The sequence below is a fragment of the Malaclemys terrapin genome, chromosome 18 (genome assembly GCF_027887155.1).
Source record: "Malaclemys terrapin pileata isolate rMalTer1 chromosome 18, rMalTer1.hap1, whole genome shotgun sequence".
NCBI classification, from domain to species: Eukaryota; Metazoa; Chordata; order Testudines; family Emydidae; genus Malaclemys; species Malaclemys terrapin.
This window is the reverse complement of record NC_071522.1, coordinates 9,456,383-9,744,740: the sequence shown is the minus strand read 5'-3', so window position 1 is coordinate 9,744,740 and position 288,358 is coordinate 9,456,383. Positions and strand designations below refer to the sequence as shown.

General features: G+C 45.7%; 5 protein-coding genes across 6 annotated transcripts; 1 reads left to right on the top strand and 4 right to left on the bottom strand.

The window, feature by feature from the left end:
• Nucleotides 1–52,148: 52,148 nt before the first annotated feature.
• NOS2 (nitric oxide synthase 2) lies at nucleotides 52,149–74,790 on the top strand. Its single transcript, XM_054008392.1, has 26 exons — nucleotides 52,149–52,270; nucleotides 53,483–53,564; nucleotides 54,266–54,388; nucleotides 54,468–54,616; nucleotides 57,696–57,858; nucleotides 58,305–58,396; nucleotides 58,742–58,883; nucleotides 59,493–59,632; nucleotides 61,044–61,218; nucleotides 62,160–62,261; nucleotides 62,970–63,164; nucleotides 63,708–63,790; nucleotides 64,145–64,289; nucleotides 65,244–65,348; nucleotides 65,496–65,545; nucleotides 65,661–65,835; nucleotides 66,514–66,646; nucleotides 67,166–67,244; nucleotides 67,998–68,176; nucleotides 69,031–69,194; nucleotides 70,082–70,292; nucleotides 70,652–70,739; nucleotides 71,214–71,335; nucleotides 72,113–72,261; nucleotides 73,119–73,313; nucleotides 74,002–74,790. The coding sequence occupies exons 1-26, from the start codon at nucleotides 52,164–52,166 to the stop codon at nucleotides 74,116–74,118; spliced, it is 3,465 nt and encodes a 1,154-aa protein (XP_053864367.1). The 5' UTR covers nucleotides 52,149–52,163; the 3' UTR covers nucleotides 74,119–74,790.
• Nucleotides 74,791–83,823: 9,033 nt separating this feature from the next.
• LOC128825605 (galectin-9-like) lies at nucleotides 83,824–101,327 on the bottom strand. Its single transcript, XM_054008246.1, has 7 exons — nucleotides 101,075–101,327; nucleotides 99,352–99,440; nucleotides 93,666–93,870; nucleotides 92,981–93,100; nucleotides 88,751–88,786; nucleotides 87,197–87,241; nucleotides 83,824–84,356 (listed from the first exon to the last, which is right to left on the bottom strand). The coding sequence occupies exons 1-6, from the start codon at nucleotides 101,111–101,113 to the stop codon at nucleotides 87,212–87,214; spliced, it is 519 nt and encodes a 172-aa protein (XP_053864221.1). The 5' UTR covers nucleotides 101,114–101,327; the 3' UTR covers nucleotides 83,824–84,356; nucleotides 87,197–87,211.
• Nucleotides 101,328–108,591: 7,264 nt separating this feature from the next.
• On the bottom strand, nucleotides 108,592–125,079 carry LOC128825604 (galectin-9-like). Its single transcript, XM_054008245.1, has 10 exons — nucleotides 124,946–125,079; nucleotides 122,377–122,465; nucleotides 121,265–121,469; nucleotides 120,521–120,640; nucleotides 116,959–116,994; nucleotides 115,831–115,881; nucleotides 114,790–114,834; nucleotides 112,785–112,873; nucleotides 111,172–111,334; nucleotides 108,592–110,074 (listed from the first exon to the last, which is right to left on the bottom strand). Exons 1-10 carry the CDS (start codon nucleotides 124,985–124,987, stop codon nucleotides 109,928–109,930), a joined length of 987 nt encoding a protein of 328 aa, XP_053864220.1. The 5' UTR covers nucleotides 124,988–125,079; the 3' UTR covers nucleotides 108,592–109,927.
• A 6,320-nt stretch (nucleotides 125,080–131,399) lies between these two features.
• On the bottom strand, nucleotides 131,400–146,880 carry LOC128825606 (galectin-9-like). The gene is made up of 9 exons (XM_054008247.1): nucleotides 146,791–146,880; nucleotides 142,510–142,598; nucleotides 140,598–140,808; nucleotides 139,852–139,971; nucleotides 138,016–138,050; nucleotides 136,445–136,490; nucleotides 134,378–134,466; nucleotides 132,765–132,927; nucleotides 131,400–131,869 (listed from the first exon to the last, which is right to left on the bottom strand). Exons 1-9 carry the CDS (start codon nucleotides 146,827–146,829, stop codon nucleotides 131,723–131,725), a joined length of 939 nt encoding a protein of 312 aa, XP_053864222.1. The 5' UTR covers nucleotides 146,830–146,880; the 3' UTR covers nucleotides 131,400–131,722.
• A 17,978-nt stretch (nucleotides 146,881–164,858) lies between these two features.
• KSR1 (kinase suppressor of ras 1) lies at nucleotides 164,859–284,885 on the bottom strand. Of its 2 annotated transcripts, XM_054008244.1 has the most exons (20): nucleotides 284,559–284,885; nucleotides 224,617–224,757; nucleotides 202,477–202,624; nucleotides 198,445–198,916; nucleotides 196,394–196,398; nucleotides 192,641–192,701; nucleotides 191,210–191,293; nucleotides 190,579–190,640; nucleotides 190,373–190,479; nucleotides 188,256–188,424; nucleotides 185,751–185,792; nucleotides 183,803–183,857; nucleotides 180,717–180,765; nucleotides 179,009–179,388; nucleotides 178,010–178,106; nucleotides 175,045–175,178; nucleotides 174,251–174,382; nucleotides 173,718–173,853; nucleotides 172,329–172,462; nucleotides 164,859–165,542 (listed from the first exon to the last, which is right to left on the bottom strand). In XM_054008244.1, the coding sequence occupies exons 1-20, from the start codon at nucleotides 284,796–284,798 to the stop codon at nucleotides 165,464–165,466; spliced, it is 2,727 nt and encodes a 908-aa protein (XP_053864219.1). In that variant the 5' UTR covers nucleotides 284,799–284,885; the 3' UTR covers nucleotides 164,859–165,463. The 2 variants fall into 2 exon arrangements, with proteins under 2 accessions (XP_053864219.1, XP_053864218.1); XM_054008243.1 differs by lacking the exons at nucleotides 196,394–196,398; nucleotides 202,477–202,624; nucleotides 224,617–224,757; nucleotides 284,559–284,885 and having other exon boundaries at nucleotides 198,445–198,464.
• Nucleotides 284,886–288,358: the final 3,473 nt, after the last annotated feature.

The window sequence follows — 288,358 nt, the reverse complement described above, 5'->3', positions numbered from 1 at the left end:
AGCACCTGCTTAACTGGAGCACAAGTTTCAGTGCTTTGCTGAACAGGAAGGGACTTCAGCATTGCTTAGATGGTGGGCTAAGTCTCACATTAAACATGTGCTTAGCAGAATACAGATGGACTGCGGTGTCACAATCATACACAGAAATGCAAATAGCTGTGCTAACAAAAAACCCCCAACAACCTGATAAGGCTATTTTAATGTGTTAAGAATGTGCACAATGTGCCTTCATTTTGTTACAACCCTTCCTCCTGTTAAGAGGCAGGACATTTCTTCTTGATTAGCAGCCAGCTGGCACCCCTTTCGACTTTCCTATTATTGGATTTAATTTATCTTCTCCTTCGATCCAGCATGGTTTTATGAAATAGTGTTAACTGAAATACACCCTACTCATCAAGTGCTCCTTTCAGCTTGTATTTAATCAGCACAGGCATCCCAACTCTTTGTTTTACTGGTTCTTTGAGGCATATTTGCTGTGTTCTTAGTAGTTGTTTTTGCTATTGCTTGGGAAGTTCATAACCAGAGAGGCATCTGCCATTTTTAGCTGCAGAGGTCCCCAATCCTGAGTCATCCCATAGAAAGGAGGATCCCAGGTACAATGGTTAGAACTCTACTCTGGGGCTCGGTAGACCCAGGGTCAATGCTCTGCTCCATCACAGACGTCCTGCGTGACCTTGGACAAGTTGTTTAGGGCTCATCTACACATGAAAGTTTTCAGATTAATTTGATTTTTTTGGGTGGGATAAGCTGCTTTGTGTCCACACACAGAAAGGTGTCCCCTAGTTGTTTGGCGTCTCATTTGACATTAGTTAATCCACTTTGGAAGTGGATTCACACCATTTTGGAATAAGCTAACCCTGGATAAGGTTTGTGTGGATGCCTACTCATGTCAAATTAACTATTCCCTTCTGGCATTCCTCCCACTGCTATCCCACAGTGAACTGCTGCATAGCTGAATCAATCTGTGTACCTTCTACTGCTCTGAGATCAGCATGACGGGACGGCACATTCCCATGGGCAGCTAGGTGTGCCCCTTTGAAATTTCAGCTCCTGGTGAGTTCACACACCCATTCTAGCACCTATGCCCTGGGTTTCCCCCATGCACAGGTCTGGACTTCCTTGGTCCTTGAGGAGAGGAGCGTGTCCAGTCCCATGTTAACAGCAGGCACCAGAATACATGAGCAGATATAGAATATTAGGGTTAGAAGAGACCTCAGGAGGTCATCTAGTCCAATCCCTTGCTCAAATCAGGACCAAACACCAACTAACTATATATCTGAGTGAGTGAAGGAGAGGGGGGCACTCCCGGAACATGGCCCAGTGCAGCAACGAAGCAGAGAGGCTCCAGGAGAATTATAAAGCCACCAAGGTCAACAGCAACTCAGTAATGGTTCCTGGGTCTGCTCTCACAAGCAGAATGGAGTTTTGCTAGGGAGGTCACCACTGAACCCTAGTGTGTTCTGTAAAGTTCTCATGGTAACAGATGCCCACAGACCCCAATCGGGAGCGTAAATATTGCCATGGACAGCCAGGAATTCTTGGGTATGCAAACCCCTGAGGCAGGAGACCCCTGAAACCTAGGTTGAAAGCCAACCTAATAGTGCAGGGGAGGGGACCTCTTCTGGTAAGTATCATGGGCTATCTTGTGATATGCTTACATGTACTTGTGACCCCATCTGCACAAACACTTCTGCACTTTAGGCATGTCTGCCACCGTTCCAGTGGTTTTTAGTTTGCAGTGTTGTGTTCAATAAAAGGTTATTATTTACAAACTTGGTATAAAAAAAAAGTTACACAAAGCATAACAAAATCCTTGCACACAGTATATAGATTTTTCACCACTATGCCCTAGCCTCAAAGTATGAGCACAATGCATCTCCAATCCTGCGTGCCTTACTAGACAAGGCCTAGTCAGAACATCTGTCCATCTCTACCTCTCACCCGTCGCTGAGGTTTGGTGCCTTGCTTTCACAGACGTTGTGCAAAACGCAGCAAGTAGCTATCACATGAGGCAATATTTCTCAGCAGCCTCCAGCTTAGTCATGAGGCATCCCTGTGATCCAAAAAACCCTTAGTGCCACATGGCAAGGAGGTAAGAATATCCTGATTCTGGTATTTATATCCTGAGTCATATAAAAAAAATAAACCCAGCAGTGTCACACTAGTTATATCACATCACTGTAAAATGTATGCACGGCTACTATCTAAGGAGTTATGTACATATACACTGGAAATACGTTCTTGTATCAAAGTGTTAATCCCCAGCAGAGATGAAAAAACTTGTTTCCTGCCAGACCAGAGATGTTTATCCCCCTATTTATCTGTTGAAATGTAAATTGAATATTGTCTAATTCACAATCACCAGTCTGAGCTAAGTTGAGCTATTTAACAGGAAGAGAAGAACAGGTGGAGAAAACCTCTTATCTGGGGATCCGCTTCAAAGATGTACTGGACTAGAACTGGGGGGACTAGGAAAGCACCCTGTTATCCCTGCACCTAGGGAGTAAATGGAGAACATTTATGTTCATGAAAACGGGATCTCAGCCAGGCTCAGCTGAAAATGCTGCAGAAGACATTTGTGGTGAGAAACTTATTTAGACTGGAGATTAGCCTGTTAAGTTTAGTCTTTAAAAAGGATTATAGTTTGGTTTTTTATGCAACTCTTCTGTTTCCATTATCTTTACTCACTTCCTCTAAAATCTTGATCTTTATGAAGCAATTTATGATTTGTCACTATAAATATATCTCAGTGCTGTGATATTACGTGTTGATCCTGAGCTGACTCATACAAGCTGGTGCGTACGCTGCCCTTTTGGGGACAGCAGCCAATGACAGGGGCTGGCAGTCACAGAATGCTTCAGGGGGGCTGAGAGATTGGGGTTCACTTATTGTTAACCCTTACTTTGCCCTGCAGGTTGATTAACAGGCAGAGGATGTCAAGGAGCGGATACCCTGGTAAGCACCAGTAAATCTCCCTCACGCTGGAGGCAGGAGAGGGACAAGGTGACTCTCAGTCCTTGGTACTAATTGTGGTTTTATCCTATATAAGCTCCCGTATTTTATCTGTCAGGGGGGTTCAGCTGTCTTGGCTGACTCCCCCACGCATGCATGTTTGATCGGTCAATAAAGGAGCCTCAGGCTGTCTGATCCAAAAATCAACCGTGTGGTCAATTTTCCACAACACCCGAGAACCATCACAAGCTCCACCTTCCCAATGCACTCCATTGGCATTGTGTAGATACTCAGGATATAGCTAAACAGTTCCTGGGCACTTGGACAGGAGAGAGGAGAAGGCTTCAGAAGCCAAGGAAGCAGAGGGCACGCTGGGTGTCCTAGAGTGACAGGAGTAATGGTGCGGTGATTCATGTCCACAGTGGTCCTGGGAGCAAGAGTTCCCTGTTGTCATGTTCATGACACACACACACACACACACACACACACACACACACACACAGATAAATTGGATAGAAACATACAGTGCTCTTGCTGGAAGGTTGTAGTGTCCCACTGCTTAGCCTTTAGACCACCACCACACGAACAGGGAGACAAAACATGCTGCTTCCTAGAACAGCCAGGTGCTACTCCACCCTACTCTAGCCTGGCTGTAGATTGCACACTTCCCTACAGATGCCCCTAGCCTACCAGCAGGACCAGGAAAAAACCCGGCAATTTAAAGGGACAACCTATATTTTTTAATACAGCACACATTTCTCATTGCAGAGAACAGGCTTGAGTGGCTGAAGGTCCTAGCACCTTTCTAGACCACACCTCAGATTAATATTGGTGACTCCCATGTCCCTGGTGAGGGACTAGCTAAGCCTCTGGTAATGAATTCAGGGATATTAGGCTCATGACACTTATGCAATATTGCTACTCCTTTGTTTTTCATTTCTATGTAACTAGGATATAGGTCCAGCTGGTTTTCCCCATGCATCACCCTAAGAGAGTCCCTTGGCTGGAGTCCAATCGACCCTCCCTTCAGACATTCTGGCTTTCCCAGATGTGGACTTGCCTTTCAGTTGCCTCAGTGGGTGGGGCAACTTGTTGGGGCCTGCAGCAAAGGGGGACAGCCCCAGTAGCGAGGGAGGGAGACCCTTGCTGAGGGACACCAGGTATCTCCCCCACCCCCTTTGACTCAATGGAGGCCAGAGACTCCGAGGGAGTGGAGAGGCTCTGATTGGCCTGCATCCCCCAGCTACAGGGATATAATCCGGAGTATGGGCCATGTTAAGCCTCTTTTGGCACCATTCCACCAGCAAAAGGTGGATAGGGGAATTGTACAGTCAGTAGTTAATGTATGACTCACTGTCCCTGGTGATGCAGTGCTCTAAAGCAAATCAGGGTTTTCCCTAAAGATTAGTCCTGAAAGCCACTTCAATTTGCGTTTTCACTGTTTATTTACTGGGAATCTGTCTGGGGCAGTAAAAATCTCTCTAACAGATGGCATGATTGTTTACTAGACAGTAACCCCAACGCCTATTAGTCATTTGGCTTTGGAAGGTGCTTGGCGAACGTAAAAGCACCAGTTGCTCAAGTTTGGCGTTCCTTAAAATAAATCAAAACACAAAACATTTGCATCTGGAAATGGAACGCATTGAATTTTAAACATTAAAGGGACAGACCCACATAGGGTTGAATTTATAACTGTGAAACTGTTCAGCCCTGAGTGTTAAAGGAGGCAGACCACCACCACCACCACCACCCTCTTTACACCAGATCATGCAATGGAGTCTTTAAAACTAATCTCATTAAAGCCTTCCTACAACACTGTGCCATTTGTATCCCTGTTACTGCAAAGTCTCCGGAGTATGCACTCTGCAAGCAAAGGTACTTAAGTTTAGGTTATCAAGTGAAGCTCTCTCCTTTCTTGTTCATAAGTAGGCGAAAACATCACAGGTCCTGCTGCTCCTCTTCTCTGCAGTTCATTAATCCCTAGTACATGGATTTTTATCACAGTAAGGAAGACGGTTTTGTGGGATCTCATTGTTACAGCCTTGGCAACATGTCACTGCCCAGTGTGCACATATATATAGAAGTCTGAAAGTTGAAATAAGCTTTTTCCAGTATAGTGGTACACTAGAGAGAAGAGCCATGTGTCAAATTCAATCTCGTACCCACCTCTCCCTAAGAAAGAGGAACCACAGGGAGGAAGCTCAATGGTATAGCTAAAAAAAGGTCTTGGAGCTACCACTCCTATTCCTGAGCAGGAAGTTGGACCAACCAAGGATCCAGATTTCACACTGAGCCCAGGGCAAGCTGGGACAGGACATGGGGCTGAGATACTCTAGCTGCCTAAGGGTATGGGTGCCCAGCTCTGGAAATCTCAGCCCAATTGTTTAGGGCTGTGTGAATGCTCATACAGGGCTTGACCCTGTGCCACTGAAGTCTGTGGGAGCAGGCCCAGGTCCACAGTGAAGGTTTGAGGCCAGATTCTTGGTGCACACTGGGTGTGGAGCTCTTTGGGGGAGGTGTGGTTGGCGGAGACATCGGTCCTTTAGAATCTTATGGAAGCTGTGATGTGCTGCCCAGGCACATTTGAAGATTCGGCCCTCGGTTAGGTGCCCAAATGAAATCTAAGCACTTTGGAAAACCTGGCCCATGATCAGTAAAGCTTGCAGTTACGTCATTCAATAGAATCCCAGAATGTGATTGGTGGAGCTACCAATGCCACTTATGACCACTCAGAAAGTCTGACCAAAAAAACAGCACATACACAAAGTTGACACAAGCCAAGAACACAACTCCCAAGCAATTTCTGGCCCTTTATAACCCCAAACATACAGCATCAGTTCAGCTATTGGCTTTTATATATATAAAAATAAAAGAAGGACACCATTTCTGCCTGCCCTGGAAAGACTTTTTGGTCAGAATTCCCCATGCTCATGTAGGGAACAAATGTTCCAAGCAATCCATGTTGATAAATACTGATCCAGGACCTGCTGCTGAAACCCACAATGCAGTTTTGCAGATGGAAACTGGTAGTTTGAGATGGAGGGCTCTGGAGGGAGTGGGGTGGGGCTGCGCTTTGCTCCTTAAAGGAGCAGAATGCAGCTAGGCAGGGCATTCATTCTTTAAATGGCTTTAACAGCACAATACAGATGCTAACAAACTTAAAGTCTTTAAGTTTATCATCATATATGTTGTGCTGTTACATTGGTCAGGAGTCCTCAAGAGGGGAGGCGTGGCAGGGAGAGAAGATGTTTAAACAGTGTTTTTGATTCTGTTTCTCCCCATTGGTCTGAATTCTCCATGACATACATACTGCATCACATCAAGTCCAAATCATTAGAGGAATGCCTCTACTTGCACTGACCAGAGGATGTTTGGATTCTGATGTCAGCCCAGTTCTGCAGCCTGATGGGAATCAGGTGTTGTCCCCAGCGTACCTAGAATTCTTCTTTTCAGCCAAACTAGTCTAACATGCATTTTGTTAACTGGAACTAGAGCAGCAAAACAAAACAAAACAAAACAACAAATGCCTCATTTTCCAGCTTTGTGGGTGAAAGAACTAAGTGAAGATTATAATACCGGACACGGACGGCCTTAAACCAGCTGCCTCAGGAATCTGCCAAGAACTTTGCTGAAAATATGTTCGTCATCTTAGCAACGGAGCTAAGACTTATCACACATCTGCCCACCTTTATTCAAATGAAGCTCCTTCGGATCTGACAGCTCAGGCATTGTCAGTTTCATCCAGAACAAATTTACAAACTTGGAACCTAATCTTGTAAACCCGTAATCATTTGATCAGTCCCATTAAAGACAATGGTACCATTTGCATGACTATGGACCACTTTTGTGGACTGGTAAGCGTTTCAGGAGTCTGTTTCTATAAAGGAAGTTGAATCTGCCATTGAAATGCAATGTTTGGGTATGATACAATAAAGCAGTTTAGGCTCCAGTTCTACTTAAAGTTTGTCTTTTAATAAGTCATACATATGCTGAAATGGCTCTTCACCCAACTCCCATATTCCATATAAACAGACTGAATACTACATATTTGGGGGGAAAGTGAGTAGTTAAGCATGTTGAGGTTTGTATATACAAAGGGGGGTGTCGGAGTGGACAGAGAGAGCGTGGGGGCAGGGAGGAGTCACATGGGGAGGTCACATGCCCCCCCTTGTGTCCCTCCCATGAGGGCAGTACCATCAAGAAATGATTTCTATTTGCACCACTGACAACAGCTAACCCCTACGATTGACCAGGAAATGGGCATCTCAGTTACTTTCTCTATTCAGTAACAAAGATTTCTGTTACCCAGCAATCAGGAGTCATTTAAAACTTGTGCTTTACAGGAAAAGAGTCTGACTTCCAAGAAAGTGAAAGTAATCTCCCCTGGAGCCAGCCAACTGACGCGTACATGGTATGAGACCAGGAAAGCCACAAGGTTTCAAAACAAACACTAGCAATGCCCCTTTGCCATGTACATTGGCCAAACCAGACAGTCTCTACACAAAAGAATAAATGGACACAAATCAGCCATTAAGAATTATAACAATCAAAAGACAGTCGGAGAACACTTCAACCTCCCTGGACACTCAATAACAGACTTAAAAGTGGCAATTCTTCAACTTCAAAAACAGACTCCAATGAGAAACTGCAGAACTGGAGTTAATTTGCAAACTAGACACCATCACATTAGGCCTGAATAAAGACTGGGAGTGGATGGGTCACTACAAAAACTAATTTCCCCATGCTAATTCCCCCCTACTGTTACTAACACCTTCTTGTCAACTGTTTGAAATGGGCCATCCTGATTACCACTACAAAAGTGATTTTTCCTCCTGTTTCTAATGTGACAATTCAATTAAAGTGGGCGGAGCTCCCACTTGGTAAGGCAACTCATCTTTTCATGTACTCTGTGTGTGTGTGTGTGTGTGTGTGTGTGTGTGTGTACACACACACACACACTCATACACACACAGACACACCTACTCTGATACAATGCAACCTGATATAACATGAATTCTGATATAATGTGGTAAAGCAGTGCTCCGGGGGGGGGGGGCTGCGCAGTCTGGTTGATCAAAGCAAGTTCAATATAACGCGGTTTCACCTATAACACGGTAAGATTTTTTGGCTCCCGAGGACAGCGTTATCTCGAGGTAGAGGTATATATCTTCCTACTGTATTTTCCACTCCATGCATCTGATGAAGTGGGTTTTAGCCCAGGAAAGCTTATGCCCAAATAAATCTGTTAGTCTCTAACAAGCCACAAGTACTCCTTGTTGTTTTTGCTGATACAGACGAACACGGCTACCACTCTGATACTAGTCAGACAGCCTGGAAAACATTATATCAGGGTCTGACAGAGCTAAGCCTATTTTTTGGGGGGGATGGGGGAAGGAGGAGAAGTTCCTCCCAGCTTCTCACTTAGGTGCAGAAAGGCAACTCCTCCGAGGAGTAAGTTTTTTGCAGTTGTGCAATTGCCAGTCTTGCTTTCTCAATGGTTTTTGCTTTTGGAATGGTGTCTGTCATTCAATGCTGCAGTTAATCGCATTTCCAGTACAGAACTCAGATTCTGCGGAGTCCATTTCTACCTGACCTGCAAGGAAGGAGGAGTGTCTTTGAGGAACTCAGTGGAATTTATCCTTCAGGGCAGGAAATCCCACACCGGACAGGTGGAATTTTAAGACTCAGAGCCAAGATTTTCCAGGAGTGCTTGTGGGTGTTGTCCATTATTAAATGCCCATCGGGAGTACCATAAAAGGAGCTGTTTTTTAGAGGATAAGTGCTCAATGCTATCTGAGCATCAGGAGACAGTATGTCCTAATGGAGAACGCCTTGGAGTAGGAGTCAGGAGACCTGGTGTAGTCCTGCTTCTATCACTGATCTGCCACGTGAACTTGGGCAAGTCACTTCACCACTCTGTGCCTCTGTTTCCATTGGTCAGTCTTGTTTATTTAGATTGTAAGCCCCTGCCCTGAAGATCTCCCTCTCACTATGTGTACAATGCAGCTCTGGACTGGTTAGGGAACTCCAGGCACGACAAAGGATCACAAGTTGGACACCCAAGAATTGTGATACTCTAAATCACCAGCTGCTTTTGAAAGTCTGGGCTTGGAATTATTTTACATAGAGCAATGAATAGCTTGCACTCAGAAAGCAGCTACGCTAGCTCAATGCCAATGGAGTTACTCCTTCTTTATAAGAGAGAAAGAGAGAGAGAATCAAGCACAAAGACCATTAAGCAAACACCTACATATGGCACCATGAAAGATCTATCCAAGGTCACACAAGTTTCCTCCAGAACAGAATACTCCGTATTGATCTTCAAAGGGTTGCCCAGACATTAACTAGTTACGCCTCTTGACACACCTGCCCCATAGCTAGATTGTTGTTCCTATTTTATGCAGGGGGAAAACTGAGACCTAGCGTGATCTGCATAGAATGCCTCAACAGGTTCTGTAGTTTCGGATTCCCAGATATGGTAGTGAGCTCTGTGCACCAGCTCACCTGGCCTGTTGTTCTAGGAGGATGTGGATATCCCTAATTGCAGGCTTGCATGGGCCTAGGGCCAGGGTGGTTTTGTTCCAGCAGGTCATCTCTATTTATAGCTTATTATGTTTCTGTTTAACCAGTTTACAGACTTGGACTCTGCTGCTTTCTGTCCACATTTACCCCACTGTCCTCCAAGCCTTTTGGGTATTATAAAATAGTAATCCCTAGTTAGGGGTGGGCATAAGCCAAAGCCCTGGCTCCAAACAATGGGGAACTTAGAATTTCAAGCCTATCATAACTCAGGAACAGGCCAAACCAAAAATCCCAAATAGAAACACCTCCAGAACTTTGCTTTATTTGGTGTCTGGAACAAAGATCGGCAGCTTGGGCTCATCTATGGTTCAGATAAAGCCAATGACTCTTTCCTTCCAAGGAGGTCAGATTGTGTACAAAACATGCACCTCTTCCTGGTTTTCATTGAAACCAGGACGTTTCCCAATGCTCCCACATTAACATAGTGACAAAAGAGGTGGGCGAGATCCTGGCCCTACTGAACTCAATGGCTGAACGGTCACTGATTCCAGTGGGGTCCAGATTTCACCTATGGTCTTTATCCCAGGGCTGCCCGGGGGCGGGGGAGAGGGAGAGGGCAAGTGGGGCAATTTGCCCCAGGCCCCACAGGGGCCCCCATGAGAACTTTTTTTTAATGGAAGGAGCCCCCAAAATTGCTTTGCCCCAGGCCCCCTGAATCCTCTGGGCAGCCCTGATTTGTCCAACATTTGCAGTACATAGAACTTGATCACATGTTGTACCCTGATCACATGGACTTTACACTGCAAATTCATTTTAAGTTTGGTTTCCCTATACAAGATATGATCATCAGCTTTTACTTAAGGAGCCTAAAGGGGATTAAAAATAATCTCATCCATGCCAATCTTTAAAAAGAAATTGCAACTGATGAGGAGGATTTTGATGCAAGAGTCACGTTAGAGAGTAAATTAGTTATTTCCTCTCCAATTTCTTAACTGGGGAAAGCACCATCTCCCTGCTGATTTCTGTGCACAGAACAGCTCTTTTCCGGGAAATCGCTGAGACGCTGCAGCCCCACCCATGGCTAGAAAGATCTTGACATGGAGATCACCACATTGAAATTATTTTAGAAGCACCGTTTTAAAACGTGTACAGCTCCGAATTCTGCTCTTTGTGCTTTCATCCAAAATGGCTGCCGTGCTGCCAATTTAGGGGAGGTAGCAGCTTAATCCATTAGTATTTCCATTGAAGGTCAATGGAGCTACTTCTGGGTTCAGGTGATATTCCACAATAATAAAGAGGTCTGGCCCAAAAGAATTACTCTGGTTTGACACCAGTGTAACACAACAGAATTTTAGCTCATATTCTTTTCCCTTTGGTCCCAGTATTTGTTTAAAGAAGAACAGGAGTACTTGTGGCACCTTAGAGACTAACAAATTTATTAGAGCATAAGCTTTCGTGGACTACAGCCCACTTCTTCGGATGCATAGAAGTGGGCTGTAGTCCACGAAAGCTTATGCTCTAATAAATTTGTTAGTCTCTAAGGTGCCACAAGTACTCCTGTTCTTCTTTTTGCGGATACAGACTAACACGGCTGTTACTCTGAAACTTGTCAGTATTTGTTTATTCATCCAAGTTATTAAAACTAATCCTGATCATTTATTTAAGAGTCTGGTCAAACAATTGTGCCATGCACAATCGACTAGGTTAAGGCCAGAACGGACCATTAGATAATGTAGTCTGATATCCAGTGTATCTAGTTATGCCTGTACTGAGTCCATAAACTTGTGTTTGACTAAAGTGTATCTTCCAGGAAAGCATCCAGTCTTGATTTGAAGACTTTGAGAAATGGAGAATCCCTCATTCTCTTTGGTAGCTTGTTCCACTAGTTAACCACTCTCACAGTTCATTCAGAAGCGAAGGTTTGTGTCTTTGGAGTATTGCAACAGGGAAAGGCATATGCAGATATACGATACGGTGGGAAAACAACAAAACAAAAAAAACAAAAACAAAACACTTTGACTTGGAGGAAATTCATGTGTAGCCTTGAGGAACTTGCAAACAATCATCCAACAAAACAAGAATTTGTAAAGATATCCATCTACTCATGCTGAATAAAGCGGTTTAACTGTAAAGCACTGACATTGCGCTATAGGGGTTTATGATTTTCTGTTTAATATGCCAAAACTATAGTCAGTTATACAACGCTAAGAAAGTCATGAGTCACGGTGGGGCATTTTCATGCGGCAGCTCTTCCAAAGGAAACACCCGCACTAAACACGATGAACGGTGGGAGCCAACTAAGCATCCCTGAAACGCAGAAAAAGCCTTGCGGAAATAAATGAAAGGATCATTAGATGAGCAGAGTATTTTTCTCATCTAGTGCTGCCCCAGTCTAGGAGAGCCAAAGCCTTCTTCACAACCGTTGGCGCTTCCTGCTATTCTACACCACAAGGAGCCCGAGCCAAAACTACTGAATTCTATGGGAAAAGAGTCTCAGGGATTTCAGTGGGCACTGGATCAAGCCCTATGTCACTCCTCACTGCCCCCCTCATTGTTTAGAGGCACGTATCTCATCTCATCATGTTTGCAAGAATCAGTAACCACCATCATCAGATGGACACAAGAAAGCCCCATCCTCACTCTTACCCACACACCCGTTCGTAACTACCCTCCTAACAACGGACCTTCAGACAAACAACCACACTGTGCAGGCCTCTCTTGCACCATCTCTCAAAGGCTGCAGAGCTTGGTCTGTAGTGCAGCATGGAGACCTCCACTGAGTATACACTTGCCCTGAAGAGTTCAGTCCTGGAGGCTGGGTGCAAAAGCTTTCTGGCTGATCACAATTGCTGTGTAAGGCATGGGGAAGGGAGAAGTCATTTCTGAAGTTGACACTGTCAAGCTGCTCTGTTTTGACGCCCCAAGCCCACCAGTCTTCTGGAGAAAGGGGATGCAGCAAGGTCTCTCCATCTCTCATTCTCTCCTTTAACCTCTTCACTCTGTTCAGAATGCAGCCAACTGGTTGCAGACCAGTGGTCCAAGCTTGGCTCACTCATGTAAACACTGGCCTGGAAGGTCCATCTTTAAGGCTGAGAAGGGGTCCTGGCCCATTCATTTCTGGGCCTCTCCCACCACCATAACTGGCACATTTAGGGATTGTGGATATCTGTCCCAAAGGGAACTGGACTGAGATGAGCAACTCATGTCACACAGGCCACCAAGTGCATGCATAGGCTACGACCTCTTGTTTTATTGCCAAAGGCCACGAGACAGTATGTGAGCAGCACTGGATGGATATTTCATTATCTATTTAGTTGTTCATGCAGAGGTTCTGAAAGCCACCTCAGCTGATTTCAATAGGGCTTTTCTACCAGGCCACTGTCAACTTTAAAGATTTACCCATACCACCCATGGTAGACAGCTATGTGTCATCTCTCCAGGCATCTTTCTTTTCTCACATGTATCTGACATGTACTGCTCTTCCACTGACCAGATTAATTTGAAAGTGAATGAGTTTGGAAAGTAAAGCATGTAGAACCTCACATGCATGAAAGGACAGTCTTAGATTGTTCTCAAGCCATTCTGTTTACTGCTCATTTCTGGAACAGTCTTCCAAGAGGAGCAGTGGGGGGGGGGGGGGCGCAAAAAAACCTAGCTGGCTTCAAGACTGAGCTTGATAAGTTTATGGAAGGGATGGTATGAGGAGAGTCGCTACAGTGCATGTAGCCAATCTCCAATGGCCAGTGATGGGACACTAGATGAGGAAGATAGAATTCTCTTGTAGTAACTCATTCTCCAGCGTCTGGTTGGGGAGTGGGTCTTGCCCACATGCTCAGGATCTAACGGATTTCCTTCCTGGCCCCAAATATGGTCTTTTCCCCAGGGTCAGATGGGCAGAGACCTTTGAGGGTCTTCCACCTTCCTCTGCAGTAGAGGGCACGGGGTCACTTGCATGTTTAAAGTAGTGTAAAGAGTGAATTCTCTGTAACTTGAAGTCCTTAAATCAGGATTTGAGGACTTCAGTAACTCAGCCAGAGGTTAGGGGTCTATTACAGGAGCGGTGGGTGAGGTTCTGTGGCCTGCAATATGCAGGAGGTCAGACTGGATGATATGAATGGTCCCTTCTCACCTTAAAGTCTGAGTCATTAGGTCACTTAGCTTTGTTCCTGGCTCTCTTTTGGCCACATTAAAAGCATGGCCTGGCAGGAGGCATGTGGCCACATTTTAGCAGTAAGTATGAGCTACCTCAGCATGTAGCAACCGCGTAATACAAAGTCTGATATCGGAATGTACTGCAAGTGAGAACAACCCATTCTTCCCAACGCTAAATTGATCGCCAAGCACTCCCCGTTGGTGCCGGAGGATAGGAAGTAACATGCAAATTTTTGCTCAGCGTTGGTCACAGAGCTGCCTCCTGCTGCACTAAGTCTATGGGTTATGTTAGGAACCCGCTGGAAATTCCCTCATTCAGTCCTACCATCGTCCTTCAGAAGCTTTATGCTAAAGCGAGTCACTGTGAAAACAGAATGACTCAAGGAGAACTGGTTATGCCATCAACTCTGATCCTCAGAGGTTGAAAGGCTCCTGTAATTAGTGAGGAACATACTTCTCTGCCAGCTCCGTTTGCTTTGGATGGCTGTGATCCAGATATTCAGTGTGCAGCAGCTAGATGGAATATTTATCTGGTGTAGTTCTACACCTTACTCCTTTTTGAATGGATATGCATAGTAATGAACAATAACAACTAATAATTAATACAGAACACTACGTGAATATTATTATGGGACAAATCCTAAAGTCCTTGCCCATTTTTAACTCTGTAGTCCCTTGGGCAAAACTCCCACTGACTTTGTCCCACTAATTCAGGTAGAATTCAAAGCTTGCCGCTTCTTTCTCTATAATTTTTCCAGGCTGTGACCGCTTTCCTTCAGGTCCCTGTTATTTCCCATCTTTACTATTGGCCTCCAATGCCCACGTGGTCTTAGGGGCTGCATTTTGAATGGGACAATCTTCCCTTCCCCATCACTCTGATCACATCAAGGTTCCTTTACCTGGTCTACTTGTCTGCCCTTGTCCCTTATTGCAGTGGTTCTCAACCAGGAGTCTGGGGGCCCCTAGAGCAGGTTTCATGGGGGCCTCCAAGCAGGGCCAGCATTAGACTCGCTGGGGCCCGGGGCAGAAAGCTGAAGCCCCACCACATGGGTGTTTATGATTTTCTGTTTAATATGCCAAAATTATAGTCAGTTATACAACGCTAAGAAAGTCATGAGTCATCGTAGGACATTTTCATGCGGGAGCTCTTCCAAAGGAAACACCCGCACTAAACATGATGAACCGTGGGAGCCAACTAAGCATCCCTGAAACGCAGAAAAAGTCTTGCGGCAATAAATAAAACGATCATTAGATGAGCCTCGCCACCCGGGGCTGAAGCTAAAGCCTGAGCAATGTAGCTTCACAGAGGCTCCTGTGGCGTGGGGCCCCAGGCAACTGCCTTGCTTGCTACCCCCTAACAGCAGCCCTGGCTTTTATATGCAGAAAACCAAATTATTGTGGCTCAGGTGGGCCATGGAGTTTTTATAGCATTTTGGAGAAGGGGAGTACAGCAGGGGTCACTCACCAGCCAGTACACCCCCTCACGGGCAGGCTTGGTCCAGCCCCCTTCTGAGATCCCTTCCAAGCCTGCGGTAGCTTGCCCCTTCTCACAACTCCTCCCTCCAGCCATACATAGGCCCACCCCATCCAGGATCACAGAGTCCAAACAAACAGACAAACAAACAGACTAATAACTTTATGTGGTCTTCAGGACCTCAGGACTCTTTCACATCCCCTTTCCTGGTGGCAAATAGAGAATCCAGGCTCTCCCTCTACTCTGAGTTTTCCACCCCAGGGACCCAATAGTACCTCGCTCAGGACTGCTACCTCAGAATCACTGTTACTTCTTTGACTGCCTACCTGTAGCCACCTCCAGTCCCCTTTTACAGGACAGCTCCTTCCAGCACCTGCTCCCAGGAGGTTCCAACTGCTTGTAGCTGCTACAGAGTCCTCTCAGGCTCCCCAAGGGCCTCTTTCCACCAGCTCTGCAGGCACTTATCCCACCTCTGCAGGCACTTAACTCAGCTGTGGATGGTCCCCTCAATTAGCCACAGCTGAGGAGGCATCTACTCTGTCTCTTAACCCCTTAGTGGCAGGCTGGAGTTTACACATTCCCTCATAGGGAGTTAGGCCCAGATCCTGAGATGTGTTAGGCGCTTTTCAATGGAAGTTAGGAGACAATGGGGGCCTTGGGCACTAAACTCCTTCCAGCAGGAGCTGGGTACCTCGCTGCCCTTTGTGATGTTGAATATCTCCCCCACAATATAATTAAAAGCTATATAGATAGAGAGAGAGAGATTTTGTTGTTTTCTTTCATCTGCTTGTCTTCTTAGGCTGTCCACTTTCTGGGGCAGGGACGATGTCTTCCTGTGTGTGTCCAGACAGTGCTAGGCCTGGAGTAAAGGCTTCAGGGTTATAATGCAGCTCCTTTCCTATAGGGATCTCAAAGAGCCTTGCAAACATTATCTAATCCATTCTCAGAAAACTCCTACTGACGAGACACATATTATTATACCCAATGAGCCAAAGCCCTCCTGACTGTAACTCCAAAGACTCCAATCGAATAACACCAGAGATAGATTTGCCACGTTGCGTTCAAGGATCAGAGAGCTAAAGTGACGTGCCCAAATGTTTTGCTTAGTGGCAAAGCCAGAAATAGAACCCAGGAAATTCGCTGCATCTTAGACCCTACTCGTCATCAAGCCAAGGCTGAAAGTGTCCCTTGTTCTGAAAGTTGATGCCATCCTAGCTTTGGAAGACTCCTCCCAAAAAGAGAGTGCTGTATTAATAATGCTCCCAGCTAGGCCTTGTCTACATGGGAGAAACTGACCGCACAGCTATTCTGGAATAACAATTCTGCTATAGCTATTCCAGAATAGCGCCTCTGTGTGGACACTTTATTCCAGAATAAAGGTTAGTCTACACTACCCACCCGGATTGGCGTGTAGAAATTGATCTCTCGGGGATCGATTTATCGCATCTCAACTAGACGGATAAATCAATCCCCGAATCGACGCACTTACTCCCACCTCTTCAGAAGGAGTAAGCGCTGTCGACGGGGGGGCTGTGGCGGTCAATTTGCTGCCATCCTCACAGCGGGGTAAGTCGAATAGGATACGTCAAATTCAGCTACGCTATTCGTGTAGCTGAATTTACGTATCTTAAATCGATCCCCCCCAGTGTAGACCTAGCCTAAAAGTGACTTTATTTCAGAACAATTACTCCAATTCCAAGGCAGAGTAATTTGTCCAGAATAGAGTTACTTTGACTTCAGAACATGGGAGTTACAGTGTTCCACACTAACACATGTGGAATAGTTATTCTGGAAGAGTTTGTCAACACAGACCAGCGCTAAGTGGCAGAACAAGGAAAAGCAGCTTCTGAGCTTCTGTCTCCATACTCTGACCACTAGACTGTACCTATTCTTTGTAACCACACTGACTTACGATGATCTGGGACACAAATCTCTTTACTGATTTTTTTTCAGTTATAGTGGGAGACATGCTACAGAAAACCAAAACACTCTGTTTATGATGATGTAATCCACCAACTACCTGAATCAAATTCACCCACACCTCAGTAACAACAATTGTGCCACCACCACTAAGGAGGTAGATGTCCCAATAAATGTATGCTGCACCTGAGGTGAGAATTTGCACAAGTATAATCTGTTTATGAACAAATTTATAGGAGGCGCCATTTATATGCAGTGAAGTGACTCGGTGTTTGGGATTTAATTAAGCATTATATTGCATAACCCTTAATTTATAGGGGAATTTGCAAGTCGATAAAATCAGTGCCTGCCTCCAGCTGGATTGAATGGGAAGAGGCCCCAGGACTATTATGAGAAGATAAGGTGATGTTTTATGAGAAGATATAGCCACTGCATGAGGAGGAAACAAACAGGAGGGGAACGTAAAGACATTATTTCACACCAAAGAGTTTATATGTAGACTTATAGCAATGGAACTGATTCTATGAAGGTTACTCCATGAAGTCAAAGGATGAATGGAGCTATGGGAATTCACATCAGCCGAAGTTCTGGCTTGCTTGGATTTAGTCTAAAATCCCCTAGTGAATAAAGGCCCTCAGTTTAAAATACAAACAGGGAACATATACTTTGTTTATTCCTACAGATGTGTTTAAAACAATTTTTTATCACAGTAGCACACTGTCCCCAACCCCTCCCCCATTTAAATTTATTGCCACCTCTGCAAATCTTAAAGCTTGGTTATGCTCATTGACTTCAATGGGACTGCTCATGCACTAAGTTAAGCATCTGCTTAAGTGCTTTGCTGAATCATAGCTGCCCATTGCAGCCCACACAGATAGAGACCAAGTCAGATTCTGTCTCATGCATCGATAATGTAATTGTCAGCTAGATCCTAATTGCCGAGCTTTACATATTGGGGATTATGTAATAGGCAGAAAAGGCCTGGTTTGATATTCAGTCTCAGGGTGAGTTGCAGCAGTTAAACAAAAATCCACTTATTTTGTTAATTGACAGAGAGGCAACACAAGAATTTCATCTTTATGGAGGCACTTTTCAGAGTTCTTCAATGTTCAGTAAACCAGAAAAAAGCTACAAATCATCCTAGGAGCTCTTGGATGTTTTTTTCCCCCAAGGGCCATGGGTGTCATCTCAAACCAAAATTTCATCATTGCCAATTTCAACCAATGAGCTGCTACCTACAGTCAGATGGGACTGCCTCTCCTGATCACTTTTTGGCAGCAGGAGACAGCCCATGACTGTGTGACCAAAAATGCTAGCAGCATATTGCTAAAGCAGTGCTCGCACGTGAATTCCAAATGGCTGTTGCGTTCAGCCCCATTCCAACCCTTTGTTATTTGATATTTGCAAGCATCTACATGAATTGCTTTTTCTTGGCATGAATGTTCGGGACATGCCTGTTCTTCATAGGCATCTCTGCATTCCAGCCAAACAAGAGTATTGCCACATGAACAAGAGCTTTTGCTATTCTTCAGACAGTATTCGCTGAACCACATTGGTTAATTGCCTGTTTTAGAGGTTTCCATCCTCTAACCAAGGAGCAGAAAGAGCAGGTGACTTACACGACCAATGACATACCTACCATGCATCACAAATCATTAATGCAAACACTTGGTAAACAACCCACCCCACCCACTTTGAAATTTATTCACCAACCTTTTGGCAAACACTTGCAAAAAACTTGCAATACCTGGACAGGCACCAGGATGGGTGACTGGGGATGGATCACTTGATGGTTACCTGTTCTGTTCATTCCCTCTGGGGCCACTGTCAGAAGACAGGATACTGGGCTAGATGGACCTTTGGTCTGACCCAGTATGTCCGCTCTTATGTTCTTATGATTTGACACCAGAGAAAAGCGCTACAATTTTCAGCTAGTTTGTTCTCAATGAATAAGGCCTAGAGAGGGTTGACACTGGGAGCACTGGTATAACTATATTGTTACACTATACTGGCAAAGTGCTCCTAACATGGTCACCACTACACTGATGAAACAGCATTTTTACCAGTACAGCTCATTCCACCACCCTGGAATGAAACTAGCTATAGTGGTAAAAGCAGTTTTGCCAGCGTAGTGGATCTTCCTCCAGCACAGCTGTGTGAGTCAGAGATCATACCTCTTCACTCCCCTGTGCCAGAAGATGCATATAGTGTTGACCGGGTAGCGTTGACCGTCTCCATTTGAAAGTTTGCCATTTGAGTATAGTTAAACCCCTGCTAGCGTAGACAGAGTTAAATCAGTACAAAGAGGCTCATAGCAGTATAGTTTATACCCATTCCCTGACTAGCATAAGTTATAGCATTATAAGCACTTTTATACAGATATAACTGCATCTACACTAGGGTTTTTACTGGCCGAGCTCTGTTGACAAAAGATCACACCCCTCACTGATACAGCAACATTTCCCAGTGTAAACAACCCTACAATAGGTACCAGTGGAGAAAAATCAGTCTGCGGTGGAAATTCAGTGGATGATCGTGCCTAGTGTGACACTGTAATCATAAAAGCCATGCTTAAAAACCTACTGTACCAGAGTAGTAAGGTATAATGAGGTGAGGTGCTTGAGTTCTGGTAAGAGCTTTCTATTAGATAACATCTATTTTTTTAGGCTCTTCCTTATTATGTAGTTTTGCTTCCTTGTTTCTGAAATGATATTTAGTTACCGTTTTGAAGCAGGCTGTTGGTAACTCATCATGACAAATACACAATTTGACTGAGGAGCATGACAGATGACTGGGTGGCTAAAATGTGAATGGGGAGGAAGGAGGATATTCTCAGAATAGAACACTTTCATTTTCAATCTTAAATTGAGGGCACTTACAGGACGTGCATGCTTCCTGTATCTGTTGTATGGTCATTTCACTGATATTGAAGCAAGGCAGGTAAGTATTTTCCCCTGCTGCCACCACATTAAGGACCACCAGTGGGGAAAGAAACCTAACACGGATAAGAAACAATGTGAGGACAAGAGAACAGGACGGAGTGGCATAGCCATCGGCCATTGAGAAGCCATCCAGCTATAATTATCTGCAACCAATGCCGTTGAACCAACAGCTCTGGCATCTGGAAGCTAGTGCACTGGCCAGTGTTGCCCTAGAGGTTAGGAAACCTGAAAAGGTTTAGCCTTTGGTAGATCCATACAGCGCCTCTGCTTTTGCTGTCCAGATTGGAGGTGGTCCCTGAATTTCTCTTCTAACTTGAAGCAAGCCCAATAATAAGACATGGCAAACGTAATAAGAGTAAGAGAGAGAAAAACTGATGAACAAGCATTGAAGCTGGAGGGGGGGAAATGTTGAAATAAGCCCTCACCCACCACAAGGTCCAATGATTGCATGGCTATAGAAGGGTGTGGTGCTAACAACCATTGCTTGTTCCAAGGGTCTCTTCTACATGCAGCGAATCCGTGAATGCATAATGAACACTAACTCGTTCTCCTTTTGGGTGGCAGGTTCAGAAAAATCCCTGGTCTCATTCAAACCAAAGTTGAATCTTACCCTCGTCAACAGTGGACAACTGCCTGGCCTTTAACCTCTGAAACACCTTGGACTGAATCCTTAGAGTACACACCATAGACCAAATGCTCATCTTTGTTACACTGGTGGGATAATGGCATTGAATCATTGTACCATGGGATAATGTGTCCCACCTACCGTTCTTCCAGTTCCCTAACTAAACTGCAGTTGAAAGCCTTCTCGTGTTTGCTAGAGAGGAGCCGAAGCTGAAATATTCCTTTTAACCTTCCCCCCCACCAAGCTTTTTTCTTTTGCATAAAAAGGAGCCTGGATCCAAACCACTGAGATCTGAGGGGTTATTGAGATGAACCCTGAAGTCTTGAAAATCAAACTTCAAACTCAGCCGGCCCAGTCCATTTCTATTTGCTTATTTAAACCAGAATTACAGCCACAGAAGGGGACTCAGTTACAACGCAGAGGAATCCCAGCCTGATTAAAACATGGATGCATTTTGTAGCATAGATGACAATTAACAGTTTCTGGACTATAGCCCTGAACCATAGTAAAGCTTGAACATGTCCTAGTCTACACTGAGTTTCTTAGACTGTAAGCATTGCACGTCACAGGCTTTGTCTTCCTATGTGCATCACCTAGCACGAAGAGACCTCGATTCTGATTGGGTCCCCTGGGCATTTCTACATTATAAATACTGTGGTTGGGTCCCGCTACCGCTGTGGTTCTAGGATAAATGGACCCTAACATACAGAGACTTAAACTTCACAAAGTCTTCAGTTTGATGACTCTCTGAAAACATTTGCCAAGGAGAGCAGAATTGGGCGAGTTTCCCATCAATCAGAGATGCAAGTGACCACCTGTAAAAGCCTCCAGATTGGAAAGGGTGGGTCATGAGGGGAGAGAGAGAGAGGCGGTGGCTCCCGTCCAGCTGCAGGTGCAACATAACAGTGCGCTTGTTCACTGACTGTGTTGTGCACGTGTCTCTTTTTGCTCAGTGTTCATCTCTGCCAAAATCTCTGCAATTTCAAGAAGCATTCCATAAATGCGCATTTCTCCCCCAGCCCTTTGATCTCCACCTCTTGTTCCCAAGGGCTTGGCCAGTTGTCACTGTTTGCTTTCTGCCCGTGTTTGCTGGGCACGATGGGAGGTGAAGAAAAGCACCTCTGTGCATTTACAAGAGATCCACTGAGCGGAACAAACCACCTTTTTCACAAGAATGGCTCATTACCCTGACAAATTTAAAACAAAGCGAAAAAGGAAAATTCATTAGACTGTCAGGATTCACGTGCATGACAATCACATTGATATGTCTCATGTCTCAGGCCATTTGGAATCAAACTAACACTGCAAAGGCTTAGATAGTTGGATATGTCAGAGATCTCTCTGAGCCCTTATTTCAGATGAATGCAGGCTACTGCGGGCATGCACATATTCCGTATGCTACTAGTGTTTACTTCTGTGCTGCATTTTAATACTCTGCTTCTGTTCTGCCCAAATACTGCTTATCTGTCTTATAGGCTCATAAAGTTTACGAGTGCACCCATTGCTCCGTCGTTAAAAAGTACCCACGACAGAAATGCTTCGGTTTTTACAAGCGACGAAGATCTCCTGGCTAAAGGCTGGGTCTAGAAATCGGGTATTAATGGACCCTGAGGATCCATACTTCCTACTGAGCCAAGTCCTTACTTAGCAACTCCCTTCCCCCCCCCCCCCGCCCTGAGGTGCCCCCCCCCCCATGGCAGCTCTCCCCCCCGGGGAGCCATGCAGCAGCTCCCCACCCCAGCTTGCCTCTGCTCCGCCTCCTCCCCGAGCACGCTGCCCCCGCTCTAATTCTCCTCCCCTCCCAGGCTTGCGGCGCCAAACAGCTGATTGGCGCTGCAAGCCTGGGAGGCGGGAGAAGTGGAGCAGCGACCGCGCACTCGGGGAGGGGGCGTAGGAACAATGTAAAAAAACTGCTTTTTGGCGCTCCCAAATCTTGGCGCCCTAGGCACCCGCCTAGTTTGCCTAAATGGTAGCACCGGTCCTGGCGGTAGCACCACGGTTAGGCCATAGGTGCATTAAAGGGGCCTTGCTCTGGAGCGACAGTTGTGTGGAGGGTGGGAGGGCCCTCCCTCAAACTGTGGCACAGAGAGCTAATCCTATGCTAAGGATGACCGGGAACCAGCCTGAGAGGCAAGCGTCTTCTATGCGTGTTTATGTTTGGATTAAGCTGATTGTATTACATCCTGGCAATAAAAGGCATTTCATCTTTAAATGGTTTTATGGGTCAATTTTAAGAGCAGATGTGGAGGCTTCCCAACAATTTCTTTGAGGAAGAAGCAATACACCAATCCCCTTCTTAGATACTTTTACAGGAAGTGGAAAATTTTATATATTAACTTTTTATTTCCTTATGTAGGAGGGAGGCATCGACTACTGTTTGATCATCTTCTATGGCCTGTAAGACTTGTAATTAAATCCCTGCTCTTCCTGTAATTCCATTGGGCTGTGGTAAAACAGTCGATTATTGTTTGGACTTTACTTTTATCTCCAGCTGTGAGGTTAGAATTTTTTTTATGAAAAGAAATTGACGTGGCTCATGTAATCGATCATCTTTTTAGGCAATGACCTGCCCTAATAGCGAGGCATCTGAAGGGACATCCAAGAGGTGCAGCTTCTCCCTTGTGGTCATATGTCACGAGGAAAGAAGGGAATGTAATTGTGCATCTTAACAGAAACAAGGGCAGCTTGGAAAGCAAAAGTTGCAGAAGGAAATCATAGCAAGGAGGTCTCTCATATTCACAATTGTTCATATACTATAACCAAATTCCACTGTCAGATAGTCATCTCCCATTGAAGTCTCTGGTACTTCCTATTCAAAACCTTTCATCCATCGTGTCTGCTTAGACCTCGGTCCTGCAAAATCTTAGCAGTATGGATTCTTTTTATTTGCCTGTTGGTTTTTGAGACTTTAGGGTGCCCTTGATTCACATTTTCCAGCTTTTCTCTTCAAACATAGAATCATAGAACCGGAAGGGACCTCGAGAGGTCATCTAGTCCAGTCCCCTGCACTCAAGGCAGGACCAAATACTGTCCAGACCATCCCTGACAGGTGTTTGTCCAACCTGCTCTTAAAAATCCCCAATGATGGAGATTCCACAACCTGCCTAGGCAATTTATTCCAGTGCTTAACCACCCTGACAGTTAGGAACTTTTTCCTAATGTCCAACCTAAACCGCCCTTGCTGCAATTTAAGCTCATTGCTTCTTGTTCTATCCTCAGAGGTTAAGAAGAACATTTTTTCTGCCTCCTCCTTGTAACAACCTTTTATGTACTTGAAAACTGTTATCATGTCTCCCCTCAGTCTTTTCTTCTCCAGACTAACCAAACCCAATTTTATCAATCTTCCCTCATACATCTTGTTTTCTAGACCTTTAATCATTTTTGTTGCTCTTCTCTGGACTTTCTCCAATTTGTCCACCTTTCCTGAAACGTGGCACCCAGAACTGGACACAATACTCCAGTTGAGGCCTGATCAGTGCAGAGTAGAGTGGAAGAATTACTTCTCGTGTCTTGCTTACAATACTCCTGCTAATACATCCCAGAATGATGTTTGCTCTTTTTGCAACAGTGTAACACTGTTGATTCATATTTAGCTTGTGATCCACTATGACCCCCAGCTCCCTTTCTGCAGTACTCCTTCCTAGGCAGTCATTTCCCATTTTGTATGTGTGCAACTGATTGTTCCTTCCTAAGTAGAGTACTTTACACTTGTCCTTATTGAATTTCATCCTCTTTACTTCAGACCATTTCTCCAGTTTGTCCAGATCATTTTGAATTTTAATCCTATCCTCCAAAGCACTTCCAACCCCTCCCAGCTTGGTATCATCCGCAAACTTTATAAGTGTACTCTCTTTGCCATTATCTAAATTATTGATGAAGATATTGAACAGAACCAGACCCAGAACATGAGAATGAGCAACTTCTTTAAAAAAAAATAATTAAAAAAAAAATAAAAACCGAAAGCTGCGGTTTTTATGCCATCTATGGATTCCAGGAACTAGGCGTTAAGAAATGCAGCAAGAAGTGATAACTCAATAAAAACCACAAGAGTTGGCAATGCTGTTTATGCATATGCTTAACTTTATGCAGTGTCAGCACTGCCACTCAACAGGACCTTTTACAGGACATAAAGTTAACCATGTGCACAAGTCTTTTCAGTACCATTGCCTGAGGTTGTAATCCCTTTGGGACAGGGACGGTCTCTGGCTGTGTGTGTGTGTGAGAGAGATATATATATAGTAGCCAGCACAATAGGAATCTGAGTCCGGGGACTCTAAACACTAACAAATAATAATAATAATAATAATAATGAGGAACTCGTTTGCCCCACTGCATCCTACAACTATATAAAACCATTTAAAAGAGCAAATACGGTTATCCATCCGAAATATTAATATAATTCATATTAAATATGCACATTTACATTTATGAAAAAGCCCCCTGAAGTGTAATCGTCTTCTATAGCATTATTAAGCCCACTACAGAATTGTTTAGCACAGATATTCTTCTTTATTAGGGCTAGATTTTCACTCACACTACTAGAAATCAGGAGTAATTCCATTGAAACCAATGATATTTCACCAGTATAAACCTGCTTTAAGAGGTGAATAGGCCCTTAAATTCAACAGGATGATATATAAATTCTTTAAAAGGCACAGCCTCCCATATTGGCAGTGTTGCCTAATGGATAGCGCACTGGACTGGATGCAGGAGACCTGGGTTCCATTCCCAGCTCTGCCACTGACCTGCTGGGTGCCCTTAGGCAAGTTATTTCCGCCTGTCTGTGCCTTAGTTTCCCCATCAGTAAAATGGGGATAATGATACTGACCTCCTTTGTAAAAAGTGCTTTGAGATCTACTGAGGAAAAGTGCTATGTAAGTTAGGTATTATTATTATTATTGAATTCTGTAGGATTTCAGAGTAATCTATATTAGTTTAGTTGCTATTAGGGTCCATAGGATTTACTTATAAAATGGAGATGGATTTAAAGTCCTAAAAGTTTCAAGGCTCATATACGCAAAATGTTCTCTGTGACTCAGAATACCAAATCTCAGCCTTCTGAAGCTGAAGCATGAGACTGAGATTTTCAGAGCCTAGGTGAGTTAGGTGCTTAACTCTCTGAGGCCTTTAACAAAACAACAACAACAGTATAAATTCTCAAGACCTTTAAGTCAATTTCTTCTGAGCTGTATCACAAACACAAAAAGCTGATCTGATTCTCCCTGGATGCTATTAGAAGCATTTTGATGATTCATTTGGATTCCAAAAGCAAAATCCTGATTACAGTGCATGTTTTGGACATCAGGAATGTAATTTGAAAAATATATTGCACACAGATGTACTGTTCCTTATCCTTTAAATAGAAAACAAGCTGCATATCTGAGAAACTAGAAACCATGTCACACGGGTGTAACGAAGTAACACAGTGAAGAATGCATATGTGGGTCTAACAACGACTAAACCTTTGCTGTATTACTTTCTCACTCTAAATTTGATGAGCCAGATCACCAGCTGTTTTAAATTGGCATAGCTCCATTGACTTCAATTCAACTATGCCATTTTTACACCAGCTGAGGATCTGACCAGATAAATATTTTAAGTGACAATTAAAGAGCTGCCCCAAACCAGTGCTGCCTTTTTCTGCCAAATTCCACAGACTCCAAGGGTCAGAGCTTCATGACTCTGCACGTGCAAAAAATTGTCCATTCATTTGCATGCTTAATTTGCACGAGCAAATTCAGCGAATACACGAATGACGAGATACACGTCTGATTTTCTGCATGTGTCTCGTTTCTCCAGAAGCCCTTCGGGTTTTCAGGGGAAAGAAAATAAAAGATAAGAAGAATGCACTGAGTTTTTTTTAAAAAAAAGCAGAATACATGTTTAATTGCTTGAGGGCTCTCTTTCTCTCAAAGAATTACTCCTGCTAGTCAAGTAGCTGCTACAGCACATGATACATAGCGCAGACAGCTCAGCCATGGGAGGCTACAGGTTTGCTGCTGAGTTAAAGCATGCCGTGGGAGTTTGAGTTGGTATTTTTCCGCAAGCCAGTATAAAACGGATTTGTCTGGGGGAAGGAAATGACCCACAAATGTCTCACACAGACAGCTTGTGGTTCACTGACCCTAAAAGAAAAAGACTCCCTACAAAACATAGCACAGTTGCTGGACTAGAGGTGCATACTCTTACTTTCACTCTTGGATGCTGAGTCACCTTCACACTCAATCTTGACCCTCTCTGGAAGAGACTGGACTAGATGCACCTTCACACGGACATGAGCCTCTGCAGGTGATACTTACGCCATGTTCTTTAAGGACTGGAATTTGCAGAAGGCACCTACAATTTGTGTCTCAATGGGAGCTGCCCATTTTTGGAAACGGGGCCCTTATTTAGCTGCCTGGGTGGGAGCGGAACTGGGCTGAAAATCCAGCTTCAGTTGTGGGTGCTGAGGACTTGGCCATCGGGCCCGCAGCTGTAATGAAAAGTTGGTCTTAGACATCCTCTTCCTTATAGCACATTTAGCTCGTCACTGAGGCTTTGCTCCTGCCAGGTGCTGAGTGCCCTCTGCTCCCAGTGAAGTGAAAGGAGACAAGCACCTTGGCAGGATCGCACCGTCAATGGGGAAGAGAAGCAAAGGAGGGGCAGTGGGCTACTGGCTTTGTTTAGTAGAGTCACTGCTTTTGGAACATTATTTTGAATGCGTTTCTGTTTCTGGCTTGGCTTGTAGATATCTGCCCCTTTCTGCTAGCCCTAGTAAAATACCCCTTCACTTAGCTATGTGTCCAAGCGATTAGTGGGACCCACCAGGGCTTCCAACTATAGGGCCTAGCAGCTGAAAGACATTCAGCACTTGCCTCTGAGCCCTGGTATCCTTGGAGCCCTCCCAGAACCTTAAAGGTCTGATATGACCCAGCATGAGTGGCCATAATAATTACAATATTCTACCTGACAAATGTTAATGAATCTGTGTCACCATGGCTAGCTGGGGTGAGTGGTCTTCAGATGAGCCAGCAGCACATTTCCCCTGGGTTTTCTGTTTTCTCTGCACTTTTGGGGTGGTCCCTACCAGGAGCGGCAGCTTCTTCTCTCTCCATGTGAGCAAGTGGATTCCCCGATCCTAGTCTACAGCAATGGATCCAGGGTCATTCCCATCCTGTGCTTTGGCTTTACTTTCATAAAGAAACTCAAAACGAAGCACAAAAGCCAGGTCCAGCTTTCCTGCTTGGTTACCGACTCCCCTCCCTGAGACATGCTCAGCCCAACGGTTATATAGCTAGGGGTGGTATAATGAGCTATCTGAACCAATGAGTCAAAAAACTCACCTCGTGTTTTTCTGCTGGAGTTTCACCCATCATAAGGGTGGGGGTTAGGCAAATAGTCCTGCAGAACTTATTAGGGTTTGAACCAACATGGCTGTAGTGCAGCTACTCTACAAATCGATCAAGTGTCATAGGTAATGAGAGCCTTCCTAGGGATTAGCAGAATCCCACAGAAGGGAAACATTTGTCTATCATCTTGGCAGCTGGTGGGACTCTGTAGTTACTGGGGCATTAAATGTTTCAATTTGACGGGCCATAGTTCACTTTTTTTTTTTAAATGAAAAAGAGGAAATTACTGTCGGTGGGTCAATGAATTTTTAAAGCCATTCTGGGCAATGACAAAGACACCTGGGCTGAGATATAAATGCACACCCCCCCCCATGCCAATTGCTGAATCAGCTCCTCTTTTCAGGTAAACGAAGGACCACACACACATTTACACCAAATTTGTGACCTCAGCTCAGCACCTCAGACGTGATACCAGCGTGGCCCCTTTCTCAACAATTTGGGGCAAATTAGGATAAAAGGCATTGTCCCCCTAATTCTAGAGAGCTATGCCAAGGAAGATGGCACAAATCTGGAGTTTCAGCACATGGTATCCCCCCGCTTCAGCCCAGAGGCTCAGCTGTAGGTTACCTCACAAGCTTTTGGTGTGTGGACCGATGAGGGGCCAGAAAGGAAACTGGAACATGAAGGGATGTCACATTTCATCTAAAAAACCCATACTACCTCCGGGAACAGCTGTTAACCCACAACTGACCTGTATTTACCATTATAGCCCCGGGACTGATATTGGGTGTTACTAGTGGCCCCCCAGAGCTCCTTCGCCATTTTATAAAATGGCAGGAGATTATTTGGAGTGCTGCCTGGGTGTTGCTTTTATCCAGGTCTCTGATGAGATTTAAGTCCAATTCATTTTAGCATAGATCTTTCCAGTTCTCCCCAACCTTAGGAAAGGCACCGTCGGTTTGTCAGGATCAGCGGCAAAAGGGACAGCTCCCACTATTCTAAAGAAGATGATGAAATATCAAGTTTCATCCTATGACCCTTCAAGTGCGCCGCGCCCTCTGGGACACCAATTTGGCTCAAGGACAAAATCTGATCTTTGCAAGGATCCAGGTCAGCATTCTGCCAGCCGGTAACTGCTATCTTTGCATATGTACTGGAGTGTCATTTTTCATTGGTGTCCCAAACTAGCAGGACCCACCCACGCTCCTCTTCCACAAGGATGAAAAGATTCCTATCTATAAACTATCCGATGTTTCATGACTTGAATCCTTTACAGACATCCTCAATAATAGGTTGTGTCAATTTTAATCAAATCCTACCTCTAATAAATGGAACTAACATTCACAAGTAGCTTTCCTTGAACGGATGCCAGTCTCCACCATGGAGGTCGAGATTTCCAAGAATTACCCTCTCTCTCCACATGCAAGTGGGTTTTTTGCCACTACTCTGCTTTTTGGGGGGCCAAAATTAGGAAAAAATTATAATTTTCCCCCACTTTATATTTTGATTCTATTTATAAATGGTTTATATAAGATTAATAAATGTTTAATAGATATTAGAAGTAGTATTGAGTGAATAATTTATTTTTCAGTTCAGTCACCTTAATGTGACCAAGCTGGGTTCAACATCTGACTGAAAACTTTTCTCTCACTCCATTTCAGCAATCAGCTGGTAACGTTTCCATTTATGGGAAATAGAATTTAGTTAACCTAGAGAAGACTTCTGACTGAGGATTTCTGTAAAAGATAAAGTAATTAAACATCTGGTAGTTTAGACATTGCAATCCTTCTGTCCTCTCTCGAAAAGGGTATACATTGGACCTACTCATCTGGAAAATGAAAGAAGTGGTTTGTCTCAAGGTCATCTTGAAAGAGATCTTGGAGTTATTGTGGATAGTTCTCTGAAAACAGCCACTCAGTGCACTGCGGCAGTCAAAAAAGCAAACAGAATGTTGGGAATCATTAAGAAAGGGACAGATAAGACAGAAAATATCATATTGCCTCTATATAATTCCATGGTATGCCCCTGTCAAGGCTGCTTCCCCACTCTGAACTTTAGGGTACAAATGTGGGGGCCTGCATGAAAACGTCTAAGCTTAACTACCAGCTTAGATCTGGTCCGCTGCCACCATTCCCAAAGCTAGTTCCCTTCCCTGGGAAGCCTTGAGAAACTCTTCACCAATTCCCTGGTGAATACAGATCCAAACCCCTTGGATCTTAAAACAAGGAGAAATTAACCAACCCCCCTCTTTCCTCCCACCAACTCCTGGTGGATCAAGATCCAAAACCCTTGGATCTAAAAACAAGGAAAAATCAATCAGGTTCTTAAAAAGAAAGCTTTTAATTAAAGAAAAAAGGTAAAAATCATCTCTGTAAAATCAGTATGGAAAATAACTTTACAGGGTAATCAAACTTAAAGAGCTCAGAGGACCCCCCTCTAGCCTCAGGTTCAAAGTACAGCAAACAGAGATAAACACTCTAGTAAAAGGTACATTTACAAGTTGAGAAAACAAAGTAAAACTAAGACGCCTTGCCTGGCTTTTTACTTACAAGTTTGAAATATGAGAGACTTGTTTAGAAAGATGTGGAGAACCTGGATTGATGTCTGGTCCCTCTCAGTCCCAAGAGCGAACCACTTCCCAAACAAAGAGCACAAACAAAAGCCTTCCCCCCACCAAGATTTGAAAGTATCTTGTCCCCTTATTGGTCCTTTGGGTCAGATGCCAGCCAGGTTACCTGAGCTTCTTAACCCTTTACAGGGAAAAGGATTTTGGAGTCTCTGGCCAGGAGGGATTTTATAGTACTGTACACAGGACAGCTGTTACCCTTCCCTTTATAGTTATGACAGCCCCCATCTTGAATACTGCGTGCAGATGTGGTCGCCCCATGTCAAAAAAAGATTTATTGGACTTGGAAAAGGTTCAGAAAAGAGCAACAAAAATGATTAGGGGTATGGAATGGTTTCTGTATGAGGAGAGATTATAAGATTGGGACTTTTCAGCTTGAAAAAGAGACAACTAAGGGGAGATATGATTGAGGTCTATAGAATCATGACTGGTGTGGCAAAAGAGTAAATAACACTTCCTTGTTTACTTTTTCATAACACAAGGACTAGGGGTCACCAAATGAAATTAATAGGCAGCAGTTTAAAACAAAAAAAGGGAAGTATTTTTTCCGCACAATGCAGTCAGTCAGTCTCTGGAACTCCTGACCAGAGGATGTTGTGAAGGCCAAGACTATAACAGGGTTCAAAAAAGAACTAGATAAGTTCATGGAGGATAGGTCCAGCAATGGCTATTAGCCAGGATGGGCAGGGATGGTATCCCTAGCCTCTGTTTGCCAGAAGCTGGGAATGGGCGACAAGGGATGGCTCACTTGATGATTACCTGTTCTGTTCATTCCCTTTGAGGCACCTGGCATGGGCCACTTCTGGAAGACAGGATGGCTGTTATGTTCTTATCTGCAAAGTTAGCAGCTATAGACTGAGAAAATGTTAACTTGTAGCCTTTCAGAGATCCGATTTGATCATGAGCCAAGATGGTGTCACCAAGGCCATGGACAAAGGTGATACTTTGATCACCTTCTTAAGAGCATTGTGAGCAGTTGCCTTTGGTGATGCTAAGTTCTGCACTCCCAGCTGAACATGGCTGGGGGCCAATTGTGCACCCCCCTAAGTGTGGCAAGTTTAGAGCGCATGAGATGTCCAGAGGATAGTGACTCTAGTTTAAATCCCACCAGAAACTCAATGTAGCCAACCCCAGGGCAGTTAGCCGCCTACCATTTTGTAAAAAGAAGAACAGGAGTACTTGTTGCCATTTTGTAGGATAGTGAAGCAGCTCAGGATGGCTGCTACTGAGTCCCGTCGCTCCTGCGCCAGGTCAGGCATTCATAGGCGAAGCTGTAACATTAAGGACTTTGCTGCTGCTGAAGCGTGAGATCTGCTAATATTCTGATTTCCCAGCTAGTCCAGATGATCCTCAGTGCACCAGGAAATTGTAAGGTCATAGCTGAGGCCACCGAGTCAGGAAATAAGGACTATGTAGACATAGTTTAAATGGGCTTGGGTTACTTTATAAGTAGGGGCTGGAGGTTTTGGGGGGTTTGGCTAGAAACCTCCTTGCCTCCATTAGAGAACCTGTTAAGTGGAGAAGGAGCTGCAGACAGTGAGTAGGAGAGGAGCGGTCAGTCATGGAGACAAGTCAGCTGAGTTCCCAGCAATGCCAGTGCAGGAGAAGCGCAGGGAAAGTACACACAGCAGGAAGGTGTTGTGCAAAGGCTGGCCAGGAGGAGCCATGCCTCAGCAAATGGAACATGTCAGCAAGTTGCTCTTGGTTCCCGGGGGAATAGCACGACCCACAGGAGGGAAGTCACCTGGACTGTTTCCTTTGCCTGCGCTCCAGTGCTAAACGACAGTGGGGTGATGGTGAAAACACACACACTAATTCTCTCTGGAGAAACAAGAGCCATTGCCGTGAAAGCATCCTTGTGAGAGATGCCGCTGCTTGTTCTTCCAACCAGGTCTAGATCTTCCCGAGCTGTTCCTGGCATGCATCTTAGTTCCCTGTTTCCCTTTTCAGTGTTGCGCAGCAAATCATGGTTTTTCAACATTTCTTATAACTGACACCACTTCTAAATCATGACTTGTACTGGTTAACCAGCCTGTGGCAGGAAGTGGAAGCACATGTTGAAAAATCCAGATTTGTTGTTGGAATTTCTTGGCATGGCTCTCTGTAGTTATAGCCAACAGGGTATTTATCCATCTCCATGAAACCTTGGCGATGGCAACATTTGTGTTTCATCCAAAGCAATAATCTGTGGGGACTGCAAATGTGGGGTAAACGTGGGCAGTCATTTGTTTAGAATAGGGATCCGAAAGAAGAAACAAATGGCCAAATTTCAGATATCCGTGTTGGAGGAACATTTCTTCCTTAACCTCAGGTCTCTTTTCATTGCCCAGAATATCTTTAATAATTCAATGAGACCTCACATAGCAGTTTTCACTTCACATTCTCCCCACCACCACCACCTCAAAAATTCATGTGGTGTGAACTACAAAGGTTTTCTGAAATACTATGGTGTCCTAGTCAGCCTCCATGATAAGAGAATTATATACTTGCTATAGCATTCCATAGGATGGTAAACCAACCTCCAGAAAACCTTTCATTCCCTATTAAACTTTACAGGGTTTGGAGCAGTTGTTATAGAATTGGTTTCAACCCTATTCAATTTTAATAGGATTTTTCTGATCGGGGGGAGAGTCACTGGTTACCAGTATTTTTTTTTTTTTGTACATACTAATGGAGTGGGGGTTGTATTGTGGGGCTAAAACCATTACTTTTGTTTTGAAATCTTTGGGTAGAAAGCATTATAGAAACGCAAAGCATAATGGAAGTGTTTAAGGTTGAAATTCAGCTTCTATTCTAACCCCTCTTTTCACAGACACTTATGTCATTCCTGAACCTAAATTACCTATGTGCTAGGATATTCCATTTTGGTGTAAGGGGTATCATTTTTGAAAGTATGATTAAAATCTGTTGAGTCAGATTTGACACCCTCTCCGATGAGAAATTCTGCTCATCATGTCAAACTTAAGAAGTGTTCCGTGACCGCTGACTCAGTGCAGGGTGCCTTATTCATTTTACATCTTTACTCCACAGGGAGTACGTCTGCGAACTTTCTAAGCCACCATCTGTGGGAAAAGTTCCCTTCTTACTCATGGGGCCCTGGTGATAGCTTCCTTCACAATACAGCTGTCGTACAGCTTGAATTTCAGAAAATTTCTGAGGGCAGGCGGGAAAATGTGTCAGCATAGAGAATGTTCTCTGTCCCAAACAGCATCATGAATGAGACACTAGGCAATTATTTTTTTCCTAATGACTGGGTCCAAAGTCTGAGGGGGCAAAAAGCAGATTACATAATGGAGCATGTAGACCTAGGAAATCTCTGGGTGTGTGTGGGGTAAACCACTCGGGGGACGGTGGAGGGTGGAACCAGGTCTGAGGGGAAGCAACTGCCCCCATTGCCCATAACAAATGGCTCCCCAAACATGGAAAGCAGCCTCATTTTGTATGTGTTCTCTAGCCCATGCCAGTTTTCCTCATACTCCAGACAGAGAAATCCTAAGCAGACATCTCCTTGACAGGCTAAATGTGATGAAACCGTGTCAAGGAGCATAGGGTGGTGATCTGCAGCCAAGCACACACAAACACCACAAGCAATTCCTGGCACAAACGGCGCACAGGTTAGCCTTGCCTAGATTGAAACTGACCGCTCATTTACCTCTTGGCACTATACTGCTGCTATTAAGTCTTATCTGTAGCTGATGGATGGAGATAGCCAAGCCACAGTGAGTCAGTGCATTTCCCAATGCACTTGTGCATGGAGGAGACGCCTGCCCAGATCATCAATCGTGCGGTTGCCTTTTTCCATCAGTTACTTCTGCATTTGTGCCTGCAATGTACGCAGATGGGAATTCCAACCTTGCCGGCTGGCGGAGGGATTTTATGTTATTGCTGCATCTCTGAACACAGCCTGCGTTTTAGAACTTGCTGACAGGAATGGAAAAGCTTCAAAAGTTCTAGAGGACACAATATCCTCTCACCCTGGAATCAGAGCATTCCTTTTTTGCTTCACAACCTTCATTTTCACTCACAGCTCTTCATTTTGGGGGATTTCCTGGTCATCTGTCACAATCTGATGTGGCGCATTATACCAGCTGGCTCTGGGGATGAGCAATGGCAGAGTGCACCTTTAACCTCTAAACTGCTGCTTCTAATCCCACCTGCTTTGGCAGGGATTGTTTTTTTTTTTTTTTTAAATTTTCGAATGCCAACCCCCCCCCACCAATTTTCAGGTGTCGGTTTTTGTCTGATTTTTCCAGAATACTGGAACGTTTTGAATCAACCAAAAAAAACATAAATTAGAAAATGTTCATTGAAAATACAGGCCATTTTTCATTGAGGGGAAAAAATTTGAATTTTTTACCAGCTCTACTACTCTCAGAGATAGAGATGTCAAAAGAAGATGCAGTGGAACGAACTTAGAAATTGAAGAACACCACATTTCAGCTCCAGACCCCATTGAGTCAATGGAAAGAGACTCATTGACTTCAGTGGGTTTTGGATCAGGCCCCAGTCACAGCCCATATGGTATACGTGCAAGAATTCTGAAGGGACTTCAACATGAAGTGGCTGAACTGCTAACAAATATATGTGATCTCTCATTAAAAATAGCGCTCTACAAAAGGATTGGAGAGTAGCAAATTGGCACATGTATTTTTCAAAGGCTGTGTGAGAGAGCCAGAAAATTATAGACTTGTGGAAAACTGGCTGAAGCAATGATTAAATATAGCATTATAAAACACATGAGAGGATAGCACAGCTTCTGCACAGGAAAATTGTGCCTCGCTAATCTATTAGAATGTGTCAATAGACTAGTGGATCAAAGTGAAGCGTTTGATGTAATTTAATTGCACTTTCAAAAAGCCTTCGAGAAAGTCCCTCACAAGAGGCTACTAAGGAAACTTAGGGCAGGTTTACACTTAAAACGCTGCATCAGTGCAGGTGCACTGCTGTTATGCTTTTACAAAGAGATTTTCAACCTTTCTGAGCTCTCTCCTTCCCCCCACCCCCAACATGCTATAAAAACTCCATGGCCCACCTGTGCCACAACAACTGTTTTTCTGCATATAAAAACCATGGCTGGCATTAGGGGGTAGCAAGCAGGGCAATTGCCTAGGGCCCCACACCCCAGGGGGCACCACATAGCTAATCTGCTCAGGCTTCAGCTTCAGGCTCGTGGAGGTGGGGCTTTGGCTTTCTGCCCTGAGCTGCAGTGAGTCTAATGCTGGCCCTGCTTGGTGGACCCCCTGAAACCTGCTAGCAGCTCACCATGGGGCCTCAGACCCCTGGTTGAGAACTGCTGCTCTATGCCAATGGGAGCGAGCTCTCCCACTGGCATACATTAATCCACCTCCGCTAGAGTTAGTAGCTACATTGCATAGTGCTGTGTACACGGCACTTAGGTTGGTATAACTAAGTCACTCCGGGATGGAGATTTTTCACACCCTTGTGTGACGTAGTTATACTGAAGTAATTCTGTAGCCCTCATGGCATGAGAAGCAAAGTGCCGTCATGGATCAGAAACTCTCTAAGGGCTTGTCTACACAGCGACATCCAGGAAAAATTAAACTGGATTGGCTAAAGGTGTCAATTTGAAGTGGATTAGTTAAACCACATTAAATTCCTGTGTGGACGGAAAACAAAGAATAGGAATGAATGGTCAATTTTCATCATGGCAAAAGGTTAACAGTGGGATGCTACAGGGCTATGTATCAGGATTGGTATTGTAGAATATCTGCGCTGATCTGGAAAAGGGAATGAGAAGTAAGGTGGCAGCATTTGCAAATGCCACAAAATTATTGAGATTTTTCAAGACTAGGGAAGACTACGGGGAGCTTCAGGGGAATCTCACCCAACTAGATGAATGGACAACATGCTGGCAAATGAAACGCAGTGGTGACAACTGCCACTTCCTGTGAACAAACTAGGAAATACCAACGTTCAACTCATAAACGATAGGGGAAGATGAGCAACAGGGTCATTGTTACAATTTTTAAATTGAACAAAACTAAAAAGTTTATGAAAACAGCACACGAATCAAACCACAAAACCTCAAGGGCCTCTTAAATCCAATGGAGACCACCAGGCTCAAACATGGGCATTCCAACAATGCTTGAAGACCAGGGCTGCCCAGAGGATTCAGGGGGCCTGGGGCAAAGCAATTTCGGGGGCCCCTTCCATAAAAAAAGTTGCAATACTATAGAATACTATATTCTCGTGGGGGCCCCTGCGGGGCCTGGGGCAAATTGCCTCCCACTCCTGCCCCCCGGGAGGCCCTGTTGAAGACTTAAATCTGGGAATGTACAGCCTACTGTACATTTCAAAGAGGGAGCACAAAACAGCATCCCCCCATTAAACACATGAATAAAGCAGTGTCGCACACAATTCTCAAGCCAGAATTAGCATAAACCCAAGTCCATCCTTCTTATGTAAGTATAGTTTTAGAAGGGCAGTCTAGTGGTTAGAGCAGGGGACTGGGAGTCAGGATTCCAGGGATGACCTAGCCACTGACGAGCGGCATGGCATTGGGCAAGTCACTTCAGTTCTCTGTGCCTCACTTTACGTAGTCACAGTAGTGGTTTTACGGTCGTGTTGGTCCCAGGATATTAGAGACACACAGTGGGTGAGGTGAGGTTATTGGACCAACCTCTGCAGGTGAAAGCTCTGGAACTTATACAAGCATCTCCCCCGTTCCTCAACAGATGTTGGTCCAATAAAAGTATTCCCTTCCCCACCATGTCTCTCTATGTGCATGTAGGCAGAATACATAGATGTTCAGGGTTGAAGGAATCATTAGGATCATCCTGTCTGCCCTCCTGCTCAGCACAGCCCACAGAATTTCATCGAGGGGTCCCTGCAGTGGAGGGAATTATTCTCCTCAGAGCGTTGTGAGGCTTCTTTTCTTTCCCCTGTGAATTTCTGAGCTCCTCAGATGCAATGGACTGGGACTGCAGAAAGAGTCATAATATTACAATAGACCAATATAAGCAAACCTTAAGAACACCAGACTACACTAGACAACAGCCACTCAACAAATAAAGCAAACGGGTAATTAATGTAGCCAGACATATTTCCCTTCAGATTAGAGGGCTGACTCATGTAGCCAAGTCCTGCAGGAATCTGATTCTTTCCTTAGTTAACAGCGAAGGGCCAGATTTGGGCACCTAAAGATGCAGCTAGGTGGCAAGTGGAATTTACAAAAAAGACCTTCTCCCCCTGCAAATGAGCACGAGGCCAGAATATAGCCAGATCCCATTCTCACCTTAATGAGATATTGCAGGGGCAGACACATAATCTCCCCCCGTCCCAGTTTTCCATTGCAGGGGTGCAAGTCCTGCCTGCCCACCTGGTTGCACCACCCCAGCACGAAAACAGGTGTAAAGCCAAGAGAGGGAGAAGGAGACAAAAGTAGCAGTGTTGAGAGAGGAATGTAAGGTGTAAATTGGGGAGTAGGAGGAAATGAGACCAGAAATGGAGACAGGAAATGATTTCAACAGCACATTAAAAAAAAACAAAACAAGCCAAGTTGTTCTTTGTACCCTGAAGACACTCCCAGTCCAGTGACTGATGTGTGTACTGAAGCAATTCTTTGAAATGCCCCAGCCCAAGGGTGTGATCCACTGAGTATCAAGCTTCTTTACTCCTATGCACTCCATGGGTATTAAACAATCGGCTAATATTTTTTCCCAGTAGCTTTTCATCTGTTCCAAACCTGCCCCAAGCCATTCATGGGCTTAGATATAAATCCTTCCCAAGCTACTTCTGGTTAAATTCCCAAGAGCAACTGGTCCCCCCCAAAAAGAATTTCTATCTTCCATCGCTGAGCTGCTGGTGCCACCTTTCTCCAGAGCTAACACGGAGACACCACTACAGCGCAGGCAGTAAACTTAGCTACATGCACCACAGCTATCATCTTCTCATTGGGTCGCAAAGCTGGGCCGAAGCTGCCGCCGTGCAGGGCTGCGCTGCACTCCTTGGATTGCAAGGCAGGCTCAAGATTTTGCAGCTCTCTGCAGCTTCATTCGCTTCTAAAGAGGTTCTTCACCTCCTAATGGTGGCGCAGCATAGCGGGAAACGTAAGATCGAGTCGATCTGCAAAGTGAGAGAGACCAGTTCGGTCAAATGATCTTCCTTTTGGCCTTTAACACCATGGAAGAACAATAAAGAGAAGGAAATCCATATTTACGGTAAATGTTTTCCCCAATAAGGAAACAGGATGTATTATTTCTTTAGCACTAGTTATCAAGCTTAGAGAGGCTAAGTCAACTTAGTCCTAAGTAAAACTGGCGTTGACCTCTCAGGATTAATGATAGTTGAACATTAAATAGAGATGACAATAATTCAGTTCAACATCCCTGGGGAGATTGCACAGTAACATTACATTTTAAAACAGGGAATTTCCAAACAAGGAGGAAGTTAGTCAAGAAAGCCCTAAAAATCAAGAGTAAAGAAGTGAATCTATTGATTTGGCATGGATACTTTTGAAAGATACAGGACGAGATTTCCCAGCAGGCATGCACACCTTTAAAGAAAGGAAGATAAGAAATAAACCACATGGCTAAGTGGCAAACAAACTCAAGAGTTTCTGAGCCAAAGAAATATCCTTCAGAAGATGAAAATCCAAGCCACTAAAAAGGAACACAAAGGAGAACAGGCAATAGGTAAGAAAGATGTTAGGAAGGCCAAGATGGCATTTAAAGAGCAATTAGCTAAAGGTATAAAAAACGAATGCCACTATAGCCCTTCTACTCCTGCATTATGGCCACAATGCTGTAGTTGAGAGGATCTGCTTGAGACAACACTCAAAGTCCATCAACGCTGCTCCATTATATCCTTGCTTAGTGGATAGGTCTTTATATCCAAGTGAAGAGCCAGAGCCAGCAGTGAGATATAGAAACTAAGCTTCACTGATCAACTTTTGCAGTGTAAGGGTATCCACACAGCCTCCACAATGCTCCCAAACTCCTGCCATTGCCTGCTCGCAACTCAGTGTAAAACCAAGTATGGGTTCTCCTGGGAAAATGTCATCTTTGGCAGTTCCAAGGTCATCGTCAAGAGTGCAGAGGGGTGTCTCAAGAAGGGTTACGTGCTCCTTGATCAGCTAAAAGGGCCGTCTGGGGGTGACGTGTAGCCCCTCCAATTCACAGCATTCCCACCCTGTGCAGCAAGGGACACTAGACTGGAAATCAAACCCGTGTTTCTTCCCTTGGCTGGTAGAGCTCCTTGACTAACCTCTGAACTGAGAAGCAGACCAGACCATTGCAAACCTGATTGTGTGTTTTTTAAAATACGTATTATCTGAATCAAATACCGACACACATACAATGGTAACAGCACAGAGTGGCACACAAACATTTTCACCAGCCACATTCAAGTCAATCTAGGGAGAATCAGGCCAACAAGAGGCAAGAGAGTTAGAGAAGAAGGGATAGATGGATAAACCAACTTGATGGACAGAAGAATGCTGATCTCCAGAAGAAACACAAGTGGGATTGAGATCCTACAGAGACGTCAGTGGCTGGATTTTCAGAGCTGCTGAGCTCCTGGCATTCCCATTGACATACAGGGTCACTTTGATTTTCATGACTCTACCTTGCAACAAACCTCACCTCGCTTAAGGATAAAGGACAAAGCAAGCAGAGACTTTTTCCCTGATATTTCTCTCCTATATGTATTTTAATAAGCAACTGCTCAGGGCAGCCACCCCTTTACTGTACTCGCTAGTATCCTTCCGCAACACAGGGAAGCAGGCAGAGTCATCTCTGGTGGGTTTCTGGAACACAGCGAGGTTTACGTGACCAAAGAGCAAAAGTTATTCTGAAAGGTTAAAGTCAAAACTAAAACCTTGGCTGAAGCCTTTTTACAAGCTGGACTTTCGATATCGCTTCTGGAGTCTGGTAAAGTCCATAAAAGGTGACTGTGCTTGATGGTTTAAAGGAAAAAGCCAATAAATTGCATTAGACAGGCAATCCAGATCTCTTGCACGGCAGTGTGGCGTGCCGCCAGTTGGACTACTGATCTGGCCGTATTTCCCTTACTTCTGTTGCTAGGGAATTAGCTTCTTTTATTCCAAGCCTTTCCACCATGGCTTCTTCTGCTCCTACTGTCACCCCCTTAAAATGGCACTTCCCATCATCGCCGAACTCAGGCGATCACCCAAGGGATATCATTATTGCATATCCACGGCTGATAATGCCACAGAAAATAGGATTTCCACCTTCTGAAAGGATATGAAGCCATATTGTCCAGGGTACACCTGTCTCTCTAGTACACCCTGTGACACTGGCAGACCAGGTGCCCCACTGAACACTGACAAATGCACAGCTGGAAACCTGTCTGGCTCACCCGTGGGCTAGAGTAGTTAAAATAGATAGTGTTATAAGAACATGTTTAGAATTTATGAAATGTCTCTTGGATGCTGCATGTATTAATCCAACTTATAATATTTGTATCCCAGGGCATAAAGTTGGGCTGTGTGTTGGCATTGTAAAGCTCTAATTGTGTAACTCCCCAAACAGGAAAAGCAGCATTAATTAACGTAGAGTGCTTGTCCTGCACACAAGATGGCCCATTGAAGGCATACGAGGCATTGTGTTGCATTAAAGGACTGAGACCTTGTTGATTGCATTCCTAACTCGAGGAAGGGGAAACCTGTGCATGAACTCATCCCATCAGCCTGGATTCTGGTGTGAAAGGAGTAAAAAAATGCCTGACCAGAAGGAACTGAGGTCTCTTTATGCTGTCTAGATGGTATGGGGAAAAGATTCCTAAACATAAACAAGAGATTCCCTATGCTGCTTGGCATGGGTCAGACCCTAAAGGACATATAGAACTACTTATTCTAGACATTTACCTTTTCAAATCTTAGACTGTAACTCATATGTGTGGGTGTGTTTCCGGTTAACCTGGTAAATAACTCATTTCTTTTCTCTGTTAATACATCTTTAGTTAGTTTGTTACAGGATTGGCTGCTGGTGTTGTCTTGGGTTCGAATTCTGAGTCCAATGCACCTGGGGTAAGTGACTGGTCCCTTGAGACTGGGTGTAACCTGAATATTGTTGTGATTTTTGCTGCAAAGTGACCATCTATCACAGAGTCATGCTTGCCTGGGTGGCAAGACAGATCGGAATGCCCACGAGGACGGTCTGGGACTCCATCTTCAGGCTTAATAGTAAGGGGGGAGTTTCAGAGTAACAGCCGTGTTAGTCTGTATCCGCAAAAAGAAGAACAGGAGTACTTGTGGCACCTTAGAGACTAACAAATTTATTAGAGCATAAGCTTTCGTGGACTACAGCCCACTTCTTCGGATGCATATGCATCCGAAGAAGTGGGCTGTAGTCCACGAAAGCTTATGCTCTAATAAATTTGTTAGTCTCTAAGGTGCCACAAGTACTCCTGTTCTTCTTTTTTTAGTAAGGGGGAGTTTACACTCATTATTCGGCTGGTGAAATCTAAGTATAGAACACACAGCCAGTTTGGGGTTTCTGCCCTGCTTCTTAACAGTCTGCCCTGAGGTTGGTATTCTCACTCATGAGCCACTCCAGACCGCGAGATACACCCTCACTCAGTTACTGCTTCCCTCGGGAAACCATAAACCAGGGATTACTACTGTGACGGGAATCCCACATACCGTCATTCACAAATAGCTCCTGTCAGCCGCGCTGCCTACTTAGCCTTTGCACCCATCACCATATAAAGAGCAACATGAGATCAACGTGCAGGTTTACTGGACACTCCTGACGTCAGAGCAGGGTTCGGGTTCAACCGGGATTCAGCAGGGCTATATACCAGCTTCTCGCTCAAGCTGCTGTTCTGTTCTCCAGACGCTCGGCTTTTGTTTTTAAGAAAAATGAGCTTCCAGCTATTGTGGTCACAAAGAACACCTCTAAAAAAGTGAGCCAAGGGTAACCCACGAGAGGCGTCTTCAGGGAGCCTGGAACTATAGCATGAGGAGGTGTAAATGGCCCCCTTCATCTGAGTGAGGGCTTAGGTCAGACGCCCAGTGATGGTAACTCAGCACTGTCAGTGGTTTCTTTCCTCATGTGGAAAAAAAAAAGGAGGGTCACAGAGCACATCTCATTCTGGTGCCAAAGATAGGAGGCATTTGGATCACTACTTTTGTTTTTTTTTTTAACCCAAGATGGAGCCCCGCTCAAGGAACCTAGGCAGTATGCAGGATTATATTTGAAACTTCCGCACAGACTAATGGGAGTGGCATCTCATTTTCATGACTTACATGGGCAGAAGTTGTTTGTGGTCAGGACATGAGGAAGTACCAGTTCCTTTTCCTCCCAATCTAAGACCTCTGATGGAGGACACGGTTAGAGGAGGCTGAAAAAACCTGCATCAGGAGAATGGGAGGTGGTTCAGATGGGGTTTTGGTGCATCCTCTGGGCATGGTCCACTCTAGTTGAGAATTGATGCCCTAAATTAGCTGCTTACATGCGAATTTTTAAAAAGTGAAATCACAGCTTTGCTCTGTGCTGGTCGCCTCCAAAGAAAAAAAAATAGTAATAATCAGACAATTTCATTTTTCTGGGGGTCGATTGCTGAAGCATGTGAACCTGTTGCCAAACCTGGGTCATGTTCTGAGTCCATCTAGGGGCAATTTGGGTGGAAACCATGTGAGTGCCTTCAACAGGCATTGAGTTTGTGGCACACATCTTTGGGACAGAAAGTAACAGTCAGCGAGCTTTCCAGCAAACATATTTCCGTCAGAAAATTCTGATTCAATGAAATCAGAGTGTTGATTTCATTAACATTTTTCAACAAGAATCATCAAAACAAATTGTTTCGATAAGGCTGGAAGATTTCATTTTGGCTTTATTGGTTCAACTTTGAGTACGACACGGGCGGGAGTGGTTTACAATAAGGCACAAGCACTTTTTTCACCCTCCATGAGCAAGAAACATGTCACAACCACTCCCACACAGAACGAGCCAAAGATGCTGCCTGTACAGTACCACTCCTGGTGCCAGCATAGGGCTGGGGAAAGATGAGACCAAGAAACCACACCTGGGCGTATCACCCGATACAGCAGAGTACTCGTCACAGGGTTTCCAAACTGTCCAAACATTTGTTTGGTTGGCTATTTCCTGCATTGCCGGTGCTGTCCTCGAGGCTTTTCAGTGGGCAGATTTGTGGGCCGAGCTTTCTTTTCCTGGAAAAGTCACAATGCTGCCAGGTGACTTGTGTGGATGGAAAGACATAGTGGCTGTAAGTGGCCTCCCTAGGCGCTATCGCAATACAAATGATGAGTGATCGTAATAAGGCACCTAAGCTTTCTACACAATCGCACAACATTTACTGCTTGCATTGCAGTGGTGTGAAGGGGCCCCAGTCAGGGATCAGGGCCCCATTGCGCCAGGCACAGTAGGGACAGACCAAAAGATCAGTACTTACCCCAAAGACCTTATTAAATGTGATACATGACACTGAGGTGCCGGGTGGAGGATATCTCCTCTCCAGTCAGGTAGCAGCTGGCTTAAAACCAGGAATGAACATCCATACCAAATGAATCTAACGGAGCTAAGATTTCCCCAATGGAGTAGATGGATGGTCTTAAAAGAACAAGTGAACCAAAAAGAAGAACAGGAGTACTTGTGGCACCTTAGAGACTAACAAATTGTGCCACAAGTACTCCTGTTCTTCTTTTTGCGGATACAGACTAACACGGCGGTTACTCTGAAAAGTGAACCAAAGTTATACCCTTTGCGCCCTCTAGTGCTCAGTTCACCAAAGTAAAGTGCAATCCTGCACAATGTGAGCATCCAAAAGGTTGAACCAAGTTGCCTTGTATGATCCTACTTTCTTCCGAATGATTATATTGTTCCTTAGGGTACTACTAAGTGACAACACTTTAGGTTGCTAGGCAGCTGGTGCACGGAGATGACCGCCCGTCATGCTGACCAGTATGGTCTCACTGTTTCCTTGTTCTTCCCATCTGTTGTCTCTTGTCCTATACTTAGATAAGATCCTTGGAGCAGGGATCATCTCTTTTGTCTGTGTTTGTACAGCACCTAGCACAAAGGGGTTACTGGTCCATCACTGGGGTTCCTAAGCCCTACCACAAAACAAATGACCATCCATAATAATTTTGGATGCAACCAGCTATGATTCTGGTACTATATGGACCAAATTCTATTCTCGGTCAATGGTGTTAATTACACTGTGGGTAACTGGGAACAGAATTTGTCCCCATGTCTCCTCATGAAATGGAAATGCACAATGAAGAAGAGAACAATTATTTTACACATGTGTAGATAATACACAACACCCAGCCTCGGCACTGCGACAGCATGTGAACTCTGGCCAAGGTTTTCCCAAGTGACTTGAGATTTTAGGTGCCTCCGTTTTGGGGCCCCCAATTTGAGGCATTTTAAAGGGTCTGGTTTTCAGAAGGTGGGTGCTCAGCACTTTCTGAAAATTAGGCCCCTTTAAGACATCTCAAGTTGCCCAACTAAAAACTGAGGTACCCCAAATTACCCATCACTTGGGAAAAAATCTTGGCTTGTACAACTGAAAGCTGTGTTTCAGCTGGTGTTGCTAAATACATTTCTTAACGTATATAAACTTTGCATCTAGGCTGGAAATCTCTATCTGGTATTTCTCCTACAACTCAAGGTTGCCTTCTCCGTTGGGAACAGTTACCCAATGCAGCTTATTTTAGTAATTTCTATTGCTGCTATTGTCTTGGCTTCCAATTGCTGCGATCCGAAGCATTATAAACATACAGCGTAGCACTGCTTGAACGAGGCAACACAAAAGTCTGCTGCTAAGACTGCAAACCATCACATTTCCAGGAGCAAAACAAAAGCAAAATTTAACCAAACAATTGCAGAGTTCTCTGAAGGCTGCTGAACGGAGCACATTGCAATGGCAAAGGGTGCTTTGCAGAGAAAGTTCTGCAAGTGGCTCCATGGCATTCATCCTTGTTGATCTTCCCTGTTGAAGTGGTGTTTACAGAGTTTACTGGTTGGCAGTACATGCTGGATACACCCCACCCTCCTATTAAGAGATTCAGTGAGGCAAGTAGCCCCTGGATATAAGGAAGAAAGGTATGGCTGACTGGGAAGAGAGAATCTAGTATGTGGGCTAAGCACCCAAGGAACCGTAGGAGCAGGCAAGGCCTGGGAGGAAGTTTGTGCTGAATTTTGTTTTATTGTTCCTGCACCCAAACACTAGGAAAAGAATGAGGCTTGGCTTTATATGGTGGGGCAATATGAGACTTTGCACAGTAAGTTTGTTTTAGAGCAGAGTGTCTGATATGATGCAGGACCTCAGACTAACTGGTAAATGGTCGAAGGGCTTGCTCTGGTTCCATTAAAGTCAAGGGAGTTTTGCCATTGGTGTTACTGAGTGCAGCCACAGGTCGTATCTGATAAACGTGGGCTGAATTCAGAATTATGAATAAAGCACCAAACCAGGGAGAGTATTTCACGCAGCCTTTTAAACAATGCTGAAGGTTTGAGTTTACCATCAGGCTAGGGAGCAGGTGTTTCCCCTCTTCCATTGCACCCAAGCTGAACTCTCACTTCCAATCCCCACAGATCCTATATGTGTAGCCAATTTTCCCTTTTTTCCACTTCTTTCCCCCCTGCCACCCGTTGTCTGTCTGCCAATGTGCTTCTTGCAGCATCAGACTTGCTGGAATGCAGCCAGTCTACCAGCACTTCTGTACAAGCCAACACTGCTACCCTAGGGACAAGATATTTCAGCACTGCTCAGGCATGGGAGAATAAAAAGGCTGGATAAGGAAAGTCGCTTGTTGCTCAGAGAGCGCTGGATCGTATTGGAGTTGGGTTCTATTTTATAGCCCTTAACGTTTCTCCATGTATTGCAGGATGGGGAGGGTCATATTGTACAGAAAATCAATGTTATTCCACCCTGAAATTCACCCTGCAGGGAAAGAAACCCGCTGGAAGGCAGATGGAATTGTAAGGCAAAAGAATATAGCTAAATCCAGTACTGGGTGAGCCTGTTTCTTGCATTCAAAGCTCTCCCTGACTTGAGTGCTTAAGAAATGCAGGCTCTGACCCAGGATATATGTGTAGACTTGGCAGAATTTGATTTTTCTGTAATTTTGACGGACAATGTTGATGTTTATGCTTTTTTTATTTGTATCCATTTAAATTCGTGGGAAATTATGGGGGAGAGGGGATTAAAACATTATTTAGTGCCAGCAGATGGTGAGATTCAAACAGTTAAAGCTTTAATCATTAAAACACAAACTGTCAACCTCACATGTCAAAGTATACAAAGTAAATAACCTTACATCAAACGGAGTTTTCAAGCAGCATTTTTGTTTATCTGTAAATTTCCATGATTATCATTGGAAATATTGTGTCATCGATGTGTGTGTACACAGTGAAATTGACCAATGAAAAACTAATCCTTCCAAGCCCATTTATGTGGTGTTGCTTTCCAACCCAAGTAACTACTCCAAACCTTCTGAATCTAGAGTGAAATCTTGCTGTTATGGGTAGGAGCCAAGGTAGAATGGTGCAGGCTACACAGCTCAGGGCAAAAAGAGCCTTGGATGGCATCCATACCACGTTGTCTGGCACATGTGCTAAGTAGGGTTGCAACAAGCTGCAGGTAATAGCATGTATGGCTTCTTGTATCTGACCCCAGATAAGCAGACCTTCGGGGGACACAGCCCACAGTCCAGCATGGTAACCGGTTCCCCAACCTAGTGACGAGATCAGAATCCTGGCTCGCCCTCTTCCCTCTCTAGAGCAGTCCTGCAGAACAGGGCACAGTTTAGTCACCAGTCTGTGATGCTGGGGAAAAGCATTATCTGAAGACCTACCAGGCAAACCTATTGGAGCAGGCATTGTGCATTAGAGGAACACTGGGGGGAATTTAGTAAGGGGGTGAAAAGTAAAAAAAAAGCCAGGGGAGCAAGTCTACCCTCGGCAGCTCATGCAGCCCCACTGGGGAAAGAGGCTGGGAGGGAGAATCTGCCCCATATGAACTTAGAATGGCCTTTTTCTTGTCTCACAAAACTGGCTTATCTGTTGGCACTAAATGACACCTATTTTGCTGAGCCTTTCATTAGGAAACCTAGTGGATAGAGCACTAGACTGGAACTCTGAAGACCCGGCTCAGCCATGGGCCTTCTGGGTGATCTTGGGAAGTCATTTCATCCTCCCGTGCCTCAGTTTCCCCACTTGTAAAATGGGGATCCTTCACTTTGAAAGAGCTAGCCGTGGAATCTCCCCATTCCCATAGCAATATGGGCATTGAGTGGGCAGCCATTCTGCAAACATCCAGGCATTAATGTCCACAAACAACAACAGAAAAGGAGCATGAAAATGGTTCATCAACCAGATGTGTGATCGGTCTAAACATACATACATTTTTTGGAGTTGCATGAGGTTTAGGTCTGGTTACATTTGAGGGGAAATCTGACTACATAAATAATCCTACTTCACGCACACAGTTTTCGTTTTTAGGTCTCATACTGCTTTATGTAGTCAGCAAAGCTGCACTAGCCCCATTTTACAGATGGGAAAAATGAGGCACAGACAGGGAATGTGACTCACCCAAGATGACCCAAATGAGACAGGGACAGATGCAAAATTGAAACCGATGTTGTGACAGCCAGCCCGGTGCGCCACCCTCTGCTCCACAGATAAACACTCATAAATCTCTCTTGTAGAATCGGATTAATGCTTTTGGCAGCTATATTACTCAGAAGATTTAAGGCATGGCTTGTCTATAACTTGAAAAAAATCTAAAACATTAACTCCTTTAAAAATCATGTTATTCAGTCATACCTCATTTTTATGAAACAGTAACTCCAGCCAAAATCCCTGAGTCTTTACAGGCATAGCAGTGTTCCCGATTCTGGCTGCCGGAGCCTGCCAAAAACCTTTTTACTGCATGCCACTGGGTTTGCTCTGTTATTCCTACTGGCTTTACAGTTCAGGTAGAAATTTTTTGTGTGCGCTTGTTTTGATTACATGTCTGAAATTCACCGGTTGTACAATAAAACCCCATACGGTCTCTTAATCGTCCCCCTGCCTTTCACAAATATTGCTGTGCGCCGGCAATACGAAGTCGGTGAGATACAAAGAGTTCCTCTATTGTGTTTCTCACGCCTTGGGCATGAGCATAGGGGCAACGCTCAAAAAACAACAGAGGCAGCAGGAACTAAAGCATCTGGAAGGGATAATTTTAAAAAGCTTATTAACTTCAATAGGAACTCAGACCCTGATTCAGCAAGGCTCTTAAGCACAGAGTCTTAGGGACTAACTACATGCTTAAGTGCTTTGCTGAATCAGGGCCTATGCCTGGGGCCGCCGAGAGCGGGTTCGGGGCCCCCAGCAAGGGCGGACGGGCTAAACAGGGCCGACAAGGGGGGGGGGGGAAGCCGGGCCCCCTTCTGGACCGCCGGGCCCCGGTAAGGCGATGAGAGGGGAGGAAAGCCAGACCCCGGGCCCCCTTCCGGACCGCCGGGCCCCGGTAATTTGTACCGGCGTTCCCCCTCCCCTCCCTTGTCAGCCCTGCCTATGTCAATAGGGTTCTATAAAAATTAAAAGCTTCCTCTAGAAATTATTCCTAAAAGCTATGGAGAAGGATTTCCTTTCCTCAGAATTTTTAAATTATCCTAGAACATTTCAGAGAGAATTCGGTGTCCCTGGTTTAAAGATTCAATAGACGGATGATCGGTCTCTATCAGAGTCCCTAGGTGGCCAACCTGTAGCCCCGGAGCCACATGCGGCTCTTCAGAAGTTAATATGCGGCTCCTTGTGTAGGCACCGACTCCGGGGCTGGAGCTACAGGCGCCAACTTTCCAGTAGGCCAGGGGGTGCTCACTGCTCAACCCCTGGCTCTGCCACAGGCCCTGTCCCCACTCCACCCCTTCCCGCCCCCTCCCCTGAGCCTGCCGTGCCCTCGCTCCTCGAGCCTCCTGCATGCCACGAAACAGCTGATCGGGAGGTGCAGGGAGGGAGCGGGAGGTGCTGATCAGCAGGGCTGCCGGTGGGTGGGAGGCGCTGGGAGCAGGGTGGGGGAGTTGATGGTTGGCTGCTGACGTATTACTGTGGCTCTTTGGCAATGTACATTGAGAAGGAGCCAGAATTTACCAGGCTCCGGGTGGCCACCCCTGCTCTAGAGCTTTTCCTGTAAAAGGGCTGGTTATAGCACAGGAAATTATATCACATTAAAGCGATTACCAAAGCAGACAGCCAACCAGCCAGTGGAGGAGGGGATGCTCATATGTTTTAGAATTGATGAAATATCAGGAACTGTGGATGCATTGTTAGCTAACACTCTGTGACACCATGCATTAGCCACTCCCTTTTGATCTGAAAAATAGCCCAGGTTCAGGGATTTCCCTTTGCAATGTTGTCCATGTATTATCGTCCTTCTGCTTTGCATACTGAACCCCAGCAGAGTATAAAATGAGTTTGCCTTGCAACAGGGATACAGTACCTCGACGGTTAAAGGAAAGAAACTTTGGCAGAGAAAACTATTTCCCAGCACACTTGGAGAAACCTCTCTTAGAAGCAAGGTAAGGCAACTTTATGTTTAACTGAGCAGCTGGCCAAGCAGTTATATCTGCTTGCAAGTGGAATAGTTTTATTGCTGTTTGTATGTTTTTTCTCTCCTTAAAAAAACTGTGCTTGTTTAGTAATTGGTTCCCTGTAATGCTGCCTTGAAACCTTTATCCTCCTTGCTACAAGGAAGAGCAGTGCCACAAATATTCTTTGAATTAACCCTGTTGAAAAGGATCTAAGGAAACAAGGGACTTATTTTGATCATCAATGAATGGAAAAGAGAAATTAAGAAAGAGCACACTTAGACAGGCTGCGCTGAGATAGGGTGACAAGATTTCCTACAACTTTTCAGTATAAGCGGCTGTTCACGGGTCTCCTAAGCAAAATCCCAGGATAGCTCTGCTGTTCTAAGACCGATCCACAACAACTATACCATCAGAAGATTTAAAAAAAAAATTCTGATTAACCTAAAAGCCCAGATGCTTTTAATGAATGACAGGGTGAGTTTAGTTTTGTATCGCATTGTAATGTGCTCGCGTTGTTTCCAGTTTGGTAACTCTGCAGATATTTTTGTTACACACCCATCTCTTCCTCTTCTTTTTACCTTTATTAAGGGCCAGAATCTAACACCCCTACATTGAGTAGTACCTCACAGCACAAGTAGTTGCATTCTTTTCAGGGCGGTTACTCACTGTGAATAGGGGTATCAAAATCTGGCTCTGAATTCTTACACTGAACTACTTAGATTGTGAGCTTTTTGGGGTCAGGACTGTCTTTGTTTTTTGATGTGTACAGCACCTAACACAGAGGCCACAACTGGGGCTTGTAAGTGTTACCACAATAAAAAAAAAAAAAAAAGAAAAGAAAAAAAAGAGTAAACAATTTATAACAGAAAAAAGAAAGTTTTTTTTTCTTTCTTTCCTTATCTTTTGACCTTCTTGGCTACAGCTCAGTCTTTGATTTGTCTTATACAGAAAACTTAAACAATGTAATAGCTTCACTTTTACCCATCAAGCTGCTGTCTTCCCAAGGAGGAAAACTTCACTTTAGGGTCAAAGATGAGCAGAAAAGCCCAAATCCAAAAGGACAGCAAGACAAAATCAGGATCAGCCTGTGACAATTAATGGAGCATCATCCTAAACTCTGACTAGTTTGCTACATGGGTATAGATATGCTATAATATTATTTACAAAAATCTAGTACCCATGGAAGATTCCTCGGTTCCACATTTAGAACAGAACCTGGAATCCATAAACTTCACATTCCATTTGGCTCTGGCAGTCTCTAAGGTGCTGCAAGTTGTTTTTTGGTTTCATTCCCTGGGGAAGAATAACTTTCAGCTGGGAAGCTTTGTTGTGTGAATGACGCAGGCCAGGTTTTGCCTCGTTTTCCCGCAAAACATAGAGGTTCAAATAAAGAAAAATATTTTTGTGACACCCAAACCTTCGAGAAACAAAACTTTAGAGCCCTTTTTTTTTTAAGTGGGTATTTCTGCTAAACTTGGAACACTCATGTGTTTTCCAGACCCTAATTATGCTCTGAATTTCATTTGATCTGAGCATTTTGGATCCTCATTGCAAACATTTGTTTTATCTGTGGTGTCCTAGGAATAGGCAGCCGGTGTAGAATAAAACAGGTCTACAGCTTCTGATTGGCATGGAGAACCCCTAGTTTATTTGGTGTGTATTTACGACAGGATTTGGACCCTGATTTAGCAAAGCACTGAACTAGGGAGTCCTAGGGTGTTTGCTTAGTCAGGACCTTAGTAGGCAGTTTAGCTTTCAATCATAGGATATTAACTACAGCAGGTCCATAAACCTGTGGCGTTCCCTCATCTTATCACAGAGGGAGGTTGTATAACTGTATAACCAGTGCTTAATATGTGCCCTGATGCCTCTAGGCTTGGCAGTTCATAGCCCCGGCACCTCTGGCCTTGGTGCATCAATTCTGAATGTTAAAAAAAAAAAAAAAAAAAAAAAAGTGACTTGAGCCCCAGCACCTCTTTCATTACAAATTAAGCACCGTGTATAACCTCCTTTTATTTCCTTCCTTAGGAGAATCCCCTCATTACCTAAACCAGGATTTCAGGGCTAGGAAACAGCAGGCTAATTAAAAGACCGAAAATGATGTGCCCTTGGCAGTTCCTATTCAGGCCCCAAACAGGTCGGAACACATCCCCCAAAGAGGATATCAACAATAATGTGGAAAAAGCAGTCCTGAAGGTTCACAGGTAAGATTGATCTCCTCTCAATTTCACCCTTCCTGCTTTCCTACACTCTCCCTCCTTTAAGAAGGAAAGATCATAGACGTTTCAGAGGTACAAGTAAAGAATTGCCAAAGCAATCATTTTAAAGGAGAAAGTTTGAGGGATAACTTTTCCTACAGGCCACTTGACTGCAAATTGACATAGGTGAGGTAAATTTTAGTTTTCCCTTATGAGACCTACTCACATCACTGTGACATAAAACATCCTGCCTTAAACTTTCTCTCTTTTTTTTTTTACATTGTCTCTGCTTTCTGTAATGTATATAATGGTGCAAGCGATGGATGGCGAGATCCACTCGTGTGTGTGTTGTGAACTTCGGCAAAGTTATTTATTAACCTTGTAATTGTACTAATTAGCTCCATAAAGTATTTTGGGATACATCTTGCGTGAAAGACGGTGCACGCTTCTCAAATGTCCCTCATTTCAAAGGATTTCACTCATTTTGGTGCCTACGGTCCACCAAAATTTGGTGCCTTCCCCCCTCCCAGGCTCTCCATTTTTCACTATTATCAGGGAAAGTTATTTACACCAGAAATAAAGAATCCTGAACCTGACTCCCACTGGAGTCACGGCTCACCAGTCAGAGCAAAGAACACACAATCTGGCCCTAAGATGTACATTAGCTAAAGGCCATCGCCGCCAGTCAAAAGCAGACTTTTTTGCTCCAGGATTGTCAGGCTAGCTCTCATCTTCTCAAATCTTGCATCCAAATTAAAAAAGGAAGAACAGAGTTCAAAAGTCAGGCCTTTTGCATGGACTTCCTTCGTTTCCTGTATAAGAAAGCAAGCCGTTTGCTTAATGCACCGTGAGGTTGGACCTATTTGAAAGGTTCATGCAGCTATTCCCTGAAGAAAACAAAATCTTCAACATTTTCCTTCTCTTTGTCGGTTTCCTATGACTAGTTCATAGTTGTAGCTTCTTGATGCATTTCCTTTGTTTAGTTTATAGCAGTGGTTCTCAGCCTTTTATATTCTAGGGCACAGCAATATGGAAACGGTGGCCACAACCCCGCTACCTGTTTCCAGTTCCCTTGAGTCGGGAACACATGGCTTATTGAGTTGGTATTGTTTTCAGAAGCGGTGTTAGGAATCTCCCTACTCACCCCACAAGTAAACGGTAATGGGTTAAAAACTGAGCCTCTTGTACTAAATCAGATTCTGCTTATTTATTTCAAAGCTTCATGAAAGAAGAAGCCACCAAGCTAAATGATCCGAGCAACAAACAGGATGAGATGCCGCGCATCATAACTGCAGGAGAGGTCAGTGAGAGGAGACAATCTATTTCTAACTTCGGTACTGGATGCTAAGAGGTCGCAGTGACAGCTGAGTGAAATTTTTCAGCTGAATTTTTGTGTGTCCCCCCTCTCCCCTGAGGGAGGTGGGGGGAACAGATTCAGTGACACCAAAACGTTTTGCGAATTCATGTCAATGTCACCAAATTGTTCATTTTGTGCAACCCAAAACTTTAATGTGCCTAAGGGAGTTAGATGCCCAACTCATATTCCAGTGGGATTTGAGTGCCTAACTCCCTTAGTCTCCTTTGAAAATCCCAGTGTTTATTTACAAGCGTGTCTTATTTCTAAGACCATCCAGTTCATTGTTTCCCTTGGACCACCACAATTAACACACAGAGAAATCCCAGTGAAATCTCTGGGACTACTTGCAGAGTAAGGTATTGCTCAAACAGGGAGCGTGTGAAAAATCTGACTCCTTGTTCATTTAGGATCAGATATGTGGGTAATTTCACACTCACATGCATAAGTGCTCACTTGGGTGAATAAAGTTTCCACAATCTGTCCCTTAAATCCTAATTAACTGCTTAGCAAGCAGAATGGGCCAAAGTCTTCCCTGATGAAACTCCGTTGATTGGCACTTACACCAGGGATAAATTTAGTCGAATGTTTTAATGTTACATGATGAATTCAAAGTTTATTTGTATTTTCATTTTCTCTTTGCTCAGAAACCTCCGCAGAATGGCATCCAACCCAGGAGCCAAATATCTGGGTGTCCGAGACATTTAAAAATTAAAAACTGGGAAAATGGAACCAGCTTTCACGACACGTTGCACCAGACGGCAAAGGGGGTAAGACCATGAAACTTTAATGGATAACTTTTCCTGACGGGGTGCCATTGTCATTTTTAACATTTCCCTGTCTTTGCAGGTTCTCAACTGCAAGGCCAAGGCCTGCCAGGGGGCCCTCATGAACCCCAAAGGCTTGGTGAAAGGCCCCCGAGACAGTCCAGTCCCACCGGAAGAGATTTTACCCCAGGCAATAGAATTCATCAATCAATACTACAATTCATTTAAAGAGTAAGGCCATTTTAACTTCATTCTTGAATTAATTGCTCTATCTATGGGATGTGAATGCCTCTTAGTATTCTTTCATCCTGAGCTGCAAACTCCCCTACCACACACCATCTGGTCAAACAAAAGGAACAAGAATTATGGGCTGTTAGTGAGTTAGTTGTACTAATAATATGCTGAAATGGTACATGCTATTTTTACCTGTAGGTCCCCACCCTCCTCAGTGAATATAGGAACGGACTTTATTGAGTGCTTAGTTGTGCAATCTGGTTTTGACTGTCTCAACCCTCCTGAGGCAGATGCAGCTTAGATAAGACTCTTTTTAAAAACAGTGTTACCATCCATGTATAAACAAGTCTTTCCAGGTCTGGTTTCTCACCAGGGAAAGGTAACACAGCGCTAGAGTGGAGTAACGCCCATTGAGACCAGCCTTATAATGCGGATACGGCTTTTACTTTGGCGTTGTTTTCAATGCACTCTCTCCGTGTTCTGGCACCCTTTGCTCAAGGGCGGTACATGTTATGTCAACATTTCCCATGGTTTAGGACTCCTTATAAAGTTGCTGGCCTTCTAGGCAACTCGCTGCCATCCAGCATGGCAGAGTCCTCTCATTCTCTCCCCATCAGCATGCTCAGGGGACTTTCCTAGCATCATAGAAGACGCTGTATTCTATAGTTCTCCGGATGGAGAAGGGGGGTGAGTTTACCGCTTTGGGTGAACACGTGGGAAACGCTGGAACATTTGAGTCCATCTCAAGTTCCACCATTTCAAGGCCTTAGGGATTAGTAAATACAAGTTTGATCCTACAAGATACTGAGCGACTCCTGAAGCCAGTGGGAATTAAAGCTGCTCAACACATCCAGGACTAACTCAGCACTTAACAGGATCAGGCACGAGGTCTCCTAGTTAGCTACTTTGGTGACTCAGATGCTCTTGAATTTAACACACTATTTATTTTAAATTGGCCCACATTAACTTTTATGAAAGGAGACTCTGATTTGCAGATCATTGTATAGCTGCTTCCTTTCCTCTTTTTACGCTGCCCAGACAGCAATTTTATGACTTCTAAAGTTCTGCTTTCATGGTGACGTTATGATAATAAGAAACTACTCTTTGTAGTAATCAAGGGCTTATGAAATCTCATCACATTAAACAACTTGCAATTGCTTCATCTCATGATTAGAAACAAGCACTTTCAGGAATTCCTGGCATCTTAGTTAATTTCTAAATCACTTTCTTCTTAGTCACACTCTCTTGGTCGGGTCATTGACTCAGTTTGAGTCTGGTCTTGTGTTTGATTCAGATGCAGCAAACACTTAGGCACATGCTTACTTTAACTCCCATGAGTAATCCCATTGAAATCAAGGGAATAACTCATGGGAGTAAAGCTCAATGTCTGCATACATGTTTTCAGAATCACAATCTTTGTCAACTAATAATGCAGTAAAATGTACATTTGTTACCGATGACAAATTCCCACACTAGCAGCACAAACACATGAGAGTATGGGCCAACTTTACCCCTGGTGTCATTTACATCAAAGGGAGTTGATCCCACTGCCAGATGCTGAACTCGATCCTCTGGTCCTGATTCCTTTCTCATCACACCAGTGTAAGTAACACCGCTGAAGTCACACTGACATGTGAGAGGGTGATCCAGTCCTAGGAGGCTGAAGGCCACATTTTCAGAAGAGCTCAGTGACCAGATTTTCAAAGCAGCTCAAGGCTCCTGGTAAAATCTGGCTTCATTCCGAGACCTGAGCCCTTCTGAAAACCACAGTCTCAGGTACAAACAGCTTTCACGGTCAGAAATATCCAATTGGCAAAATCTCCCTGTAGCCACTCAGAGGTGACCTCACTACTTGGCTATTTGATCTCACAGATTTACACTGTCTCACGCGCTGCCCTTGATCTTTCATCCTGGTGAAACTCGACATGTGCTCTCAGACGGAGCAGGCTATTTTCATCCTATTTATCAGCCGGCAAACCAGTTTGTCTGTGCCACGATAAATATTTCCCCAATATTGTGTCTTCATTTTCTGTGTTATCAACATAAAGAATTTGAGAGGTTAGCTTCTCTGGCCAAGAGAACTACCCAGCACCTCCTCCCTGGTGTGGCGTTTTCTACACATTTTGCTCTAAAGAAATATTTCTGTATTAAAATAATAGAACTCAGAGAAGAGATACCATTAGGCCACCTCCACCCTCCTTCTGCCAAAGCAGGATTTTTCCCACCCATGGATTTCCAGTGCTTTCATCATACAAACCTGGAAAGTCCACATCTTCCTAAACAAGTTAACGTGGGAAGCTAGGCAAAAAAAGGCAGCCTACGTTAATGTATGAAGCATCATGGAGATGGGAGCTGCACCAAGGTTAAAACATTACAGCTTAGCCTTTCCAGCACTGTTTGCTCCTGAATAAGTTAATTAATCTGCCATTCACACTCAACAAGGACAGCTCAGAGATTTGGAGGCCAGAAGGAACTAGGATGATCTGACCGCAGTTGTTATAGCAGTGGCCCTGTCTCCCCCACACTCATGCCCTGCACTTAGATAATCCATTTCTTTCCATTGCTTAAAAATACCAAGTAGTCGATCGTAACAATAGAGAAATATGGCACTTTGGGGAGAGGCGTGAGATGCAGCAGAAGGGAGATGGGACGCATGGTGGCACTTTCCTCTAGGACGCAGAGGTCTGTGAGAGGTGGCAAATATTTTCACTGTTGATGGTGTATTTTGGATAGATCTATTTCATTTCCAGGTGTTGAACTATGAGGCCAGCCCATCTATGGATATTCTCTTGCAACATCCATATGTGCCAAATAACGACTTGCACAGGCGCCTAAGTGAATCCTATGAAGCACTCTCTCTCTCTATTCTGTGGCAAAAGTTAACCCCATCTGTCTAAATCCTCTGCTTAATGGAGGAGTTCCTTATAATCAGAGTGCTTAAATTCTGCCCTCAGTTACATCCATCCACCCTCTTGACCCACAACACAATATTTCGGCAATCACCTTTGTGAACAAAATTAGTTCTGCCTAAAGCACAGCTCATTGCGTCTCTTGATGATTGTTTCCTATTCTACAGGCCACAACCAGAAGAACACCAGCAGCGAATGCAATCAGTAACCGAAGAGATAGAAACAACAGGAACCTACCAGCTGACAAAAGAGGAACTCATTTTTGCAACCAAACAGGCCTGGAGAAATGCTCCAAGATGCATCGGGAGAATACAATGGTCCAACCTACAGGTGACTGACTGATTATAGAAATCTAGGGGCAAGCAGGTCAGCAGCTTCTGTAAATCAGCATCGCGACATTGGCTTCAACAGGCCTACGCCAAGTTACACCAGCTGAGGATACGGTCTGTATTTCAGACAATGCAAACTGCTTCCTCATTCCAGAGCCAAATCAAATAATTGTATATGGTTCAAAACATCTTAAAAATCTGCTAAGCAACAGGAGGAAATGCATCTCCTGATATTACAGCAAAGCACAAATATGTTTATTGGACCCATATCGAAAGATTAAGATTAACCCTTGTTAGATGAGCTAAAAGTGAAATCCTATATCCAGATACTAGTCTAAGCCATTGCACCTTAACCTTAAATTATGATAATGAACTTCATTAGAAAAATAATTCTAAATCATCATTCCTAAATCAATTTTTTCACGTATTTCTTCTGGGAATATATAGGTGTTTGATGCACGTAACTGTACTACAGCCAAGGAAATGTTTGAACACATCTGTCGTCATCTTGAATACGCCACAAACAATGGAAACATCAGGTATGTGCTCTTTTATTCCAACTTTGGTATTCCAAACACCAACCTTTGGATCCAGATCTGGGTTTACATTCAACCCCCCCCCTCCCTCTGCCCCTACAAAAACTCTGGAGTGTCTAGAAGTTTTGGTCCCCTGTCTCCATCCTTAATTCCCCCCTTTATCCTGTATCATCATTTCTTGAAGGTTTGTAAGTTGCACAGTCCCTGGAAAATGAGGTTTTTTTAGGTTTTTGTTGGGTTTTTAATTTGTTTACAAAATGTAAATTAGCTAGTAGCGAGAACAATTTAAAAAATAATCCAGAAGCATAGGACTTGCTGTGTTTTAATGGGAGTTAATCTCTCTGGTAGATCGGCCATCACGGTCTTCCCTCAGAGGACTGATGGGAAACATGATTTCCGTTTGTGGAACAGCCAACTCATCCGATATGCTGGGTACCAAATGCCAGATGGCTCCATCTTGGGAGACCCAGCTACTGTGGAGTTTACACAGGTAAGCGTTCAAACAGAACTCAAATAACCATCCCTCTTATCTAGCTCATCTATTGGATTTTAGATATTTGTCTATCTATTCGATGTAGGTACCTTGTTATGTGGCCCTCTATATTCTATTGGTCAAAAATATTCCACAGATCTGATCAAACTCCCATTAAGGTCAATGGAAGACTTTCATTGTGCTTTGTGGACACCTTTTGTTCTGTACCTTTCTGGAGCAGGAGGGAGGAATGAGGGTGGGCGAAAGGAATGGGTGGAGCCTTGGCTCCAATGCACCAACCAGCACATCTTACCTAGCATGGGGGGAAAGGAGGGTGAAATTTATTGCTATTATAGTCCTGCAGCAAATTACTCCCTCCGTCCCAGAGCAAGGTAGGGTTGTCTCTGAGGCATCCGCCTAGGCCTACCTCTGGGATGAGGCAATTTATGTACTACCCCTTGATCAGGGAATACAATGGAGCCCTACGCGAACACAGCATGGCTTTATTGGAACAGGGGAATGTAGTCTTTAACATTAGACAGCATGTAAAGAGTTAACATGCTTTTGTCTTCAAACCCATGGGAGAAAAAAAAAACCCAACACAAAACCCACTTTCTTCACTTACAGTTGTGCATCGAGCTTGGGTGGAAGCCCAAATATGGTCGCTTTGATGTCGTTCCACTGGTTCTCCAAGCAAACGGCCAAGACCCGGAAATATTTGAACTGCCGCCAGAACTTGTCCTTGAAGTGTCAATGGAACATCCAAAGTAAGCATGCTGGATTTAGATAATCGTTTCTGTGCCGTAGCTTGACTACTAGGCTATTGTTCGGCCCAGTTTATTAGCTTGTGACCTGTGGCGGGTTCCTTTATTAGTTCTTCGTTCAGGTGAAATGATGTTAAATTAACCCAAGAGATAAAAACGTAGGTTATAGCAGCTAAGTTACATTGAAATGAATGTAGGAGAATAGCATTTTTGCAGTAAGTACTTGGGAGTTCTCATCTCTGTTTTAGTCACAGTCAGTCAAAAGTCCATTGCTTTTAAATAGTGTACAGTAGAGAGTGCTATTGTAATACACTTGTAGGGTGTGGGTCTTCTTGCACTCAACAAGCCACTGATTCACCCAAGCATTTAAGCAAGACCAACATTGTTCAGCAAAGCATTTGCATCCTGATTCAGGAAAGCACTGCTAGTCGGGACAGCCTTTAAGCATGTGCTTATGTTGGGGGAGGGATAGCTCAGTGGTTTGAGCATTGGCCGGCTAAACCCAGGATTGTGAGTTCAATCCTTGAAGGGGCCACTTAGGGATCTGGGGCAAAATCAGTACTTGGTCCTGCTAGTGAAGGCAGGGGGCTGGACTCTATGACCTTTCAGGGTCCCTTCCAGTTCTATGAGATAGGTCTATCTCCATATATTAAAGTCATGTCCAACTCAAGTGAATGGGACTTATGCACATGAAAGTTCAGGACGGGCCTGAATTGGGGCCTTAATATTAAACATGCAAGGAGTCCTACTGAAAAACACATGCTTGAGCTGGAGGGACAAGTGCTTTGCTGAATCATTGAGGACAGCAATCTACCTACGACAGCTACCAGCCAATAGACTTATTCCTTAAAATCTAGTGGTACAGGTCTGTGCTTTGGGATTGAAGGTTGAAACCCTGCTGATGACTCATGAGAGGGGCCATTATATAGAGCCAGATCCTCAGTTGTTATAAATCAACGTTACGCTGCTGCCTTCAGTGGAGTTATGCTGATTTGCACCAGCTGAAGAGCTGGTTATTGTAGGTTTCATTTCCTGGTCTACCCTCTTGCTCTCTCTGTATAATTCCTGTACTGTGTTACCTACTGTAGCATTTGCCAAATAGTTTACAGAGATTAGAGAGGAGCAACTAATTTATTCAGTTTCTCTCTATTATTGTTCTTGTCTTGTCTATTTTGTGAAGAGACTGCAAAGAGCTCAAAAATTCTTTGATGTTATGCACCAGTTTCTTCAGCAAGGAATTCTTGATTTTCACATGGCTAGTGAAAAGTTTGTGGTGAACATTTGCAAGCCTGTGTTGCATTGCCGAGTTACAGACAGGACTGTTCCTGTCTATTCCCTGATTGGCATTGGTTGTGCTCAGAAGGAGAGACAGCGAAGATTCTTAACTAACAGTTCAAAATGTTTCTTTAAAAAGGTATGAATGGTTTAAGGAGCTCGATTTGAAGTGGTACGCGCTGCCTGCTGTCGCCAACATGCTGCTTGAAGTGGGGGGCCTGGAATTTACAGCTTGCCCTTTTAACGGCTGGTACATGGGGACAGAGATAGGCGTGCGAGACTTCTGTGATGTACAGCGCTACAATATCCTGAAGGTAATCTTCAAGAGGGTTTTTAATGCACCTGTGTAGAAGAGGCAAGGAAGAGCACCAGATTTTACACTGAGCCCCGGGCAGGTTGGGCCTGGCCTCTACCAAGCGCTTTCTTAACGGTCTCACTGTTGCTAGTTCAGCTCCACTGGGGACAGCAATGGTGGGAGAACTAGCGTAGAGCCGAAAGAAATGCAAATTGATTAGGAAAGAGATGTTCATGGCAAAAAGCAAATTTAAAAACTCTTTCTGCTTTACTACACTCGTGTTATTAGTATCCCATGTGAAGGGGCGGTTGTTTTTTAAAATTGTAAGCTTTTTGGGGGGGGGGGGTCGTCTTTGTACAGCACCTAGCACCGGGGCCGTCATTACCCATACGCAAAGTACACAGCTGCGTAGGGTACCAGGAAATCCTGCGCAGCTGTGTGCTGCTCCAGCCCCTGCTCCACCTCTTCCCCATAGCCTCTGCCCCAGCCCTGCTTCTTCCTGCCTCCGCTCTGCCCCAGCCCCACCCTTACTCTACCTCTCCCAAATCCTCCCGCCCCTGCTCCGCCCCGCCTCTTCCCGCATCTGCCCCAGCCCCCATTCCACTGAGGACTGCAGCGGGGCTGGGCCTGCGCTCACTGGCAGCAGGAAGTGGAGCGACCCAGCCCCAGCCGCTGGGGTGGTTCCCTCCTGCCCCGCAAGCCAGCCCCCCCGCCCGCGTAGGGGGACTGCGTAGGGCCCCAGAATAGCCCTACCTAGCACACTGGGTTCCTGGTCCATGCCTGGAGCTTCCATATGCAATGATACAAATAATAATAGGGGACAGCTCCCCTTTAATCCCATATAACCCAGTGGGAAACCCCCTCCCCTGTCTCTGAACATCCCTCCCACACACAAATTTTGACTCAGATCTTTGTCCTGAGTATTAAATTTGTTTTTTCCTCTTTTTTTTCCACATGTAGGAAGTAGGCAGAAGGATGGGTCTGGAAACCAACAAACTTTCCTCATTATGGAAAGATCGAGCGGTGATCGAGATTAATGTTGCTGTGCTTCATAGTTTCCAAGTAAGTCAGTGACAGATACACGAAGAGACATCAAACACCCTGGGCCTGAGTCTCCTCTCCCTTGCAACAGTTTTACAGCAACCAGCCTCCAGTGGAATTGCTGTTTTACACTAGGCCCTTTATTTTCATCCCATGAATGCAGCGTATAAGGGGTAGCCATTCTTCCCCTGGGTGCCAGTTAAAAATGGGACGGGGTGGGACGTTGTGGAAAAAGTTCAATCATCCCATTCTGACTTCCTAGTGAGGTGCTAAAAGGCACCCTTTGATTAACAGCTTTGTTTCCAACGCCACTTGTTTAAGCCAAAACAAGTCAAAAGGTGGGCAAATGAATTAGAGGCATTGGTTAACTTGCTCGCCCGATGCTGGGGCAATAAACCGCAGGGGGGAAAACACTGATCTTCAGGACTATAAAGCGAGCTGCAGCAGAGCAAGTCAAGGAGCCGTCTAGTGCAGTGCCAGTCTCTAATGATTGTTAGCAATGGATGCTTCTGAGTAAGGCATAAGGTCCCCTTAATACATATTCCACCAGGGAAAAGCCTTCTATATATAACCAGTGCAGGGAGAAAAGCAGAAGGTACCATAAAGCCCACTTGGGAAGCACTGTGATGGACATGACATAAACCCCTTAGATAGTTATTGCACCTATTTGTGAAGATCCGTGACCCGGGGCACAATCAGCTTATGGACTTCTCTATACAACTCTTTTAGAAACAGAACGTCACCATCATGGATCACCACTCCGCGGCGGAGTCTTTCATGAAATACATGCAGAACGAGTACCGCCTTCGAGGAGGGTGCCCAGCCGACTGGGTCTGGCTCGTGCCTCCGATATCAGGCAGCATCACCCCAGTGTTTCACCAGGAGATGCTCAACTACGTCCTCACACCTTTCTACTATTACCAGGTAAGGGCCACCAAATGATCTCAGCAGACAACTTAAAAAACACAAAAGGTCCGTTCTATCCAGGGGTCATACGGTACTTCACACAATGGGGTCCTTGTCTGTTACTGGGGCTCCTACACATGACGATAATGCAAATAACTAAATAAGTAATATGCTGCCGGACCTAAAAACACTGTCATTCACATTAACTGCCAGTCATAGTGCCTGTGAAGTAAAATTAACTGATGGCTACATACCCTCATTGTAGGGTTTCTAATATTTTGCGGGGGGTGGGGAGGGAAGAGAAAGGCCAGTAGTTCCTGTTAAGAATATATCATTAGGAGTATACTCCCAAACGGTCATGAAAATGCACTTGGACACAACTTAGAGGCTGATCCTGCATTTCTGAAGTAGATGGGAGCAGGCTTGGGCTTGCAGAATGGATCATAGATGTAGATTCCCAAAATAATTTGACCTTTTCAAGGAATGACTCGATCTGTGTAAAACAAATTGTGTATGTATTCTTTTTAAGATCTCAAACCTGTATCTTATGTCTCTTTCCAGGTGGATGCTTGGAAAACACATGTCTGGCACGATGAGAAACGCAGGCCAAAGAAAAGGGAGATCAAGTTTAGAGTTTTGACGAAGTAAGTTGCCCTGATAAAAAGCCTAAATATTATATGTGTGGGCTTGAACCATGAAGATCCATTCCATCCCATCCAAAAGTTTGGGTGGAGGCACTCCAGTTCCAGGTTTTTGGTTTGGCTCATTACAGCAACCAGGGCCAATTGAATCATTTGGATCTGGACCCAGATGACCCACAATTTGATGCTGTTCACATCTGAAATGTTTGTTTAGGCTAATCTCAACTATATTCCCCTGGAGAATCCCCCAAGTGAATGCCCCAGGCCATCCTCCAAGTCAGCCTTTCCCCATATTTTTGTAAATCAGGTCAGAATGTTTTGGTGAATAAATGACAAGCTGCATATGACTTTTCCCAGGGCTGCGTTCTTTGCATCTACATTGATGCGGAAAACGATGGCGGCCAGGACCAAGGCAACAGTGATCTATGCAACGGAGACTGGGAAATCTGAAACGCTGGCCAACAACCTGTGTGCCTTGTTCAATTGCGCCTTCAACACCAAAGTAAGAGTCTATCCCTCTCCCTGAAACCTCCCTTGCACATCTATGCAGTGTGGAGAGAAATCTTTACCCACTAGAAAACAAGAGTTAGAAAACTCAGCACTACCAGCATCTACAAGATGTCGCAAACATTCCCTGGAGATTTTACATGCCCAAGGAATGCAAGCTCTGGCCAGAATGTGTATTTTCGGTGTACCTTGCAACTCATTCTTGGTTAGTCACAGACTATTGTTTCAATAGGAAACACTATTTTCCATCCTCTGACACCCATTTAATGGCAGTCAGTCAGTGAAATATCCTGATCCTACAACTGCAGCATGAATTCCTATCTAACACATGAAGTCATACAATTTGGATAAATGACAAATTCTCACAGTGGAGGATGACATTTATTGCATCCGTTCCTACCTGCGTCAGAGAGCTCTATGCTAACTTAGAAAGCTTCACACTTCACCTTCAACCAGGTCATTGCTGCTGTGGGGGAAAAAATAGCAGTAATTGCAGACAGATCTGAGGACCACAGTGAGGATTTATTGCTATATGTACAGCTCAGAGGCCACAGCTGAGAGGGGGGCCCCATATTGGTAGATGCTACACACGTACAAACACAGAGTCCCTTCCCTGAGAACTCAGGCCCAGATCTCAAAAAGGTACCTAGGTACCGAACGTCCATTGATTTCAATGGGAGGGAGGTGCCTAAATACAGCCGAGGATCTAGGCCTCACAGTCTAAATAGAAAAAGACAGACATGGGGTGGGAAGGGAAACTGAGGCAAAGTGACTTGAACAAAGTCACACAGTGGCAGGGCAACCAACAGAACTCATGCCCGCTGCTCTGTGAGCGAGCTCACACCACCACCCAGGTTGGGTCAGCAGTGACCTGAAAATACCGTAGCTCTCTAAAGCCGGTCCTCATTTATGCCCCATAACAATCTCTTATGAACTTGATCTCTTCCAGGTCCTCTGCATGGATGAATACAAGCTCAGTGACCTGGAAAAAGAAACCCTCCTTCTAGTCGTGACCAGCACTTTCGGAAATGGTGACTCTCCAGGCAACGGAAAGGTAACATTTAACTGAGAAATCGGTGTTAGAGCCTGATCCGAAGCCCATTAAACCCAATGGGGAAATCTTTGGATCTGGCCTGCCCCTAGAGATAATGTAAAATAAAAGTATTTGTGCAACATGAAACATTTTATTTATTTTATACAGAAATTGAAGAATGCCCTGTTCACTCTGAAAAAGATGAGCAAAAAATTCAGGTAATAGATCCTCTAATTTGCATCTGATCATATCGATTGCCTTTAATGGATCATGCTGTTCAATGAGGAGCACGAACTCGATCCTCCCAAGACTCATTGATGTCTCTTTGTGCAGATATGCTGTATTTGGCCTGGGGTCAACCATGTATCCAGAGTTTTGTGCCTTCGCTCATGCCGTTGACCAAAAACTTGCACAGTTAGGCGCCTCTCCGCTCACCCAAACAGGTGAAGGGGACGAACTCAATGGGCAGGAAGAAGCCTTTCGCACCTGGGCAGTGAATGCATTCAAGGTAACTACAGTATATAACAGCTGTCCCGAGACCTACTGCATCTATTTTTTCCTGGCTCTTCACTAGCTAAATTGTCCCTGTAAAGAAACTTGTGCGGAAAAAGCTACAACACACAATTACTACTAATGATAGGACCCAACTGCCCATTTCAGATCTGGATTTCAATGCCACACAATGTTGGGGATGTCGCTTTGCATCCAGCGTTTCGGTTCCATTCATTATAATGACAGGAACTATTTGCAAGAATGAAGATCTGCATCTAGGTTTGGATTTTGAGCTCCCCAAAGTTCAGGCGTGATTTGGGACACTGTCTTCTTTCAAAGAGCCCAGTTCTGCCACCTGGCGTATAGTTCCATTTCAATGGGATTACTTGTGTGGTAGGATACGCAGGGGGGCAGGAATCAGCCCTAACAGTTTTTCTAACCAGATCCTAGCTCAGTTAGACTGGTGCGGACTGGCAGCAATCCCACTGAAGTCAGTGAAGAAATCTAGTCACGTTAGGAATAAGTGAAATCAAAATCTGATCCGTGTACTCTACTTGATATAATGACCATGACTATTCTTAATTTGTATTGTTTGAGATGGATGCTGCACAATATTATCAGTGAACACTAAAAAAAATGGCAAATTTTAACATGAATAATCTTCAGATTTTTTTTTTTTTTTTTTTTTTTTAAGACTGCCTGTGAGACTTTTGACATCCGTGGAAAAAATAGTATTCAGTTACCCAAGGTTTACACCACAAATGAAACCTGGAATCCCAAGAATTACAGGATAGCACATGACTCCCAGCCTTTGGACTTGAGTAAAGGTACCTTCTTTTTCTCTCTCTCACTCTGCCTATTCTGCATCTCATATGCCCAGGCTTTAAGGAGGATTTAGGAATGAGATCAGCTCTGACCATGCGGGATGATCGCTTTGATGTTCTACCAAGTTGGTAGAAGCAGCAAGGCCCTGATTGAGATGGGATAATTCATTGTCTCTCTTATTTTAAGTTCTATAAGACATCACAAAAAACACCACAACTGGCAGCCATGTTGTCAGCCTCGGAAGAAAGGCCAAGGATTGAATGATCTGTTTTCTGTCATAGAAGGAGCACAAACAGTGGTGCAGTGTGTTCTCTAAATACGTTTGTTTATATAGGGTCTCATACTTGCTCATCACCATAGCATTTATCTTCATCATAGGGCAATTAACTACTCATAAAGCTGGAGATGCCTTGGGTCAAAAACAGCTCAGGACTTTTCCACAATTACATGAGGACATCTAAAATAAATTGAATCAATAAAACTTGGATTAACCATGGCCTCTTTTCCCCTCCCACCCACAGCACTTGGAAACATACACGCAAAAGATGTGATTCCCATGAAGCTCAAGTTCAGGCAGAATCTGCAAAGTTTAAAATCCAGGTATGGCACCTAGATCTTTTAGGTATTTTAATATTTGCTTTTGCTAGAAGTTTAAAATAAATCCTGAGATCCAAGCATTGCTGTCCTTGTAGGCGTTTGAGAAGGAGGTTTGAATTTCAGACCGAACAGGCAAACACCACAAAGCATTTTGACGCTAAACGTGGAATCTGACAGAAACCTTCTCCCTGATTAATTCACCAAATCCAATGTGAATTGCTAGTTAATTCAGAAAAATGTGTCCCCTTGGAGAAAAAGGAATGGAAAAAACATAACTCAAATAACTAGTTTGTAATCTTACTATAATGCAAACTGAGCCATAACAATGCACAAACAAGCTCAAAAGGATGAGTTGCAAGCATTTCCAACAACAATATTCGTGTTAGAAATAGAATCCTTAAAAGACTTCCCAGTATCCTCAAATAAGTCCCTTTCTTCCTCATTCTAAATACAGTCTTCGTACAGGAAGCCATCTGGCTTAGTGATGCAAACCATTCAGCCTTCACTGGTGCAACATGACCTTTCCAGTGGTTCATCTATTTGGGTTCATGCATGCTGATCAGAGATCTTGAAGACCTTACTCATTTTGATTAAGACGCTTAGCTTAACCAGACTGTAGTTTGATGAAGTCTCCATAAATTAACACAAACCAACGCTTGCCGATTGCCACTTTGAAGGTGTATAATTCTGCACTGTCAAAGGGAAATCCTGCCAACATAACCGTGACTCATCTGATCTCGTCTTCTTATATTTCAGTCGTGTTACCATCCTACTTAAGCTTTCCTGTGAGACTAATCAGGAAGTGCACTATCTGCCTGGAGAACATGTTGGGATTTTCCCAGGCAACCAGCCAGAATTAGTCAGTGGCATCATTGAGCACGTTAAGGATGCACCACCAACTGATCAGATCATCAGACTGGAAACCTGCAATGATGGTAAGTTGGCGGTACCGCAGCTACAGGGCAATGGATATTTTACAGATATTTTCCATAATCCACCGCAAGAGTTTTCTTTTAAAGCAAAGGAAAAAAAAACCCACCTCACTGAAATGCATTAAATCAAAATATATATTCATTGGGTTCTTCTGTTATCTTCCGAGTCAGTTCTTAGGCAAGAAGTGGTGGCTGCTAAGGGTTTTACTCTATAAACTCCTAATTTTTAGTTATTTTTCTGATGATAGGTTCTGATTTCAGTTGCACTGAAGAAAATCCACAGTAACGTCACGAGGGCTAATGGAGTGATCCTGGATTGACACAGTAACTGAGATCAGAACCTGGCTAGTGACTGCAATTACGCTATTGATACAGGGTGTTCATTGCTACATAACATATAATCAGTCTCCTAAAAGAGGTTTCCATGTCTCTCCCTGCTCTGGAGCAGAGGCTTGCTAAATGATAGACTTTTTTGCAGAGAGATGGTAGTTTAAGCAGTTCCCTTTGTTTAAAAGGAGCGTTCTATCATCATCATCTGTGATTCAGTGCATATACAGAAGGCCAGATCCTCAGCTGGTGTAAATCAACCTAGCTCCATTACAGCCTTTAACAAGCAAATTCCTCTAGGAACACCTCGCACTGCTATCCCATAGCTTTTGGTGTTGATCACCTACAACATTATCTTTCACTAGGCTTGTTTCCTTAGTAGACACTCCTCTCAACTGAAGTCTGTGTTCTAGATGTGATACATGGTTAACTGCAGGCAGCCTCCTTTCAACTGCACGGAGATGTGCACAGCACTTCCAGCTGACAGACTCCTTGGAAAAAGTGTTCTCAAGCGTTCCTTACATTTCCAGGTGGCTACTGGACCAGTGACAAGAAAATTCCGCCCTGCACGCTTTCCCAAGCCCTGACGTATTTCCTGGATATCACTACACCACCCTCCCAACATCTGCTAAAAAAATTCTCCCAGCTCGCAACAGAGGAAGGAGACAAACACAGACTGGAAGTCTTATGTCATGTGAGTGTTAGGACTTGACTTAGGCATTGAAGGGTCAGTGCCCCTCCACTGCTGTGATGAAGGCTATAGAAATGCATGGAATAATGAAGAATAGCTGTTTTCCATTTGCTGTATAAGATGCATTATTCCAAGACCATCCTTGATAATAGGAAGGATGGTCTTGTGGCTAAAGCCCAGGAGTGGGAATCAGGAAATAGTGTATGAAAGACTTCCCACAGTAGGAGATTTCCTGAGTGATTCTGGGCAGGTCACGTAGCCTGTCTGTGCCTGTGTTCAAAGGGTATAATAATACTACTTCCTTGTCCCCCAAGGGGGGTGGTGAGAATTAATTCAATTAAGGATTTTGAAGTCATCAAGTGGAAGATGTTATCCAAGGGCACTGGCAGACAGTTTGGTAAAGCAAAGAGAAGGGATTTCTGAATTTCCAACGTAGAAATAACCAGCTGAAAGTTCAAGGTCCAGATGAGTGTCTGTTGAGTTCAACAGCTGCTCAGTAGCTTTTAGGATCAGAGCACATATGCCTATGTGGATGTCTGGCAAGATAGGGCTTAAAAAAAAAAACAAAAAAATAGGCTCCCTCTTCACTTCCACATCCAGGCCCAGTCAGCCAGACGGGGAGAACAACCTCTGGGAGGTATTTCAGAGCTTCTAATTCCAGATGTTAAATTAAAAAATCCCAATGTTTCCAAACCACTCAGTCTAAGTCGAGTTTTAGAGTGGACTAAGGTTTGAGTTAGCTTCCTTTTATCCGAAGGATACCTATAATTAGTTTAACTTACCGCAAGCCTGAAACTTATTCCACAAGTGACCTTTCCAATCTCCCTGCTCCTAACCCCAATGAGACTCAAAGTTCCTTGTTCACATTTGGGGCTATGTTTGGCTTTCAGAGTTCAGAGGAGTACAACAAGTGGAAGTTTTTCAACAGCCCCACCATTCTGGAGGTACTGAAAGAGTTTCCCTCCACCCAAGTCTCCACGTCTTTTTTACTAACGCAGCTGCCTCTGCTGAAACCCCGGTACTATTCCATTAGCTCTTCACGGGACATGACGCCCAAAGAGATCCATTTGACAGTTGCAGTGGTCAACTACAGGAAAAGGGGTAATTATTATTTGCATTTATTCTTTAGTTTGATGCAATTTAGGGGACAATGATTAAGTAAACTGGATCCACCATATGGTATAAAACATACCATTTTAGCTAAGAGTTTATTTTATGTTCCTGCTCTATCAGTTGATACATGCAGAATATAAATGGATAATGAAAATCTGAAGTCTAAATAGGGAACACTACTGTTGGACTGGTAAAAAACAAAGATTAGCTGCAGGATATTAAGTTAGTAGACACCAATTTCTTTACACACCAATTTTGTTTTGATATCAGTTTAATGTCTAAAAAAAGTAGTTGAAATTTTTTGGGGGGGAAATATTCATAGATGCATTTTCCATTCCTCCTGTTAGATGGCCAAGGTCCTTTGCACCATGGTGTGTGCAGCACATGGCTGAATACGATAGCTCTTAAGGAGACGGTCCCATGCTTTGTGCGCAGGTGAGTGTACATGTCTTATAGAACGCCAATGGGAAAATATCAGTACTTAGTTCAGCTCCATTATATAACAATATCTCTAATAATAATAATATCCATACATATTGCAAGGCCACATGGTCTAATGGATTGATCGGGGACTGGGAGCCAAACACTCCTGACTTCTAACCCAACATTTTGTGATTTGACCCTATGTGTGCGCTTCTGCAAAACGGGGGTAATAACACTTCCCTACGTCAGAGGGGAATGGACAGGATTAGCGTTTTCACCATGCCTTGAAAATAGAGGGCCCGATTCTCCATCCTCTAACCACCAGATTTACCCTGGTGTAACTCTGTTGATTGCAGTGTAACAGAGTGGAAATTCAGGCCCCTCGTGATAGATAGTTGGTAAGCATTATTCAGGGAGCTTGGTGGGAATGGATTTACTCCATATGATGTTTTTCCTAACCACAGTCTCACCTTTTATTGACATTAGTGCTAGCGGATTCCAGCTTCCGAAGGACCCCGCCAAGCCCTGCATTCTGATTGGCCCGGGAACAGGAATCGCTCCATTCAGAAGTTTCTGGCAGCAGCGCCTCTCTGACTTAGAAAAGAAAGGTACAGTGGGAATTACCCCCATGAGGAGCCCTGTCCCCCCAGGGACGTCATGCATCCAGAAATGTCCATTGCATGATGCTGTTGTCACTAACTTGACATACAAGCAGCATGTAATTCATCCTCATAGCTCAGCAACATGGGGCGCTGAGGGTGGACGTGAAAGAGCTTGATATGAGAGGTGGGAGGGGGAAAAAAAGTACAAATGCTGTAAAAAGGTTTGCCTGGAAGTGCTAGCCCTGAGCAAGGAGCATTGCAGACATTCACCAACCCAGGAAGAGCTTTGAGAAGGATTTCACACACACACACACACACACACACACACACACACACACACACACACACGAGATTCAATAGCCCTGCCTCCTTCCCACCCTCTTTGGGATGCCTGATACCTTCAGTTGCACTAGCAGGTAGCAGAACACGAACGTCTCTGCCTCTTACACAAGGGCTCGTCGCGGAGAGAGAAGGTTCTTTGTGATCTTACAACCCACTTCAACAAGCAACTGGAATTTTGCGGTGTCCCTGCCTGTTCATATAAAATGAGTTGAGCTTCTCCCAGTGACATTTTGTAGAGTTAAATTATGCTGCGTGTACTTAAAGCAGAACCTCGCTCTCTCTCTCTCTCTCTCTCTCATACACACATGGTTGGAAAATAGCCTCCTGTCCTTGCATTGCATGACTAGCTGCTGAGACAACGGGGCCCTCTGTTGCCACTGTAATTGCAGATAATTGGGCTAACATTAAAAGACTAAAACAACTTTCCAATGTTGGTTTCAGGAATTAAAGGCAGCGGCATGACATTGTTGTTTGGCTGCCGGCAGCCAGACATGGATCATCTCTACAGAGAAGAAACTCAAGAAATGAAAAGAAAAGGAGTGCTGAAAGAGGTCTACACAGCCTACTCACGGCAACCCGGCCAAGCTAAAGTAAGCTTCATTCCTCTGCCCTCTAGAAAGGGGGATACAGATCCCCTCCTCCCCCACGCTAAGGGCCGAGCACTGTTTAAAGTTCGCCTTTGAAAGGGTTCAATGTTGTGTTTCTACGTGTCGTCCCTGAGTGAAGAATGCCATTTTCTTCAAAGGAGTGGAGCCAGTCTGCTCCTACTGAAATCAAGGGCAAAGCTGTATCTATCTAAGCTTTACATTATTGGCCCGTAGAAGGAAGATAACAGGAGTATCCAAATTCAAGCTTCAGATGGAAAATTGTCTGTGAAGCTAGAACTCAGTCAAAACCCCAGCCCTAAACGCCCAGGACAAGTTCAGACCTGCACATTGTACCTCTTGGGGCAGATGTTGGCTCTAATCACTTTGCCATGGTCACTGAAATGGTGCAGCCAGAAAACCAGCAGAGCAGGCGCTCTGGGAATTCCCCCTCCTGAGGAGAATCCTTGGATGGCAATAACCTGTGACACCTAAGCCACCCTCTCTCCAACTGTGGCTATAGGAGTGTGTGCCTGGCATGTCCCTATGCCCTGACAATCCCCAGCTATCTGAATGGTTTATTGGGGCTGTGGACAGCTGGGTGCAAATTAGAGCAGCCTTTGGGCTGCTCTAACTTATGTAAGGGACTGGCCCAGCCACAAGATCAGGGTAGTATAAAAGGTGGCTTAACGCCATTTCTCCTCTCTGCTCTTGGACAGACTATAGTTTGACTAGACTGAGGGAGTCAGAGCCTTAATGTGAAATTATGGGGTTGTGTAAGTCTGCTCCAAATCTAGATAACCCATGATCTCAGACAGCATTAAGTGGACTTTATTTGACTTCTCCCCCCTTCTCCTCTTAAGGTCTACGTTCAAGACATTCTTCAAAGCAAGCTGGAGGCAGAAGTGCACCAAGTCTTACATGAAGATGAAGGTCATTTGTATGTCTGCGGGGACGTGCGCATGGCTAGGGACGTTGCCCAGACGTTGAAGGAAATGTTCACAAAGAAACTGAAGCTGACAGAGGAACAGGCTGAAGACTATATCTTCCAGCTGAAGGTAGGTGTAGAAGCCAGATGTGCATGCTCACGTGCTCACTGTAGTCAGGGTTCAAGCTAAAGAGTCCCTGCGTGAGTTAAACCAGACTTCAGTGTAGTGATCGAGATGCAATGGACAGGGCAACAATTATAGGAAACAATAAATGTAAGTGTGTACATTTGTCAGACATTCTGAATTAGAATGCAAGGCCGGGTGATTTATTTCCATTTATATAAATGCACCTGTTGCGAATGCTCAGGGTGCATGTACTGATTACAGTATTCTACCCCTAAACTGATTCGCAATATCCTGCCCCACTTTGACACTGGACATTCAAAGGGGCAGGATTTGCCCACAAATAGCTATGATCGGCTTTGCAACATGACTTGAACCTCAACATTTGCAGGCTCTGTTCACCCAGAGAGGACGGGCGGTGAATTTGAGAAGGGAAGGAACACTGCACATAGATACTAGACCTGGCTGGCTGCCTTGTGTTTTTGGAATGGTGCCCAGTGACAAGAGCTACGAAGTTCAGCTTATCCTAGAGCTCTTAGGAATACATCCTTCAAAGCAAAGTATTCCTACCACCAAAAGTTCACCATCACTAGTCAGTAGAACAAACCTAAAGGAACTGAAAAATGAGCCGCCAATTTGTTAAATAATGGGAAGCCAGACTGATGTTTTTGTTCTGTCTCTCTGATTTTTACAGAGCCAAAAGCGATACCACGAGGACATATTTGGGGCTATGGTTCCACATGAGGGCAAGAGAAATGCAAGCACTTTGAAACCCACCAGCCCAAGAACCACTCAACAGTTAATGTTTTAGCCAACATTTGAACGTGTGTGATCATTTTCAAACAGCAAAGGGTCAAATTCTCCTTCCAATGCATGTCAAGGCACGCGCATACATTTGCTGGCAGAATTTGACCCTTAAAAGCTTAGCCTTAAAGAAAAAGCGACTTTTTAATGTAATTAAGCCTTTATTACTATTTATTTGTGACTTCTTTTTAATGTCTATTTTATTATAACCTTGATAATAGGTCAGGTGCAACTGATTTTTTAATGTGTGTTAGGAGAGGGTAAATGCCTGTAGTTTTTATTTAAATACAGAATAAGAGCTGCTCAAAAGGGAAATTCAGATTTTTATAAGTGATTTAGAACAATATTTTTGTGCAATGGATTGTTTATATGTGTATGTATTTATACGGATTTGTTTTAGTGTATATAATACCCCTTTAACTTGATGGTTGTGTTGCTTTTAAATGCTGGTCATGCTGATGATTTCCATTTGTAGCAAACTTCACACCAAGTAATGTAATCATTCTAAAGTTGGAATATTTGTTGCCTGCAAACTAAGAAGATGCAGTCGCAAATCCTGCTTCATAGGATGGCACTCAGATATGTCTTGCTGCTGTTACAGAGCACGTGTCAACGAGGCTCAAAAATACATAAGCACTTTGTATGTTTTGAATTCTGTATTCCCCTTTGACCGACACTGTGTTATAATAAATGATGCCTTTACAGTGAGAACACTGTGTGCTTGTGGACTAGATTTGAGTGTGTAACATACTATTGACTCAAGCTTGCAAAGAGATCTGTGCGGATGACCCACTGGACTTCAGCGGGAGCAGAATTGGGCCCCAACGAGTTTAGGGAACCCCATCACCCACGCAGAATGCTCGCCTACATGACATACATACTTGGCTCACCGTTAGAACATTCATGGTATTGTGAACCCCAAACATTTTTTAAAATATCATGTGCCAGGCCCCAAAATCATGAGCCTGTCTTCTAAAAAAAATCTACAACACAGTTCTTTAAAAAAAAAAAAAAATCTTATTTGCCTTCTGGTTTTTAACCCTCTTGGGTACCTTCAGGTCCCATTTCCAAGCTTTCTCCAAACCCATGAGAGCTATAAACTAAAAAAAAAAAAAAAAAAAAAAAAAATTAAAGCTTAAAGTGAGATTTTCATGTTACTGCTTGCCTCAAGGAGCTAGGACTTTCTGAAAACACACCAAATATTGTGAGAGTCAGCAACTATGCATTTAGCATGTACACTACAGCAGGAGACATTTAATTACTAGGTCAGAAAGCATGGGACTGCCGAGAGATTAAAGACCGACAGTACAGGCACAGCATATCAGACAGAGGGCAAACGGGGTAACAATTGCAAGTACACCTCTACCCCGATATAACACGACCCAATATAACACGAATTTGGATATAACGCGGTAAAGCAGTGCTCCGGGGGGGGCGGGGCTGCACACTCCGGTGGATCATAGCAAGTTTGATATAGGGCGGTTTCACCTATAACACAGTAAGATTTTTTGGCTCCCGAGGACAGCGTTATATCGGGGTAGAGGTGTATTGGGTCCAGCTGGTTACCAAATACACACATGACCATCAGTATAAATTCAGAATGCTTCACCCAGCAGGACACAAGTTGTCCACTCAGTCTTTTTAAAGAGACCCTCTTCCCCTCATATTTATTCTATGGAGGTTATCAGTCACATTTGAGGCAGGGCAGGGTCATTTTTCCCCCTGCAGAACTCGCTTTCAGGCAACAAAGTTCTCCCTCAGAATCCAAATTCCATTCTCAGCGACACCTGAGCATCAGCTGAGTCAGACGGGCATGAAGAACAGGAAAACATGGGAGTAGGCCACTGAGCTCTGGCATATTCCCTGTCCTGAGAGGACCAACATGGAGGTCAGCCTGAACCCAACCCTTTCTCCATGCCCCTGAGGAGGTGGTGGGTCTCTCTCTACAATCCCTTCTCGTCTCCCTACCTTAAAGCTTTAGTCACAGCTTTTGTGTGTGTGTGTGTGTACAACCACCATTCTACACCAACATATCATAATCCTTTGATTTGCTTTTTAAATGCTTACGTTTACTGCTGTAGTTTAGAGAGCGTCATATTCCACTCATTCAGTGTACATCCCTGAACAACTCTATGATGGCATTTACATCACTTTGAGAGCACAAGGTAGTGCTGTAACTGAAGTCAATGTCCTGCAGGTGCGACAAATTATTGACAGATTCCTCCTATGGGAACGTGAACAACTGCGCCCTCCTGTGCCTTTGTTAAACTAGATTAAGAGGCACACTTGTTTCTGTTTCTGCTTCAGCACAGTGGTTGCAGGATTTTCGCCTGCTGACCTGGTCAGGCAGTTTTAATGTGGGACTTTCCCCCCTGCATCTTAATTTCACCGTTCCAGGAACTTCCCATTAACAGGAAGAGGAAACAGGGCGATTATAGGAAGGGATTAGAAGCAGCAGAGATCTGTTCTAATCCATTGTGAATTTGCTCCTTATATCAACTGGTCCTGTCTGTAAATGAAGTCCCAGCGGTGGTGACTGATCTGAAGCCTTTCATAATTGCTTTCAGTACAGGAATAAATGTAGGGTTACCATTCGTCCGGATTTACCCGGACATGTCCTCCTTTTTGTGCTAAAAATAGCGTCCGGGGGGAATTTGTAAAGCACTCACAATGTCCGGGATTTCCCCCCTCCCCCGGAGCGGCTGGGAGGACTGCAGGAAAGTCCCGGGCTGGACTCCGGAGCAGCTGGAGAGGAGCTCCGCCCTGCATTCTGAGCAAGTGTCTCAGCACAAAGTGCAGCCCTCCCCTTTTGCAACTGGGAGCGGTTACTGCCATGCAGCGTAGCAAAACGGGAGCGAGAGCACTTTGTGCTGATACAAGGGCAGCTCTCCCCTGCAACCCGGTCCGGGCCAGGGACCGGGTTTTGTTGTGCAGGGCCAGGGACCGGGTTTTGTTGTGCTGGGGAGCTTAGCCACGTGTCCGGCTCGCACAGAGCCCAACACCCTGTTCTGAGCAGCAGGGTAAGGGGGGCAGGAGAAGGGGCAGGGAGGTTCTGGAGGGGGCAGTCAAGAAACGGGGAGGGGCTTTTGGGGGGAGTGGAGAAAGTTTTGGGCAGTCAGGGTACAGGTAGGGGGTAGGGTCCTGGTGGGCAGTTGGGGGGGGGTCTTAGGAGGGGGCAGTTAGGGGACAAGGAACAGGGAGTCTTAGGTAGGGGGTGGGGTTCTGGAGGGAAGTTAGGAGCAGGGGTCCCAGGAGGGGGCAGTCAGGGGACAAGGAGCGGGGGGGTAGGGGGCTGGGAGTTCTGGGGGGGAGCTGTCAGGGGGCAAGAGTGGGGAGAGGGATCGGAGCAGTCAGGGGACAGGGAGCAGAGGGGTTTAGATGGGTTGGGAGTTCTGGGGGGGGCTGTCAGGGGGCAGGAGTGCGGAGAGGGATCGGAGCAGTCAGGGGACAGGGAGCAGAGGGGTTTAGATGGGTTGGGAGTTCTGGGGGGGGCTGTCAGGGGGTGGGGAGTGGTTGGATGGGGTGTGAGAGTCCCAGGGGTCTGTCTGGGGGTGGGGGTGTGGATAAAGGTTGGGGCAGTCAGGGGACAAGAGGCAGGGAGGCTTAGATAGTCCTGGGGGGCAGTTAGGGGCAGGGGTCCCAGGAGGGGGTAGTCAGGGGACAAGGAACGGGGGGAGGGTTGGGAGGTCAGGGGGGGCGGGAAGTGGGAGGGGCAGGGGCGGGGCTAGGGCGGGGCTTCTCCCGTCCTCTTTTTTGCTCGCTGAAATATGGTAACCCTAATAAATGGAACAGAAAGTGCAGATGTGAAGCTCAATGGATGGTTATTATATTTCAGGATAAAAGCCAAAGTTTCATTTGAGACAACAGCATTATGGAACATTTCTTTTGAAGCTCTAAATATATTCAAACAACGTATTGTCCAATTATTGAGTTCATTACGGCCCCCCTTCAGCAAGGTACTAAAGCACGTGCATAACTAAATCACAAGTAATCCCTTTAAACTCAATGGGCCTATTTAGATGCTAAAAGTTCCATGTGTGCTTAAAGACCTTGCAGAACCCAAGCCTGTATTCAAATGCAAAGCCAAGATTTTAAATGAGCCATGAGTTTGGGTGTCCAAATTGAGACACCTAGGAGGAGTCTGCCCTTCTGAACGTGCCGAGCTCTCACCCTCTAGGAGTCTTGAGCTGGGCATCCTCAAAAAAAAAAAAAAAGTACCCCAAAAATCACTAGCCACTTCTTAAAATCTTGGTCAAGATTTTTCACATGCACACATCCCTACAGCCTCATCCAGATATACAGCGCCCTCAATACACACTAAAGACCATCATGTAACTATTTCCCCCCCCCCCCCTCCTTCTCAACTTGGAGTTGTTCAGGCAGGAAAGTTTAGTGGTTAAGGCCTGCATGGGACTCAAAACCTGACTTCAGTTCCTGGCTCAGCTACCAACTTCCTGTGTGACCTTGGGCAAATCCCTTAACCTGCTCTGTCTCAGTTCTTCATCTGTAAATGCTGGGGATACCTCCTTAGCTGACAGAAGAGTTGTGAATTAAATCCATGATTGTGAGTTGCTCGGATACTACAGTGATGAGGGCCATATCGTTACTTAGCCAGATAGGAAATGGAGCAGGTCTTAGTTGTAACTTAAATGTTGTAGGGCTGTGAATTCCCACCCTCCTCCCCTCAAGCTAGCCATGCACCAGGAAAAAAAAAAATCACAAGTCATAGGGCCAAGGCAGAGGAAGATGGTGCCTTTAAGAACAAGCTTCCACATATTTTCCATCTGAAGCATCTGATTGCCATGTCTCATAGTGCCCCAGGCTAGAAGAAGAACTCCTACCACCATAGTCAGGAGACGAGCTTGCTTTAGAAAGCAGAATTCTCTCCGTGGAAGTGGTGATCATCACCTTTACGACATGCACCCTAATTGACTACAATCAAGACACTAAAGCCTCCATTGCACAAAGCGCTTGTCAAGGAGTCACCTGAACCAGGTACCTCATGGAGCCGCTCAGCACAGGCGTTACAGAAAACAAGTTAACACTGAACTCAAACTAGCCACCGGGTGTTAAAGCCCTTAACATAAATGTTAGTCCTTCAGAGACCCAAGGCAAATACTGTCAAGATTAGATTCCTGTCCAGGCCAGATTACTTGAGTTAGAGCAGGGAGAGACTTCCCTGTCCTGTCTTCACCCAGAACTGGCCTCTAGTGGAAGCACCCAGCCCTTTTTTATCTGGGCTGCTGGGCCCTGATTGGCCTCCACCTGCTGCCGGCCCTTCTGGCACCACAAGGCCAAGTCTCACTGGTTCTGCCTACAGCTCATCATGGGAGACCTCTCTAGGAAACCCCTGGAGGTCCAAACTCACTGTTGGCTTGAAGAAGCTTGGGATCAAGCACTTTTAATTGTAAAATCCTTGGAGCAATGATTGTGTGTTCCTATGTGTTCGTACAGCACCTAACACAAGGAGCCTTGATCATGACCAGGACCTCTGGCCACTACCACAACACAATTAATTAATAAATAACATGGAATTATGAGGATACTATTTTCCCCTCCTCCATTACAACCTGGCATAGGTCAACCTGGTGTATCTAATTTTTAACCCACTGGAGCATCATGGATTCGAATGTTTGATTCAAACACAGTTGGGTTTGTGTTCCTTTAATGGAGACAGCAGAAAAAAAAGACAGGAGATGGGTGAGAAAAATTTCAATTAAAGAAAAAAAAGTAACGGCATATAACCATTATACACAGCTTGGGCCAGCTGAATGGTGGAGAGTACTTATATATATCCCTAGTACATAGGGCAAGGTACCCTCAACTAGAAATATGCTTTTAAACATCACAGCCTTGTGGGTGGAAAAGAGCATTGTAAATTACAGGAAAAATATTTCTAAATTAAACTAAGTTTTACAAATCTCCCAAGCACTTTGAAATGTTAGTAACACCAGCCGCTCCAGGAAGATCCCCATTCCTAATGAGTGGCTCTTTAATCCATCATAACAAAATCCAGTGGTCGGGAGCTGAAGTAAGCAAAGTTCAAACTGGAATTAAGATGCACATTTTTTTAAGCAGTGAGGATAATTAGCTATTGGAACAGATTACCAAGGGATATTCAATTCTCCATCACTCCGAGTGTTATGGGGTCCACTTACCGTATGGGGTGTCGCCGGCTGGGAGCTCTGGGGATTAGCTCTTGCCAGGCATTGCGCTCCTCTGGGGGGTGTCTGTGTGTTGTTTTTTTTCTCAGGGGGCCCCTGAGGCCCCTTTCACTCCTGCAGCTTTCTGTTCATGGCTTGGTCCTGCAGCCAAGTCACTAAGGTCCTCCCTTCCAGGGAAATCAAAGTCCTTCCAGACCAGCTGTCCAGCTGGTATCTGCAACACCCTATGTCATTTCCCAGTGCCTGGTAGGGGAACCCAGGCCCACCCTCTACACTGGGTTCCAGCCCAGATCCTCTAACAAGCAACGCAGTCTGCACAGTCCTACCCCTTGCTGCTGTTCCCCTGGGCTTTTTCCCACTTATCTGCTGCCCTCTCTTTCTGGGTTTGCCAACCCAAACTCCCTCCTCCCAGAGAAACTGTAGTTCACTTCCTTACAGCCTCTTGCTGCTCACAGCTCCTGGCTTTCTACAGGCCCCTCCTGTTCCTGCCCAGCTAAGCGCATTTCCAATCAGTGGCCTGCTCCTTGTCTTCTTCTTCAGGTGCAGCCTGAGCAGTTAATTGGCCTGTCTCACCACTGTAACACTTCCAGTCCTGTGTGGGGTGGACACCCCATTACATACCCTCCCTCTCAGGGATGTGGATGCCTCCTGCCCTGCATCTGCCTGAGCTGTGCCCACAGGTCATCCCTCTCTTGTTCTGTTTCCTCCACCAGGGGACACAAATTATGCTGGTCCTCCATGACATCCTTCAACTTTTCCTTTTGAAACTCCAGGTCTCTTTCAGCTATTTGCAGGTCTGGCTCTGCTGCTATTAGCTAACCCTGGAGCACCTTCACTTGCCCCACAGGATCCCCCCCACCCCTTTCACTCAAGGTCTGAGTTCTCACCGTAGTTTGCTCCACTTCCGTGTTAGTTCCTATGTCTATCTGGGCCCTCTCCCTCCCAATCATCTCATCTGTTACCTCCTTAATACCCCCTGCTGGGTGTGTGGGATAACCACCTGCAAGGTCCATTGCTGCCATGTCTATCCTGACAGTCTCTGGCATATGCTGGTCTCCAGACACCACCTCCTTCTTTCCTATTTCACTGGGGTCCTTGCCTTTCCCTTTGCTACACCGCCCTTAAGAGTCCAGTGCCTCTTTATATGGCCGACCTCATGGCACTTAAAACAAACCCTTTGCCTTGTCTTGGGAGTAGGCCATTTGGCCTTCTCTTGGGCTAGCCTTGCCCTCACAACTCACAAATGGGCATCCCCTTCTGACCACAGGCAAAACAGGCCCCTCCCCTTCCTGTTCTCCCCCCATGTTGGGCTTTTTTGGCTTTCTGGTTTTCCTGCCTTCTGGCTGAGTCTTCTTGTCCCTATCCTGGTAGGGGTACTCTCTTTTTAGGTATTCCCTTTTTCCGCAGGCATAACACTGCTTTGGCCAGGCCTACAGCCTCCTGGTCCCGGTCCCTCCCTTCGGTCTCTATGTAAGCTCCTGCAGAAAGAAACTAATAAATACAGCTGCTGTTCAGCTGGCGTGTCAAAGAGTTTTGCAGGTACCAATGTGCCTCCCACTGTCTCTGTTGGTTCTCCAGCACTTGCTTCAGCAGGATCTGGATCCATCCCTGCCATTTGTCAGTCCCTTTCTGCAGGGACGGTAACTCTGGAGTCCAGCCTGGGAGGTTATAAGTGCCCTCAACAAAAAAGGCTTCCACATTCTGCAGCTCCATTGTCTCTTTCCTTTTTTTTTTTTTTTTTTGCTATGGCTCTCCACACTCCCTTGTATCAGAGATGATCGTCTTATGCAGTTCTTCGCAGTGCACCACAATCTCTTAACCGTCCCCGTATCAGGGGCAACTGCGTGACCACTTCCCCCACCACTTGTCACATGGTCCCAACACACCTCCCTTTGGCCAGGGAGTGACTGTAGCCTACTTCCTTGTAGCCTCTTGCTGCTTACATCTCCTGGACTTTATACAGACCCCTCCTGTTCCTGACCAGCTGAGCCCAGTTCCAATCAGTGGCCTGCTCCTTGTCTGCTTCTTCAGGTGCAGCCTGGGTAGTTAATTGGCCTGACTCACCACTGCAACACCCTATGGCATTTCCCAGTGCCTGGCAGGGGAACCCAGGCCCACCCTCTACACTGGGTTCCAGCCCAGGGATCCTCTAACAACCAACAAAGGTCTGCACAGTCCTACCCCTTGCTGCTGTTTCCCTGGGCTTTTTCCCACTTACCTGGCTTCCCTCTCCTAGGGGCTTGTCTACTTGGCAAGTTACTGCAGGGCAAGCCAGGTGAGAGTCTACAGCGTACCACCTTGCCGCGCAGTAACATCCCAGGTGAATTCTGCTACGGTGCAGGGAAAGTTGCAGGACTTTAATGTGCAGCAACCGGGTGCGCTGTAGATTCAGACCCTGGCTTTCCCCACAGTAACTTGCAATGTAGACAGATCTTTATCCATCAAGATGATAATACTCAACCTTAAGTTTGAAAGTTTTTTTTAATGAGTTCTGAAGCCAATGAAACCAACACATTTTCTCCAAATGTTTTATTATTAAGTTTAATGCACAGATCCCTGATCATTCACTTACAAAATTAAGGAAGATAACGTATCATCATAGTAAAAAGACTTAAAACATGAAGAATGTGATCTGAACAGAAGTAAAGTTCTAGGATATAAAAAGCTTATACAAAAAGCGTGGGTTGGTATTGTAGAAATAGCAGGATTGCTAGTTAGGTTGAAGTGGTTATAAAAAAATTAGATTCTTGATTAAGTTTCAGTATCAAATTCCCTAGTATACGGCTGATTTTAGGAGGTGTACCCAGAAGCTGACTCCATTATATAAATTGTTTGTAGGATTTCATCTTTAGGCTGACCTGTGTTCAGGTTTAATTCCATGGCAGTTAATAGAGCTACACCAATTTTCATCAGCTGAGACTCTTGTGCAGAACAGCACACGACTTTAGGAGCTGAAATTCACTTCGAATGTCATTATGCACCCCCTGAGTTACTGTTTTTCATGAGACATTCACTTAGAGAGGGGCCCAAACCATAACATCACATCTGAACACCCATGAATTCCGGCAGAGTGTAGCCAGTCCTCCTTTCGCGATAAAAGATCAAACAAAAACCCCAGATCCAAATAAGCCAGAACCCTGGCAACGCTTGGATCTGGATATAAATGGTCCATCTTGGGCTCCATCCTCCATAGAACAGGTGCAGCAGGGAGTGCTTGTCCAAGCTTCCCTACATCACCAACATGCTTTAAGCTGACTCTGCAGGGAGCACCGTGGGTGTGTGTGTGTGTGTGTGTGTGTGTGTGTGTGTGTGTGTGTGTGTGAGTGTGTGTGAGTGTGTGTGAGAGAGAGAGAGAGAGAGAGAGAGAGAGAATAGATTGGTCTCCATGTCCAAGGGTGCATTTGATTTAAATCACTAGTCAGGAAGACTCGATTTAATCATGGATTTCTACATAAATGTGCATTCTTGTTGGTTGCTATAACCTTAATACATATTCTTCACAACTCACAGATAGATGTAGGTTTCATTTTTAGAAGGTACACACTATACATTTTTAAGTGATTTATTTTGAAAACTTTTCAGATTAGTTTTACAGCTATATATCAGAAAATGAATGATTGGTTGGTTATTTCATTTACCAAAGGTAATTGAAGCAGGTATTTATGAAGTCACTAGGAGGTGAACTATCTCCAATTCAACGGGTTAATCATTAATATTTGGAGGATTTTCTTGCCATGCCGTATTAGGAGGAGAACATCACCAGACAGACATGTAAATTGTTTTATTTAACTAAGACAACAATGTTATGTATTCTGGATTTTTTTCATCAAGAGCAAACACATAATATTTTAACAAAACAAGCATATGAATTTTTGAATTTAGTTAAACATTCAAGCTTTTTAAAATCAGGTTTGTTTGTGTTAAAATTGTTTTTAACTAAAATAGATAAATGAAATATTTAAAAAAAACCCACAAAAATTAAATTGACTAATGTCAGCCAGGTGAACATGAGAAACTTAAAATATTGGCTTCTGCAGCTAACTCAGTTGTCTTCGCCTTCCTTTTCCTGTTTGTTCATAATCTGGAAAAGAAAAACAAGCTTTCCTGCTTGTTCAGGTCCCAAACGATTTCTCATTTTGGAATGAATTAGGCCAAAGGAAGAAAATATTCTTTCTACACCGGCAGAAGAAACTACTGCTGTTAAAAGTGAGATTATCACTTTAACAGTCTCTGAATCCAAGTGCTTAAGTGACTTCCACCAGTTCACTGGTGTGACTTGCTTTAAAACATCATCATCAAACATATATTTCTTGAATGGTTCTTATTCCCAAACTGGGTCTCTTTTATGGCCTGCTGCCATTATAGGTTTTCCCTTCTAGTGAGAGAATGGTATGGTAGATCTCAAATCAATGAAGGCTACACTCAGAAAGACCTCAAGACTTCTGGAATATGCTGCTCAAGCAGTTTCACTTTTGTTTCTACTGCCTGTCCCTCCCTTCTTACATTTATCTCTAGACTACTACTCCTTGTCCAGATCTATTCTGCCCCCAACAATCTTCTATTCATTGAACTTTTTGAAACTTTGCACTTTTAGAGAGAGGTAAGGGATTGACTCTGTGTACGCAAATTTGCAGAGGGACAATGGGGTTGAGGTCTGTTATTTCTCACCTCTACATATTATTTATTTGTTTATTTAGTTAAGAACATTTTTGCTGTTAACAAGCATGTTATCTCTGGAGACACAAATCCACAGTTTGAGAACTGCAAAACTAAGCATCTCTGATGGTATCTTCTAGACTGACCACTGAGTCCCATTGGGTAGATAGAAAGATTAAATAAATAATCTATACAGAAGCCCCTGGAACCCCATAAGATTGGGTCCCCAATCCATGAACTATTGGAACTCATTTACAAAACTTTTCTTAAATATTACATGAATATATTGTCTCATACTATAGAATTAGAATTTATAATCCCAATTCCATGATGAGATATCTCATCGAGCTATAATGTATCTATCTTTAGATAGGTTTTTTCCTCAAAAAGCATTTTATCAAAATAATCCGATTTAAATTAAAAAAATCTGTTTTTTAAAAAATCATTGATTTTTATCCACCCTGCTCAAAGATGCACTCGGGAAACATGGAGGCTTGATCCTCCTCTGCCTCACACCTTATGTAATTATTTGCACCTGTGCAAAGTGGGTGTACAAAGATGTTGCCGGCAGAGATTCTGATTTGACAGCATTTTGCACTCAGATGTAGATGAATACACAAGGTGCAGGGCAGAGGAGAATCATATTTCCTAAAGAGCACCTGGCTTTTTCCAAGAAGCTGTGAAATGCCTTAGTTTAAAAGTGAGAAACGCAGTCACTGGGACAAATTTGTCCCTGGTATTATTGGAGTTTACAGCAGCGATGCATAGGGCCCACTGTCTTTTCCAAGGAAGTCTGCCCAGGATCTGTTCTATGAACTGCTGTGACCCCATCCCCTTTCACTGCCTTATGAACCCTGGTGCCATATTACTTTCTCTACCAGACCCGGGACACTTGGGGCCACATTTCTCAGTGTATTTAGGTGCCTAAAGATACAGAAGGGGCCTAATGGATTTTCAAAAACATTTACGAGTTTGGCGCCTGGAGAGACAAAGTGGACGAAGTGATATCTCTTATTGGATGAATGTCTGTTGATGAGAGATAAGCTTTCAAGCTATACAGAGCTGTAGGTCTGGGAAAGGTCCTCGGAATGTCACAGCTAAATACAGGGGTGAGCAGATAGTTTAGCACAGCGGCTCTCAACCTTTCCAGGCTACTGTACCCCTTTCTACAGTCCAATTTGTCTTGTGTATCCCCAAGTTTCACCTCTCTTTAAAACTTACAGAATCAGACATAAAAATGCAAGTGTCACAGCACACTATCCCTGAAAAATTGCTGCTTTTCTCATTTTTATCATAACTTTATAAAATAAATCAATTGGAATATAAACATTGTACTTACATGTCAGTGTCTAGCATACGGCGCAGTAGAAACAAATCATTGGCTATGAAATGTTAGTTTGTACTGACTTTGGCAGTGCTTTTTATGGAGCCTGTTGCAAAACTAGGCAAATATCTAGATGAGTTGATGGACCCCCGGGAAGATCTCTGAGTACCCCAGGGGCACACGTACCCCTGCTTGAGAACCACTGGTTTAGCATAAGTCATTAGCACATATTCTAAGGGACCATTGAAGGTGCCCGGTTGCTTTTGAAAATCCCACTAGGTGCCCCTCTGTGGTGCTGGGCCCCGGCACATCTTTGGAAATCTGGTCCTTGGTCACTTTCGGCAGTGACTCAGCCTGCGCCCAGAAAGGGGCTTGGGAGGAGTAATGGCTCAAAAAGCATTTTATCAAAATAATCCAATTTAAATTTTAAAAATCTGATTTTTTTGATTTTTTTAAAAAAAAGCATTGATTTTTATCCACCCTGCCATGGCCCATTCAGTCATTGGCTTCCTCTTCTCTAACGAGACCATCAATCTGCACCAGTTTTTGTGACCTGACTCCTGAGAACTAGACTGAGACCCACCAAACCACACTGAGATCATTACTACTACTTTTAATGTTCGCCTTTAGTTTTATTTAACTCAATCCCTCCCACCCCACTGGAATGCCAGGTGACAATCAAAGCATGCAGGCTCACCAGCGCGGGTGTATGGAACCTTTCCCATAAGAAAGCTGTTCTGGAGACTAACCTTTCCACTGTTGGATAACCCAGTGGGCAATGTGACAATTCAGAGAAGTCACTCCTCCTGACAGTCTTTCGGCTCTCTGAAATCACATTCTCGGCCGGAATTCTTTTTCACCTGATCTCTCAGCATTTCAGATTTTAAAAGTACCCACCTCCCCAGTGACGCCAACCACAAAATAATGTTATAAAAACTTACGTAAGTTTGCGGCTCCTATAATCCAGGTGGGAAAGCAGCATTTGACTGCAAACAGAAAGGAAAGGAGAAAAGATCTCACACATCTGAACAGGCAGCCGTGATAAGCAGACAGAGTTAAAACAAAAGTGTGCTTACAAATTCCATAAGAGACGCACTTCCAATTCTTAAAGGTAACCCACTCGTTCTTTTAACTGTGCCTTACTTCTGTGTATTGATTTTAAAAGTCTGTAAACCACACCAGGGTTTTTAAAGTGGGAGAGGGAGGAGGTTCCAATGACAATTTTGAAAGGGGATATCGCAAGCTCCCTATTTAGATATTTGGTTAATAAAAGCTTTCTATCTGTGCTGCCTAAAGTAGAGCCACCGAGACAAATTCTGTTCTTAGTGACACTCCCGGAACCTCACGGAATTCCGAGAGCAGAGTTTTCGGAAGCGACACACAAGAAAGAAAAGGGCCCAAAAGCACTAAACACTGGCCTAATTCTACTCTCCTTGACAGCAATGGAAGTTGAGGGTCCTCAGCACCTCACAGGATTGGACCCCAAGACAATCATTTCACATTAGTATCCATCCAAAAGCACCAGTCTGGGGTCTTAATATCGCGCACACATGAATGAGAAGGGTAAAAGTTGGCTGCTTTAGTTCTTTCTAAGCTTGCCTTAGCAGACCTGGAATATTGGGCTGGGCCATGTTCTGCTCTCAGTTACACTGATGTAATAAAATCCAGACTAACGCTATTCAAGCAAATTGAATTATTTTCTACTTACATGGTGTAAAAGAGAACTCCATTTAGCCCACTGAATCAAGCAGAAAATTTTCCCTTCAATTAATACCAATGGATTCAGCATCACTATGGGCTTGTCTACACTATAGGCCGGATTGATGAGTAGCGATCAATCCAGCGGGGGTCGATTTATTGTGTCTGTTATAGATGCGATAAATTGACCGCCGATTGCTCTAGCCTCAACGAGAAGTGCAAGAGGAATCAACGAGAGAGCGTCTCCTGTCGACACACCACAGTGAAGACACCGCAGTAAGTAGATCTAAGTACGTCGACTTCAGCTACGTTATTTACGTAGCTGAAATTGTGTAACTTAGATCGATCCCCCCGCATAGTGTAGACCAGCCCTATATGTTGATCCAGGAGAGGACTGTGTACCGGGAAAGCTGCATTGGTCTGAAAAGCGAAAGACAATCTTGGTACTTAACAAATAAAAGAATAGCCACTAGGAGGCACTAGCAACACAGAAAACAAATGTATCTTTGTGACTATACAAATTAACCCTGAAAACGTCATGAAGAAAGCCCAGACAGTGATATTTTTTTCTCTCCTTTGGCATACTGCCATTATTGTCTTTGCGTGCTCTGACAATAGGTTTCTTTCTGATAAAATTACTCAGAATCCTGTGGCTACTGAACAATTCTTGCTTCGGATTTTTTGTGGGGTGAAGAAATAAATATAGCTTGTCAGATTTGCTCTGTTTTCCAACTTTGGTTGATACAAGCCAACAAAAGGAACAACGTGCAAAAAAGGAAGTTAGATTAAACACTTACGATCCCAGCTGCTCTAGCGCTCCAAGCACCTGGGGGCTAAATGTTATGAAAAAGAAAAAATTAGTCCAATGGCAAAATCAGCTGACAGAAGCAATGTGGTCTAGTGATTCCAACACCCATCTGGGAGTCAGGGGACCTGGGTACACACTCTTCCACGAGCTTGATACGCAAGCTTGGGCAAATGTCAAAGGGCCAGATTCTGCCACCCTGACTCACAGTGAGAAATAGCTTATTCCATGAGTTCTGGGAACTGGGAGTACGCATGGAGTAAGGTACGGTGCTCCCCAACGTGAGCAAATATGGCCCTCATCTGGCCCAAATTCAAGAAAGCAACCCTGTTTAGGAAGGGTGCTTAAGCATATGCTTATATCCCATTGACGTGAAGTGACGCACGTGCTTAAGAGCTTTGCTGTATCAGGGCTTCTGTTTGTGATTCAATTCCCCCGTGTTATCAACAAAGGTAATACTTACAATTGCCTTCTCATTAGACCATGAATATTTACTATTAAAAGTACTGATGCAGAAACAGTTACGTGAACTAGACAGATTGTTAGGGTAAGATATGTTGGACATATTTAGACACTCTAAGCAACAGATTTCCACACTAGTGATGACACGCACCCTCCCAGAGAACATGCTGGAATTGCATTCTCAATCCTGCTCTTCTTCCCCTAAATATTTCTGTTTAAATTGACGATTCTTTAAAAAAATTGTATTTTACACATAAATGGTCATGAACTTTCCAGCTGTTATTATTCCAAACTAATGGTGACAGCACTGGTAGCAGACAGGTGTGGGAGTAAATACCATGAGTGTTTCCTCAGTATTCCTGTAATAGTCCTTTTAATTCATTGCTAGACTCTTCAATGTGTGCCAAATAATGAGCTAGTTCTGTTCGGTAGCCCCAGTGTTCACTAGACTAGATTGCACAATCAAAATTATTTCAACCTTGACTTAAAAAACTAGATTTGAACCAGATCCTGCCCTCTTTCCCTGAATCCTCAGATGAATTCCTTGCCCAATGCATCAAAAGTAAACCAGGATCTGCAATGGAGAATCAGTGGGGAAAGAGATTAAAGGCCGTGAGCCAAGGGCAGCCCTGGAGTATGGAAAATTTAGCATCCATTAAAGTTCCTCAGAATTACACCCGGTTATTGTGGTACTTGATTCAGCCCAATGTCTAATTCACCTAGGGTTACCATATTTAAAAAATAAAAAAACAGGACACTCCACAGGCCCTGGCCCCGCCCCTTTCCCACCCTCAGCCCCGCCCCAACTCCACCCCTTTCACACCCCTTCCCCAAAGTCCCCGCCCTAACTCCCCCTCCTCCCTCCCAGACATGCGAAAAGGGCTGCCCGAGCGCTACTGGCTTCACGGTTTGCCGGGCAGCCTCCAGACCCTCCGCCCCCGGCTGGCGCTTCCCCAGAACAGCTGGAGCCTGGGAGGGGAAGCGCCCAGCCGGGGGCGCAGGGTCTGGAGGCAAGGGGGCTGCCCGAAGCCGGTAGCGCTGGCTCAGGTAGCTTGGCTCTTAAATAGAGCCGAAGTCTGAGTCAGGGGAGGAGCAGAGCAGCCGCGGGAGAGGAAGTGCCCGGCTGGTATTTTTTCCGGACATGTTCGGCTTTTTGGCAATTCCCCTCGGACGGGGGTTTGATTGCCGAAAAGCCGGACATGTCTGGGAAAAACCGGACGTATGGTAACCCTAAATTCACCAGATAAAGCAGTGAGAAGACTCTGCCCCTTCCCTTTTGCTCAAACAACAGTGGGGGGAAATCTATACACAACAGTAGGATTATTGCAAAGAAACAGGATACCTACTTTCTAGGATACCTAGAAAGTATATTGTGTCCAACTGAAAGTACAGAGAGAGTTCCCGCAGGAAGAATTAATTTACCTACATTGGAATCTGGACAGGAAAGGAGGGTTCACACCCCTAACTTTTGCAAGAAGAGCCAGGATCTTTAACACAGAGAAGGAGTCAGCACCCAGGTTTCACATCTGATTTGAAAGATAGTTCTTGCAACAGCATAGCGTTTATAAATGCCTGGCTGCTGTCTCCTGCTCACATACTCAGGTCAGATTGATTGCTGGAGTTGGGGTTGAGAAGGAATTTCCCCCCAGATTCGATTGGCTGGGACCTGGGCAGGGGGTGGGAAATTGCCTTCCTCTGCATCACAGAGTGCAGTTCACCTGCTGAGATCATCTAGGCACATCTCACCAAATTATTCCCTGTCATTGCATGGGCCTCAGACATTGGTGACAGTTTTGTAAAGGGACCACTCAGTGCACAAGAACACACTTTGCTTACAGTACTGCAGGCTGGGAACTTGCTGCTTTTCTCAACTATTTACAGACTAACTAAACAGGAAATAAGGGAAGCATGGAGCATGGCTCAGACCATAATTCTCTGAGCCAGTGGCTCTCAACCTTTCCAGACTACTGTACCCCTTTCAGGAGTCTGATTTGTGTTGCGTACCCCCAAGTTTCACCTCACTTAAAACCTATTTGCTTACAAAATCAGACATAAAAATACAAAACGTGTCACAGAACAATATTACTGAAAAATTGCCGACTTTCTCATTTTTACCATATAATTATACAAAAAATCAATTGGAATATAAATATAGCACTTACATTTCAGTATACAGAGCAGTATAAACAAGTCATTGTCTATATGAAATTTTTGTTTCTACTCACTTTGCTAGTGCTTTTTGTGTAGCCTGTTGTAAAACTAGGCAAATATTTGATGAGTTGATGTACCTCCTTGGAAGATCTCTGTGGGAGTACGTGTACCCCTGGTTGAAAACCACTGCTCTTAGTAACCCAGTTAACCCCTTAATCAGGGCTGGTGCTACCATTAAGGCAAACTAGGCGGTTGCCTAGGGCGCCAAGATTTGGGGGCACCAAAAAGCGGTGCCCCCAATTTTTTTTTACAGCGTTCCTGGGCTGGGCTGCTGGCAGCGCGCTGACACATGCGGCTCAGACTCCCTCTCCCAGCGCAGCGTCCGCTCCACTTCTCCCGCCTCCCAGGCTTGCGGCACCAATCAGCTGTTTGGCACCGCAAGCCTAGGAGGGGAGGAGAATTAGAGCGTGGGTGGCGTGCTCGGGGAGGAGGCGGAGCAGAGGTGAGCTGGGGTGTGGAGCTGCCGCACGGCTCCTCGGGGGGGGGGGGGAGCTACCGTGGGGGAGGGCACCTCAGGGCGGAGTGGGGGGGGAAGCTGCTGCAGGGCTGGGGGAGTGGGGGGGCGCAAGGTGGAAGTTTCGCCTGGGGTGCGAAACTTCATTGCACCGGCCCTGCCCTTAATGACCACTTTACTACAGGCAGTTTGGTTTCTCCCATGACACACATTTTACTTTCCAGAGGACTAAAACGTTATAGTCTAACTAAAGTCTTTGTACTTAATACAGAGGTCCCTGGGTAAAAAGTAATGGCCTGTGATATTCAGAAGGTCAAACTGGATGATCTGATGGTCCCTTCTGGCCTTAAAAATACATGAAACAATTAAGCCTCTTCTAACCCACTACGGAGTCACTGGTCTAGTATTAACTCAGAGAGAATCAGAATCGGCGACACCACTGGTTCTTTGTAGGCACCTACAAGTTCCTTGTAGGTCTCCAATCCAAGCATGGAATCCAGTCCCCTGACTTTTCATACTTAATGGGTTTATAACACAAGGTGGTCTGTCTGTAGACTCATTACTATTTCCCTGAAAGGCTTGCCTCCAGTTCAGTAAATATGGGAATACATCAGAGGATTTTTTTTTACAAGTAAAATATTGGGTTTATGAACCAAGGGTCCAATCCTGCAAGGACCCCAATGATTCCTGAAAGGACCTGAACATCCTCATCCCACACTGAGCTCAGAGCTCACTCAGTTCACTGGCATTTTTTCCACTCTTGGTTTAGCTTAGTTGCAGTTTCATTGGTGGCAGCAAAATTGGAAGCACTAGCACAGACAGTCATTGGCTTTTTATCATCTTGGAACATGACATGGCAATAAAAAAATACCTGCACTCTGCCCATGCTAGCGTTTTTCCCATTGTCTGTCTAACACTGGTAAAGCTCCACCACTAGGAGTTCTAGTGGGGACAAAGCCAGTTTGAGATATTCAGCAACTCACAGGATGTACTCAGATTCTTACTGGATCATGCCCCAAATCTCTGCAAATACTAGAGTTTCTCCATTTCCCCTCGTGGTTCTGAAACACAATAATACATGCAATCGGCACTTACAGCAGTATCTTCGAAGCGGATGATTGCCACGTCCACACCCCCAGACACACTAAGGCAGTTCACTTTGGAAAGTGGAATCCGGTGCTTGTACTGCACAAAGTGCCTTCCATTTACAGCAACCTGTCATGTGTAAAAAGCAGAAGTTATCCTTTTGGAATAAAGGATAATGTCTCATGCCCATAAGAAAATGTAAGGTTTTACAAAAATCTAGTGCAAACAATTTAAAATAAACCAACACTTCCTTGCAGCTTTTTCAACTGCAAAACTGCAGCACTGTGCTAGTGCCTGAGAACCCAAAAGTGAAATTCACTAGAAACTGACTAAGAACTCAGGTAACACTGACTAGTCTTTGAATTATCTAAATGGATTAAGGCCACAATCCTGTAAACACATATGCGCATGCTTAACTTTACTCATCTGAGCAGTCTCATTGAAGTCAATGGGGCTTCTCACATGTGTAAAATTAAACATGGGCACAAGTGTTTCCAGCATCAGGGCCTAAAATGTAAAAGTAAGCAGAGTTTTAGTCCATTCCCATTCCAATAAATGGAAAGACTCCCATTAAAGATTCCCTATAAAAGGGAATTGTTTTAATATAACTCTTCAGATGTGAGACTGTTCCTTGATTCAGCAGAATACCCATTTTATAATGAATTTGCAAGTACAATACAGCATTAACAATTACCTGGAATGAGTCGTGCTTTACCAAAACTCGAATCTCAAAGGGGTAACCTTTTAAAAAAGGCATTTCATCTTTCCTCTCCTCTCTTCCCCAATTCTGACTTTCACAAGTATTGCAAACCACACATCCACCCTCTTCAAATCGTGGGTTAAAATGAAAAGCAACGTCAGGACTTGGGCAGGATCCACACTGAAAGTCTATCTTGAAGCTGTGAAGGAAAAAAGTACAAAGATGAACTAAACTGAGCACGGTTATGAAATCTAGGCTATGGCTACACTTGCAGATGTAGAGCGCTGGGGGTTAAACCAGCCCCCGGAGACAGCAGCAGGGAAAGCGCTGCCATGTGTTCACGCTGTCAGCTGCAAGCGCACTGGCGTAGCCACATTTGTGGCACTTGCAGTGGCATTCGGAGTGGTGCATTATGGGCAGCTATCCCACAGAGCATCTCTTCCCATTCTGGTGCTGAGGCTTGTGGGACAGGAACAGGGGGGAGGGGGAGGCCATGGGGCATCCTGGGTCTTGTCCCAATGCCCCATGATGCATCACTTTGCATCCCAGCAATCCCTGTTCTTCCATCCACATTTGGCACCATCTTTCAGTGGTTTTTGTACTGTGCACTCTGTCTTCCCTTTTGGTCTGCAGGAATGGATCCCGAACTGGTGAGGAATATGCTGATGGGTCTCGCCAGCACGTCACGAATTGCAGTCGAGTTACTTCTTAAGCTACAAAGTGACAGTGAGGAGTCCGACGGTGATGTTAACACGTATAACGCATATGACACGAGATTGCTTGTGGCATTCACAGACATACTCACCACCATGGAACGCCACTTTTGGGCTTGGGAAACAAGCACTGAATCGTGGAATCACATTGTCATGCAAGTCTGGGATGATGAGCAGTGGCTGCAGAACTTTCGGATGAGGAAAGCCACTTTTATGGGCCTGTGTGCTGAACTTGCCCCCACCCCGCGCTGCAAGAGCACGAGATTGAGAGCCGCCCTGCCGGTGGAGAAGTGGGTAGCTATTGCAATCTGGAAGCTGGCTACTCCAGAAAGCTACCGATCGGTCGCTAACCAGTTCGGAGTGGGCAAGCACACCGTTGGAATTGTGTTGATGCAAATGTGCAGGGCCATTAATCGCATCCTGCTCAGAAGAACCGTGACTCTGGGCAACGTGTGTGACATTGTGGCTGGCTTTGCACAAATGGGTTTCCCTAACTGCGGAAGGGCGATAGATGGCACGCACATTCCAATTCTGGCACCAGACCACTTAGCCACCGAGTACATAAATCGGAAGGGGTATTTCTCGATGGTTCCTCAGGCGCTTATGGATCACCGTGGGCGTTTCACGGACATTAACACAGGCTGGTCCAGAAAGGTGCACAATGCATGCATCTTTTGGAACACTGGCCTGTTCAGGAAGCTGCAAGCCGGGACTTTCTTCCTGGACCAGAAGATCACCATAGGGGAAGTCAAAATGCCCATTGTGATCCTTGGAGATCCCGCCTACCCTTTAATGCCATGGCTCATGAAACCATACACACGGAGCCTTAACAGCAGCAAGGAGCAGTTCAACAACAGGCTGAGTCGGTGATCTTTGGCCGTTTAATGGGCCGCTGGTGCTGTCTGTATGGGAAGCTGGACCTGGCCGATAAGAACATCCCTATGGTTATATCCTCATGCTGTACCCTCCATAACATTTCTGAAGGGAAGCATGGACTGCAGAGGTTCAAAGCCTGGAGGCTGAATTTCAACAGCCAGAGAGCAGGGCTATTAGAGGTGCACAACGCAGGGTTATTAGAGGTGCACAGCGCAGGGTTGTAAGGATTAGGGATGCTGTGAGGGAGCAATTCGATGCTGAAAGCCACCAGTAATGTTTGGTGCCCTGCACAGGAGTGGAGTGAAGCGAAGTGGTTCCAATGCTAGTAGGCATCTGTGTTGGCTACGTATGATGCACTGACTAGCAGTGCCTGTTGCTTTCCTGGGCTATGCTATCTTTTACTTAATGCAATAAAGAATGTTTCCAAAGCCAAAAAAATCATTTATTGAAAAGAAACACAACTGCTGGAGAAACACATATGGCATGACACATCTGTGCTGTGTGGGAAGAGGAAAGGGGATGTGGTGGGTAACAGAACAATCACAGATTTGTGTATGTCCCGTTATCATATTCAGCATTCCTGTCTGGAACGCCATACAATGAGTGCTGCACTGCAGGCTGGCTAAAATGCATGGTGATGGGGGGTGAGTGCAGTGGGTAAAGGTCGTAGTTTGCAGGGCTGGGCAGTGAAGCTAAAGGTGTTGGAGGCAGGTGGTGGTAATAAGAAACCAGATGTTGGGGAAACTGGGTTGGCAGTGACATGGGAGTGCAAGGGAAAAGAGTTCTGGGACAAGAGCTGCAGGGATGAGCGGGCGCGGATCTACTCCGTATGCAGTGCTACGAGCGCCTGCATCGAGTCTGCTTGTGCTCAATAATGCTTAGGAGCCGCTCCATGGTTTGTTGCCGGCGATTTGCATTCTCCTGGCGGACCCTCCTTTAGTTTTTGATTTTCAGTAAGGGACTGCTGCATGACTTCATGCAGAAGGTCCTTCTTGCTTCTTCGCAGCCGCTTCCTAAGTCTTCGCAGCCTTTCGGCCATTGATAACAAGGACAGCTGGGATCTCAAGGTTGCATCTGTAAAGCCAAAATGCAACATTTAACAGAGCAGCATTGTTAACACTAGACAGAGGAATGATTCAGCTGAACTTAAAGACAAGCACAGTGCACACAACAGCACAAGCTGCCTGTCCCAAGGCGAGCGCACGTAACCCAAAAGAGCCCCGAAATGGTGAGTAACCACAGAGGTGGGGGGGACTGATTGTTCCAGGACTGTACTGTCCTCTGGGATCCTGCGTCTTGGGGAGAGCCAACTGCTGCAGGGGGACCCTATACTCAACACTGTCCCCACATTTTCAAGAGGATGGTTTCGTGCTGGCAGATATCTTGCTGCTGAAGGTGACCTCGGAAGCAAGGGAGGGTCTTCTGCAACAATGCAGCTTCCGTCCTGGCCCTTATGCGGCTTGCACGTGTGCAGCAGTGGTCCACCCCCCCCACCCCCCCCCCAGCACAGTGGTGCGGACATGTTAGCCTGACTGGGACAAGGAGCACAATAGCTCTGCCAAGGAACCTGCGCAAGCGGATTGCCCAGCTTCTGCATGAGACCTTCGATGAGATCACTGAGGCTGATGACCGTGATGTGAGAGAGCACATCAACACCCTATTCTGCATCTAGGCATGCACACAGCCCTAACTCTTCTTTCTGCAACCCTCCTCACCCCAACAGCCCACACCCAGCTGCTCCCTTTTAAAAATAAAAGCTGCTTACCGGGCACCTCCTTTGCTGTTTGTTCTTCCTCAAGCACCGTCCGCTGCGACTGGCTACCTTCCTCCTGGCTTGAAAACAGCTCCTGGCTGCATGCATCTAGGGATGCCGGGCCGTCCTCTGGCTCTGGGCCCCCCTCCTCCTCAGCACCCTCACTCCTGTTTTCCTTCTCCTGCCTTGTTGCACTCTGGGCTGCCACTGCCTCTGAAGTGTCCATGGTGCTCTTCGCAGTGGAGGTGGGGTCGCCCCCAAGTATCTCGTCCAGCTCTTTGTAGAACTGGCGGGATGTGGGGGCAGCACCAGAGCGGTGGTTTGCCTCCTGCCCTTGTGGTAGGCATTCTGCAGCTCCTTCACTTTAACCCTGCACTGCAGTGCGTCCTGGTCATGGCCCCTTTCTATCATGGCCCTTGATATCTGCCCGTAGGTATCGTAATTCCTATGGCTACAGTGCAGCTAGGACTGGACAGCTTCCTCCGCCCATACCCTGATGAGGTTCAGCACCTCGCCATTGCTCCATACTGGGGACCGCCTGGCATGTGGAGGTATGGTCACCCAGAAAGATGCGCTGAGAGCACTCCATGCCTGCTGAGCAAACAGGAAGGGGACTTTCAAAATTCCCAAAGAATTTAAAGGGCAGGTCTGGTGGTTGGTCACCTGAGGGCAGGGCAGTAGAGTTCAAAGTGATGACCAGAGTGGCTAGAACAGGCATTGTGGGACAATTCCTGGAGGCCGATCAGAGCGCATTCATAGACCAGGGTGTCCACGCTGGCACCGCGGCACTCCAGCAGGGGCGCAGCAAGCTCTTTGCTTCTCATGGAGGTGGATTACCAGGGGCACTCCAGCTGCCACGTCCGGGCACTCTACGTCCCTTACCAGAGTGGACACCTCAGGAGTTATGGCGCCTGGGGCTGATTTAATGCGCTCTAACTTGCAAGTGTAGCCAACCCCCCTGTGTGCTTTCACTGGTATCCAAAATAGTCTTTATGGAGGCGTCTGCTCCCTCTCAAAGATGTCTTTTCTGTCATTACAACATTTCTGCACAGAAAGTCTAAAGCAACATAGTAATTTATGATCACAATCTAGTCTATTGTGAAAACAAACAACAAAAACCTCCCAGTGTTCAGACTTAGTAGCTAAGCTTAGTAGTTAACTGATTTTATCCTGCTGAAAACCAACTAAGGTTATGATCCTCCAAACGCTTAATTCTGGGCAGAGACTTTTTTACCATGACTGGTCCCACTGAAGTTATTGGAACTAATCATAACGTTTAGGACTATTCCTGGTAGTAAATATTTGTAGGATCAGGGCTCAAATGAACAACTTGAATATTTACAATGCATGTTTCAATGCTACTGAGCCTACTGAGATATTTCCAGTGTTTTAATCGACCTTCCTGCTGAGGTAACTGCGTGGTGGGCACATTATAAGATTGGAACTGTTTATTGTTGCGATAGCACATCTCTCAAAGGTGCATTTCCTATAGTATCAATTATAGTAACATCAGGCCTGATCTTGCAAACCCTATCCCTTCTCGTGGTCCTGCTGATTTACAGTAGTAAAAATTACTCGAGAGAGTAGCAGCTTGAAGGACCAGGCTCTTATTGGGAGACTAGGTTGGAGGAGACAAAGGGATGTTTTGGTTGCACTATTTTCATAAAGGAACCTAAAACAAATAGTTTGACTAGTTTATGTTCTACCAAAAGGTGTGAACTCTAACTTCCTTTTTAAAGCCCCAATACAGGAAGGTACTTAATCTCAAATATTCCTCTGAACAGAGATGGGATTATTCATGTGTTTAAGGTTCAGCAAGTGCTTTACTGAATCGGGGATTATATTCTGTATGCATTAAAGATGGTCAGCAGAACGAGTACTGTATTGCAGTGACGTTAGTTGTATGTCTAAATCCAGTAATGCATACACATTCACCTACAGTATTTGTGCATAAAATCTTTATATCTCTGGACACCAACGAGACAGAGAATATCAATTCTATGACACATATAGACTCTGATGGCCTGATCCAGGAACTCAAAACGCTTTCGAATTTGGATCTCTGAGTTGTCAGCATTGCACAGTTCAACATCTTTTCATACCTGATTTCTGCACGCTCTCAAAGCCATATCCGAACGACTCTGTTTCAACGGATTAGAACTGGATCAGTATTTCTGGGAATGGGGGAAAATTTACCACAGACAAATTCCTCTGAGTCACTAGAGCTAACCTCCTAACCTCTTCCTGGTCATGCTCCAGGGAGTGGAAACATTCCAATATTCTCAACATTTGATTTTAGGCACAGGAGTGGAGCAGCTGTATCCCTACAAGCACACACCTGTCACATGTAGGATGAACAGTTCCACTGACGATAACCATCAATCCGTCACGAAGACCGCCAAGAATAGGTCCAGTAAATGGGAGAGACTGGGGAATAGAAAGAAAGCAACACAGTGAACATTAGAAGGTATAATATTTAAACCACTTTTCTAATCCTGAATTGGTGTTCATCTCCCATTCATCTGGCTGTGGCTTTAGATTCCTCCGCCTGATGAGTCACTCCAATTCCAGCCTGATGAACTGAAGTCAGTATGCCGCAAAATTTCTCTCTGAGGACTGTTCCTAAAGAGCAGGACTTGCTGTGTACGGGCACGTCCCTCACAGTCCAGCTCCGTAAGATGAAACAGCCAAAGCTCAGTCGATCCTAGGGGTAACAGTCAGCATTCCTTCCTGCCAGGCAGTGTGGCCTGGAGGACAGAATAATGGATTGGTTTAGGAGACCTGGGATCAACTCTCAGCTCTGCCCCCAACCTGCTGGGTGACCTCAGGCAAGTCACTTCCCCTCCCTCTGCCTCAGTTTCTCCATCTGTAAATGCGACAAGAAAGCCGCTCACAGCTTGGGCTGTCAGACTAGGGTGGTTCATGGTTGAGGGCTCCAGCTAGAGCCTGGCTGCCCACCAGGGTCCCGGCTCCCCATTCCCAGCCAGGCTGCTGCCTGAGCTCCCCACTCCCATCTGGGCTGTGCCTGCCTGGCTCCTCACTCCTAGCTCTGAGCCCGGCTGCACCGCGCAGCTCCCATGCTCCTGGCGAGGAACATGGAGCTAAGAACCCGGGGCAGCTGTGCTCGGATCGGGGAGCCAAGAGCCCAGGGGCAGCTAAATACAGGGGTGAACAGAGAGTTTAGCACAGCGGCTCTCAACCTTTCCAGACTACTGTACCCCTTTCTAGAGTCTGATGTGTCTTGTGTACCCCCAAGTTTCACCTCACTTAAAAACTTACAGAATCAGACATAAAAATGCAAGTGTCACAGCACACTATCCCTGAAAAATTGCTGCTTTTCTCATTTTTATCATAACTTTATAAAATAAATCAATTGGAATATAAACATTGTACTTACATGTCAGTGTCTAGCATACGGCGCAGTAGAAACAAATCATTGGCTATGAAATGTTAGTTTGTACTGACTTTGGTAGTACTTTTTATGGAGCCTGTTGCAAAACTAGGCAAATATCTAGATGAGTTGATGGACCCCCGGGAAGATCTCTGAGTACCCCAGGGGCACACGTACCCCTGCTTGAGAACCACTGGTTTAGCATAAGTCGTTAGCGCATATTCTAAGGGACCATTCAAGGTGTCCGGTTGCTTTTTTGAAAATCCCACTAGGTGCCCCTCTGTGGCGCTTGGCCCCGGCACATCTTTGGAAATCTGGTCCTTGGTCACTTTCGGCAGTGACTCAGCCTGTGCCCAGAAAGGGGCTTGGGAGGAGTAATGGCTCCAACTCAGGCAGGGGAGGAGCAACTTGGGGATAACAGCGAAACCCAAGAAACATTTCAGCTGCTACAAAATGGGGGTGGGAGGAGGGGACAAGAAATAACTCTTCCTGATTTCTCCCCGATCTCTCTCCTGCCCCCCCCCCCGCCCCAGCCAACCGCGGGGGTTCCCCTCCCTGTGCCCCCCCCATGTCTCAGCCAAGCCCGGGGGTTCCCTCTCCCTGTACCCCTCCGCCCCAGCCAAGCCCGGGGGTCCCCCGCCCTGTGCCCCCGCCCTTGAGAGAGACTCACCGGCTTGGAATAGGGCGCCAGCTGCCCGCTGTCGGCCATGGGAGCGACTGGAGCAGACGCGACCCCCGACGGCCGGAGCGTTTCTCCCCCGCGCTAGCAGAAGTGGGAGAGAAACTGAAAGTGAGAGCGGCGGAGCCACGAGAAGCGGCGGCGGGGAAGGGGCGCAGGCTGAGGGAGGGGCAGGCTGGGAGGCAGGGAAAGGGGGGCAGGCGGGGGGTGAAGGCAGGAGCTGAGGGGGCACAGGTGGGGAAGGGTGTTGTGCAGGTTGTGGGGAGAGGGGAGCAGGCAGGGGAAGGGGGTTGTACAGGCTGGAGGGGAGAGGGGCGCAGGCAGGGGGGGGCACAGGCTGGGGGAGGACAGGCAGGCTGAGATGAGGCGTGCAGGCGGGGGAGGAGGGGCGAAGGTGGGGAGGGGTGTTGTGCAGGTTGTGAGGAGAGGGGCGCAGGCAGGGGAAGGGATGCAGACAGGGGAGGGGCACAGGCTGGGGGAGGACAGGCAGGCTGAGGGGAGGAGAGACAGGCAGGGGAGGGGATGCAGGCGGGGGAGGTACACAGGCTGAGGGGGCGCAGGTGGGGGAGGGGGCACAGGCGGGAGGGGGATATACAGGTGGGGGGGAGGGGCGAAGGCGGGGAGGGGTGTTGTGCAGGTTGTGGGGAGAGGGCGGAGAGGGCAGCAGGCAGGGGAAGGGCGTTGTACAGGCTGGAGGGGAGAGTGGCGCAGGCAGGGGAGGGGCGCAGGCTGGAGGAGGACAGGCAGGCTGAGGTGAGGGGAGCAGGCGGGGGAGGAGGGGCACAGGTGGGGAGGGGTGTTGTGCAGGTTGTGGGGAGAGGGGAGCAGAAAGGGGGTTGTACAGGCTGGAGGGGAGAGGGGCGCAGGCAGGGGAGGGGTGCAGGCTGAGGTAAGGGGTGCAGGTGGGGGAGGAGGGGTGCAGGCAGGGAGTGATGTTGTGCAGGTTGTGGGGAGCAGGCAGGGGAGGGGCGCAGGCTGGGGGAGGACAGGCAGGCTGAGGGGAGGGGTGCAGGCTGGGGAGGAGGGACGCAGGCAGGGAGGGGTGTTGTGCAGGCTGTGGGGAGCAGGCAGGGGAAGGGGGTTGTACAGGCTGGAGGGGAGAGGGGCGCAGGCAGGGGAGGGGTGCAGGCTGGGGGAGGACAGGCAGGCTGAGGGGAGGGGTGCAGGCTGGGGAGGAGGGACGCAGGCAGTGATACCAGACACCTCTGTGTTCTGGGGGACCAGGGTGCAGTATCCAGCCTGACTCATGAAAGACACCCCCCCCCCCGCCTCTGCTTAAACCAAAACCATAACCATCAGAGGAAAAAAAACTTGCAGAGAGCAGTGAAAGGCATTGGGAGACACACCTAGACCCCTCCTGACAAGGGTGGCAAGATGAAGATATCTCTATTAGCATACAGAATGAAGAGCAGAGACAACTCACCTAGCCTCATCTGCATGAAAGATGGGACAGGAAGACATCTCAATTTACATACAGAATGGAGAACAGAGAACCACACTGAATTCTGGGACCAGAAAAAGCAGGGAAGCACTGCATCATGGGAATCTCTGCTCCAGATGCTAATGAACCTATGTCTGCACACACCCGGCTCAGCAATTATCAGACCAATTCTAGTAATGAATCCTTAATTGATATCCAAATACTGAAGCAGCCTAGTTGTATTGTGAGCTCCCTGGAAGAAAACACCCCCCATAGCCAAGAGTGATCAGCTCCTATTGTCTAGTCTAAAGAAAACCCTTGAGTCATCAGCTTACCTATAAATAAATCTAGTGTTCTCCCTTGAACCATTGTATTTTCTCTACAAAAATCCCTACTCACCCTCTAGTCAGGGTTCTGATGCTTAGATCCAAACTATGCATCAGTTCCACTGGAACTCCATCTTCTCCTGACTGATGGTGCTGAGGGCTCTGCCTGTCTCCAGCACTCAGGACCCTCCGCTACCACCATCACCTGGGAACCCCGACCAGTTCAAGCCTTATGGAGTGGGTGAGATCCCCCCCATTTCTCTCTCTCTGTTTTCCTTTCTACTTTAGGTATTAACCTTTAATCATTTCTGTTATGTTGGTTTAGCTCTCCTTGTGTAGTTATCACTATTATTCAATAAATAACTTTTATGGTTAAGTTGATTGCTTCTCTCTCTCTTGCTGAACTTTACTCGTTTGTGTTTTTAGCTTCCCCCATTCACTCTACAGCAACGCTTCTTTTACCTAAGCTAAAGATCCCTGCAGCGCCCAAAATACTGTGGGGTTTGCTCATTGAGTAGGTTACTGCCAGTACAATTGTGTTGTGAGAGTGGGGATAGGGATGGGCTGAATCTGGGACGCATAAGGGTAACAGCTTGAAAGTGCTGCTTGACCCAGTCCATGGAGCCCAGGGGCATATAAGGAGAGTTAGCTTGACAGTGCTGATTGACCCGGTCTGCTCAGAGTTGCTCTGTTAATATATATGTGGGTGTTCATCCAGTTCTAGGGCTGGGTTACTGCAGCCCTAGGGAACCTAGGTCCTGCAGGGTAGCTCCATTGGGTGGGGACTTGCAGCAGGGAGAAGTAGAGCTCCATATGAAAACACAAGTGACACAAGCAGTACATTGATAGAATTACAGAATCCCCTTCCCCAGAAAAGTAACCCGAATAAATGAGCATACCCAAAGTAATGGGCAAATCTGGTAACAGCGGGGAAGGGTGTTGTGCAGGTTGTGGGGAGAGGGGAGCAGGCAGGGGAAGGGGGTGGTACAGGCTGGGGGGGAGAGGGGAGCAGGCAGGGGAAGGGGGTTGTACAGGCTGGGGCGGGGGGGAGTGCACCAATGCAACCTGGTACGGGGTGGGTCTGAGGAGCACATGCAGGTGGGTGATCACAGGCAGGGGAGAAGGGGCACAGGGATGGAGAAGTGAGAGCGAGTAGTTGCTGACAAGGTGGTGTGGGGCAGGCCGCGGGACTGGAGTTAATGTAATTAGGACACATACCATAAGTAGTACCAGCATAGGAAACGGGCACAAGATGGGACCCACACTCACAGGGTTGGGCCATGTCAGAAGAGCGGAGAGAAACAATGGCAAATCATTTGCTTTACAAAGGGCCCGAGGAGGGAGAATTACCCTCCAAAACACAGCGCGCTGGGTGGAGGACTCCGTGTCCCTGCTGGCCACTGCTAACGCACAAGAGGGTGAATGGTGTTGCCAGTTGAGCAGGCCACGTGGACATGAGGAGTTAAATGTCCAGCAGCTCTATGTATTTGAATCCAGAGGTTGCTTCTGTTCTGGGAATTGAATAAGTAAGACTGGAGAAGAAAAGACTCAGATGCACCGGACTAGAGGATTGTGCAATAAGTTGGTGGACTCTCAAAACGTAAGCCTGGCAACCTGAGCTTCAGCTGTGTCCACATGGCAAAATGTGTGGCCTCGGACCCAGGCCCGTATCTGTGGGCAAGTCTGCAGGCCTGAGAGGTTTCTGGTGCAAGTCAGAAGATTTTTTTTGTGGACAGTAGGTGAGTTAGGGCTTAAACCTGAGTCTGAGCTAGAGTGACCAGATGTCCCGTGTTTATAGGGACAGTCCCGTTTTTTGGGACTTTTTCTTATATAGGCGCCTATTACCCACCCACCCCCGTCCCGTTTTTTCACAGTTGCTATCTGGTCACCCTAGTCTGAGCCAAGGTTTACTATGCAATAAAGACGTACCCACAGAGGTTTGGCCTGTAGGATATGTCTACATGGCAGCTGGGCGCGAGCCTCCAGCCTGGGTAGAGAGACTTGCACTGGTGGGGCTCCAGCTAGAACACTTAAAATAGCAACGTGGACTCTTGTTGCCCTTGTGGGTCGGGCCAGAAGCAGTGTGAAAATAGTAGATGGGAGAGTCCTGTGTCACTTAACTGGGCCTTAGGCCTGGTCTACACTTAACCCTTATATCTGTCAGTAAGAGTAGTGATTTTTTGTGAACAGAGCTATCTTGGCACACCCCAAGTGACATAGAACAACCTAACCCCCAGTGTAGACAGTTGGCAGATGTAGCATCTTCAGTAAGCGCTACAGCACTGTGGCAGCGTTGTAAGTGTAGACAAGCCCTTAGAAGCTGGAGCACTCATCGTGTAAGGTTTTTTTAAGCCTCAATGTGAACGTTGCTCCCCGCACTAGATCTAGTGTCGACGTCTTTGCACATTCTTAGCATCGCGTGTGCTGGTGGTGCGTTTCTGTTGAAGATTACTCTGCTCACACAGAGCACAATGTTGACATTCCAAAAGAACTTCACAATCTCTCCTGTTCAATGCTCCCAGCCTGAGCTTTACAAGGTATCTTGACGTGATATAAAAGCACATCCTAGGCCTTGGCCACACTTGTGAGTTACTGCGCTGTAAAGCCTCCCCCAGCGCTGTAACTCACTCCCCGTCCACACTGGCAGGGCACTTGCAGCGCTGTATCTCCCTGGGTACACTGCTGCAGGTACTCCACATCTCCGAGAGGAATAACAGCTGCAGCGGAGTGGCTACAACTCAGGGGTGTGAGTGTAAACGCTTGCAGCGCTGTACTAATCACCTTGTCAAGTGGCCAATCCTCTCCATTGTTGTGACCGGCTGCAGGAATGCGGAAGTGCCGATTTCAAAGCTCGTGCTGCAGAGAAAAGCAAACAATTTGCAGCTTGCTTTGAGTGAGTAAACGAATGAGCAGGGGGCCGGGAGTTCGGAACTTGCAAAATAGAGAGCTTACATGCTCCAAAAAGCACTCTCTGTCTCCCTCCACACTCCCTGTCACAATCCACCCCCTCCCCGTTTTGAAAAGCACGTTGCAGCCCCATGAATGCTGGGATAGCTGCCCATAATGCACCGCTCCCAACACAGCTGCAAATGTTACAAGTGTGGCCACGCCACTGCGCTGGCAGCTGTCAGTGTGGACAGACGGCAGTGCTTTTCCCTACTCAGCTGTATGAAGACAGGTTTACCTCACAGCGCTGTTCAGCTGCAAGTGTAGCCAAGGCCCTAGTTATTGTTCTAAAATGTAGGTACTAATGTATGTACACACAGTAATGTGCTGAAGTTGCTGTATTTGAAGAAAAAAAATCACATCATCTTGTTTCTGTGCAGTGTATAAACAAAACACAATATTGAATAAGACAACGTTGGAACCGCAGGCTGAAGAAGCACTTTGAGGTTTTTATATATGTGCGGTTCCCAGCCGATGGGAGCTGCGGAGCTAGCGCTCACGGTGGGGGAAATGCACAGAGATGCCTGCTGCGCCTCCGCCTAGGAGCAGCCGGGACAGGTTGCCGCTTGCAGGCAGCCGCCCGAGATGAGCACCTCCGGATCCGGCACCCCGAACCCCCTCCCACACCCCAACCTGCTGCCATTACAAGTCACTGAAACTGATGCATTTCTCCAAAAATTTCAGTTCTGATGAACTGGCATTTTCAATCAAAAAAACCCCAAAACATTTTGTCAAAAAATATCCAACCAGCTCTAGTCCCAGTGACATTAATCAGAGAGGTGGGCTGAAACCAAACACCTAGGAAGGTTTGAAAATCAGAAGGGACTTGAGGGGTAGCTAGTGAAGGAAACAGAATGAGGACAACGCATCTCTTACTTCCTAAATCGAGACTCTCTCTGTTCATTTCTAGTGTTAGGTAAAAAAGCAAGTCCTCACTCACCTCTCCAGCACCCGAGTTCGTGCGGAGTTGGTATGGGCTCACAATCTGTCAGAGACCAGACACCAATTCGTTGATCAACGGGCTCACACTATCCTTAGCTTGAAAGGCTTCAGAGTAAGTGTGGCAAGTTTATTAGGGGTGAGCATCAATATTTATACACAGAAGTAAACAAAGTGATTAACAGATCATAATGGTCATGTATAATCAATCAAGATTCTACAGGATAAAACAGGTTAAAATGTAAATTCAGAAAGAGAAAAGGGGAGATGACTACTTAAGGGGAGGGGGGTGTCATGAGTAGTTCGCAGGTCAGAGCTTTGATTAAAAGTTCAGACAGAGACATCAAGTCTGGGTTAAGTTTAAGCTCATCAAAAGTTCAGACTCAACACTAGTGTATCCATCTCCAGGTGCAAACAACTGAGCAGAGGTCACACCGACTGTAAGGGTTTCAGCAGAGGCAGACGCAGGGTCCAGGACCAATGACGGTCATATCACTGCACTAAAGGGGGTAAGTCAGTCCAAGTCCTAAGAAAGCAGTATTTCCAAACACCTGATAAGGAGTTTCCAGGATGATATAGTGTTCATTGAATACGGGAACAGTCCATTTTTAACAGCTTGGTAACTTGGGGTCAAGCTTTTAGTTACACTTGTGTAAAATGTGGTGTTAATTACATTACTTTCAGTGGATTTACACCAGTGCAATTGATGAGAACAGCGATTAGCCTGGAGTAGTTTGGAGGCATTCGGTGTTAGAATGGTTGTATGACTAAAATCACCAACAGAGCATTTTAATAACAGTGGGCTCAAGCTGCAGCGTTGAGAGCTGGATTTGGATCTTGAACATACCATTGTTCAGATACAGCCTGTTTGGTCCAATTGTGCACTAGCGAGGCTGGGAACGTTGTGGCTGAATGAAACCTCGAGCAGTTTTAGCATCTCTCTTCTGAGACCAGCATTTCAAATTCCTGATTTGACTCTTTTTTAGCCTTACCCCTTTCCACTTCAAAGTTAGTTGTTTGCCTCCCTCTTTTCATGACAGGAGTATCCCAGACCACAGGCCATTTCTCCCGGAGGGTAGCTGATAAGGAAACCAGCATACAAAGAGTTTGCCCAGTGTGCTTTCAATTGCCAATAAAGAGGCCCACTCCTGAGGGCATCATGTAACTGTTCAGGGTTAAAGCTTGGCATAGCTCCAGTGACTTCAGTAGAGCGACTCTGACACCTCACTGCAGATTTGGCCCTCCAAGTCGTTACTGCTCCGCAAATCTGTCTTCCAGGCTACCCCCCCTTTCACATTCAATCCCTATTATTTTTTTAAACACTTTTGCTTTCTGACTCATGAAAAGCGAGATGGCGGGGGGAGGAGATGAAATAAAACAAAGCAAATAAACTTATCAAGCTGGTATGTAGCTGCTGAGCAGCCATGTGAAATTACTGTCACCCTTGTGCTTTCTCTTTCCTGCCAGCCCCCCTTCCCGTAATGTTTTTATGTTTACGTCGGGGGAAGTGCTGCATGTAATGGTTAGTATGTATACAAGAGAATTGGGAGACAGGCGACCTGGATTTTATTTCTAACTTGACCACGGACTTGGTATGTGACCTTGGGCAAATCACTTCACCCCATTGTGCCTCTTCTCTATTTTGTCTATTTAAAATTTGAGCATTCTAGGAGGAGCACGGTCTCTTACTATGGGTTTGTACAGCATCTGGCATAAGGAATTCCTGGGTCCTCTGGGCACTCCTGTAATAAAATAATGTATTTGTAAAATACTCTGAGATCTTTCAGCACCAAAGGTGCTACATGAAGTGTAAAATATTCAGTCAGTTTGGAAAACCCCAAAACAAATAAAACCCCACACAATTCCATGACTTGTGTTTTATCCAGAGCAGAGATTTATTCACAGAAAAGAATCCTAAATATCCAGAATTTCATTAGCGTAGAGGGCAATTTTTTTTCCCAGTTGCATAAACTAATACAGAACCCTTTGTGAATACTAACAATTTTAATTAAATTAATAGCAATTCTGGAAGACAAACTCAGTTGATAGAAATATTTTAAAAAATGTACTGTACAAAGTTTACATCACATTTGAAAAGAAAATACGTCAATTTTCACCATATTACAGACTCCACTTACATACACTACTTAATTCCACCATTCCAGGAACTTCCCATTAACAGGAAGAGGAAACAGGGCGATTATAGGAAGGGATTAGAAGCAGCAGTGATCTGTTCTAATTCATTATGAATTTACTCCTTATATCAACTGGTCCGGACTGTAAATGAAGTCCCAGTGGTGGTGACTGATCTGAAGCCTTTCATAATTGCTTTCAGTACAGGAATAAATGGAACAGATAAAGTGCTCGGTATCCTTTACTGCCTCATCCCTCCCCCAGCCTGGGCTGCCGCAGTGTCTGCTGCATATAAAGCTCGGTGTCTGTCCAGCTGGTATCTGCAACACCCCATGTCATTTCCCAGTGCCTGGAAGGGGAACCCAGGCCCACCCTCTACACTGAGTTCCAGACCAGGGATCCTCTAACAAGCAACAAAGGTCTGCACAGTCCTACCCCTTGCTGCTGTTTCCCTGGGCTTTTTCCCACTTACCTGGCTTCCCTCTCCTAGGGGCTTGTCTACTTGGCAAGTTACTGCAGGGCAAGCCAGGTGAGAGTCTACAGCGTACCACCTTGCCGCGCGGTAACATCCCAGGTGAATTCTGCTATGACGGAGGGAAAGTTGCGGGACTTTAATGTGCAGCAAGTTGGTGCGCTGTAGATTCAGTTCTCCCCAGTAACTTGCAATGTAGACAGAATCTTTATCCATCAAGATGACAATACTCAACCTTAAGTTTGAAAAAAAAACCTGAGTTCTGAAGACAGCACCGCATTTTCTCCAAATGTTTTAATGTTAACTGTAATGCACAGATCCCTGATCATTCACTTATAAAATTAAGGTATCATCATAGTAAAAAGTCTTATAAAATGAACAATATGATCTGAACAGAAGTAACGTTCTAGCCTATGAAAAGCTTATGCAAAAAGCGTGGGTTGGTATTGTAGAAATAGCAGGATTACTAGTTAGGTTGAAGTGGTTATAAAAAAAAGAATTAGATTCTTGATTAAGTTTCAATAGCAAATTCCCTACTAAACTGCTAATTTTAGGAGGCATACACAGCAAATGACTTGGTTATGTAAATTGTATGGAGGATTTCATCTTTAAACCTGAACACAGGTCAGGATAACATCACCCCCTACTTCAAGCCTGTCTATCTGCTGCAGGTTAGGAACTCGATGGTTGTATTCAAACTGGTGTTGTCCATTCACAGCCACCTTAAAGCAGTGAGCGTCGCATAAAATCCAGATCTGCAAACCAAGGGAGGAAAAAAATCCCACAAACAGGCATTTAGAAATGAGTGTGAAAAAGCAATAGCTATGGATAAAAATATATAGAAAGCATCAAATATATGAATTTCTCCCTCTTTTTTAAAAATACATTTGCAAAGTTGCACTTGTAAATCATAGCAGTCATCAGTCTAGCGCTACGGGGCAGTGTGATCTGGTAGATTGAGCGTTGGACTGGAGTCAAGGACTCTGGAGTTCTGATGCCAGCTCTCACTGGTTTGCTGTGTGGCTGCGGGCAAGTCATTTAATCTCTATGTTTAAGATTTCCCATCTATTACGGGGGGTTATCAATATTTTCTCACTACCCCACAGGGCTAACTGGGCTCCACAACCCTGAAAACGTCAAACACTAAGAGTTATTATGGTGGGATTTACAATTTTAGTACAGACCAGCGCTCTCTCTGGGAAGCCTGCCTCCAGCAGAAATGTATATGGATGGTAAAGCCTTTGTGCAGCTAAATGGAGGGAAATTCTATTCAATGCTAGCTGGTCACTGGCTTATTCCCTGAAGCACAAGCACTGATAGTCCTTATACTGTTATCCTTACTATGAATACTGACCTAAACTTTCAAAAATGACAAGGAGTCTGGGGGCACCTTAAAGACTATCAGATATATTTGGGCATAAGCTTTCATGGGTAAAGATAAGAAATGAAGTTTTTTACCCACAAAAGCTTACGCCCAAATAAATCTGTTAGTCCTTAAGGTGCACCCGGACTCCTTGTTGTTTATGTGGATACAGACTAACACAGCTACCTCCTGATACTAAACTTTCAAGAGTGACTAGGGATTTCAGTACCTTTCTTTTTGGGCCGTCAGCTTGAGACACGTTGAAAAGACCTCATTTTCAGACAGTGCTAAGCACTTGCCCTCTGAAAAATCAGGCCCTTTTAAAGGGTCTCAAATTGGACAACCAAGAGTCAATAACCACTTAACAATTTAAGGTGCAATTTCTCTTCCTAAATGTGCCTAAGTGAATGTAAAGGCCTCAAAGGCCAAAAGCAAAACGTCCCTGTCAATTAGCATAACGAGTGACTAGTTTAAAATGGTTTTGCTCACTGTGAAGCTCTGCCCACAGCTGAGAGGCATGCCACTTGGCAAGCCACGTTCCTCTGGCCCCCAGCACTGGTTCAGCTGACTGTTGCGGACAATGGTCTTCTCAGAGAATCTTGGGTTTAGATGGAAGGCAACGTGTTCGCCCCATTTCAGATTGACATGGAATCTAAACACACCAGAGACAAATCACATGCATGAAACCCCCTCAGTTTTAAACAAACAAACCAACCAACATTCACTACAGTTTTAACGGGGGAACACAATATGATTAACTAGAAGGTGTGAAGGGCAAAGTGAGTATCAAGCGCAATAATACAGTACATGCATTTAAGCCACTTGAATAAACTAGGCATCTTTTTATTTTGCAGCTGCAATTTGTGGCTGCTTCAAGCAGTTAATAGTTGGCACCAGTTATAGAGCATTGAGTCACCTACTGTCTTAGTTTCAAAGATGCTGAACAACTGCAGTTTTCCTTCACTTTACATGGAAGTTGTAAGCCGTCCACTCCTCTGAGAATCAGGTAATCAGTTACCGGAATGTGACTACAAGTCAGGCAGTTAAATGTCGCCATCTGGGCTTGCAATTCATTATTCTCATAATGAATTGCCGTGCAAAGTAAAATACTTGGCTGAGGCCCCCTTAAAAATTCTGACCAACAATTTTACTCATCATTATTGTATTCTTTATGTTTAAACTCAACAACGAGCTTGGCTTTATCAAAAGGTTTGAAAGCTTTAGAGAAAATACATTTTTATACAATGTACACTAGCATCTACAAGTTGCACAGTCCTCTCCTGGTAATATACCACTGTCATTTTTAGTATAAAATGCCTTGACTGAAATGTCACATTCCTAGGATTAATTAACACAGTGCTACAACAACTTCTAATGAGATCTAAAAAAGCAGGCTCTGTCTTGTGTGGAAGAACTGCTTTCCTCCAATCCGCAGGGTGAAAATGTCACAGCTGTGTGTGTTGAATGAATTAGCTGGCCAGGAGATTCCAAGAGCTCTCAGCATCTCTAGCCAGGTGTCTTGACAGACACCTCGACTCAGCAAGTTATTCCAGACAGACAGACCCAATCACTGACATTAAGCATCACTGAAATCTAGGGTGCAGTTGGCAGCCCAGGCAAAATTTGCCATCGGGACTAAAATTTGCAAACCAAGAGCCAAATCTTACCCTCAGATGAACAAAGTGGCTGAAACTGAAGTCAGTGGAAGGAATAGTGACCTCAACTGACTCTCAATGAAGTCAATGCAAACCCTCTCATTGAAGTCAATGGGAGTTGATCCCCAAAACTGTTAATTAAACACCAATGATCCTGGCCTACTTGTAGTGGTGGTTATAGACATACAGGGATGTTGTGCAGCCACTGAGGGGGAAAGATGTAGGGAGAAACACCAGCCAGTTATAAAGGAAAAACCTTACGGATGCCAGGAATCTGTGTTTGTGTGCAGAGGGATTGCAGAACTTTGCCCCTAAGGCAGCTATTTAAAATATAACAATGACTGTACGCTGGAGGGAAAACCCTTACTGACAAGTACATCTTCCCTGAACTTCAGAGAAGTCTACATCTGGCTGCAATGCAGACATGGGGCTGTCTCTGCTACTTACCCGTCAGCACCATGAGGAATGGTCCCTGTTATTATGAGAGATCTTGATGGATTTAATCCTCCAACAATCGAAGTGTGGTATGGCACAGGCTAGTGAAAGATACAGGAAAAGAGGCTTAAAAAATATCAATCAGAACATATTTGCTTCCTTTTTATTTTCACTCACCAATGGGAGTCTAATAAATGCCCGTCAGTTAAAAACAAATGACAAAGGAAGTCAGACAGATCCTTCAACAAATGTGTCAGGATGTTTCAGGTCCATTTAGAGGTTGATTCTACTGCCAGTAGGGAGCACAAGTAATCTTGCAATACATTAGGCATTGCCCTGCACTGTGGGGTAAGCAATACTGACTGTATCAAGCTTCTGACACTAAGGCCTTGGCTACACTGGCAATTCACAGCGCTGCACTTGCTGCGCTCAGGGGTGTGAAAAAACACCCCCCCTGAGCACAGCGAGTGCAGCGCTGTAAACCGCCAGTGTAATCAGCGCCTGCAGCGCTGCACGCTCGCTCGCAGCGCTGCAAACTATTCCCCTCGGAGAGGTGGAGCACTTGCAGCGCTGCGAGAGAGCTCTCGCAGCGCTGGCGGCACGACTACACTCGCGCTGCCGCGGCAGTGCTGTGAATCCGCAAGTGTAGCCAAGGCCTAAGGGTATGTCTTTACTGCAGCTGGGAGAGCTTCCCAGCACAGGTAGACAAACAAACACTTGTTCTGTTGGAGCTAGTGAGCTAAAAATAGCAGTGTGGCGGCGGCAGCATGCGAGGTGGCTCAGGCGAGCTGAGTTCAAGCCTGCCCGACCCCCTAGGTACGTACTGCTTGTGCTGCTGTTATTAGCACACTGGCTCCAGCAGAGCTAGCGTGTATTTGTCCAACAGGGCTGGGAAGCAGGCTGGGCCCAGTCCTAGTCAACATATTCATAAATGATCTGGAAAAAGGAGGAAACAGCGAGATGGCAACATTTGCAGATGATAAAAAAACTACTCAAGATAGATAAATCCCAGGCAGACTGAGAAGAGCTATAAAAGGATCTCTCAAAACCGGGTGACTGGGCAACAAAATGGCAGATGAAATTCAATGTTGATAAATGCAAAGTCATGCACATTGGAAAACATAATCCCAACAGTACGTATAAAATGATGGGGTCTAAATTAGCGGTTACCATTCAAGAAAGAGATCTTGGAGTCATTGTGGATAGTTCTCTGAAAATGCACTCAATGTGCAGCGGCAATCAAAAAAGCGAACAGAATGTTGGGAATCATTAAGAAAGGGATCGATAATAAGACAGAAAATGTCATATTGTCTCTATATAAACCCATGGTACGCCCACATCTTGAATACTGTGTGCAGATGTGGTCGCCCCATCTCAAAAAAGAATATTGAAATTGGAAAAGGTTCAGAAAAGGGCAACAAAAATGATTAGGGGTATGGAACGGCTGCTGTATGAGGAGACATTAATAAGATCGGGACTTTTCAGCTTGGAAAAGAGACGACTAAGGGGGAATATGATAGGGGTCTATTAAATCATGACTGGTGTGGAGAAAGTAAATAAGGAATGGTTATTTACTCCTCAGAACATAAGAAGTAAGCGTCACCTTACTTGAATAGGCAGCAGGTTTAAAACAAACAAAATGAAGTATTTTTTCACACAACACACAGTTGGTCTGTGGAATTCCTTGCCAGAGGATGTTGTGAAGGCCAAGACTATAACAGGGTTCAAAAAAGAACTAGACAAGTTCATAGAGCATAGGTCCATCAGTGGCTATGGAACCTTTCCCATAAGAAAACTGTTCTGTACACTAACCTTTCCACTGTTGGATAACCGGGTGGGCATTATTCTTTCCCAATGTGACAATTCAGAGAAATCACTCCTCCTGACAGTCTTTCAGCTCTCTGAAATCACATTCTCGGCCGGAATTCTTTTTCATCTGATCTTTCAGCACTTCAGATTTAAAAAGTACCCACCTCCCCAGTGACGTCAACCACAAAATAATGTTATAAAGACTTACATAAGTTTGCGGCTGGTATGGTCCAGGTGGGAAAGCAGGATTTGACTGCAAACGGAAAGGAAAGGAGAAAAGATCTCACACATCTGAACAGGCAGCCGTGGGGGGAGGGATACCTCAGTGGTTTGAGCATTGGCCTGCTAAACCCAGGGTTGTGAGCTTGATCCTTGAGGGGGCCATTTAGGGATCTGGGACAAAAATCTGAATGGGGATTGGTCCTGCTTTGAGCAGGGGATTGGACTAGATGACCTCCTGAGGTCCCTTCCAACCCTGTTATTCTATGATAAACAGACAGAGTTAAAACAAAAGTGTGCTTACAGATTCCACAAGAACCACACTCCCAATTCTTAAAGGTAACCCACTCGTTCTTTTAACTGTGCCTTACTTCTGTGTAATGATTTTAAAAGTCTGTAACCCACACCAGGGTCTTTACAGTGGGAGAGGGAGGAGGTTCCAATGACAATTTTGAAAGGGGATATAGCAAGCTCCCTATTTAGATATTTGGTTAATAAAAGCTTTCTATCTGTGCTGCCTAAAGTAGAGTCACCGAGACAAATTCTGTTCTTAGTGACACCCCCGGAACCTCACGGAATTCCGAGAGCAGAGTTTTCAGCAGCGACACACAACAAAGAAAAGGGCCCAAAAGAACTAAACACTGGCCTAATTCTACTCTCCTTGACAGCAATGGAAGTTGAGGGTCCTCAGCACCTCACAGGATTGGACCCCAAGACAATCATTTCACATTAGTATCCATCCAAAAGCACCAGTCTGGAGTCTTAATATCGTGCACACATGAATGAGAAGGGTAAAAGTTGGCTGCTTTAGTTCTTCCTAAGCTTGCCTTAGCAGACCTGGAATATTGGGCTGGGCCATGTTCTGCTCTCAGTTACACTGATGTAATAAAATCCAGACTAACGCTATTCAAGCAAATTGAATTATTTTCTACTTACATGGGGTAAAAGAGAACTCTATTTAGCCCACTGAACCAAGCAGAAAATTTTCCCTTAATTTAATACAAATGGATTCAGCATCACTTGAACTCACACTATATGTTGATCCAGGAGCGAACTGTGTAGGTGGGAAAGCTGCACTGGTCTGAAAAGCAAAAGACAACCTTGGTACTTAACAAATAAAAGAATAGCCACTAGGCGGCACTAGCAACACAGAATGCAAGTGAATCTTTTCAGAGTAGCAGCCGTGTTAGTCTGTATCCACAAAAAGAAGAACAGGAGTACTTGTGGCACCTTAGAGACTAACAAATTTATTAGAGCATAAGCTTTCGTGGACTACAGCCCACTTCTTCGGATGCATATAGAATGGAACATATATATAATTAAGAGAAAAAAAACTTCTGAAGTGATAATCAAATGAGTATTTTGATTCCTGATGTCAGATTTGGGATCAAAAACCAGTGGGAGAACACTTTAACCTGTCTGGTCATTCAGTGACAGACCTGCGGGTGGCTATATTACAACAGAAAAACTTCAAAAACAGACTCCAAGGAGAGACTGCAGAGCTAGAATTGATATGCAAACTAGACACAATCAACTCCGGTTTGAATAAGGACTGGGAATGGCTGAGCCATTACAAACATTGAATCTATCTCCCCTTGTAAGTACTCTCACACTTCTTATCAAACTGTCTGTACTGGGCTATCTTGATTATCACTTCAAAAGTATTTTTTTTCTCTTAATTGGCCTCTCAGAGTTAGTAAGACAACTCCCACCTGTTTATGCTCTCTGTATGTGTGTATATATATCTCCTCATTATATGTTCCATTCTATATGCATCCGAAGAAGTGGGCTGTAGTCCACGAAAGCTTATGCTCTAATAAATTTGTTCGTCTCTAAGGTGCCACAAGTACTCCTGTTCTTCTTTAAGTGAATCTTTGTGACTATACAAATTAACCCTGAAAACGTCATGAAGAAAGCCCAGACAGTGATATTTTTTCTCTCCTTTGGCATACTGCCATTATTGTCTTTGCGTGCTCTGACAATAGGTTTCTTTCTGATAAAATTACTCAGAATCCTGTGGCTACTGAACAAATCTTGCTTCAGATTTTTTGTGGGGTGAAGAAATAAATATAGCTTGTCAGATTTGCTCTGTTTTCCAACTTTGGTTGATACAAGCCAACAAAAGGAACAACGTGCAAAAAGAAAGTTAAACACTTACGATCCCAGCTGCTCTAGCGCTCCAAGCACCTGGGGGCTAAATGTTATGAAAAAGAAAAAATTAGTCCAATGGCAAAAACAGCTGACAGAAGTAATGTGGTCTAGTGATTCCAACACCCATCTGGGAGTCAGGGGACCTGGGTACACACTCTTCCACGAGCTTGATACGCAAGCTTGGGCAAATGTCAAAGGGCCAGATTCTGCCACCCTGACTCACAGTGAGAAATAGCTTATTCCATGAGTTCTGGGAACTGGGAGTACGCATGGAGTAAGGTACGGTGCTCCCCAACGTGAGCAAATATGGCCCTCATCTGGCCCAAATTCAAGAAAGCAACCCTGTTTAGGAAGGGTGCTTAAGCATATGCTTATATCCCATTGACGTGAAGTGACGCACGTGCTTAAGAGCTTTGCTGTATCAGGGCTTCTATTTGTGATTCAATTCCCCCGTGTTATCAACAAAGGTAATACTTACAATTGCCTTCTCATTAGACCATGAATATTTACTATTAAAAGTACTGATGCAGAAACAGTTACATGAACTAGACAGAGTGTTAGGGTAATATATGTTGGACATGTTTAGACACTCTAAGCAACAGATTTCCACACTAGTGATGACACGCACCCTCCCAGAGAACATGCTGGAATTGCATTCTCAATCCTGCTCTTCTTCCCCTAAATATTTCTGTTTAAATTGATGATTCTTTAAAAAAATTGTATTTTATACATATATGGTCATGAATTTTCCAGCCGTTATTATTCCAAACTAATGATGACAGCACTGGTAGCAGACAGGTGTGGGGGTAAATACCATGAGAGTTTCCTCAGTATTCCTGTAATAGTCCTTTTAATTCACTGCTAGACTCTTCAGTGTGTGTCAAATAGTGAGCTAGTTCTGTTCGGTAGCCCCAGTGTTCACTAGACTAGATTGCACAATCAAAATTATTTCAATCTTAACTTAAAAAACTAGATTTGAACCAGATCTTGCCCTCTTTCCCTGAATCCTCAGATGAATTCCTTGCCCAATGCATCAAAAGCAAACCAGGATCTGCAATGGAGAATCAGTGGGGAAAGAGATTAAAGGCCATGAGCCAAGGGCAGCCCTGGAGTATGGAAAATTTAGCATTCATTAAAGTTCCTCAGAATTACACCCGGTTATTGTGGTACTTGATTCAGCCCAATGTCTAATTCACCAGATAAAGCAGTGAGAAGACTCTGCCCCTTCCCTTTTGCTCAAACAACAGTGGGGGGAAATCTATACACAGCAGTAGGATTATTGCAAAGAAACAGGAATTATAATATGGGAAAACAATGAGGGGCTTTAGTTTTTCAGTTAGGTTACAAATTAAGAATGCTCAAATGCACCTGTAAAATTTGATTCAATAAGACAATTGCTGTATATTAAATACTAACTATTCCAGATATCTTTGTGAAGGATTAAATATATGTCAAATACTAGATTATGAAATATTTATGTCATTGTGCATGGTTATAGTTTGCTCTGGGCATGGAAAATCTTATTATAAAAGTAGGTTTCTTAATTACTAGAATCTAGAGGTTTTTTTTTATTCTCCTAAGTCTTTTATATTTCCCCCCCAGCCCCACCCTCACCCCAGAAAACAGGAAACACCGCAGATGTTATACAAATCAAATAATCTGGACAATTATCCAAGAGATACCCTTAGTTGTAAGTACATCTCTGCAAGGAACTGATATTACATATAACACTGCATACTTCTTGAGGGAATTGCACAGATCTATGGATCTCACAGTACTTTCAAAACTTTAACTAGTTAAGCTTCACAACACAATCCTCAGATTACTTCACCCAGCACTCAATTACCAGCACGCCGATGGCTGCAGTTTATCTGAGCACCGCCACACTGTAAAACGGCAGAGGATACAAAGAAAGTATATTGTGTTCAACTGGAAGTACAGAGAGAATTCCCCCAGGAAGAATTAATTTACCTACATTGGAATCTGGACAGGAAAGGAGGGTTCACACCCCTAACTTTTGCAAGAAGAGCCAGGATCTTTAACACAGAGAAGGGGTCGGCACCCAGGTTTCACATCTAATTTGAAAGACAGTTCTTGCAGTAGCACAGCATTTATAAATGCCTGGCTGCTGTCTCTTGCTCACATACTCAGGTCAGATTGATTGCTAGAGTTGGGGTTGAGAAGGAATTTCCCCCCAGATCCAATTGGCTGGGACCTGGGAAGGGGAGTGGGAAGTTGCCTTCCTTTGCAGCACAGAGTGTAGTTCACCTGCTGAGATCATATAGGCACATCTCACCTAATAATTCTCTGTCATTGCAAGGGCCTCGGGCACTGGTGACAGTTTTGTAAAGGGACCACTCAGTGCAAGTGCACAAGAAACACACTTTGTTTACTGCAGGCTGGGAACTTCCTGCTTTACTCAACTATATACAGACTCTGTCTGTCTGTCTGTCTGTGAGAAAAACACACACTAATGAAACAGGAAATGAGGGAAGGGTGGAGCATAGCTCAAACCATAATACTCTGAGCCAGTGGCTCTCAACCTTTCCAGACTACTGTACCTCTTTCAGGAGTCTGATTTGTCTTGTGTACCCCCAAGTTTCACCTCACTTAAAACCTATTTGCTTACAAAATCAGACATAAAAATACAAACATGCCACAGAACACTATTACTGAAAAATTGATGACTTTCTCATTTTTACCATATAATTATAAAATAAATCAACTGGAATAGAAATATAGTACTTACATTTCAGTATACAAAGCAGGATAAACAAGTCGTTGTCTGCATGAAATTTTTTTTTTCTACTGACTCCGCCAGTGCTTTTTATATAGTCTGTTGTAAAACTAGGCAAATAATTGATGAGTTGATCTTACCCCCCCTGGAAGATCTCTGTGGGTGTAGTGTACCACTGGTTGAAAACCACTGCTCTGAGTAACCCAGTTAACCCCTTAATGACCACTTTACTACAGGCAGTTTGGTTTCTCCCATGACACACATTTTAGTTTCCAGAGGACTAAAATGTTATGGTCTAACTAAAGTCTTTGTACTTAAGACAGAAGTCCTGGGTAAAAACTAATGGCCTGTGATATTCAGAAGGTCAAACTGGATGATCTGATGGTCCCTTCTGGCCTTAAAAATACATGAAAGAATGAAGCCTCTTCTAACCCCGTGCTGGGGCATTGGTCTAGTACTGATTCAGAGAGAATCAGAATTGGTGACACCACTGGTTCTTTGTAGGCACCTACAAGTTCCATTGGTGACAGCAACATTGGAAGCACTAGCACAGACAGACATTGGCTTTTTTATCATCTTGGAGCATGACACGGCAATAAAAAAAATACCTGCACTCTGCCCACGCTAGCGTTTTCCCCACTGTCAGTCTAACACTGGTAAAGCTCCACCACTGGGAGCACTAGTGGGGACAAGGCCGGGTTGAGATATTCAGCAACTCACAGGATGTACTCAGATTCTTACTGGATCATGCCCCAAATCTCTGCAAATATTAGACTTTCTCCAGTTCCCTTCATGGTTCTGAAACACAATAATACATGCAATCGGCACTTACAGCAGTATCTTGGAAGCTGATGATTTCCACATCCACACCCCCAGACACACTTAGGTGGTTCACTTTAGAAAGTGGAATCCGGTGCTTGTACTGCACAAAGGGATTTCCATTTACAGCAACCTGTCATGTGTAAAAAGCAGAAGTTATTCTTTTGGAATAAAGGATAATGTCTCATGCCCATAAGAAAATGTAAGGTTTGATATTTAAAAAAACTACAAAACCTAAGAACAACAGAAATATTTCTATGAAGTTTTACAAAAATCTATTTTACAAAAATCAATTCAAAATAAACCAACATTTCCCTGCAGCTTTTGCAACCAAAACACTGCAGCACTGTGCTAATGCCTGAGAACCCAAAAGTGAAATTCACTAGAAACTGACTAAGAACTCAGGTAACACTGACTAGCCTTTGAATTATCTAAATGGATTAAGGCCGCAATCCTGTAAACACATATGCGCATGCTTAACTTTACTCATCTGAGCAGTCTCATTGAAGTCAATGGGGCTTCTCACATGTGTAAAATTAAACATGGGTAAAAGTGTTGCAGCATCAGGGCCTAAAATTCAAAAGTAAGCAGAGTTTTAGTCCATTCCCATTCAAATAAATGGAAAGACTCCCATTAAAGATTCCCTTTAAAAGGGAACTGTTTTAATATAACTCTTCAGATGTGAGAATGTTCCTTGATTCAGCAGAATACCCATTTTATAATGAATTTGCAAGTAAAATACAGCATTAACAATTACCTGGAATGAGTCGTGTTTTACCAAAACCCGAATCTCAAAGGGGTAACCTTTTAAAAAAGGCATTTCATATTTCCTCTCCTCTCTTCCCCAATTCTGACTTTCGCAAGTATTGCAAACCACACATCCACCCTCTTCAAATCGTGGGTTAAAATGAAAAGCAATATCAGGACTTGGGCAGGATCCACACTGAAAGTCTATCTTGAAGCTGTGAAGGAAAAAAGTACAAAGATGAACTAAACTGAGCACGGTTAAGAAATCTAGTGTGCTTGTATCCAAAAGAGTGTTTATAGAGGACTAGCCTCTGCTCCCTTTTAAAGATGTCTTTTCTGTCATTGCAACATTTCTACACGGAAAGTCTAAAGCAACATATCAGAGGAGTGGCCATGTTAGTCTGGATCTGTAAAAAGCAACAAAGAGTCTGTTAATCTATAAGGTGCCACAGGACTCTTTGTTGCTTTTTAAAGCAACATAGTAATGTATTATCACAATCTAGTCTATTGTGAAAACAAACCTCATAGTGTTCAGACTTAGTAGCTAAGCCTGTGCTAACTGATTTTATCCTGCTGAAAACCAACTAAGGTTATGATTCTCCAAACGCTTACTTCTGGGCAGAGACTTTTTTACCATGACTGGTCCCACTGAAGTTATTGGAACTAATCATATTGTTTAGGACTATTCCCGGTAGTAAATATTTGTGGGATCAGGGCTCAAAAGAACAACTTGAATATTTACAATGCATGTTTCAACACTACTGAGCCTATTACCAGTGTTTTAACTGGCCTTCCTTCTGAGATAACTGCATGACTGGCACATTATAAGATTGGAACTGTTTATTGTTGCGATAGCACATCTCTCAAAGGTGCATTTCCTATAGTATCAATTATTGTAATGTCAGGCCTGATCTTGCACGCTCTCAAAGCCACATCTGAACGACTCTGTCAACAGATTAGAACTGGATCAGTATTTCTGGGAATGGGGGAAACTTTCCAACAGACAAATTCCTCTGAGTCACTAGAGCTAACCTCCTAACCTCTTCCTGGTCATGTTCCAATATTCTCAACAGTTGATTTTAGGCACAGGAGTGGAGCAGCCGTATCCCTACAAGCACACACCTGTCACATGTAGGATGAACAGTTCCACTGATGATAACCGTCAATCCGTCATGAAGACCGCCATGAATAGGGCCAGTAAATGGGAGAGACTGGGGAACAGAAAGAAAGCAACACAGTGAACATTAGAGGGTACAATATTTAAACCACTTTTCTAATCCTGAATCGGTGTTCATCTCCCATTCATCTGGCCGTGGCTTTAGATTTCTCCGCCTGACGAGTCACTACAATTCCAGCCTGATGAACTGAAGTCAGTATGCCACAAAATTTCTCTCTGAGGACTGTTCCTAAAGAGCATGACTTGCTGTGTACGGGCACGTCCCTCACAGTCCAACTCCATAGGATGAAACAGCCAAAGCTCAGTCAATCCGAGTGGTAACAGTCAGCATTCCTTCCTGCCAGGCAGTGTGGCCTGGTGGACAGAATAATGGATTGGTTCAGGAGACCTGGGATCAACTCTCAGCTCCGCCCCCAGCCTGCTGGGTGACCACAGGCAAGTTACTTCCCCTCCCTGTGCCTCAGTTTCTCCATCTGTGCCCGGAGCTGAGACCCAGGCTCTCAGCCTCCCTAAATTGGTGGAAGCGCTCCTGGTGTGGTTCTACTCAGAAGCTGCTCAGAAGCTCGAAACAAAAAGAGAAGTTGCTTGAAGTAACAAAACAAGCAAACAGCCCAACATTACCCAAGCAAATTATATCTGTTCTGCATACAGAAGCATAAAAACAAGATCATTCCAGTTTTCACAACACAGACCAACACTGACTTTGTGGTTTTAAAAAATACATATATATTTTAATCTGAGTTTCTTTTTCCTCTCAGGCTTAGTTCTTTCATGTGTATCATTTTTTGTCAGAGGACTTGCGTGTAAGCATGCTACAATTTCCTATACCAATGGTAAAAGAATAATACGAAGAGGAGATTATAGGTGCAAAACTTGCAAGCATTTATTTGTAAGGAACCTAACAAGACAGATTTCCTCTTGTTTCGACAGATTTCTTTGCTGTGATCATTCATCACCCCAACCCTGGCAACAGTGCGCCTTTCGATTTTGGGTCTCTGGGTTGTTGCTCAATGTTGTCCATTTCCTGTCCCTCAAAGATACACTGCGGAAACACCTTGTGTAATTATTTACACCTGTGCAAAGTAGGTGTACAAAGATATTCCCAGCAGAGATTCTGATTTGACAGCATTTTGCACTCAGATGTAGATGAATACACAAGGTGCAGGGCAGTGGAGAATCATATTTCCTAAAGAGCATCTGGCTTTTTCCAAGAAGCTGTGAAATGCATTAGTCCAAAAGTGAGAAACGCAGTCACTGGGACAAATTTGTCCCTGGTATTATTGAAGTTTACAGCAGCAATGCATTGGGCCTACTGTCTTTTCCAAGGAACTGCTGTGACCCCATCCCCTTTCACTGGCTTATGAACCCTGGTGCCATATTACTTTCTCTACCAGACCCGGGACACTTGGGGCCACATTTCTCAGTGTATTTAGGTGCCTAAAGATACAGAAGGGGCCTATTGGATTTTCAAAAACGTTTACGAGTTTGGTGCCTGGAGAGACAAAGTGGACGAAGTGATATCTCTTATTGGATGAATGTCTGTTGATGAGAGATAAGCTTTCAAGCTATACAGAGCTGTAGGTCTGGGAAAGGTCCTCGGAATGTCACAGCTAAATACAGGGGTGAACGGAGAGTTTAGCACAGCGGCTCTCAACCTTTCCAGACTACTGTACCCCTTTCTAGAGTCTGATGTGTCTTGTGTACCCCCAAGTTTCACCTCACTTAAAAACTTACAGAATCAGACATAAAAATGCAAGTGTCACAGCACACTATCCCTGAAAAATTGCTGCTTTTCTCATTTTTATCTTAACTTTATAAAATAAATCAATTGGAATATAAACATTGTACTTACATGTCAGTGTCTAGCATACGGCGCAGTAGAAACAAATCATTGGCTATGAAATGTTAGTTTGTACTGACTTTGGTAGTACTTTTTATGGAGCCTGTTGCAAAACTAGGCAAATATCTAGATGAGTTGATGGACCCCCGGGAAGATCTCTGAGTACCCCAGGGGCACACGTACCCCTGCTTGAGAACCACTGGTTTAGCATAAGTCATTAGCACATATTCTAAGGGACCATTGAAGGTGTCCGGTTGCTTTTGAAAATCCCACTAGGTGCCCCTCTGTGGCGCTGGGCCCCGGCACATCTTTGGAAATCTGGTCCTTGGTCACTTTCGGCAGTGACTCAGCCTGCGCCCAGAATGGGGATTGGGAGGAGTAATGGCTCCAACTCAGGCAGGGGAGGAGCAACTTGGGGATAACAGAGAAACCCAAGAAACATTTCAGCTGCTACAAAATGGGGGTGGGAGGAGGGGACAAGAAATAATTCTTCCTGAGTTCTCCCCGATCTCTCTCCTGCCCCCGCCGTGCCCCAGCCAAGCCCGAGGGTCCCTCTCCCTGTGCCCCCCCCCATGTCTCAGCCAAGCCCGGGGGGTCCCTCTCCCTGTACCCCTCCGCCCCAGCCAAGCCCAGAGGTCCCTCTCCCTGTCCCCCTCCCCTTGAGAGAGACTCACCGGCTTGGAATAGGGCGCCAGCTGCCCGCTGTAATAAGCCATGGGAGCGACTGGCGCAGACGCGACCCCCGACAGACGGATCCTTTATCCCCGGCGCTAACGGGACTGGGAGAGAAACCGAAAGTGAGAGCGGCGGAGCCGGGGAAGCGGAGGCGGGGGAGGGCGTAGGCAGGGGTGGGTGAAACAGCCTGGGGGCAGGTTGGGAAGGGGGAGGGAGGCAGTGGAGGGGACGCAGACGGGGTGGGGGTGAAGGCAGGAGCTGGGGGCGCAGGCTGGGGGCAGGTTGGGAAGGGGGGGCAGTGGAGGGGACGCAGGCGGGGGGAGGGAACAGGCAGGGGGGTGAAGGCAGGAGCTGGGGGCGCAGGCTGAGGGGAGGAGGGGAGCAGGCGGGGAGGGACGCAGGCAGGAGGGCTTTGTCAGGCTGGGGGAAGGGGGCACAAGCGGGAAGGGGATGTGCAGGTTGGGGCAGGAGGGGCGCAGGCGGTCAGGGGTGTTGTGCAGTTGTGGGGAGAGGGGCACAGGCAGGGGAAGGGGGTGGTACAGGCTGGGGGGGAGAGGGGAGCAGGCAGGGGAAGGGGGTGGTACAGGCTGCGGGGGGAGAGGGGAGCAGGCAGGGGAAGGGGGTGGTACAGGCTGGGGGGGAGAGGGGAGCAGGCAGGGGAAGGGGGTGGTACAGGCTGGGGCGGGGGGGAGTGCACCAATGCAGCCTGGTGGGGGGGGGGTCTGAGGAGCACATGCAGGTGGGTGATCACAGGCAGGGGAGAAGGGGCACAGAGATGGAGAAGTGAGAGCGAGTAGTTGCTGACAAGGTGGTGTGGGGCAAGCCACGAGACTGGGGTTAATGTAATTAGGACACGTACCATAAGTAGTACCAGCATAGGAAACGGGCGCAAGATGGGACCCACACTCACAGGGTTGGGCCATGTCAGAAGAGCGGAGAGAAACAATGGCAAATCGTTTGCTTTACAAAGGGCACGAGGAGGGTGAATTACCCTCCAAAACACAGCGCGCTGGGTGGAGGACTCCGTGTCCCTGCTGGCCCCTGCTAACGCACAAGAGGGTGAACGGTGTTGCCAGTTGAGCAATCCACATGGACATGAAGGGTTAAATGTCCAGTAGCTGTATTTGGGGAGGGATAGCTCAGTGGTTTGAGCATTGTCCTGCTAAACCCAGGTTTGTGAGTTCAATCCTTGAGGGGGCCATTTGGGGATTTAGTTGGGGATGGGTCCTGCTTTGAGCAGGGGGTTGGACTAGATGACCTTCTAAGGTCCCTTCCAACCCTGATATTCTATGATTCTAAATCCGAAGGGTGGGACCTGGGGCAAAGCCTGGGAGGAGCAGGGAAGGACTGTGGGCTGGGCTGATGGCACCCCAATGTGTCCCAATATTTTAGGGTGGTGATCTGGTCACCCTATTCTTAGCATCGCGTGTGCTGGTGGTGCGTTTCTGTTGAAGATTACTCTGCTCACACAGAGCACAATGTTGACATTCAAAAAGAACTTCACAATCTCTCCTGTTAAATGCTCCCAGGCTGAGCTGCACACAGTATCTTTACAAGACATAAAAGCACCTCTTAGTCAGGGGTGAAAGTAAAATGGAGTTCTTACCGGTACAGGCCGCTCTCCACCCCCCCCCCCGAAGGGGTGGGGTCTCAGGCAGAAGGGGCGGGGCTGAGGGGGTCAGTGTCCCCCAGCCAGGCCATCTGCGCTCTATTTTGTCTATTTAGAGTTTGAGCATTCTAGGAGGAGCACGGTCTCTTACTATGGGTTTGTACAACGTCTAGCATAAGGAATTCCTGGGTCCTCTGGGCACTCCTGTAATAAAATAATGTATTTGTAAAATACTCTGAGATCTTTCAGCACCAAAAGTGCTACATGAAGTGTAAAATAGTCAATCAGTTTGGAAATCTGCTTATATCGTAAATCAACCATAAGTCTAACAAAAACCCCCAAAACAAATAAAACCCCACACAATTCCATGACTTTTGTTTTATCCAGAGCAGAGATTTAATCACAGAAAAGAATCCTAAATATCCAGAATTTCATTAGCATAGAGTGCCATTTTTTTTTGCCAGTTGCATAAACTAATACAGAACCCTTTGTAAATACTAACAATTTTAATTAAATTAATAGCAATTCTGGAAGACAAACTTAGTTGATAGAAAATATTTTAAAAAATGTACTGTACAAAGTTTACATCACATTTCAAAAGAAAATACAAGCTTCAGTGATCTGTTTTAATTGTGAGAACTTCAAAAAGATCTCACAAAACTAAGTGATTGAGCAACAAAATGGCAAATGAAATTTCATGTGAATAAATGTAAAGTAATGCACATTGGAAAAAATAACCCAACTATACATACAATCTGCTGGGGGCTAATTTAGCTACAACTAATCAGGAAAGAGATCTTGGAGTCATCATGGATAGTTCTCTGAAGACTTGCACACAGTGTGCAGCGGCAGTCAAAAAAGCGAACAGGATGTTAGGAATCATTAAAAAAGGGATCAAGAATAAGACGGAGAATATCTTATCGCCCTTATATAAATCCATAGTACGCCCACATCTTGAATACTGCATGCAGATGTGGTCTCCTCACCTCAAAAAAGATATACTGGCATTAGAAAAGGTTCAGAGAAGGGCAACTAAAATGATTAGGGGTTTGGAATGGGTCCCATATGAGGAGAGATTAAAGAGACTAGCACTTTTCAGCTTGGAAAAGAGGAGACTAAGGGGGGATATGATAGAGGTATATAAAATCATGAGTGGTGTGGAGAAAGTGAATAAGGAAAAGTTATTTACTTGTTCCCATAATATAAGAGCTAAAAACCATCAAATGAGGTTGTAAAGGCTAGGACTATAACGAGGTTTAAAAGAGAACTAGATAAATACATGCAGGTTAAGTCCATTAATGGCTATTAGCCAGGATGGGTAAGGAATGGTGTCTCTAGCCTCTGTTTGTCAGAGGGTGGAGATGGACGGCAGGAGAGAGATCACTTGATCATTACCTGTTAGGGTCACTCCCTCTGGGGCACCTGGCATTGGCCACTGTCAACAGACAGGATACTGGGCTGGATGGACCTTTGGTCTGACCCAGTATGGCCGTTCTTATGTTCTAATTCATTATGAATTTGCTCCTTATATCAACTGGTCCTGTCTGTAAATGAAGTCCCAGCGGTGGTGACTGATCTGAAGCCTTACATAATTGCTTTCAGTACAGGAATTTATTTAACTAAAACAACAACGTTATGTATTCAGGATTATTTTCTTCAGTAGCAAACATAATATTTTAATAAAACAAGCATATGAATTTTTGAATTTAGTGAAACATTCAAGTTTTTTAAAATCAGGTTTGTTTTTGTTAAAATTCTTTTTAAATAAAATAGTTAAATGTAAATTTTTTTAAAATCATTTTTGCTGTTAACAAGCATGTTATCTCTGGAGACACAAATCCACAGTCTGAGAACTGCAAAACTAAACATGTCTGATGGTATCTTCTAGACTGAGCACTGAGTCCCATTCGGTAGATAGAAAGATTAAATAAATAATCTATACAGAAGCCCCTGGAACCTCATAAGATTGGGTCCCTAATCCATGAACTATTGGAATTCATTTACAAAACTTTTCTTAAACATTATATGAATATATTGTCTCATACTACAGAATTAGAATTTATAATCCCTATTCCACGATGAGATATCTTTGAGCTATAACATATCTTAATTAAAACTATCATTAGATAGGTTTTTTTTCCTCAAAAAGCATTTTATCCAAAAAAAGCTTTAAATAAAAAAAAAAAAAAGATTTTTATCCACCCTGCAAGACACTAAAGCCTCCATTGCACAAAGTGCTTGTCAAGGAGTCACCTGAACCACCGGTACCTCATGGAGCCGGCTCAGCACAGGCATTACAGAAAACAAGTTAACACTGAACTCAAACTAGCCACCGGGTGTTAAAGCCCTTAACATAAATGTTAGTCCTTCAGAGACCCAAGGCAAATACTGTCAAGATTAGATTCCTGTCCAGGCCAGATTACTTGAGTTAGGGCAGGGAGAGACTTCCCTGTCCTGTCTTCACCCAGAACTGGCCTCTAGTGGAAGCACCCAGCCCTTTTTTATCTGGGTTGCTGGGCCCTGATTGGCCTCCACCTGCTGCTGGCCCTTCTGGCACCACAAGACCAAGTCTCACTGGTTCTGCCTACAGCTAATCATAGGAGGCTTCTCTAGGAAACCCCTGGAGGTCCAAACTCACTGTTCTTCCCTTGCAGCAGGATACCTTCATGGGGAGGAGGAGGAGGAGGTGTTCCCAGGCAGCAAGGCATGTGGCAAGGGGTAGCAGAGACCTGGTATACCCCGTCACAGTGCTGAACGTTCTGGTTCCAATTCAGCAAAGGACATAAGAATGTGCTTAACTTTAAGTATGTGATTAATCCAATTGAAGTCATGTACATGATTTGGTGCATCGGGGCCAGGGTGTTTAGCACCTTGTGGATCACAGCCCCAAGCTTAAGGTCTGCTCCAAAGCCAACTGAAGTCAATGGGAGTCTTTCTGTTGGCTTGAAGGAGCTTGGGATCAAGCACTTTTAATTGTAAAATCCTTGGAGCAAAGATTGTGTGTTCCTATGTGTTTGTACAACACTTAACACAGGGACCATTGAGCGTGACGGGGACCTCTGGCCACTACCACAACACACTTAATTAGCAATAATATGGAATTATGAAGTTACTATTTTCCCTTCCCCCATTATAACCTGGCATAGGTAAACCTGGTGTATCTAATTTTTAATCCACTGGAGCATCATGGTTTCGAATGTTTCAGTCAAACACAGTTGGGTTTGTGTTCCTTTAATGGAGACAGCAGAATAAAGACACAGGAGATGGGTGAGAAAAATTTCAATTAAAGAAAAAAAAGTAACGGCATATAACCATTATACAGAGCTTGGGCCACCTGAATAGCGGAGAGTACTTATACATATCCCTAGTACATAGGGCAAGGTATCCTCAACTAGAAATATGCTTTTAAACTTCACTCAGCCTTGGGGATGGAAAAGAGCATTGTAAACTACAGGAAAAATATTTCTAAATTGAACTACATTTTACAAACCTCCTGAGTACTTTGAGATGTTAATAACACCAGCCGCTCCAGGAAGATCCCCATTCCTAATGAGTGTCTCTTTAATCCAGCATAACAAAATCCAGTGTCTGGGAGCTGACATAAGCAAAATTCAAACTGGAATTAAGATGCACATTTTTAAGCAGTGAGGATAATTATCCACTGGAACAGATTACCAAGGGATATTAAATTCTCCATCACGCCGAATGTTATGGGGTCCACTTACCGTATGGGGTGCCGCCTGCTGGCAGCTCTGGGGATTAGCTCTTGCCAGGCACTGCCCTCCTCTGGAGGGTGTCTCTACGTGTTGTCTCTTTCATCATGTGGCCCCTTTCACTCCTGCAGCTTCTGTTCATGGTTTGGTCCTCCGGCCAAGTCAGTAAGGTTCTCCCCAGGGCTGTCCTTAGGCATATGCAGCATACGTGGCTGCGTAGGGCACCCAAAAATTTGGGGCACCACTCGGACAGCAGGTAAGAGCGGGTCGGCTCCTGCACACCCAGCACGCACTGCAGTCTCCTTAGGCGGGGCCGTATTCACAGAGCCGCATGCGCCAGCACAGTGCATTCTGCATGAGGGAGAGGGAACGGGAGTCTCTGCAGGGAACTGTGACTCTCCATCACCGTGATGCTGGCCAGGTGGCTCGGTATCCTTTGCTGTCTCATCCCTCCCCCAGGTTGGGCTGCCGCAGTGTCTGCTGCATATGAAGCTCGGTGACTGTCAGCAATGGGGGGCAGAGTTTCTTCTGGGGGTCTGCGGGTGGGGGTGGTGGCTGTGTCCCAAGTTGGGCATAGGGGCACCAGTTTAATAATACTGCGTAGGGCCCCATAAATCCTAAGGACGGCCCTGGTCCTCCGCTACCAGGGAAACCAAAGTCCTTCGAGACCAGCTGTCCAGCTGGTATCTGCAACACCCTACGTCATTTCCCAGTGCCTGGTAGGGGAACCCAGGCCCACCCTCTACACTGGGTTCCAGCCCAGGGATCCTCTAACAACCAACAAAGGTCTGCACAGTCCTACCCCTTGCTGCTGTTCCCCTGGGCTTTTTCCTACTTACCTGCTGCCCTCTCGTAGGGGCTTGTCTACTTGGCAAGTTACTGCAGGGTAAGCCAGGTGAGAGTCTACAGCGTACCACCTTGCCACTCAGTAATGTCCCAGGTGAATTCTGCTTTGGCGCAGGGAAAGTTGTGGGACTTTAATGTGCAGCAAGCTAGTGTGCTGTAGATGCAGACCCTGGCTTTCCCCACAGTAATTTGCAATGTAGACAAAATCTTTATCCATCAAGATGACAATACGCAATCTTAAGTTTGAAAAAAAAATTGAGTCCTGAAGAAACCACAGCATTTTCTCCAAATGTTTTAATGTTAACTGTAATGCACAGATCCCTGATCATTCACTTACAAAATTAAGGTATCATCATAATAAAAAGGCTTATAAAATGAACAGTATGATCTGAACAGAAGTAAAGTTCTAGCATATAAAAAGCTTATGCAAAAAGCGTGGGTTGGTATTGTAGAAATAGCAGGATTGCTAGTTAGGTTGAAGTGGTTATAAAAAAAAGAATTAGATTCTTGATTAAGTTTCAGTAGCAAATTCCCTACTAAACTGCTAATTTTAGGGGGCGTACACAGAAGCTGACTCTGTTATTTAAATTGTATGTAGGATTTAAACTTTAAACCTGAACACAGGTCAGTATAACATCACCCTCTACTTCAAGTCTGTCTATCTGCTGTAGGTTAGAAACTCGATGGTTGTATGCAAACTGGTGGTGTCCATTCACAGTCACTGTAAAACAGTGAGCTTCGCATAAAATCCAGATCTGCAAACCAAGGGAGGAAAAAAAGAATGAAGAAATCCCACAAACAGGCATTTAGAAATGTGTGTGAAAAAGCAATAGCTATGGAGAAAAAGCATCAAATATATGAATTTCTCCTTCTTTTTTAAAAATACATTTGCAAAGTTGCACTTGTAAATCATAGCAGTCATCAGTCTAGTGCTACGGGGCAGTGTGATCTGGTAGATTGAGCGTTGGACTGGAGTCAAGGACTCTGGAGTTCTGATGCCAGCTCTCACTGGTTTGCTGTGTGGCTGCGGGCAAGGCATTTAATCTCTATGTTTAAGATTTCCCATCTATTACGTGGGGTTATCAATATTTTCTGACCTACCCCACAGGGCTGACTGGGCTCCACAACCCTGAAAATGTCAAACACTAAGTGTTACTACGGTGGGATTTACGATTCTAGTACAGACCAGCGCTCTCTCTGGGAAGCCTGCCTCCAGCAGGAATGTATATGGATGGTAAAGCCTTCATGCAGCTAAATGGAGGGAAATTCTATTCAGTGCTAGCTGGTCACTGGCTTATTGCCTGAAGCACAAGCACTGATAGTCCTTATACTGTTATCCTTACTATGAATACTGACCTAAACATTCAAGAGTGACTAGGGATTTTAGTACCTTGCTTTTTAGGCCGTCAGCTTGAGACACGTTGAAAAGACCTAATTTTCAGACAGTGCTAAGCACTTGCCCTCTGAAAAATCAGGCCCCTTTAAAGGGTCTCAAATTGGACAACCAAAAGTCACTAACCACTTAACAATTTAAGGTGCTATTTCTCTTCCTAGATGTACCTAAGTGAATGTAAAGGCCTCAAAAGCCAAAAGCAAAATGTCCCTGTCAATTAGCATAATGAGTGACTAGTTTAAAATGGTTTTGCTCACTGTGAAGCTCTGCCCACAGCTGAGAGGCATGCCACTTGGCAAGCCACGTTCCTCTGGCCCCCAGCACTGGTTCAGCTGACTGTTGCGGACAATGGTCTTCTCAGAGAATCTTGGGTTTAGATGGAAGGCAACGTGTTCGCCCCATTTCAGATTGACTTCAAATCTAAACACACCGGAGACAAATCACATGCATGAAACCCCCTCAGTTTTAAACAAACAAACAAACCAACATTCACTACAGTTTTAACGGGGGAACACAATATGATTAACTAGAAGGTGTGAAGGGCAAAGTGAGTATCAAGCGCAATAATACAGTACATGCATTTAAGCCACTTGAATAAACTAGGCATCTTTTTATTTTGCAGCTGCAATTTGTGGCTGCTTCCGGTAGTTAATAGTTGGCACCTGTTATAGAGCATTGAGTCACCTACTGTCTTAGTTTCAAAGATGCTGAGCAACTGCAGTTTTCCTTCACTTTACATGGAAGTTGTAAGCCGTCCACTCCTCTGAGAATCAGGTAATCAGTTACCGGAATGTGACTACAAGTCAGGCAGTTAAATGTCGCCATCTGGGCTTGCAATTCATTATTCTCATAATTAATTGCCCGTGCAAAGTAAAATACTTGGCTGAGGCCCCCTTAAAAATTCTGACCAACAATTTTACTCATCATTATTGTATTCATTAGGTTAAACTCAACAACGAGCTTGGCTTTATCAAAAGGTTTGAAAGCTTTAGAGAAAATACATTTTTATACAATGTACACTAGCATCTACAAGTTGCACAGTCCTCTCCTGGTAATATACCACTGTCATTTTTAGTATAAAATGCCTTGACTGAAATGTCACATTCCTAGGATTAATTAACACAGTGCTACAACAACTTCTAATGAGATCTAAAAAAGCAGGCTCTGTCTTGTGTGGAAGAACTGCTTTCCTCCAATCCGCAGGGTGAAAATGTCACAGCTGTGTGTGTTGAATGAATTAGCTGGCCAGGAGATTCCAAGAGCTCTCGGCATCTCTAGCCAGGTGTCTTGACAGACACCTCGACTCAGCAAGTTATTCCAGACAGACAGACCCCACCACTGACATTAAGCATCACTGAAATCTAGGGTGCAGTTGGCAGCCCAGGCAAAATTTGCCATCGGGACTAAAATTTGCAAACCAAGAGCCAAATCTTACCCTCAGATGAACAAAGTGGCTGAAACTGAAGTCAGTGGAAGGAATAGTGACCTCAACTGACTCTCAATGAAGTCAATGCAAACCCTCTCATTGAAGTCAATGGGAGTTGATCCCCAAAACTGTTAATTAAACACCAATGATTCTGGCCTACTTGTAGTGGTGGTTATAGACATACAGGGATGTTGTGGAGCTGCTGAGGGGGAAAGATGTAGGGAGAAACACCAGCCAGTTATAAAGGAAAAACCTTACGGATGCCAGGAATCTGTGTTTGTGTGCAGAGGGATTGCAGAACTTTGCCCCTAAGGCAGCTATTTAAAATATAACAATGACTGTACGCTGGAGGGAAAACCCTTACTGACAAGTACATCTTCCCTGAACTTCAGAGAAGTCTACATCTGGCTGCAATGCAGACATGGGGCTGTCTCTGCTATTTACCTGACAGCATCAAGAGGAATGGTCCCTGTTATTGTGAGAGATCGTGATGGATAAAGTCCTCCAACAATCGAAGTGTGGTATGGCACAGGCTAGTGAAAGATACAGGAAAATAGGCTTAAAAAATATCAATCAGAACATATTTGCTTCCTTTTTATTTTCAGCCACCACTGGGAGTCTAATAAATGCCCGTCAGTTAAAAACAAATGACAAAGGAAGTCAGACAGATCCTTCAACAAATGTGTCAGGATGTTTCATGTCCATTTAGAGGTTGATTCTACTGCCAGTAGGGAGCACAAGTAATCTTGCAATACATTAGGCATTGCCCTGCACTGTGGGGTAAGCAATACTGACTGTATCAAGCTTCTGACACTAAGGGTATGTCTGTACTGCAGCTGGGAGAGTGTTTCCCAGCACAGGTAGACAAACAAACACTCATTCTGTTTGAGCTAGTGAGCTAAAAATAGCAGTGTGGCGGCGGCAGCATGCGAGGTGGCTCAGGCGAGCTGAGTTCAAGCCTGCCCGACTTCCTGGGTACGTACTGCTTGTGCTGCTGTTATTAGCACACTGTCTCCAGCAGAGCTAGCGTGTATTTGTCCAACAGGGCTGGGAAGCAGGCTGGGCCCAGTCCTAGTCAACATATTCATCAATGATCTGGAAAAGGAGTAAACAGTGAGGTGGCAAAATTTGCAGATGATACAAAACTACTCAAAAAAGCAACAGAGGGTCTTGTGGCATCTTTAAGACTAACAGAAGTCCTAACTTCTGTTAGTCTTAAAGGTGCCACAGGACCCTCTGTTGCTTTTTACAGATTCAGACTAACACGGCTACCCCTCTAAAACTACTCAAGATACTTAAATCCCAGGCAGACTGAGAGGAGCTACAAAAGGATCTCTCAAAACTGGGTGACTGGGCAACAAAATGGCAGATGAAATTCAATGTTGATAAATGCAAAGTTATGGGCTATCAGAGTTCAAGCCTGCCCGAGCCCCTGGGTATGTACTGCTTGTGCTGCAGTGGCTACGCTGATGTTATTAGCACACTAGCTCAAGCAGAACTAGTGTTTAGTTGTCCAACAGGGCTGGGAATCAGTCTCCCAGGTGCAGTGTTGACATACCCTAAGGGCCAGATCCTCTGCTGGTGTAAATCATCATAGTTCCATATCAGTCAATAGAGCTACACTGATTTTCATCAGCTGAGACTCTTGTGCAGAAAAGAGAATGACTTTAGGAGCTGGGTATCTGAAAAAGCATGAGATTCACTCCTAATTAAATTATGAACCCCCTGCGTTATTGTTTTTCATGAGACATTCACTTAGAGAGGGGCCCAAACCATAACATCACATCTAAACACCGATGACCTCCGGCAGAGTGTAGCCAGTCCTCCTTTCGCTGTAAAAGATCAAACAAAAACCCCAGATCCAAATAAGCCAGAACCCTGGCAACGCTTGGATCTGGATATAAATGGTCCATCTTGGGCTCCATCCTCCATAGAACAGGTGTAGCAGGGAGTGCTTGTCCAAGCTTCCCAACATCACCAACATGCTTTAAGCTGACTCTGCAGGGAGCACCTTGGGTGTGTGTGTGTGTGAGAGAGAGAGAATAGATTGGTCTCCATGGCCCATTCAGTCAATGGCTTCCACTTTTCTAACAAGACCATCAATCTGCCCCAGTTGTTGTGACCTGACTCCTGAGAACTAGACTGAGACCCACCAAACCACACTGAGATCATTACTACTACTTTTAATGTTCACCTTTAGTTTTATTTAACTCAATCCCTCCCACCCCACTGGAATGCCAGGTGACAATCAAAGCATGCAGGCTCACCAGCGCGGGTGTATGGAACCTTTCCTATAAGAAAGCTGTTCTGTACACTAACCTTTCCACTGTTGGATAACCCAGTGGGCAATGTGACAATTCAGAGAAGTCACTCCTCCTGACAGTCTTTCGGCTCTCTGAAATCACATTCTCGGCCGGAATTCTTTTTCACCTGATCTCTCAGCATTTCAGATTTTAAAAGTACCCACCTCCCCAGTGACGCCAACCACAAAATAATGTTATAAAGACTTACGTAAGTTTGCGGCTGGTATTGTGCAGGTGGGAAAGCAGCATTTGATCACGAACAGAGAGGAAAGGAGAAATGATCTCACACATCTGAACAGGCAGCCGTGATAAGCAGGCAGAGTTAAAACAAAAGTGTGCTTACAAATTCCATAAGAGCCACCCTTCCAATTCTTAAAGGTAACCCACTCGTTCTTTTAACTGTGCCTTACTTCTGTGTATTGATTTTAAAAGTCTGTAAACCACACCAGGGTCTTTAAAGTGGGAGAGGGAGGAGGTTCCAATGACAATTTTGAAAGGGGATATCGCAAGCTCCCTATTTAGATAGTTGGTTAATAAAAGCTTTCTATCTGTGCTACCTAAAGTAGAGCCACCGAGACAAATTCTGTTCTTAGTGACACCCCCGGAACCTCACGGAATTCCGAGAGCAGAGTTTTCGGAAGCGACACACAAGAAAGAAAAGGGCCCAAAAGCACTAAACACTGGCCTAATTCTACTCTCCTTGACAGCAATGGAAGTTGAGGGTCCTCAGCACCTCACAGGATTGGACCCCAAGACAATCATTTCACATTAGTATCCATCCAAAAGCACCAGTCTGGAGTCTTAATAGCATGCACCCATGAATGAGCAGGGTACAAAAGTTGGCTGCTTTAGTTCTTCCTAAGCTTGCCTTAGCAGACCTGGAATATTGGGCTGGGCCATGTTCTGCTCTCAGTTACACTGATGTAATAAAATCCAGACTAACGCTATTCAAGCAAATTGAATTATTTTCTACTTACATGGGGTAAAAGAGAACTCTATTTAGCCCACTGAATCAAGCAGAAAATTTTCCCTTCAATTAATACCAATGGATTCAGCATCACTATGGGCTTGTCTACACTACAGGCCGGATTGATGGGCAGCGATCAATCCAGCGGGGATCGATTTATCGTGTCTAGTATAGATGCAATAAATCAACTGCTGATCACTCTTGCGTCGACTCCAGTATGCCAATTCAATGAGAAGCGCAAGAGGAATCAACAGAAGAGCGTCTCCCGTTGACACACTGCAGTGGAGATACTGTGGTAAGTAGATCTAAGTACGTCGACTTCAGCTACGTTATTCACATAGCTGAAATCGTGTAACTTAGATCGATCCCCTCGCATGGTGTAGACCAGCCCTATATGTTGATCCAGGAGAGAACTGTGTAGGTGGGAAAGCTGCACTGGTCTGAAAAGCGAAAGACAATCTTGGTACTTAACAAATAAAAAAGAACAACACTAGGAGGCACTAGCAACACAGAAAACAAGTGAATCTTTGTGAATGTACAAATTTACCCTGAAAACGTCATGAAGAAAGCCCAGACAGTGATATTTTTTCTCTCCTTTGGCATACTGCCATTATTGTCTTTGCGTGCTCTGACAATAGGTTTCTTTCTGATAAAATTACTCAGAATCCTGTGGCTACTGAACAAATCTTGCTTCGGATTTTTTGTGGGGTGAAGAAATAAATATAGCTTGTCAGATTTGCTCTGTTTTCCAACTTTGGCTGATACAAGCCAACGAAAGGAACAACGTGCAAAAAGAAAGTTAAACACTTACGATCCCAGCTGCTCTAGCGCTCCAAGCACCCAGGGGCTAAATGTTATGAAAAAGAAAAAATTAGTCCAATGGCAAAATCAGCTGACAGAAGCAATGTGGTCTAGTGATTCCAACACCCGTCTGGGAGTCAGGGGACCTGGGTACACACTCTTCCACGAGCTTGATACGCAAGCCTGGGCAAATGTCAAAGGGCCAGATTGCACAATCAAAATTATTTCAACCATGACTTAAAAAACTAGATTTGAACCAGATCCTGCCCTCTTTCCCTGAATCCTCAGATGAATTCCTTGTCCAATGCATCAAAAGTAAACTAGGATCTGCAATGGAGAATCAGTGGGGAAAGAGATTAAAGGCCATGAGCCCAGGGCAGCCCTGGAGTATGGAAAATTTAGCATTCATTAAAGTTCCTCAGAATTACACCCAGTTATTGTGGTACCGCGGCAGCGCATTAACATTGCTGCCCCTTCCCTCCGTCGGCGGCCCGACAGGGAGGCAAAAGGGGCAGGGATGTTAAAGCGCTGCTGGGTCCTTTGCCGCGGCAGTGATTTAACGTTGCTGCGCGCACTCCCCCCCCCCCCCCCCCCCTGGTCAGCGGCATCCGGAGCTTTGGGTCCTTTAAATCAACACGGGAGCCCCGGGTGACACGGTCCAAGGGCTGGCTGGGGGATGCTGACTCCCAGCCCCGCCCCTTCCGCCCAAGGCCTCGCCCCTTCTGGGGGCCAGAGCCACCTCCCCCAGTACTGGTAAGTGCTCTGAGTAACCCAGTTAACCCCTTAATGACCACTTTACTACAGGCAGTTTGGTTTCTCCCATAGGGTGACCACATGTCCCGTTTTTAAAGGGACAGTCCCGTTTTGGGGGACTTTTTCATATATATGTGCCGATTACCCCCGAACCCCTGTCCTGTTTTTTCACAGTTGCTATCTGGTAACCCTATTCTCCCATGACACACATTTTAGTTTCCAGAGGACTAAAATGTTATGGTCTAACTAAAATCTTTGTACTTAATACAGAGGTCCCTGGGTAAAAAGTAATGGCCTGTGATATTCAGAAGGTCAAACTGGATGATCTGATGGTCCCTTCTGGCCTTAAAAATACATGAAACGATGAAGCCTCTTCTAAGCCCCTGCTGGGGCATTGGTCTAGTACTGACTCAGAGAGAATCAGAATTGGCGACATCACTGGTTCTTTGTAGGCACTTAGGTTCCTTTTAGGTTTCCAATCTGAGCATGGAATCCAGTCCCCTGACTTTTCATATTTAATGGGTTTATAACACAAGATCATCTGGCAGTAGGCTTATTACTATTTCCCTGAAAGGCTTGCCTCCAGTTAAGTAAATACCGGAATACATCAGCGGATTTTTTTTTTTTTTACAAGTAAAATATTGGGTTTAAGAACCAAAGGTGCAATCCTGCAAGGACCCCAATGATTCCTGAAAGGATCTGAACATCCTCATCCCACACTGAGCTCAGAGTTCACTGACATTTTCTCCACTGGGTTTAGCTTAGTTGCAGTTTCATTGATGGCAGCAAAATTGGAAGCAGTAGCACAGACAAGCATTGGCTTTTTATCATTGTCTCATCCTGGAGCGTGACATGGCAATAAAAAAATACCTGCACTCTGTCCACGCTAGCGTTTTCCCCATTGTCAGTCTAACACTGGTAAAGCTCCACCATTGGGAGCACTAGTGGGGACAAGGCCGGGTTGAGATATTCAGCAACTCACAGGATGTACTCAGATTCTTACTGGATCATGCCCCAAATCTCTGCAAATACTAGAGTCTCTCCAGTTCCCTTCCTGGTTCTGAAACACAATAATACATGCAATCGGCACTTACAGCATTATCTTGGAAGCTGATGATTTCCACTTCCGCACCCCCAGACACACTAAGGTAGTTCACTCTGGAAAATGGAATCCGGTGCTTGTACTGCACAAAGGGATTTCCATTTACAGCAACCTGCCATGTGTGAAAAGCAGAAGTTATTCTTTTGGAATAAAGGATAATGTCTCGTGCTGAGAAGAAAATGTAAGTTTTTTTTTTTTTTTTTTTAAATTACAAAACCTAAGAACAATAGAAATATTTCTATGAAGTTTTACAGAAATCTAGTGCAAACAATTCAATATAAACGAACATTTCCCTGCAGCTTTTGCAACCAAAACACTGCAGCACTGTGCTAATGCCTGAGAACCCAAAAGTGAAATTCACTAGAAACTGACTAAGAACTCAGGTAACACTGACTAGTCTTTGAATTATCTAAATGGATTAAGGCCACAATCCTGTAAACACATATGCGCATGCTTAACTTTACTCATCTGAGCAGTCTCATTGAAGTCAATGGGGCTTCTCACATGTGTAAAATTAAACATGGGCACAAGTGTTTCCAGCATCAGGGCCTAAAATGCAAAAGTAAGCAGAGTTTTAGTCCATTCCCATTCCAATAAATGGAAAGACTCCCATTAAAGATTCCCTTTAAAAGGGAATTGTTTTAATATAACTCTTCAGATGTGAGAATGTTCCTTGATTCAGCAGAATACCCATTTTATAATGAATTTGCAAGTAAAATACAGTATTAAAAAAATTACCAGGAATGAGTCGTCTTTTACCAAAACCCGAATCTCAAAGGGGTAACCTTTAAAAAAAGGCATTTCATATTTCCTCTCCTCTCTTCCCCATTTCTGACTTTCAAAAGTATTGCAAACCACATATCCACCCTCTTCAAATCGTGGGTTAAAATGAAAACCAATATCAGCGTGAGGATATGGGCAGGATCCACACTGAAAGTCTATCTGGAACCTGTGAAGGAAAAAAAGTACAAAGATGAACTAAACTGAGCACGGTTAAGAAATACAGTGTGCTTTCACTTGTATCCAAAATAGTCTTTCTACAGGACTAGCCTCTGCTCCCTCTCAAAGATGTCTCTTCTGTCATTACAACATTTCTGCAAGGAAAGTCTAAAGCAACATAGTAATTTATGATCACAATCTAGTCTATTGTGAAAACAAACAACATAAACCTCATAGTGTTCAGACTTAGTAGCTAAGCCTGTGCTAACTGATTTTATCCTGCTGAAAACCAACTAAGGTTATGATCCTCCAAACGCTTACTTCTGGGCAGAGACTTTTTTACCATGACTGGTCCCACTGAAGTTACTGGAATTAATCATATTGTTAAGGACTATTCCCGGTAGTAAATATTTGTAGGATCAGGGCTCAAACGAACAACTTGAATATTTACAATGCATGTTTCAATGCTACTGAGCCTATTGAGATATTACCACTGTTTTAACCGACTTTCCTTCTGAGATAACTGCGTGACGGGCACATTATAAGATTGGAACTATTTATTGTTGCGATAGCACATCTCTCAAAGATGCATTTCCTATAGTATCAATTATTGTAATGTCAGGCCTGATCTTGCAAACCCTATCCCTTCTCATATTCCTGCTGATTTAAAGTAGTAAAAATTACTCAAGAGAGTAGCAGCTTGAAGAATCAGGCTCTTATTGGGAGACTAGGATGGAGGAGACAAAGGGATGTTTTGGTCACACTATTTTTATAAAGGAACCTAAAAATAATAATGTGACTAGTTTATATTCTACCAAAAGGTGTGAACTCTAACTTGTCTTTTTAAAGCCCCAATTCAGGAAAGTACTTAATCTCAAATATTCCTCTGAACAGAGATGGGATTACTCATGTGTTTACGGTTAAGCAAGTGCTTTACTGAATCGGGGATTATACTCTTTATGCATTAAAGATGGTCAGCAGAAAGAGTACTGTATTGCAGTGACGTTAGTTGTATGCCTAAATCCAGTAATACACATTCACCCACAGTATTTGTGCATAAGATCTTTATATCTCTGGACACCAACGAGACAGAGAATATCAATTCTATGCATATATAGACTCTGATGGCTGATCCAGGAACTCAAAATGCTTTCCAAGTTCGGGGCCAGCTCCAGCTTTTTTGCCACCCCAAGCGGTGAAGCGGCAAAAAAAAAAAAAAAAAAAGCTCCGATCTGTGGCGCTTCGGCAGCAGCTCAGCCGCGCCACTTCATTCTTCGGTGGCAATTCGGCGGCGGGTCCTTCGCTCCGAGAGGAACTGAAGGACTTGCCGCTGAATTGTCGCCGAAGACCCGGACGTGCCGCCCCTTTCCATTGGCCGCCCCAAGCACCTGCTTCCTTTGCTGGTGCCTGGAGCCGGCTCTGTCCAAGATGGATCTCTGAGCTGTCAGCAATGCACAGTTCACCATCTTTTCATACATGATTTCTGCACGCTCTCAAAGCCGTATCCGAACGACTCTGTGTCAACAGATTAGAACTGGATCAGTATTTCTGGGAATGGGGGAAACTTTAGCATAGACAAATTCCTCTGAGTCACTAGAGCTAACCTCCTAACCTCTTCCTGGTCATGCTCCAGGGAGTGGAACATTCCAAGATTCTCAACAGTTGATTTTAGGCACAGGAGTGGAGCAGCCGTATCCCTACAAGCACACACCTGTCACATGTAGGAAGAACAATTCCACTGATGATAACCATAAATCCGTCATGAAGACTGCCACGAATAGGTCCAGTAAATGGGAGAGACTGGGGAATAGAAAGAAAGCAACACAGTGTACATTAAAGGGTTACAATATTTAAACCACTTTTCTAATCCTGAATCGGTGTTCATCTCCCATTCATCTGGCTGTGGCTTCAGATTCCTCCGCCTGACGAGTCACTACAATTCCAGCCTGATGAACTGAAGTCAGTATGCCGCAAAATTTCTCAATAACTTGCTGTGTAAAGGCACGTCCCTTGCAGCCCAGCTCCGTAAGATGAAACAGCCAAAGCTCAGTCGATCCTAGGGGTAACAGTCGGCATTCCTTCCTGCCAGGCAGTGTGGCCTGGTGGACAGAATAATGGATTGGTTCAGGAGACCTGGGATCAACTCTCAGCCCTGCCCCCCGCCTGCTGGGTGACCTCAGGCAAGTCACTTCCCCTCCCTCTGCCTCAGTTTCTCCATCTGTAAATGTGACAAGAAAGCCGCTCACAGCTTGGGCTGTCAGACTGGGGTAGTTGGTGGCTCCAGCTAGAGCCTGACTGCCCACCAGGGTCCCGGCTCCGCACTCCCAGCCAGGCTGCTGCCTGGGTTCCCCCCACCGATCCGGGCTCTACCTGCCTGGCTCCTCACTCCTAGCTGTGAGCCCGACTGCACCAGACCGCTCCCATGCTCCCGGTGAGGAACATGGAGCTGGGAACCCAGGGGCAGCCATGCTCCCAGTGGGGTGCCCATGGGTCAGCTGGGCTCCCAGCGTGGAGCTGCACCCAGAGCTGAGAGCCCAGGCTCTCAGCCCCCCGCCTCCCTAAGTTGCTGGAAGCGCTCCTGGTGAGGATGCACATCACCTTCAGAAGGAGGGTAGTGTAAGCATGAACCACCGCACTGTAAATTGACCTAACATTGGTTGACTTAAGTTTGAAGTGTACACATGCCCTCAGATACAATATCCAGGATCCAGGAGTTAGAAGAGGCAAAAACACCCTATACTAGCCAACTTGAATAGGAGCTTTGGAAGAATAATCTCCAAGTGGTACTCAGAAGCTCAAACAAAAAGAGAAGTTGCCTGAAGTAAAAACAAGCAAACAGCCCAACAACATTACCCAAGCAGACTATATCTATTCTGCATATGGAAGCATAAAAACAAGTTCATTCTAGTTTTCACAGCACAGACAAACACTGACTTTATGGTTTTAAAAAATATTGGTTTTTTTTTTAATCTGAGTTTATTTTTCTCTCGGGCTTAGTTCTTTCACATATAACATTTTTTGCCAGAGGAGCGGAAGCATGCTACAATTTCCCATATCAATGGTAAAAGAATAACATGAAGAGGAGATTATAGGTGCAAAACTTGCAAGCATTTATTTGTAAGGAACCTAACAAGACAGATTTCTTCTTGCTTTGACAGATTTCTTTGCTGTGATCATTCATCACCCCAACCCTGGCAACAGTGCGCCTTTCGATTTTGGGGCTCTGGGTTGTTGCTCAATGTTGTCCATTTCCCGTCCCTCAAAGATGCACTCAGGAAACGTGGGGTCTTGACAGCAGCGGCTCCAGGCACCAGGGCAGCAAGCGCGTGCCTGGGGCGGCAAACCGGTCCCTGTGAGGGCAGCAGTCAGGCTGACTGCCTTGCTTGGGGCGGCAAAACACATAGAACCACCCCTGGGTCTTGATCCTCCTCTGCCTCACACCTTATGTAGTTATTTGCACCTGTGCAAAGTGGGTGTACAAAGATGTTGCCGGCAGAGATTCTGATTTGACAGCATTTTGCACTCAGATGTAGATGAATACACAAGGTGCAGGGCAGAGGAGAATCATATTTCCTAAAGAGGACCTGGCTTTTTCCAAGAAGCTGTGAAATGCATTAGTTTAAAAGTGAGAAACGCAGTCACTGGGACAAATTTGTCCCTGGTATTATTGGAGTTTACAGCAGCAATGCATAGGGCCCACTGTCTTTTCCAAGGAACTGCTGTGACCCCATCCCCTTTCACTGCCTTATGAACCCTGGTGCCATATTACTTTCTCTACCAGAGCCAGAACACTTGAGACCACATTTCCCAGTGTATTTAGATGCCTAAAGATACAGATAGGGGCCTAATGGATTTTCAAAAACATTTACGAGTTTGGTGCCTGCAGAGACAAAGTGAACGATTTGGATGATGGGATGAATTGCACCCTCAGCAAGTTTGCAGATGACACTAAGCTGGGGGGGGAGGTAGATACGCTGGAGGGTAGGGATAGGGTCCAGAGTGACCTAGACAAATTGGAGGATTGGGCCAAAAGAAATTGGATGAGGTTCAAAAAGGACAAGTGCAGAGTCCTGCACTTAGGAAGGAAGAATCCCACGCACCAATACAGGCTGGGGATCAACTGGCTAAGGAGCAGTTCTGCAGAAAAGGACCTGGGGATTACAGTGGACGAGAAGGTGGATATGAGTCAACAGTGTGCCCTTGTTGCCAAGAAGGCCAACGGCATATCGGGCTGTATTAATAGGAGCATTGCCAGCAGATTGAGTGAAGTGATTATCGGCACTGGTGAGGCCACACCTGGAGTATTGTGTTCAGTTTTGGTCCCCCCACTACAGAATAGATGTGGACAAATTGAAGAAAGTGCAGCGGAGGGCAACAAAAATGCTTAGGGGGCTGGGGCACATGATTTATGAGGGAACTGGGCTTATTTAGTCTGCAGAAGAGAAGAGTGGGGTGGGATTTGATAGCAACCTTCAACTACCTGAAGGGGATTCCAAAGAGGATGGAGCTAGGCTGTTCTCAGTGGTACCAGGTGACAGAACAAGGAGTAATGGTCTCATGTTGCAGTGGGGGAGGTCTAGGTTGGATATTAGGAAACTATTTCACTAGCAGAGTGGCGAAGCACTGGAATGGGTTACCTTGGGAGGTGGTGGGATCTCCATCCTTAGAGGTTTTTAAGGCCCGGCTTGACAAAGCCCTGGCTGGGATGATTTAGTTGGTGTTGGTCCTGCTTTGAGCAGGGCATTGGACTAGATGACCTCCTGAGGTCTCTTCCAACCCTAATATTCTATGATTCAGTAATATCTCTTATTGGATGAACGTCTCTTGGTGAGAGAGACAAGCTTTTGAGCTACAAGGAGCTCCAGGTATGGGAAAGGTACTCGAGAGTCACAACTAAATACAGGGGTGAGCAGATAGTTTAGCACAGCGGCTCTCAACCTTTCCAGGCTACTGTACCCCTTTCTACAGTCCAATTTGTCTTGTGTGGCCCCAAGTTTCACCTCTCTTAAAAACTTACAGAATCAGACATAAAAATGCAAGTGTCGCAGCACACTATCCCTGAAAAATTGCTGCTTTTCTCATTTTTATCATAACTTTATAAAATAAATCAATTGGAATATAAACATTGTACTTACATGTCAGTGTCTAGCATACGGCGCAGTAGAAACAAATCATTGGCTATGAAATGTTAGTTTGTACTGACTTTGGTAGTACTTTTTATGTAGCCTGTTGCAAAACTAGGCAAATATCTAGATGAGTTGATGGACCCCCGGGAAGATCTCTGAGTACCCCAGGGGCACACGTACCCCTGCTTGAGAACCACTGGTTTAGCATAAGTCATTAGCACATATTCTAAGGGACCATTGAAGGTGCCCGGTTGCTTTTGAAAATCCCACTAGGTGCCCCTCTGTGGCGCTTGGCCCCGGCACATCTTTGGAAATCTGGTCCTTGGTCACTTTCGGCAGTGACTCAGCCTGCGCCCAGAAAGGGGCTTGGGAGGAGTAATGGCTCCAACTCAGGCAGGGGAGGAGCAACTTGGGGATAACAGCGAAACCCAAGAAACATTTCAGCATTTCAGCTGCTACAAAATGGGGATGGGAGGAGGGGACAAGAAATAACTCTTCCTGATTTCCTCTCCATCTGATCTCTCTCCTGCCCCTCCATGTCCCAGCCAAGCCCAGGGGTCCATAGGCTAACATACAGGGTGTGCCCACACCCGGCATACCCTAATGTCTCAAAAAAAAAGTGGTTTTGCATTTTAATTTAAGCGCATGATATGCTCTTTTAGTTTTAAAATTTGGATTGTTGTATTATGGAATAAGCGCCGAATTGTGTAATATAGATGTTGTAGAAATAATGTCCTTTATTCAATAAATGTTTGCCTTTAAAAAAAAATTCCCTGGGGTGCACATCCTAATGAAATGTGCTGTGCACACCTATGCAGGGGTCCCTCTTCTTGTGCCTGCCCCCCCCCCGCTTGAGAAACACTCACCGGCTTGAAATAGGGCGCCAGCTGCCTGCTGTGAGCCATGGTAGTGACTGGAGCAGAAGCGAACCCCGACGGACGGAGCCTTTATACCCCGCACTAACGGGACTGGGAGAGAAACTGAAAATGAGAGCAGCAGAGCCAGGGGAAGTGAAGGCGAGGAAGAGGTGCAGGCTGAGGGGAGTGCAGGCGGGAGTTGGGGGAGCCAGCTGGGGAGGGAAAGGGGGAGCAGGCTGGGGGGGCGCAGGTGGGGGAGAGGGGCACAGGCAGGAGGGGGATATGCAGGTTGTGGGGAGAGGGGAGCGGGAAGGGGAGAGAACGCAGGTCGGGGCAGGAAGGGGCACAGGCTGAGGGGTGCAGGTGGGATCTGGGGGAGCAGGCTGAGCGGAGGAGAGGAGGGGCAGGTGGTTGAGGAGGGGAGCACAGGTGGGGGGAGGAGCACAGGTGGGGAGGGGTGTTGTGCAGGTTGTGAGGAGAGGGGAGCAGGCAGGGGAAGGGGGTTGTTCAGGCTGAGGGGAGAGGGGCGCAGGCTGGGAGAGGAGGGGTTCGCAAGCTGAGGGGGCACAGGTCGGGGAGGGGGCACAGGCAGGAGGGGGTGCGCAGGCTGGGGGAGGAGGGGCAGGCTGAGGAGGATGTACAGGTGGGGGAGGAGGGGGTGCAGGCAGGAGGAGGATGTACAGGTGGGGGAGGAGGGGGTGCAGGCAGGAGGGAGATGTGCAGGTGGGGGGGGCACAGGCAGGGAACGGGCAGGCTGAGGGGGCACAGGTGGGGGAGAGAGACACAGGCAGGAGGAGGATGTAAAGGTGGGGGGGAGGGGCGAAGGCAGGGAGGGGTGTTGTGCAGGTTGTGGGGAGAGGGGCGCAGGCAGGGGAAGGGGGTGGTACAGGCTGGGGGAGAGGGGAGCAGGCAGGGGAAGGGGGTGGTACAGGCTGCGGGGGGAGAGGGGAGCAGGCAGGGGAAGGGGGTGGTACAGGCTGGGGGGGAGAGGGGAGCAGGCAGGGGAAGGGGGTTGTACAGGCTGGGGCGGGGGGGAGTGCACCAATGCAGCCTGGTACGGGGGGTCTGAGGAGCACATGCAGGTGGGTGATCACAGGCAGGGGAGAAGGGGCACAGGGATGGAGAAGTGAGAGCGAGTAGTTGCTGACAAGGTGGTGTGGGGCAAGCCACGAGACTGGGGTTAATGTAATTAGGACATGTACCATAAGTAGTACCAGCATAGGAAACGGGCACAAGATGGGACCCACACTCACAGTGTTGGGCCATGTCGGAAGAGCGGAGAGAAACAATGGCAAATCGTTTGCTTTAGAAAGGGCCCGAGGAGGGAGAATTACCCTCCAAAACACAGCGCGCTGGGTGGAGGACTCTGTGTCCCTGCTGGCCACTGCTAACGCACAAGAGGGTGAACGGTGTTGCCAGCTGAGCAGTCCACCTGGAGATGAAGGGTTAAATGTCCAGCAGCTGTATTTGAATCCAGAGGTTGCTTCCATTCTGGGAATTGAGGAAGAAGATTGGGGAAGGAAAGACTGGGATGCACTAGACTAGAGGATTGTGCGATAGGGTTGGTTGTGTAGCCCAGTGAGCCAGCTTACCTGTATTACATTCATTACTTTGTTATCCTGTTTTATTATATTTAGTAGTAATGCAAGGAACCTACAAGCTTTTATCCTGTAAGATTTGGCTTTAGTAGATAGTGTGAGGCTTGAGGCCTATAACCTTTGGTATAGATAATCTTAAGGAACTCATAAGTTATAGAGAACTGAAAGTGGCATGCCAGAGGGGAGATTTTGTCCAGAATACTGATATCAGCCACCCACAGATGACCCCAGCACAGAACACAGCTGACACCAGCACCCGGAAAGTTCCAGACAGAAGCTCCAACTGCAAAACTGCCATGACAGCAAACTGACGTGTATGCTAATAGGGTAACATCATACATATACTAACCTATAGAAAATGGACACCTTAAGGGGAGGAAATACAAATAAGGACCTCTATTGAATATACGTTGATCATGGCAGCGTCAGCATAACCTACTATAAAAGTTGTGACGGGTTGGATCACAGAAACCCCCTTGGGAACTGCCAACCGATGTGCCAAGCCTACTTCTGCTCCTGCTTTCCTGCCCTGGCAGCTTAGAACTTCAGTGCCCTGCCTGGTTTGAGCCAGACCCGCTTGCCTGCTGCAAACCCAGACCCAGATCTGAACCACAGCTGTAGGCATAAACTGAAAGCAGCTTACAGAAGTGTTCCTGTCTTTAACACTCAGATGCCCAACTCCCAATGGGGTCTAAACCCAAATAAATCCATTTTACCTTATACAGGGTAAACTCATAAATTGTTCGCCCTCTAGAACACTGATAGAGAGATATGCACAGCTGTTTGCCTCCACAGGTATTAATACATACTTTGGGTTAATTAATAAGTAAAAGGTGATTTTATTAAATACAGAAAGTAGGATTTAAGTGGTTCCAAGTAGTTACAGACAGAACAAAATGAATTACAAAGTAAAATAAAATAGAACACACAAGTCTATGTCTAAGAAACTGAATACAAGTAAAACCTCACCAGTTCCAGTAAGCTTCCTTTTACAGACTAGTCTTGTGCTAGTCTGGGTCCAGCAATCACTCACAGCCCCTGTAGTTACTGTCCTTTGTTCCAGTTTCTTTCAAATATCCTGGGGGGTGGAGAGGCTCCCTCTTTAGCCAGCTGAAGACAAAATGGAGGGGTCTCCCAGGGGTTTAAATAGACTCTCTCTTGTGGGTGGAGACCCCCTCCTCATTCCTTTGCAAAGTCCAGCTCCAAGATGGAGTTCTGGAGTCACCTGGGCAAGTCACATGTCCATGCATGACTCACAGTCTTTACAGGCAGAAGCCATTGTCCACATGGTATCTTGTATGTCTCCAGGAAGACTTCTTATGTGGATTGGAGCATTCCAAGATGCATTGTTCTCCAAGTGCTTCCTCATCAGGTACTAAACCTTGCGAATTTCTTCCTAAAGAAGCTGACCAAATGCCTCACAAAGCTTACTTAGAAATCAAGCAGGTATGCAGCCAATATTCTTAACCTCAAGTACAAATAGGATGAATAGATATAGTAGACCATAACCTTTACAGCAATATGTTACATGGCACAGGCAGCACAAAACATATTCCAGTTATGTCATATGCCCATAAAGCATTATGGGGTACAGCATCACAGTAGCATAAAACATATTCTAGTTATGTCATATATACATTCATAAGCATATTCCATAAAGCCTTAAGGGGGGCACCGTCACAAAAGTAACATCCCAGGGGTGGCAGATAGGTTGGAAAAGATGTAGACCTTGGGAGGGGCCAGAATGATGGCCACCGGGGAAGATGAGGACTATGACTGTGATGAGAAAGATAATGGTTAAGTATGAAAGATAAGGGTGTAAGTATGGACGTCCAAATGTACTTTCTGTATTATCTCTATCTGCTTTGTTAAGTTTAAGTGTGTGTATAATCTTTGCTAAATTATTAATAAATCATATATTTATATATAGAGAGACTTCCTATAGTGTAAGTGTTGCACCTGTGCACATGGGTGTTCCCAAATTATATGATCATTTTACAATAATCATCTTACTGGGCCTGATCTTGGGTCAAGAACCTGTTAATCCTCAAGTTACAATTATATTTACGCAACTTTGGGTTAGGCTACAGTGGACTCTCCAAACGTAAGCCTGGCGACCTGAGCTTCAGCTGTGTCCTCACTGCAAAATGAGTGGCTTTGGACTCAGACCCGTATCCCCGGGCAAATCTGCAGACCGGAGAGGTTTCTGGTGCAAGTCAGAAGAGTTTGAGTGTGGACAGTAGGTGAGTTTGGGCATAAACCTGAGTCTGAGACCTGGGCTACACTAGCGGGGGGGTTCAAACTAAGATATGCAACTTCAGCTACACTATTCGCGTAGCTGAAGTCGAAGTATCTTAGTTTGACTTACCTGGCCGTCCTCACGGCGGTGAGTTGACTGCCGCGGCTCCCCTGTCGACTCCGCTTACTCCTCCTGCCGAGGTGAAGTACGGGTGTCGATTTGTGGAACGATTTATTGCGTCCAGATGAGACGTGATAAATCGATCCCCGATACATCGAACACTACCCGCCGATCCGGCAGGTAGTAAAGACGTACCTTGAGTCAAGGTTCGCTATGCAGTGCAGACGTACCCACAGAGGTTTGGCCTGTAGGATATGTCTACACTGCAGCTGGGCGCGAGCCTCCAGCCTGGGTAGACAGACTTGCACTAGTGGGGCTCTAGTTAGAACACTTAAAATAGCAACGTGGACTCTTGTTGCCCATGTGGGTACGGCCAGAAGCAGTGTGAAAATAGTAGATGGGAAGAGCCCTGTGTCACCTTAACTGGGCCTTAGCCCTGGTCTGCACTTAAAACTTATAGCTATCAGTAAGGGTAGTGATTTTTTGTGAACAGAGCTATCTTGGTATAATAAGCCCTAGCCAGGGGTGAAAGTAACTGAGGACACTTACCAGTATGGGGGGGCGGGGGGTGGCTCTGGCCCCCGGAAGGGGCGGGGCTGGGGGGCAAAGGACCCTGCGGCGCTTTAACGTCCCTGTCCCTTTTGTCTCCCATCGGCACGGACCCGACCGGCAGGGCCACCGATGGAGGAAGGGCAGCAATGTTAAAGCACTGCCGCGGTAGCGCTTTAAGGATGGTCCTTTGCCTGGCAGCGCTTTAATGTGGGCTGGGTATAGGCCGCTGCGGGTTCTTACCGGTGGAGTACCGGCCGGTACCGGCTCACTTTCACCCCTGGCCCTAGCGTACCTGCACACCCTGAGTGACATAGAACAACTTAACCCCCAGTATAGACAGCGCTGTGTTGATGGGAGGGCTTCTCCCATCAATACTACCGCCTCTCCCGTCGGCATATACAGGTCTGTCGCATCTTACGCGCATTTAACATGCGCGATTTCAACTTTACGCAGTTGGCAAAAAAAAAACAAAAAAACACAAAATGAAAAACAAAGAAAGAGAAAAATAACAATTTTAATACTATACCTGTAGTGCAGGCGATTTCGCCCGCCCTTGAACTCAATGGGGTTTTGGCTTTATGCGGTTTTCGCTTTACGCGCTAACCGCGGAACGGAACCCCCGCGTAAGATGAGACAGACCTGTACAGTGTCTTTGGTAAGCGCTACAGCACTGTAGCAGCGTTGTAAGTGTAGACAAGCCCTTAGAAGCTGAAGCACTAATTTGTGTAAGAGTTTTTTTTAAGCTTCAATGTGAACGTTGCTCCCCGCACTAGATCTAGTGTCGACATATTTGCACATTCTTAGCATCGCGTGTGCTGGTGGTGTGTTTCTGCTGAAGATTACTCTGCTCACACAGAGCACAATGTTGACATTCCAAAAGAACTTCACAATCTCTCCTGTTCAATGCTCCCAGCCTGAGCTTTACAAGGTATCTTTACAAGACATAAAAGCACCTCCTAGTTCTTGTTCTAAAATGTAGGGACTGATGTATGTACACACAGTAATGTGCTGAAGTTGCTGTATTTGAACAAAAGAATTCACATCTTGTTTCTGTGCGGTGTATAAACGAAACACAATATTAAATAAGACAACGTTGGAACCGCAGGCTGAAGAAGCACTTTAAGGTTTTTATATATGTGCGGTTCCCAGCTGATGGGAGCTGCGGAGCTTGCGCTCAGGGCGGGGGCAGTGCACAGAGACGCTGCTGCGCCTCCACCTAGGAGCAGCCGGGACAGGTTGCCGCTTGCAGGTAGCCACCTGAGTTTAGCACCCCTGGATCTGGCACCCCACATCCCCTCCCACACTCCAACCTGCTGCCCCAAGCCCCCACCCCCATCCCGATTTTTCACACTTGCTGTCTGGTCACCCTACTGATGTGGTTAGGTCCTGTGATGGTGTTGCTAGAGTAGATATGGGGACAGAGTAGGCAACAAGGTTTGTTACAGGGATTGGTTCCTGGGTTAGTGTTTCTGTGGTGTGGTGTGTAGTTGCTGGTGAGTATTTGCTTCAGGTTGGGGGCGCTGTCTGTAAGCGAGGACTGACCTGCCTCCCAAGGTCAGTAAGAGTGAGGAATCGTTTTCCAGGATAGGTTGTAGATCGTCGATGATGTGCTGGAGCGGCTTTAGCTGGCGGCTGTATCTGATGGCCAGTGGTGTTCTGTCATTTTCCTTGTTGGGCCTGTCCTGTCCTGGGTGACTTCTGAGTACCCAGCTCACTCTGTCAATCTGTTTCCTCACTTCCCCAGGTGGGTATTGTAGTTTTACGAATGCTTGATAAAGATCTTGTAGGTGTTTGTCTCTGTCTGAGGGATTGGAGCAAATTCGGTTGTATCTTAGGGCTTGGCTGTAGACAATGGATTGTGTAATGTGTCCTGCCTGCATGTGTAATTTTCACTCCATACATCTGAAGAAGTGGATTTTTTATACATGGAAAGCTTATGCCCAAATAAATCGGTTAGTCTTTAAGGTGCCACCAGACTCCTTGTTGTTTCCTAAATCGAGACTCTCTGTTCATTTCTAGAGCATCCATCTCCAGGTGCCAACAACTGAGCAGAGGTCACACCGACTGTAAGGGTTTCAGCAGAGGCAGACGCAGGGTCCAGTACCAATGACCGTCATATCACTGCACTAAAGGGGGTAAGTCAGTCCAAGTCCAAGTCCTAAGAACGCAGTTTTTCCAAACACCTGATAAGGAGTTTCCAGGATGATATAGTGTTCATTGAATACGGGAACAGTCCATTTTTAATAGCTTGGTAACTTGGGGTCAAGGTTTTAGTTACACTTGTGTAAAATGTGGTGTTAATTACATCACTTTCAGTGGATTTACACCAGTGCAATTGAAGAGCACAGCGGTTAGCCTGGAGTAGTTTGGAGGCATTCGGTGTTCGAATGGTGGTAGGACTAAAATCACCAACAGAGAATTTTAATAACAGGGGGCTCAAGCTGCAGCGTTGAGAGCTAGATTTGGATCTCAAATAATGGGTGGCCTGTGCTGGAGGGCCGTGCCTGAGTGGGTGGAGCCCACGCCGTGCCTGAGTGGGTGGAGCCTGCGCCGTGCCTGAGGCGTACGTGGCGAGCGCCCGGAGGGCCTGGCTGCCATGTGGCCTGGGCACGTACTGAGCAGCTCGGGGGCTTCGCTCATGGCTGGGCTCTCCCGGAGTCCCCGGTTTGCTCCTGACACGTGCCTGCCTTTATCAGAATGGTGCTGCAGCAGTGCATAGCCCTGGAGCCCAGTTATCTGCCGGGCAGCAATTGCAACCGTTCAGCCAACGACTGCCCATTCCAATAGACAGAAATCGCACCTCCACTGGCACTGGCAAGGATGATGAAAGCAATCAGGGCTGTGCTTGATCATGTGCACTAATCACAGTGAACTCCCCATGGTTTAACAGTCATTTTCCCGGTGTTGGCTAGCCCACGGTTTCAGACAGGATAAGGGGTTAGATGAATCATCGGGTTTGGTATGGCAGTTCCTGCGTTTTAACGTGGGCCTGAAGTTTAATCCAGAAACCAGTGAGGTAGGCTGGTAAAGCAAAACCGAGCAAAGACTGTTAACCTGAAGTTCCTGGAACTTCATCTCTCCGTGGAAGGACAGATAGCTGGGTCAGGGACAACTCCTGAGTGCAGGGGTGATGTTTCATTGGGACATCTGTAGAAGGTGGACGTATGTGAGACTGGCATTTCAGTTAGGCCTCAGTTAAACATCTAGGTTCCAGCTTCAGTAATGTAGTTACAGCATGGAAAAATAATGAAATGAGTGCAATGCTTTTTGAAATCAATTGCAGTAGACAGTGGTATGGAAATGGCCTCTGCTACGTTGTAAGCATTTGAGGGAAACTACAATTGAAATCGCTGATTTTGACAATGGGTGGGACCTATTGTCTTAGAACAAGAAGTAACCATTGTTTAGAGGAGGAATAGCTTTTTTCCATGTTTTTTTTTTTTTTTTTTTTAAAGCTACTTAAGACAACTTACTTGCTGAAATTCAGTATCCCATCTTCAGAAGAGTGACTGTAACCATACTTGTATTTAGAATCTTCTGATTTATGCAATAAAAATATCAAAGTTAACATTAACTTTGTTTATGGAGTACTTTACATTGTCAAGGTTTCATTTTAAGTACTTTGGTGGCACTATCACAAAAGGAAGTACACAAACTGTCACGTTCAGCAGCTTGGTAAGGCAGGAAGTTTCCCCAGTTTACAAATGGGGAAATGGAGGCATAGAAAAGTTTTGATGTACCCTAACTCATTGTATGGCCTTGGGTATGTCTACACAGCAAATTAACCACAATAGTAGTGAAGATGTGGTAATGTGGGCTAGCAACCAAAGTAGTACCTCAGATCCCTGGTGAGGTTGTACTTGGGCAGCTGACCTGCACTGAAGTTTGTGCTGCCACTTCCTCACTATTATTGCTACATGGGCTACTAGATTAAAATGAGTGTGGATATGCCTGTCTGTGCTACAGTCACACCACCCTTAATAACATAGCCAATATTAGAGCTCTGAGATTAGGACTTCCTGTGCTGAATCCACTAGACCCCAACATCCTCAATATCTTAAAATATTTGAGAGTCCTGTTCATGAGGGGGAGGGATAACTCACTGGTTTGAGCATTGGCCTGCTAAACCCAGGGTTGTGAGTTCAGTTCTTGAGGGGGCCATTTAGGGATCTGGGGCAAAAATCTTTCTGGGGATTGGCCCTGCTTTGAGCAGGCGGTTGGACTAGATGATCTCCTGAGGTCCCTTCCAACCCTGAAATTCTATGATTCTATACCATTGTACAGATACAGCCTGTTTGGTCCAATTGTGCAATAGCGAGGCTGGGAAAATTGTGGCTGAATGTAACCTCAGGCAGTTTTAGCATCTCTCTTCTGCTGGAAGAGATGAGATCACGGGGGAGGTTATCAGCTGAGAATCGGCCTGGCAGCATTGATTGCAATGCAGCTGTGCTGGTCACCTAGCCCAGGGCATGGAGACCAGCATTTCAAATTCCTGATTTGACTCCTTTTTAGCATCACCCTTTTCCACTTCAAAGTTAGTTGTTTGCCTCCCTCTTTTCATGACAGGAGTATCCCAGACCACAGGCCATTTTTCCCAGAGGGTAGGTGATAAGGAAACCAGCATACAAAGAGTTTGCCCAGTATGCTTTCAATTGCCAAGAAAGAGGCCCACACCTGAGGGCATCACTTAACTGTTCAGGGTTAAAGCTTAGCATAGCTCCAGTGACTTCAGTAGAGCTACTCTGACACCTCACTGCAGATTTGGCCCTCCAAGTCATTACTCCCCCGCAAATCTGTCTTCCCAACTACCCCCCCCCTCCCACCTTGTCACATTCAAATCCCTATTTTTTTAAAACACTTTCTTTTTGACTCATGAAAAGAAAGATGGTGGGAGGAGGATATGAAATAAAACAAAACGAATAAACCTGTCAAGTTGGTATGTAGCTGCGGAGCAACCATGTGAAATTACAGGAAGGGCGGCTAGTAGAAAAGAGAAATCACAAAGGTGACTAATTTTTTTTTTATGTTTACAATTTAATGGTTAGTATGTATACTATAATGATTATGTGCTCTAGAGGATTGGGAGACAGGCGTTATTTCTAACTTGACCACGCAGTTGATGTGTGACATTGGGCAAGTCACTTCCTCTTATTGTTTTTCTTCTCTATTTTGTCTATTTAAAATTTGAGCATTCTAGGAGGAGCACGGTCTCTTACTATGGGTTTGTTCAGCATCTGGCATAAGGAATTCCTGGGTCCTCTGGGCACTCCTGTAATAAAATAATGTATTTGTAAAATACTCTGAGATCTTTCAGCACCAAAAGTGCTATATGAAGTGTAAAATATTCAGCGAGTTTGGAAATCTAAACTAGATTCGACGGGGACAGATGAGCAAAGCCCACAGATAACATGGAGACCTGGGAGATGGGTCGGAAACAAGAGGGAGTGTGGGCTATAATGGCAGAGAGAAAGGAGGGTCAGGGCAAAACTGGGAGGCAAGATCAAACCAGTATCTTAGATGCCTATATACAAATGCGAGAAGTATGGATAATAAGCAGGAAGAACTGGAAGTGCTAATAAATAAATACAATTTAGACATTGTTGGCATCACTGAAACTTGGTGGGATAATACACATGATTGGAATGTTGGTGTGGATGGGTAGAGCTTGCTCAGGAAGGATAGATGGGAAAAAGGGTGGAGGTGTTGCGTTATATATTAAAAATGTACACACTTGGACTGAGGTGGAGACGGACATAGGAGATGGAAGTGTTGAGAGTCTCTGGGTTAGGCTAAAAGGGGTAAAAAACAAGGGTGATGTCATGCTAGGAGTCTACTACAGGCCACCTAACCAGGTGGAAGAGGTGGATGAGGCTTTTTTTAAGACCACTAAAAAAATCATCCAAAGCCCAAGATTTGGTGGTGATGGGGGACTTCAACTATCCAGATATATGTTGGGAAGGTAACAGTGGGACACAGACTATCCAATAAGTTCTTGGACTGCACTGCAGACAACTTTTTATTTCAGAAGGTTGAAAAAGCTACTGGGGGAAAGCTGTTCTAGACTTGATTTTAACAAATAGGGAGGAACTCGTTGAGAATTTGAAAGTAGAAGGCAGCTTGGGTGAAAGTGATCATGAAATCATAGAGTTTGCAATTCTAAGGAAGGGTAGAAGGGAGAACAGCAAAATAGAGACAATGGATTTCATGAAGATGGATTTTGGTAAGCTCAGAGAGCGAGCCCCTCTGGATGCCAAAGTGGGCGGAGCCACTGGAGCCTGCGCCCACCCCCCAAAGGTCAAAGCGCAGGACCGGAAGTATAAAAGCCGCATCCCAGGACTCAGAAGTTGCCTGGCTGCCGGAGAAGCCAGACGTTGGGGGCCTAGCTCCCGCTGGGGAGACTCCTGCAGCCTGTGACCGACCCAAGGACTGGCCATACCAGTCAAGGCCTGATGATGACCAGACCCTGGAGAAGCTGTCAACCCTACCGGAGAGAAGCGACCCAGAGGAGCTGCAAAGCCTACCGCTCGCCGAGAACCCTGAGGAGCCCATGGTCCTTGACTTCCTGGAGGACACCGACCAGACGCAGGTACTGCTAGAGGGGGAGGTAGGAAGTAGCCCAGGGGCAGCCGACCCTAGTCTGGCTGCGGCACACTCAGAGCCGATGTCAGTGTGTTGCGGCCAGGATCCCCACGGACGCAGCAGTAGGCTGCCTGCCGCTGTTAGGGCCCCGGGCTGGGATGCAGTGGAGTGGGCAGGCCTGCGTCCCCCCTGCCACCCCACTCATGGATGGCAATCTCCCCCTCGCCCCAGACGCCCTGACCCAGGGCCTGGGCTTGTTCCTGAACTATTTTTGCTCAGCCCCTGCCTGAGGGCCTGAGCCCTTGACTATTTCCTGCCTCACCCTGCTAATTCCCAGACTCAGCAGACCTCAGTAGTGAGGCAGCCTGGCTCCCAGCCGCCCCGGAGAGGGGCGACCCCAACCAAACCCTTCTACAGATGCATTAACAGGTGTGTTGTGAGCAAGACACGAGAAGTCATTCTTCCGTCTACTCTGTGCTGGTTAGGCCTCCACTGGAGTATTGTGTCCAGTTCTGGGCACCACATTTTAAGAAAGATGTGGAGAAACTGGAGAGGGTCCAGAGAAGAGCAACAAGAATGATTAAAGGTCTTGAGAACATGACCTATGAAGGAAGACTAAAAGAATTAGGTTTGTTTAGTTTGGAAAAGAGAAGACAGAGGGGACATGATAGTTTTCAGGTATCTGAAAGGGGGTCATAAGGAGGAGGGAGAAAACTTGTTCACCTTAGCCTCTAAGGATAGAGCAAGAAGCAACGTGCTTAAACTGCAGCAAGGGAGGTTTAGGTTGGACATTAGGAAAAAAGTTCCTGTCAGGGTGGTTAAATACTGGAATAAAAATTGCCTAGGGAGGTTGTGGAATCTCCATCTCTGGAGATATTTAAGAGTAGGTTAGATAAATGTCTATCAGGGATGGTCTAGACAGTATTTGGTCCTGCCATGAGGGCAGGGGACTGGACTTGATGACCTCTCGAGGTCCCTTCCAGTCCTAGAATCTATGAATTATATCTTAAATCAACCGTAAGTCTAACAAAAAAACCCCCACACAATTCCATGACTTTTGTTTTATCCAGAGCAGAGATTTATTCACAGAAAAGAAACCTAAAAATCCAGAATTTCATTAGCATAGAGTGCAATATTTTTTTTTTTTTGCCAGTTGCATAAACTAATACAGAACCCTTTGTTAATACTAACAATTAAATTAATAGCAATTCTGGAAGACAAACTCAGTTGATAGAAAATATAAAAAAAATTTACTGTACAAAGTTTACATCACATTTGAAAAGAAAATGTCAATTTTCACCAGATTAGACTCCATTTACATACACTACGGAAGTCGTGGCTATTGTAGCAGTACTGTACAGCAAGCTTCACATTTACAAGGCTAAAAACGACACAGGCTTACAGTGCTAGTCACTCCCTTACGTAACATCACCACAAGAAGAAATAGTACAAACGATCCTAAAACAATGCAGCATAAAGACCCAGTTCAGTTAGCAACACGTGTTAAGGAACAAATGGGCCTTATTCTTTTCACACCACTGACATCAATTGAGTTACTTCCCATTTTCACCAGCAATCAGACCCAAAGACACCATTCACAGCCAAGGCTTTCATAATCTCTTCTTTAAAACAAGAAAACAATTTTAGATCCAAGATATTAGTTAAAATAACTGCAGGATTCTAATACCTTAACTCACACCAGGCCAGTTCTTCAGCTAGCGTAAATCAGTGTTGCTCCATTGATCTCACCACACGCCTGCTGAAGATCTGGATCATCGAGCAGTTCTCAACATAGTATATTCACAGTAAAGTGCTACTCGATGTGGGTAAGGGTATCGGAATCTGTCGGGATATAGAGCCCTATATTGGAACGATTGTGCCATTCCCATTGAAATGTGTCTGGGAGTTCTACTTAAAAGGGGAGGGCAACATAGCCCTGTGTTTCTGTGAATAAGGTTTCTAAAATGTGCAAATAACTGGGTAGTGGATCTCAAACTGTGCCAGACAGTTCCAGCTGATAATTTTATTAAAGTACAGTTAAGAATGCATCACTTTCCCATTACTTTTGCATGTTGCCACAGGAAGGCTAGCTGCTAATGAACGGGAGGGAGAATGGTTAACACAATTGTGAGAAGTCAGTGGTCTGTGCTGTGGGGAATAGGAGGGGGATGAGCACTGAAGACCATCACCTTACCAAGATGTGCCTCACCAAAGGTTTGGGACCCCCTGCTGTAGGGTCTTGTTTTACCCACACAACCTGCAAAAACTAATTGCTATAAGGACATCAAGGCTGTTGCCAGTGCCACATATTCAAACGAGAGTTATGTTCTTCAGTTACATGAAGGACTAAATTCAGAACTCGAGGACTAAAAGTATATAATGGAACAACTTTGAATCACAAGATCTTTACTTAGCCCAAAACACTTTCTGAAGCTAATGGAGGTTTTGTCTAATAAGTCTTAACATCTGTTTTTATTTCATGTAATTTAGAGAGACACTGAAAATTTCCCCCTTCATTTAGGCACATGTTGTGGCATCAATATTTAAGCAAAATCTTCTAATGAAACTGAATTCTGCTCATTACTGATGGCACAATTCAGTCTTCAGCTTTGGAGATGAGCAAATATTAGTATTTTTTCATTCACAAAACCATATGATGTAAATAGCTTGCTACAAATACAGTTACACTCAAGGGGTTTTATTCATTGAATTAAATAAAGCTATGGTGGGATCAGTAACTACCACACAACCCCGTTTTACATTCAACACACATTATAAACATTTGAACACAATATTTGTAAGAGACTGGGCAGGTGTTGACTTAGCATCTACTTGCTATTATATTGTGTGGAACATGTAAGTTAGGAATCCTTTATGCCATCTTGGTCGCTCTGTGAAAAAATTGGGGGCCAGATTTTCATATGTGGCCTCTAGAAGCATGACTGTCATTTTGCATGTCCTAGAGAAAAACTGGCTGCGACCCCCACCCCCCAATTTGAGACATGAACTCTAACATTTCAAAGCACGTCCACGGCCCCATTTTGTCTACATGCCGTAATGTGCGTGGGGGGGCGGGGGGGGGGGAAATGTCTGAAATGGAACTGCAACAAGTATTTAATTTAAGTGTCTAAGCCTGGCCCTCCTGAAGTCACTAGCAAACCCCTGGTGCTTCAATAGGACAAAGATTTTTCCCCAAGGGAATGTATTTCCCTTAAGTGCCAACACCCCAGGCAGTTTTATAGCAGAAGTCATGTACCAGTACCAGCAGCTATTTCCAAGCTTGCATGTGCATGTGGTATCACACCTGCTATACATGTAATGGGATGGAGCGCCTGATGGGACAAAACCAGTGTATCTGCATCACCATCCAGCAAAACAAGACCTTTATTTTAGCTAAAGCATTTGCCCACTTGCTTAGTGTTACCTGGGAGCACAGGTCTTTTATTTATACACCTATAATGCACAGTGCCAGTCTCTTTTCCTACACTTGCCATTCTTTCAACTGGTGCATCTCTACCTCCTAGAGTGCCTCTGCTTCCACTGCCCCTTTCTGAAAGACTGGGCACCCTCCTCATTTTTAGCAACAAAATATTTAAACTTAACATGGTATCTGATGCCCAAGGCAAATGATGAAACATCTTACCACATTAAAAAAAGAAAAGAGGGAGGCAGTAATAACGCTAGACAGATTTTAGGTCAGAGTACAATAGAAAAGGGAATTCCTGATATTAAAAATTAAGGTTCAGAGCCTTCAAACCAATGTGCTGTTTGTGGACCCTTGCACTCTACTCATGGTTTCGGGGGGGGGGGGGGGGGGGCTCCCCACAGCCTGAAGGGTCCAGACTGACATCTGGCCTGAATATTGAATTCTGGCAGAGACAGCCCATAGAAGCCTCCCAGAAAACCTGTGGCCAGAAATGGGATCATAGGCCCAGATTGTGCCAGGTATTTCAGCACTTATCCTCCATAGAAGCCCACGGGAATTAGGCACCTAAATACCTGAGAGGATCTGGGCCATAGTTCCCATTCTGAGAGGCTGGAAGATGCATGGGCCTGGTCTTCACAAAGGTGGTAGATGTGCATTCTTATCTAGAGAGAAAATCTTAGAGAAGACAACAATTTGCAGTTCTCGTTCAAGTTAGCGGGTGGAGTTAAACATAGTCTGTAACTTGACCTGATAGCTTGTGGGGAAAAACAAACTGCCTGGTATTCACTGGGATTTTACCTGTAGTTTAACTCAGGGTGTGTTCTGATAGTTTCTCCTAGTGAGGATGCAGCCCCAGAGCGGCTGCTCCACAAGCCCTCTGTTTCCCCACCTATAAAATGAGAACAGATCTTACCCATCTTTGTGCTTTGAGACTTGCACCATATAAAAACACAAAGTCTTATTAGAAAGCATGGAGAGGCATTCCAGGGGGCATGGCTTATATGGTTCTATGCATGTGACCCCCAATTTGGCAGTGGCACCTGTGCACAGCCCCTTGCATGTGGGGGCAGCCCAGGGTATTGTACATGCAGGGCTGCCTAAAGCCAGCATACAGCTGCAAATTAACAGTCTTTGTAGCTCATATGCACCTCCATTTGGGTGGATGATTCCACTAGTCACTTTCACTAATCAGAACATGGCTCCTTTGTTTCTATTCAAAAAGTGCTGAGTTTGTGGTTTTAGCCTCAAAAAAAAAAAAAAAAAAAAAAAAAAAAAAATCCAACCTTTAAAACACAAGACAAAAACATGAGACATGGCTCAGATCAGATGGCCCAAGACGGGACTTTCTTCCTCATTGTAAGATCTCTGTCAGTCTTAGTTTTTTTTACACAAAACACAAATGCTTCAAGCCTGATTTCTTTTCAGAAAGAAAGCATGAGAATCAAGTCCTGCACCCAGCACTGTCACTGGTGACATAAGAAAAGGCAGCTAAAAAATCTCCCTGCAACTTTTGCACAACTGCAAAAGTGCAGTTTCAAAAGTGAAATGAAGCTTTTAAAGAGTGGTTACTTTTTGCCACCGCCACTGGAAAGATCTTTTGTGCTAAAAGTGATACCATGCCATTAGCAGGTAGAAGGAGTGATGCGGGGGAGGCGTTTCCAGGAACTCCATGCTGTGTCATCAGAAATCGTTCTAATTTGGGGCCAGGTTGCAGAGGGGTAGCTGTGTAAGTCTGTATCAGCAAAAACAATGAGGAGTACTTGTAGCACCTTAGAAACTAACAAATTTGTTTGGGCATAAGCTTTCGTGGGCTAAAACCCACTTCATCAGATGCATGGAGTGAAAAATACAGTAGGCAGGTATGTATATTCACTCCTTGTCAACTGTTGGGAATAGGCCACTTCCACCTTGATTGAATTAGCCTCGTTAGCACAGACTCCCCCCCCACTTGGTAAGGCAACTTTTCATGTGCTGTAATATAAATAAAATGTGTGCGTATATACATACATACACATACACACACACACACCTGCCTTCTGTATGGGGGGAAAAGGGGGAACTCAAGTACTGGTTTGATCTAGAGATTAGTATAAGGAAACATCTAAAATCATCTCTCCTGTTTGTGATCATGTCACTCTCTTTCATTCATATGCAGAGGACTTAATAATGAGAATGAACTAAGCAGGCTGTTCAGAAACCTAACCTGAATTGTCAGTCTAGGGCAAAGCAGTGTAACTGAACTCTGCAGGAAGACGCAACAGAGGGTCCTGTGGCACCTTTGAGACTAACAGAAGTACTGGGAGCATAAGCTTTCGTGGGTAAGAACCTCACTTCTTCAGATGCAAGTCTTACATCTGAAGAAGTGAGGCTCTTACCCACGAAAGCTTATGCTCCCAGTACTTCTGTTGGTCTCAAAGGTGCCACAGGACCCTCTGTTGCTTTTTACAGATTCAGACTAACACGGCTACCCGTCTGATACTTGACACTCTGCAGGAAGAGCACACCAGGAAACGAAGCGTTCTGTTCACCCTGAGGTATGAGACATCCTGGGCCTGATTTCCAGACATAGCTCCCAGTGAAGGCAACAGGCTCTGCACGGGCTTAGCAACTTTGAAAGTCAGGCCATCTACGGTTACCGCTTATTTACCAGTGCCTCCCTAGTCTAGTAGGGTCATTTGAAGGCAATTTCTCTTCTCCACTAAAAGCCATGTTGTTTTGCATTGTTACAATGTTAGCAGTTCCAATAAAGAGCCAAAGCCAATTAAAACCGTAGCTCAATTTCTGTCCTGTAGAAACACTAAAGACTGGGGGGGGGGGGGGGGGGAGGGAAGGGGGAAATAATCAATTGATCTTGCTGGGGTCTCAGTAGGTAATTGTTTTTTAACTGAATCCGCTCCGAGGTGATATATACAGCTATGTGTATTACCACCACCAGCGCAGTTTTAGTAAATTGTAAAGGAAATGAGAGCTGGATTCGTACTCTCATTTTACAGCTATGTAACTCCACGGACCCCACTGGAATCACTCCTGATTGACACCATTGTAAGTGAGAGCAGAAGCAGGTCCTGAATGTGGATTATATGCTCTCGAATGCAGCTGGCATGGACAGGATCCTAGTACCCATTATTCAATTACTGTGGAACCTGCTTACAGTGAAACTCCATTTACAATGGAGAAGAATTTAAGTCCCAAATAAGTACAGTGCTGCAATATGCAGATGGCAACTCTGATTACTGTGAATCTGTAAAAGTTAAAGGTGAGATTAAAAAACACCCTTCAAGGATTAAGGTGCCCAGTTTTCACTGAAAGCCAGTGAGATTATGATGCTCCCACTCCCCTCTTTTTTTTTTTTTTTTAAATCCCACCCTCCACTATTCTATGAATAAATGACTATTGATTAGAGTGGAATCCTTTTCTAGCATAGTTCAAGACAAAAGGCCAGGATTCTGATCTCAGTGTAAATCTGGACTCGGAGTTAACACCACTATGGAGGTATTCCACATTTGCAGCAGTGTAACCGAGATCAGAACCAGCCCAAGCTTAGACAAAGTTTCCAGAGAAGATCAGTAATCAAGAGTTTATTAAGTTTGCCCAAACCATAAACACAATACATGCATTTCCTTTCAATAAAATAAAAATCTAACGTTCTTTTAGAAGCTTCCTTATGGAGACACAATGGGGCCATAACTCCATTCCTTCTCACTTGAATTGGCTGCATTAGTGATTTAAAGCTAGCCATTCTCTGACATGTGCAACCTCGATTAGCTTCAGTGGAAACTCTGTGCATGATTTGCAGTGCAGAAATTAGCCCTTAGTTACTCCACAGATGCAACGAAGAACTGGGGGAACAGTTCTTTTCAGTGCCATTTGAATGCTTGCACTTAAAGAAAAATCTTAAATCACCTTTATTATCATCATCATCATCATCATCATCATGTTAAAAAAATATAGCTCACAGAGAAACATATGATGTAAACATTTTTTAAATAATTGCTGGTGCTTAGGCAGAACTCAGACTTCAGAAACAACATACGCCAGTTTGAACGGAGGGGTCGTGTGGCTTTCAGGTAGGGCTGCACCAGTTTCAGAGTTCGGAAGATGCCGTGAAGGTTTCTGATGTGTGTAAGCAGGTAGACAACAATATCAACAAGATAATTACACACCATGCTATATCTTTTGATTACTTGATTCCAGGATTCCCAAGCCAAATCTTTCAAAACGAAGGACAACTTTGCTACTGTTAATGCTGAAAAGAGTGGGGAAGGGAGGGGAAAAAAAGTTATGCATTTTCTTTTTTTTTTATTCGTTGTACAAAGAGCCCTATTAACAGCCCTTATACAGAGTCCTATAAAGGAAATAAAATGTGTTAGGCTCTGCAGTACAGCACAATGCAAGGTCGTCCAACAAAGAAGTTTAAGTGATCAGCAAATAAAATGAACTGTGATAACAGGGCTTGATACTGAAGTCCTTATGTTTTTCATAAGTCCTCCCAATGTTTTTCAGGAGAGGTTGCCCCCAGTGCAAATCTTTTCTACCTCAAAGAGAAATAAATTCCAGAAGGAAGAAGGAAAAAAAAAAAAGTGGGGCATTTTCAAAGGCCCAAAATATGAGCTGGATGCCCGACACCCACTGACTTTAAATGGGTGCTGGAACCCCAGCTGTCCTTTGTGCTTTTGAAAATCTCCCTCTCCCAAAATGGATCTCTCCCCTGCCCAGATGGATCAAAGGTAAGAAACTAGATTGATTCTTAACTGGGGTAGGGACAAAAGGAATAAAAGTCTGGGAAACCATTGTTAAGATGGGAGAAGGAAAATGACTATTGAAAGGTCAAATTTTTATCAAGGAAAAAGGATCAATGTGGCACGGTCAATTAAATCATCTTTTGAAAACCCATCGCTTTTTCTCTCTCCAGACTGTAATAAGGGTCAGTGGAAAGAGACCTTCCTACATTTACTAAAGGTCTGTTGAATCTTGAAAGATTCAATATACCAAAAAATCTCCTCCTTAGAGGACTTAAAAGGCAGGTGCCACAAATGAGTTAAGTATTGAAGAGTACTTTCTTTTACTGTACAATATTGTACACGAACATCTGGCTATCTGGAAATGTAATATCATGTATGTAAAGAGACATTCATCTCCAGAAAACACTCACTGGAGATCATTTGGCTTCACTGAAAATTAGTGCAAAGGGATAGTGGCTCTTGCTTCATAGCCTGCCAAACTAAAATGTATGTTTGGACTCACGATCTATAACGGCTTGTCTACATGTGGCCTCTTAGGAAAGTTAATCCAAATTAACTAGAGTTGTGAATTTAAAGTGGATTTGTTAATCCCTGTGTGGACACGGATTGAAAATTAAAGTAGCTTTAATTTAGTTTAGTTTAACCCTGAATGAGAGTGTCCACACAGAAGTTTAACGCACTTTAATCATTTTCATTGAAATCAGTCACTGAACTCTTCGCTTTCCAATGGAAAAGTTAACTCTGATTAATTTATCCTGAGTGTCCCCATGTAGAGAAAGCTCTTAAAAAAAAAAATTGTTGTGCTCGAGCTTGATTCAAAGCTCCAACACATGCTTAAATTGAAGTAGTGGAACTTAAAGCAAAGCCCTTTGCGAATAGGGGCCTAATCAGCAAAGCGAATAAAATGACTGATTACATTTAAATGGCTGGATTGTTCCTGGGCCTGCGTGGGCGTGTAGAGGAGAAGGCGAAACCACAAGTTATTTAAAAGTTACAACTGGTACCAAATGGAGGGCTGCTCTACACTACAAAGTTAGGTTGGCTTCACTACATCGCTCAGGGCTGTGAAACAGACGAGTTCTTCCATCGACCTAGATACTGCCTCTCAGATGGAAGGGGTTCTTCCATCACTGCAGTAGTGTCTGCAGCTGTACTGCAGAAGTGTTTTAGCATAGGTTTCCTTGCTCAAGGCGTGTCTATCTCCTGCCAGTTCTCTCCCCTGGAAAGCGAGGCGTTCACTGACCGATTTCAATGGAAGTGAGGAGCCCAAATACCCTTTCGGGACCTAAGTCTCAGTCACCAAACTCCGCAACCAGTTCCCATTCAAGTCAATGACAAAAAATTGTGGAGGGAGGCAGTGCACACGTGATGGCACCCTCCCCCCCACCTCCCCTGGCACCCACCACCAGGAGGCGAGGGGGCTTTCTGGACCTGAGAAGGGCCCGGCCCCAGGAGCACATGCAGTGACAGTGCCAGGTGAGTGTGTTGCCGGGAGGGAGAGGGGGGACTGGAGTCCTCCTCTCCAGCCCCAGCCCTGGGGCAGCCTACCTGCACCCCAAACTCCTCATCCCCAGTCCTGACCCACCCCAGAGCCATCACCCCCCCTCTGCCCTAGCCCCCTCCTGCACTGTGACCCCTTCATCTCTGGCCCCACCCTAAACCCCTCACCCCCAGCCAGAGCCCTCATCTCCCCACCCCACATTGTGCAATATAGGGAAACTGTTAAAATGTTTCCAGTCCATTTTTACATTATTTTATGGCAGGCATGGGGGTGGGGTGGGGGAGCCTTGGACCCGTTCTGGGCACCACCAAAAATGATACTAACTTGCCACCCCGTTCAACGTTAGTTCCTAATAATTTGTGCCTGTGAAAACAAAACATTCAGGAGCTACACAGCACAGCAATAACGATTTGAGGTGTAAGGGCTCACAGCTGCTTGAGTCCTGTGCCACTCTTTGTTGGATGAAACTTGTAGAATGCACACAACCGAAAACAACATTTAGCAACTACAAAACAACCCACAACTACAGAATCCAAACACAGTGCCATTTCTGTTGCTTATGCCTTGCTAGTAGTAGGCGTTAGACAGTAATCACAAGACCATTTCAAGGAAGAAATTACAGTCTGCCCTGTTGAAATGATTCAGAAGTGAACACAAATGGCCATGTTGTTAGTTGACAGCAATTTTTCTTGAAGACAAGCATTGTTATTCAAGTTAACAGCCCACACCAAGAGAAAAGACAGGAGAGAGGAATTCGTAAAGTGTTGGTTATGTCCAAAGGTTAAAAAATTTGGTAGTTTTGTTTTTAAGTGAGAGATGATTGTCCAAGTTGTCGATTAGGATACAACACATGGAAGCATGCAAGGCAGACCCAGTTATTGCACCAGTAGCTACAACCTATAAAAGATAGGAAGAAAAAAAAACAAAAAAAACAATAAGAGTTAGTTTGCAGTCACTAGAAGCAAGCTTTAGAGAATTATACATTGTGAGGCTTATCCTAAAATAAATCAAGGGGTTAGTGTAGTGATTCGCAAAGTGCATGGTGAACCCAAACAATTTGCCAGAGAGGGTGTGAACCTCTGTTTATTGTGGCTCAGAAATCACAGAGCTTGCATTTAAAAATGAGAAGTCAGTCTCTAGCTGTTATGGTTATGAAGAAAACCTTCAAAAAACATGACCTGAACGTAACCAATCCAGTAATGTCTGCCTGAAACAGACAGAGCCTGAAACAATAGCTCTGAGTTGTGAACTGCCCCATTCATTCACCGGGCACCAATTTAAATGCCAATGTTGATAATTAACACTGTTGACACTTACAAAATTTCACCATTAAAAGCATGCAAAAAAGGAGAGGAAGTATCAATTTATGAAGATCTACCCAAACTCAGAGCTTGTCTACACAGGGAAATTGGCCATACTAGCTATTGCAGAATATGCTATTCCACACACTATTCCAGAATAAAAGTGATTTTATTCCAGATTAATGACTCCGCTTTGGAAGTGCACTAATCATTCCAGAATAAAGTGATTTATTCCAGAAGTGCACCCACACGGGGACCTATTCCAAAATAGCCACTGCAGAATAGCTTGCGCCCCATAGTTGTTCCAGTCCATCTCCCCATATAGACAAGCCTCAGTGACCACTTCTTTTGGGGATGCCTTTGAGAACACATGGGATGGGGCCTACAGGGGTCACTATTGGATTCATGAATTGACCTTCCAAAGTTTTGGGAAATGCTAAGTTAGCGAAAAGGTGCCAGACCATTCATAAAAATTCAGAGTGGCCACTTATCTAGCAGAAGTGTCCTTTATTGCGCAGAGAAACACAACAAAGTCACTGAACAGAATCATTGGACATTTTAAGATATACTGCACATTCCGTACAATACTGTGCTCTTCTGTACTGTACTTATCTACAGCAAGGAAAGCAGACTCCTTTTGGACACGCCGCTGAGTCAGATTTGCTAGACAAACCTCATAGCCAATGAGCAGTCACATCACCCAAATGGGTAAACGATTTAGAGTCACAGAAAGAAGGATCAGTGTAAGTGAATACAAAGGGAGGGGAAACGTCACAATGGAAACTGGACGGCTCAGCGGTGACTTGGCAATGGGTTAGGGAGCCCTTCACCTCTACATAGCAAGTTAGAAGTGAGCCAAGGCTGGTTGTGGCTGCATTTTGACGTAATGGGCGATCCCAATCCCATCCCTAGTGGCAAGTGCCCAGTGACATTTGGAATTCAGTGAGGTCCTTCCTGGCCAATCAAAATGGGGTTGGAGATCCAGCCACCCTATCAAACAGGGCGGAGGCATGTTGAGGAACACTCATGCTGCTGGTAGGCTGGAGCTAAACAGAGGGCTTCCCTCTCCAGGGCTGTCAGTCTAGCACCTTTCAAAAAGATTTTAAAAATACCTCTGTGTAGAGGAAAGCTATTCAGATAAAGGGTCTGATGGGAGCAGACATGTGCGTGCTTTTGAAAGCCCCATTAAGTATCCACATCTTTATGCACCTAAACACCTTTAAAAATCGGACCCCAAATCTCTACGTGCAAAAAAGCTATTGATGATCTTAGCATCTTTCAGCTATGAAATAGAACCATACATATTAAGATATGCTTTATAAGGTAAGTGGGAATTTTCAGATAGTAGACAGTGTACAGATCACATTCTATGTTCTGGTTAATTATCTCTCAGGAGATGACACAAAGGGATAGGATTCATCTCCACTGTAACTTCATCAGCTACTGACCTCATCCTGTAACTGCTCCGGGGGTGGAACTGCCACTGAATTCACTGGGAGTTTTATGCACAAAACAGGATCCGGCCCACTTTTTACTATCTAACGCTGCTAACGCAATCAAAGAGGGATTTCTAAGGTAAAATCTTATTAGACCAGAGGGGAGAAAAAAAAGAACGGGCTATTTCTCTTATAACAGAAGCACAGGTAGGAAAGCAGCGTAATTATATGCAATACATGTGCTCACATATTTTAGCTTAAGTTTCAACATCATTTTCAAATATGTGTAAAAATAAAACCCAACCCTTGAAATTGTCTTTGGATTTTATAATTAATCCCGAAGAGTCTATGATCACATTTCTTAAAGGTCAGAGCTCAATCAACAATAGCAAGGACTCAGGTTAAATTGCCCCATTGTCGCTGCTGGAGCATTCAGGGAGCAAAGAAGACACTTGGCTTTCCCAGCAGCAGGCCATCGTGCAGTATCTGTATAACTGGTGATATATTTGACCTGTTCTTTTTAAGAACATTTGTGTTCTAGCTTTAGAAAAATTACTATAATGGGACAAGTATAAAGGATTCACGGTGCTTTATGCTTAAAGCAGAGATTGATGCAGAGAGGAAAAATATCAGAAAGCTCTATTTCTCAATGACTGGACAGTAAATGTTCATTCTTTGCTGAGAGTAGTGTCCTTTTGTATAGTAATGATGCCAGGGTCTTGAAGGAAAGTCACAATTCAGAATGAATTCAAAGTATTCAGAATTCCGTGTCAGGAAGATTTTGCACAGGGAAATTGGTGAAGTGTTCAAAGAGTAGAAATCAGGAAATGCAGTGGTAATTGCAATACAGAAAAAAGGTGAAGCATTTGAGGTGTTATGGCAAGATACCGCAGGAGGATCACGAAAGGTTAAGAGATGGGAAAGAAGATGATCAAACCATTGGAAAAAAAGGAGAGAGAAAAACAAACATTAGAAGTTCTGTTCATGAAAATATAGCAATGAGCAAAATATTCCCTAAGAATGGAATTCTCCCTAGTACACTGGGCCTCAGGACCTCACATAAACCCCGCTTTGGGGAACTGGTTCTGGAAAGCATACAAGCATATGCGTAATTTTAAGCATGTCCCTAAGTCCCACTAACTTCAATGGAAATAAAGCGCGTTCCTGAGATCAGGATACTTTCTTGAATCGGGGCGTAAAGGCCCAATTCTGCAAATCCTTATTCTTTTGAGTAGCCCTTCCTCGCATTAGTCATGTAAGCACATAACGAATGCTGATGGAGTTACACTGACATTCAACTGGTATGAGATGAAATCAGGCCCACTGGCTACAGTGTTGACTCAGTGCTGCTCCCATTGAAGTCAAGGGAAGAAGAACTCCCATTGGTTTCAATGCACACCGAATCAGAAGCTACGTCCCCCTGAGTTAGTGGCTATTCATGAGACTGCGGTTAAAATGTTCAGGCCCTGTGGTACAAGGGGCTTTATCCTATTCTTCCACACTAAGGTGAATTTCACATCAGATTTTGGTTTATCCCTATCATTTACTTCAGAGACTCAACCATTTAGGTTACAGCTATAATCCCATAGGTCAATCCTCAGAATATATTCCAGCACATCCCTTTGCCATGCGCCCTTTCCAGCCACTACCACCCAATTTTGAGGCCAAGATGGCCCCTCCCACATTACATGGTTGTTTCTGCCACTTTCCACCAACCCCGATGGACTTTCTGCCTCAGAAGCGGATTTAAAACCAAGGGTGAATAACTGACAATGGATTTACTCTTCCTTTTAAAGTAGGAATAATGTTTGAGTCTGCATTTTTGGGGGAGGAGGAGAGGGGGAAAAAAAAAAAAAAAAAAAAAATCAATAAAGACATTTAAAAAAATGGAATTAATCATTTTATGCTGGGGAAGGGGTTAAGTGTTCTTTAAGTTAGTGAATATCAAATAAATATAGCCCAGTTATTACAGCATTATACAGAAGAGAGAAAAAAATAGTACATTCTATGGGTCAAACCCCACTCCCATGGAAGTGGGTAGGAGATACTCACTCTGCAGATTTCCAGAAGTGTCCAGGATGCGACAGCCGTCTGTTCAGTTTTGGCAGTTTTTCAAGCATATCCACGAGGAGAGTAAAGCTGGGTCTCTCGCTGAGGTCTAAAGACCAACATGCTGAGAGGATTTCCTGAGGACGACATTTTGGGAGGGGGAGGGGGGTCATTATCATCCTGTTTCCTTCAAGAGGCCAGTGACGGGGCCAAATGACTAGGGATTCCGGATGCTTCTGTTTTTGGGCACCCAACTTTTGTGACACTGAAGGGGCCTGATTTTCAGACAGCAGGTGCTCAGCTGCTTCTGAAAATTGGAGTCTCTCAAGTTGAGTGCCCAAAGCCACCAGTCACTTGAAAATCTTGACTTTGCTCTTTATTCCATAGTTAGTTATTCAGGACAAGGGGACATGCTTCAAACAATCCTGCCAACAGCCTAAACAATACAGAGCTTGTGGATTTCTACAAGACGAGTGAAATTCATCCGCTCCCCTCCCCAATACACACGTGTCCAGCCCCTGAACAAATGATTGGTGTGAGAGAAACTACACGGAGACCTATTCCAGCTTGTGGGCAGCGTACAGAGCAACCCTGCAGGTTCTCCACAAAAAGAGCTCCAGCCCCTGGACTTGAACCAGGGCTGCAGCCACAGGACCAAAGAAATCCCAGCCCAGTGACTGTGCTGTCCCTTCTCCCCTGGCTCCTTGGGAAATCCCAACTGCACTGTCCTACGAGGAGCTGGCACAGGATTCTGATCCAGCATGTGCGGAGCCTGACACCCGTGCAGCCACCTCTCTCCTTGGTAGCAAACCACAGAGGTTCCAGGCTGCAGGGGGACATCCATGGCTCTTACTGAGAGAGGTAAATGTAAGCGGATACAAAAGCTGTGCTATCTGACACTATCTCCTCCAAGTGGAACAGTCTGGGGATAATTCTGGGAGTATAAGTCTACAGAAAATGGGAATCCTGACCCCACCAAAATAAAAGGGAGTTTTGCCAATGACTTTGCCATTTCACCCAATGAGCTAAGCACCCAGTTCCTTCTCTGTTCAGCGTTTGGGCAAGGGAACGCCTTTCACCATGAGAACGGCAGCTAGTTTGTAAAGCTCTTTGAGGCAGGCACCTTTTTTTTGTTCTGTGTTTGTACAGCACCTAGCACAGTGAAGCTCTGGTCCATGACTGGGCCAGAATGCCACGTGGTACTTAAGTGTGTACGTATCTGAATTGGGGCAAAATAGCTGGTAAGGTACTATTGATTTTTAGGGTGTTTTTTCCTTTTCCTTCAGAATTTTGATTGATGCTTCAATTACATATACCTTTAAGCTCCCCCCTCCTCTCTAGACCTGTTACAGAAGCTCTGATCATTGGCTCTTTGAAAGGATTTCAACTTACGCTGACTTCTTTCCCTAAACTAACTGTAGCAAGGACATGCTTCACTCCTTCTCCGCTTCCGATCTGCCAGATGAGTGCTTCAGCTGGCTGGCTCTTGAAAGGCCATTCTCTTGCTTGGAGCTCATACCAAACCGTCCTGAAACACCAGTAAATAAATTAAGCCTCACAGCATCCCTGTGAGGAAGGCAGAGTACTGACATCCCTGTTTTACAGATAGGGACACTCGGGCACTGATCAGTTATGGGATATGACCAATATCCTAGAGGAATAAAACACAACTCCTGCCTCCCCGTCCTGTGCTTTAACCACAAGGCAATTCTTCCTCTCTGATAAAAAAGTCTGCTGGCTTACATCTTTTGCCACAAGGGTTTGAACAGCACAGAAGAAAACCCCACCATTATTCAGATCTCTGTGCTTGAGGCCGAATCCAAAGCCCATTCCAATGAATGTGATTCTTTCCCTTTGCTTTGGATCAGGCCATCATTTAGCGGGTTCACGCATCCCTACACTCTACCAATGAGTCACATTCTTACCCGAAAGCATAGACGTCTGCAGCCTTGGAGAAGGGCAGCTTGTCTTCGTCTTTCCCAGGAGACATCTCACGAACAATTTCAGGGGCCAGATAGCACAGCCAGTCATGGGGCAGTTTCAGTTCATTTTCACGCCTGAGTTCAAGGAGGAAGTGAGATTAGCTAACCCCTTTTACATGCCCTTGAGCACAGCACAGAGCTAGCTGTAGGAACCCTTGATGGAAAGTCTTTTACTCTGTACATTTCTTCTTTAAGTTTTGTTTACCATATAAATATACTGGGCCTAATTCTCAGGGGCTCCATTCCGGCACTTGCTCCTTATGTTCTGAGGCTGTGCAGGGGTCTGCTCAGCCCCTGATGTAATTTAGAGCAACCTGGAGGCTGCTCTATCTTCTACTAATTCCCATAGACCCTGGGAAGCAGAGGAGGGCTGTAGTGTAATGAATTCTGACAACACACACACACACACACACACACACACACACACCCTTTTGCCTCTAACACTGAGGGCTGGGGCAGTTGGTACCAAGCCATTATGTCAGCACTAAACGATGCTGGAAGGATCTCTGTGCGGGGGCCAATTTCCTCCTGCTTTAAAACCCCTTTATTCTGCCAGAGTGCCTTAGCAGGACAGACAGACACACACCACTTTTCAAACCTGGGTGTCTAAAGTTAGGTGTCTATATCATTTCTCCTGATTTACACCGGTGTAATGGAGATCACAATCCAGCCCCTTGTCTAGTTGGTCACTATTTCTTGTTTCAGAAATGGACTAGAGACGTTAAGCGTTAACTTACCTTCCTTCCTGAACCACACCCGAAATTCCGAATAGTCCAAAGTCTGTGATCACCACTTTGCCATTGTCATAGAAAACATTCTTGGACTTCAAATCTTTATGCACAATCCCCTTTGCATGAAGATACCCCATGCCCTGGAAAAGATGGATACACTTGGCTGTAACCCTACCTTACACAGACCCCATTTCCATAGGACCTGGTTGTGTGTGATGTTCTTTTAACAGATTTATTCTCCCTCCACCCCGTGATCTATTTTTGCCAGTTTCCAGATGGGAGGCTTAGGGAGCCTGGGTGACTTAAGGAAGTCTGCGGGAGAGCAGGGAATTGAACCGGTCTTCATCTCAGGCTAATGCACTACTCAGCTCCCAGACCCCCTTCCCCTTCCCAACACAGCCCTGTTGGGGCTTCCGGTTCTCTGCTTTGACCATCTCTGTACCCTACAGGGGGAGGGGGAAAGGATGCCAATCAGCAGCTTAGTGGGGGAAGAGGAGGGACACGGATGGGAAGGGAGTAGATTTCTAGTATCTGCAGCCTCATCATTTATTTTGAGTACCTAATACCAATCCACGTTCCTGCCCATGGACCAGAGCTCCTGTCGTAACATATTGCTGGGTTGCTACAGCACAGAGACTGACACTTCCCTCTCCAGCTATGCAGCCTCTAAGCCCACAATGTAGCACTGCCTGCCGCATGCTGTGGAAAAAGCATCTGGTTCATTTACTGCCAGGGACATCTGCCTACGTGCATTCGTTATCCAGCTTCTGTCAGCAATCGGCTGCCAGTGAGCGGCCTTCCCAAGCTGAGGCCGACACTAGCGGTGACAAAGCAAGCATACCTAGCACATTAGGAAACAGAACAGTACTTTCCTCTTGGGCTTCAGCAGCAGGAGAACAGGAGCGTCAAATGCCCAGCCTACAGCCCCAGTCCACTTGATGCATCACTGGGTACGTCTATGCAGTGAGCCTCTGAGCCTGGGTTGACAGATTTGGGCTTGCGCTACGGCGCTAAAAATAGCTGTTAAGATGCTACACCCCTCGCTAGACTTCAGACCGCGCCGCAAGGTAAAAAGCGCTGTGTACACCGCTGGTTTCAGTGTAGTAGCATCAGCCTCGTGAACCCAAGTCTGTAGATCCAGGCTCGGAGGATCGCTGCCACCTGCTGCCTGCATGCACCCTATATGGCCCGCCATGCAGACTCTGCAGAAGTTAAGTGCAAGGGTTGGAGAGTTCAAAATAAAATTGAGTGTAGACAAGGCCCCCGAGACCGCAGACAGACTGCCGGAAACAACTGCTCTGAGAGGTGTGAACTCCCAGGCCACTGGGGTGTTGAGACCTAAACCTAACAGACACTTTCTTTACATGTTGATATGAACCCTCTTGCTGCTGACCATTTTAGCAGATGGGATGGGAAAGGAAAGCAGGTGGAGTGAAACCTTGGGGGGGGAGGGGGGGGAAGAGAGAGAGAGACTTGGGCTAAAAGATGCAGAAGGGAGAAAGGAGGAGAGGTGCAGGCAGAGAAGGGGAGAGAGAAACGTAAAGTATGATGGGGAAGAAAGCAAAAGAAGAGGGCAGAAATAGCAGTCGTTAAAGCTGAGCACATTTTCCCTATTGAGTGATACTGAATGGGACAGTCCATATCATTATTTAACAAGAGCTTAGGTGCTTATATACTAAGCCATGATCTTTGTGCCAGCCTCCCATTGAAACCAGCAGGAGATCCAATGTGGATTGAGGGAAGCGAGTATATAGCCCCAAGTTTACCCCCCAGCCCACAGATCAGAATTACAGAAAGCTGAGCCAGCCACCCCCGGAGTACAGCACATTTGGCTGCATTTCAAAAGCTTTCATCAGAGCCAAGTCAAGGAAGTTAATGAGTAACTTGCCCAAGGTCACAGGGCAACCTGGGGGCAGAGTCAGGAACAGAAAGCAGGCTGCCCGAGTTACAGCCCCACACATTGTCCTATAAAAACCCCTCACAAAATCCATCAACCCTGGGAGTTTCCTGGTCAACTGGAAGAATCTTCTGCCCAAGAGGAAAGTCATTATTGTGAATCTGCATTTGGAGTAAAGCAGACCGTGAACTCAAGCAGCCCCAAGGAACAGCTTATATGACAGAGAAAGCCAAAGAGTCTTGCATTTGGCATGCCTTGTAATTATTATCTCATGAGAAGCAGGAAGTGAGATTAGCCCAGCTTTCGACAGCATGGAAAAGCCCAGATAAGCCAAGAAACGTATCAGTAGAGGAGAGCGAGGTCTGTAGCAAGAACTTCAACATAGCACTGTATTTAAAAGAATACCAGAGCAGGGTTATCCACGGGTATGATCATTTCTTATACATTAGCATCATGGTGGTGTCTCTTGCATGACTAATGAGGCAGCGCCTGGACATTCAAAGAGTTTCTTCCTCTTACTATAGCAGAATTCTTATCATAGACTTCATCCACGCTGGCGATTCACCTCAGTTACAGCCACTGGTGTAGCTGCCTTCTGCAAGCATGTAGTGGAGTCAGGGTAAGGTGCTATTGGCTGCAATTTGCACTGGTGCTACTTGCCCTGATTTCAAAAGAGGGATAAGCCCCATGGGGCAGATCCTCGTTTGGGGTAAATTGACATAGCTTCATTGATGGCAATGAGCTTCAATGGAGCTGTGACCATTTAAATTAGCTGAGTATCTGCCCCCAGTCAAATAGCAGCTTGCACTGATGAAGTTACACTGGTGGCTGAAATCAAAGCAAACCCTAAATGTAGACAAGGCTTAAGACAGAACAATCAGCTACAAGCTTTACTCGAATGGTTTGCAGGCATCAGCGACGTTCTGGACAAACCTGATCCAGGGTTTTGACTTCCTGCCTTTCATAGGATTTGGAAATGTCACTGCAAATATGTTGCCCAGATTAAAAGCCACCAGAAAGTTTTAATTCTGCAACCAACCACCTCTTCCATTCGCCTACTGTTCTCTCTCTTACCTTAAGGATTTCTTGAGCTATCTGCCTGGTTTTGTTAATATCCAAAGATACCTTGGGATCCCTTACAAATGAGTGAAGTGTCCTTCCTTTGCAAAAGCTACAAAAAGAGGGGAGGAGAATGGGGAAGGGGGGAGAGAAAGAGGAGACAATGTGGTGAAAAATGCAAGTTCCTAAACGTTTACCTGTCCTTCCCTTGGGGGGGGGGGGGGGGAAATAAATCTAGACTTGAAAGTTCTCGATCTGTCAGTTTCATATGATGTTGATGGCAGGGTTTTATAACAGGCCCCTCCCCCACAAAAGACAGTGTCTAGAAAATATAAATGGGCCTGATCCCCATTTACAATAGGCCCCTTTACGCTACTTTGGCAGTGCCTTGAAGTGAGCATTTACACTCACTTTCGGGCCTCTTTGCAACTTCTGGAGCAGTGTAAATGAAAACCAGGCCTAAACTAAGCATGTACTGTACACAAATCACTAAAAACCATGGGAGGAAGAGAAAGGAAGCTTCTTTTTCTGCTTCCTGCTTTGCGAAGTCTTCCCTACGTTTGGTTAGAAGCAGAACGAAACGGACAGCTCACGAGACAGCATTTTGTAAACAGATCAGGTCCACGTACTGACTCTTAGAACATTTATATTTTCTCCCATCCAGGGAGCACATTGTTGAAAATGGAGAAATTACACACTTCTTTTCCAAACGCAAAAGGCCAGACTGGTAGCCGGACCTGCTTTAAATAGTCCTTTGCACTTGACACCTTTCGGCCAGCGGAGATGTCAAAGAGTGACTAGGCTTCAAGCTTGGACAACCCCTAGTCCTTCCCACGCACGGAGGAGTCACTTTGGCAGGGCAGGGTGCTAGAACCATATGCTACTACTGCCCTTGCTTTACCTGTCTGTGGAGAGGTGACATTGGTCTCCATTGCTCCCAACCCAGAGCCTTACCCATTACATCTGCGTTCTGAGCCCTATGAAAATCATAGCAGTGAAATTTTATGTCCTCACCTGGTAATAATGGCTAAATGAGGGGGGTGCATGCACGCCCCCATGAAGAGCACCACGTTCTCGTGTCGGGTCTGCCTGTAATTCATCACCTCCTTCTTAAAGAGCTTGAGATGGTCCTGATTGTTCCCATCGATCTCCAACAGCCTGATGGCCACCTCTCCGTGCCATTTCCCCCGGTAAACCTTCCCCCATCGCCCTTGGCCGATGAGCTCCCCCAACTCAATCTGTTCAAAGGGAATGTCCCACTCCTGCAAGTAGACGCTGGTCTGGCTGGCCTTGCGGGAGATCATCCCTTTCCAGTGTGGCCGCTTGCTGGGCAAGTCGTCTAACTCGTCCTCATCGTCCTCCGGTTCCGATTTATTCGGCTCTTGCTCTTCCACCTGTTTGCATATCGGAAAGGGGGATGGGTGGGGAGGACAATAACAGTTACACTAGAGTCCCACCTGGTGGCTAGTCACTGACCTGTTATCCCAATCTGTATTTGTATTCCTCCAGCCAACAAACCCCAAAGCTGATTAATAATGGGAGAACCTCAAAGGGTTCAGCTTGTGGGTTTGACCTGGCTAAGTACCCAGAAATCGAGAGGCTGATCTTAACCTCTCAAAGCTGTAAAGTCCAGCTAGGAAGGCTGGAAGAACAACCGCTCTCATGGCATCTCCCCACTTCTGGCTGGAGCTAGAGGGCTCAAGCCCATGTGGTGCTGAGTATTTGGAACTAAACATGGACTTTTGCGGGAGTTGTAGGTGCTCAGCACCTCTCAGGATTTGACCCGAATTCGGCAAATGAAAATGAAAAGACGATTTTCAAAAAAACTTCAAGACCATGTTCCATGTGAGTTTGAAGCAAGATTCTCATTTTGGGCCAGATCTAAAGCACAGGGAAGTCAATTGAAGGACTCTCATTGAAGACCAGGGTCACTGGATTAAAGCCTGTAACAAAACTGGTTCGCCCAGCCCTACAGCAATCCACATTTACTTCCCGATCCAGCAAAGCACTTAAGCAGGTGTTTAAGCAGAGGAGCCGTCCCAGTGAAGTCTATGGGACTCCTCTCTTGCTTAAAGTTAAGCATGTGCTTTGCTGGGTTGGAACCATGAGCTAATCTGACTGTTTATAGCGGGGGGGCCCAACCTGAGCCTGAGCCAGAATTTACCAATGTACATTGGCAAAAAGCCACAGTAATATATCAGCAGTCCCCCCACCCCCATCAGCTCCCCCCCCACATGCCGGTTCCTAGCTCCTCCCACCCACCGGCAGCCCCGCCAATCAGTGCCTCCTGCTCCCTCTTAACACCTCCCAATCACCCGTTTCGTGGCATGCAGGAGGCTGGGGAGGGGCGGGGAGGAGCAAGGGCATGGCAGACTCGGGAGGGGGTGGGAAGGTGTGGAGTGGGCCTGTGGCAGAGCCAGGGGTTGAGCAGTGAGCACCCCCCGGCACACTGGAAAGTTGGCGCCTGTAGCTCCAGCCCCGGAGTCGGTGCCTATACAAGGAGCCGCATATTAATGTCTGAAGAGCCGCATGTGGCATGAACAGTGGGCTACTAAAGGAGATATTTTGTAGCCCAGACCTCTATTTCATTACACAGTAAAGCAATGCTGATTTCAGTAGTCAGATCTTGAAGACCACGGCACTATTTAGCTTTTAATAGAGCCTTTGTGACTGCGTCTGAGCGCGGACAAAGAAAGGTGATCCATTTCACCCACAAGCCTACCTCTGCATCAGGTTCTTCAACCCCCTCTGTGTCCAGCTGTTCATCAGCACTACCAAGACAAAATGGGTTTACAATGAAAACATGACGGCACATGGATTCAGGCTAGGAAGCTGGGCTGCTGCTTAGATTTTCAGCGCCATCACCAGAGTTGAGACGAGAACCAGAGCGTATCTACTAACGTACCACATCAGAGGAGGGCTCTTTATTCTCCAGTTAGCAGACAGGGAACTTCAGAAGACTACTTCAGAGGTGCAACTGAAACACCACTAAGGCCTTGTCTCCACTAGAAGGAGAAGGGTCCGTTGCTACAGCAACGGCCAGCAAGGGAGCATCTGGACATGTAGTAGCCGCAGTGATAGCTGAAGGCAGGTAGGGTTTGAATAGGTTTTCGTGACATGGTCAACAGTTTAGCGGCAGTACAGAGGCACCATTACTGGCTACTGCTGTACCAGGCAACCTTATGTTCTCAGTACAGATGCACCTACGTTGACAGAGCAATATGGAGTATTGGCTATCATGTTAAGCGCTCCCAAAGACTATGAACAGTGAGCCGCCCAAAGGCGGTGATCTTTACAATCCAGCTCCCAAAGGATGCTTAGAGCCGGACATACCATGCTCTGTAAATCCTAAAACCCAGCAAGGTCCATTTCACTGAACTGATCTCCCCGGGGCACCCAAAAGGTACATTGGCCAGCTGCAGCTGCACAACCAGGAGAGGTTAGAGGCACAGAAGGCTTTTAAAAAGAAGCCTCAAGACTTGTTGAGGATTGTGTACATGAACTGTTGGCGAGTTCATCCAGGCAGCCAAGGGGCAAGACAGGATATTCACTTGATTCAACTAGCTTCATGGAGTTCCTGCATCAGCTTCCTTTTGCCACATTTCAGTGGTGCAAAGGGTAACAAGCGATATGCTGAATTCAGCCAAGGTGTAATTCTACTGGAGCAGTAAAAGATTATAATAAATAATAATAATATATTGAGATATACCTATCTCCTAGAACTGGAAGGGACCTTGAAAGGTCATCGAGTCCAGCCCCCTGCCTTCACTAGCAGGACCAAGTACTGATTTTGCCCCAGATCCCTAAGTGGCCCCCTCAAGGATTGAACGCTCAACCCTGGGTTTAGCAGGCCAATGCTCAAACCACTGAGCTATCCCTCCCCCCCATTCTATAAACTATTCTAGGATTAGTTTTATTGACCAGGGTCTCTGATCCAGGTTTCTAGTTGCCTACCTAAAATGTAAGGTCCTTCCATCCATGTAGACCAGCCTGTGTAAGTTTGTAGGTCATTAAAATTCAAATGCTACATTTAATCCCTTTGAGGCTGCTCTTCTGAACTTTGCCCTTGTATGCCCCCAGGAAGCCACATCTTCCCTTTTCATATGAAACCCCACAAGCGCTAGCAACTGCAGCTTCAAAACAGCCATCAGTAACTCTGCCCATTAAGTGTTTTACTCTAGGTGGTTACAGACCATTACTGCTTTGGAATGATAAGTGGCTGCATCAGCTAATGTAATAAACAGTACTGGGGAACTGGGTCACAGGCCAAAAAAAACCAAACACCCAATGCAGCATATGAAAAGCCCAAGAGAGGGCTGGAAAGAAAAAACAGAATTTTGGATCAGATCCTTAAAGGTTCCATTCCACCTCACCCCACTTCCCACGAGTCACCAGTTTGTTAACCTTTCAATTTAATTAGCTGTGATGGGGTATATAAAACCCACACCGGAACTGAAGGGAAGGAGCAACTCTGGACACAGGAGACTCCCACCCAGCCACACCCACAGAGCTGGTTTCAGCTGGAGGTTGGCCCCAGGCATCTCAGAAGGCACCTGAGAGGGCAGGGAGAGAGAGACCCACCTTGAGAGCCCCCTGGAGAAGGGTGCTGCAGAAACCTTCTACTGGAGGGGGAAAAAAACTGAGCTGATGGTTCAATTATCTTTTCCTTTACTACTGTGAGGCAAACTATAAGACTTCGGCAAGAGCATGGGTGGGAAGAAGCAGCCCAGCGAGGCAGCCGTAAGGCAACCCTTAAGGTTGAGTTGGGTGCTGGACATTGGTACCTCTTACAGGGTCCTGGGCTGGAACCCAGTGGAGCGGGAGGACCTGGGCTCCCCTCTACCAACCCCCTTCATTCAGAAGAGCATGAAAAGCTTCACTGCTAGACTCTCCCTTGGAGGGAGGAAGGAAAGAAAGGGTGATGAGTTTTGGAAACCCCTGGTTGGGATTGCACACCTGCAGGGATCAATAGGCAGACCCCATATCTTCCCTGCGGAGGGAGAAGAGGGATTGGTGACCTGACCGGAGGATTGGGTCAACCGCCATCAAAAGACAGAACCATGGGGTGCGATGGGGAAAGAGAGGCGTGGTGAGCAGAGGCCACTAAGCAACGCAACCCACAAGCACCGTCCATCACGTTATTTGGCAAATGTCATTTTCTAACGCTCACGGGCTTAGAAGATTACTGGGGAATAATAATAAATAATAAATAAATAATAATAATGACTGATAAGACTAGCCAAAAATATTATGTTGAAACTGTTTGATAGAAAGTTGGTTTTTCAACTAACAATTTTTGTTGCTGCTGCTAACAAAAATAAACAAAACCCCCAAATGCCTGTAAACAGAAATATTTCAGCCACAAACAAATAATTTAGTTTTTGGCCAACTTTTTTCAGTAAATCCCAACTTCTTTGTGGAAAATTTAGATGAATTTTTTTTTTTTTTTTTTTTTTTTTTTTTTTAAAGTTTTCCGTGGGGAACCTCTCCTCGCATTTTCTGAGCATTTCTAATGATTAAAAACCAAAAAAAACTTTGCACATTAAGGGAGCCTTTCATCCAAGTGCTGTATTAACATTAGTTAAGCCCCACAATACCCCTGGGGTGAGATAAGCATCATGCCCATTTTACAAGATTGGTAAAGAGAGGTTAAGTACTTTTCCCAAAGTTGCACAATGAATTGATGGCAGAGTTCAGGATGGAATCCAGAAGTCCTGCCTACTGGCCCTCTTCTCTAACCACTCAACAAAAATATTAACTTTTCAGTTAGCTATGAAGTGAACAAAAGGATAAAAAAACAATGCTTACTTAGTGTCTTCAGCTGTTTCAGGCGGCTGTATTACTTGTGGGGGGCTGGGGATTTCTAAAAAAATAAATTAAATTAAATTAAAAAATCTGCAATGTCATACATGTATTTCACACTTAATCCCTCCAGTGTACTACTATGGATTTATTTCTCATCCCAGAAATATATAGGCAGGTATATTACACTCCGACATTTCTACAATGATGAACAACCAGCACAGTGCTAAATTATGGGCATTCCTATTGATTTAATCGGATTTTCCTGTTCAATTACCATCTATAACATTTTGTGAATTATTCAATTCATCTGCTAACTTAATCCTGCAAAATGTACCCGGATGTGCTTAACTGTAAGCAGTCAAAAGTACTAGTCAAGTGCTTAAAGTTAAGCACTTGTGCATCTGCTTGCAGAATTGAAGCCAGCTTCAGGCACAGAATTTCATACAGCTTCTAAAAAAACACACACTTCTAACAATGCTCATGACGAAATATACAATTGATTGCTTTACCCATGTGGCTCATCAGCACCACCCAGTGAGAGCTTGGCTTAAGTCATCCATTTTTTATAGCAACCCCACAAGCTATTACCCAAGCCTGACTCTTTCCGGAAGCCTGCCTCTCAATTAATCTGGATTAAAAAACAAAAAAACCAAAACAAAACCAAAACAAAAACCCTCCTGTGCAGAGCACCAGTTGTAGAAATAGTACGCTGTAACTATTGATTAGGTTAGTATCTTATTCTTCAGTCAAAAATATTTTGCCTTCCATTCAAGGCCCTCTAAGTGGTTTACAGACACCTCTGCAAGACAGGCAGGTACCATTGTTATTAGCCACTTTACAGAGGTGGATTCCAGGTTGCAGCTCGTATGGACAGATCCGAGGCTAGCTTTAATCTCGCTAGCTCAGGGAATGGAGCAGTGAACCTGTGGCCGCGTGGGCAGTAGAAGCCCGCCTAGAACCCTGTGTAATCACTCGGGCAGCTAACCCACACTAAAGTCTGTGCTGCTGGGGCTTCGCTGCTCCGTCACCCGAGCTAGCTAGATTAAAGCTAGCGCAGGTATGTCCACAAGCCGCAATCGCAGGGGGTGACAGACACATGCGAAGGAACAGAGAGGGAACAGGACTTGTTATGTCTAAAATCTTGCACCTTGGCAGGGGGATAGATTAGATCAGATCTAACCCTCTGGTTCTAGGATTCTATGAAACTTAGATTCTGAGATCTTCAGGGAAGGGCCCACTCTAGTGACCAACAGGTTGGGAGCTGGGGGTTAGGGAACGTTCACGCACCGTCACTGCTGCACTTCCTCCTTCAGTCTACTACACCCACACACCCCACACCTACTGCATGCACGGGCAGACCCTGCAAAAATACATTCCCTAATGAAGGCCCTATTTTGAAAACAAAAACCCAAACAAGACTCCAAAAGGAACAAGGTGAATTTTTAAATGGGTTCTATTGATGGAAGCAGTACAACAACTATTGCATCTTCTAGACGAACAAACCCTAAAAATCAGCTCCACGCCAATAGCTATGAAAGCCAAAGTGGCTGACATGAACCAACTAAATCTTTCTTAAATCCCTATGGTCCAGATCCTCAGATGCATCCATTTATACCAGCTGAGGAGGAGGCCCTCTGAAAATAGGGAGAAGATTTTTTCAAAGAACTATCAATGTGGTATATAGACTTTTGCGATGGGATTCTCCTCTGTTGCAGCTAAACAAGTCATCCATGTCACTTTAAAACGTAAAGAAGAAACACACATTAGGAAAGAATGGCTTAGTGTTACTGTTTATGTTGACACAAGAGAAAGCTTTAATTTTTTTTTTTTTTTTTTTTTTTTTTTTTTTTTTAAAGCAGGCGCATTCAAAAAGAAGCAGGAGGTTTAAAAATAGTTTAATTTGGACAGAAACGGCACAAGCTGGTTAGCAGAATTAAAGCAATGAACTCACCTGGGAAGATAAACTGTTGTCTATGTTGAATGTAGTAGGCAGCTTTATATATAAAAAAAGGACAGCAAAAAATCACCAGGAAATAATAAAACAAACAAGTTAAGTGTGTCAAGAGATAGCATCAGCAAATGCCCCATACGCATTCAGTGAATTAGTCCCAACTCATTGTTTGAGCAACAGATTAGTAGATTAATTACCAGCCAGATCAGTGGGTGGATTTCAGCACATGCATGTTTGGAAGACTGAATAGGATGACAGATGAAATCAAATCAGGTGAAAGCTGAGTTACTGATCATGAATGTGGCCAGATGGGGAGACGAAGAACACGGTGGTTCGGCCCTAAGCTGGTATACATTGGCACACTAATGATAATACTAAACCTTCTATAGCTTTTGTCATCAGTACACCTCAAAGTGCTTTACAAAAGGAGGTTGTGTCATTATCCCCATTTTACAGATGAGGAAACTGAGATGAAGTGACTTATGTTCTTATGGCTGTCTGCTAGGCCACCTTGCCCTTCCCTTGTTTTCAATTGAGCTCTGCCAACTTACACCAGCTGAGGATCTGGCCCATTCACATTTCTTTTTGTTAATTTTATTCCAATGAATTGACAGATAGGTTTCTGGTTTGTGTAATCAAATCATGCTTCTTCTCCATTTCATGTCTTGGCTATCACAACAGACTGTGCATTTAAAACAGCAACTTTCATTGACAGATCAAAGACTTGACAGAAAAATGCAGCTCTCTCTACAGTAAAAACACAACGGCTATTTTAACAGCACCAAGTAAGATTTCCAAGCCGAAGGAATGAAATTTGACCCCAACAAAGAAGTTTGCTGACTGTGCAATCCTGTCTCTTGTCTGTATTCCTTACTCATGCAAGAAGTCCCCCTGACTTCATGCTACTCATTGCAGAGTGTGTTTTGTAACATGCTCCTGTAATGCAAACACTTCCCACCACAGATGCCTGACTCGGCCATTTCAAAAATCCTCCTAGGAGGGGACTCATAATGACCAATGCGCATGGCCAAAGCACGTTTTTGTCGTGGTTTGTATTTCCACTCTTCCTTCCATTAATCATGTTGCTCATATCACACACACACACACACACACACACACACACACACACACACACACCCCTCCCAGAGGAGAATGTCACTGAATTTTCATATGCTCTTTCAGAAGAGGGAAATTTGGAAAGATGAGACCACCGAAGACACGTAAACTTCTCTCCGTGAACTTTGTTCCAGAGTAGGTAGTTTTACTTTCAACAACTTTTAAAACCATACGCATTTCAGACAGCATAAACCAAGGCAGAGAGGCACAAGATGTGCAAGTCAGGGTAGCTTTTCTCCTTCTTTGATCTCTGCTTCCCAGGAGCTTTCTGCCTCTCCCCCCAAAGCTGCCTAGAGATTGTCCTACTGCAACCAGGATGCAATAAAAATGGAGCTCAAGTGCAGATACCAATTCTTTCCCTCTGTTTCACATGAGTGGAGGGGACACCAGACTGTCTGCTTATAGGTGGACATTGTGGAGGGAGAGACACCTTTGCACATGTGTCACTCTCCCAAGAACCCAGCAGGTCATAGGGGAGTTCTTGGGGAGAAGGGAGGACACCCAGGGAGCAGCTGCTCCATGGAAACAAAGCATGCTTCCCAGTAGAAACCAGATCAGGTGTGAACACTGCTGGAGGCAGGGTTTCCACAGACTCTCCTGTGCAGCTGCTGCTGAACAGATGTGAGGGGGAGTCTGCCAATGGCAGCACAGCTCCCGAGGTACAGCAGAATGGCTATGCAAAGGCCCAGAGTCTTCATTGACCTTGGAAGTTGTGCCAGGCTGTGGGGACTGAACTTCCTGTGCAAGGGAGGAGAGGGGAGTCCATCCTGCTCCCCAAGTGGAACTCTGCGTCAAAAACACATGCCTGCTAAGTGGGGAAACAGCCTGTTTATGGGGAAGTAGACCCTTACTCTGGATCAAATGGCTGCAGATCATGGGAAGTGTTGCCCGTACCTTGTATCATCTAGAAACCAAATGCACGAGTCAAGAAAGCAAAGCACTGAGGGTCTTCCCCCTAAATTACTGGGCCAAAAGCTATTTTATCAGCAGTTGGTTCTCTGCCTGGTCACAATTAGCTGATAAGCGCCCACCCTCCATCCCAATGCAAAGACCAACCAGGACAGAAATCCCCTCCATTTATAGAACCCCTGCAGGACTTGGAAGCTCTTTGTAAAACAACAGGCCAGGTTCTGGTTGATACCTAAGAGCAGGAGTTATGGACCCCAAAATGGGAACAAGCACACTGTAGAAGCCAGCTTGATACAGGCCTGTATCCTAGCCAAGACAGCCTCAGGCAGTGAAGCGGTGCTATTCTGCACAGGGAGGGCTGTGCACGAACGTCCTTGCTGGGTTACGATAATACATAGGCCATGCCCTTGGCCACCAGGGCATTGCCCTGGAAGTTGGGAAGTCTGACATTCCACAGTTCTCCTGAAACAAAACAGTTACCTGGAAAGTGAAACCGGCAGTCCCGCTGGCCCATGGGGGAGGGATTTGGGGGAGTCGTTGCGCTGGGAGGATTGGAAGACTGGAAAGGTGCTGGAGAAGATGGCGTGGAGGAGGTTGTAGAAGATGGATTACTGCTGGAGTCTAGATGGTTTATTGCTGGGGGATGATCCTGCAAAAGCAACAAAAGCCACTGGGTGATTTTTGCTGAGGAAAGGGAGACGCTTATTGATGGGTCACCAACTTTCCCCAAAGCAGATCAGCAAATCACTGTTGCTGTGTGCAAACAGCAAGGAAGTAGGCTCTTCCCATGAGATTTATGGACAGGAGGCTGGAAAAGCAGCAGATGGTCTCAGCATTAATGGGAATGTGGCACCTAAAGCAGCTTTGAAATCTCAGCATAAGACCTTAGTGCTGCTCCCACTCAATGACTTCAGGCGAAGCAGGATCGGACACTAGGTGGTGTTCTGAGGGATCGCAGCCAAAATTAACAGTGTGGAGTTCTTTATACAGAGAGTGAAAAACAAAAAAGGGGAGCGGGGCCACCACACTCTTCAGGTGAACGGGAGGAATTCGTTACCTGTAGTCTAATCTAGTTGAAAATTACGTAGACACAGCAAGACCCTGTTAGTAGGTAGCAGACAGGGATGTTTTTGGGGGGCGGACGGATTCTTAAAAGCTATGAGCACCTGCACATCCCATTGGAGTCTGTGGATGCTCAACACTACTGAAAGTTAGGCCCGTGGGATTTCTAGAGCATCTTTGTTTTGCTTCTGGTTGGAGGACAAAACAAACCAAAGCAATAAATACATCTACATCCAAGTCCCTTTCCCGCCCATGGAACCATTGTTCTTTTATGGTTTACAAACCATCCCAGTTCAAGACATCCTCGACCCTCGTCACACAGTTCATTTGCGTGCACCTTTGCTAAGTCAGTTTCTCAAAACGTGCTGTGCAGGTTTGTTTGTAAGGTGCCTCCCACTCGGTTCCAATTGTGAATGAGAAATGCAGTGGTCATGCCTGGGCATTGGGCAAACGGCAAAGTAACGGTCACCAGCTCATTTGTCATTTCCCTGCCCAGAGGTGGAAGCACTCATCGCTTGAGCCTTCAAACCAGCAGTTCTCACACTACCCCTTCCCTCCCATTTCACTGGGGGCTTGCTGAGACCTTGCCCCCATTTAGCACCATGGAAAGGGCAGGTTTGTCACGACTCTGGCACCTACTCCCAATCCTCCACAGGTCACAACCCCCAAACTGGGAACCCCTCTGAAATTCACTATAGGAAACAACCCTGCACTGGGTGGAGATGGACAGCCTGGTCTAATACAGCTTTTCCCTTAGAACTGGATGGAAAAGAGGTTTTTATTCCTTGGAAAGTTGACTTCTCAGAAAAATATCAACAACTGAAATATCTGAATATAAAAATCGCATCTCAGTGCCTCATGGGAGTTATAATCTGGGTACCCGAGGTTCCCATTCTCCTCTACGGGCTGGGCTCTCTGGCCAGACTACAGCTCCCAGAATGGTCCACTTTCACCCCTCTTGGTTAGGGGCAGTGGTGAGTCATAGGAGCCCCTGGCCACGGTCCGTCAAAGGAGAGGCAGTCTGGCCAGAGAGCCCGGCCCATGGAGGAAAGTAGGAGCATAAGACATCCTAGCGACAACTCACGGGAGATGCTATTTAGAACCAAAATATTTCAGGTTTTGGTTGAAAATTGAGAAGTTTTTGGTTTCTGAGCCTTCACTATTTCAACAAAATCTCAGTTTTCTGCAGGAAACAGACTTGTTCACAACAATTTGTTTAATCAAAAAACCCAGTTTTCCATCAAGCTACCACTGTGACTGAAAATTGGTGACCCGTGCTCTTTCCCACTCAATTGCTTTGGTTCTAGGTTTCAATCCCCACCTCAAAGCAGCAGAGGGGCTGGAGCAACTCAGAAACCACATGTCACAAGTGGAACATGTCACACGTTGAAACCAAGACTCTTTGCACAGAGTAGCTGAAAACAAAACGTGCGAAAAATGCAGCTGTCGCTGTGCTAGACGTGGTGCTGCATCTTCCCCAGACTGGCTCACAATTCAGTTGCAGAGACGCATCACAAGGTTTGTTCACCAAGTACCTTTTTCGTTAGTGCTTTTGGAAGGGTTCCAAACTGCGGCTCTGCAGGTCTATCCACTGGGTTATTAATATCAGAAGGGACAGACTCCGTCCTTCTTATTTTCGCTACTGAAAGGGGAGGGAGAAAGAAAGCTTTATTCAGACTGATTCTCATTGCGATAACATCAGTGATGAAAGATAAAATGCTGTGACTCAGAGCAAACTTACTAGGAAGGAAAGATATTCTGCAAGCAGGGGCCTCTTTAGTACATTTGTTATGACACTTTAATCTGTGTGAAAGAGAAAGAGACACACACATTAGATAGCAACTAATTCATTATAGACAGAGTCTAGGCCTCCCCTGGCACATTGCATGCCGATTTCAAAGGTTCTGCAAACTAGCAGGGCCCCAGTGCGGTCCTGTGATCTGATTGTGCACTAGGGTCTGTGCCCAGATGTAGCACTGCTATGAGGTATTTATATGGCCCCATTGCTGTAGGATGGGAACAGATTACTTTTTTAAAATGCATTTATCCTCACAAAACCCATGTGAAGTAGGACAGCGCTATTAGCCTCACTTTACAGATGGGAACTGAGGCACAGAGAGACTAAGTGACTTGACCAAGGTCATGTTGGAAGCCTGTGGCAGAGCATGGAGTAGTGTCTGGATCTCCCAAGTCACAACTCTAGTCAGTGGGTTAGGTTTCCTCTCCCTCCACCACTCTTTGTTGATGGACCCCAATGCAGGGCCCGAAGTTGTAACTTAAACTAAGAAGCAAAGCAAATACGTCTCAGAGATCAATAATAAATCGAACGACACGAAACATCCTTCAGTAAGGGACCAGCATTCAGTGCTCACCTGCAGTGCTTACACTTCACGCCGAACATCATGCTTTTCTGACACACGTGGCACATCTGAGATAACCAAGATTTCGTAGAGAATCTGAGCAGAAGGGGGAAAAGTGTTATAGTGGGGCCAGTTAAACGGAAAACCAAACTTTAACTGAAACACCACTGTTTGACTACAGCCAGTTTACAGTGCAGCCTCTTATAAAAGGGAAACTGGAAGTGGCTTTTTTTGTTGTTTTTGTTTTTAAATAAAAAGGAATTTAAGGAAGCCAGCACCTGCTCAGGGAATGAAAGTGATCTTTGTGCAGAAGACAAGCATAGGTTTTGTGCTGGCCATCTGTACTGGGGTCAATTTCAGCCTCCAGCAAGTCACAGGTGAGCGGACAGGGCTTGTTTGTCAAGCAACACACACACACACACACACACACACACACACACCCCCCTCCCAAGAGGAGATGTTTGCCATTTTTCAGTGCAGTTTTGCAAACTGGAATTGTTGGTGGACAACTCCTGAGGCTGGTTGATCTATAGCCCTATGGATACAGGCATTCAGCCAAAACCAACTGGGTCACAGCAAATCACGTGCAGAACTCAACCCAGAGGGGAAAGTCACATCACTAATGTTTCTCCTCCAAAGGCTCCCTAAAAGCAGGTCACATATAGGGCTGTTTCTTTATGATGGGTGCTCAGACGGAGAAGCACATAAGCCTCTTATGCACGTGCTTAAGTGCTGTTCTGAATCAGGACTGAACAGCCATGCTGAGGTCAGTGAACTAATCAGGGGACTAAAGTTAAGCACGTGTGTAGGTATTTGCTGGATCAGAGCCTACGTTATGATTGATTTTTTTCCCTTCTAGCAGAACAGCAGAGCAAACAGATACATAAAACCTGTATGGGACAATAGTTACTGCTAAACATACTCCCTCTTGGTTGGTTGTTGGGGGTTTTTTGGAGGGAGCATGGCATGGGAGGAGGGAATCAGGGAAGGGGCTAATGTGCTCCTCCCATTTTAAGACCAAGACCTTCCCTTTGGTCTGCAAGCTCTTTGGGACAGGGACTGTCTTTGTTTTGTGTTTGTACAGCCCCTCGCACGACTGGGTCGTGGTTCATGGCAGGGGCTCTCTGGCACCACAGCAATACGAATAAGCAAGACATTGGCAGGATCCCAAATGAACAACTTTGTAAGAGGGAAGGGAAGGTTCCAGAGACCCATCAATAGTTCTAATGTGTAATGCCGTTTAAGGACATTGGCGTTAAAACCAATAGCAACCTAGGAAATGCAGAGTCAAGGCTGAACTTCCCAAAGGAGGCACCCAAGACATCGTAAAATTCTGTCTCAGAGAGTCAGCTAGAAACTGCACTAAAACATCACGGTTCAGATTACGGCAACATCCATTTCATTTCCTTTGCGGCACCTGCTGTATTCTGTGTTGGTGTTTACCTGTGTGTTACGGATATGCCGATGTCTCTTCGTACCATCTGAGGGGATCCCTGGGGAAGATCTGATGGGGAACAAATTAGGTTTAAAAAAAAAAAAAAAAAAGTTAGCCACCAAAAAAAAAAAGCTGCTTATAGTTTGTGAGCATTTTAGAAATCTAAAGTGAAATTGGCACATGAAAATCTCATTTCTAAGGGAACAATAAACAGCAAATCCCACCAAGGGAGCTCAAATACACCTGTGTTTCCAAAAGAGATCAGTAACACACCTCTAGCACTCCCTCCCCTGCACCTGGGTCTGGCACCCAACACCCACTGAAATTCAACGGGAGTCGAGAACCTCCCTCCCTTGGCCTTATGCCCCAGGGTCACTAATTATGGGACTAGTTCACTCGTTGGCACAGGAGATGCTCTCTTCATGGTGTGGAACCAACATAAGCTGTGGCTGGTCCCCAGCTCTCAATTTAATAGGGGTGTGTGGATTTAGAGATTTGTTTTTCCCTATTAATTTATTAACTATTATTTCAGGAGCATGGTTAGAGATGGGAAAAGTCCACCCAGCCTGCAAATGCACCATCCCTTAAAGGAGGCCACATCAGACACTGCTAACAAACATTTGCATCAGTGGCGGACTGTTAAAATGATAAACAGGCTGGTGGGAAATGTTAAGGTAAGTCAGACATGAGGCTGAAATGACTTCCTGTCCGTTTCAGTACTATGGGCTAGATTTGTGCAATGCTTACGAGCACTTACTCAAATGAGCAGCCTTACTGAGACTCCCAGCAGTAAAGCTTACCCAATTCTAGCCCTATATTAGTAAGAAAATGTTTAAAAAAAAAAAAAAAAAAAAAAAAGATTTTGAAGGGGAAAAACCCCCTGTAGGTTCTCAATTTTCAAATCAGCTTCAAATGCCTGTTTAGGAAGGCAGCTCTGATCTGGAAGGAGACCACCAAGTAATGGTTTAACTACTACTAATATCCAGCTCTTATATAGGCTTTTCATCAATAGATCATTAAGAACTTTACAAAGGAGGTTGGCATCATTATCCTCATTTTGCAGTTCGCGACACTGCAGCACAGTGGTGAAGTGTCTTGCCGAAGGTCACTCAGCTGACCAGTGGCAGAGCTGGGAAAAAGAGCCAGGTCTCCTGAAGTCCCCATCCAGTGCTCCATCTAGTGGGCAATGCTGCCTCCAAATAAGGCTATATGTTAAATATTAACACACTGGAAAACCTGACACTATATAGTCACAGACAGGCCCCAGCCTGTGTGCACAGTTCCCACTGGCACCAACAGTCTCTCATTCGGTCCCTAGATGGCACCAGATCCCTTTTTTATTGAGACATCACTGAGGGTTCCACTGTACGTCTAACACAGCTGGCTGCCCCGAGCCTCCCAGCCTGGGTCCAGAGACTTGGGTTGCAGGGTTCACGCTAGTGCTAGCGCTCTAAAAATGTACAGCCCAAGCTCCAGCCACAACTCCAGAGCGCTGCACACGCAGCTGTTTTTAAGAGCACTAGCCCACGTCTATTGTTCCGGGCTGGGAGGGTTGCTGCTGCGGGCGGTGGAGATGTACTTCAAGGCACCTACATTCTCCAATATCACAGACTATGCTTGACTGATGTCAACAATTTTATAAAAGGCGGCAGCAGCTTGCATGACGGATATGGCAATTATTTCCTGCGATAGCCTTGAAAAGCCACACTGAATTAAGTGCAAGTATCTTTGGAGTCTACTGTATTAAATAATCGTGGGCCTGGCTGATCAAAGGACAGTACTGAACAATGTAGCAGACAAGAACGGTCGTTTGGGATAATACGTGTGAAGTGGATTTCCTGGGAAACCTTTAAGGGGAGGTGATTGCAAATTCCTCCCCCCAACTCCCTCCCTCAGGTTCTGCAAAAAGCCAGCCTTTTGAAGCTATGCCCTGAGGAAGGGACGACTGTCTACGGATTACCTCTCCCTGGAATCTGTAGACCAAACGGCCAGGCTGCATAGAGGAAAGTGACTTGTGCATGGGGATGCCTGTTCTGACCTAAATCTGGTATAAACTTTTAAGCGGAGAAAAACCCCTTGGTGGGGATTGAAGGACTGACTCCTACCCGAGCCCTAGCTGGAGTTGGGGGTGATCTCTGGTAAACTCATTAGCATGTGTGGTGTTTTTTATTGGTTTTCATGTTTTCTCTGTAATGCTTTCACCTTAAGAATAAAGGTGCTTATTTAGAAGGAGCAGTGCGGTAGCTTGCAACTGTGGGCAATTATGCGGTTTATAGCCTCTGGAGAGAGAGCAAAACAGACGCTAGCCTGTTTAGGAAGTCTGGCTTGCTGGGAATAACTGCATAGGTGGGGAACTGTGCAGCATGGAAAACAACCCAGTCAGGAGGGAGAGAGAAGAGGGTCTCCACCCAAGAGAGGTGATGCTGGGAGCTGGAAGCCTAAAAGCGGGTGCCCTTAGTGGACGATTGAGGGCAACTACACATCTATGCCCCCTCTAACGACAGCTTTCATACAACAGATGTAATGAGACTGGTCAAACCAAAGCCCAGTGTTTTTTTAACTAAAGGCTCGGAACTTTGGTTAGGACATATAAACTCAAAGAAAATTCTTACTGAACATAAGAGAAAGTGATATTTCTATGAGATATTTTTTTCTTTAAACATCCTACACAATTTAATAGAGAGAGGGAGGATCTTTAAACAGAATAGTTAAAAAGGCCTTAAAAAATAGATCTCATTTTCTGTTCTATTCCATATGTTCTAAAGTAAAGTAATTGCTACACAATCCTATCAAAATAGCTACAGACCTCTACTGGTTTCTATAGGAGTTCTCCACAAGGGGGATGTTCACATTTCCATTCATTTTAGGGAAAGGAACTTCTAGGATTGTGTTTTAAACCAGTCATGCTTTTTAAATGCTTACCAGGCCATATATTGCATATGAAAATCTCCTTAATTTTATTTTATTTTTTACAGGCAGGCTAAAGAGTTTCAAAGGACAAGCGTTTTTCTAGGTTAGCTTCATGAAACAGACCTGTATGGTCCGACCACTGCTGTCATGCCACAGCATACCACTGAACTGCAGGTTGGTACAGTAAGTACCCTGATAAAGTGCTAAGAGCTTGATCCTGCAAGCGGCCGAGCACTCGTCCTGATGCTGAAAAGCACATTGGACTATTCATGTGCTTAAAGCTAAGCATGGGCCCCAAGTGCTTTGCTGGTTCAGAGCCAGAGTGTTCTGCGCCTTGCACAGCTGAGCCCTAAGTGATGATTAAATTGGCTACTTACTCATAAAGCCCCATATTGCAAATACAGGCATTGCATGATCCCTAAAGCCAAGGCTACATGAAACTTAAGAAAGTACACTAAGTAGAAGGATCTGGCAAGGGTATGCCCTGATGCTGAATGGACAGCTATGAAATTAGAGCTTTTAAATACCAACAGACCTTGACACCAGGAGGCTGGAATGACAGGAGAAACAAACAAAAACAAAAAAAACATCTTCAATGCTGGTCCAATCCCTACAGTATCAAGGTTTCTTTTTGTTGCTCTATTCATCTGAAGAGCGTGTGTTAACAAATAAGGACTGATCCTGCAGCTCTCATGCACGCAAAATGCCTGCTGATGTTAACAACTGCTCTACACTGAGGACTTCCAAAAGGGAGCATAAAAAGAGGACCATACTGGAGACGCCAAGACAAGACGTTCTTTCCCCCCACAGGCAAGGATGTGAAGACTGCCCCCCAAAAATCTGTTTCTTACCAAACCTGGAAGACAAAAAGAAAAAAGAACCATTTTCAACACAAGTAATCACATGACAGACGGTCTAAACTTCTCCCTTAAATGCAAAGTCTTTATTACAACCTTTAAGACTCTATATTCAAAACATGGCCTCTGTTTTTGGCACAGGCATCTTTGCACCTGCATGCACACAATATTTTGTACATTCTCTTGTGCGCATGAATGATAAAATTCACTGGACAGAGTGCAAGATACTTTGCACATACGTACCATGCGTAAGTGGATGTTGGTCACAGACTGGGATTGTCAAAGGAGCTTAAGGGGGTTAGGCATCCAAATCATATGGGTTCTGTTGAAAATCCCAGCTGTAAATTCTATCATTTATGCATTCCATGCCAAAAACAGAGAGTGCACGGAGCTGTACAAAGACATATGAAGGATGAGCAAGGCCTTTTTGGTCCATTACAGTCTCCACAACAACAAAGTGCTCCATTGGCCTCCAAACAGACTTTGGGCCCCCCCTGAAGTCAATAGTTTTATAATTGACTTCAACGAGACCAGGATTTCACCACTAGAAAGCAAAGCTGTAGCTGGCTACAGGTCTTTTCAATTCAAGGGAATACCTCTCACCCATTGCTAAAAATCAAACTGTATACTTGCTCCCGTCAGAGGCTCAAGAGTGTGTGGGGGTCAGTACACACTTCATTTGCACTTGCATTTAAAAGCTACGCAGAATTTATCACATGGTCACATGTGGTTTTGTGCTGAAGTCTTCCATACACATCAGTAACCATAACTAACTAAGCTAACTTTCCTTCCCTCCCTTTATAGAAGAGGATGCAACTTCCTTATTCACCTCTATAGCAGCTCATAACCAACTCCTTTGTAAAAGGCTTCAGGAAAGCCAGGTCCCAGCTGGACAATAGGGGCTAGTCTACACGGGGTGGGGGTGTAGGGGTGTCGATGTAAGATACGTTGACTTCAGCTACAGGAATAGCGTAGCTGAAGTCAACATATCTTATTTCGACTTACCTCCCCTCCTCGTGGCACGGGATCGACAGACGCAGCTCCCCCGTTGACTCCACTACCGCCGCTCGCCCTGGTGGAGTCCCGGAGTCGACGGAAGTGCGTTCGGGGATCGATATATCATGTCTAGACAAGACCAGATATATCGATCCCCGATAGATCGATTGCTACCTGCGTCTGGACATAGCCTAGGTCTCAGCTCTGAACTCCTTCAAAGGGGTGGAGGGTTTAGCTAAATGGTACTGATTTGGGGCCAGCTGCAAAGTTTTGGGGATGCTTTGATCAGGAACCAAAATCAGGGGCATTCAGACTTTGTAGGGCGTTTGTTTCATGCTCCTTCGTATAAATAATGAAATGCTGCATTAACAGAACACCTTTCGTCCCAAAATATCCACAAAGCAGATCACAAGCGTTAAACTGAAAAAATGAGATCTGTATATAGTTGTGTGCGTCTGAGATGCAGCTGTTTAAAAGCCACAGCAACACTTAACACAACTTCGGACAAGGAGCGAAAGACAATCGCCAACTAAATTGTGTATATAGTGCTGTATATGGAATTTGGCAGAGATGTTCTTGCACACACACAAAAAAGCTTGTGTTGAGATCCTCAGTAACAGTAAGTAATCCAAACCCCTCTATTAAGTGTGATCTGAAAGACATCATAGCTACAAAAGCCAAATTAATATTGTGCTAGGGCATCCATCCATATGGATTCTGCACCACAACCAAACATCACCGCCTGCAAAATCTGGATCCACACAAGTATTGATGCTGATCCAACCCAGCTTAGTTTGAGAGCTGATGGGACAGCAGGACAGGGTGCAGTGGCTTGGGCCTACTGTACTGTTACACTAATGCTATCCATCTTGTGCACAAGGTTAAGAGTTGCATAGTGTTTGTAAAGCGCCTACGTCAATTTCAGCAGCAAGACTTCTTTAGAACACATGGTCTGTTTCACTTTATAACAGGTCTAGCTAATCTGCAAGACAAGACTTCCTGGTTACATTGGGATCGGAGATATGGGAATTGGAAACCCCAGTGCTTACTTTACAGGAGGAACTTCATCTATCCTGTTGCCCAGCTGTGATTCATGGGACTTGCTTCTTGTGAGGGTTGGAAAGTTTGGTAGCAGCTGAAAAACCTTCCGGCAAGGCGGAGGGGGAGTCCGTGGAGGTTTCAATTTGTGACGCCTCTTTAACTGAGGCGTCGTGGGCGGTGTGATGGTGATGCTGTGAGGAGTCCTAAATACTACTCGACCACTGTGGGAGGGGAAGGCTAAAGGTTCCAGGAAGCTGTCTGTGTAGCTTGAAGGTCCTTGGCTCGAGGCAAGGGAATCTGAAGAAGGTATAGCAGACACAGACACAGAGCGTGCCTGCTGGCTGTTGCCCTTCGAAAGATGCAGCATGCCATGAGTCCACGTGGGGCCTGTAGGACAGGAGGGTTCTGCGGGGTGTGCAGAGGTGCTCTCTCGACGCGCATCAGAAGGATTCCACAACAGATCTTCTTTTAACTCCCCACCTGTTCACCGAGAGTATCAGTGTTAGCAATTGACAGAAACCCAGCACAGTGCAGCTTAAGGACAATAGGAGGTTTTTCCCCTTGTCATCTGGCCAGGCCATTGTTTCAACTCCTCAGTCTTTTAAACCGCCAGCTAAAATTCCCTTTAAATGACTGCAACAGAAACTATTTCCTTTTCCTGATTGTAGCCAGGAGCTTCAAAACCTAAATAAACCTCCTTCCTCCTATAGGGTGCATGACTGGCTTAGGGCTAGATGTACAAAGGTATTTAGGTACTGGAGATGGAGAGAGGTGCCTGGTGAGATTTAGGGAAGTGCCTAACTGAGTTTGGTTCTTATCTGCCATAGACTGTTAATGGGAGTTAAGTCAGTTAGGTGTCCAACTCATTGAAAGTCTATGGAAATTCGACATCTAATTCACTTGGGCAACTTCTGCCAAGCTCACTAGGCACTTATCTGCATCTTTACGTGCCTTGATAAAGCTTGATAAAGCTTATGACAACAGAAAGCCAAATGTGTATTAATTAGATGATTCCATCAAAAATACAACCTCCCACCCCCCCTCTACAGCTGGAAAAATAAAATTGCATCAAACCATAAAAATTGTATTCAAAACGTCTCAGCCGCTCACTGGTCCCCATACATCACCAGTTCTTAGCCACTGCCTGTAGCTTACCACACACCAGACACCTTGGAGTATCAAGGCACAGCTGCCTCGGTGAGAGTGATCGCGCTCATCCTCAAATTCCAACATTTAGGCGATCTAGTAACTTTCGTTTCATCAGTGCTACATAAACTGCCAGTTTATGCTGGGCTGGGGAAGTGAACCTTTCCAGCTTCCCCTGCAGTATGATCTTGGAAGGGGTAGTGCTCCCTTCCCCAACGCCTCTCATCCAAAGACCTCCATTAAATTCCTGCACACCCTTATGAGGCAGGCAAGTATACCTCTACCCCGATATAACCCACCCGATAGAACACGGTAAAGCAGCGCTCCGGGGGGGCGGGGCTGCGCACTCTGGTGGATCAAAGCAAGTTCGATATAACATGGTTTCACCTATAATGCGGTAAGATTTTTTGGCTCCCGAGGACAGCGTTCTATCAAGGTAGAGGTGTATTATCCATCAAAGGAGGCTGTGAGTGGTGAATAAGACCTGCATCCATCTAAACACTTATGCATAGGCTTAACTTTAAGCACGAGAGATATCCCATCGAAGTCAATGGGACAACTCACACACCTAAGTTCAGCACATGCTTAAAATGACTTGATGGATCAGGGCCAAAGATATTAAGCATCTTGGTTTATGTAATACTAGCCAGTCAGTGGCAGAACTGGGAACAAGAGTCCTGGCTCTGTGTCCTCGGCGCTAACAACTATCTCTCGTACAATAATATCATAAATGAGAACTTCCGGTCAGGTGCCATTGCTTACAGGAAACAGCAATAGGTCTCTTGAGCTAGAGGCGATGGCTGTTTTGCCACTGTATGGATGGAAAATACTTGACAACCTAAAAATGGAAAGATTAGAAGAAAAAAGAAAAAAAAGGAAAGGAAACATGAAGTCAAGTTCTTTGCTAACTTTTCCGTTTGCAGGTCCTTAGATTTGCCAGAGGTACAAACTGTCAGATTACCAACAGGAAATGACACGAGTTGGCATGGCAACTTCCACCTTTTCATGTTCTCTGTGTACGTATACACACACACACACACACCTTCTTACTATATGTTCCATTCTGTGCATCTGATGAAGTGGGCTGTAGCCCACGAAAGCTTATGCTCAAATAAATCTGTTAGTCTCTAGGGTGCCACATGTACTCCTGTTCTTTTTGCGGATACAGACTAACACGGCTGCTACTCTGAAAAATGACAGAGCAGTAACTGCCACAAAGAAAGATCTGATGCAGATAAGGATGGTTTGCTGCAAGTTTAACACTCCCAGGCTTCCATAAAACTACAGCATACTGTGCCTTTAAGAGCAGCACTTTTCCAAGAAGGGGCTTTGAAAAAACAGAGTTCCCTAGCTCTGAGTGACTTGAAACCAGATCCAATCAGTTTGCGTAAAGATGCTTATTTCACATTTTCCCCCTCCACCCCCTTACAATCTGAAAAAAAGTCATGCTAGGTTTCTTCTGGCTCTTGCACCACCACCAATACAGATCTGCAATTGCAACTCTGCTAATGAGTCTGTTAATGAGGGAGACAGATATGCCTCCAGCTTAGGGTGACCAGACAGCAAGTGTGAAAAATCAAGATCTCTTTTCTTTTTTTGCGGGGGAAGGGCAGGGAGGGGGGATAGGGCCCTACTTATATATGCAACTATCAAATTCATGGCCATGAAATACGCGTCATGGACCATGAAATCTGGTCTCCCACTGTGAAATCTGGACTTTTGAATGCTTTACCCCTATACTATACAGATTTCACAGGGGAGACCACAGGTTTCTCAAATTGAGGGGTTCTGACCAAAAGGGAGTTGCGGGGGGGGGTCACAAGGTTATTGGGGGGGTTCATGGTATAGCCACCGTTACTTCTGCATGGACTTCAGTGCTGGGTGGCTGGAGAACGGCGGCTGTTGGCCGGGCACCCAGCTCTGAAGGCAGCGCCCCACCAGCAGCAGCGCAGACGTAAGGGTAGCAATACCATACCAGGCCATCCTTACGTCTGCACTGCTGCTGGCGACGGCACTGCCTTCAGAGCTGGGCTCCCTGCCAGCAGCCACCACCAGCAGCACAGAAGTAAGGGTAGCAGTACCACAACTCCCCCCGCCCTCCCCTTATAATAATCTTGCAACCCCCCCAAAACTCCTTTTGGGTCAGGACCCTACAATTACAACACCATGACATTTCAGATTCAAATACACCGCTACCTCGATATAATGCGACCCGATATAACACTAATTCGGATAGAACGTGGTAAAGCAATGCTCCGGGGGGGGAGCGGGGGGGCGGGGCTGTGCACTCCAGTGGATCAAAGCAAGTTCAATATAATGCGGTTTCACCTAGAACGCGGTAAGATTTTTTTGGCTCCCGAGGACAGCGTTATATCGAGGTAGAGGTGTAGCTGAAATCATGACATTTATAATTTTTTAAATCCTATGACCATGAAATTGACCAAAAAGGAACTGTGAATTTGGTATGGACCTATATGTAAGGCAAAGCCAACAATATCCGGACATCTGGTCACCCTACTCCAGCTCCCCATGCCAAAGAAGTGTGTTGGTGCTACTGTTTTAAACAGAAGTCAATCTTTTTAAGCAGTCAGCAGACTGGACTCTGAGCAGATCTGCTGAGTTAGAAGGACCATTTATATAGTCCTTTCCAGAACCAAATGCACCTCGAGAGCCATTTTCTGTCTTCCGATGGGTACACAGCTCCTGATAACTTCAAATCACATGAACCCCATGTGCATCCAAGGGCAAAAGTTGGCTCTTAAATGTTGCCAGCAGAATAAGCCTAAGAGATTCTCCAGAAGATTTTTAGACTATGCAAAACGGAAGCAAGATGGAGTTTAGGGGTGACTGTCTAATTAGGCACTAATCCCAGCAAACAGCAAGGAAATCTATACCTGATTCGGTCACCTTCCTTAAGCAGGTGAGAGCCCCATTGAGTCTGGAACACTCCTCGTCACTGGCCCCACATCTCTTCATGGTTTCTTTCACCTTGGACTCATTCATATCCAGTAAGGCATCTAGGGTTAGCTCCTCTGGGATTCTCTGCAGAGAAAAAGGGGAGAAAAAAAAAAAAAAAGACTATTCTTTATTTGTTCCGGAGCATTTCTGGTAGAGCTGCCACCTTGTTGTCAAGGATCTGACGTATGAGTCACTCATTTCAGCTGTGACTCTCTCTCAAGGGTCAGTCTTGACTGCACAGCATACCTCACTCAACCGTTCCTAACCGTGTTCCCCAAGCTTGTCTGAAAGCCTCTCTCGCTGAGCTGTGAGTAGGCAGATGTATGGTGCATCAGCAGCTGGTTATACTCACTCTCCTGTTAGTAATGGAGGCTTGTTGTGGCAGAATTAGAGCCACTCGGAAAGCGGGTTTCCCCCGCTGTGGAAAAATTTAAACAAAAATCATTGTCAAAAAGTTTCAGAGGAAGTTTGATTTTTTTTTTTTTTTTTTTTTTTTTTCAATCAAAAAACCCCAAAAGCGTGGAAAGTGAAAAAGGAGGGGGGAGGGAAGTTTGCAGCTAGAAGTTTTCGGATAAAAAAAATTAGGAGAGGAAAGCAGACATACACACGATAAAACTCCAGTTTTTCCATTTAAAAATAAGCGTCAGTGCATAACTTTCAACTAGCCCTAGCCATGATCTTGCTGAGGAATATACTTGTGCTGCACTTTACACACAGAGCAACCCACTGAAGCCAAGAAATATGGGATAAAGCTCAAAAGAGATGGACACAAAAAATATCGCAGGCTAGGAAGCTTGAAGTGATTTGATATTTCCTGCACATAAGTCAAGTTTTGTTTTTACACCACCCCTTTGTTTAAGGGCACCTCTTCACTACCCGCCGGATAGCAATCGATCTATTGGGGATCGACTTATCGCGTCTAGTGAAGATGCAATAAAAATCAATCCCCGATGGCTCTGCCGTCGACTCCGGAAATCCACCGCGGCAAGAGGCGGAAGCTAGGGTTACCATATTTAGTGCCTCCGAAAGGAGGACACTTTAAAGGGGCCCCCGCCCCGGCCCCAAAATCTCCGCCCCCTCCCCTGCTTCCTGCGAACATTTGAGTTGCGGGAAGCCTGAAGCAGGTAAGGGGGGGTGTGGGGGGAGGAGGCGCAGCCCACCCCCGGCACTGCTGGTCCCCAGCCCGTCCCCCGAGCTCCCGGCCCGGCCCCCCGAGCCCCCGGCCCGGCACCGCATGTCCGATTTTCCTGGACACGTCCGGCTTTTTGGGATTTCCCCCCCGGACGGGGATTTGGAGCCCAAAAAGCCGGACATGTCCGGGAAAATCCAGTCGTATGGTAACCCTAGCGGAAGTAGAGTCGACGGTGGTGTGGCAGCGGTTGACTCCCCGCCGTCCTCACAACCAGGTAAGTCGACCTAAAATATACAACTTCAGCTACACTGTAGCTGAAGTTGTGTATCTTAGGTCGACCCCCCATAGTGTAGACCTTAAGACTTACAAACATGGCCGTCCTTAGGCATACGTGGGCTGTGAAGGGCACCTGAAAATTTGGGGCACCCCTGGGTCTTAGTGTCCACCCCCCCACCTCTTCCTATCCCTGTTCTGACCCTTCCTGCAGGCTCCCACAGCTAGCTGCTGCAACCTAGTGAGTCTTCCTCCGGTTGGGATCTAGTAACTTAAAAGGGAAAAAGCCTTCCAGTCTGCCAGACCTATTAGCCCAACACTGAAACTGTTAAAGAGCCATTCAAGTGGTAATGAAGCCATTTAAGAAGCATTTGCTAAACCCCAGGTACTGTCCGTTTCTGAATTCACTGAAACAGTTGTGCATGACTAATATTTACTCAGAACATGTTAGTCTACAGGACCTTAGTTTAAAATTTGCTTTAAAATTATTTCATTAGTGCGTTGCTGAAGATGATAAAAAAAAAATCACATCTCTAAAAAAATCCTTGCATAGATTTTTAGATGCACAATTTAAGGGCAGGTCGTCACTACAGGAGGGGGTCGATTTAAGATAACGCAAATTCGACGTATCGCAGCCGACTTACCCCGCTGTAGGGACGGCGGCAAAATCGACCTCTGCGGCTTCCCGTCGACAACGCTTACTCCCACCTCCGCTGGTGGAGTAAGAGCGTCGATTCGGGGATCAATTGTCGCGTCCCAAGGGGACGCGATAAATCGATCCCCAAGAGGTCGATTTCTACCCGCCGATTCAGGCGGGTAGTGTAGACCTAGTATAAGTATTCATCTGTAGCCTTAAAATGCTTGGATCTTCAGACATAATTTTTTAAGTAAATCCTTCAAAAAGACTACCCTTATCTAAAATACACATTTTAATTTTTTATTGCTATAGTACAAAGAACTTGCTTCCAACTTCTTCCTGTCCATCCCTTTCTCCCTTCACACCCCTTTCCTACCAGATAGTGGAACAAAGGAGTTTCCCTTTCTTTACTTCTAGACTATTTGATGAACTAGTTTTAAGAGAACCCTCTAGCAAAATCAGTACCTTAGTACTATACAAAACCCTTGTTATGCCTAAAAACATTTTTTTTAAAGTTGGTGAAATTTCATAAACATGCATATTGTTATGGAGCTCACACAGTAAGTTAGTGTTAGTTTTTCTAAAATAGGGTTACCATATTTAAAAAATAAAAAGGACACTCCATGGGCCCTGGCCCCGCCCCTTTCCCACCCCCAGCCCCACCCCAACTCTACCCATTCCCCACCCCTTCACCAAAGTCCCTGTCCTAACTCCCCTTCCTCCCTCCCAGCCACACGAAAAGGGCTGGAGCCCGGGAGGGGAAGCGCCCAGCCGGGGGCACAAGGTCTGGAAGCTGCCCAGCAATCCGTGAAGCCGGTAGCGCTCAGGCTTCGGGCAGCCCCCTTGCCTCTGGACCCTGTGCCGCCGGAGCAGAGCAGCTGGAGCCCGGGAGGGGAAGTGCCCGGCCGGTATTTTTCCCGGACATGTTCGGCTTTTTGGCAATTCCCCCCGGACGGGGGTTTGATTACCAAAACGCCAGACATATCCGGGAAAAACCGGACATATGGTAACCCTATCTAAAAGCAATGAACATGGTTATGAACGCACTAAACCTCTGTGACTGGTTAATTTAAATTAACGTTGTTTCAGCGAGTTAAATATGTAGTAATCTGGAATGGATTACTTTATGAAGGCTTAAGAGTACATTTAAAATATAAAATCAGCTTAGAAATAAATACTGATTAAGAAAACGTAAAACAGAAGAGCTGCATCATGTATTCCATAATATTTAATGTTGTATACAGCAGGACAGCTGACTTGCCCTTACTACAAAGTTTTTGCAAATAAATCTGACAAACTTCAGGGTATATCAAAAACCCACGACTGACATTTTTTATTTCCAAATTTAGTGCTTTTAATTAGATACCTTCTGCATGTCCCGTCTTCTCCTTCTGGCATGCCGTGGAAAACATGCTCCATTTTCTTTAGAAAGAAATTGCAGACGAGTGTTTTTTTTTTTCAAATATCAGAGGGGTAGCTGTGTTAGTCTTTTATCCACAAAAACAACAAGGAGTCCGGTGGCACCTTAAAGACTAACAGATTTATTTGGGCATAAGCTTTCGTGTGTGAAAACCTCACTTCTTCAGAGGCATGGAGTGGAAAATTACAAATACAGGTATAGTTATACTGACACATGAAGAGAAGGGAGTTTGGTTCTCCACTTGTAAGGTAACGCTCTTCTCTTCATGTGCCATTATAGCTATGCCTGTATCTGTAATTTTCACTCTATGCATCTGAAGTGGTGTTTTTCACCCACGAAAGCTTATGCCCAAATCTGTTTTCTTTAAGGTGCCACCAGAGTCCTCATTTTTTCAAATGTCATTTGCTTCATGGATTTGGCTGGAGGGGTGTGAGCAGGGTGGGGGAGGGAAGAGAGGCAAGAGACAGCGGGGAGAGGGCTGGACCTGGGCAGAGTGGGGCGGGGCCTGGAGCAGAGCAGGAGTAGAGTATGGGCAGAAGAGGTGGGTTGGGGAGTTGGTCTCCCCAAGCGGCAGCTTCACCCACCGCCCATGACAGCAGGTAAGAGCGGGTCGGCTCCCGCACACTCAGCGTGCATTGCAGTCTCCTTAGGTGGGGCCGTATTCACAGAGCTGAATGCGCTGGCACCGTGCAGTCTGCGGGAGGGAACGGGTATGGGGGTCTCTGCGGGGACCTGTGACTCTCCACCACCATGAGGCGGGCCAGACGGCTCGGTATCCTTTGCTGCCTGGTCCACCCGCCAGGCTGCAAGCCCAGGCTGCCGTCAGGCATAGGGGCACCAGTTTAATAATACTGCATAGGGCCCCATAAATCCTAAGGACGGCCCTGCTTACAAACAATAGAAGGTTAATAAGGAGTACGAGAAATGGGATAACAAGCAGAGAGATACAAGAATTCCTCTGAAACTTTTGCTCACAACAATCACTGTTACTAACCCTCATGATTTTACCACAAGTCTTGCGACATATCGTTCTTTTTCTTAACGGCCTCGCAGTTCCTGGAGCCATAGGATTACAGGACAATTACAACTTTTTTTCTTCTTTAAATCAGAAGTTTTACACCCTCATTTCTTAGGAAAAATAGCTTGAAAACTTGAGTCCTAGAGGCTTAAAACCAAGCCAAATGGCGTAAGAACCAACGTGTAATTTTTTTTTAAACTTTTTTTTTTTTGTTAATCCAGTCTCATGATATGCCTGATTGATGATTTTTCAATGCTGGGGTTGGCAGTACTGCTAACTGAGACCCAAACAAACATTTGAGGTTTGTGTTAAATTCTCTTCGCTCCCAACTCCCAAGACACACACAGACATTCTTTACTTCCAGTTTAAATCATTTTTACATTAGATTAAAGGGAAAATAATGAATCACGAAAGGACAAAAGTCTCTAAGAAAACAGTGGGACAAATCTATAACTTGCTGGGTCTGAGCAGAATGCAAAACTGCAGCTGCCTCAAATCAGATGCCTAGGAATTTAAAGGCACAGTATGGAATAAAAAGATCTGCTTTTCTTAAATGATTTTTGGTCAGAGCAAAAGTATGAGGCACCAAGACCCTTAGCAAAAAAACACAATGATAATGTATGCTCTTGGGGACTTGTAGCCAGCTACTACAGATGCCACCAGTGCATATAAATATATAATAAAACAATGATTATTCTCTCACTCTTATCTGACTCTGGGTAAGCTCATCTCAAATTAGCTGATTCACACAGAACCTTTTGAGATTTCCCCCATCACTAGTTTCTATAGGACAGAGGTAAATCCGGGACCTACAAAGAGACAGTTGAGAGGGATAAGTCACACTCCTACCGTTTTCATATTTTTCAATCATTTCAAGTCTTGTAAAATGCTCTACTAAATGTCCTCCAAACTAGGGGTAACATTTTCACAAATGCCGAAGTAACTTAGGTGCATGTCTAGCTTAAAATGCTACACGATGCACCACTTCAGTGTAGACACTACCTATACTGACAAAAGGGGTTCTCCCATTGGCATAGGTAACTCACCTCCCTGGGTATGTCCAGACTACCCGCCATACCGGCGGGTAGCGATCGATTTATCGGGGATCGATATATTGCGTCTTGTTAAGACGCGATATATCGATCCTGAACACACTCCCCATCGACTCCGGAACTCCACCGGAGCGAGCGGCGGTAGCGGAGGGAGGTAAGTCAGAATAAGGTATGTCGACTTCAGCTACTAGCTGAAGTTGTGTATCTTACATCGACGCCCCCTCCAGTGTAGGCCAGGCCCCTCAGAGACAGTAAATGGAGGAATTCTTCCATCGACCTAGCACGCTCTAACTGGGAGTTAGGTCAGCATAGCTAAATCTCTCGAGAGTGGGGATTTTTCATCTAAAATGAAACCATGACATGCTGTGGGGCAGCCTTCAGTCAGACAATGGGTTCAAAGCTTAGGGAATCACAAGAATGGGGGGTGGGGGTGAGAACACACACACACACACACACGACGGAGAGGAAAACAGAGGGAAGAATTCCAAGATGTCAAAATTTCAAAGAAAATGCAAACATTTCTCAGGAACTCATATGTCACAAGTGTTACAATATACAAATCTGCTGCTGCTTCTTAGGCAAGATCACACAGCAACAGATCATCTGAAACAGGAACAACATAGGGCCAAAGTCTGCTCGTCTTTGGCACCATTCCCATGGAAGCCTGCGGCGTTCTGCAGGCATATGGCCAGCAGAATTGGCTGGCAGAATCTAAGCCCACACCTACCGTAGTAGATTCATTACTTCCCTGGCCACATCCAACTTCCACTCCAATACACCCCCTAGACGTTCACAGAAACATCTCTGCCCTGAATGTGCACCAGGGTCCGCTCTACAAGACAGGTAGTTATCTTCAGAAAATGCAAGAAACCCTGTAATGGGCAATTATGCCATAATCTGACCCTTGGGGAAAGTTTCCTCCTAACCCTTACCAGTTAGTGGTTGACTTTCTATAGATTCCAAGGCCAGAAAGGACCATTGTGATTATCTGCTCTCGCCTCCTGTATTGCACAGACCACAGAACTTCCCCAAAATAATTCCTAGAGCAGATCTTTTAGGAAAAAATAAAAATCCCATCTTGATTTCAAAATGGCCAGTGATAGAGAATCCACCACGATCTTTGGTAAATTGTTCCAATGGTTAATTACTCTCACCATTAAAAATGTACACCTTATTTCCAGTCTGAATTGGTCTAGCCAATTTTTTTTTTTTTGCCCCAAAGCATGAGGACTTATATCCCTTATAATTTTCTATCACTCCTCATGTAAATTTAGATATTCCCATTATGTATGTAATTAAAGCAATAGGGATTGCACTCACGTCACTTTAAAAAAAAAAAAAGATTGAGACAATCAATTACTTTTCAGGCAGGAAAGCAACCTACATTACTTAGCTAGTCCTGTTGGCAATCTTGTCATTCCAGATCAGAGTGTAAGTCATTGTACCCACACTGCCCCGTACTGTTCCAAGCATGATGCAAAGGTAATCAGTAACCTATTACAGATTTTAATTTTTAATAGCTGTAATGTGTAACAGATTAAATTTGCCCTGAGAAAGCGAAGCATCTCAGTCTCCGCTGACTCCATTAACCCCGGGTTTAAAACTGCAACTACAAATGGAGGTGTGCTGTGGTGTGACGGTTGGAGCACTGAGCTGGGAATCAGGGGACCTGGTTTCTGCCATAATGTGTGCCTTTGGGCAAGGGCCTTAGTTAATCCATCTGTCAAACAGCAATAAGAAGGGATTTCCTATCTTTATCACACTCTGGAATTAGATAAAAAGAGCAGTGACACTTCATGATCAGGTCAGTGGACTGAATACTGGTCCCAGTTACACCTGTATAAATGAGGAGTCATTCTACTGAAGTGATTCTGTATTTGCACCAGTGCAAAAGGAGAGCAGAGTCTGGCCTTGTGTGCGCACAGATAAGTGGGATAAGAGAAACGGTGTGGTTATGCTGTCTTTTCTAGACGAGGGATGGTAGATTTTACACTATTATCCCTTGCCACTGCACTCGCATCCAGGAAGGTAGGTTCTACTCCAGGGCGATGAGGAAGTGAAATATCTGTGATAGAGACAGGTATACCAGGAGTTTGGTTTAATGATGGAACATATGGCTGCACAAATAGGAGCAGAAGACAGGAAGAGGCACGCTGGCATAAACGAATGCTGGATACTAGCTCAGGCTGCAAGCCATACCCAGAGGGAAGAGTCACAGCACGTTCTGGAATTCTGTTCAGCACCAGACGATCCAGAAAGATGCTCGCACGTCCTTGCCTGCGAGAACTGCGCCTCCAGCCACCAGCACTCTGACAGGGGCTGCTAGGCCTAAAGCTGGCACAGCAGATTACACAGGTTCACCCATCTGTTATGGGTCGCACAGAGAAGCTGTACGCACACCCCCACACACAACTTTGGTCTTCCCACGTTGTCTGGTGGCTGACCAGAATTCCAGAACACTCTCGCTGGGTGGCTGGCTCGCAGCCTTAGCCAAGAGCAGACTTCTTTTAGCGAAGGGTTAGTAACTAAAGCAATTGCTGCTGTTTGGGACCTTGATCCTTCAAGGTGCAATACGCTGCCTGAGGTGCGGAGCACCCTTTACTCCCACTCCAGGCTTGTGGGGCTGGGCCTTATAAGCACTGAAGCCAGGGGCTTCAGAAGAGCTCAGGACCCACAGTTGAGGCTGGGTTTGCAAGACAGCTTGGCTACCACTTACTAAGTAAGGGCCAGAGGATCAGAAGCGATCAGTAGACTGGGTGCCGAGCTCGTCTAAAGATCTGGCCATCCACGCCAGACAGGAGCTGCTTGGCGCTAAGTGCTTTTGACAACCTGGCCCTGTGAATATACACGACGCTATCCTAGAAACACTGGGATTGCAGCAAGACGGCACAAACTGTTCAGAGCTCCATGCCCAGCTCTGAAGCACAATTGGGCAAGTGATTTGCTGGGCAGGGAGTGGCATTATGCTGGTCTCTGAGGAGGCACCAGTCAAATCACCACAGGAAGCTGGGTACTTGCTGAGCCAATGGTCTGATCTGCTGAAGCATTTCAGTTGAATCCCTGTTTCATAAACAAAGCTCAGCTACTCTCGGTATTTGTCTGTAGTGAAAACAGATGTTTACACATGCTGCCTTTTCCACAATCCCTCCGTTTCCCCCGCTTTGGGTTTGAGCAGCCGCCAAAGACATTTTCCTCCTCTTGTGGGAGGACACACTGAAGGCTCAGCAGAGAACTCAGTGTCCAGACTACATGGCTGCTAAATCTTGGACGCCGGTTTTTAAGCTCTGTTGTGAAAACACCAGAACCAGTACTGACTACAAGTCTGCCACAGCACCAGCAGCCACTTGAGTGTCTCTCATTTGGGAGCCGACGGGGAGGCCAGATATGGGGAGTTTATTTCCTACACTTCAGCTGGCGAGTTAAGAGCCAACAAAATGAACCACAAAAACAAAATAATTATAATCACAGATGTCAGAGGTGGGAGACACCTGTTTGGGCAGCTAGTCCCTGCCAGTCCAGGCTAGCTCCTGATGCAGTCGGAGCACTGCCAATCACCGCCAAATGACAACATGTACTCAGCAAAGGCTCCGCAGAGTTGGCAAAGCGTTAAAGGGAGGTTGGCAAGGATTTAAGGAAACAGTACAAACGCTACCCACTTCTTCGCTAGCTCACAGGACACTCCTGTGCGGCTTTTGCTCTCAGAAATGGCCAGACCCCACAACTCGTCGCTTGCTCTTCTCCCTCTTGAGCAGGATCATGGCTGGGTCAGACAACACTGCCAACCCCCTATCCGCACCCCACGGGAGCAGGATGAAATGATATTGGGGTATTTATTACGAATGCTCCAGTCCCTGCTGGGGGTGGGGATGTACAAACTGCTTTGCAAAGATAGGCCTAGTCGATACAGTTTTTGTACTGGTATAAATGCAGAAATAAAAATAAAATTAAAATGGCATCACCCAAACAAACGTAGTTAAACTGGCAAATAAATTAATACCTGGCTCTTATCTAGTGCTTTTCTTCAGTAGATCTCAAAGCACTTTACAAAGGAGCCCCCTTTTACATATGGGGAAACTGAGGCACAGAGCAATGGGAAGGGGAAAGAAGAGATAACTTGACCAAGATCACCCATCAGGCCAGTGGCAGAGTCAGGTCTGCTGAGTCCTAGTCTTGTGCTCCACGCACTAGGCCAAGCCCTACCTTGGATGCAGTTATACCCACATAAAGGCGTCCTGTACGAGTATAACATTTCCCTTCTCGTACCGGATAATCTATACCAGTCTAAACCACCTTCCTACTGACATAACTGCATTCACACTACGGGATTGCGTGGATTTAACCGTATCAGCCCAGTAAAAGCAGTACAACTTTTACCAGAGACAAGCCCTAAGCCCCAATCCCTACTATGAGCAGGCATCTGGAATGACATCCTGGCTGGGTTCCTGACAGACTACAAACAGAGCAGAGGGAGAGGGAGAGCAGCCAGGCGACCGCTCCTCTGCGCAAGATTCCTGCATAGGATAGCCAGCGTGAACTCCTAATACCACATCTGAGGAAGGCTGGCGCTTGCCAACATTTGATGAGTGGGCGTGGTGCTATGCAGCAGCATTTGTTGCCCCACAATGCCCAAAGCTCATTCCCAGTGGCGACCGCATCCAAACCCCGTTTCATCCGCACGGAGAACTGGGAGTGCCCATAGATTCAGGTGCGGAGCTTGCTCCCCTTGAAAGCACTGGCCAAATTCCAGGAATTTTATCTCAAGCCTCGTGATATCTGGTGTGGTTCTTAGAGCCCCAGCTCCCAGAGCGATGCACTTCCCTTTCTGGCCCTCAAGACGGCCGAGAAAAAGCCTAAAAATGTGACCTAGGTGCATGCACCCTAAAGGCCCAGAAACCGGAAGGCTGATAAAACCTCCAAAATGTTTAGATTTTAAAAACTGAGATTGCCAAGCAAGTCTCACGATCTTGGGGCTGGCCGTACTAACATTCTCACTGGCTGCAGCAGCAGCTGGCTCCGTCATCAGCCCTGTGTTTTGTCCAGCAGATGGCATGCTCCTGAAGACTTTAAAAGCCCCCTCTTCCACCCTGAGGCTACGGCACTAGGAGGCACGGCCAAGGAGCAAATAGTGAGAAAGTCTTCAGGGCGGACGCTGCCTTGAGGGTGCGTTCGGCAGCTGGCACAGCAAGATGGGCTTCTACCTGAAGCTGTGTGCCATGACACCACGGACTTGGGAGCAAAAGCAGCTGCCTCACCAAACCCATAAGTGACGTCCGATGCCGCCCTCCTCCTGCCCCAAGGAGTTGAATTTTAGAGAGGAGTAGAATGGCAAGTTGTAAGGAAGTATAAGCACAGAAAAGGAGATTATATTTAAACAATCCCAATGACCTTGAGTAGGGAAAGCTCAGACAGGCTTCCAGAACCTGCTGCCAGTCCCCAGGACACGCGACAAAAGAAACTAAGTCTCGGGGGGTGGGGGTGGGGCGTGAAGGGGGGGGGGGAGGAGAATAAGAGGCTTTCTTTAAACAGCCACTCATGTGCTGCACATATGTGGTGGCTTAATATAAAACTGGTCAATCTGATCCCTGGAAGATTGGCCTGAAGCGATTTATCTCCGCTAGCCCCCTGGCCAATGCGATAATCATGCAGGTCACTAGTTCAAGTTGGCACTTTAAAAACAGGCTCAGTTGTTAACGGCTGAGCGGGAGCAGCCCCGAGTCTAGTAGAGCAGATTCTGCACGACATGCTTTGTAAACTAACGTCTGGCTCATGAGTACGCAACGTGGGGACTGCGACCGTTCCGATCCCAATCTCGCTATCCCCGATGGAACTCCAATGGAGTTCTTCCTGATCGACAGCAACTAAGCGAGAGGTAAAGCAGCAATGGATTTAACTCTGCCTGCCTTGTTTTGGTCTGTTTTTGGACGGTGCGGCTTTAAAAATGAAAATAAACCCAGCTCAAAACACACACAGACCTTACAGTCCCATCCTAAGAGGAGCTGGGCTCTTTCAACTCAGAGGGTGTTCACTGGCTTGAGCGTAGAGCCCCACCATGCAAGGCATTTCCCTGAAATTCACCGATCTGTCCTGGAGGTACAGCTACAGCCTTAACAGAGATAGTCAAATCTAGGAGCAGGCTCTGGGTGACTGGTTTAAGGAAAGTAGCAGCTGCTAGACACATTTGCACCAGTGTAGCCAAGGCCTTGGAGAGCTGCTCACCCAGCCCTCTGGCTGTTGCCAAAGAATGAGTGTACTGCAGTTTGTCTCTCTAGCCAGATAAGACAGCCTTACAGAAGGCCCTACACACCAATTGCACTGAGGTGCTAATTTTCTGCTCTCTACTTCAATAGCGTTTAATAGCTTTCTTTTCATTTCTGTTGATAAGGGTGGGCCCAGATGGCACTGGCTTGGTATTTATATAGGAAGAGTGGGGTATGGATGGACGAATGGGTGAGCAATAGATGGGAAATGCTAACTAGCAAAAAGGGGAGACAAGATCGAAATAGCTGTTCTAGGTTCCCTGGAGACAGGTTCAAACCCAAGCAGCGTTTACACAGTCCCTTCTTGCCCACAGCCTACTGCGCATGGCTCTTTCGGAGGAGACCCTGGGTTTGATACGGAGACAAGGTGTGCAGCATAGGAACCTAAACAGATCCTGCCCCCACTGGGGAGAACTCCCATAGGCTTCATTGTGTTTAAGGCTGGAGCAAACCACCCCAAATATTCTGTGTGGACAAAGGAATTCCTTTTCTTGCAAGGAAAATTTTCCCTAGAGGACTCGGCCCAAATACTCCCTCTTCCCCCCAAAAACCAAAAACAAACAAACTGCTGTGCAGTAGGCGATGTGCTGGCTGGCATATGGGACCACAGCAACATGATGTGCTATAAACCCAAGAGTGTGGTTCTGTTTCAAATCAAATCATGAGCGCTCCCATACCTTAGAGAGGAGGGATGTGCTAGCCTATGACTTGGAAGAGCCAAATTCAATTCCCTGCTTTACCACAGATTTAAGGCTGTAAGAATGGCCATACTGGGTAAAACAAATGGTCCATCCGGCCCAGGATTCTGTCTTCCAATAGTGGCCAGTGCCAGGTGCTTCAGAGGGAATGAACAGAACAGGGGAGTTAAAGTGATCCATCCCCTGTCATCGGGTCCCAGCTTCTGGTAGTTGAAGGTTTAGGGACACCCAGAGCATGGGTTTGCGTCCTTGACCATCTCTGCCCCCATCCTCTGAACTTGTCTGAGCTGAACAGTCCCCGTCTTTAATCTCCCCTCAAATGGAAGCTGTTCCATTCCCCTAATCATTTTCATTGCCCTTCTGTGTACCTTTTCCATTTATCTTTTTTGAGGTGGGGGGGGGGACCAGAACTGCATGCAGTATTCAAGGTGTGGGCGTACCATGGATTTAAACAGTGGCATTATGATACTTTCTGTTCCATTATCTATCCTTTTCCTAATGGTTCCTAACATTCTGTTCACTTTTTTGACTGCCGCTGCACATTGAGCAGATGTTTTCAGAGCACTATCCACAATGCCTTCAAGTTCTTTCTTGAGTGGCAACAGCTAATTTAGACCCCATTATTTTGCATATAAATGTGCTTTACTTTGTATTTATCAACATTGACTTTCATCTGTTATTTTGTCACCCAGTTTAGTGAGATCCCTTTGGAGTTAATTACCATGAGTGATTTTGTATCGTCACGCTTCCCGTGTGACCTTGAGCAAGCCTTAGTTTCTCTGTGCCTCAGTTCCCGATCTGTACAATGGGGATAACAGCACTGTTCTACCTCACCAGGGTATTAGGAGGATAAATAAATTTAGGGTTGTAGGGTGCACCGATACTAAGGTAATTAAGGTATATGCAAGATAAGCTGCTGGCAACTGTGAAGGCTTACTCACCACCCTTGGTTCAGCAGAAGAGATCTAAAAACAAAAAAAGCCAAACCAAGAAATAAACTCTTCTTAGAACAATGAGGAGGACTTTTCTACAAAACCCACCTTCAGTCCAGACCTACAGAGTGTGAACTCTACCGTGTACATGCTTGAAAATGAGCACTAATGAAAGCAACCCTCAAATAAAAAAGGTGTGTCAATCCTCAGAACATCAAACAAGCCAGCCAACACTTCCTCCAAATCAGCCACTGAGTAAAATTCACTAAGGCCTTCAGCATCACCACAGTCCATCACTCCTCCAGAGAGGGCTTATATTATACCTGGACATTGTGTTGGTTTTCTGCCCACAGGTGAATTCCACCTGAGGGAGAGCTTTGTTTTTCGGGCTTGTCTATACATGAAGTTATTCCCAGATAAAGTGGGGTGTGGCTTTAAAGAAGAATGACTATTCCAGATTAATTCCAAGGCATACAAGCCCTTGGTATTCTAGTATTCGGAACACCTGTACATGGAGGATAGTGGAAGTTAGCAATGCATTAAGGATTTTTTGCCTCCACAAAATACCATCGCATTTACCTCCCTATAAAAACCTGCAAAATCTTCAGCAAAACTCAAACTAAGACTAAGCAAATACCAAGAAACCCTTTCTACACAACTACATGTTGAAAAAAATGTCATGGATCCCTACAGATGTTAGCAATGTTGGGATAGTTTTTGCAAAAATTCCCTAATGCAGATAAATCTATAATATATTAATGTGTCTCACACACACACCCTTTCTATGACACAGGCAACATGTCTACAACCCCAACCTGGAAACAGTTTCTTCTACCAGCTCTACTGAAGTGAGCTGACCTGTTCCTCACCCCTGTATGGGTGCTGTATTTACAAAGCTGGACATCTGTCAAGGCCCCAAATGCCCCTTCTTAATCAATACATTCCTGGAAGATAGCTGGCTAGGCAAAGAAGCAGATGCTAGATAGGAGAAAGCCCATTACATAAGGTGCTTAAAGTCCTGCTGGTGACTCTAAGCAAAAGCATGTGACGGAGGGTGCTCTGAAGATAGTCTTGGTGAAATTAGTTTTTATTCTACCTTGGCTGCTCCAGTGCCCAAAGAGAAAGGCAATAGAGTATTCGCTCTCTGGTCAGTTCAAACAAACAATATTCTAATGGCCATTCTAGGAAGCCTCAAGTGATGTTCATAGATCACTCTAAACTGGATCTGCCCAGGTTTTGGTCTGGTGCAAACTCTCCCCTCCAGCTACTAAATCTCTCATACAGACACAAACATTCTTGGTGCACAGAGGTGGAAAGCCCTTGCCCAAATTGTGAACTGAATAGTGGATATGGCCTCCTATTGTACATGGGAGGAGTCACAGACAAGGAACCGGTGGGAAGCTTGTTACTACATTATACGTATATGGCATCCTGCTAAGAAATCTCCAGATTCCTTGTGTTGTCAGTCAAGATTGGGCAAGTCTCTCTGATCATGGTGATGCCCTGCCGTCCCACAGGATGCAGATGGGATCAATCTGCAGCCCTCTGTTTGGAAAAAGCATGGGATTTCTGAGTGGAGAGATGAAGCTAAGTCCTTGGTCTCATACCACTAGTCACAACCTTTTGGAGAAGAGAGATAGTGATGTCCCAAGGGAGGTCTTGCCTGCTGACTGGATACAGCCTGTTGAGAACATCAGCCAGGTATAGTGCTTATGAAGGAGCCTCATTTAGGGTTAAAATTTGCCCAATGGTTTGACGCTGTAAGTGGCACTTGGGCCATGTGCTGGTGCTTGGCGCTGGACTGAGTTTAACCCCCTACTGCAAACTTTTTGTGTTGTAAATAGAGGAGCCGCTTCATCTTCCCCACTGCAAAGCTAATGCGGAATAGAATGGAGCTGGGTGGAGAAGTCCATGCTGCTAGGGTCTGTTCTTCCAAGGACTGCGTGGTGACCTAGTGGGGATGCTCCTGCCAAATGGCAGAGTTGTCCTGACCTGTGGAGAAACCATGTGCTATGGAGTCTGGGAGAGGGGGCAGTAGTTCCCTCATGTTCCTCACAGCAACCCCCTGAGGCTACAGAGTTGGTGGCTTTCAAACGAGTCCCATCCAGGTCTCCCTGATGGGTAGGATGGCAACTGTAACAGGGCCTTGAAGTTGGAGACTGAAGAGGAGTACGCCATTCAAATGAAAGGTCTTTATGGGGAAACAGAGCTCCAGGTGCCGCTTTTCCATTCCCAAGCTAAAAATACACCGCACAAAAAGCTACTATCATCTCCCCGGACAGCGGGGCAGGACAGTCAATTACAAACTGGTCACAATTGGTCTGAACCACTCCACTCCCTGCAGCCTGACCTACGCTCCAGGGAAGGGAACGCTGCAGAGGGAGATGGAGGCAAACCCTTTGCTCAGTGCACTTGTTCTTCCTACAGAGTGCAATGTGTAGCCATCTGCCATATGATAAAATTAACAGCTCAGATACCAAAAGCGTCCCTCAGGCCAGGCCCCCCGGGGGTCACACAGAAACTGCAAGAAACCAGAAGAACCTGAAATAACATGCACGGATTAGTCCAACCATGAAGCCAAAGGAGCAAAGCTCTTTCCCTGCCAGCCTGCTCACTCGGCTTTGCCTGATCCCTGTTGAGGGTTTAAAAAAGGAACCACACCGCTCCCATCGAATTCCATGCCCCCCTACCTTGATAAGAAAAAGATTTAAATGGGCAACAAACTAGGTTTCACAAGTAAACATAAACACTGATTGAAAAGAACGCTGTGGTATTGCTAGACATTCCCAAAGCAGAATCGTTACAAACCAGACCTGCCGGCAGACCTGCCATTCATACCACCGATCCTCCTGAAAGCCCTGCAGTGGGAGACGTGTTTGTTTAATGCACATTGTGGGGCACAGAGGAATATTTGGGGAGGGAGCCCAGGCCAGCCCCCTGCTGCTAGCTCTGCTCCGGCCCCAGCTCTGGACCCTGTCCCCAGCCTTCACACAGCTCTGCACTTGGCCGTGGGCCTGGCTGGCAGCCCCCAGCCTCAGCCCCGGTACCTTTCCCAACCCCCTCTCCTGGCCCCAGACCCACCCCCAGCTGCAGGACCAGCCTCAGCCCCCTTATTCCTGTCCGCGTTTCTCTCCCCCCAGCTGCAGCCCCACTCCTGGCCCCAGCTGGGTGGGCAGACAGAGGCAAGGTGGGGGGCATGACTCTGAAAAGTTTGGGGACTGCTGGTTTAATGCGATCTCACCACTCCCTGTCTACAATAGGCTGCCAGTTATCAACACTAAAAACAGACTCCCAGGCTTGATTGACTAGAACCCCTGCGAGGGCAGAGCACGGCCAGTTCAGACATGTCTGGCAAGAGGATAATGAGGCCGCCATCTTCTTCAATTACCTTTAAGTCTGTGACAAAAAGGTGCAGGGAGCAAACCACATAGTTAAGCATCCTGGGGGATTTTTCTTACATCAAAGAAAACAAGCCAACGGCAGGGCCCGTTTTAGAAAAAACAAAAACCTCACTCATTTTCTTTTAAATGAAAACACTAAACCATGGACATTCAAGCTGGAAAAGACCTATTAGATCAGTGATTCTCAGCCTTTCTATCCCAGAACCTCCTCCCATTTTGCAGAGATTTACCACCCCCCCCCCCTTTTAACTCTATGCAAAAGGCGGGGCAATCACACCCCCCTCCAGACACCTGGTCCTACCCTCCCGGGATTCACAACTTCCAGTTGAGAACTCCCGCATTAGCCCATCCGTGCCAATTCGCAGTCCAGACAGGATTATGCCCTGTATTTTCCTAGCACTTTGTCCAGTCTCATTGTCACAGTACATATCTTCCACGCTTTGGAAAACACGGCGCTCCCCACACATGCACTTGGCTATAGCTAGCCCCTCCCCGGAGCATTTAGCCTTCAGAAATCTCCTCAGCCTTTTGCCATAAAATGATCCAAAAAGAGGAGACAGACAGACACAGAATAGCTCCATCCCAAAGCAGAGCTGCCTCAAACTATCTGACTTACTCAATTTACATGGTAGCTGGAGGGGGGTGGAGGGGAAAATCACCACAGCAACTGGCTTCTACAAATTTGCTGTCAACCGAGTGACTTACCCCTCACAAAATGTGCATTGTGGAGTGAAAATTGAAGGCTTCTATTCTCCACCTACCTCAGTGTCTGCTAGCCCGGCACCAAACAGTCCTCTCACTCTCCGCAGCATTACTGGCTCACCGTTATCCATGTTCACGGGAGTTTTAGCGATTGCCCAACGCCATAAACAGTGCATTGTTATTACTGTAATCTCTCCCAGAGCTAAAGGATCTGACAGGCGGACATTATTTTGGTTTTAAATACAGGCGTTCAAAGGGAAAGAAAAAAAAAAAAAAAAAAGACCGCCAGCCATTCTAACACTGTGCAGCTTGAAAGCTCTCGATGGCTGGAGCAGTGTCAGTGAGCAAAAAATAGGCTTTGCGCTGGACTGGAGGAGTCAGCAAATATTTTAAATTGGAACCAGGGCTCTATTTCTGACAGGAGCGCCCGGGAGTTTGTGCTTTATTTTTGGAGAAAGCCGCTCAGAGTGCGGGGGGTGGACTAGCATCGTCCAAAGCTGAGAACTCCTTCTAAGAATGTGGGTTTTCCAAGTGCTACATCCCAGATTAGCACAGTCACCAGGATATCTGGCAGCATTAGAAATGAAAAGAGCATCTGACTGTTCACATAATGTAACATGAGCACAAGCCCTTTATTCGCTTGGGAGAGACAGCATGGTCCAATGGGTACAGCACCAGGCTGGCAGCCAAAAAGCCCCGGGTTGTCACTCTGCCAATCTACGGGGTGCCCTGGAGCAAGTTACTTCACCTCTTTGGGAGTCTGTTTTCCTTCCCACACTTTGGTCTGCCTTCTCTATTTCGTTCATACGCTCTTCAGGGCAGAGACTGTCGCTCGCCGTGTGCTTATACAGTGCCTGATACAATGGGGCCCCGATCTCTGCTGGAGCCACTAAGCTATGGCCCAGAGGGTCCATTTTTCAAAAGCATCAGTGGGATTCTGGGTAAAAAAACGTTAAAGCAGCTAATTGACTTGAGTGCCTAAATCTCTTTAGAAAGGGAGATTTAGGCACTTCGCAGCCAAAGTCACATAGGCACTTTTGAAAGTTTCACCCAGGTACTTTTCATCAATGATTCTCAAAGCCTGTTACAAAAAGGAAATCCAGTCTCATTATCCCCATTTTACAGAAGGGGAAACTGAGGCACAAGAAAGGGAAGCGGTTCACCGCAGGTCACAGAATCCATATCTCCTGACTCCCCATGCAGCACCCTATCCATTAGGCTATGCTGCCTGAGGACTCCCTCAGCCACTCTTCCCCAGAGAATCACAGGCACTGCGTTTTATAGAACACTACAGGAAAACATCCCTAAAGACGCTACATATACAACACGGAGCCCTGCATAGAACCCTTCTTCTGACTATCTGTTTTCAAAGCACTCTGCTCCAATGTGGATACATTTCAGGTTCTATAAAAACAAGCTCTTATGAAACCAGAGCCCAACAGAAATGGTCCCATGATTTGTGTATAATTTCTAGTAGCCAACTCATCACAAAACAGACAAACAGCCCCCTGCATTGCTTACATTCCAGGTATTAAAGCCCCACCAGCTTATCAACTAAAGCTAAACTGATTTCATTAACTGCTATTGTCCAAGCAGAGAGAAAAGGACGACGAAAAACCACCACCAATTGTGAAAAGCCAACTGGGATTTGTACAATCCTCTCCCTGGTTAAACAATCCAGGTCTTTCCTTTCCCCCCCTAACCTGCAGCTCCCAATTCATTCCCACAAGCCCACGCAAAAGTCAAACTGGATAGACTCCGCTGTGCATTTCCTGCACAGCTCATCTCAATGCTACCCAAACCAACTGCTGCGGCATGAGAAAACAAATAACCCTTGGCAATGAAACGGGATCAGAACCAAGGAAAAAGGAGAATTGGGATCAAAAAGCAATTTAAATAAATGCTGCGCACCACACTGGTATTTCTGACGGTGGGAGCAAGAAAAACCTGGCTTGTCTCTTTCCAAGAACCTGGAGACAGCAAAGGGGCTGTGAAGAACAGTGTTAAGCAGTGAGAAAGTTTGCTCTTCTGGGCGTGGAGCAGACACATTTGCTCACCATCTTAGCAACCATGCAGAGGCCTTGAAATGCCCAGGATGGGGTGTGGAAGGTACTTCCCCCTCCCTTCTGCAGACACTGTAAAAGGGATTTTCAATGAGTTCCTTAGACAAAAAGAATTTTTGTGCAAGTTCCAGTTACCACAGAAAACAACCAACCAACCAACCAGGCAGCTCCGTCCCAGAAACAGACTTCACCGGTGCAGCTGCTGCATCTAGGGCAGTAATGCCCCAAAATCGATGCACTATTGATAAACCACGTACGTTCTACATAAAACAGCAAGGCCCAATCCTGAAGTCAAACACTGGGCCAGATTCTGCCCTTTAATAGCAATATGAATCTGGAGTAACTCTACAAACAAACGCCCTCCCCCCCGTTTGCACTCTCTCTTTATAGATTCATAGATTCTAGGACTGGAAGGGACCTCGAGAGGTCATCGAGTCCAGTCCCCTGCCCGCATGGCAGGACCAAATACTGCCTAGACCATCCCTAATAGACATTTATCTAACCTACTCTTAAATATCTCCAGAGACGGAGATTCCACAACCTCCCTAGGCAATTTGTTCCAGTGTTTAACCACCCTGACAGTTAGGACCCATTGGAGTCAAGGAAATCTTTTGCTGGAGAAAGGATTATGTGAAAGCTGAACTAGGACCTCGGGATTTGCTCGGAGCTGCCAAAACCAGGAAGAGCATTCACTGCTTATCCATATTCATTGGATTATCAGATTTGCAATCATTGGGAATCGACATCAAGCTGTTCACTTGGTGCTGGGCGGCGTGTACATTGCTGAACGCTCCCAGGAACGGACCCTGTGTGAGCAAGTGCTCATTGACCCCTGAGATTGGCAGAGCCCAGCCCCAAGTGACGAACTTGTCAGTTTCCTGCAGTCAAATCTCCCCATACTCCAGTGGATAGGAATAAGCATGTACGCTCTTGCCGTTAACAGAGAGAGCCAGCGCTAGGGATGGGAGGTTCACAGTCATAACTGGCTCGCTGCCCACTTCGGTGGGCTGCCAGGCTGCCATGGGTTTCTCAAGCAAAGAGAATTACATTAGAAAAGGTTCACACTCTTCTGGGATCACACCCCTCAGGCCTGGTTTTCAGGTACTGAGCACCTGTAACACCTACTGACTTCAACTACAGCTGTGGGGGCTCAACACCTCTGAAAAGTCAGACCCAGGGAGTCTGGCTCTCCTCTGCCATGCAGGTGCAATGCCTCTCAATTGCAGTTTGACCCAGAGACTTTACTCACTGAACCCACTAAGGCAGGAATCCTTCGGGTGTGCCACAATCAGGCTAGATTAATGGGAGTCTCTGCTCTCTTACCTCAGTGGAACTCTAGATCCACTGGGCCAAATTCTCTGCTGGTATAAACTGGCGTAGCCCCATGGCACAACTCCAAAGGCAGGCAAATTTACACCAGAGTATTTGACCCACGGAGCTCAGTAAAGCAGCTGCCAATTTACAGCGCTGTTGCCGAGAGCAGAATCTGTACATAAACGAGGGGAAATATCCCAGTTAAATATCAACCAGACAAGAGTGAGGAAGTTCTAGGATCCAACTGCAAACTTAACTCCACCCTTGAATCCCGTTCTTCTCTGCATTTACAGGGGAGATCCTCACAAGCTCAAGTCTGCCTTGACTGCTATTTTAATTGCAACATTACGATCTTTCAGTATACAAGATTATAACCTGAAGTCACCTTCCCAGCCTGTATCAGGTACAGAGGGGTCTCCAGTCCACTGCAGCCAGCAGTGTGAGGTGCAGGTGGACATCTGGCTTGTTTGGAGACTGGTGTTTCTGAACTATACCAGGTGAACAGGTTACGGGCAGTCCCTGGTCCAGCAGAGGAGTAGGTGGGAGAAGGGTGAGTGTGGTCCATAAAAGTAGCAAGATATTAAGGTACCCGATCCATAGTAAGCAACTCAACTGGAGCTCTACCTCCATCTTGTAGCTGGGGGGTGAATTTTCCCCTCTCCTCTGGATAAGGATGATGGGGAAAGAGGGACTTCAGGCAGGAGAGAAGAATCTTCTCTTCTCATCAGCAGTTGAGGGAGAAGGGACTTGAGAAGCGCAGACCCACGGGGGCTTTTACCGGAGCTGCCGCTGCTGTCGCCCAGGGAGCTGGAAACAACATGTTGCAAAACCTGTTTGATCTCCTCTCATTCAGATCTGAACCAGGAAGAGACCGGGTACACTTGCCAACATGTGATACAGACTTTCCGGTGCTTCTTAAAGAGACAGTTATTATCTGGACTGGTATATATTTATATTTTCAGATCAAGCACACTTCAAAGCGGAGTTCTGCAGCTCCAATCCAGACAAAGTAGTATTGTTGTCGGAGCCAAATAATTATATAAAGGTGCATGCAAATCATTTGCAAAAAGCCCCTTGCTTTAAATAACTTCAGGAGTCTGAATTACACCAGCAGGCAGTCAGGAAATCCAGTACTGTAGAGGTAGGCATGCTCTGTACCGACGGATTTGTCCCTTACCTGTACAACTTCTTTCTTTACATTGACGAGGTCTAACCAGTCATTGAATCTTGGGTAGCTGTTGAGCTCCACTGTCCTGTCATTCAGGGGCACGCTCAGCTTACACTGCCGCTGTCTGTTGATGTACCGGACCAATTTCACCTGTTGGGATCCAGAAAGCGAATGGTTACAGTTGAACGCTCTTTGACTTTGTTCTAGTGCAATAGGTCCCGGTCTGACAGGGGCTTGTAGGCGCTACTGGATTGCAAATAAATAAGCCACCACTAACAACTAACCAGGCACTTCTGCGAGCCAACAGTGCTAGTCCCTTACACTAAACAGCACAGCGATAACTTGGTTCCCCCTGTGGTTTCACTAGACAGGAGGGTGGCAGGAGGTTTCCATTCCTGTACAAACCTTCTTTAAACTATCACGAAAAAAAGACAGTTGCCTATAGTGGTTAACGTCACCCAAAAATATACCACATACATAATAGGGAGTGATCCATTGCCTTCTGTCTGAAAACTGTGCATACAGCTGGTCTACACTTCCCAAGGACTGCGTGTTCCTGTTGTGGTTACCCTCATCCATTCCTTCTGTGTGGTGGTTACACCCACTTACAGCATCTGGTCCACATTTAGACTGAGTTCTGCAGGGCAGGCAGTGTCTTTCTAGAACTCTGTACAGCACCCAGAACAACAGGGACATGCTCTGGTTGGGATCTCTGGCCTCTACTTCAAGGCAAATAATTATTTAAAGAATAAAAATTAAGTTGGACTCAAAACACCAATGCTGCCAGTGCCTGACAATCTCAATTTTGCTACAAGAGTTGAGAGAACACACAAAAGGAATATTATTATTTGTGCCTTATGTTTTTCCGAACATAAAACAAAAAACTCAAAAGAAACTTTTCATTGTTTCTGTGTCACATATACCTAGAGGGCAGACATAAGCTTCAAAAGACTTCTAAAGAAAAACAAACATGCATTTCTTGTCCTCTTTAATGTCTCTTCTCAAGTTTCCACTAGAAATATTTTCTGACTACATGTCTGCATGATGTAATGCATGCATAAAAATCATAGTTACAGATGAGAAAAGATTTATTAGATCATCTAATCCAGTGGTTTTCAACCTGTGGTCCCACAGACCCCCCAGGTGGCCTAGGTCTAAGATTTCCAAAGGGGGTCTGCCCTTCCATTTGAAGTTTTTTTAGGGGTCTGCAAATAAAAAAAAAAAAAAAAAAAAAAAAAAAAGGTTGAAAACCACTGATCTAATCTATTCCCAGAGAGAGGGTGTATCAAACACTTAAGGGCAAACCGACACTATGCATCATCTTCACTGAAAGGCTGGTGTATACCTCTGACCTGTCCACTGGTTTAGAATGATATTGCCTCCTATTGACTGTCCTGAAGGAGGCATGGACATCCTAATGCTACTTTGGGGTCTCTTTGGTGACACAGATGACTGAGTTACCAGTATTTACAGTAGCGCCTGTTATGCATGAGGAACTTTCCACACATTCAAGAAGGTGGTCTGAGGCACTCATGATCTAAAAAACAGGCAGGTAAGCAGTAATACCTAGCTCTTATAGAACACTTTCCATCAACCAAACTCAAAGCGGTTTACAAAAAGAGTTCAGTATCATCATCCCCATTTTCCAGATGGGGAAACTGAGGCACAGTGACTTATCCCATGTCATGCAACAGGCCAGTGGCAAAGCTAGGAATAGAACCCAGGTCTCCAGACTCCCTGTCCAGTGCGCTATCCACTAGGCAACACTGCCTCAGAGGAATGGGCGAAGTGGAACATCAACAGGTGATAAAGTAGAGGGGGCTCCATCCACAAGGCCTCTGGGCTCAAAGCCCTGGATTGGTTTAGTAGAACGCACAATGTGCAGTTATTGTGCACACACTGGGCGGCAGCACACTAGAAAGCCCCTCACTACTGGAATGCGACTTGTTGTACTGCATTTATGACTATATTGCCCATTACTGCCCCTTCGGTAGGTGGCTAGAAAGCCTTTATTTTGGGAACAGTTCTCTGAAAGACAACAACTGTGGATTTTTGCATATGTACGTGGCCAAAGCATGCGACACCGGGCTAGGAAGAGCCCGGTAAGCCATACTCGGGATGGGGCTGCAATCCCTGGCCATTAAAAAAACAAAAAAACAAACAAAAAAAAAAAACACAATACCACACACCACTCAACTTGATATTTCAGCAATAGTCACAATGGAAAAGCAAAGGTGGCAGTCACTCAATATTGGTATCTTTATCTGGACCTGCATGGCTGTAGCTTCCAAACTGAACCGTTTGGTCATACGAGCGAATAACCGGGGAATGGGTCACTAGAAGGTGGGCGCACTCAAGACAAGTATCAGGAGATGGGAGAATCATTAGCAGGCAGAACAATAACTTTGGGTTGCAATCATTAGATTAGACAGATAGCACAGTCCAGTGGCTAGAATGCTGCACTAAAATGAAGAGGTGGGTTCTAATCCCAGGTCAGCTTCTGAGCGACTTTAGGCAAGTTGCTTTGCGCCCATTCCCCACTCTGTGCTTGTCTCATCTATTTAGACTATAAACTCTTTAGAACAAGGACGTTTTTAATTGTATGTCTACGGCTCCCAGCACAAGGATCATCTGAAACAATACATGCTTGAATGCTGCCAGCTTAGATGAAATCTTTCAACAGAGCCATCTAAAGAATAAAGCTGTATTAAAATAGTAAACAGCCATTGGCAACGCACAGACCTGCATTCCTGGATTATGCTTTCCTGTAAACTAACTGCTGGTTTATTTTACCAGTAATCTGACTATGCACAGCTATCTGGTGTAAATGTGGGGTTTCACTGCCCACACACACTTCTCAGGTCAGAAAGTAGCAGCCCTGTGAAATTTTCAAGGGTTTTTTTGGTTTGTTTTTTTTTAAATTTCTGGTTGCAGTTTGATGCAACTGAGAGTGAGAGATCCAGACGCTGGCATGCGGTGACCCCAGAGATAGCAGTGTCAGATATGCTACTCCCCGGATAGCATGTTGTGCAAATGGGAGCTGCAGTATCCTAAAAAATAAAACCAAACCACCACACTTTTGCAAGATGACATCAGGCACAAGGGGCCCGATTTTCAGAAGAGCCGACAAGCACCCAGAACTCCAACTGGAGCTAACGGAGCATTCGGAACCTTCGCAAGGAAGGTCATGACCGCGGAGCATGACTTTGGAGCGCTAGACCCACTGAAAATGGCTTTTGAAACCCTGCTTTCTGCCTCAAGCCCCATTCTGTAAGACAGAGGATAATGCCTTTCTCCCATCCTTTGTCTTGCCCTGATCCTGCAAAAGCGAACAACATGGAGTGGACCCGTGTACACAGGATGCTGTGTGTAAGTCAGTGAGGCGCCATGTGGACACAGGGGTCTGCTTGCATAGGTCTCTTCCCAGGATCAGGTCATTTGATTGTAAGCTTCTGGTTGGCAAAGGCCTGTGCGTTTGTACAGTGGCTGCACAATGGAGACCCCCTCCCCGTTGTACTCTCTACCCTAACACATCTGAACAACAACAATGGTCCTGATACAAGTGGCCCAACAGTTATGTATTTCTGGGACAAAGACACCCACTACTCAGCAAGAAAGCACTGGCAAATGTTTAAATGGGCATGCTCCTGGCAAGAAGCGCAAGCCAGACATCAACTGATCCCATTATGGGACGAAACCCTGGCCGTACTGAAGTCAATGAGAGAGTTTTACCATGGACTTCAGTAGGACCAGAATTCCCCTGCCCTGTGGTTTTTAAAAGGGAGATGAATTCTGTTTAGTTCAGGCATGGTGGGCTTTCATTGCTTTGGACTGAAACAGATAAACGGACTCAGCTAAAAAGGTGTTGGGGTTTTTTTGTTTGTTTTTTAAATGGTATTACATTTTCTAGGAACATCTGAACACTTCAAATGTCCGGTGTAACATTCCAATAGTCAGGCCAACAAACCTCTGCTTTGGGTGGGTCGGCAGCACATTGGTGCATTCCCTTCCTACAACAGCCTGTCCTCTGCACCATTTACAGCAGTGCCACTGGTAGACTGGCCTTACAGGGTGGGGGGGGGGGACCTCTGTATCCAGAGTGCTTTGCAGAGGGCGTCTGAGCTAAGGTGAGCTAGGACGGCACACAGCGTGAAAGAGAAGGTTACAGAATCCATGACTAAATAAATTAGGGTTACCATACGTCCTCTTTTTCCCGGACATGTCCGGCTTTTCGGCAGTCAAACCCCCGTCCGGGGGGAATTGCCAAAAACCCGAACATGTCCGGGAAAATGGCGGCTCTGCTCCTCCCCTGACTCTTCGGCTCTGTTTAAGAGCCGGGCTACCCGAACGCTACCGGCTTCGGGCAGCCCCCATGGGGAAATGGGCGGGGCCAGGGCCCATGGAGGGTCCTCTTTTTTTATTTAATAGATATGGTAACCCTAGCATAAATCCACCGATGCAAGTTCCCTATTCAGGTGTGCACAGAAGCAACGTCAGATATTCCAGCCCATAGGCCAGCATGGTGATGGCAGAAGAGGTCTGTTGCAGCCCCTGCGGCTTGGACCCTTCAGCATTGGGCATTTCTCCCTCTTATTCCTTGCCCCTCAAACGCCCCCTGCTTCTCCCCCCCCCCCGAAAGCCAGATCATTCTGTTTTAAAGTGACTGTGTCACAAAGCAATCCCTGGAACTGCAATACACCAAAGCAATACAGGATTCATGAATGCTGTTCCACTGGACAGAGAAAGCCCTGCCTTACCAGTCAGTCTTCCAGCCACAAGCTGCCCACATGCAGCAGTCAGAGAGAGCCAGCAGTTTGTCAAGCCACAGGAGACTTCTGAAGTCCAAAGACTTAGAAAATTAGACGTTAGAAATCAGAAAATTAATGCCAAAGAATGGTCATGCTGAGTCAAGGGAAAGGAGCCAAGTCAGCCACCACATACAGCGCTAGACTTAAAGTTCTCCAGGTCACTCATGCACACAGCTCTGTTCCTGACTTCAGCCTTGGCTCAATGCAGAAAAGAGACAGTCATGAAGCGGTGGCCGAGTGCAGTAAGAGGATTAACTTAAGGGATGACTGTATGCACTCTCCCACGCACCCCTCGGACCAAGAGAGCCTATATAAAAGGGAGCTGTCCTATTTATCCCTGAGTCACAGTCAGAAATGAGCTGTCAAAACACTCATTTTACAAATATTTGCCCACTAGTGTCTCAGTTTCAATTTTTAATTGGTTACTTGTTGGAATATTTTTTCCCTATGCCATCATGATATGCTGCAGTTTGTCTGTCTCTTCACTGAATTGTATTTGTTCTGCTTTATAAATCTTCAAAGGTACCTTTGAAGATTTATAACACACACACACACAACCCGAGCTTCACATTTTTGTATGTTATTACTGTACATGGAGTAGCCGGGATATGATATTCTGGACTGAAAGCAATCCCTCCAGAATTTAGATTGCAGTTGAGTTTCCACTCAAGTGGAGTTTCAATCCTTAAAATTTTTTTTGATTTTTAAACATCACATAGGATAGGTCTCTGGCTGAGGCAGAACCCACAATAGAGCTCCCATTTCTACTACTAGATAACACAACAGTCCAGTCAGATTCAAGGAAATGGCCTTATTGTAAGATGCATCTCAGACGGCACAGGAAAACAGCTAGAATAATACAAGCCATATTTCCACATGGGCCACTCCTAATTAACTAACATTGGCTGTAGGGGCTTGCTGTGGATATACAAGTTTCACCAACTAGTATCATCCAAGGCCAGACAACTGCGTTTCTGAAAAGCGCTGCAGGGTAAATTCACAGCAAGTCAGCACCAGGGTGCGGTTCATCTTGTCCTTTCCCCCAGGTCAGCTCATCTCTTCCCCATTCTTTGGCATACCACCAGGTAGCAGAGCACCTGCAGAGGGAAGAAATTCTGTTTGCACAGTAGGTTCAAAACTGACCTGAGAGCAGAATCAACAGTCCAGCTCCTCAAACAGACTGCAGGACACGTGCCAGATAACTAATTAAGCACGCCTGATGTATTTTCCCCTAATAGTGAAAATTATGTAGCCTTGTTCTTATTCTTGCTAGCATGTAGATTTTAATCAGGTGATCTTGGGCCGTCGCATTCATTCTGCTCCAGGCATATTTCATCCGTCCTTTTACGAAAGCCCATCCATACAAGCTTAGGGTGCAAGCCTGCTCCTATCGAAGTGTACGAAAGAACTCCTATAGACATCAATGGGAGCACAGAATTGGGTTTTAGAGCACTTACAATTCCTACTGAAGTCAATGGGACTCAGCTGCTCCAAAAGTCAGGCTGTAAATTTTAAAAACCCTCCTCTTCAATATCAGTGTAACTGGGGTACCTTTTGTGAGCACAGAATGGTCTAGGTCGGAGATAGGGTACTGGACTGGGAGTCAAGAGACCTGGATTCTACTCTGGGCAAGTTACATCATCGTTTCCCTACCCTTTTTCTGGCTTGTCCCTTTAGTCTCTGACCGCACCTGTACAGTGCCTAACCCAATAGGGCTTGCATCTTGATCCCACAGCATACTAGTTCCCACAGCACAGGGTCCCACCTGGTACTAGTGCATTTCACTGCAGGAATGTGCAAGGAGACCGTTAGGGCAAGCCACGAGCAAAATCACCAGCCTCACCGTGGTATTGTGAGGAGAATTACATTACGGGTTGAGAAGCACTCCAACATTACAGGGATGGGGGCCTTCGATTGATCACTGAGCCTGGTTTGCCTGGAACATCTCCTTTGCATGGATTATTCAGCTCCGAGAGTTTTCCCCCCTCCCATAAATATTAAATTTGCATTTTTCACCTCACAATGAATCTCATTTGGTTATTTCCCCGCTCAGAGTTCTCACTAAACTGCATGGTTTGGCTCTCATGGCTGAGCGGTTACAAAATCAATTTCTGAGAATACAAATAAAAACTTTTGGGTTCAGTGACGCAAATAAAAATCCACAAATACAGTGCGCGTCTCCAACCACAAAATTAGAGATAAAACAAGTAGTAACCTTTTCACTGCCTGTGTGCCAACAAATTAATCCTTTACAGCATAACAGCAAAACCTACTAAGTGGTAACATATGCAGACTGCAACAACCAAATGGGGGTGGGAAAGAAACAAAACGGGAGGGGGGGGGGAAAAAGAGAATAATCTGCAGCATAGAATGACTGCTCCACTTAGACGCCATCTCTCTTCCTCCATTCAGTTTGCCCGATGCCCGTTGTGCCAGATTCTCATTTAGAGGGAAAATAAAAGGCACTGTTTTGTACTACTCTGGCAGTGTACAGGGACCTTAAAGCACGTGCAAATATAACGGACATCCACTTTACAATACAGAAGGAGTTTTAAAGAGGGCTTAGCATAAAGGAAAATTGGGCCCGGTATGTTTAGGGGAAAATTGCCAGACTTGAATTTATATATACACAAAACTAGTTCAACCTCTAGAGACACAAGCTTGCCTCTAACGATGACATCAAAACTAACAGTTGGGAGCTTCAACACACACAAACCAAACCAAAAACATACAAGAACTCTCATCGGACTCTCACAGAGACCGCATCTGTGAAATTAATTTACCGACACCCACAATGCAACATTCAAAAGAGCCTTTCAAACCTGGAGCTTGCAAATACTGCTTGGAAGAATTCAGTCTTCGAATTGTGGCACTGAATTCTTCAAACCATGGGGCTGTGACTGATCAGAAGTTTCATTCTCTGAGAAATTAAAATAGAATGTAACAAAAGAACCGCAGCGTTATGGCCTCTAACCAAAGACTCTCAAACATATGAGACCAAGTGTCTCTTCCACAGAATTTGACTCAAATATGCTTTATTCATATTAGGATCGTGACATCTTATTCCAAAAGTCTTTGAAGACAAAAAACATTAAGTCAGTCTCCAACTCTTGCAAGTTGAGCCTTCACCATTCTATTAATACCAACCCAAATTGAGTGCAGTCAATCCACACCGTTACCTAGCTCTAGCTTTCTCATAGTGCTTTTCCTCCATATATATCTCAAAGTGCCCTGCTAAGAGGAGACGTATCATTACCACCAATTTACAGATGGGGAAAAGCCAGAAGCCAATGACCTGCAAGATCACCGAGCACATCTGTGGCAGAGCTGGGAATAGACTCCTGCTCTCCTGGGTCCCAGTCCAGTGCCCTATTTACTAGGCCACACTCACTCCCATTGAGCTTTCGCTATGGGTCTGGGCCTCTTGATTACTGCATGGGTTGAAATCCCAGATACCAACATGAGTAAACCCCTATTTGCACCAGTGGCTTTATCCTGGTTTCAAGCAGGGGAAAGTCATGGCTTATAAAAGTTAACCCTCTCTATGCTAGCGGTTTGCACAGGTGCTGCTTCACCAATGCCTGAAGTCAGACAGTTCTTTGATCTATAGATAATTACAGACCTGGTTCAAGCTGATAGGTTTGCCCCACCCCTTTTCCTCCTCCTGGTTTTCACCAAAGTCATTTGGGTGGGATGCGGGGGAGGGACTATTGATGCCTAGAACATTCCCTGAAATTTTGGAATGGATTGATGTGGCATTCAAAGCCAGTCAGAGAAATGCTATCAAGTTCAGTGGAGGGCCTTGCTTCACTCAGCCAAGTAGTCAAACAAACGCTTAAAAACAAAGTTCCCCTTCCCTAGGAGATGCTGTTAAATTCCGTAAGACTTCACTTGGGATAAAAATAAATATGGGCATGTGCAAATACTTCTTCATGCAGCCTGCAGTCTTTGCCAGTTAGTGCAATTCAATGAGTCAGCCAGTCATCAAGTCAAGTATTGTAGCCAGAGGTTTTAAAGGGCTGGATTATTTTATGACCCAATATATTTGCAGAAAGCAACAGAGTCCTGTGGCACCTTTAAGGCTAACAGATGTATTGGAGCATAAGCTTTCGTGGGTGAATGCCCACTTCATCAGATGCATATATATTCGCAGTTATACGTGGCTTAGATAAGGGCAGTCACATAGCTTGCTTCAAGCAGAAGCGGACCGGGAAGGAATTCCATGATGCACCTCCCACCAGGTACAGAGCACAAAAGGCAAGGTAGAGAACTCGTGAAGGTTGAGTCTTCTGGAGCAAGAGATAATAGGCACTCTTGGAAGCAGGATACAAAGACTTGCTAACCAATGGTATGAGCCCGTATAGCAAGTTCTACATTCCTACTTTCTGAACCTGAGAAGAGAACCTTGCCTCCGATTACAGCAATGAATATTCAGAGCGATTCTTCCAGATGGCACTAAATTAATTACTCTAGATTTAGACTGTCAGAGGTCAGAACCTGGCCTGCAGAGTTTAAAATACTCCCTCAAGTCACACTAAGAAAGCATGACAGAGACAAGGCAGGTGAGGTAATGTCACATTGCGCCAACTTTAGGTGGCCCCTTTACACATTAATCTAACACGCAATGGCCCACTTCATTTCAAGTGACCACCTCCAACATGTGTGACCCCTTCTGCTTTAAAATCTGCCCCAACTTCTATTTAGTGCAGACACTCTGCTTCCTCCCCTAGACCTGAAGAGTTCTGTGTAGCACAAAAAAGTGTGTGTGTGTGTGTCTTCCTTCCACCACCAGAAGTTGGTCCAATAAAATAGATTACCTCACCTACTTTGTCTCTCATATCCTGGGACAAACATGGCTACAACAAACACTGCAAAAAACTAAGAAAGTGTGTGAGAAACTGATATGGATCTTACAGAGATGGCGAGGTAATCTTTTATTAAAACCACTTTTGTTGGAGACAGACAGACAAGCTTTCAAGATACAGAGCTCTTTTTCAGGTCTGGCAAAAATACTCAGTGTCCCAGTATCAGCAAGTTTGCAGATGACACTAAACTAGGAGGCGTGGTAGATACACTAGAGGGTAGGGATCGGATTCAGAGGGACCTAGACAAATTAGAGGATTGGGCAGAAAAAAACCTGATGAGGTTCAACAAGGACAAGTGCAGAGTCCTGCACTTAGGACGGAAGAATCCCATGCACTGCTACAGACTAGGGACCGAATGGCTAGGTAGCAGTTCTGCTGAAAAGGACCTAGGGGTCACAGTGGACGAGAAGCTGGATATGAGTCAACAGTGTGCTCTTGTTGCCAAGAAGGCTAACGGCATTTTGGGCTGTATAAGTAGGGGCATTGCCAGCAGATCGAGGAACGTGATCGTTCCCCTTTATTCGACATTGGTGAGGCCTCATCTGGAATACTGTGTCCAGTTTTGGTCCCCACACTACAAGAAGGATGTGGAAAAATTGGAAAGAGTCCAGCAGAGGGCAACAAAAATGATTAGGGGTCTGGAGCACATGACTTATGAGGAGAGGCTGAGAGAACTGGGATTGTTTAGTCTCCAGAAGAGAAGAATGAGGGGGGATTTGATAGCAGCCTTCAACTACCTGAAGGGGGGTTCCAAAGAGGATGGAGCTCGGCTGTTCTCAGTGGTGGCAGATGACAGAACAAGGAGCAATGGTCTCAAGTTGCAGTGGGGGAGGTCCAGGTTGGATATCAGGAAAAACTATTTCACTAGGAGGGTGGTGAAACACTGGAATGTGTTACCTAGGGAGGTGGTGGAGTCTCCTTCCTTGGAGGTTTTTAAGGCCCGGCTTGACAAAGCCCTGGCTGGGATGATTTAGCTGGGAATTGGTCCTGCTTTGAGCAGGGGGTTGGACTAGATGACCTCTTGAGGTCCCTTCCAACTCTGATATTCTATGATTCTATGATCAGGGGGTAGCAGTGTTAGTTTGTATCCACAAAAACAACAAGAGAGTCTGGTGGCACCTTAAAGACTAACAGATTTATTTGGGCATACCCATTTCCTCAGATGTCACAGGTAAATACAAAATCTACCAGTAGTTAGCACATATTCAAAGGGACCATTCAAGGTGAAGTGCCTGTTAACACCCCTGTAGATAGCCTTCTTCACCCACCCCCCCTTAGTGGGTTACAGACTGTTGCCATAAATCCAATGTCTTTATTAGGACCATGACTTAGTATCTAGCAAGTTATGAATTTAAGCTCCCAGGCTTGTCTTTTGGAAGCGTTGCGTAGGTTTCTCTTGACAGCCACCCAGAGAATCTACAAACAGGAACACAGGACACTTATTTCAAAGTCATCCGGGGATCTCAATCAAGGGTTTAAAAAAGGGAAAGTTGTGATGGATCCAGTTTTGCATGAAGGGGAGAACCAGAATTTCATTTCCAGTCAAATCCCTAGGTTACAAACTAACTGGGGATTGAGGTGTTTGGGGGAGGGTGGGGGGTGGAATCAAAAAGTTCATAAAACTGAGCTTCTTGAAGTGACAGCAGATATGGTGACTACGTTGCAGTACATCGCACTGCATCACTTTCTTCTTCTTCTCCTTCGAACTACTGCAAAGTTATTTCCAGTGCACTGAAGGCATTGGAACCTGAAGAGGAGGGCGACACGTGCTTCACCACCATCACTTTCACAATGTGACTCTCCCCCTGCAATCAGGAGAAATAGTTTGTATAATTGGTCATTTGTGAAACTGAGGTTACACCAGGTATAAAGGAAGTTAGAATACATCCAAGAACCGCTTGCCCCTGAACTGTGAAGGCAGAGACCTGGGAACGCACAAAGGGAGACATTCACCCCTGTGCAGATGATCAGGGCAAGAACTATGCCTTAAAGGAATAAGTGGTGCCATGTGTTGGCCCTCTGCTTTAGGGTGAACACTGAACAGGTAGTGGCCTATTTCACTCCAAAACGCTGAGAGGGTCAACAGATCTGCGGGGAAACTCCAGCCAATGCCACAGACACTTTTTAAAATGCAAAATTTATGACACATTTATAAACCAGAGATAACAGCGTGGCAATGACTGACAGGAGGAGGATGGTCTTGGTTAGCCTAGCACTTGGAGACACAGGTTCAATTCCTTGTTCTGAAATGGAATAGCAGCACTTCCCTACCTCACCATGGTGTAGAAAGAATAAATCTATTAAAGACAGTACTGGAGGACATGGAAATTCCTTAGAAAGAGATGCCTGTGTGGTGGGAATGAAACACACACCTCAGGAGTTCCTCAAAGTCTTCCAGCCAATGCCACAATTAAAACGCCAGGATCCCTTTACAGCCAGTGTGTTGCTGGGTTTCAATACCATTCACACACACAAAAGAGTAAAGAAGCAGCCTGCAAAAGGCCTGGATAGAGGCAGCATTCAGAATGAGGAGCACTGTCAAGACGTCCAATAGGCAGGCCGTGTTTCTAGGAACGATCTGAATCCCAATGGTCCACCTAGCCTATCCTAGAGATTGTGTGTGTGTCTAGAGGTTGGAGCCAAGGGGCCAGGAGTCAAAAGGCAGAGCTGAGAATCAAACCCATGTCAACGACCTGCTGGGAGAGTCGATTTATCTTATCAAACCAACAGCACATGAATAATCTTGAGCCCTCCCCTTGTTTGTCAGGGTAGCTAAATGTGCGTCTCAGCTTTGTAGCACCTGCCACACCCTCACCCACAGATCAGCAGCTCTTGCAGCTTTTGAACTCAGTTCTCCCCAGCTTTCAGCAGCTCCTTCAGTGCCGCTTACCCGAAGTGACTGACTCAGCAGTTCTCAGACTGTGGGTTGGGAACCCAAAGTGAGTCACAACCCCATTTTAATGAGGTCACCGGGGCTGGCTTCCACTTGCTGGGGCCCAGGGCCAGTGCCGAAGCCTGAGCCCCACTACCTGGGGCCAAAGCCAGAGGGCTTCAGGGCTCAGGTTACAGGCCCCCCTGCTGTGGCTGAAGCCCTTGGACTTCGGCTTTGGACCTGGGGCAGTGGGGCTTGGGCTTTGCCCCACACACACAGGGCTTGGGCTTCGGTCCCCCCTCCTGGGGCCGTGTAGTAACTTTTGTTGTCAGAAGGGGATCGTGGTGCAACGAAGTTTGAGAACCCCTGGACGGACTCATTCAGGCGGACTCCTTTGCATAGCTGCTGCCAATCTCCATCTGCATCTTTAGAGTCAAACTACCACAAGGGTGGGGAAGAGGGAGAAGTGCCACCATTTACTTTTTCAAGATTCCAGTTGCCTTTACAGTTTCCCCCTGTATTCAGAACACAAGTTACTAGGGACCAAGGATGGGCTGCCCCGGAGGACACTCAGCGAAGCCAGGTTGGCTGCTCAAGTGTGACTTGGGGCAGGACCTGGAACACATATGCAGCAATTGCAAAGCTAAGGAACATGAAGTCACTTGTCTGAGTGTTACTGAGGCCTGAAGTCTCAGTTAATCCAAGGCGTGGTCAACACAGGCTTTGCACAGAGAACTATCTTGGGTAGTACTGATCCCGTGTAGGTTATTCCTCTTCCCTACAGAAAAAATGGCTTATTTCCTATTACAGAACTAGCTAAACCAGTATAAGCACCTTCATATTGGTATAATGGAGTTCATGCTGGGGGGGGGAGGGGGAAGAAAAGAGGAGGAATTGTACCATTTTAGGGTTAGGTATATTCTCATTTCCCTATGAGAATTGTTCAAAAACTCATTCACAGCCTGACATCCTCCCATGGCACAGAGCTCCTTGTTACCCACCCCAGCTCCTGTTGACACCTGTACTAAAAGCTTTCAGCTGTCTCAGTAAATATTGTACCCAGAGGAGCTCTTTCTACTTGATTATTTTAACATTTAAGGCTCAAAAAACCTAGCCTGAAGTTCAAAAGGTACCGCAGGAGTCTAGTGCGGCAGCCGCACGTTGGCAGACAGAGACTTACCAAAGGTAAAGGGGAAAAGAAGGAGATGTAAAACAGGCGGGCATGTTTCAAGAAATGATCTGAATCCCATATGATGTGGCTGGTTTTGGACTCTCTAACACATGGTTTTCTTTTGCCTTCAGAACTGAATCCACTATATGATGGTATTTCAGCTTCTGCCTTCCTCAGAGACACAGGAGCAAGGATAAAGTAAAAAGATGAACTATAAAACTCAGCTGGCAGTGGATTGATTGGTTTATCAAGGGCTGAGAAACTTGTGTGTGTCGAGAGAGAGAGAGACAACCCCCCCGCCCCTTATTAGGGACAGCTTGGGGTCCAAAGAACAGGGCTCTAGACTGGGACCCATAAGATCTGGGTTCTTGTCCTGACTCACCTACTGAAGTTGGACAAGTCACGTCACCTCTTTGTGCCTTTGTTTGGATTGATCTTAAGGATAAAGACTGTCTGTGGAGTGCTTAGCTCAATGGGACCCTGATCTTGGGACCTATGGTGCAACTGCAATAATAATAATAATAATAAAAATAAAAAAAATATCCATACACAAGCCCCTGTAAGAATGACAAGGCTACAGTGGCTCCCATTCATTCCTGACCGGTTTATTCTTTGGAATGAGTCTCAATCATCTGGGCACGAGGCTGGTTCTGAGCACCTGCCTCTCTCATCGGCTTCAGTTGCGGTTGTAAGTGCTCAGTGCATCTCACAATCAGGCCCATGCCACACAGCTATGTAAGCAATGGGGGAGGGGGGGGGGGAAAAAAAAAAAAAAAAAAAAAAAACAGGTGTCTGTGCTTTTCTCAAGTGCTATCAAGGGCACCAGGATGAAGACCAAGTTACTTCAAACTATGCAAGACCCCAGCCATAACCTCCTGGAAAGTGCTTGGCCTGGAGAATCTTGCCACTATAACATAAATCTTGCATTGGAGAACTGCAAAGCATCTTATAGACATTAAGTAATAAACCCCATAAGGTCCCTGTGGGGCAGGGATTATTGCACTTCTTCTACAGAGGATACTGGAATGAAGAGAGGTTAAGTGACTTGCCAAAGATTGCACAGTCCAGTAGTAATACTAGAAACACAACAGGTGAGTCCTGACTTTCAGTCCCCGACTCTAATCACTAGATAGAAGTCACTGCTATCAACAACTACGCTACAACACTTCTAAGGGTACGTCTACACTGCAATCATGGGGCATGATTGAAGGCTGTGTAGACATACCCTAGTTTTAGTACCGATGCAGTGATGCCACTCTAGTACGGGCTAGCAACATGAGTAATTACCCAGGGTTCCAGTTGGGCATGTACAACACACACGGAAGCGTACATTGCCTAGCTTCACTGCTCCGGTACACCAACTAGCTTGGGTATGTCTACACAAGCTGCAATCACACCCTGGGATGGCAGTGTAGACAAACCCAAAAAAGCCAAGGAACTCAGGCCTCTACTGCATCACTGCTCTGGGAATGAGAGACCTGACTGAAAAGCTGAACTGAAAGCAGCATTTTGGGTCTCAGAGTAGCAGCCGTGTTAGTCTGTATCCGTAAAAAGAACAGGAGTACTTGTGGCACCTTAGAGACTAACAAATTTTATTAGAGCATAAGCTTTCGTGGACTACAGCCCACTTCGTCGGATGCATCCGAAGAAGTGGGCTGTAGTCCACGAAAGCTCATGCTCCAATAAAATTTGTTAGTCTCTAAGGTGCCACAAGTACTCCTGTTCTTTTTGGGTCTGCGGCTCTAATGCCAGTTGCTAACAGCAGGCATGTCAGGTTTGGTTAGAGGTCTTGTCGCTGCTGGTGGTACGAAATCTGGGCTCCACTGAAGTCAATGGAAAAAGCTTCCGTTAATATCAGTAGGGCCAGGATCTCATGTTGGTGCTCAGAAGTCCAGCTCTTCCAAATTACTTATGTTTCTTTCATGGGGCCCATCTCCACTGATATTGTGGACCCAGAGGCAAGGCTGGATTCTCAGCTGGTATGAACTGATGTTAGCCCCACAGACTAAATCAATTTACACTACCTGAGAATCTGGCGCAGGGGGTCTTTTAATCCCAACCTTATATGCAGCAGCACAAAGAAATCCAACAGGCTCCTGAGGGACTTTCAGTTTTGCTCATGAAAGAGGAAACAGTTTCTCAACGCGTTGCTAAGAGAATTGTGAGAACACACTAGTGTAAGTGCCCAGTACTGCATGCACATGGAGGGGATGAAGGGGGGACAACTGGGGGCTCTGGAAAACAAAAAAAATTTCACACAGAGCTGCTTTAGGTAACACACTGCAGCTAGGGTGACCAGACAGTAAATGTGAAAAATCGGGATGGGGGTGGGGTAATAGGAGCCTATATAAGAAAAAGACCCCAAAATCAGGACTGTCCCTATAAAATTGGGACATCTGGTCACCCTAACTGCAGCTAGTTACAAGAAGAGGGGCAGACAGTTGGGTTTTCCTTTGAAACTTCAGTCGTGCCGCTAGCTGACACTCGAACAATAACCGTCACCCAAGCCTTGCTGTGGCCAGTTATTTCTGCCCTGTCACATGATTCGTAGAGCATCATTTCTGGGTCACTTGGAGGCCATGTGCTGTTCCTCCCTATCCCTTTCAAGCTCGCAGCGTCTGAGACTCTGAGAACTGCAATTGCTACACAGATCTCTACCCAGCCTGGCAAAGGGGAACTGTGGGGGGAGAAATCAAGCCGTTTTCTCAAATGGAGAACACTATGCTCTTCACCCATCTCTCAACATATGGAAACACTGGCGTCTATGTTCTCAGCAGCAGGCTGTATCCTCGCCTTAAATATCAAAGGCTTCTCCCTGGGCGCACACCAAAAATGAAACACTCTCCCCTCTTCCCTTACGGCCCGAGGACATGCAGCCACAAGAGAACAACTGCTCGGAGAGCCCTGCGAGGGTACAGACTGTACTTGCAGCACTTCACGTTTCTCAGGCACATTTTTTGCCATTGCTGCATCCGATCTGCAGTTCGCCCTCAGCTAGGCTCAGACTTTCCTTCAAGTTTCCCATCTCCCTTCTCTAGCTCACCTCAGGAGTGTTTCCCATACGGAACAGTGGAGAATACGTCCCCTGCTGCCTGGATCACGGGGAAGCCTGCAATTATGACCTATTCATCTCTTATCCATCCTGCAAACAATGCACATACCACATCTCCATTTCAGAATTTATTACGCATAGGACCCCATCCTGCCAGATGCCACTAACCAGCAGCTGAGCACCAAGTCCATTCATTTTCTCTTTACCTCCCCACCTCCACCCCCTCCCGGCCCATTTCAGCTGCCTGTGGATCTGGGCAGGATTTGAATTGCATCAGTTCCACTAAGTCTGGGGACCTCCTGGCCCATGGGAAAAGGCAGGAATTTCTTTGTAGTGAGGGGTAGTACACAGGGTTCTGATCCCTGACTGGAGACTTTTGGAGCTACCACCATATAATAATCATTTAGAGAAGAAGGGCGGTTCAGCGATTAGGTCATTCGTCTCAGGCTCGGGAGACCCTGCTCTGCCACAGATTTCCTGCATGACCTAGGGCAAGCCACTTACGCCCAGAGGTATTTAGGCACCTAACTCCATGGAAATTAGGTGCCCTTGAGGATCTGGTCCTTGGGTACGTCTACACAGCCCAGGGCAGCGAGTCCCCCAGCTGGGTCAACAGGCTTGGGCTAGCAGGACTCATGCTAGTGCTCCAGCCGCTGTGCCGATGGTGCTCGGACGTTGTGGCATGGGCTGGAGCTTGGGACCTAAGCAGCTATTACGGTGCTAGCGCCAACCTGAGCTGTTGACCCAGGGGTTTGGGGTGCAGGAGGCGGCTCAGGGCTGGGGCCAGGAATAAGGAGTTTGGGGTGCAGGGGGCTCAGGGCTAGGGCAGAGGGTTGGGGTGAAGGGTTTGGGGTGCAGGGGGAAAAAAAAAAAAAAAAAAAAAAAAAAAAGGAGGAAAAACTCCCCCTAGCCCTCTGCACTCTGGGGGGGAAAGAGAGTTGCCTCTCCCTGCCATGCAGCTTAGAGGGAACTTGAGTATAGAGATACCCTCTGTGCCTTAGTTCCCCATCTGTCAAATGAGCTTGTCTAGCCAAACACTGATTGCACTAAGCTGGGGTGTAAGTCTACCTTGCCTCAGCCCACTACGCTCTAACTGTCCGTGTGAACTCTGCCGCGGCGCACTGTAAGTTCCACAGTGCGCTCTGATCTACCCCGTTTTGAAATGGGAGTCGGTCAATGTGCGCTAGGGAGCTTTCAGTGTGCAGACCCTGCTGCCGCGCAGGCCATTAGTGTGCAGCATGTTAGCGTGGGACAGATTTATACCCCAGCTTACCGTGAACGGTTTGTGCAGACAAGCCTAAGACTGTGAGGTACTCAGATGCGAGAGCAATTTAAAATAGATAGTCTTCAGAGTAACTCATTGGCACAAGCCCATGGAGTCACACGGAGGGAGGGGTGAATGTGGCCCAGAGATCGTGCTAATCGCACGCCTCTGTAGGACTAATTTTCATTCCCTTTGCTATTCAATTGCCTCTCCTCCTAGAAAGAAAACCAAAAAAAAAAAAAAAAAAACCAGCGTTACAATCACTACAACCAGAAAGCAGTGGAGTGACGGGGACAAGGATCATAAAAAGTTCATAATTTGAAAAAAAAAAAAACCCTGAGAAAAAAAATCATAACCTAGTGAGCAGCAATCTCTCTCCCAGCCTCCCTTTTTAAATTCCAGACCTTAGGAGGGTTATCTTCAAAGACACTTTATCATATCTATGATGGCTCACACACCTTAAATAACTCAGGTGGATTTGATTAATCTCCCCCACTGTGCAAAGAAGAAGAAAAAAAATTCTATGCAAGCTTCAACTTCCAGTGCAAATAAAGGACCGGAATTTACAGCCAATATAAAGCTTGACATTTCCCTCAGCAAGGTCAGGAAGGGAATGAATAATTCTAGGCTCTCACCACCTTCTTGCTCCTCCCTACTTCAAACCTCATCCTGCCAGGTGCTGAGCTCTGATCAAAGTGCATGGAAACTGCAGGGACTCAGCACCTGTGAGAAGGGGGACGGATCCTGAAAGGTGCTGAGCCCAGATCTTCCCAGGTATTTAAGCACCTCACCGGTGAGTTAGGTGCTTAAATACCTTAGAGGATCTGGGCCCCAGTCTTTAGTGGGATTTGAGGTCCCTTCCACCAGGCCCTGGCTGTGGAATGAGGCTGATTAACAGCCAGTTCTCCAGAGCACTGGGCCTTACTGCCAGAGCTTCAAACAGAAGGAAATGAAAAATCTGTGCTCAGCTGACTCAATGCCTGGGGTATCTGAAGAATGTCTCCGCTCTCCAAGCTGCTACTGAAGCAGGCTTCAAGAGAAGAAACTTTATCCATGTAAACCTAAGGTTTCTTCCTAGGGTGTCTCGATGTCCCGATTTTAGAGTCTCTCTTATATAGGCTCCTATTGCCCCCCGCTGTCTGTCCCGATTTTTCACACTTGCTGTCTGGTCACCCTATTTCCTCCACACACAGGTGGATTCCAGATCCCACACTCAAAAGAAACATCCAGACATGCACCCCCTCCTGTCACGGCAAATCTTTGCGGCGAAACCTCAGTCTATAAAATACCCTCCAAGTTACTCTGCTCTCTACAAAAAATGGAGCGGTTTTGGCAAGCCAGTAGGGTCACATTTCTCCACCAACAGACACTACAGGAAAAAGCTGCTGTCACTGCCTGTTCCCTCCCACCACCCAAGAGACCATTTAGCAATACAGGCAACACTTTCACCTAGAGATCATAAGCAGGTAGGTTCATGTCCAAATGTCTCTAAACCACCTAGTGTGCCTCTTCCACCCCCCTCGGTGTGTGTTTTGTCCACCTGTTGTAACATAGGGTATATTTATACTGCAATAAAACACACATGGCTGGCCTGCGTCAGGTGACTCGAGCTCACGGGGCTATAAAAAAAAATCACTGCAGATATCCGGGCTCAGCCCTGAGCTCTTTGACGCCGCAAGGGTTTGAGCAACACGCAATGGGTCTGTATGTACCAAATCCAAAAAAACCCAAGCTCTGGGATTTCAAAATTTTAGACTTACCAGACCAGATATCAGTTAGCCCAGTGAAATTCCACAGCAACTCCGCTGCAACCAGCGAGATTACCAGCGTAATCAAAATCGGAGTCTGGCCCTCTGAATTGGGCGGTCTTTGTGCCCCACCAAGAGGCTTTGGCAAATCCTGCCCACTCCAGTTAGCCAGTTGTAATATTTCTCCAGCTCCGCTTACTGCACTCTACTTATTTTTCTGCAGAGTGTGCCTTGAACACTGCCTGCAGTCATCTTGCCCCAGTAATCCGCACGGCTCAGTGAGGCATCTTGGGAGTTACACTCCACGAAGCACATTCCTAGTCACTTTGCATCCAAGTTTAGGGCTGGGGAAGCATGGGATGATAGATGCGCTGTCACGCGGCTGGCTTCTGCCTCTTGCTTTCAGGGCCCATTCTAAGCAGCTTTGTTTCTGCACACAAACGCTCAGCTGGGAAATACTGGTTCATTAGGGAGCTCATTCTGCTCTCACTCAGGGCTTGTCTACACAGTTTTTGTATCACTTGAACTGATTTAACTGTATAGTTCAATCAGTTCAACACCCCCTCTCTCAACCTGCCCCCTCCCAGCGTGGATGCAGTTACACCAGTATAAAGGTGCGTACAGTGGTGTAACGTATTTCCACAAATGGAGTTCAATCATTACCAGAGCCGTGAAGACCAGCCCTCACACAACCCTGAATTCAGTGGAGTTGTTCATGGTTTTTTTCCTGGTGTAAGTGAGAGCAGAGTTAGGCCCTGGCTACACAAGAAACGTTTGGGGCTTTAGCTACAGCAGCAGCTAGACTATTGGTTGAAAAGGCTTCACGTCCAGGATGGAATTTTCATCCAAACCAGAGAAAACCATTCCACACTGGCCAGTAGCCTGGTGGGTAGGAAACTTGGCTAGAATATGAAAGATGCAGGTTGGAGTCCCTGTTTCAAATCAGGGAGAACAGGGGCGCCAGAACAGGGCCATGGCCCTCCTACTTTTTACCGACCATAAAGGTGAACGACAGGGGGAGGGGCAGAGAGGAGTGAATGGGGATGGGGTCTTGAGGGGAAGACACGGTGCAAGGGCGGGGCCATGGTTCAGGCGCCTGTAGCCCCACCACCACTTTCAAGGCACTTCCACTGCTCCTGACAGGAACTCAAATTCAGGTCTCCCATCCGAGTCCCCTTACCACTGGGGGACTGGCTATTCTAGGGTGAGATGGTCAAGAAAAAAAAATTTCCCCCCAAAAAGGTCCAGTTTTCATTCCTATGTGGAAAACGCAATTCTTGATTTCTGGCCAGCCCTAGATCATTTATAGTGGTACAAAAGCGCTAATCCAATTCAGGAAGCAAAAATAAGCTATAGCAGTAAAATAAAACACACACACACACACACACACACACACCCCCCCCCCAACCAACATAATGATACTGGTATAAAACCTTCTAGTTTACACCAGTAGTTAGACTGAGAAAGCCAATCTTTATGGCCCCTTTATGCTGTCAGAGCATTGTTTAAAAGGCCTTAAAGTGGGTGCAAAGGCGCCTTGGTGTTAATGAGAATCAAGCCCTCAATGTTTTCTGTTAAAAGCTTTCAAAGATCTTGTGTCTTTCACTCCAGACACCCCACGCTCTCCTTTGGAAACATCCTTCCCAGCATCCATCTCCTCTCCTTTGTCCCCGCTTCTGCAACACATACGGCTAATTATCATTTTCCGCTAAAAATAACCCCTATGATTATCAACGGGAGAATCAATTCAGCAGTCCCCAGGGTTCAGGGTTGCTGCAGCAGCTCTTTCTCCGATGACTGCCTCAGAACACTAAGCCACAGCTATCAAAAACAAACAAAACAAAACACAAAAAAACTTAGGGGTGGGGGAAATAAAAGAGCCATTGTAACCACTGTACATGTCATTTTGTAATTGATATGGCATTACAGACAAACAAACAAACAAACAAAAAAAGACAAAGGGCTTCTATCTTGTGTTTCTCTGCCTGTGTGCTGATGGTTCTGAATGTCTGGAATAAATTCATTTCCTAAGCTTTCAGATTTTATCCCTAGCCAACCACCATTCCACATTTACTGGGCAGTTCCTTGTTTTGCAGATTCATCATCTGTTTAAAATATTTAGGCTTGATTTTTCAAAATGAGCCCGAGGCAGGTAGGCACCAAAATCCTGTTGAAAGTCATTATGTGTGCCTAACTCCCTAGGTTCATTGGAAAAGTCCAACTTTGGTCTTTTTGATCTCTAAAAGACAAAGAAGAGCAATGCCATTTGGGGCAGAAAGCGGTCATTGGGTTTTTGCCAAGAACGTCTTATGGATCACTTAGACCCATGTTGCTCATATAACCCACTGGCGAGCATGTTGCAAGTCCCTCTCTGTGCCAATCCACTGAGGATAGAAACGGTTACAATGACCAGCTACAGAGCTCTAGTGCAAGCCATAACAGCTCAGCCTTCAACTCAGGTGGACCCAACGCATTGGCCAGGAAGGCAGCAGTCACACGATAACAAGGGCAAATCCTTTGCCCCAGTCTCTCTCTCCCCTTCATACAGGCATAGAAGCCTCAAAGCAACTAAATCGGCGTGGAGAGACTGCACAGGGAGAGACAGTGGTGCAGAAAGGCTGCAGAGTGGTCTATAGGACACCCTCTGCTGTGGGCTAGGGAACAGCATTCTGGGTTGGTTCTCACTACAGCAAGCCTTAGATATTTCTGACCATTTTACTCCAGACCTAAATGAGCGTTCAGAGGGCTTTTCACTCGTGTTCATGACTGAAAACGGCACCTTCCTCCACTCCCATCAAGAAAGGTTAAAACTTCAATGGAGTGGTGCAGATTGACACCTGCTGGAGGATCTGGCCTTCAGTGTTTTCCAAAAAAAAAAAAATAATAATAATAATAATAATAAAATAAAACAGTGATCCTAAAAGAAGAAATATTCTGGGCTAAGATCTGGGGGGGGGGGGGGGCTGGGGTTTACTGTAATGGTGAAGGGGAGGGAGATGGCTGAGGGAAGCATGTTTTTAAAAATACTGTCCACCATAGGAAATTGCTCAACCAAAACGTGGCAACCTGCCACATTCTCACAAGCATCTCCTCAGAGAGCAGAACACCCTTGTTTTATAAAAAAAAAAAAAAGTTAGTTTGTAACTGCAGTTTGGGATTCTGTTGGGGAAAGAAAAAAATTTAAAAAAAGCTTCTCTACAAAATGCTTTCGAGCTACATTGCAATTGCTTCATTTTGATTATATAAAAAACAACAAAACCCCAAAACACATTAAGTGCCATACCAGGCTGCAAGGATAGGAGACTTGGAGCCAGCTAGTTGGCTTTAGAGTAAGTTTCCTGAGCTCCTTCTCTGTACAACGTACTGAAGTGAAGCCAAAGCAGCACAGGAGAGATGTGACTGCTACTTAAAGAGGTGGTGGCCAGCGGAGCTTTGGCAGAGAAGGACACTTCCAAAATAATTAGCAGCATGTACAGCAAGATGAACTCCAGGGATCATTAAACCTTATTCTCCCTTCCAATAGGATCCTGGTAATAAGTTGGTTTACAAATGGGAACAATATTATGCTTCCTTCTCATCCCAGCTGCCTTCCTTCCCAAGAAAGCCAAACCCAGATTGGACATCCATTGGCCTTTCCCCTCCAGCTTCTGTGCCCCACTCAAGTTCATTTTTCCTACCGTACTTCAAAACTACCACCAACCATCCAGCAGCAGCCAAGCTGCTGCGAAGCGTAGCAGACCTACAAATGCAGCCCAAGGCGGAGACAGGCATCAAGACCACGATGCCTAGAAACGGGCCTTCGACCAAAACTCTGGACCACAAACCCCACATGTGTTAGTGAAGACGTGGGGGGGGGGGGTTATTTTGGCAAGCAGAGTGTCACAGCTCATCTGCTTTATGCCGTGCTGCATTCAGCAGAGGCGCTCAGGTTGGATCCCCCTGGATTGGATAGACAAGGGGGTGGCAATAGACTATGCTCCAGAAAGGGTCCTCAGCTCGGGAACAGCGCCCCTCCTGTAACTCCAAAGTAATCCCGACCTGTTTGTGCGGGCTGCTGCAGAGAGTGGGTTACAGCTGCATGAGGGAGGAGCTGCACGTTCCACTGCCTGTCAGCCGATGGGGCTGAAGCTGGATTACATTTTGTGTTTTGAAATTTGCATCCGGGGTGCCAAGCGCGCTGGATGGCTCCTCCTACTCCCCCGTGCTATGGAGCAGGAGGGGTAGGATATAGGAATTCTGCTCCCTGCTTTATTAGCGCAGAAGTCACAAGAAATAATAAAACCATATTTCTGCTCCTAGGAGGCCCAGTCCTGGCTCAGGGAGCTCCTTTGTGCCAGGGGCCGTACAGCCACAGAGCAAAGGACAGGCCCCTGCCACACAGAGTTTGCAATCTAAGGCCCCTAATCCCGCATGGGGAACCATATGGGCCAGGTGAAGTCAGTGGGGCTCTGCACGGGTGCACAGCTCTGCCAAATAGCTCTTGGTGCAGGACTAGAGCCCAAGTAACACTTACTACATCTGCGGGCTGTCATTCACCATGGCACTTCTTCGCTGTTCCACAACAGCTGATTCCAACACCCTTTTGTCTCAGAGTACGGCTACACTGTGTAGCGTAGACGCAATAAATCGATCCCCTATCGCTCTCCTGTTGGCTGCTGAACTCCAGCTTGTCGAGAGGCGGAAGCAAAGTCGACTGGGGAGCCGTGGCCATCGATCCCGCGCTGTGAGGACGTGAGGTTAAAAAAAAAAAAAAAAAAAAAAAAAAAAAATCGACCTAAGATGCCCAACTTCAGCTATGAGAATAGCCTAGCTGAAGTAGATGTATCTTAGGTCGATTCCCCCTGTCCCCCCCAGTGTAGACCAGGGGTCAGACTAGTGAGTACTGCCCTACCACACAAGTGGCCTCACTGATTTAAAGGAAATATACTCTTTCCAGTCATCTCCCCTTAACAAAAAGGGCCCAAACCCTGCAACCCCCACTGACTTCTACATTGGGGTCAGAGCTGTTGCTCATCACATACGGGAAGCACTTATCCCTTGCAAGACCCAACCCTAACCTGGTCATTAATAGCCTGTATTTGCATTGGATGATGAGCTTGGAAACTCCAGTGACCTGTTTGTCCAGCTGCAAGGCAGCCCTTCCTCATTATACTCTTTGATCATGTGCCACATTGCCTCAATGAACTTTACCTTTGCATTCAACAGCCTCGTAAGACACCGATTTCCACACGGCTCCTGAGCCTTTATTTTCCAGAGCCACGGGCAGGTACCATCCTGAATGAGGTAATGGAAAGAGGTCAGGGCAGTTGCCAGGGCATCTCCAGGCAGCTCTGAATGGCACAATCAGAACAGTGCACAACGTGCGCGCAGCACCTCAAAACCCACTAGACAAACTGCGGCAGCAGCACACACCCATGCACAGCCAGAAACACGGCCACGGATTCAAACACAGGGGATGCTATTACAATCAGTATTGAATCACAAGGTGCTCCTCACCGTGGCATCTGGAAACCCCTATTACAGCAGTTCTCAAACTGGGGACCACCTGGGTCATCTAGTCTACCCCCTGCCAAAATGCAGGATTTATTGTGTCTAAACCATCCAGCCTCCTTTTGAAAATTCCAATATCCAACCATTCTTCTAGAGACCTATCACTTGACTTTCTTAAATTCTACATCTTGACTTGATCTTTGCTATTAAAAAAGCTATTTTCCCCTTGTACCGTGATCAAACTAATAATAAAAAACAAACACCTGCATCCAGATCTTTATTCTGGTTTATACCAGCTGGTTACATGGACCTCAACTGACCTACACTCATTTATGCCAGCAGAATCCGACTTAGCTTTATAGCATTCCTTCGCATATTATGTACCCCACTCAGAAAAATAGCTGGCTTGTGCACAGCAGCAGATGTGAGGTGCTCAGGGCTATTAAAAACCAGAGAATAGCCAGACCTACACTAAGAGATGCTGGCATCTGTGACCCCAATTCAGCAAGATACTTGAGAACATGTCTAACTCGGAGCAGGCGAGTAGTCTCATTGAATCATGGGACTAATGCCTAACTCTGAGCCCAAGTACCTTGCTGAAATCAGGGTGAGAAACTTCAGCCAGAGGATGTAGTTTATGCCCCATGCTGAGCAGCTACCTCATTGCCACTTGCTGTGTGTTTGAAGAATGGGGGGGGAGGGGGGAAGCTAGATTCTGCACACCCATAAAAAGAATATAGACTGAGAGACATCTCACTTGCAGCAGTAAACAGAGTCATTCCTATATAAGTCAACGGAAAAAGGTGAGCATTGATTCAGCCCCATGCAGTGGATCAAATTTAGATTATTTTCCCAGTCTACAGTAGGGAACATTTTCTCATGTAAACAAAAAACTTAAAATCCATTTTAATTATGCCTTCAAATGCAGTATGCTCTAGGCTGGAAATGGGTAGCTTTAACCTCCCTGACACTGCCCTGCAATCACATCTGGAAATGAACTCTGGGCCATTGGCACCAAGCCACTGTGGGTTACAGTGGGCTGCTTAAAGGATGCAGCCAAGTCTCTGGGCATGGAAGAGGTGAATTAATCACATTGCAGCCAGCACTCCCCAGTGAGTGACCCATGGAACAATATTGGACTCCGCTCACCTGCCCTTCCAACTAGAGCAAAAACAAGTTCAGAGGCAGTGACAGCAGCAAGCTTGTAAGTGGGGGGGGGGGGGGGGGAGAAGGACATTAACACCTTCAGGGGAAGGGCCTTTCCTGGGGGAAGATTACACAAGAGGGGCCTCAGCCTTCCCTTCAGTTATGGGGTGAGAAGTTCACACACACACACACACACACACACACACACACACACACACACACCCCCAAGACAAGCAGCGCCTCCAAGAGCCAGGATCAGGCTATGAGTGGCAATCTTCGGTATGGAATTGAGCTAGTGCATTGAATGTATGGTAACTTGAAGTCCTTAAATCAGGATTTGAGGACTTCAGTAACTCAGCCAGAGGTTAGGGGTCTTTTACAGGAGTGGGTGGGTGAGGTTCTGTGGCCTGCAAGAAGCCAGGAGGTCAGACTACTAGATGATCGTGATGGTCCCTTCTGACCTTAAGATCTATGATCACTCTTTCTGCAAGTTGGAAACTATTGGTGGTTATTTAATCACCAAGCATTTGCTCTGCAAGCCAGACGTCTGACCGATCAAAACCCAGTAGCTTTTTCCCCCGTTACACACTGCTGTCATTTCATTGCGTTAGAGACAGTCTTTTTACTGGCATAGGTGTCCATCCCGTCATCGTGTCTCCTCCCTCCCCCCAATCTGCCAGAACAGCCACCACAAGTGGTGAGGAGAGTATACGTACATGCCACAAAGGAAATCCTTCATATGACTTGGCCCTACGCCTCCATACTGCATCCCAACTTCCACCTTCTGTCCCCTGCCTCCAAAAAAAAGGTTCATATCAAGCCTTGTAACAATTGCCCTAAAATCTGTTTAAATTCTAATCTGCCCCAGAAGCACCTTAAGTCTCCATTAGACACACAGACAGACATCCACCTGGCTGGTGGCAGGAACTCTCTCCTCTAAAGGGAACAGAGACAAACCACAGTCTCTACTATTAACCTAGAATTCGGAACTCTCAGCTCTCTACTCACCGTGCCTTCTAAGCACAGGAAAGGCTGCAGTTAATCCATTAACTGCCTTAACCCGCAACACACTTACGAGATCACTACCCCTGGCCTACCACAGCCCTTCCTGAGTGTCACACAGTGGAGGAGGCATTGGACCAATGAAGGTGGCTCTTCATCTCCCCCACCCACCCACAGCTGAGACTATACAATGTTTCACCCTTGATTATTCAGCGTTAGGTCACTCACAAAACATGCTGACGCTGCCAAGCATGTGCACAGTTTTTATATTTTATATATAAATAAGTTAACCACTTCCTTTACAGAAGGGGCATGATTAAATCCCCATGAGAGATGGCTGCATTTATGACCTTCTCTGAGGTTTTGCATTCATCTTCTGGGAGGTCCCGTCTCCCCCCCATTAAAGTCTAGCTAGCTTTCTACAACCCTGGAAACCAAAGTGCTACATCTAGCCACAGAACTGGTAGAGCATGGTCAGCTGCCGTGCAACATGCCTGTACGCTGCCCAGCCTTGACCTACAAGGTGAGAATCCATCTCCATGGCACTTATGTAGTTACCTCAGTGGGCTTTGGAGCAGGCACTAGAACATAAGAGTGGCCATATTGGGTCAGACCAAAGGTCCAGCTAGTCCAGTATCTGGTCTCCTGACAGTGGCCAAAAGCAGGTGCCCCAGAGGGAATGAACAGAACAGGTAATCATCAAGTGATCCATCCCCTGGTTGCCCATTCCCAGCTTCTGGCAAATAGAGGTTAGGGACACCATCCCTGCCCGTCCTGGCTAATAGCCATTGATGGACCTGTCCTCCATGAACTTATCTAGTTCTTTTTTGAACCCTGTTATAGTCTTGGCCTTCACAACAACATCCTCTGACAAGGAGTTCCAGATGTTGATTGTGCGTCATGTGGGGGGGGGGGGGGGGAGAAATACTTCCTTTTGTTTATTTTAAACCTTCTGCCTAATCATTTCATTTGGTGGCCCCTAGTTCTTGTGTTATAAGAAGGAGTAAATAATACTTCCTCATTTACTTTATCCAGTGTCATGATTTTGTAGACCTGGGAGTCTTTCAATTGACTTCAATAGGTTTGGGATCAAGCCCTTAATCCTTGGCACCTTTTCTAAGGCTGCCAACAAGGTTGTTAAATAGCACCAACTAGAGTGGTGGCTTGAGACTGAAGCCAGCCTAGTTTCCTGAGAGGTCACTTAACAGCTATGAGGCACTCACACGGACATGGTTATGGGCCTGCTGCACCTGTGCCCTGTCTTGTCTGAGTGTCAGGCCTTGTGCCTTGAGCCCTCCTGGGGTGGAATAGCATGATTCTCCTCCTCTTACAGCAGGCCCTGGGCTACAGCACCCTGTGTAACCACTGTGCTTTCCCCTAAAGTATTTAGAGAAGGATTCTAAAACACATTGTCCCTTAGCAGCACTCAGGTGCTTGCTGAGAAATGGCTTAGCTTGAGTCATTCTTTCCTTTCATGCTTGTTTTTCTAGATAGCCCCTTATTAAATAAAACAATACACAGTCATAGAGTTCAAGGCCAGAAGGGACCACCAGAACTTTTATACAGTAAACACCTACAATAACCAGGAAAACAGTCATGGGAAGCAGTATGGCACTGGACTGGGACTCAGGAGACCTGGATTTTATTCCCAGCTCTGCCACTGACCTGCTGGGGGACCCTAGGCAAGTGACTTTAACCTCCCTCTGCCTCAGTTTCCCCCCTCTATAAAATGGATATAATGCCCTGTTTCATCAGTAGATCTAAGATACTATGTAATTATTATTATTACAGAGCATCTCCAAATTTGTCACATATACCTTCCAGACATTAAATGACTCACGCCTGTGATGAAGGATAGGAGGTTGGCAGTTGGTTCCTTTTCTAAACATCCAGTTCTCGCCTAATATTCATTAACATAATAGAAAAAAAGAAAATGCCAAGAGACAATTTTACATAGAACATATGGGCTTGCAAATGTTCCAGTCTGTTGCTAACACAAGTGATTAAAAAAAATCCTGTACACTGACACCCAGTTAATATAAAAAAAATGGCAGGATACATTTCAGTCATGAATATCAGTCTAGTATTTTCTGTAGCAAGTTTTAGAGAAACTCTACTGAAAACAATTTGACAGTCAAAAAAGTTTGTTGCAACATTTTTAAATTTAAAAAGTTTGAGTGAAAAGAACAAGGCCTTAAACATTTATTCAGCAGCATAGCGAATGCAATTTTCAAATCATTAATTGCAATGTTTAAGCATTCCAGCAGCACAGGTGACAGCATCAGGTAAGGAATCTCTTGCCACCTAAACAGGTGACCTCTAAAAAGAAAAACCAGTAAGAGTCAAAAGCTCCCAAGCTTACAGCAGTGCTGAATGCCTAGCGTAGAAAAGCAGACACACACAAAGAGAGGAACAAACAAGGAGGTAATAGAGCAGGCCAAGAGCCAAGGCAATTAGGCTTTTGGAGGTCAGGGAAGAAATTAATCTCTGATGCAACTACACTGTAATCAAGGCATTACACCAGTCTAGGATGAAGTTGGCCACTGATGTGCCCTACCGGAAAGGGAAACTCAAAGCCCTTGAAAGTGTCAGGGAGATGGGGGTTCTGTTCCTAGTTCCATCTCTGTGAAACTTTGGACATGACACTTTCCCTCCCTGTGTCTCCAGGCCCCTCCACCCCACCCATCTATAAAATGGGACTAATACTGACCCGCCTGCATAAAAAGCACGGAGATTAATGGGTGAAAAGCAGTGCTATTAGTGAAGGGGGGGGGGGGGAAGCTTATCCCATCTAAGTACAGAAAGACATTTCAAGATCAGAGATCAGATTCTGCAGAGGAAGAATATCTGTAGCTCAAACATGCAGTAATTAAGAGGAAAAATATTGATTTTATTAATAACCGTCCACTATGTTTGGGGGGGGGGGCAGAGTTGTTTTGCATTTGTTTGTTGCACATAAAATTTATATTGCACCCAAAGTTAAGCTAATATACCTTTAATTGTGCAACTTCTAGAGTCTAGACCAAGTTCTGCCTGAGCTTTCACACAGCAAGTGCACAGGGGGGTGAACCGACATTAGATACATTCCTCTAACTTGGTTTTAGGGGAAGTGATTTTTTTAGTAAAATACTGGCCTGACGTCAGAGAAGTGACCGTCCGCTGCACATCACCAAAAAAAAAAAAAAAAAAAAAAATTATTTCCACCCTCCCAACCTACAATTGAGCTGCTTCACTCTTCAGGCTGCTGAAGGAAAGTCCCTATTCTAACCACTTTGGGATTCAATCCAAGATAAACTCAGCTGCATGCCCTCCACCTCAGCACTAACCATCCATTATTAAAGCAAGGCACCACAAAACAATGGACAGAGCCATTCCTGTAATTCCTATGCTGCAAAAGGAATGTGAGAAGCAGGAAAGCCAAATCCATCTTCAAGATTACTTAGTCACTTTCCAGTAATATAACTGGAACAGCAATAAATGGATACAGTTCAAAGTTCCACATCCTGCAAGTTTGTCCAGCACCAGAAAAAGAAAACCCACCCGTCCGCCTCCATAGCAGTTGCATTCTACCTAGTTAATGCACCAAGTCACTCAGTTGAAATACAGCAAGCACAGGGGGAGGGTGGGTGTTCAGTTATTTTAGCAGAGCCGCTGGTATCAAACAGCATTCTCTGTCAGAGGATGCATCAACCAGGGCTGTGGCATTTCCATTCAGTGTCAGATAATATTTAAGCTATTGCTTGGGGCATTTGATTTGCCCATTTTAGAAGATCACTCAATTGTGCACTTCTGTGAGAAAAGTCACCCTCCACGTTTATACATAGTGGGCTTAGAGGAGAGTCACCCATGGGAATTAAGGAAGGTTGTGCCCTAAAAGACTAGAATACATGCAACTTGTCTTGTACCACTAGGTTAAACCTAGGGAATTTACCTCCCCCCCCCCCCCCCCCCCCCCAATCCACTCCTCCCAAGATGCCCATAACTACAAGCAATTTGCTATATTGCTTTGTAAGGATCTTGGGACCTGGATGATTAGGCTGAGCAAACCAATTCCCTCCCCTTCCACACCCCCAACCTCATCGGGTTGAAATGGGCATAACTCCGCTGGAACAACATTGCTTTACACCAGCCGAGGAGTGACGGGCTTGTCCATATTGGAAACATACTGGTAAAAGCTAAAGCATAAATTTAAATAAATACTTATGCTGGTAGAACACCCCTGTGTGGGGTCTTATTCCTCTACCGCCGACTTCCTGCGTGACCTTGGTTAACTCACCTAACTGCGGGGCCTCTGCTGGAAGATGGGAATAATGAGACTTCACCACATCAAGGGACTGCTGCGTGGTGGCTAATGTAATTAGTGTTTATAAAAGCACTGAGATCCTATGAGAGTCCAAGGTGCTATTATAAGATCTGCTGCTAATCCCCACTATGGCAGTGAATGCCAAGACATGCTTTCCTCTCAGTTTTCACCAGCCACACCATCTCCCGGTCTCCCCACGCTGCATTTCGGTAACTGAGCAATAGCCTCCTACTGACAAACACAAGCAGCCAATAGATTACTCGCTTCCGCATCTGCTAGGGCTTTCAGCATTGCAGTGTCTAGACTGCCAGCCCGCTTCCCCATTCAGCCTCACCCAGCCATGTGACAACACAAACAACTGAACACTTACACAAGGCCCAGGTTTGGCCCCAAGTTGGGTGCAACTCCGTTGTCCTCAATGGAAACCTTAGCAGCCCAACTTGCTAGACTATAGCTTCCCAGAGCAACGGAGTGGTGAAACAGCCCTATTGTATTATCAGGAAGTAGAATTAATGCTCATACTATTAGTTACAAGCAGGATCAAGCGCTGATAAGACAGCTACTGAGTGACACCCAGTCGACAGGCAGGGCGGCTTTCCTGACAGAAAGCAAACACTATGAAGGATGAAACAGCGTTTAAAGACAAACACCAAGCTTCCTCCTCCTGCTACACCTGTTTCAGGTAAAATTCCCCATCCAGCTGCATCCTGATAGGTGCTGAACACTCCCATGGAAGAGAGAGGAAGCTGCAACTTCTCGGTAGAGGCTCAGCACCTCGCAAACGTACGCTTTTGGCGTCTGGGTCTGATCCTGGTCTCGCTTATGAGACTGGGCAGACGCCCATTAGTTTGGTTGTCCACAAGCTTGGAGCCTCTGAGTGAGGATTTTTTTTTTTTTTAAATTGGGTTCTGGGAAGTGGGCGGGCGAAGCTCGCCCACTGCTAAAGGATCCCCACCCCAGCCTAAGGGGAGGACCCACAGGGGCTGAAACCCAAATGATTACAGGAGACAACTAATGTAAAAACAGGGACAGGAGTGCAAAGGGTCAAAAGAAGGGAACCTGACGGGGACACCAAGCAGAGAACCCCGGACAGCGCCCACTGCTCCTCAAAAGGTGTCAAGGGAGCCAGTGGACGCCGCCCAGAGGAACTCTGCCCGGATACGTGAACGGACAGAGGACCGGAAACAGGCCCCAGTCACAGGAACCTCCATTGGCCAACCTCCTCGCCCTGGTTTTATAGATGGCCAGTTTAGCCAGAGCCAAGAGGAAGTTGACCAGGAGGTCCTGCGACTTTGTGGGGCCACAGATAGGGAGTGTGTAAATAGGAAGGTGAGGGGGAAAGTGCAAAAACGCAACATAATATTGGTGAGGAGCCGGTGTAGGGGCTGCAACCTGGCGCACTCCAAATAAAGGTGTGCCAGGGTCTCCCTCACGCTGCAAAAAGGACAAGTGTCTGGGACAGAGGTAAACTGTGCCAAATACATGCCCGTGCTCACGGCCCCATGAAGGAGCTGCCAGCTGATATCCCCAGTGGGCCTCGGGACCAGGGTGGAATATAGGTTGGCCCACTGGGGCTTCTCACCCTCAACAGGTGGTAGGAGGTCCCACCACTTTGTAACGGGGCAGGACATGAGGGTGAGGAAGTGAAGGGTGTGGAGCACGAGCGTGTAGAGATGTTTCCTTGGTGCAGTTTGGAAAGTGTCTGAGTGAGGATTGCAAGATATGGCCCCTTACTGTGAGCAGGTTTTTTTTTGGGGTGTGGGGGGGTCGGGTTGTTGAGGAAATATGGCTAACAAGGTGGCGACAAGAGATGGAGCTCAGTTCCCAGTGTGACTGCAGCGTGACTCTGTATCAGGGTAGGGATGTGACCAACCTGACCTAGTGGTTGGAGCAGGGGTGATCAGACCTAGTGGTCAGAGCCAAAATCAGGAACCAAGCCAGGGGTCACAGCCGGAGTCAGAAACCCGGGATGAAGCAACAGTCAGTTGCTCAGATGACTTTCTGCCGTTGCGCCTCCTTCTCGCTTCAATGGAACGGTCAGGCCAAGCTGGTGGGGCTGGTCATCGTCCCCATCCAGGATCCTCAGGAGTCATGCCTCTGGGAGGGTCAGAGTTCTGCTAGCCCCTCACTTCCAGTAGTTCTGGGTGAGTTGCCCAGTTGTGGCTAGAGTGTGAACGCTGCCTAGGAACCTGTGGGACCAGGTCTGAAACCCGCAGGCCCCTGGCAAGGCCTTCCCCACAGAGATCTCTCTCTGCATTGAAAACCTGGGTCTCTGAAACATGGACTTGATGTTCCCAAGCCTATGCTTGGACATCCACACCGCGTCATAAACCCAAGTTTACAACGGCTGGACCCACATGTCACAGCTGTGGTAACGTGTTCATACTGTGCTACACAGACCTTCTGACTTGGCTTGAGCTGCGTCTACACTGCAAAATGGACCCAAGTAACAGTAGGACTTGGGATCAGCCCACACACACACACACGCCCCCCCAGCAGGGGTCTAGGACCGGGATCCTGAGGGCTTGCCAACCCGAGTCAGATTGAGCTGTGTGTGTGGGGCTTGGGCTCAAACCAGAGTCAGATCCTGGGCTTAGTGATCTGTGTAGACATATTGACTCAGTTTCCCAAACTTCTGCTTGTCTATTATAACCGCCTCTGTCTTGTCTATTTGGATTGTAAATTCTCCAGGGCAAGGGATTGTCACTAACTATTACTGTGGTAACATCTAGAGGCCTCAGTGAAGCCAGGGCCCCACTGTGCTAGGTGCTTATGTATGGGGTGTGGGGGGGGGGGGGGGGGAAATAAGAGCCCTTACCCCAAAGGGCTTACAGTCTAACTAAACATATGTACAGAGCCTAGCACATTGAGCCTGGATTTTGATACACACAACATCCAGGGCAGGGGCAGGAATCTAACTGTCTGAACTGCACTAAGAAAACCTTTTGTGAAATAAAAAGGAAGATTTGGCCACGTGCCAATGACTTAAAAAGACAATCCACAACAAATATCTTGAACGCAGAAATAGTTGGCTAAATGAGGCGTGTGACTGTCCAATGCCCTCAGATGTCGGTTTGCAGGCATGTGTCACTCAGTGACAAAATTTCTTTCAATAAATAAAATGAAAAACATTCAGGCTGGGAAGCTACTATTGGGCAGATAAACATTCTGGTTTTCAACTCACTGCAACAAACACATGGATTCTCCTGGCAACAGGCGGGCCTAAACACATCAAAAGCAGAAAGCTGAAAGCATTTGTCGGAGCCTAAACAAACGCATTACAGAGACCTGAGATTCACGGCTTTCTAAGGTTGCGATGCAGGTTGCAGGGTGTGGGATGCTGGTTTAAAAAAAAAATAGCCCAAAGACACTATCCTTCTCACACCCAAAAAACTCCTGCTGCATTCAAGTGACGTGAACAGCCAAACATCCATTGCAGTCAATTGAACCAGTTAGTCATTCTGGCTGCCCAGAATCAAGCCTACAGTCAGAAGGAAAACCTCTTGACAACAAACAAAACAAAATTCACCTTTATATGAAAGCCACAAGGTAGGAACTCTTCTCCCAACTGAGGGATATAAGGCTAATTTCCATATTAGAAACTTGTGTGTTTTCTTGGCAAATGCAATCATTTTTAGCTACAATGGAAAGCCCAAAAGTAGTTATTTCACTTCAATGGGGGGGAGGAAATGGTTAATATACATTGTATGTCCTATGCATAATTCTAGGGTTTGGAATTTTTATTAGTATGCACCTACTCAATTGGGACCTGACCCGAAGGCCATAGAAGTCAAAGGGAGTCTTTCCTTTCACTTCAATTTGGCTTTGGAGTAGGCTCTTGGATCACTAGAGCAGAAAAAGTGAAATTGCACGTTAGACGCTGGAGCTTGTGTCCAACAGCTCCAACAGGCTCAAGCTAGTACAGTCAGGCTGCTTATGTTCTGGGCTATCCAGAGATCGTTCAAAATAAACGAAGACACTTGACAGGCTGTGAGCCAGTTACACTGAGCCACACATGCTAGGACTCCTCGCACTGCTGGTGAAGAGGAACGGCCAGTTTTGGTCTCTGCCTATTCTGCATTAGTAAATCCACATGACTGAGCAGACAATGGTTTGTTTATGGAGCCCCTTCCCAACCACACTACATTACACCAGGGTTGGATTCAGAAATAACTCTGAAAGGACAGATTGGCTTTTAGTCCTAAACTAGAAGGATCCATCGCTGTCAGACATGAAAAGAAAATCTGAACTCTACCTCTTGTATCTACCACAGACAAGGATTCTTCCTCCCACCTCTCCTGCGCAGTAAGGGCCCAATTTTCAGAGGTGCTGAGCGGCTACAACTTTTGTCAGGCCAGATCCCCAGGTGGTGTAAGTGACATCCCTCCACTGAAGTTAACAAGCTATGAGGATTTACACTAGCTGGGGATCCGGCCTGCTGACTTCAATGACATCTCTCAGCACCTCTGACTCAGGCCCTACGTGGCTAGACAAGTTGGAAGGCAGTGGAGAAATTCGGCCCAAAAAGCCCAAGATCCTTTACCCTAATTTTATATGATCATATCACTCCACTGACATCAGAGTAGTTACTCCTGATTTGCACTGATGTGAATGACAGACTCAGGTCCAAAGATTATCAGAGTCTCATAGCCTCAGCTAGTATAAATTGATGCACCTCCATTAACGTTAACCAAGCAACACAGATTTATACAAACCCAGCCTGGAACTCAGTTTTATTACCTGTTGAGTTTAAACTACGTACAAAAAATATTTACCATTTAGTTCATTGTGAGCGCTCTCTATGGGGCCAAGTGTTCCATCAGGAGACATGGCTGTAAATAATTTACCAGCAACCACATAATGCTTGATTAAAACCTACTGAAAGAACAACTAATTAAATTAGTCTTTGAAAAGACCAGTATAATCATATGACAAATGCATACAAGGCAGATGGCAAGCAGGAACTTAGCAAGACAAAGGCACAGAACCAAAAGAGTAATTTTTTTTTTTAAATGGTATCTTGTTTTGTTGGTTTGAATCAAGGCTTGAAGAAGTCCACTCATCCAAACTCGGGTGCATGAAGTTAGGCACCTAAACCCATATTCAGGCACCTGCAGAAGTTAATGTGAATTTAAGTACACCTCTACCCCGATATAATGCGGCCAGATAGAACACAAATTCGGATATAACACGGTAAAGCAGTGCTCCGGGGGAGGGGGGGGCGCGTGTGCCAGGGCTGCGCATTCCGGCGGATCAAAGCAAGTTCGATATAATGCAGCTTCACTCATAATGCAGTAAGATTTTTTTGGCTCCCGAGGACAGCGTTATATCGGGGTAGAGGTGTATTTAACTTCAGGTACCTGACTTTGAAAGTATTGGCTTGTTGCAGCTTCTAACATGCACCCAATACCAGATTGGAGTTGAAAGTAATTGTATGACTGCACTAGGACTGACAGCCTCTTCCTCTAATGCGGGCTACAAAAACAATGCTAACACATGGGCGTAACCCGACAAACCTGCAGGTGAGTGGAATTTCCCCATGGATCTTCAAACACCAGCGGAAGGCAAGGACAAAACTGTGTTGAATCCCAGTGCTTCCACCCTACCCCCAGCCCATGCCACTCTGTGTTCCATAATGTGTGTAGGGGAGAGGAGAGGTTGGGTTCAAGGCATAAGGAGAAGTTAAATACGTTATACTGACTGGATCAGTATTATCTTCTGCAAAGAAATTCCCACAGGTCTTTAAGTGGATGATGCCATAGAAAGCTACAATATCCAAGGGTCCAGTAGGGCCAATCTGCAGCCACTACATGGCAAGAAGAAAATGTTTTACCTTCCATGTAGGATAAAGAAGCTACAATGGGATTAGGGTGACCAAATGTCCCAATTTTATAGGGACAGTCCTGATATTTGGGGCTTTTTTTTTTTTTTTTTTTTTTAAATATGGGCTCCTATTACCCCTCACCCCCATCCTGATTTTTCACACTTGCTGTCTAGTCACCCTAAAAGGGATTGATCTAGCAAGTGTAGGCATCTTCTTTACCCCCCCAACGGAGGGTAAATCCTGCCCGCAGTCATCTCTGACCTAGTCTTTTTGTAGGGCACCACATCCCTAACCATCAAAAACCTTAAGCATCATCAGGAAGGTAGCAACTTCCTCCAGGCTTCACTAGTGAGCCAACAGTATCTCTCCTGTAGTTCACACCCTTCCACATGGGCCCTGAAAGGCATGTGCACTCAACCCCTGAAATAGGATGACACACACAGAGCAAACAGCCCTAGCTTCCCTTCGGAGAACAATACAGACGCTTGTACAAGGTCAAGACAGCCTCAAGATAAGCAGACTACCCGACTGAACCTCAGCTCCTCCTCTGGTTTCCCCTGGGGAGACTCAAGAGGACAAACTGCTGTCTGTTGAAGAAATGCGTGGCATGGTGAGAAAGATACCAGATAAAATCCCATGTCCGGCTGATTTTACAGCCAGTTGTTTCTTCTCCAAACTAGCTACTCACTAGCTGAGCCTGCAGCCTGTATCACAGCTTTGGGACACCCTCCTGGCACATAAATCTAGGACAAGACTTGCACTCTTGTGTAAGTAAGACTTTGAGATGAGATAATTATACAGATCCCCCCCATTAACTCAGGCCGCTAGCAAAAGGCAGTCAGCAGTTACTGCATCACTCAGCTCTGCCCAACCAAACAATCTAGTCCATTATGTACACTCCAGACAGCTTTCTTTCTAGGATTCTAGTAGGGAAAGTATTTTTTAAAGAAATCAGAGAAGAGTTTAAAGCAAGAAACAGACATTAAAGCACTGAAAGGATTCACAAAGCTCACTGGTATGAGGGAGACACAGGACCTTTGTTAAATTAGCTCTGCCACTTGAAAGAACAGGCTACAGGGAACAATTTTGTATTGGCAGGGGGGTTAGGACAGATGCAGAGTGTGAACTTGAGGTTGTATTCTGCGCTCCTTGAAGCTAATGGCAGCTGCCTTAGTGAATTCAGTGGGAGCGTTATGTGCCGGAAGGGTCTCTCAGGAGCCCCTTGTTTAAATTCAATCCCCAGTTTGAAGGGTAAGTAGGGCAATTTCCCTGCCTCAGAAAAACCATCACTGTGTGAATTCTCAAACATTGGTATTAGAACAGGAGTACTTGTGGCACCTTAGAGACTAACAAATTTATTAGAGCATAAGCTTTCGTGGACTACAGCCCACTTCTTCGGATGCATATAGAATGGAACATATATTGAGGAGATATGTTCCATTCTATATGCATCCGAAGAAGTGGGCTGTAGTCCACGAAAGCTTATGCTCTAATAAATTTGTTAGTCTCTAAGGTGCCACAAGTACTCCTGTTCTTTTTGCGGATACAGACTAACTCGGCTGCTACTCTGAAACCGGTCATTGGTATAAGAGAGACCTGTCAAAGCTGAATGAAGGGACCACCCTCCCCCACCCCAACATCCTCTCCAAAACCATACCTCAGCTGGTGGTGGGGGGGGGGGGTGACACCAAAACTCACACCATTGTCCAAAACAGTTAGAAGTGAATAGCTGTAGGAGAACGGTAGTCAAACAGCCCACTGGACATACAGGTTAAACAAACAGGTATTTAGGTACACGTGTAATGGAGCAGCAGATGAGTTTGGTCAAAGTACAGAGCACTGGGGTCCTACAAAATCGAAGACTTTTTTAAATGCTCTTTGCTTTAGCATGAAAGAAGCTGCTCCATGGATTACGCAAAGCAGAAGGAAGAGATTTACTGAGCAAACATGTTGCCACGCCTGGAGAGGAATGCAACTCTCACCAGGAATTCTCTGTTCATTTCAGTCTTTAAAACCCAGCGTCCCCCTAATTGTCATCTCACTTCTGCTAGTTTTACAAGGCTGTAACTCCATGGACTTCACTGGGGTTACACCACATTTCTTCTGGTGTAACTGGTATCGATCCAGATCATTGGCTTCTAACACTGCTTTCCAATGGCAAAGACCTAGTGAAGGAATTGTTTGTATTGCTACCATCTCAGCAAGAGTCACTTTCATTTTACGGAGTTTATGCTGTGGAATGGCATGAAACTTTACATGGTCTCTCTAGCAACAGAGCCTTAAAATAAAAGTGTCACTAAAAAAAATTATATTATATATAATATCCATCCATCCCTCCCTCCCCTTTGGCTCTAATGCAAAGGAAATAACTAGGAGCCTGATCCTGCATGGACTTCCACGAGAGCAGGACTGGGCCTTCCATCCTCATCCCCTGTGCATACTGCAGTGTTTGAAAGAACCAGAAGAGTGACTTAGGTATCTCCCATTCACCCAGAAGCATCTGTCATTAAGGTAGATAAAGTCCTGTAGGGCTCGATCCAGGCCTCTAACCTTTGAGCACATGCTGTAGGGCACTGACAAGCATCACTGCATCTTATTTACAGCACAAGGTGTGCATGCCGCACTCCCCAACGGCAGATGCCCCTCTACTAAGATCAGCAAAGTAATCGTGTAGTGAGCTACCCTATGCTAAAATTGAGTAAACTTGCGTCCTGGGACCACTCCCCCAGCCTGAAGGGTGCTTTTGTTTATGCACACCACCACTCTTTTAATGCACCCAGACATCTGTGGGGAATGGGCCCCTTCTTCCCAGCCACACCCTTTGCACCAGGTACAACCCCTGAGGATCCTACCCCACTGGAGAGATCCTCTGATGGGTGGTGAAGTAGGCATTACGGAAGCTTTGATCAGTGAAGCAGTGCAAAGCTGCTCTACCAAGTAAAAGGGGGAGGGAAGAAGAGGAGTGGAGGTGCGAGAAGAGATCTGGCCCACAAGGTATAACGCACTTGCTATGAATTATATTATAGTATATTGATTATATGGAGCAATGCAAGTAGTAAGAGGCAGAGCACTTTTTCCTATATTAACATACGCTGGAAGACACAAAAGCCACACCATTTAATTTGGTAAAATAAAATCATTCTTTCCTGAGTGATGAAGCTTTACAGCCAATCCGTTGATCACCTGAAGACGGTTTATATATATAAAGTCCCAACACAACCTTCAGCAGCCTTCTAGGTGTCCACTGCAGCCAAGCCATAAACAAAGCAAAAATAGAAAGGAGACATTAAAATGAAGTTTGGCCAGCCTCCAACCCCAGATGGATTTGGCAGACAGTCAGCTTTCTAAGTGGGCTGCAGGCGTTGAAAGAGAAAGGGTTTTAAAGCTGTTCAGTTTGAGAATTAAGAGACTGCATGTGTACTGGCAGTGAACCTGCAGGAGATCCCCAGATCATAGGGGACCAAAAAATGTATTAAAAATTAAACACAAGCACTTGACACTGCAAGCCAGATCCTTAGCTTAGCTCAGAGCCACTGACTTCACTAGAGTTACACCCATGTATACCAGGGGAGGATATGGCCCTTCTTGTAAAAAACAGAGTATTTTCCACCCCCTAGAGTGAAAGTTTCATACCCATTTCCTACCTAAGGTACTTAGACCGAGATATGATGGTAATAGGTCTATATGTCAATCTTGAATGGCTCTATTGTCAACCCCTCCTATGAAATAGAACAAGGTTATTTTCCCCATTGCACAGATAGGGAATTGAGTCATAGAGAAGTTAAGTGACATGTCCAAGGTCACACGGGAAGACTGTAGCGGGGCAGGGAACTGAACCTGGCTCTCCCAAGTGCCAAGCTAACATCCTAACCCTCCTTTCTTCCTCAGCACTCCAGTTGGGGGCTCTATTTTTTTGCTGTCCCAAGCATGGCAGTCATGCAGATTCTGCGGCGATTCTGCGGGTGATCTGCCAGTCCTGCGTTTTTGGCATACCCGCCACCAAATTGCCACCGAAGCTGTTGGACCAGCGGACCTCCCACAGGCATGCCGCCGAAGGCAGCCTGACTGCCACCCTCACAGTGACTGGAGACGGTTAAGCATGATTCTGCCTCACGTTTTGATGTAATCACGCAACAGAAGAACATGAAGCAAAAATCATGCTACATTATCCACACTAACCCCTTATACAGCACCCATGTTCCTGTGGATTCGAGTAGGTGATAAGGAGGAGAAACTTTAATCTCAGTTTTTTAAAAACTAAGTATTTAACAACCCTGCCCTTAGAAGAAGTTAGTGTAAAACCCAGACCCTTTGTGCCTACTTCCATGCAGAATGACTGGCAAGTAGCCTTCACTGAAATGGGATTTTCCACTGTTACCAGATTCCTTGCACAATTGTAGCCTCACAATACCATTTAACAAAAAAACACGCAGGCATTTCAAGCATGTTAGGTCAACACAGAGCTGATACACAGGCTGACGGAAGGAATGAAACTACACTGGTATCCTTTACTGCAGTCTCTTAATTGCTATTAGAGTTCCAACGTGCATACGCTGGGAGATGGGGTCTGCTGAACCAACCACAGTGGTATTTAGGGTGGAACGGTCCAAGTTGCCTGAGTTTAACAGGAATTAGGCATTCACTTCCCACTGGCAGCTTTTTAAAAAAAAAAAAAAATCTTCCCCTTATTTAATTCAGGTTGGTTCCTGGGTGTTGTCCTCCAACCCACCTCCCTGCCCGCTCCCACTTAAAGAGTTTCAGGGCCAGATCTCAGCTCCGTGTAAGCTGCCGCTGCACTGACTTACCCCACCTGGAGGCCATTCTAGCTGCATGGAGAGCTGCTATCCCACGCCCACCCCCCTGCCGCTTTGTCAGCATCACTGCTGTACTCGCTACCCATGTGGGTGCAGGGTAGGGTTACCATATCTAATAAATTAAAAAATAAAAAAAAAAAACCCTCCACAGGCCCTGGCCCTGCCCATTTCCCCACCCCCAGCCCCGCCCCAACTCCACCCCTTCCCCACCCTAACTCCGTCCCCTCCTCCCTCCCCCTCCCAGCCACATGGAAAGGGCTGCCCCAGCGCTACCGGCTTCACGGTTTGCCGGGCAGCCTCCAGACCCTGCGCCCCCGGCTGGGCGCTTCCCCTCCCGGGCTCCAGCTGTGCTGGGGAAGCGCCGGCTGGGGGCGCAGGGTCTGGAGGCTGCCCGGCAAACCGTGAAGCTGGTAGTGCTTGGGCTTTGGGCCCCCTTGCCTCCGGACCCTGCGCCCCCAGCTGGGCACTTGCCCTCCCGGGCTCCGGCGGCGCAGGGTCCGGAGGCACGGGGGCTGCCCGAAGCCGGTAGCGCTTGGGCAGCCCGGCTCTTAAACAGAGCCGAAGAGTCGGGGAGGAGCAGAGCCGCCATTTTCCCGGACATGTTCGGCTTTTTGGCAGTTCCCCCCGGACGGGGGTTTGAGTGCCAAAAAGCCGGACATGTCCGGGAAAAAGAGTTCGTGTGGTAACCCTAGTGCAGGGAGCCTCTGAGCCACAACTGGAATGTCCAGACTTCACCGACTACAATACAATAGACTGGGTTTAGAGATGGCTCCAGCATGACTGCCCTTATTAGGGATACAGAAAGACAGAAGAGCTGAGTCAGCCTTTTGAGACACAGGCTCCTAAGCTACAGGGGGGGGGGGGGGGGAGAGGGGGGGGGGTGGAGTGGGGGGGCAGCGCCCAGGAGGCTTGTTTATCTGGCCATGTATTTCCTCCTCATTTTACTGCCAGAGGGAAGACAAAGCAAAACAGTAAATGGCTGAGTCAGGGAAGCCCTGTAGTGGTTTGCATTGCTTGAGCTGGAGGCCAGCTCTTTAATGAGGGAGAAGGCCACAAGCAGATGGGAAGGCTCTGCAATCAAGTGGCACAATGGAACAAAAGGAGAAACTGCCCAAATTTGCTAGGCTAAAGATGAACAATCGAGCCTGACCAGAGAAGGATCCAGAACATCAGGATTTCTGCCGTCGAAGAGGGGCGAAGCTGGCCTCTGTTCTCCAAAGCCACGCCCAAAACTCCCCTGACCCAGAACAGCACGACTGACAAAACACACCCGGCATTCACAATGACCAGAAGCTTTGTTGCAGCTGAGACATGGAACATGTTGCTGCCTGCTGCTATCTGGAGAGAGTTTGCCTCCACAAAAGGACACACAGCAGTCCCAAATTATCAGCTGGTTTACACCTGATACTCTCCTGAAACCTAACGAAGCAATGCTGATTTGGCACATAAATACTGAAATTTGGGGATTGATCCTCAGCTAGTGCAAACCATGCCCAATACCTTAAGCAAAACACAGCTCCCATTCAGATGGCCTGAATTCTGCCACTCTTACTCACATCAAGCAGCACCTTACTCCCAAACAGTCCCATTGAAATCCCAAGGGCCAGGCAACTGAAGGTGGGATGCGTGTGTGCGCAGATGTATATAGAGGGGTCCTTGCTGCCTGCTTCTTCCTACAGAGGTGTGTAGTCCAAGAATAGAGAACCCTAGCACTGATGGTATTCTACCTCTATTTTTCACTTCCTGCTCTAAACTGCTGTGGAGTGTTGTCACATTTCACCATAGAGCTGACTGTGGTGAAATGCAGTGACGGCCAGAGAAAATCCTGCACACTGCTCTTAAAAGGGAGTGTACTTCTGGTGGTTACTCTACAGGTCTGGGAGTCACATGTTCTGGATTCCATTTCCAGCAATGTGGCAGATCTGCTTTCCGGCTTAAGCAGGGCACCCACTTCTCAGTAGTGGAACTTCCCCCTGGGGGCCAAAACTTATTGCACAGGGGATGTTGTGAAGATTCATTAAAGGAGTAGGGAGGACAGAATTGGCCCCAAGTGAGGAAATATGGCAACAGTAGTTTGACTCAAGGGACAGAAAGGAAGTTTAAGGAACATTCTGTAACATGTTTGCGAAGAGCTGTGTTGATCTCCCTGTTCTAGGGAGAACTGCTAAAAAAAAAAAATAATAAATCACTATGCTGCTGAGTGCCAAGGAATCCATCTCTTTATTTTTTTAATGCAAGTGTCAGTTGCCAAATTCTGCCCCCTTACTCACCCAGAGAAGTCTTACACCACATATAATCTTATTTATTTCAGGGCCCTAAAGGTTTTGTGCCAAAAACTGGTGTTTCTTTTGGAAGATCTGAAGCAATAATGCCGAAGCAGTTTGAATTTCAGCATAGTGGAAATACATTACGAAGGGCAGAACACAGATCAGTAGAGCTGGAGCACATCCTGGTAGCTGGACGTTGTTGTATATTTAAGATCCATGGGAATCAGAGAAATAATGATAGTTTCACACATTCGTTATGGCTCTCATTACAGATTAGCAGCAGATTACTGCAGATGAACTAGTTTGGGTTTTTTAAACTACAAGCAAACAAAGTATGTTAACTATGCAGAAACGTTTCCAGACATTTAGCACCATTTACAAACAGACAAAAATGTTGCTAAGAAACAGCAGATATTTCTTTTCTTTTATAATGAACAGGCCCTCAACACAAACTCACATGGTCACAATGTCTGGGTTTAAACAAACAAGTTTCTCATAAGCAGAGTCACTCAGTGTCTTGTCTTCAGGACTGCAGACCTCAGCCCTTTTTGCAGGCCAGGATACAGATTCAAACAGGAGAGGATTGTGATTGTGGAACAGGACTGGAAGCGGAGATATTCCAAGGTCTACTCCAGGCTCAAGCTTCCAGGCAAATCATGGAGGCCTCAGATTCAAGGTGTGAGAAATGGGGTTAGCTGCACTCATGCAGTTCTCCCAGCTACTGAGGATTAATTTGGGGAGCACTGAGAAAATGAAAGGTGCTATTTAAAAATAAAATGCCATGTGCACTGCTCTAAAAGCACACATGCACACTATATCCATGGAGCTAGTGTCAAGGGGACACTATTCACATGTTGGACCCCCTCTCCTCACCCTCTACTCACTAAGGGCCCTGAGCCAATGCCCACTGAAATCAACTGAAAAATTCCCATCCACCTCTCTAGGATTTACTCTTACAGAGGGATAGCTCAGTGGTTTGAGCATTGGCCTGCTAAACCCAGGCTTGTGAGTTCAATCCTTAAGGGGACCATTTAGTAATCTGGGGCAAAAATCTGTCTGGGGATTGGCCCTGCTTTGAGCAGGGGGGTGGACTAGATGACCTCCTGAGGTCCCTTCCAACCCTGATAGGATATGATTCCACACCCTTCAAACCATCCCTGCTTCTTTAAAACCGTGCCCTCCTCACCTTGGTTACAGAATTTACCACACACACACACACACTCCCCATACACAAGATCTTTCCCATCCCAATCCTGGGCATCATTCAGTCTTGAGCCAACAGCTTTTCTAGCCACAAAAGTGTCAGGATTTGGAAATCCATCTCAGGCCCCTGCAGGGCTAGAAATGGGTGCTTAGAAAGGAAGAGTCCCAGCTTCTCAAAAAGGTCAGGCCTTCTCTTCAAGACATACAAGTGCCCAAGATAAAGTCCAGCTATTTCAGGTCTGTTAAGTTCCTGACTTTAAGGTGCAGGTTTTTTGTGTTTTGTTTTAAATGGCTCCCTATGCACCATGTATAGTCAGGCTGGTAGCAACTGAGCCATCTACTTTTACAGGTGAAGGTACATAAAACTAGTCCTAAAAGAAAAAAAGTTAACTCTCTAGGGAAACAAACTACTTCAGTAATAGTTGTTCCTGTAATGCTGGTATTGAGTTTTATTGCCACTGGGCTGAGGTTACCTACATAACTCACTTGGGCTAATGCAGCCATGCAATATTCATGCCAATAAAACTGTTGTATCACATCTCCTCTGTATTTGTTGTACACACACACACGTCTTTTTTTACCTATGCATCCCCACTAGCAGAATATGCTATTGTCCCAGTTTTTACCGACCTGCTGTATGGCTCTCACCCACACGGTCTAGATCAAGTTGGGTTGTTATTCCACACTATCTTGGCTTGCTATAGTTTGTAGTAGAATGGTCCTTTGCCTTGCTACAATACTGTGATTAGGTGAGCTTGGAAGCAAAGGCTAAACAAAACACTGGTGAAACTAAACTAACACTTCCCTTTCCAGGAGAAAGTTGAAAGCGCATACAGGGCTCCTCAGAGTTTCATCAGTCACACAGTAAGGATTAGAAGAAATACCCACTTTGTTTAACTGTTCTCATTTAAAGGGGCTTTTCCCCTTTTTGAGCACATGTAGGAAGCCCTGAAAGTGGAATTGTTAAGGCCTGGTTTGATATAGCTTTATGTTGGTTGGGGATTGGGGGGAAAAAAAACCCCAACACTACCCTGATCAACATGCTATGCTGAGAAAAATTCTAGTGTAGATGCAGCTACATCAATGAAAGACTACTTCGGTCAATGTACCTACTGTTGCTTGGGGAGGCAACACACAGACACACACCCCCTTTGGTCAGCATAGGATGCGTCTACACAAAGAGGTTGACTGGTATGGCTACATCAGCGTAGCTACGTCAATATAGTCTCCATCGTGTAGACAGTGACAACTAGAAACACGGAAAGAACTCAGGGCCCTATCTTCAGCTAGTGTGAATCAACCCAGTGCTGTCAACAAGGGCTGGTCCACAGTTTTCCCTCAAAACTATTTTTCCATAGAAAATTAAAGTTTCAACTAAATGAAATTTTGCACAAGTAGTGTCTGCTTTCTGTGGAAGTTTTTTATTCTCCCCCCCCCCCCCCAATCAAAAAAGCCACATTAAAAAAAAACCACCCACACAAAAAAAAACACACCACACACTCCCCCGCCCCCCCCCCCCCCAATCTCCTGCTTGGAAAACCTCAATCACAGCCTGCCGATACATATCTTCCATTAATTGTCACGATAGATGCATCTAAGTTGCTTTGAAAAGGTCAATCTAAAGCAACCACCAAAAGCCATTATTTTTTTAAAACAAAAGTGTTAATAGGTCAGGTTCTTCTTTTCTAATGCATTCAGCATCATTAATAGCTTTAAAAATAAATAAATAAACCTGCACACTGGAGCCTGCAGACTTCAATAAAAGCCCACGCACAACAGCAAGGAGAAGCATAAAAAAAAAAAAAAAAAAAAAACTTCCTTTCTAAATTAAGGTTGCTTCAAACAGAAGTGAAAGTTCTTTTGATACATCAACGTTCTCCCTCCTTTGAATCAGAGGAGATCACTGTGAAAAAAAAAATAAAGTGCCTCTATTTATAGCACACAGATTTGTGAGATGGCCCCTTACCCTTGCTCTTTTGGTGCTGGTCTGTTCACTCCCAGTTTACTCAGACCCTCCATATCTAAGCCAGTCCCCTCCCTTATTTGTTCCTGAATTGAAATGGCTTCAGGACATTGGCTAAGGCAGTGGTTCTCAACCCAAGGTACAAATACCCCTGGGGGTACGCAGAGATCTTCCAGGGGGTACATCAACTCATCTAGATATTTGCCTAGTTTTGCAACAGGCTACGTATGAAAAGCACTAGCAAAGTCAGTACAAACTAACATTTCATACAGACAATGATTTGTTTATACAGCTATACACACTACACACTGAAATGTAAGTACAATATTTATATTCTAATGGATATATTTTATATTACAAGGTAAAACGAGGAAGTCAGCCTTTCAATAATAGTGTGCTCAGGCACTTTTATGTCTGATTTTGTAAACAAGTAGTTTAAGTGAGGTAAAATGTGGGGGTTTGCAAGACAAATCAGAGTCCTGAAAGGGGTCCAGTCATCTGAAAAAGCTTGAGAACCACTGAGCAAAAGCTCTCATGTACAGCACGGAGTAAAGGACAATGCACAGGAGAGGCAGTAGCTAGATGAACAGAAGAATTTTTCCATCGACCTCACCACTTTTGCACTAGGGAATAGGTCGACCTAACTATGGAGCACAGGGCGCAAAGTTTTTCACAGCCCTTTCACAGGTAGATTTTAGGATTAGATGAGGACTAATATACTCTACCTCTACGTGGGGTTTTTCCCTACCAATTCAGCTACACTGATGCAAGCTCTGCAATACACCAATGTGCTGCATCTACACTGGAGGTTTGCAGTGGTGTGCTACACCAGTATAAATAGCCTCAGTACAGACAGGGCTCAAGGTCTCTTCATGCTCTCTGGCAGCATGAGAGGACCCATTCCTATACTGCTCAGAGCTGGTGTAAGGGGCTGGCCCTGCTTAGAGTTGCCAACTTTCTGATTGCAAAAAACCCGAACACCCTTACCCTGCCCCCCCGCCACACCCCCACCCCTTCTCCAAGGCCCTGCCTCCCAGCTCACTCCATCCCTTGCTCTCTCCCACTCATTTTCACCCAGCTGGGGGAGTGGGTGAGGGCTCCGGCTGGGGGTATGGGCTCTGGGGTGGGGCCAGGTATGAGGGCTCTGGGGTACAGAAGGGGGCCCTGGGCTGGGGCCAAGAGGTTTGGAGTGTGGGAGGTTCTCTGGGCATGGGAGGGGGTGAGGGCTCTGGTGGGCGGGGGCCAGAGGATGAGGAGTTTGGGGGAGCAGGAAGGGGCTCTGGGCTGAGAGGTTTGGAGTGCAGCAGGAGGGGGGGGTCTGGGAGGGAGTTTGGGTGCAGGAGAGGCTCTGGACTGGGGCTTGTGGCACAGGGCACATGAAAGAGTTGAGGTGCAAACTCCAGCAGCGCTTACCTCAGGTGGCTCCTGGAAACGGCCAGCATGTCCCTGTAGCCCCTAAGCAGAGGTGCGGCCAGGGAGCTCTGCGCATTGCCCCCTGGCCACGGGCATCACCCCTGCAGCTCCCATTGGCTGTAGTTCCTGGCCAATGGAACGCACCTCTGCCTGGGGGTGCAGGGACATGCCGGCCGCTTCTAGGAGCTGCACGGAGCCAGGGCAGGCAGGGAGCCTGCCTTAGCCCTGCTGACCAGACTTTTAATGGCCCAGTGAGCTAACTGAAGCCACCAGCGTCCCCTTTTGACTGGGACTTCTGGTCAAAAACCAGACACCTGGCAACCCTAGCCCTGCTCCCAGACCCCCAGTGTAGCAGGCATGTTAGGGGCATGGAGGGAGCAAGTTTGGGAATGCGGTGCAGCATTGTATTAAGAGGAGTCTTTGTTCTCCAGAGATGATAGGAAACCGAGCGCAAATTAAAGCAGCCCTGACGCTGCTCTAACTTACAGGCAAGACCCTGAACAGCCCAAGAAGCATACAGATGGCTTAAAACCACCTCAGCACACATCCTGCCCCAAGCACAGGGATGGGGTAACAGAATCAGGCCCTGAGATTTTATCACCACCTTATTTTCACTTAATATGATTAAGTCAAGGGAAAATATGGTCCTCTTAAATTTGGCTTTCCAATTAAAAAAAAAAAAAAAAAGCTAAGACCAACAGTATAAAAGACACTGGGTCCAATTCTGCCCTCAATTACACCTGTCCTACCCTAGGGAAGTCAAGAGCATTAAGCTAGAACTCAGTTGACAACTAGAAGAAAGTTATTTAAGGAATATTTGTAGGTATGAAGCTGGCCCGTCGCAATTCAGTTCTCTCATTCATACCAGAGTAATCTTAACTGGAATTACTCTGGATTTATACCAGTGTTATGACAACGCTATTTGTCCCCATGCCCTCTTGGATTGTCACCACCCTATTTCAAGGCCAAATTCTGCTTTTATTCACTCGGGCACAAATCCAAGGTAACATCATGGACCTCACTTATACTGCTGCAAAGTCAGAATCAGCCCTTAACATGGGAAAGGTAGGTTCGGACTCTTGCCGCTGAAACTGAAAGCTGGAAAATCCTCCTCAGAGGGCTGCTGTTTTGCACTAGGCCAAGCCATCTAATTTGCTCGTCTCCCCCACTGTGAAAATGCCAAGGAGGAAGAGCCAGCAGTTTATTTTTAGAAAGCTCTGCAACTGGTGCAAAGCAGGCCATGTATCTGCAGCAGCATAATCCCACACTTCGACTGTTCTGCCCCCAGTATCCTCGCAGCACAGCCAGGGAGACGAGCCAAACGAAACTCTGTCCCCCTTCTTTTAGGGAAACCGCTGCTAGAAACAGGAAGCTGCCTCTTTTTTCCACTACAGCAGGGACTATGTATTTAAGAGCCACGGCCACCTAACCACACGCGCTGTATGCACCATCTGTTACTCCTCTCTCTCACTTTCAGGCCAACCACAGTTCTTAAGTAGCCAGGCTACAAAATTCACTTGTTCGGTTTTATGAAAGGTTGGTTTCTGTTGAAGCAGTAAGTCAAATCTCATACTGAAAGCTCTGTTCCTGTCACCCTTCCTCCCCCTCAAGTAACACCTTACTTTGGAAGTACCTGTAGTGAATAGAGGTGATACTCAGGGAGTCAGATCCTTCACAGGCACAGCTCCATTGAGGTCAAGGGAAGGCAAGCAAAGCTGTCCCCCCTCCCCCAAGTGCTTTTTATTCTGCTGAGCCTTCCCAGCATGGTCAACACAAAATCCACCTGCTGGGCCAGATTCTTCATTGTTATGCAAATGGCTACACCGAGTGCAGAGCGTTCTGACTGGGTATCTTAACGCTCACTTTGCTTTGGTGCAAATGGGCCAGATCCTCCACTGGTGTAAACCTACATAATCCCATTGACCTCAGTGCCGATTGACCTCTGCCGGAGCGCAGACCCAATGACTACACAAGGTGCAGGGCAACCGAGGATCATGCTCCCTGAGCAGAGTCCAAAACTCACCCCCTTCCAAGGGTTTGGCTTTACGGACCTAGAAATTAACAGCAATATTCAGCTCAGACCTTCCCCCAGGCTTCTGATCCCGTTCCTTCTGCTTTGATTCCCCCCTAGATTCAGCAAGAGGCTCCGGCTGCCCCTTCTCAGAGCCTCTGACGCAGGCACCGTGTGCGAAGGATGACTGGAGTGAAGGGGAAACTATTGGAGCGCCCACACGCTGTGGCTTTTCTCAGGTCCCACAATGGCTTTATGGAGCTGCGGACAGCTGGTGTAGGTTAGAGCAGCCCTGTAGCTTAACTGGATTAGTTCACAACCAGTCCCAGAAACCAGAGAGTGGGGTACAATTGGTGGAGCATGGCCACATTCGCCCATCCTCAAGTCCCGCCAGCCAAGCTGTGCTGGGAACAGCTCTAGCACATCTCAGAATCAGCACCAGTGATCCTGTGTCTGGAGAAAAGAAAGACTAAGGGGTTGGGGATAAGAAATTGTTCGGGTGGTGTGTAGTTTAACTATTCAGAGCCAAACTGTGTTTTGGACTACAGGCCTACACAAGGGTGCAAGAACGCTCCTAGGCAGGTTTCCCAGACCATGTATTCTGGCCCAGAAGTACATGGGCCACTTGCTTGCTTCCCCTGTCCTGGAACAGGTGGAGCCTGGACTCCCTTATTTGCTGCTAGGACAGGCCAGAAGTACAGTATTACTCCCTGGCTGTGAGACTCAAGCAGGAAGGAACTGTGCCCCAGGGGAGGTCTGAGTCATATGACCTCTGGGGGGCATGACTTAAACACAGACTTGGAAGGATTCATTTTTTTAATCAGTAAAAGTCAGTAAATGTTGAGGTCACCGTCCACACCCAGAGGGACAAAACCATGTATTTCCATCATTAATAATCAAAAATGTACAGAGGCAAAGTAAGACAAATGCTGCTTGAGCAACAGAGTTTGAGTTAAGGGTATTTACTTTATATATTTTGATATGGGATGTTGACTATTTGCTTTCGAATCATTAAAAAGATTAAATTTTAAATCTCATCATCTACAGTTATTAAGTAAGTATTGGCCGACACCCCTGCCAATTCACCACAACTGCGAAAGTTGGGGGGGGGGGGGGGGGGGGGAACAGACCACCAATAAAAATAGGGGGGGTTAAAAATAAACATGGCTTTTATCTGTGGCAGGGACCAAAAAAAACACAAACCAAAAACAAATTCTGCCAAGCCTACTTGTACAATCACTCTTTGCCCTGGGCTGTGCTGAAACGTGCTTACATATTTTGCCCCATGGAAAGGGCAAGAAGTGACCAAATGTGATTTAATGATGATTTTTTAATTCCCTCTTTGGACTGAATAAGCACAAAAAATTTCAACTTGAAGAGGAGGGCTTGGGGTTTATTTTAAGAGGTTAATCTGAAAATACAGTTTATCCTGAAAGTGCCTTTTCAACCTTATCACATGATTAATACACACATTGAACTATTACAAGATTCTTTATGGTCTATTTATGAACAAAAGTCAACGAAGTGATAAGTCTGCATGCCTGCATGGCTGACTCATATCTGTAAATCCATATTGTTAGTATGCAGTGTGAATTTTTTTCATGCACTTATAAGCTACCTTTGAACTTGACTGACTATCAGACCAAAACCAGTTCAGTTACACCTGTGCAAACCCAGTCAAAGCAATAGCTTTGGATGAATGTAGCTGGGGACAGAATTGGACACTAGGGTAAATCAGAAGTTGGGGCGAGGGGGGAAGACTGGAACAAGCTTGATCAGAACGATCCCAGTCTCATCACTACTAGCTACTAAAGAATCTGGTTTAACGAAACAATGCACGTGCAAACAAAGGGCTCAACTTTAGGCTCTGCTAGAACTCCTTTATGGAGGGTAAACCAACACCTAGGTGGCTTAACATCACCATACTGGGACTTGCTGGGATAGAGGGAATGATTTGTGCTCCAACTATTCTACGCTAAGGGAGCCACTAACAGACTGCTGTATAAGTTACCCTGGGGAGCTTCTGTAGGTCTTCACTGCAGAGTCAGCCCAGGATATAGCTCAGATGTTGGCCCTAGCTCCCCACCCATCCACCAGAAACACTTCTAACCCAGGCTTGAGGGTGGTTTAAACCCAGGCATTGCTGAGAAAGGATGTAGGCCTGAACTCTGATTTCACTTCAGCCCAAGTTGTCCCCCATCCTACACTGCAGCAGGGACAAAGGCTAATTAAGCCTAGGTGCTGTTAATCCGACCCCACAATTCCACCTGGGCTGTTCTTGCTTGTCTAACTCCTCCTTATTGGCCTCTGTTGGAAGACAGGATACTGGGCTAGATGGGCCTTTGGTCTGTCCCAGTATGGCTGCTCTTATGTTTCCCCTTCTTCAGCACTGCGTGCCAATCCCAACTTTGCCTACTCCATCACACCACCATTTGGGCAGAACTCCTCCTGTCCTGCCAGAGCCTGACCCCAGCCTTTCAGTAAAGCTGATGTGGGATATCTGCAAGGCTCCTCGTTTTCGGTTTTTACAAACAAAAAAAAAAAGTTCCCTGGGTTTACAAAAGCGACACTTTTTTGCCAATTTTCACGCAATTCTGGATCACTCAAGCACATGAAAATCCTGATTACATTAGGAAAAGCCAATGTTACATTAGGAAGATTTGTTTATAGTAAACAATTAGATTAGCTGTAAATGTGAGGCTGTCTGTAGAAAGGCAATGTAGTGGAAGACAGACACTCAGAATCAGGTGCACCGATGTGTTGTAATAAGAGCAAAGGAAGAACAGGCCTATACATTTATAGTCGCAGGTCATTTTCCTCAGCCAGATGTTTTAAACAGATCCACTCTTCAAAAGGCTTTTGAGGTTTTTTAAATGGCTATTTAACCATATGAAACTAACTAAAAACCCAAAGACTGGCACCCCCAATTTCTAAGGAGGAGATTTAAAAAAAAAAAATAAAGGTACTGTTTGGGCTCAAAGGTGTATAGCACTCATGTCCGAAAGGGAAATGAAGCAAGGGAAGCGAGAGATCCTCTTACATAAGGCCTGATGTAAAAGGAAGTCACTTTGGCTGAACAGGCCTTGTTAACACATGGCTACAGTTTGGGACGAAAAAAAATTCACTGCTCCTGTTAGTTCTGGTTTACAAACAATACAGCCTCCCCTTTAGTTTATTTACTCTAAAGGCCTGACTTCCAGTTTGCAAGTTCAAACTCCTAGCACAATTCCCCCCCTCTCCCCCACACACACACCCAAAAGCTTAGCTCAGAGTGTTCTTTTCTGGTTAGAGAAAAATGGCAGAGAGAAGCCTTTTTTTTGTTAAATCGTTAAACGTGTCAATATATATTTGCTCCCAGTCTGAATGAGACACTATGGCGGATTCTCTGAGCAGGTCATTTAGAGAGAGTTGTAAATGTACATCTGAGGGCTCAGACAGAAATCAGCACTAGGTTCTGGGTGGTGCCTCCAAGGGGGTGCTTAGCTGAAGGCACAGCCCAAGGGAGGACTTGGGCAAGGTGCCTTTAAACCACCCTTGTGCCTTCCTGATGCCGGGCTGCCCCAGAAACCAAAAGAGCCCCCAGCGTAACTTAGGCAGCCCAGGAAGCTGCTCTAAGTTACGGCAGCCTGTCCCCACGGCAAGCAGAGCAAACCAGGATGGCCTAGTGATATGCACCATCACCACCCATCTCCTTCATCAGCTCCACCCCTAACATGCACCCAAGGGGGTGGGTGAGGAGGGAGAGAATCAACCGAGGGCTTAAAGCACTCTACAGTGACCTTGAGTGAGGGGCAGAAGCCTTTCCTATATATTCAACTTGAGAATGAGGTGGGAGGGGTTACACACCAGGGGCCCAATTCATCAGTCTCTGCAGCACCTTTATACCAGCTTGGCAGAGAGGTGAAGACAGGGATTGACACATTGGATCAGACCTGTAGTCCATCTAGCCCACTTTATTGTCTCCCCCAATGACCAAAACCAGTGGCTTCAGAGTAAGGTCAAAAACACGTCAGTGTGCAAATGTAAAACAATCTGCCATCAGCACTAGGTCTCATCCTGGTCACTAATATATTGGCGTAAGCCCTGAGGTTTAATGGGACTTGGCCTCAGATTGGCAGGAAGTCTATGGCAGAACCAAGACCAGAACCCACTACAGGCTGGTGAGTCCAGAGGTCAGTCTTCCTTCCTACTGTGTTCTAGGGAAGAGAGCGCTCTACCACATTTGGAATCACAGAAGGCAAAACTTCAGAAGAATCATGCACAGTACTAGGATGAAGGCAGACAAAAGAGGCTTTAACAACTGGGACATTCAGAAGTCAGGCTTCATCTACACAATAGTGCTTTCATCTTATTGTGTAAGTGTACTTCTAGCCGTATGGGTCCCAGGATATTAGAGACATAAGGTGGGGGGGACATATCTTTTACTGGACCAACTTCTGTTGATGAAAGAAAAATTGATCCAATAAAAGATGTCACCCACCTTGTCCCTCTCATCTTATTGGGAGACAATGCTCTAACCCGAACCCATGACAGTTTGTTAATTTAGCTCCCATGTAGACTACAAAAAAAATCAACAGATCAGGGTGGGAATGGGGGTGAGGCGTGCACAAGGGCACAGGTTAAAGGAAAGCCCATTCAAGCGTTCATTGGGTATGATGTACAGTAATAAAACACGAGGCTCAGTGGCACCAGACAATCCACTCTTCTAACAGGCAAACTAAATGCTGCATAATCTATGCTACGGGGAACCCCCTTACTCTTCATCCAAAGGGCCTTGCCACACTGTAAGCAGAAACTTTTGCAGCTAGCACATTTGCTAAAGGGTTTGCACTCACATGCTCTCTGCAAGCAGTTCCCACGGATCTAAAATTCATCTTCTGCACTACACAAAACTCTGCTTCCAAGAGCTGCTGTGTGTTCTTGGCTTCCTGACAAATCCCGAAAGAATAATTTAAAAAAACCCACCATGGTAAAAACATTACCACTCTGGATGCTCTTTAGAGCCCTCCGGCCTGATTCTACCCATGAAATGCTGCTGTAGTCAGAGCAGAGCGCTCATCTCTAAAGGCAGAGGCCTTAATTCAGCAGTCCATTCCTACTCAGGAAAGCACTTAAGCACACAGCTAAAGTAAAATACACTCTTAAGCTCTGTCCAGTGGGACTTAAGCACATGCTTCAGTGCTTTGCTACATGGGTTTGTGCTCTTCACACATTATGAATCCTAGGGTACATGATACAGTTCAGCTGTTCTGTTAGAAGAGAGATATGTACAAGCGAGAGAGCAGTTGCCAAAAGCAACCACACAGCCAGAGACAAGCTTTGAAGACATACTGGAAACATTTAGTTTCAAATTTGAGAATGTTTTTTTTCCAGCCAGGCTGCTACTATTCACCCTGAAAATGCTTACAGAACACTGCTCCAGATCATCCCTCTATCCGGGAGCATGAGAGAGCACCACTTGAGGGGCTCCTGATGGCCAACAAACAACTGGGAGAAAGTTTAAGTGGTTCTATGTATCTCTGACAGTATAAAGAGGGGGGGGGGGTCAGACAATTCCAAAGATGCAACATTGAAACTACACTTGCACTTGTCAGTATAACTTACATCGCTCAGAGGGGGTGTGTTGTCCTCCCCAACACACACACACACACACACACACAGAACGACATAAGTTCCACCACTGTGTACAGCCTTATTACCAAAGTACACATTTCACTATCGCACATGACTACTGGAAACATCTGTTTGGTTATTTAGTGGGTAAAATATTTAAAGTGACACTCAGACATGCATGTTGGGTAGTTGTAGCACATACATAGGGAGAAAACAAAAGCAAAAACTTTAGGACCGGAAAGTGGTTTTCACCTGTAGAGGTCGGGGGGCCAGGTCACCATCCCCCTACAAACTGAGGTTTCTTTAGACTCTTTCTAGATTAGCTGTTTGCTTTGAAAATGACAGGCACAGTACCAAGAAAGATCTGCTAGTCAGTGTGCATATTCTGAGCACAAAAGGAGTACACCCACCAAATTGTTCAAATCTAGGCAAAATGCTGTTACATGAGGAGGAGTGTTGGATTTTCCTCTTCTTTTGAAAACCTTGGGGGGTGGGGGGTGGAAAAGAGAGGAGAATGGACAGACTGCCCTAAATGAGCAGTCCCCTATTGCTCTACTAATTCTATTGAGTACTTCACTTCTTTTTGGATACTGGTTTAAAGCATGTCTATCTAACACATAACTAGCCTCGTACAGATGTTCCTAGAGGTTCCAGACGTGTGGGAGCACTCACACCTTTGTTTCTACCATGTCATCTGCAGCGCCCACTGGAGTGCATTAATATAATACTTTATTCTAAGCAAGCACAAACAAAAGCCTGACTTCACACGGAGAAAAAGAAAAAAAAAGTATGTTTTGCTTCTCCTGAATATGACAACACAACCTGAACAAAACATCAAACAAGGTAAAAAATGCAGTTGCAGCATTTAAAACAAAACACACAGTAGCATTTGAAAGCTATGGCAAGATCCAGCATTAAGTCCCTGTCATGGGAAAACACCACATTTGGGAGCAAGAATTTAACACAACCTGTCTAAACAACATAACTATCTTCTAAACTGGACATTGGTGTTATCTGTCAGTTATCCAGGAGAGAAATAAGCAGGATCAGTGAAAAGGAGCCAGTAATAGAAAGATAGGCCTGAAAATGCAGAGCAGGAAATGGAGTCAAAAAAAAGCAAGTGTCAGGGGAAGATAGCAAGAGGGAGATTTGTGTATCTCCAAGCCTTGGAACTGGCTGGTAGGAGGTCCCAGCCACCAACAGACTTTCTAAATCATGCTCACATCATTCCCATTTCCATCCCCAGGCCACACCAGTTTCTACTTTCACAGTGACGTTTGGAGCCCGTGTTTACTACCCAGAAGCTTCAGACAGTGTTTTTAGAACACCACAAAGCAAAATAGGCAGGTTTCCCCAAACTCTCCAAGCAAACTTCAAACTAAAGCAGCAAGCCTGGGATCCTAGTAACTAGGCCTTTCCAAATGGGAGTCCTCCCACATGCAACTCTCCAGCTTATTATTAAACTTTATCGTCCAATGACTTCCTTCAGCTCTCATTTAACCACAGACTGAGTTATCCAGGGAGTGCCTTTTGATGGCTGTTATAATACAAGAGAAGGAAGCGGAGAAGGAATGGATGTTGAGATAAGGGCATCCTGGCACCCACCATAAGGAGCCCCCCAGTTTGCATGGCTAGGAAGGGGGGGAACCACACACAGCTGTTATAGGACTGGGGAAATGCATAGGCACTGGGGGAGGACATGGAATCACCTCCATGGTCACAAGGGTTACACAGGACTAAACGGATCAGTGCACGGGTGACTCTAGCTCAGCCCCCAGTTGTGTGGGTGCCCTGATGTATAGCCATGCTCCTTACTTCCAAGGTCTAGCAGCTAGTGAAGCAGGGTGGAGGGGGAAGAAGGCAGCAAAGGAAACCCCTCTAGCTATTTCAAGGGTAGTAAGGGGTGGGAAACACGGGGGGGAGGAGGGGAGAGAAGAGACATGCCTTACAGTTGATGCCAGGGGGCCCTCTATTGTTACAGGGCTGGGGCAAGTCCACCCCAACTGTTTGCAGGATAGTGAACTGGGGGGGAATGGAGGGGAGGGATTGGTCTAAGGGCCCCCCCAGCTGTTGCTCTAAGGGACAGGACCAGGCTGTCAGGGAGGAGTAGAGTGACCAGACAGCAAGTGTGAAAAATCAGGACAGGGGTTGGGGGGGGGGGGGTAATAGGAGCCTATATAAGAAAAAGACCCAAAAATCAGGACTGTCCCTATAAAATCAGGACATCTGGTCACCCTAGGGAGGAGTCCCTGTTGGGGGCTGCAGGGCTAGTAAGGGGGTGACCCTAAGGGCTCCCCAGGGCCCCCCAGGGGCTGCAGGGCTAGTAAGGGGGTGACCCTAAGGGTCCCCAGGGGCTGTCAGGGACTGCAGGGCTAGTAAGGGAGGGTGACCCTAAGGGCTCCCAGGACAGGACCCCCAAGGGCTGTCAGGGACTGCAGGGCTAGTAAGGGAGGGTGACCCTAAGGGCCCCCCAGGGGCTGTCAGGGTCTGCAGGGATAGTAAGGGAGGTGACCCTAAGGGCCCCTCCAGGGACAGGACCCCCAGGGGCTGTCAGGGACTGCAGGGCTAGTAAGGGGGTGACCCTAAGGGCCCCCCCAAGGACAGGACCCCCAGGGGCTGTCAGGGACTGCAGGGCTAGTAAGGGGGTGACCCTAAGGGCCCCCCCAAGGACAGGACCCCCAGGGGCTGTCAGGGACTGCAGGGCTAGTAAGGGGGTGACCCTAAGGGCCCCCCCAAGGACAGGACCCCCAGGGGCTGTCAGGGACTGCAGGGCTAGTAAGGGAGGGTGACCCTAAGGGCCCCCCAGGGGCTGTCAGGGTCTGCAGGGATAGTAAGGGGGTGACCCTAAGGGCCCCCCAGGGGCTATCAGGGTCTGCAGGGATAGTAAGGGGGTGACCCTAAGGGCCCCCCAGGGGCTGTCAGGGTCTGCAGGGATAGTAAGGGGGTGACCCTAAGGGCCCCCCAGGGGCTGTCAGGGACTGCAGGGCTAGTAAGGGGGTGACCCTAAGGACCCCCCAGGGACAGGACCCCCAGGGGCCGAGTCCCCTGCTGCCGGGCTGGAAGGGGGTGGGGGCACCCCGCTGCTGCCCGAGGGGGCAGGGGCCCCGCGGCGGGCTCGGTACCTCCAAGGTCCGGATCTCCTGCTGGGTGAGGTCGTTGGACGCCGCGCACTTGGTGCGGAGGCCGCGCAGGCTGGACAGCGAGATGTCGATGAGGCTCTGCAGCTGCCCGCACTGCTGCAGGGCGGCCCGGGGGGCGGCGGGTCCCGCCTCTGCCCGGCCGCCGCCGGCCGCCGCCTGCCCGCCCCGCCGCTCCTTCCGCTCCACCATCGGCTCGGCGCGCCCGGCGGCAGCGCTAGCCATGCCTCGGCATCGGGCAGGCGGGGGGGTGGGCGGCCCGGGCAGGAACCCGGCGCGGGAGGCTGCACAGACGGGTCAGGCGGGGCTGGAGCTGGGTCCGCCCCGCCGGCGGAGGAAGCGGCAGGCAAAGCAGCCGCGCCGCTGGGAGCTCGCCGGCTCCTGCTCGCCTTCCCCTCGCCCGTAGCCTTTTCATAGCCGCTGGGGGCCGGGGTCAGGCCGACGGGGACGCCGGGACTTGTAGTTTTCCTGCCGCCCTGGCTGCAAAAGGGTAACCCGGGGGGAGGAGGGAGGGGGAAGAACTGGGGGGGGCACGTTCAATCCCCCCTGCACCCCCAAGATAAACACACACACCCCCAACACACACTTGGATGGAGCTAGTGGAGGTCCACCCTATACCCCCCCCCCTTCAATATTCCCTGCCTGCATCTAAGTAAAAACGACACTGCCTTATTTCCAGTAGGGTTTTACATCAAGATAGCAACCTCGATGTAAACACACACCTGTTTTGTTTTGTTTTGTTGCAGCAAAGACAAAGCCATGGGCATAGGACCCCGCCTGACCCAACCCTACTGGGAGAGACAGACCCCCTTGCAACTCCTTCGATTGTCATTGACAGCCGTGGAGGGTGGGTGTGAAACACGACTCTTCTGGGAGGTTTTTCACACCCGTTGAGTCCAGTTGTAAATAACGACACAAGTTGCAAAGCAACAGAGGATCAGGCCCCCTATTGTGCACCTGATCCTCAGCTGGTGTGAAAGGAGTTACAGCAATTTACACAAGGATTTGGCCCTGTTATCTTATCCGCTAGGGGGAAAGTCATTAATATTGCTTACTTTTTTCTTTCCGTAAGACTTTTGTGTTCCCACTGCCAAAAGTCTTACGCTCAGAGAGGGGCATCATACTCATAATGCCTCTTTAGTAACACAAGAAGGGAATTATACACTATACATCCATATCCATATCCATATCCATTCTCTACCTGTTTTGACACCTTGCACATTATGCCGGGGTGGATTTGGCCCATATGTAGCATTTATATAGCCGTTTACATTTCCAAAGCACTATGCAAACACCACCTAGGGTGACCAGATGTCCCGATTTTATAGGGGCAGTCCCAATTTTGGGGCCTTTTTCTTATATAGGCTCCTAATATCCCACCCCCGTCCCGATTTTTCACATTTGCTGTCTGGTCACCCTACCACCACCTAGTTTATTTAATCTAATAAACACCTACACAGTGGCTCTCAAACTTTTCTATCCCCAGGCCACCTCAGACCTCCACCCAGCTATCCAGGATCTACCCAAGAGCCCCTTCCTACTTATCACTATTGAGAGGGAAGGGGGGTTGTGATCCAGATACCTGCCCATGATCACTAAGTTAAAGATGCATGATCTAGATAATCAGACCCCTCTGCATTGCGCAGGTCCAATTGCAGACCCAGGACCTTCGGTTGCTTTATTTACATCATTCATGCCATTTGTTTTCCTTTGAGCAATTCCCTTGATTTTGGACAGTGAAGCTAGGCAGGTTAGTTTCACAGAATGTGTTTATAAATCAGATTAACTTTTTGTTTCTGCTGCATGAGCTCAGTGCTAACACAGGGACATAGGAATCTTGTGGGCCACCTATTCCAATATCCCGTCTCTGACAGTGGCCAGCACCAAATGCTTCACAGGAAGGTGCAAGAAACCCCACAGTCAGCAGATGTGGGGTTATCTGTCCCCCACTAAGGTCTGATCTTAATCTCTAATAGTTAGAGATTGGTTTAAACACTGATGAGCATGAGATTTTATATCCTGTCCAGTAATCTTTGCTTGCAGTGAGTATTCTAACTTCTGGATAACCATATGACTGCCCGATCCCTCTTTGAGTCTTAATGAGTTTTTGGCCTCAACAACATCCTGTAACAATGAGTTCCCTGTCGTCGTGTCTTATTTCACAACCCTCCAGGGAATGTTCAAGCAAAAAATAACATCTAAATGAAAGACTTGTTTTTATCCACTTTTAAAAGAAACCTTCCTATGCATCTTATCTTATGTACGTTCCTTCATTGTCATTACAACGCCTGCCCTTTGCTGGCTGGAGTCTGATTTCTGTTACACCATGTAAAACCAAGAATAGTTCAGCCGAATTCAATGGCATTACACTGACATAAAACCAAAGTAAGAGAGGCCTGTATCCACCCCTGTGTCTAAACAGAGCTGAGAGGGACCCTCTAAATTATCTTTCCCAAATGTTCCATAAATCAGTCAGTTACATGTTTTATGTAACATAAATGTTTACTTAGTAAAGAATAAGAGCAGGTCTAGTATTTGAAATGGGCATTAATGTAAACATCTTTTAGCCAATATAAACACTTAAGTACAAGGGTCATGTGGGTTCATTCAAATCTTTACTGAATAGCATTCTACAAATTAGCTTCATTATGGTATGGTCTGTGGGAACGTTATGTTTGCAACTCAGCTGGTGTTTCATTGTGAACTACAATATAAATAACAATTACACATAAAGCAGATTTCATATCCTGAATATCTGATGTAGGGACCACAAGCTGTGTGTGCGAAATATCAATACAAAAACAATATGCCTCTACCGTGGTACCAGTTTTTGTTGCGTCTTAGTCAGGTGCTCAGAAAGAATGTAATTGCATGCTGACAGAAGAAGATGATTGAGATTATTAATGAGAACTAAATGAATACCTGTTTTTTTTAGAAGACAATATGACAGCATAGCCCCAAAGAGGAAAATAAAAGCAGGCTCTAACCAAACATAAAGGAAAACAATGTAAATATCAGTACAGAGGCATGGGCAGTTTCTTAGTGGATCTTTCAGGGAGCTTACATAGAAGACAAGGAGGTTTTGAATGAAACTCAGTTGCAGGATCTGACCATAATATGAAAGAGTCATTAATAAATTAAAGCCCACAGAGCTGGAGAATAGCAAAGTGGAGAGAAGGGAAGAGGAGAGGAAGCACAGTCAACTGGCGAAAGCACAGAAACAGGAGGATATTTAGGCCTCAGTCCAGCAAAGCACTTAGGACCCAATCCCAAATCCATTGAAGTAAATGGAAAGACTCCTATCTTCAATGGGCTCTAGGTACATTTATTAAGTATGTGTGTGAACATAATCGGAGTAGTCCCATTGACTTCAATGGCACTATTGACCTGTTGTAAATTACTCACATATTTAAGTGCTTTGCTGGATTGAAGCCTAATGTTCTTTTGCCACTAACTTGCTGTATGACCTTGGGCAAGTCATTTAACTGCTTTATTGCAACACACTGAGATCCTAGGAAGCAGGCTGGTATCGACCTGGGAAATATTATTACAGTGATACAATTGCTAAGAAGTCCATTGCATAGCCAGCCAGCAAGGAACATAAAGGAATTGCTACAGAAGACACTGTAGATTTATTGCATGGGAAAAGCAAGCCTAGGAAATAGAGGGGTCCTGCATTGCATGAGATTTTTAATCCTTGAGCGATGTTTGTGTATTCCAATGGGAGTGGCTGCCTAATTCCCTGGCTACCATGAGCAGGCAAGTCCTATAGTGTGCTAGACTGC

Coding starts and splice junctions, on each gene's coding strand:
- NOS2 (XM_054008392.1), top strand. CDS start 52,164: ATGATGTGCCCTTGGCAGTTCCTATTCAGGCCCCAAACAGGTCGGAAC. Junction 64,290..65,243: donor ATTGCGCCTTCAACACCAAA/GTAAGAGTCTAT, acceptor GATCTCTTCCAG/GTCCTCTGCATGGATGAATA. Junction 73,314..74,001: donor ACTATATCTTCCAGCTGAAG/GTAGGTGTAGAA, acceptor TGATTTTTACAG/AGCCAAAAGCGATACCACGA.
- LOC128825605 (XM_054008246.1), bottom strand. CDS start 101,113: ATGGCCGACAGCGGGCAGCTGGCGCCCTATTCCAAGCCG. Junction 99,441..101,074: donor TGGCGCCCTATTCCAAGCCG/GTGAGTCTCTCT, acceptor TCTATTCCCCAG/TCTCTCCCATTTACTGGACC. Junction 93,101..93,665: donor TAAAGCACGACTCATTCCAG/GTAATTGTTAAT, acceptor TACACATGACAG/GTTGCTGTAAATGGAAGGCA.
- LOC128825604 (XM_054008245.1), bottom strand. CDS start 124,987: ATGGCTTATTACAGCGGGCAGCTGGCGCCCTATTCCAAGCCG. Junction 120,641..121,264: donor TAAAACACGACTCATTCCAG/GTAATTGTTAAT, acceptor TACACATGACAG/GTTGCTGTAAATGGAAATCC. Junction 114,835..115,830: donor CTCCTGGATCAACATATAGT/GTGAGTTCAAGT, acceptor TTCCGTTTGCAG/TCAAATCCTGCTTTCCCACC.
- LOC128825606 (XM_054008247.1), bottom strand. CDS start 146,829: ATGGCTCACAGCAGGCAGCTGGCGCCCTATTTCAAGCCG. Junction 136,491..138,015: donor AGCGCTAGAGCAGCTGGGAT/CGTAAGTGTTTA, acceptor TCTCTGTTCGTG/ATCAAATGCTGCTTTCCCAC. Junction 134,467..136,444: donor AATACCAGCCGCAAACTTAC/GTAAGTCTTTAT, acceptor ATCTTTCACTAG/CCTGTGCCATACCACACTTC.
- KSR1 (XM_054008244.1), bottom strand. CDS start 284,798: ATGGCTAGCGCTGCCGCCGGGCGCGCCGAGCCGATGGTGGAGCGGAAG. Junction 202,625..224,616: donor TAAAGAAAGAAGTTGTACAG/GTAAGGGACAAA, acceptor TTTTCTCTGCAG/AGAATCCCAGAGGAGCTAAC. Junction 173,854..174,250: donor GCAGACGTCTATGCTTTCGG/GTAAGAATGTGA, acceptor CTGGTGTTTCAG/GACGGTTTGGTATGAGCTCC.